Source organism: Falco peregrinus, chromosome 12, assembly GCF_023634155.1.
Source record: "Falco peregrinus isolate bFalPer1 chromosome 12, bFalPer1.pri, whole genome shotgun sequence".
NCBI lineage: Eukaryota > Metazoa > Chordata > Aves > Falconiformes > Falconidae > Falco > Falco peregrinus.
In genome coordinates, this window is record NC_073732.1 from 12,808,423 (window position 1) to 13,096,780 (window position 288,358).

At 38.4% G+C, this 288,358-nt stretch overlaps 2 protein-coding genes across 6 annotated transcripts in view; one reads left to right on the forward strand and one right to left on the reverse strand.

Moving 5' to 3' along the window:
- Positions 1-25,382: 25,382 nt before the first annotated feature.
- On the reverse strand, positions 25,383-239,586 carry SLC9A9 (solute carrier family 9 member A9). Of its 5 annotated transcripts, XM_055817589.1 has the most exons (17): positions 239,209-239,311; positions 231,898-232,016; positions 230,759-230,961; positions 226,706-226,783; positions 226,016-226,092; positions 192,120-192,235; positions 183,819-183,924; positions 156,950-157,088; positions 156,030-156,135; positions 145,727-145,815; positions 125,635-125,748; positions 123,727-123,838; positions 117,850-118,003; positions 88,896-88,944; positions 83,373-83,452; positions 31,451-31,556; positions 25,383-30,939 (listed from the first exon to the last, which is right to left on the reverse strand). In XM_055817589.1, exons 3-17 carry the CDS (start codon positions 230,951-230,953, stop codon positions 30,736-30,738), a joined length of 1,725 nt encoding a protein of 574 aa, XP_055673564.1. In that variant the 5' UTR covers positions 230,954-230,961; positions 231,898-232,016; positions 239,209-239,311; the 3' UTR covers positions 25,383-30,735. The 5 variants fall into 5 exon arrangements, with proteins under 5 accessions (XP_055673564.1, XP_027643016.1, XP_005237778.2 ...); XM_027787215.2 differs by lacking the exons at positions 231,898-232,016; positions 239,209-239,311 and adding an exon at positions 239,462-239,586; XM_005237721.4 differs by lacking the exon at positions 231,898-232,016 and having other exon boundaries at positions 239,209-239,563.
- Positions 239,587-270,984: 31,398 nt separating this feature from the next.
- The window catches only part of DIPK2A (divergent protein kinase domain 2A), a 23,330-nt gene continuing 5,956 nt past the window's right edge, over positions 270,985-288,358 (forward strand). The window contains exons 1-2 of the mRNA XM_055817454.1: positions 270,985-271,943; positions 287,147-287,450. Of these exons, the coding sequence (XP_055673429.1) occupies positions 271,290-271,943; positions 287,147-287,450 (958 nt within the window). The 5' untranslated portion in view covers positions 270,985-271,289. The remainder of the gene's footprint in view (positions 271,944-287,146; positions 287,451-288,358) is intronic.

Below are 288,358 nucleotides of genomic sequence, written 5' to 3' on the forward strand. Positions count from 1 at the left end.
GCTTTTCATTAGTTTACTCTCCCTCTCTCATTTCACTCTCACCCCAAAAGTCAGAAAGTGCTTTTCAGAAACTATTATTAAATATATTATAAACTTTCCTATGTTGCCAGCTTGCTGCATCAGTATTAGCTCGTTTGACAGAACCTTCTTACCTTTGTACCAGGAGACCTCTTGGCAATGAAGTAGTTCAAAGATGATGGGCTTGTTAGTATGGTGTAGAGCGTAATTACATCATGTCAGATGCATGTTGCCTACATGAGATGTGTTTTAAAGTAAGTGTAATCTCAAGTGAAAGTTTAGTCCTCTTCAATCATGTAGAGGACAGGCTGCAGTACAGAAAGCTGGAGGAGTAACTTCAGGACACTGGTAACCTGTATGTAAAACTGTTGCCTTTGCCTTGAGGCTGGTTTAGTTCACCTGGGAACTGTATAACCAACTTGTATTGCGACATTGTAGACACCACAAAATAAGCAGTCTAGTATTGCTTAATGGTGAATTTTTATGTTGAAGGTACCTGTACTGGTGAATTACTGATAAAGGTAATAGCAGTTATGCTGACAAGTGGATCCCAAGGATTGGGTTTTCCTGTACTGTAGGTTATTTGGATCTATTTTGAGTTTTTCAGCTATTAGTTTTTCCTTGTCTTTAACACCTGTTACCAGACAATGTCATAACCCAGGTGCCCTCAAGATTATTCACACTAAAGCTTTCTTCTGACGTTCTTGGAACAGTGTGCCTGTTACATCTCGCATCCATTAGAGTTTCTGTTGTCAGAGATTTTGGGAGCAGCAAGAGAGGAGACTGGGTACGTGTGTGCATTAAGTAACTGAGATATGAGCATGCTTCTGAGTTCTTATTGTTTTGAAAGAATTATTTAACATGGTGAAAATGTTTCTGTTGATATTCCTTTAAGTGGGAGCATAGGTTTTAAACAAAGTGTACCTCAAAATTTGTTAAGGACAAATACTTTGAAGATGCTTTGATAGGTGTGTCACAAGAAGGATGATAATACAATCTTAGAAATTTTCTTGGTTACCGTTAAAACCCATTATCCTTCTGACTTGAAGACCTGGCATCCTGTAGTCATTGATTTTCATATTTAAAGTATAGAATGGGTAATATTTACACAGCAGTACTGGTAGATCTTGCATCCTGCAGTTATTTGGATCTAAGATACACAATTTATAGGTTGAAATGATGTATTTTGTTGGAATGGCTGATGCAGTTGGAGAAAGTGAGAAAGATTTTGGGTACAAGGTCCCCACGCTAGGCTCGACAAAACTAGTGCAGACTTCAGGTTAAGGACATTAGGTGAAGAGCTTTTGCACTTGGCCTAACCTCCCTGTATTAATCGGCTGAATAATTTTAGAGAAATGTACAGGCAATTGTAGGTGTGTAAAAGTTTGGGATTTTTTTCTGTAAAACTACTCACGTGACTGTTTGAAGAGCTGCAAATGTATTTTGAAGGCAGGCGTAATTGCTGGAAAAAACCTTCAGGTGAATGGATTTTCAGCTTGCTTTTTTTTAGGACCATAGGCTGCTTTGAGGATAAGACTGCTTCAGGATAGTTCAATAAAAAGAATTTGTTTGCCAAAACTGGGATTCACTGTGAAATAGTCCATGTTTAATTTGCCATAGCTCAGAGGGCTCTTGAAGAGACCTTTATGTTTTATACCTTCTGGGAAAATTCCTTTGCAGCCAAATCTAAGCCTGTGAATAACAGCAGGATAAGCACTGCAAGTCATAATCCCACATTAAATTGTCAGTCATAGTCATTTTTTTGGGGTTTTTTTTTTGTTTTTTTTTGTACAATGAATTAAGCTGTGGAGCTGTTGGAACATGGGGCTGATTCTAAAGCGGGGAGCATTTAGTTGTAAAATAGTATGTATGGTGGGTGTAAGTCTTGGTCTGATCTGTTAATCCTACTCACAAGAAGAGAATTTGGAGACAGAAATCACTTGTTTCAGCATGTGCTTGGAGGGCCTGCTCATTATCAGGGGCTTCTGCCTTTGTAGTTATTTCCTTGCCGCTCAAGTGAAAACTTTTCTTTTAAGTAAATGCAGTCTAACATGAAGGCTGATAACACCAGAGCTAGAAGTTTAAAAAAAATAAAAATCACCATGTTATGTTGATTTAAGCTAGTTGAATATTGACATCAGAACCATATCTGGTTTGGTGTCCTGTGTGAGCCCATTTAAAAGCATGAGATGAGATATGCTCAAGTGTTTTAGACCAATGCAATCTAAAAATAAATGGCAAACTCTATTATTTTAATCTGGAAACAGTATTTTAAAAAAAACTCAACAAAACACAGTAGCCTGATACCAATGTTACAGTGATAATTAATGCAAACAATCAATTGGTGCTAGATGAAATAGACATGACTGGAGAATGGAATATTCTCCAGTCTAAACCTAGCCTTATGGATATTTCAGCGCATATGTGATGAGGAGGCTGATGCAGCCTCTGCAGCAGCTGTATGAGAGTTCCCTTTGGGGAATTCCTTTTGAGCTGGATCAGACCCTTTGCAAATCTTCCTGTGCAGGACTGCCTGTTCCAGCAGCCCTGTTTCTGGAGGCTCCTGGGAACACAAACCTGACATCCAATATATCTGAACTCTGGAATCCAGACCCAGTCACTCAAAACCATAAAATTGTTAGCAATAAGTTATGAACCCAGTGTGGAGTGTCACAGGGGAATCTCTGTATTTGAATTTCTGCTTTGCATCTGTGCAAATATGTAAGCCAAGAGGAAGGCAGCCTAGAAGGATAAGTGGAGAGAAGATGGGTAAGGGGAAGGAAAGTGTGGAAGCAACATCAACAAAGGGAAGAGGCTGGGGACTGCAGTATTAATAGAAAGGGAGCTACTGACTCACCATGAAGTCTTGTGAACAACAGACCTTTACTGCATGTACGCTGTTGTAGTTTACAGTTCACTGATACTCTCTCTTCCTTCTCTTTTCCTCCTTTCTCTCGATGAAGACTGCTCATGACTGGCTAAGGTTTAATTCTTCACTTTGTGGCTCATCCTGGATCATTTTAAGGTCCTGCATGAAAGCAGATATTGTGCTGCTGGGTTGAATGAACTTGCATTATTCTGGATGAATTTTTAAATCCAATTTATTATTTTTGAGATCATAAGTCTGTCTTCCCTTTTGGTAGAATAAAGATGTTTGGATAAGGATAGTGTGATTTATTATGCCAATAAATTATTGATGGCAGGTAACTAAAGAAATAGTGTGGGTTTTTTCTGCCATTTGGGGTTTAAAACACAAGAGTTGTAAATACGGTCTCTTTATGATACAAAAAGGCACTTTTCCCAGGTTTGTTACAACAAAGAATATAGATGTAAAATATTCCCCAGATTATTAAGTCTTGGATGTGTTTCTTTGCAGACTACGTGGGCACCATTAGTACCATTTTGTCATTTACATTAGTCAACCACGGGAAGGAGAATGCAACGCAGGAAGAAAACTGACAATCCTGTCCTTTGATGTTGTTAAGAGACTATTGGTGTTGTGCTTCAGTATAGTATCTATCAGTCCTACCTCCTGCAACCCTACAGTCTTCTCTGCCTCAGAGAAGACCTGGCTTCATGGCCACTGTTAAAAGCACTGGGATTAACGGTGTGGGAGCAAGGGGAAAGAGGTTTCTGCAAGACATGTCGAAGTACTTAATACCACAACCCAGTATCACATGTTCCTTTCTCACTTTCATTGTTCATTCAAGCTTTTAAATGTGATGAAGGGCATGTCTCTTTGCTTTATGTAATTGAATTAGGTGGTGACATTAAAACTGCCATACAGCAAAGCTGGCAAAAGTTATTGCTTACAATAACAGAGCCTGGGCACTGTGCACAGCTCAACATCCTTTCCTGAAAAGAAAACCCACTCTTGAACCAGAGAAAGTGAGCTGAATTAAAAAAAAAATGTTACCTTTTATTCCTTGCTGGACCCTCTGAGATGGCTCCCAATCCAATTCACTCTGCAGAACAATGGAGCCATTGTCTCCAGGCTGGCAGCAGTCATTTGCACAGCTTGCCTCAATGAATATTTTGTCAGAACGTTTTCTGCTTTGCCAATCTATGCTACCCCTGCCCCCTAACTTGGAGCTAATTAGTAATGCATAACCAGGGGAAGTGTTGCTTTTCTTTTCCTCTCCTTGAAAGAACAATTTGACCTGCTAGCAGATAACTTTTGGCACTATGAGAAGAACAGGCCGCAAAAATGTTTTTCTTATGGTAAAGATGCAGCAGGAAGAACAGTGTATTCTGGAGATTCTCTTGGGATTAGTTATATGTTGAACATGAAATATACAAAGGAAAATAGTTACTTAACTTACTACTTATATTTCTCAGAACTTGCTTTCCCCCCCTCTCCTTACTGTGTTATGTTAAAATTTGATATAATTATTATAGCTCTACCATAAAACCAATGGTTCACAAGGCCGTGCTTTGTCGCACCCACCATGTGTTTAGTTTATTATCTAAAGTTTCTCCTCTCTGCTTTCCTTTCTCTGCCACCCACACCCCGACACCCCTGCTAATTCTTTTGTGGAGGCTGCGGCTGTCTGAGCCCTTTTAGATGAGCTCTGAGAAAAGCGTTGTGAGCAATGCGGTGGCCTCCTTTGGGCTGTGTCTCTTCTGGAGATGGTAAAACGTAAATTAGCTCTGTTTGTACAACCCGAGATTCATTCCTGTTTTATAGCTAAGAATGGCTCAACTAAAAATCTAATTTACAACATAGTCTGGGGGAAACACTTAATTATACACCAGGGAGGAGACAGTGGTGAAGGGGGGAACAGCAACAAGCCCAAACAACATAAAAACAAATGTATGCTGTGAAAAGCCGCAGGAACTGAAGCAAGCAATATAATAATTTATTAAAAACTGTGCAACTGTATAGGCTTTTCCTTTCCTTGAAGGAAGAGAATCACTGTACATTAATGCTGCCCTGAACAAAGCCTTTTAATCTTCTGGGGATGATTTTGTATTCAGTGGTATTAAAATAATTCTAATTCATATTAAAATGAAGGCTCTCCTGAAATCACCTACAGATACTGTTGTCCCTAATTTCTGATAACTTATTCTTCACATACTGCTTTTCATCACTGGGCATTGTGTTCTGTTGTCAACCGTATCCTTTTATTCAGGGGAAGTCTGGCTGCTGTCTCATGCCAGCATAATTCAGTAAGGTTACTCTTGAGTTTTGTCAGCATAAGTGACAGAAGTCATGTTTGTTTCCTTTCTTAAAAACTATAGTTTTTGGTGTTAACTACTGCTGATAATACAATGGATAGAGAAGACACTCCTGTACACTTGATGTAGAACCTCTCATAATTGTTCCTTGGCTATTGGAGTTCTTGGTTCTTTGGAATCTGATTATTTGTGAAATATGGCACTTAAATAGAAGAATGAATTCTGTAACCTGTAGAAGACCTCATCAAATTAGGTGGAACTGAACATGTACGAGTTGGAGGGTTTTGTTGCTGGCTGTGAACTCTAGAGCAAGTTGATGGAAAAGACCTGTGTTACCGTCTAGTTCTTAGCATAATTAAGTTTCACATACATGATCCTAATCTCTCTCCATGAATGCAGAAATTCTATTAACTTCACTATTTCAATTTAGCATGATTTCTTGAGTAAAGGTTTATAAGACTTACGAAAAGTTCTACTGAAATAGCTGTTTGTTTGAACACAACAAAACATGATGATACACCTACTGTAGAAAATATTTCCCTGAAAGTGGTTCTGAGTTTGTTTTTGCAAATAAATCTTTCTTCAACTCACCTGAAAGGCAGTGTCAAAATGTGCTTGACTGTTTCAAGTTTGATCTTGATAGGATCAAACTTTGGCTGTATATGATTGTGAATAATCAGAAAAAATTAGGAGGCTGAAAAATCATGGAATTAAGAGGAAGGGATGAGCACAGAGTGACTGAGAATGGGACGCTTGTATTACTGACAGAAATAATATTGACACAAGGGATTTCTTTTAAAGAACTACATAGGGTGTACATTGCTTTGATGGCTTTCTTTAAAATTATAACTTTCTGTGTAAAGCTTGCTGTGTGGCATCTGAGAAGGTTGAACATAAGTCAGTGCATGCTCTGAAGGGCTGGAACTCTTTACGGATCATGTTTTGGGCAGAAACCATGTTTGGCTTCTGCCCAGGCTCTGCCAGTAAGGGAACGTGTAGGGAGGATCTTGTAATTATGATCTGATGAATAGACTGACCGTTCACCCAAAATCTTTTTCAAGTGGCAGACATTCTCCCTCCTGTAAAATGTATCAAATAATTTCTTTTGCACCTATTACATCTTATTCAAGAGAATCAATGTGTGTTAAGTAGTTCTGTATATGAATTCTTCCGTCTGCTAGTACATTTTTTTCGTGGTAGAATACGTGGAGACAGAAATTGTTTAAGGTCACATAAGACACAGCAGTCAACTCTGATTTACCTGTGTCTTTTAATTTCTAAGTATGACTTTAAATTATGCATAACATTAAAGAATTTCTGCCCAGCGAATACCCACTTGTGTGAGGCACTGTACTTTCAGGTGAGGTTCTTCAGTACCTTTATCGTTAATATCAGCATTTGTGGGAGGCTTTTGAGCAGTTTCATGGGAATGTATATAGTCTTGCAAGACTGCATGTTTATAAGGAAGAATGCAAAAGTCTTCCAGTAGTTTTCAGGCTCAGTTATTCAATTATCTCCTGTTCTTCCAGTCCAAGTGATCAACTGTGACATTAGCATCATGAAGTTGTGGCAATGTGTCCAGTGTCAGCAGTTCCACTTCTCTGAGGAAAAGCCAGATGTAGACTAAGGGACTAGTAGGAGTATGCCTTCACTGCAATCCAAGGCAGAACTGATCCGTGTGAAGCCTCAAGGGTGACAGCTGTGGTAAAGCTCCCCTTTGAAATCAGCTGCTCTTTGGGGGCATGATCTGAGCTACTGAGTGCACACTTGGAATCCTGAATAGGCTTCTGCAGGCCTTGATGAATACCGGGAATCTGCAGTCTCAGTCCTATGGATAACAGAGCTGTCTAGCTCAAAGCTAGTTTGTTTTCTTATGTACTGCAGATACACTTCTTGACTGCATTGCAGATAAACTGTGTATATAAACTTGATTTATGTAGGTACATGTTTACTCACCCTGAAACAGACAAACACAAAGACAGTATATACAGCATTATCCTTACTGTACAAAATCTTCTAATGGCAATAAGCTGATTTCCAGGGAAGAGCTGTGCCTTATTTGCCTCAAGCTAATAACACTTTCCAACTGTTAGTAGGATATCTCTGAGTTTTGACACCAACTTGCATCATCTTGAAGATGAGTACATGCTTATGCACTGCAAAAAATCATTAAGGAAGCTGTCTGTGACTTGCCCTTCTTTGTGTTGTATGATATCAATGTAGTGTCTGTGTTTCTCACGCTGGTTAGTGTTGGGTGAGCTAGACTTAACTCAGGTAATAAGTAAAAATTGGAGAGCATGGTGTATGCCCAAGTTGTCAGTGACCTTAGATTTTTAAAAAGGCTTCCTTTGCTATGGCTGCCTTTAGTTCTTTGAGGGTGTAACTGCAATATCTATTTATTTTCAATGAAGTGTTCAAGTATGTGAAGCTAGTAATATGCAGAGTGCCATAAACAATCTGTAACAAAAAGAACTGCTATGTGCACTCCCGGCAACCATGGGGGAAAAAAATAGCAATTTAGCTGAACGTTCAGAGCAAATAATCTTGGGCCTTTTCCTGTCTCTTTGAAGTTTCTGTGAGCATGCTGCAGAGCCAGACTTTAGGTTCAACATTGCTCTAATTAGTGACTGAGAAAAGAAGGTGTGTTTGTGTGTCAGCTGGAAAAACGTGCCTTCAAGGACTCAGCTCTGTTGATCTTGGATCTGATTTCAAATTGGCTGACTTGCAAAACAGCCCTTTAAACATAGAAACTGCTTCAGAATGACTGCTGTCAAAACAGTAGAACAAATAAACAAAGTAATATATATCTAACCTTATAGTGTATGCAAAAAGCAACTCTAGGAGCAGCACGGTTGACTTATAAATGATGTGCCATAGGCATCCAACTGTGTAGATGTGAGGCTTCTTCCACTAGAAGTGCATGGGCATCCCTTTGTTTGCTGAGGCATTGTCTAAACTCAAACATACAGTATTTTCTTGGGAATGGAACTGCATTTTACATGCTCTAGTTCTAGGCTTCAGCAAACATTCTGGAAGAAATGCAGTTGGCTGCTATATATGTAGGAACAATCTCACTTTTTTCAAACAGGGTCATGTGGCATAGAGATGGGAGAGGTAATGCTTGTCCCCAGGAAATGGTGAGACTTCTGTAGGGTGGCCTCCTAAGCTGCCCTATGCAATTTCATCTGCTGTTCCAGCAATACATCCAATTTGTTCAAATGCATCTATACGATTATGAGATGATTCAGACTTGAAGACTCTTTTAATCTACTACTGTTTTAGGCCTAGCTTTTGCAAAAAAGTAGTTTTACAGTTACAAAGAGTCTGTAGGTTCAGAGAGAGCAGAGGAGTGGTTTATAGACTGATGCTAGCAAGAGCTGCTTAAAAACTGGAACTTTGGTATAAAAAAAAAGAAAAATTGAGAGGCAAAGCCACCACTGTTTAGTGGTGTCTGCGCATGTATACTTCAACAAAATGGGAAATAAGGCAATGCTTGCTTTAGTGGCAACTGATGCTTTTTTTCTCCTTTGGCATGAAGCAAAATATTTTTTTTTATTATTATTTCACACACACACAGACACTACCACCACCACCCCCCCCCAACAGATTCTTAGAAATTATTTCAGACAAGTTGAAGGCTCATTTTGAAAATGTAAAACCAAAAAATCTTGGTATTTCCCAGGAGAATAACTTAATCTGACAATGTCAAAATTAAGTATTTAAACCTCTTTGAGAATCCCCATCTGCACTTCTGTTTAAAACCTGTTTGCTGAATTTGACGTGGATTTGTGAACATTTTTGTTCCCTCAGAACTCTATTTTTCCAAGTTCAATGGATGGAGAGCAAATCCTGTATTACGTCTTGTTATTTGACTGTAGGCAAATCATACTCTCAATGTCTCCAGTGTTCATGAGGGGACACTGTGCAGACTTGAGTATTTAGTTATTCTTTTGTGTAACAAAGCAAGCTCAGGCCTTGGACAAAAGCAGACCCTGTGGATTAGGTCTGCAGGGTTTCATGAAGCTGCACGTAGTCTTTGGAAGCAACAAAGCTGGAGCAGCAGTCTGGCTGATGCTGCAAAACAGAGCTGTTATTGAGAGCAGTTCTGCATCTGTGAGTTATATGCTGCAAATTGCTATTGCCAAGCCTGATCTTCTCAGAGTATATGCATACATGTCAACAAATTAGAGCAGGAGTACAAGTAGCCTGGCACTCTTGGCTTGCTTTACTCCCAAAGAAATGACCCACCCTCACAGTCTAAATTTCTCTTGGCTGCAGAGAAGCAGGACATGAGTTTAATATTCTGGATAATAAACAGAATACTGAATTAAAATTGGGATGATGAACCAGACAGGGAATCATTTGTGCTGCTCTGCTTGTCTCTTTTTGGGCTTTTTGCCTAGCTGGCCAGCACCCAGGGAGCGCCAGGAGACCAGCGACTGAGGGAAACTGGTTGGGAATTAAGTCCTGCTTCCCATTCCTGATGATGAGAGGCACTTGCTGAGTGCAGCAGGGGAGTTGATGGTCTGTCTAAGGAAAGCAGCTTGCCAGGGCTCCAGAGGGAATGGCAGCTGCTCAGGGAGGAGGAGCAAAGCATTGGGACGCAGTGGCACATAAGGCCAAGCCTGCAGCTGTAACAGAAAATGTTATTTTAGAAATACCGAGCTGATTCAAATAACAGCCTGGCTGAAAAACGTCAGTGTGTAACACCGCAATGATGAAGGCACTAAGAGACACCTGCTTGAAGCACCGGGGTGGTTGGAGGTCAGCAACTAAGGAAGCAAAATGGAGCAGCCCGAAGAGAAGTTCTCAGGCTTGATCAGAGACCCTGTGGGAAGGGCAGGACTAGGGCAGCATTGGGTGCTTACACGAGAGAAGACGGGTGGGCATCAGGCAGAGGAGATTGCTCTGTGGGAATGTGGGAACACTGCAGCAGTGTAGTGCTGCGTGTGAGGTTGTCACAGGGCATTCTAGATGTGTGTCATGGTAGATAAGTCCACAAGGAAAAGACTGGGCAAATGAAAAGGGGTGGAAAAAGTCATGAAGGCTGCTCATGTCTAATATGAAATACTCTACAGTGAAAAGGGAGGAATGGAGCATGGAGGGGAAAATTGGAATATTCCAGCTTAATAGGCAAAAGGTATTTGGAGCCTGAAAGTCTTGCGATCAAAAAGTAAGCTTGTGGGAGCTGCTTCTACTACAAATGACCCTGACAACCACTAAAGGTATAACTGCATTCCTCTGCGCCTTACGTTTCTTCTATTTTTAGGATGGGGACACTAACAATCTTCAATCTAATGTTGTGTGTGTACCTGTTATTTGTGTGTGGGAAGGCCCAGAGACCCCAGTCAGGATCTGAGTCTTGTTACACCGAGTGCTGTAAACTGCAGAAGAGCCCAGACAGCTTTAAAATAATTAATCTGCGATTTAAGTGTATTTATGTATCACTGTAGGGAAGCTGTTTGAGTTCTAGCAATATGTTATAGCTTAAAAAGGAGGACATAGGTGGGAAGTGAAGAATAACTGTGAAATGGCAAGAATCAAATAAATTAAGCTCACAGAATAGTAATTCTTAGTCATAGACAGAAAATAGTGGGAACAGATTTCCCAATATCTGACAGAACTGAGAATAGAGTATTTCTTCTTTCCTGACCTTTCACTGCAGATAAAGATTAAAAATAAATAGGACTTGGGATACTTAGGAGAAAGGGCCAGAGAATTAAAATGGATTATGCTGCTCTTGCTGCGAGAATAAAGGTGATCATAACTTCTTAGTCTGTGACTTCTGTTGCTAGATAAGGTGTGTACTGTTAATTTTGTGATTTGGAATCAAAGTATTAAAAGGATTATTCAGTATTCTGCATGCATTCAGCTGGCCCGAATGTGGTGTGTGTTGGGTGTTTTGTGTGGTTTTTTTTGTTTTTAATAAATGAACAGTGTAGGCAGAGTGCATTCAATCCCAATCTGGTTAGAAGGAGGGTTGTTAAATGGGAAGTGGCTTATTGATCACTGTTTTCGCAAGCTGTGATAGCTTACCTTTATCATTTTAAGAGATTCTTGTTTTGCCCTTTCACTTAGTGCAAGGTCGTGGAAGAATTGATTCAGCATTTGGTAGAATTTGCAGTTAAAGGGATGGAAAACATGTGTGAGGAAGTAAAATGGTTGGGGTGTTTGTTTTTACTTCTTCCCCCTGCTCTCCACCCCCACCCCCCCAAATGATTAGTTGCTGTATTTGCAAGGAAAATTAATAACCAGATTGTCAATCTAAGAATTTCTGCTTGATCAGAGGCTCAGCTGGATCCAGCAGTTCTTCCTCTAGCAGATGCCAAAGACAGAATGGAGTTCTGCTTTTACCTACACTCTCCCTTCCCCCCTTCACTAAGACAGCAGCAAATCCACGTTGCATGCTTTTGTCAAAAATGTAATACAGCATTTAGGGTGCAGTGCATGGTTATTCTTTATTCTTAGTTATTTTTAATCCTTTTTAAGACTCTTGTCCAACATGTGACATGGTTTTAAAGTTATAAACCGATGCGACTTGGCTGTCTGAAAACATAACTTTACATATTTGATTTTTCTTTTAAAAACACACCACACCACAAACCAACACCCAAAAAACAATGCAGTGCTCTTGTATGCAAAGATGCTGTGTTGGGATGGTGGATGCTAATTTGCAGTCGACATCACCTGCTTCATAATACAGTGGCTCTTTCTCTATGGGGAGCAGAGAGGTGCTGATGCAATTTGAGGGATGTCAAAGCTAGTGGGTATTTTCGCGCAGTACGGGCAGTGGTTTGGCTTTTGGGTTGGGAGTGTGGTAGCGGCAGCCCTGTGACAACAGCTCTGTTTGACACTTCTGCCATGACAAAGTTCCCTAGCAACTGCAGCTGGCAAGCGGGGTGTGCTTGCAGGGATGCTGTTGTCCTGCCTCAAAATGCTGCCCTTTGCACACTGCAGAGGGCTGGGGGAGGAAAGTGGCCTGACTCCAACCCGGACTGTGTGCCCGAACAACAGGATAGCAGCTGCCATGCAGATGGCAGGCACACTGAAAAACTGCTTCTGTGTGCCTGGGTTTTCAGAGCTACAGTGCTCTCTAGGATAAAATTGTGACAGGTATTAGCCAGTGTTTATGATGGGTATTGTCCAGAATATATCATACTGCTCAAAGATTTCTATCAGACACACTATTCTTAGTACTGGGGACAGGAATAAAAGATGAACTGTGTAGATTTCTTTCCTATTTCTTTATGAAGAGGAGTTTGTGACTTATTCTAATCTGTCATACAGCAGCTGTAAAAAGACAACCAGTCCCCTGCAGTCCTAGCATCTAAGATCCTTTTACTTTAAGGAAACACTGTAAAGAACAAGCCATCCTTAACCTTATTTCCATAATGAAAATAGAGAGAAATCTAATGAAATCTTTTGTGATTAGCAATGTTCAGGCACTGAAGGTTCTCTGCAAATAGTAGCGCAAACAGTTTGGTGCAACCTCATCAGATAAGAGATTGTTCCTTGCTCTTTCTTAGGGAATGTTTTTTGTTAACAAGCCCTATTTGCAGTGTGCAAAGAGTTAATTATATCTTGTGTTTAATGAGTTCTTAGTTTGTGAGAATTCCTCTGGCTGTTGATGTATTTCATAGGCAAACCCTTTGCTGTTATCCCTGGCTTGCTGAAAGACTGCAATTGCTTTATCTTTGTGGGTGCTGGTAGTGAAACTGAGGGGTGGATGATAAGAATGGAAATTTCCTGAGAAAATTGTGTTATAGAACACATGCTGTGCAACTTCCATGTGAAGGTTCTTAATTTTTGTAACCCTGCTCTTTACAGCAGTCCAGTTCAGAAAAAATAATTGTGTATAATGAGGGCTACCTTTGCCACGGAGCCATATTCAGAGGAAAAGTAGGAAAAGGAGGAGGTGGCAATTCCCCTACAGCTAGTAAAAAATGAAGACACATGATTATTTCTTCAGTATGTGCGGGAACTGGCCATCATATTTATGAGAAAAGACAAGCTTATTAGTATTGCAGTAACCTATGGTCCATGCAAGTATTACTTCATCTTGCTAACTATGCTTTGAGGTGTGGAGAAGGCTTAATATGTTTCTTGTCATGCCTACCTAATTGTACCACTAATAAGAATTGGTGTTTGAGAACTACTGGCTTTCATACCTCGGTGAGAGCTGGGGGTGGCCAGCAGTGGACAGGATGGAACCTTTTGTCTCTTGCTGATGCAAATTTGGAGTAAAAATCCACACATATGCTGGCATGGTTATGGTGAAAGAGAGGAGTCTGTACCCCTATGTTTATTTTTTAAAAAAAACAGAGATACTGGCTATTGCAGTGGAAGTCTGCATGTGTAAATGATAATGAATCAGGAAGTGAACGGAGAAGAATGTGTCAGGGAAGCAGTCAGGAAATGGCAGTTAATACCAGCTGAAAAGAAAATGGTTTGTGTACAGCACTTGGAGCAAGGGATGAAAAGGAGAGGAGCAACATGGTTAATAGGGCTTCTCTCATCATATTTAATTTTTTGATGGGGATGAAAGCCTGAAAATAAGTGGGAGGCAGCAGACTTTCTTGTCTAATCCCCAAGCACTTTCCCCTTTTCCAGTGTAACTAGGGGAACCTGGCATTAGTCATTACTACAGGTGATTGGGGAGCAGGAGGGATATATGCCTGAGAAGTGAAGGGTTTAGAAATCAGTCACAATTTATCTAATCACAGCCACCGAACTGACTTTAATTTGAGAGCATTTGGTGTGTTGTTGGCAAGCTTTCAATCTACTGTAAACAGAGGCACCAAACTAATGAAAATACTTGCCAAACCCCTTACCTCCTACACGAAAACATTAAAAAGATAAGTGGTAAAGATGTGTCTGATGCTGAATGACTACTGGCAGGGGCAGGAGAGCATCTATTGATCTGCTTCACATAGGCATGTCTATAACTCGGATGACTGTGTTAAGGTGAAATAGCAGGTACAGAGAAGTGGTTTGATATTGGGAGAGAAGGAATCTGCTTCTAATAACTATACACATGGGCAAAGCAGCTTTTAAAGCAAATCAAAGTGAAGAGTTTGGTCCAAATTCAACTCTGCTACAACTCCACCGAGGGCAGTAGAGTTACACCAAGGATGGATTTGTCTTTCAGACCTTCACAAAGGGGATGTTATTGAGGCTGGTGAAATGAATTGACAATATAGTGGGTCTCAGGAGGGGATATTCAGAGCAGTAAAAGCCCTGGCCTTTTTTGCCAGGCAGGTACTGCAGATGGAGCAAAGGGCTCCGTGTTCCCCACAGTGCCACAGGGAGGTATCTTTCTTTTTTGTGAAATGGAAAGGCAGTGATGAGAGAGATAGATGGCAGCCTACCTGCCTATAGGAGTAGTCATTAAAATGAGGAGAAATAATCAGCCCTTTGTCTGGAGGTGTGGAAACAGCCAGCAGCCTTGCTGAACAAATGAAAATGTTCAGTCAGGTTATGTGCATCTCTTCACTGGGGCAGGGAAGGGAAGCAGTTGGAAAGACTGTGCAAAGCTCATATGGTAGTGCTGTTCTATTTACAGTTCATAACGCTTTCAATTCTTAGTTCTTTGGCAACAGCTAAAGCTAAGCAGTACTCGGCTTCTCCTGACTTGATCCTGTAGTACTATGAGGTCAGGGGACACTATGCTGTCTATCATTTAGATCACCAGGAATCATGATTTCCTGGTTAGTTGTGACAGAAAAGGTGCCTGTCCCTCTTTCTGAAAAAATGTCAGAAGTATATTCATGCAGAGGGTCAGCTTCAGCAACAAAAATGTAGGTCGTTCTGAATGAGATTTATGTCCATTGCTTTATCCAAGCCTGTGAACATGTAATGGCTGAAAGTACCACTTCCCTACTTAAAATTTCACTTTTAAAGTGGAAGTAAAGAGAGAGGCATTCTTTGGTTTATGCTCCAGTCTGTTTCCTAGCTTAGGTGAACTTGGCTAAGTCCATTTCAAAAAGCAGGAAAAGTAAACTCATTTTCTGTGAGAACATTGAAGTCTTCAGGGTTTTGAAGGCTATAAATGCCAAGAAGAAAGAAGCTTCATTTTCATGACAATGAACAATACGCTGGGAACAACAGACTGAAAATAAGGGAATAAAGATTTAGGCTTTTATGTCATGAAGCTGTTTTTAAGTGGAGCCTATGTGCCATTGGCACATTTTGAGGAAGAGGCAGAGCAAGCCAGCAACTGGCTCTTTTAAAAGCGGGAAAGCTGAAATGCTGAGCTGTGTAGCCACTGGTCTTGGCAGTAGCTGGGGGATAGCATGAAGGTCCGAGATCTGCACTTTCAGTGATACTGAAGATGTTTTCTTTATGTGCTTTGTGCTCAGTGCTGGTATGCATGGCAGAGACTTGAGTCATTACTGTGCTTCCCAGCATGAGCAATGTAGTGCTTTCCAAGCTATGGATATATGTAGGCATCTGTGGCTTCAGGTTTAAGAAACAGCCTGAAAAGCTACTGACTAGCTGTGAAATAATTAATTTTGATTTTTAATGTTAGTATATTCCCCTCTGACACTGGAAAGCTGAAGTAGCTAGAGGATATCTGGAGTCTTAGACTAGTGATGAGGTACCTTGCCTTGTGGTAGAAACAAGGCTACAGAGATAAGGGAAGTAGTCAAAACCACAGTTGCAATAGGAGACCCAAACTGTGATTCCCAACACATTCAAATTGGGGTAGAGACTATTTAGGGCTTGATTCCTGGGGTAGGGACTTGCTCCTCCCAGGACTGGTAGCACAGGGCCTGTTCCGCTCAAAGCGTGACTGTCATCTTGTGCACAGAATTTTTGCAAGGGGAATAACAAGCAGCCCCTGATGCAGTCTGCTCCTCACAGATGGGTCAGCTTTTATTTGCAATGTTCAGTCTCAGCTCGCTGCTAGTCCTAATGTAAACCCACCATAATGCCTATCTGTCTGAAGACAGACTCCACACCCTGTCTGCAGCTTGTCACACAACAGGGGCAAACCAACACAGTTTTGCTGGAGTAAATGGGGCCCCTCAGTTTCCTAATGGTTGCTGATTTGCACATTACTGCTTCTGGCAAACACAATTTGATGCTTCGTTGAAGTAAGACTAGATTAATTCAAGTTGTGCACTTTCATTAATTTTTTTGAGTGCAGTGAGAGGATAGAAGGGGATTAAAAAAACCCACACAAAACCAAAAAGCAAACCAAACCCCCAGCAGTGGATAGTATCCCATTCAAGAGGCCATTCAAGACGATTAGTGACCTGCTCCTCATCACCCCCCACCCCGTCCCCCACCTTGCTGAAGGCCAGGAAACAGAGCAGGAATGCACTAAACTGCATGTTCTCAGTAATAACAGTTCAGTGGGCAAGAAAATATCAGTGAATAAACCCTACCTCGGAAATGTTCTCCTTTTAACTGCTCTTACTAAATTCTCAGCTGTGTAACAACAGTGCCTTGAAGTCCCTTGTCCTCCTACTCCTTGGGGTACTGACTTTGGGTTCATCTTCTGGTTCAGCAAAAAAAGTGACTCCAAAGGCTCCCTTCCAGCTTTGATTCCCTGTACTGCAGCATGATTGGGTTCAGCTAAGGGTAGGCACAGCCTTCCCCGTGGCTGCGTTGCTTGGCAGCACTGGCAAGACTAGATGAATGCACATTGGCATGTGGCTGGGATGTCTGTCGTGGTAAACTTCCTATTTCCAAAATAAGGGGAAGAGGAGACTCCGTTTATTCACCTGCCCACCAGATGCAAGGGGAGGTGGTGCTTTAAGGCGAAAGGCAGACAGGCTATTTTTGAGGGTATCCCCTTTAAGTTCAAAGATCAATGGAATTATTTGATACTTGCCTTCTGAGTTTTGAAATTCCTGAAGTCCAAGTGGTCCCCATCCTTCAAAATAAAAAAGTGTGTTTTGTTTCTTTTTTTTTTTTTTTTAAAAAAAGCAAACCAACTTCCTAGTCAGAAGGATATATTCTCTCAGATAAGCCAATAGTCCTGGCAGTGTGTTAGAGAAATTGGCTGCACTGTCTCTCTGTTCAGTTCCTTGGGTTGCTGTAAAACCTACTTGAATTCAAGCCACTGATGCAAGACGGGGAAAAACACCACCACAAAAAGGGAAGCATTTACAAGGCAATTGCCACTGCATGTGGCAAGTCCCTTTCTTAGCACAAGAACAGTCTGCTGCGACTATCTTCTCAGTTAGGATAAAGCTTTTTTTGCACATATTGATAAATCTGCAGCTGGACTTGTGCACAGATCAAGATTTCAGCAGGTAGATCTGAAATTAAGATTGCACTGGGTCCCTATAACCTTCCCCTTTCCGAAGGTGAAGCATACCCACTTTGCCTGCATCTGAGAAACGGGCTTATTAAAACAGATGTGTCACAGGCCTGTTGTGAACATTGCCAGCAACATCTGTCTCGTCAACACTGGAAATAAAGGTGGGAGAAGGCTGCCTAGGTCCTGGGTGGCCCAGCTCTGGTGGCAGATGGGTGAACTTCCCACTGCTGGCATGCTGGGCAGGCAGAGCTGCAGTCTGCAAGTGCTACAGCTCTTTCTCCTTCTCTGGTACTCAGGACCCAGTGCTGGTGGGAACCTCCTCTCGAAGTGTTAGAAATGCCTGTGTTAGTTCCTTTTGCCTCCCTGAAACTCAATGCCATTTCAAGCTTTAAAATTTCTTCATTGCTGTACTACATCTAAAATGGAAAAAAAATGCATAAAAGTGGGAAATTGATGTTTCTCAGTTATTTTACCCTCTTAGCTTTCTCTTGAGTAATAACAGATCTAGATTTTCAAACCACTGTTTGGTTTGAAACTAAACTTTTAGTTTGGAAATATTATCAAATTGAAGACCAAGGAAAAAAATCTTGGAAGGAAATTAAAGTGTTTTCTTCTAAAAGTAGAAGTCCGGATTTTATACCAGCAGCAGTGATTTTACTTGGGACAGGATTCATATACTTTGTCTCTTCAAAAAAGGTTTTTTTCCTTTCTGTAAGAATTTCCTTATTATATGCATTCCCTTTCCCTGGGACTTTTCTTAAACAAAGCACCAAACCAAAAAAAAAACCAACCAACCCCAAAACCCAGCTTTGCAAACCCAGGGAAACTGCAGAGTTCTCCCAAATGTATGATTCCTATTGCACAGGTTTCATTTTGACATAGAGATGTGATGCTTGAAAACGTCTCCATTTTCTCTGTAAAGGGATAAAATCAATGTGTTTCCAAATAGACAGCTTATATGAATGACTATTTTATTTTTAACAGAAGTCTGCCAGCTATGTGCAGCTGGGTGTTTAATTCATACTGAAAATTTATGCAAGAAATTTCTCTTATTGTATTCACAATTTTTTTTTTTAACATAATCTTAATTTCAGGCTTAACTCCACTTTAACAGATGCTTTTGCCCATGAATATTATTAATAGACAGTTGTCCTTCCTTTAACTAGTGTGAGTTTCCTGGCTTTGTCGTCATGTTCCCATTTAAACCTCTGGGGGTTTTGGGGCCTTGTCATGGAAAAAGATTATTGTTGTGGGATGGAGTTTATTTGGGTGAAGCCGACAGGGAGCCAGAAAAGAGAGGAAGTGAGCTGGTTTGAGAGCGCTGGAGTTCATGTGATAAATGACATTCTTTACTACCCTGTCACTGCTGGAGCAGAGAGATACTTCTCCTTTCTTATCTGGGAAGCCCTGTGCATGTCCTATGTCCCCGGCGGGGCTGTTGGCTGTAGCAGTTGGGCTCTGGGACTGGAAGGAGCCTAGAAAGACTCTTAAGCAGGTTCTATAATGCTAACCCTGGGGGTTGGGGAAGAAAATCCTTGTATATGAAATCTTTTCCCTCTTCTGAACTCAAATGAAAATGTGAAACTTCTTAGGAGGACCTGAACCACTATTGTTTCATAATTTTAATCTAAAATTTAGTTTTGAATTTGGGTATAGTTTACAATGTCAAATAATATTCCTCTATGTTAATATTTAATCCGGCAAGGATATAAATGTGCAAAACTTTAACCAAAACAGAGCAGCAATCAAAATGATTAATGTTGGCTTGTGTTCCGTGGAGCTTTTAGTGAAATCAGTGCAGTATTGTGCAGTGGTTTTTTTTTTTTTTTTTTTTTTTAAATGTAAAGGTGCTTTTTCTAAGGCAAAACAACTGAGCAGTGGTTTTGATCAGTTCTATAGCAAGTGCCCTGCAACAATGAGAGCTAATTTAACTACGCTTGAGTTGCGATGAATTCTGTAGTTTATGGAACAGTAAAGGTTAAGACTGTCCAAGGGGAAATGAAGTAACAAGGTGCAGAAAATGGACCATCAATGCATGTCAGACCAGAAGACTGACTTGTTCCTGTAAACTCTTGCACTGGCTTTACCAGTTGTCTGCATTTTTGAGACAAGGAAGAATGTTTTGTATTTAGAGGAGAACAAAAGGACATGACTGATTTTGAGGGCACGAGGGTTTATGGATACCTTCAAAGGGGTGATGCTTGCTGACCTTCACCTTCTTGCATGTATAGCGTTTTTCAAAGATTTTGAGGCATATCTGCCCCTTCTGAAGGGGGCAAGAGGGAGAGTGGGCCAGTGCAGGAGGACAGTTTGCCATCTGCAGGGAAGCATCAGCATAACACTGTGACAGGCGCTGGGGATAAGTGCTGGGAATAGTCAAATTGTTTCTCCAGTCCTCGGTGGTGGTGGCTTCTTGTCAAACCAGTTTACCTTGGAGGAAACTATGGAAATAGAAGCCTCTGCGGGAGGAGAGTGGGAAGGATGTGTTTCTTGTCTGCCTGGGATGGCTGTTGTCCGTGCAGGTGTGGGCAGGGTCTGATCAGGCTCCTGCACCCTTGGGAGCTGGTGTGGACTAGGTCATCCTTTGGAGAGGCCTTCACAGAAGCCTGCTCTAGGGAAGCTCCAATGCTTTATCCCCCCAGCACAGTTACAGGCAACTGGTGCCTATAATGTCTGGGAAACTAGGGTAGAGTTTGCGGTATGATTTGTCAGGTAGGTGGAAATAGGCCAAAAAATCAGGAGCTGTACTTTCAGAGAGGTAGTTATTCATGTGTTTTCTTCATGCAGCTATGGCTTGAAACAGTTTAAATTATATCATAGCTGTAGTTTAACTTGCCAGTTATTTGGTGATATTAATTTCTAGATAATACAAAACCTTGTTGTAAGGGCTGTGAAAAGGTAGGTGATGTGTTAGTGAAGTTGGCCAGTTAATCTTTCATTAGAAAATCTTATAAGCCTTCTTAGTTTCAGAAGGTTTGGGCCTCCATTTAATACTGCAGAGCTGCATGATGGCAAATTCACGTAAACCAGAGAATTATTTCACTATGGTGCAAAATTAAAGCATTAGAGCTTCAATCCTCAATTTATGCCTGAAGGAGAGAAACCTCATAGATCTTATGAACAGTTTTCCCTGTATGTAGTATATCCCAATATAAATTGCAGAGCTCATCTGTGTTTGTAGATGCTTGTGGAGAATATTCTGTTCATGCTTTCAGAATTTGGAGGAACAGATGGTGAAAGCTTTGTCTAAAAAAGCTGTGTCCCAACTAGGGCTTTCAACATGAGTAAATCCTGGATATTAAAACCATAAAGAATCCAAGAGCTTCAGGCATTGCTTAACTCTAACAACCACATCTCTAGCCTTGCACTACCACGTCCTGAAGCGGCATTTTTCTGTACAGGAAATTTCTGAGAATCTCCATCAGCTAAGGCTGTTATGTGCACGAGACCAAATAGCACAGAAGGCATATGCTGGAGCAGCCATGGAAAAATAAGCTGCAACACATGCTGGGCTTTCACGCAAATCCTGGCTTTCCTTAGAAGTCATGCAGACTGCTCCACATGGCCTTGGCTGAGAGGCTGAACAAAAGATGAGGTCAGCACTCCTCAGGCTTGCCCAGGTCTTAGCCTGGTTCTTAAGCCTTAACTTAAAACAAACAAAAAAAGGGGGGTGGGGGGAAGGAAAAAGAGGGAGACACTCCCACTAAATCCAACAACTGTGGCCTGAAGGGGGTCACTTCTGTTTAACTCTCTGAATTATTCCTTATGCAGTAACAGTCACACTGCAATGGAATAGTTTTGTTCTTGGAGCAGGGAGCTTATTGTGCTGGTCAGAGTAAGGTGCATTTCATGCTGCACTTCTGTCTTGCAAGCCCCACTGGGAACAGTGGGTGTTTTGACACTTCCTATGGGCTAATTTCAGCACGACTTTAAGGCTGCAATAGGTTTCAGTGTGAGTTGCTGGGTATTCATCACTTCTAAAAACTGGATTATTTAATGATGAGCCTGTGAATTTTAGGAGCTGAAATTTAGGCTCTCTCTCAAAAATCATATTAGGGTTTAACATGAAGCAAACCTTTGGACAACGTTGGACTTCTAAAAAAAAAAAACAAAACAAACGAATGACATTAGCGAAGATAAACTGGGAGCTGTTATAAGCTGCTCCAACCTATCCTCGATCAGTTTCCTGTAGGAAATGAAGGGGAAAGTGGTGAAGGGGAGGCTGTGTGCTGCTGACAGCATCTGGATCATTCCTGCCCCAATCATCAAGGCTGCAGCAGCATGATTGCAGACTGTTTGCTGGCTCAGGTCACCCACTTAGTATGGTGGTTAGTGCAGCAGATTGAGGGATACCAAAATAACCTTCTAAGGAACGAGACTTCATTGATAAATCTAGAAATCATCTGGAAAGCCTTAAGGACAGAACTGATTATTGTAGTGGTCTTCCTTACTCTCATTGCACACTGTTGAAAATTCTTTTAAGAAAAGCACCTAATAAAAGTCTTTGAGGTCATTCAGATAATACTCATGATATGTTAATTTCTACATCTTTCAAAGAGACACATTAAATTGGTGAGTAGTGGCTATTTCTAAGAGCACCAGTGGATCTGTGTCTGTTTTTCTTTAATAAACCTTGTTAACCAGGGTTTAAGTGGTTTCAGAAAATGGTGCCAAGTGTCTGTGGAATAAACCAAGTTCTTCTCAGACTTTTGATTAAGGTGGGACACAAAACCAACTTAAAGTATATTATTATTGCTTTGTTCATGCAGATACATTTGGATTGTATATTAATGGAATGGACTATGTCACCGTTTGTTCACTGTGGATCTTGCATGAGCATAAAGAAATATTCCAAATGACTTTATAGTTGTATGTACAGAAGGCAAAAACTTCTGTAAAATGGCTATAAGTTTTATTCCTTGGGAAGTTTAGCTGCAAACAATGCTCCTTAAGTGGTGTGCGGGGTTTTTTTTATTTTATTTAAGTGAAAGTTAATTGTTGGCAAAGGTGGCTTACAGTTATCCTCCAAGGGCATCTGAAAGTACAGTAACTAAGCATCAGGGAATCTGCATCTGTGTTCCTGCTTGTATACTGAAGTCTTCTTCCAGTGCTTTAGAACTTCAGTTTAGGAATAGACCATTGCATTCTCCAATGAGCCAGGTCAGTGCGAAGCCCTGCCTCATGCTGGCATATGGGGGAAGGTGGGGGGTGGGGATGCTCGCGCAGAGCGGGGAGGATGTTTGTTCTGAGCCAGATTTAGGAAGTCTGAGCATCCATGGCATATTCTCCATTACTGGTGTCTAGGCCTGTAAATATCAGGCTCTCAGTGTTTGCAGACAGATCTTTGTATTAAACAAAAAGGTTAAACAGGAGTGTGTGTGTAGCTTTTTTTATTTTTTTTTTTGCATAGGCCTTGATGGTTCATTCAGCAGAAACTAGAGTACTTGTCTCAAGTGCCCACTTCACATTAGCTTCTATCAGAAAATGTGCTTCAGTCATTTCTCAAATCAACACCAGCAGCAGGGCTCTCTGAGTACCAGGAGGCAAACGTGCCCAGACCATGAAACAGTAAGAGCACAACACCACTCTCCCTACTCTGCCAGCCAGCCGGAAACCTCTGCTTGGTTTGTTGCAGATAGATGTGAGCTCCCCTATGGTGAGAGAGCCTTCCCTCCAGGAGCTGCCCCAGGCTGTGGGAGTATGCACAACGGGGAGAAGGCAGCAGTTTGGATTTAGGGTGTGTATATCGGTGCTACTCAGTTATTTTCTGTGTGCTGGCACCCCCCAGCAGTGCATGTAAGTTAGTGTGCCCTAGCTTTTGGAGACTAAACTGCATCATCCTTACTACAGAGAATGTGCAGACAGATTACTCATATGACATTGCTGACTGGTTCCGAAACTGTGTTCGTGTCTCCCTCCCTGAGAATGGTTTCTGTAGCCTTGCTTAAGGGTTTTTGCTCTTGTTGGTTCCTGTAGTAAAAATATGAGTGCTTGCTCTTAACTTCACTAGCCATACTGAAGTGCCTAAAGGATATTGCCATGTGTTTGACCCACCTGTCTTCGGGTGTGAGCTCTACTTTGGGTGCAAGTTATATAGTTCATGCACTCTTGCATCATATTGGCTTCTTTTTTGAAGAACTATTAAAGTTGTTGGCTGTGGATGTTGTGTGGAGGAGGATAAGGACTTCATCAAATTTTGCTAGGCCAAGGGGTGGGGGAAGTAAAGTTCCATCTTAAAGGTCAACCAGGGAAGGTGAAAGAAAACTTGGTGAAAGAAATGAATAGCTGGTGAAGGAGGTAGAGATGAAATTAAGAAGGCTGAAGAACTTATATCTTCAGTTGTTTTTCCACACTTCTGCAAATATCAGGCTTGTGTTGCTTTTATTGCTTTGCTAACAGTGCTGTTGAAGGATTAGCCTTTCACCTGGGGTCCTTTTTCTTCATTTTCTTTAAATTTGGTCAACCTTCAGCTAGCAGTGGTGGTTCCCTTTAGGTCTGTGGAAAGTCCAAGTTTTTACATTTTACAGTGCGGTAGTAGTGTCAGGGATACAGCTCTAGCAAAGTTTTTAGAAGTGTGCTTCAAGCTAATTCTGTTTCTCACTACTGGCAAATACTTAATTTGGGTTTTAGTCTGCAGTTGCTATGAATATCTTTCTAATCTTTTTCAATTTGAATATCTTTGGCACTGATTCTCCCCCCCCCCGTTCCCCCTTTCCTCCTTTGATCATTCATGTATTCATTTCCTTTTCTCTCTTCTATATTTTCATTTCCAGTCAGGCATGTATTCTAAAGTACTGGGTTATATTTAGAAGGTACTGTACCTCTGGAATAAGAGATCTCACTATGCTTATGGGATATTATCCTATTTCGACTTGCTTATGTATACCTTGTCCTAGGACTGCATAATGTCTAATATCATGGCATAAGGTTATTACTTTCAGTGTTTAGGACTCTCTAGTTTCAAATCCTTATTGAATAAAGTACCAGTATTTTCTTTATGTCCATCTGCCTTTGCTGTAGCACACCAGAAGCAGCCAGCTATGTGGTAAAGAATGATGTAGAACTGTAGCTGGAAAACACTCCTGGGTGTTCCCTACTGTTGCTGGCACTAGAATTTCCAGCCCTGCCTCAGAAGGATGATGTTAATTTTGACTTGCTTGGATTTGGGATACTCTGAGGCCTGAAACAATACTTGTTCTTCCATACCTCGGATTTGATTTTTGTAGGGGAATGATGTTGACCAGTGACTGAATTAATTAGGTGGGGAAAATGTTGCCTCTGCTCTGACACTAGCGATAAAAGATTTATTTGAGCCGAATCATTCCTGTAACACATCATGCAGCAGATCTTGTGCAGCACTCACTGTCTCCTCTGGTGTGCAAGAGGGAAGACTGTCCAGAGCCGGGGTGGGCTGGTGTGGGAGGAAGTCAGTGTGGTGGTTAACAGTGGGATAGCTGGCAGGGTGTAATTAGAAACATGAGTACTGTGGTTTTTTTCTGTGGGCTTCCATGGAAGTATGAGACTATCTTGGCTGGTGGCTTTTTTAGCAGTGTAGCTGCAGTGTGCCCGTGCTGATGGTGCCAAGGGGCTGTTGGGAACAGAGCCAAAGTCGGAGGTGGGAGACTTGACACACCTTAAGTTAACTGTAGGAAAGTCCTTGTGCTTTTCATATGGGAAAGACAAGTATGAGCCATTGATTTGCAGCATGGAGGTGACAGATACTTTCTTCTGCTTTTTGAAGACTTTGTTTGTGCTTCTTAACACATGCCAGAGTGTCCAGTAGATTGTTTTAGATCTGGAAATGTGATTTGCACGCTAGGCTGTTGGTGGGGGTATTCACTTGTCTGTTGTCTGTTGTTGCACTAGGCACATTCCTTCAATCATTTGAAAGAGACAAATAAAGACAAGTACTACATTGGCTGACAAAGCTTTCTTTCCTACTGCTCAGAAACTTGCACACCAGTATGTGATCATGATGTAAAAAAAAAAAAAGCCCACAAAACCCAAACAAGCCAGTATTCAAGGAAAAACATGTTCAAATGTTTAACTCTCCTGAACAGTAATATCTACCATGAAAACTAATAATTGAGCTAAAGGAAGCAGGGGGATTTCGTGATCTGAAAACTGACTGGTATTGGGACTAAGGCTGTGGAAATCTGGATCAGCTGGAGAATTTTCAAGTTCTGAAAGACTGTTTATAAAATAAAAATGTTGTCAAGTCTTTTACAGTTCACTGAACAGAACTCATGTCTGTTGGGATTATATTGCCAGAGATGAGCTTGCTTGTGTTACTTAAAATGCTCAGAACTGGTTTGCTTTAAGATGTTGAAAAGGGCTATTTTCTATTTTGCTGGAAGGAATAGGGGAAAAAGAACTTTGTTTTTAGAAAGAGTAGTTTCCAATCTCTGAATCGAGTATTTAAGATACGTTGTTCTCTGAAGTCCATAATTAATATTTGTATCCCAAGAATTCTCAGTTCTTGTGGAAAAAAGAATTCTGAAAGCACACGTGCAATGCTCACGTGCATCTAAGATACTAAAGTATATCACTGTGTTCATGTTGTACCCAAACGTACACAGCAAACAGGATGTTACAGGCTCAGTATTACTTGATGGCTGATAGCAAAATACAGAACAGCTTTCAAAAGGAAGGAAAGACCTATTGTGCATACTATCCTCAGCTCAGCAAGGCATGTAAGTTGCTAGGTGGAAAGGGTATGAACTGCTCTCACGGCTTCAATGCAATTAGTTTAACAGCTTAAGTAATGCACGGGGTTAATCAGTTCACCGATGATAGCATTGATGTGGTTACTATGGAAAAGTTTGAGCTTTTAGTGCAGCAATATAAATGTCTGCTTCCAATGGGCCCTGCTTTCAGTGGGGTTACTAAATGCTGCACTTCTCTGTCAAAGTTAACAAAAGACATGATATTTCTAGAACCATAGAGTCATTTAGGTTGGTAAAGATCTTTAAGATCATCAGGTCCAACCGTTAACCCAGGACTGCCATGTCCATCACCAACCCATGTCCCTATGAACCACATCTACATGTCTTTTGAACATCTCCAAGGATGGTGACTCCGCCACTTCCCTGGGCAGCCTGTTCCAATGCTTGAACACCCTTTCAGTGAAGACATTTTTCTTAATATCCAATGTAAACTTCCCTTGGTGTAACTTGAGGCCACTTCCTCTTGTCCTGTTGGTTCTTATCTGGGAGAAGAGACCTACAACCTCCTTTAAGGTAGCTGTAGAGCACAGTAATGTCCCCCCAAGCCTCCTCTTCCCCAGGCTAAGTAACCCCAGTTCCCTCAGCGGCTCCTAATAAGACTTGTGCTCTGGACCCTTCATCAGCTTTGCCCTTCTTTGGACACGTATTAGAAAAAAGAACTCCAGGGATCAATCCCCACTGTTTGCAGCTGTAATAGATCTTGGGTGGCATCTGGTGGCAGATGGGGCCAGCTGCCATCTCTGTCCCACTGCCTGGACAGACTCTAGGTGTGCTGGCAGGGTCTGGGGGTGTGTCTGCGCTCCCCATGCTCAGCAGAGTCTCCAGTGCTGGGAACCTCTAGGGCTCTGCAGCTGCTGCTGCTCCTACTGTTGCTGTGGCCCTGCATGAGCATGGAAGCGGTCATGATTATGATGGGCCACTCTGTCATGGTCATCCTCTACCTGCAGGTGACAGATGGCCATGATAGGCCCCTGGCAGAGTGGGCGGGTGACAGTGACTTTAGTGCAGCCCAGAGCTGGATGCAAGCATGGCAGAATGCATGCCATCACAGATCCAGTGGGGCCTTTGAGGGCACCCAAGCAGATGGGGCAGGTGTCTCCCCACGAGGAGATCCTGGCAGCTCCCAGCACTGCTGGCTCATGCCTGGAGGCCTCCGTAGCTGCTGCTGGAACTTGTTGTCCTGTCAGCCCCTGGTGGCACTTGATGTCTGGTCTGCTGCTGGTAGAGGTTGATGGCTGCCACTGGTGGGACTCTGTGGGTCCTTGGCTGCTGGCAGGTCACAACATCTGGTATGTTGTGGCAGGACTGGATGGCTCAGGTGCTGCCCATGGGACTTGATATCTCATGTGCTACTGGAAGTATGTGATGCTGGCATGTGTTGTTGCCCACTGCAAGAGACGTCATGGTGATATCATGGGGCTCTTTAATGTTGCTACAGTGTCTTTTTGGACTGGCTCTGCTGTGTAGCCAGGATTCATTTTGCTGCTTCCAACCTTTAGGTAAATATTCTCTGCAGTTCAGTATGAAATTTCAGTTATTACTGTGATATTGCAGGTTTCCATCTTTCCTAACACTTTGGCCTTCATCCTGAGTTTGCAGTAACTACGTTTTGACAATATATTTTACATTTCATTTTCCAAGCGGTGTTTTATTAGATTAACTCAGATAGGAAGGATAGCTTCACATTTATCACAAGTGACGTGTATGTTCAGTCAAACATTGTGTGATATTGAGTAGCTCAAATCTCCAGCGTATGAACTGTAAATTAACATTAAAGGCCTCTCTTAACATCCATTACCCTGTTTAAACAGTCATGCAGAATTACTAGTTGATGGTAATTTCTCCTCGAATACAAATATATCATCTATTCTAATATTGTTTTAACTCTTTTGATCTGCTTGTCATGAAAAGAACATCTTCAAATTAAGAAATGGCAAGGCAGAATAGTGTAACATAATTGAGAATTTTATTGCCAAGTAGAAATTTCAGGTTTGCTTGCAGCTGGGTTTACTGATTTTCCTAAAAGCAAGTGACACTTTGGTTGCCAAGCGTGGTCTTGGAGGATAAGTACTCATCCTGTGAGGACTGCTGCTTAGCATAAAAAAATCTGACCTGTGAAGTATGCACGCTTCTGCTGCAAGGGATGACTTTCTTTACTAAGTAAAGTAGTCCTTTAAGGCATCCAGGTAGAACAGTGTGAGGAGTATTCACTACAGACTTTTTTTTTTTTTTTTTTGATAAACAGAGAATTTCAGAGCCCAGAGCTCTCAATTTATCATGCTGCACAACTTTGAGAAATTTGGACAGGCATAATAAATAAATTGGTAAAACCCCTGTAGAGTATGCTGCAGGATGCATTTGAGTAGAATCTAAGCAGAATCATTGGTGAAGAGCCTGTCATTTCCAGTTCATGTAGCAGTTGTGGAAAAACAGCTTTGCATCTTCATAATACCGCAGCAGTTTATTGATTTGCGCTATAATCTAAGGACTGGGATATGTGCTTCCCAAGGAGCTTAAGAAGCCGGGTGACATGCACTCAATACTTCTGAAGATTGAAATCAGAAACTCTGTGTACTGAAAGCAGGACTGTGTTAGCACCCATCTACGATAATATCTTCCCACTGTGGTGCCACACATTCACCTTACTGCAGTGTGTCTCTCTGTACCTGCTTATCCTGCCTCCTGTTATCCGTGCTGTCTCCCACCGTATGCTGTGGGGTGCACAGGACTAGGCCATGAAACTTGACCTCCCTATTCATTCTCCATCCTCTCTTGCAACCTGCTGCACATCTTTTTCCCACCTCATGCAGCTAAACAAGGCAAAGCAGGGAGCTGGGAATTCATTAGTTCTCCTCGGAACTTGTTATCGTGCCTGAATATTACTTGTTTTAAACCACATGGGGATTAAGATCCTTTGAAGTTCCTTGATTAGTGTTTAGGGGAAAATAAAATGCCCGTTTAAGCTTCTGATCTTTCATAAAAGCATATAGAATGCCAGTGTTCAAATTTGTTTAAAACAGCTGTTCTAGAATCACATTTAACCAGAAATTAATTAGCCTGGAAGAGAATGACTAAAACTTGATTATATTAAGTTTCTATTTCAGTTTCCATCTGTGGTGAAATCAAGACCTATTCAGCTTTATGATCATTCATGGAGATAGCGTGATTTTTTTTATTCTTTAGAGATCAAAAAATTCTTGTTTGCTTATTGTCTTTGTGTATTAAGAATCACCTGATTTAAAAATGCCTCATGGTTTTAACTTTCTTAGTAGGAACACTGTCATGCACAGTTAGTTGAAACTTCTGCAGTAAGAAAAGGCACGTGCTCTAACAACAGAAGCCTGGCTCTATCCCTGTATTCGCCCTACTTAGCTGATATGCGCAAAAGCTGATATGCTTGATAATATGAAATGCTTGATAATAGTATATGGCAGCTAGATGTATGTATGGTTGATCAGTTGTTTATCCAGTTACTGTGTTTATGCAGGCAAAATTAACATTTCATACCTAAGCTCTCCTCTTGTTTTTTATATCTAATCACCACTGTCCTCATCACTAGTATGATACTGAGTGCCCAGTATAATTAGATGGACAAATTTATCCTTGGAGCAGCCAGTCTTAAGATATAGCAACTTTGCAGAAGTATTTGATTAGAAATTACTCACTTTCCTTGAACAACAAAAAAAAAAGAAACAGTAGACTTCTTAAAGCATACATCCAGAAGAATCTTGCAAAACAACAAAACTTTTCCTAGCATGTAAGCTTTGTGTGCTGCAAAGCTGTAACAAAACCTTGTGGAGTAATTGTTATTTAAATAGTGGTTGTGCCTATTCAGTGCAGCCATAAAAGCAGGTCTGTTGCTGGTTTCATAGACTTCAGTGTCTCCTATCAACATTCAGTTTGGGGCAGCCTGGGGCAACCCTGTATGGACTAAGCTATAAGGTGCATGTAGAAAGCAAGCGTTAAGCTGGTTGTCGGGAAAAGTCTATACTGTGAGCACAAAGGAGCTTGATCTATCAAGACTGAGGTGCTGCACTGCATGTTTTAAGTATTTTTAGATCATGCCCAGAAAAAATCTTTTGCTTATTCCTTAGTTGTAATAGCTACTGGAGCAGTAGTGATCCGTTCAGGACCAGCTGCGTAAGAAGTGATGTCATCATGTGAGCATGAATGTATTAGCAAACTATTTCTCTCCATTCTAGCTGACTAAAGACTATAAGCAACATTCAAAGGCCTGCAGACATGTGAGGAGTGTGGTACAGTCAAGTACCATTGAGACAACATGTGATTGTAATGGCTTTACAGTGGGCTGACAGTGCCACATCTTTTTATTAAAAACTGCTGCAGTCAGAAAACCTGCATATTGTTGGTGAGCTCTTTCCTGGGGGGAGAAGGCATTTAGTTGGTAAAATCTAAGTTTTCTTTGATTTTTGTGCTTAGTAGGTATTTTAGAGTCATGCTCACGTAAGAGTATCTTTTGTTTCTTTGTCTTAGTCTTATTTCTTGTGATTAACTTTAAGCTGTTCATGCCAATGAATTAATCTAGGGTTGACCTGCGATGTGTTTAAACTGGAGTTTGTACCCTCCTAATCCTAGGTCTCCTTCATTAATATCTTCCTTGCCTGTAGCCTGGGTGGAGCCTGTTCTGTCCTGTGCTGGCACTGGTATGTGAGCAGATGTTTCATAGTTTTCAGTCAATTCATCGTTATTTATGATATAATCTGTGTCGTCATCCTTCAGTTGATCCTGTATTCAAACAAAGAAAAAAATCAGAGGAAGGGAAGGGGGGACTGGTGAGGAGGATTTTTGTTAAAGCTTAAACTATGAACAAGTCTGACACAATTCCACTTTCATTTTATTTCCTTATTTGCTTATTTTTTTCAGGTTTTAATTTAACATGTTGATTAAAGCAAATAGCTGCTTACCATGTTCTGCTCTCAAGCAGAGTTGAGAAACATAACCTACCCTTCAGATCTTTATGTAACTTCACTGCTTAAATATCACTGATGGGTAGCCAGTACTTTCAGCATCTGGCTGAATTATTTAGAAAATGTCATTCATATTTGAAGCTCACAGTATTAGTAGCCATTCTTGGAAAGGTACTGCTGCACCTTCTGGGACATTTTCTCCACAACCCTGAAGAAACTGTGTAGTCCTTAGCCTTAGCTTCTGAAAAGGGACTTTACCTAAGTGTTTCATTGAGTATGGCAGGTTTTGGGTTAAAACTTAAATACAATTAACCAAGTGAGGTACTTACGCCATATGCACTGGGGCTGGTCAGAATCCTGGCAACAGGATGACACCATTCAGGTAATGTTGTTGTGAGAGGTGGACCAGTGTGGGTTAAGATAGGTTTCAGGTATCTGTGAATTTTGTTAAAGAATATTGCTCATGCAGACATTGACACTAAAATGCTTCTATTAAATGAAGAAATTCCATTTTAAAGCATAAGGGAATCATCTAGGTGGAAACATAAAAAAAATCCCATCTCTTTACCCACGTGTTACTGTATACATTCACCTGTCTTCAGCCTTGTCTAGCATTTTTCGGGAATAACAAAAACCCAAACTCCCACCCCAAACAAAACCCCAAACACTTAATGCTCAAAGTCTGTCTTGAAGAGTACCAGAATGGCTGAAGGGGATGTGTCCTGGGATGCCTCAATACAGTAGGAGCTGGAAGAGAGGAAATGTCTACTAGGTTATCCTGTTTACTATTCTTGTCGACTGTTTGCTGTAAGTGTGATCTCTTATGCAATTTTAACAGGAAACAATTTAAGATGCAATTACATCAGCTACATAACTTACTGTTATGTAAGAACAGTAGTGAATGTTTTCTTAAACATGTATATTCAGCCTTTTGTAAAATCAGTGCATTTCTTCAATAGACAAAGTACATTTAATCAAATTTCATCAAGCATTAAGTTTCTTCATCACTGGGAGCGTATGTAAGTTTTTTCCCTGTAATACTTTATTTTCAGCATTCAAGGTATTTGTTTTGCACTTCATACATAATTTTGTATAAAGGAGCATTGATGTAAGTAAGTTAGGAACAGGCTTTATGCTATTGTCTTGCACCTGTCTTTCCAATCTTTTCATGCAGAAGTGCTCTATTGAGAAAAAAGAAAAACCTGCTCATCTTGAGCAATTATATCCTCCTTGTATCTGTCAATAACTGCTCTCCCATGAGTGCCTCAAGTTGGCTTATCTTCTTTGCTACTTTTACTCGCAAAGTAATTTTCAGTGCTCTCTGGGAAGCAGGTCTGTCAGCTATTTTTGCTGCCAGGGAAAATTTGCTTTATTGATTGGCGTCCCACTTTCTCTCCCCTGCTCCTGTCTTTTGCTTTGCTTGCGCTCTCTCCCTCGCTCTTTGCCTTCTTACAGAAGAAAGGAACAAGTATAAAACAGAGTAGTGATTTGAGCTCTGCAGCAATATTGTAGAAATACTGAGTGAGTAACAGTGGGTCTTAAACCTAACTATTCCGGTGTCTCCTTTCCTTTCTTTATTGGTTGTTTATGGTATCACTGCTTTAAACACAAAGTTCAAATTCAGTATTCTGAAGAAACTTACGTAAAACATCCTAACCTTGGTTACAGATTGAAAGGCTAAATAACTTTACAGTCTCATATACTACAGCCATGAAGTTGTTCTATAGTGTTTGGATGTCTGAGATCAAATTGTGTAGAGAAACTTTACCTCCTCTTGCTTTTTTAAGAGTAAAGTGAAACGAAACAATGCTTTTCTGATGTGCTCCTGACCTTATTTGGAAACTCCAAAGTGCCAAGCAGTTAAGAACTACTATTAAAAACCAACGTTTGAAAGCTGTCAATTAGAGTTGTTTTCAGCACTTCAGAAACACCTAATTAAAAGGTCAAAAATGGAAGTAGGAGCCTAATTCTAGTGTTTTAATCTTTGAAAATATTGGCTTTGACAAATGACTTGAATTTTTTTGAACTAAATTGTCAGACCTAGCATGAAAAATACAGGCTTGTAATGGAAGTTGCATTTGATTATGCTGAGTTCTGTCTGCTCTGTTGTTTTGTTTTCTTTCAGTATAAGAAACTGAAGATTAATATTATTCTAAATTTCCTCCTTAATCTGATGATCTCTGAGCTAGGCCTTACTTCTAAGCAGCCTTATAACTTTATAATGAGCTTTTATATCTCTGAGTAAAATTTGAGTTCAGTTTTCCTCCCATGTTTGCAGCAAGGCCAGCATCGCATCTGATAACAATAAGCGGTACATGCTGAAATGGGCAATCTACTCTGCTGCTACAGTAGTCTTTAGTCTTTTGAGTCACTACCACTTTTAGCATCGAGTCTTGTCTGGTGCATTTAACTGGTTGCTCTGTGTGTACACTGATGTTCTTAAGTAGAGTGGTTGCTTCATTTTGGGATGCAACAGATCCTCTAATTCCTCTCCCTTTTGCATTTGCTCTAATATGTTCATTGTGTATCACCCATGCTTCTGTTTTGAAGCCTTTTGAGATGCAGTTTAAAGTGAAGACTATTTTCTGGTGCTTGTCATGAGGCTTCTGATACTGTAATAAATTATCTCTTTGTTCTTTATTTAACTATTATTATTTGACCCACTAAAGGAACTTAAATTGCACTGGCCTATTTTTTCTTGTTTTAATAACCTATGCCATAAATGTTTCCTCTTTATTGTTGACACAGTTGCTTTATAGTATTACAGACATAATCACATTGTTCAGTGTAGCATGAAAGAGGAATTCTAATCCATGTGCAGTGCTGGCATTTCAAAAGTATATCACACAGGGGTCCATAGCACTTTAGGCCTGGCAAGAAGTCTTATGCTTTAGCTGTTCTGGTTGCATCTCCATGGAGAAATCACTAGGGCTGCTTTAAAAATCAGAAGAAACTAAGTGTAAAGCTCTTAGCACAACTCTGAAATTACTGTTGAACCAAACTCCTGCCTGCCTAATTCAGGGATAGGGAAAAGCTAGCAGGAAAACTTTGTATTGATCAACCCACTTCTAGATTTGCACTTCAGCCCTCCGTGGGGAGAACAGTTCACCTGCATGCCTCAGATTCTACACGATACAACATACTCTGTTAAAGAACATTATTGATATTGTGAAGGTGGTAATTTCTAAATTGGCAAACTGAATTCAGGATGCCTGTGTATGCATATGCATAGAATTTTAATTCGTACACAGTGCTGGCACATGAACGTGCCTTAATCATAATCAAATACCAGTTTTTCCATTGATTCATACATCTCCAGGCTTCCACTGTCAGTTCACGTGCCCAGAAATGTTTACCCTGGTTCCCTTTGTTGCTATTTGAACATCCCCTTGCCCAGGCAGTTCCAGTCTTCCCTCGCCACTAGCCAGGCACTATTCCCTCCCTCCCTGTCTCGGTGACAGCAGACTTGACATATAAATCTGTTTACTCCTTCCTGGTTCAGCCTCTGTCTCTTCTGAGTTTGACTGGTATGATGTCCTCTTCGGTGCTGCGCAGCAATCAGCACAGAAGGCAGATGCCACTGCAGACAAGCCAGTGGGCAAGTGTCTGAGCAGTGTAGCCTAAAGCTGAACCACAGGCAGGTGGTTTGCTGAGGCTGATGAGGCTGAGCAATTCAAATAGGGTTTTCACAGTGTGATCTAGTTTAGGCTGGCGTTTCAAATAAATGGCAAAAAGCATTTCCAGGGTGGAATATGAGGCCTTTGCTGTAAGTACACTGCACTTAAAAACTATCACACGATGATTTAGCAGGAAAAGAACCATGAATTTGTGTGTATTTTATTTTTCCCCCAAAACATTATGCCTGAAACATCTATTATGGAAATTTTCCTCCTACAATATAGCTACTGTTTCACAAAAATACAGGTAACCTGAACCAGACTTCTTAAGTGAGAAGTCTCCAGTAATCTTGATGAGAAACAGTACTGCCAGTAGCCATATTGCAGAATAATTAAGATTTCCATTATGCAGAAAAATCTGTGATTTCAGAATAATTTTTGCATGGTATCAGGATGAAAAATCAGAATCTTAAAATTTCTGTTCTTTCAGCCAGTAAGTGTCAAATGACCATATTTTGGACAGAATGTATCAATTTAACAAATTTTGAGAATGTTGGTAGAATGTACCTATATCTTTTTGTCAATATAGTGTTATTGTGTTCAAATAGGGGAAAATAATTATGTGGTTGCTTTCACTCAGACTTAAAGGAGGTTTACTTTTTTCTTTAGTTTGAGTCCTAGTCCAACTATGGCTTTGCTGAAAGGCATAATAGTGAGAGAAGAATAACTTGCAGGTTGGGGGTGTGGGTTGTGGAACCAACCACACAACAACAAACCCCAAAATAAACAGCCAACCCTCCCCCACCCTCTCTCCAGCAGAAGTTGTGGCCCCAGTTTAGAAATATGTATTGCACCTCTGCTTCAGCTCTGTGAAGCCCTGCGTTTGGCCCAGAAGGTGGTTTGCCTTCTGCCTCATTGCAGAATGGGGGCTCTGTAATTCAAGTTAATCCCATCCTCCCGAAAGGCAAATATGCTCGCACTATAATATTTCCTATTATAAAGCTCCTTTGTACAGGAATTCTCAAGATAGTAGTCAAAATTACGTATAGTGATTTGTTCGGAGACCATTTTTCTGTCTCAAACTGTGCTATAAATACACATTTGTTAAAAGTATGTTGTTTAATATTCTATTGCTAGGTGCTATACTTCTGCTGTAGGCATAAGTCCCTAGAGGTAAATGTCACCACCCCCAGAATCCATCCTTTGCACAATGTTAGTAAGATTTCTTGAGGTTTGCAGTCTTTTATTTTAAAGCGTCCCTTTCATGAATATTTTTATTGAAGTCTGAGTTTGTGAATTACTTATGTCAGGAGTTGCATACCACTTTTGTACTTATGAAGAAACATACGTAAGAAAGGTATCAAAAAGAAAAGTTGTCACTGTTCAATCTATTTTCTGTAGTAAGGACAAAAGATGTTTTGTTCCTTGGTAAGGTGTTTTGCGCGTGTGTGTGTTGGTGTTTTTTTTTTTTTTTTTGGAGAACACGATTTTGCTATTAGCTATGTGATAACCTAAAGAGCAAATATTTCCATCTTGGTAGTGTTTGAGTGGGAGCGGTCAAACCATGAAACATGAATCTGGCTAAATTCTGCACGTGGCTGACTACTGCTAACAGCTGAGCTGAGATTATTTGGCTACTTTATCGTACAGCCTGTGCGCATGACTGGGCTGGTGAGGCACAGAGACATCTCCAGGTCTTTAGTGCATGCACAGCAGATTAAAATGACCCAAAGGAGAGGATTTTATAGAGGGCTGTCTCCTCCTGCAAAAAAGGATGATGTTTTCTCATGTACTGTGGAATTTTCTTCAGAGGATAAGGAGTTATCAGTGTAGGCTGGTTGAGAAGTGCAGGGTATGGTTATATTAGATTTAATTGTTAGAATAACAGATATGTTTTTGAAAAGCCCATGAGATCTACAGTGACTTGACATGTAAAGATAGCTTTCTTCAGAGTGCAGATTAGGTTGAGAAGGAGTTACTAAATCTGATATAAATGATATTTCAACGTATAGCTGTTACTAATAAAGTCTGCTCTAGTTCTTTGTGACTTTTTCTTCTCTTTTTATGGAGTAGTTTAAAAAAACAGATCCCACTACTGTTGTAACTTAAAATACTAAATAACTGAGTATAAACGGAATCATACTGTAGTCCTGTAAAGTCAAATGATCAAGTCTCTATTTATTTTAAAGATTCATTCTGTCTTACTCATGTCTGAGAGCAGGGGGGGTGGATGAAAATCAGTGGGAACAAAAACTAGTTCAATGCATCCTTAAGGAAAGTCTGACTCTCAAATTCTAGAACCAGACGTAGTGTCAGACCCAAAGAATTAACTTTAGTTTTTATGCAGAACATGGCTAAAAATTTACTGCTTTCAATTTTGAAACTGGAAGCATTGCAGAGATGAGGGCAAAATGGAGGGAATTAATAGAATTGTTCTTAGTCAGGTGTTTTTATGTGTAAGTAGCTGCAGACTGAGAAGTGGCTGTTCTCTAGTATGCACTGAGTAAAATGTCTGGGATATTTGTAGATCACGGGCTTATAGTCATGAGCTTGCTGGAGTGCAGAGGAAAACTGAAACATCTTACTCAAGTTATTTGAAGCCTGTTATATCCTAAACATAACATCTCTGTGCAAAGAAAAAATCTGAGACATAAATGGAAACCTGCTTATATAATTGAGTGGGTAATGTAGCTCCTTTGGAAAATAGAAGGGGTAGGGCACACAAAAAGTTAGAAGAATACTCAAGTAAGGTTTGAAACAAATATATGAACAGGCGCTAATGTTAGACAAATTAACATTAGAAAGATCTTTGGAAGATGAAGACTGTGAGGCAGCTAAAGAGAAGACCAAAAAAACCTCCCTGACATCAGTTGTATAAGAACATGGAAATGACCCTCCACCTAACAAACCCTGCTCCTCCCCAAACAACAATTAAAAAAACAAGAGAGATGCCTAAGTCAACTACACACACAACGAAGATATAAGACTGTGTTGTGTTAGTGACATCAGCATTGATGACATGCATTGACTTTTCTCAAAAATGTCTGATGCAAAGTTGATATCATTGATAGGATTCATTTCCCCTATGTTCACCTATCTTCAGACACCTTATAGTAGGGTATCTGAATGAAATCTAATCTACCAGTCTTCCTTTTTCATCAGTAAAGAGAAATAGCCAAATCCCAGGGCAGTTAGTCTCATCCTACAATGCTGGAGTTAATTGGGATGAATTGAAACTAGGATGAGTTTATTTCCCTTTATTGACTATAAGAGTCTGAACAACAAGATTAAACTTAGTTAGCTAATAATCAAGTATTTAAAGTTTGGTGAAATTAATCTCACTTCAGGATGTAAGGGAATGGAAGCCCTGAGGCAAAATACAAGAAAGCAAACGTGACATCCTCCATACCAAGGAAATGATGAGTGTATGAAAGGCATCCTATTTCATAAATAGGAAATACTATATTAAATGCATCTAGAAGAAAAGAAGATAAAAATAATATAAACTTCTGTGTACTGAGTGTGGCATCAAAGCCAGCAGCAGATTCAAAAACTTTAAAATCATTAAGCTTGTGAAAACCTGAATGACTATGGAATAAAAATAAATAAATAAATAAAATCACCCCTGAGAAAACTTAAGAGATTTCCTGGTGCATTTGAAGGAATAGAAAATCTTTCAAGATACTGCAAAACTGGTCTACCTGTGGATTTGCAATAGGGTTTCTTTTCCTGTAGAAAAGGAACTTCTGCATACGGGCTATCTTTAGCATGATTACAAAACTGGAGACACCGTTGGCATGAGTAAGCTAAATAATTGCATTGGAAAGGATGAACAGTAGTGTGACCTGGTTGCGCATAGACCCTTAAGGCCTTAAGACTCTGATGCCAGCTGCCTCAGATGACATCACTTTCAAGCTCTTCACATGAAGTGCATTCATTGTATAAAATGCTTCAGCCTTGGTACTGGCAGAGAGAACAAATATAGAAAAGCAAGCAAGTTAGCTGGGATTTCTGCACTGCATAGAAGATTATTTCATGAGGATGTCCTTGGCATCACCATATGCCTGAGAAGTACTCCAGAGAATAGATGTGTAAAGAATGAGGACTGGCAGCGGTTACATGCTTTGCTAATGACAGTCTAACACCAGTGGCACCGCAAATCTAATCATTTGCAAGATACAGGGAAAGTAAACCTTGAAGATTAAACACGGTGAAGTACAAGTACAAATTGGTTTTGATCAACTGAATTACTTCAATCAAATCCTAGAGGAAGAAAGAAAAAGTATGACTGAAATAAAGTGAAAGCTATAAAGCTTTTAAAAACCTCTCATCAATAGATTCTATCAGGTACAACGGACTCACACCTACTAAGACAGGTACTGAGGACAGCAATGGTTGTAGTGTCTTTGTCCTGGGAGAGGAGAACTTGGGGACCAGGAGGGTGGTGGAAGGTGTGGGTAGCAAAAGACTAATGTGAACAAGACTTTCCAGACAAGATGGGTATCATTCTGTTCAAACTAAAATACTACAGTGAAAGCAAGGCAATAAAATGGCTCCTAGAACCTTGTAAGCAGCAGCTGGAGTAATATTCTTGCTATGGTCCTCTGGTGACATGGATTGAGGGCTAAAGCCAGTGTGCCAAAATTATACTCAAACAGGAAAAAAATGATTTGGCATTTTTTCAGGAAGCTGGATTGGATATTTTATCATTACGTAGATATAGCTGCACAATAACAGTTAAAGTAGTTCACAGATCTGTGGAGAGTTTTTTTGGCAAATCTCCAGCTCCTGAATTGCCAAGATTCAGAGGATGGTCTAGCAGTTATAAAGGTATGACTTGAAAGGGAAATATGATCCCCTATGAAAAAAATCCTGTAACGACCTTTTCTTGCACAATTCTGTTGAAGGATGAGCTATGAATGGGAAAAATGTGTCTTATATTCTGATGCTTGCTTGAGTTCAGAAAGATGCGAACAAAACCAGAGAAACAAAAGTGATAATTCACTGTATCTTTTAGAGGAAAAAAATGGTCAGTATAATAATAATAACAGAATCTTTTCTTCTCTATTAGAACACTGGAATAAGTAAATAAGGAGATGGGTGTCATGCCAGAAGGGAAAAGAACAGTAGCTCCAAAGAATGAATATTCTGAATGTTTTTTGAGGACTGGTTGGTACTGTAGCGAAGATATACCAGAGAGCTATTCTCTTGGCCCAGTATGAGTGTAAAAACAGAACTATGATCAGGGATGTGTGTATCCCTATAGAACACAAAAGCAAGGTACCAAGGTTACTCGTGCTGGGTCAAGCCCACAACAAAGCTGACAGCAACAGGATAACCTGAAATGTATTAATGAAAACGTTACTGGTTTCTCACGACTGTACAAATAAACATACTTGTTCCAGAAATGGAAGTAGACTCAAAACCTGTGTGACAAGATCAGGATGTGGTTTAGCACTTTCGTGGATGAGTATTTTACTGGCCAGTTAGGTAATGAGTAAGAGGTGCTGGGAGTGACTTAGAAAAAGCAGTCTTTTAATCTCCCTATGCTGAGCTGCTGAGGGCAGGATAGCCTTTGCAAAGCTTTGTTAATAGAAAGCTTGTTTAGTTTAATATATCCTCTGAGAATCTCTGCTCCTGTGAGCAGATTGGTCCAAAGATTGTCTTCAGATTCTCTAGCAGCTTTTTACAATATGTAACCCATGTTATATGCACGGTTAGCTAGCTGGATGAAGTTGGAAGTCTCTAACAGGTTTGTGAAAAAAGCCCATTGAGAAGTAGTGGGCTCAGTGCTGAGGAAGGAAAGACATTCTTATTGCGCAGGAATAGGGGCCACTGTATCCAAAGTAAGTAGCCTTCTGGCAAGCCAGACTTTTGCTTTTGTGAAGATATTTTAAAACTGAGAAAGACTGACTAGAAAACCCTTATGATATAACGTTCCCTAAGAGGTATGCAAATTTCAGTGCAAAGAACAATTAAGGGTAATGAATTATGGCAGATATCCCAGCAAAAAAAAACCCAAAACAACCCCCAAAAATTTACTGAATAAGAATAATAGAGGCTTTTATACTGCTAGGAGTGAAAGAAATGTGAGGCACTTATCTTAATATTACAGTTTAAAATTCTAGATAGGTAAACCAGGATATTTTTTTTAGTAACAGCGGCAGATTAAAATCGCAGTACAGAAGATACATATTAAGAGATCATCAAACGCCCTTTGGTCAGCAGAGAAGCTTATCAAATATAAAACAGAAATATGAGGAAGTAGCACTAGGTTTCCAACTGGCATAGTTAATCTCGCTGTTCCTATCACCATACTGTCTGGAGCAGGGTAACCAAACTTCATATCTGTCTTTGCACGAAAGGCTTTCCTGCAAGCCTATGAATGTTAGAGAAAAATATGTTGAGTAAGGAAAGTGTGCTGTGATGGAGGAAACGTGAGACACATGGGTCAGGGGGTGTGTGGGGTAGGAACAAGATTTTTTGCAAATGTGGCAAGTGACTTGTAATTGTTTGGTCAGAGATATAGTTGGGCAAAGGTGAAAAAATAAGATTGCTTTGCCAGAGTGAAGATTTGAAGGGGATATGATTTTGCAAAGCTATGGTATTCCAGATGAGAAGCTGCAATGAGAATTTTTAAGCTTTTCTTCTGCTTTGCTACATATTTAAAGGAACATGGGAACTTAATGAAATTAAAGGGCACTCACTTTCAGGCAAACAGGAAGATGTATGATTTACAGCACATATTCAAGGTGTAGCAATCACTGCCTGAAGAAATCACGGAGCATGTGACAAAGGGAAGAGTGATCTGATAGCCTAACACAATTACAGCTGTGCAAGCCAAGGCAACATGGGTGCCAGACCTTATGCCTCTGGGATGGGTGAGGGAATTTCCCCACTTCTTTGTGTACAACCCACAAGATACAATTAGAGGGTTTTATTTCTTCTGTCTACTGCTGGAACATCAACATGATGGTAAATAATGGATCTGCCACAGTACAGGGAAATCTGTGCCCTTGTAGTGTCATTGCTGTGTTTGGCCGAAGTATAAAATGCTTTTGTAACTCCTTAATGGATTGTTTTGAGATGTTATTAGGGATGTTGCATATCCTAGTCAGGCACCAGTTTCAGAGAGGTTAAGCCAGTCTCTTAAAGCTTGCCTACCTCATGTCTGACACTTCATTATGTTTCCAGTGAAAGATTCTGGAAATGGATTATGAAAGATATTTTTGTTTTAATTTGGCACCATTCCCTTCTATTTATTGGTGCAATACACAGCACACATGTATCAATGCTGGCACTGACCCAATACAGACAATAACAGAGGTGGGGAAAAGTACAGTGCAGCATGAATGAACATGAGGTTTTCTCATTCTCAGTGTTCCATCAGAGACAGAGAGGTCGGCTGTTGGGGTTTCGGTCACGAGTTGCTCATAATATAAAAGCTGGCTATACTGTGAGTGAGCAAGTGTAGCTGTTCTGTGGATGTGATTTGGTTAAGAAACACATTCTTTGAGATCACTGCTTTCCTTTTCCTTTCCCATCTCTGACAACTCCTGCATTTAACTCCTAATCCAGATCTGATTTCAGAGCTCTTTGCCCCTCAGATTTCACTCTAATGGCTTGTTTCCTCCAAATACCTGCGTGTTTTAATTGATTTAGCACTGGATTTGTATTCAAAAGCCTACCTCTGTGTGAACTTATGTTCAGTTTATTTCCTTTTTACCCAGCTATATTTCCCCACATAAAACTGATGTAGTCACTTGCTTATCCCCCCGCCCCCTCCTTTTTCCTTTTTTTTTTTTTTTTTTTTTTTGATGTATGGCCCATCTGATTCAATGACCTTTTAAATTACTGCTTGGCTGTTGATGACAGCTTGGTTTGACAGCATTTGTATAGCTAAGCCCATTGATCTGTTTTACCCCTGTGAGAGAGCATAAGAAGGAATTTGGTCACTTGGCTCTCTCAAGTTTTTCCAAAGTACTGTTGCATGCAGAAGGGACCTGTTTCCAGCAGCGCAGTTAACTCCCTCCAGCATGTTTACATAGCTCTGCAATCTGCTGTGGAAGGGAGGCAAAGCATGGTGCTTTCCTTTCTGGGGCTTCAGCTTTCAGGATTTATGTTAGTGGCCTTGTTTGCTTTGGTTTCCAGGAATGCTTATGTCTAAGACCTGGTAGATATCAAAATGACTTCTAAACATGTGAGAGGAGCATGGATAGCCTGGCCCTATAAATAGCTGATCTCCTGCAATGGTATGGTTAAAGCTAATTTGGTAACAACCAGAGCACTCTAGTGTAGAGGACAGAAGATCAAGCAAAGAACTAGAATCTTGTCTGAACCTGTGTTTTTCAAAGTGTGAAAGGGCTTTGAGCAGCAGCAGGTATGACATGTCTCCTGCTTTCTGTGTGAGCTAAGGCAATGGATCAGACTCAGTGTGCAAACTGCAAGAGCTCTGCAATACATTTGGAAGTGAAAATTGGAATACAATTATAGGCTAGTTTGATTTGCCCTTTCAGCTGGGGTGGTGTCAGTTATGTGGTCTAAGGACTGAATTGTTCATGATAAACTATAATAAACTCTTGTCTAGAGTTTCACCATTAAGACTCCCAAGGCAAGGCGTTCCCTGGCATGTCAACCAGTGAGTGCGGTAGCACAGTCCTCCAAGCTCCCGTGAGGAGGTACGGACTGCTGCCACAGGCACCTCAATTAGCAAGACATGCCAGTACTGTAGTATGGACTACTACACCTAGATTTCTGTCTTGTTAATTAATAACCCCAATTGAAGGCTACCTATTATTTATTAGGAGGGCAATAACCTGTAATATTTTTTTTTTTAAGTCAAAATCCATGATGGTACCTTAAAAACCAAAACAAACCTAAAACAAACACTGCCACCCCCCCCACCAGTCTCCCCCCAAAAACTTTAGAAAGTATGGAAACTTAAAACATAGTGCTAAGCTCACTGGGTATCTTTGCAGCGGTAGTCATATTTTTGAGTACTTAATGAATTTTATGTAATGCTGCAGTATAGAAATGGCTGGCACCAAGATACTCTCTTAAAAAATACCGAGCTTGCACTGCTGTGCCAGGAAATGAGCTGCCTGAAAGATTAAAGTCAAATTCTTCTAGGAAAAAAAAAAAGAAATAGGGAAGAGGGTAAAATAAATGTTTTGTTTCTGTCTAAATTAGAAATTGTTACTATTTTACAGTAGATGTTTAAAATAATTTCTTGAACATTTAAATAACTAGACATCTTCAGTGTTTATCGTGGAATTGGGGGACTAAGTATTAAATTGGCTTAATATTGCAAACTGTCAAAAACTATTAAGAAAAAAAAAGCTCAGCATTAGTGAATCATGTCATTTAAAACCATATAATGTAATTTATAAGAGTAAGCTCTTGTTTTCTGATGTTTGATACTAAAAACCTTCTCCAACCTCTAATATAGTCCTTGGAGATAGACTATTTTAGGCTGTATTTGGACCTTTTTTCCTTTGGCTTTCCAGGAAGAAAACTGTAACACAGTGACAATAACATCTATTTAACCTACATATAAGGATGCTGAGAATGTTCTAATAGGAAATAGATCTTGTCAGACAAATCTAATTTTATCCTTGGATGAAATTACAAGTTTGAAAAAACATGCATGCATTTAATAAGTTTTGTTAAGGCATTTGGAATGGCATTATGATAAAAAAATTATCTCTCTGCAGTATCAATAAGACATGCATTAAGTTGGCTAAGAATTGGCTGGTTGATAAACCTGAAATAGTAATTGCCCATGGAGAACTGCCATGAACTGGGTGGGTGTTTCAGTGCAGGTTTTAGAAGGGTCAATAGAAAATTTGATATTCAATAATTTCACCATTATGAAGTTGCTGATGATAAAACATGTGGATGATGCAGACTGAATCTCAGTAAGGACAGAGCAGTCATGTCGACATACCTTGACTGCCTGGTAAGCTGTTCTCATTGAATTATATTGCCTCTAATTGTGTTTCTGAAAACAAATAAGCAAGGAGGTCCAAACGTCTCTGCAGTGCTTGTGGGTTGTAGTGCCCAGACTTTTCATGAGCTCTGAGGAAAACAATGGCTGCAGCCAGTGAGTGGAGAATGAAACTAGAGTGTCAATGCTTTTGAATTAGATGCTAGTGAGACTCGTACTGGAATGCCATGCCTAATGTGTTGGTTCATGTTTTAAAGTGGTTTTCACGAAGCTGGGAAGGACGTAAGAAAGAAAGAACCCCCTCATTCTCCCCCCCAAAACACTAAAAGTAAAGGAAAAGGTAAAATGGTGACTTAATGAACTCTTTAAGTACCTTTTAATGAAAAAATACAGGATACAGGATTGTATATTTTAAAAAATAAATCAATACAGGCAATAAGCTAGATCTATGCTAAAAGACACAAAACATGTAATAACAGCATCTAACCAGTGGAAGATATTCCTAAGGGTAGTAATGAACTGTCCATTGCTGATCTTTTCTGAACAGGAAGGGATATCTCACTGATACCCGGTATCCTTTAGCTCACACAAGTTTCTGAACTCAATATAGGATTAAATTTAAGTCTGATGTCCAGGAGCTCAGACTTTGGTAATGTAAAAGGCCCTGTACAGCCTAAAATTTAAGCTTTGTGAATTTAATTAGTAAGCACCTTAGAAGCCCTCTGACACTAGGCAAGTCATAGAAGTGCTCACTCAAGTCAATTCCCTCTGGAAAGATAGTTGCCTTAGTATCTGAGAAATAGTTAATCTTTAAGCATTTTTTTTTTTTTTAATTATTTTAATTTCTTATGTGCCTAGTTGTCCCAGGTTGTCTATGTGACTACACTTGCTAAACTTTATCTTTCTAGTTACTTAGCTCTGCTTCATTTAGCTGGCTAATATTCTGTGGAAGCATATAGTCTAAGCTCCTCTTAATTCTCTACCGGTGGAGTAAGTATTTAATTATCTTTGTGTGTGAACCTGTAGTTCTTCAATGAGTTTTACAATACTGTAGTGGCTTTGTACTCAATTATAATCATTAGCTTCGAGTTTGCCAACAACAGACTGCAGAGGACACGTAACTCATTGAGCAACTTGAGGAAATTGCTGTGTGCAAGGTATGTAGATTTAAAGTAATTTTTTTAAACTCCCATCTCTGACATATATGAATACAATTACTGTATTCATAATGTAAAAATACATTACAAGTAATGGACTATTCTCTCTTATTCTGGAAAAAGTACCTCCAAATCACATCTAAGATCTCATGGAACTTGACACCAGCTCAAAGATTTGTCTGTCTCTACAGAACTATAATTAGCATGCTGTGGCAAGGCATTGGTGGTGTACAGGGAAAATCCAGCCAGGACATTATTAGTGATGGACAGCTTTCCCAGGGTCATGTGTTTATTTTGCTACAGGTGTCACCCACAATAGGTGTCCCAGGCAATAGGTAACTTCAGTACTGTCACAGAAGCTGACTTAAAGCTGTGTTAACTAGACTCAATCTCCATGGACATTGTGGTGGCAAATGTCTATGACTGAACAGTAGTAAAATTACTCTTAGTTTTGTGTGTGGCCCTATATCACTCTAGACAGCCGGGACCATCCTTTCCCCATGCTCTGTTTGTCTTCACTCCCATGCTATCCAGTTCCCATCCTAGAGTTTTGTACAGCTTCTGCTCCTCCTGGAGAAGGACTGCTTTTCCCTCCTTTCCACGTGGCCAGTGAGGCTACTTCCTTTGCTTCCCAAAGAGCCAGAGCAAACTTGTGCGTGTGATTGGTTGGGGGTGTTTAGACCTAGGAAAACAGCAGGAAAGAAGGAAGCTGTGTTGGGGCAGGGTGTTCCCAGTGTCTCTGCCTGTGACAATTTCTCTCCCAGGGACAGATGCTCATCTTCTGGGGAGTTGGTGAGATACAAGAGAGATATCAGGTTTCTGGAAACCATACCTAGTTAGCTCCTTATCCAGAAGGCTTATTAGTGTGGTAGTAGCTGATAGCTAGTGTGTAATGATTTGTGGGTATCGGTATCAGTATCATGAAAGACTTAAATGAGGTTGCCTCTCCTTAGTTTCACTTCAGCAACCCAAAGGAACACGCTGAGGGGACAACTTCCTTTCATCCATTTTGGTCGTTGGTATTGCCGCGATCTAGGTGAGGGATTATGACACTTTACTAAAAAATATTGATTTTTTTTTTCCCCTCTATAGCTAATAATTTTCTTCCAGAGCACCACTGGACCAGCTCCCTTTGCTATTTCTAGCATACATGCCTCTAGACTGCAAACAAGAGCTCTGCCTGCCCCTGCCTAAATTATGTTTTTCTGTATCTGAGCGTGATGGTGGGTGTTATTCTGGATTCTGTCACAGTAGTTCTTGACTATTGCACACCCAGGAAAGCTCTTTTTGATCAGAGTAAGGGACTCAAACTAAAATTTCTGCCAGATGTTTAATTAACACTTATAATAGAAAGATTTTCATCTGAAAAATGAAAGATATTTGAGTTTAGCCACCTGACACTTCACTTAAAAGTCAGAATTTACCAAGGGCATTTTCATTCAGTTGAAAGCTGCTTTTTTTGTTGAGAAGAGTTTTTAGGGAAAATACTTGACCAGCACAGTTAAGGCCCAACTATGTATATAAATACAGCTTTGTCAGACCTAGGGTAGTAGTCAGACACAGAGGATTGGAAGTATTTTGGGTTGAGGATGGCTAGGTAAGTCTGACCTCAGTACTAAGCAAAGTCTTTGAACACCTTTTGAAGGAAAAGGGTAATCCAAGGACATGAAGTTACATGGAAAATTGGATAAAATGTAATGTGTTCCTAACAAAAGCAGATTGTGTCAGACTAGACCAGTATCTGTCTCTGATAAGATAACTGATTTGCTCAACAAGGTTGACGTAATAGAACAAATATATGTAAAACATATAAGGTATATTGTATCATGGGAAAATATTAGTCGAAAGAGACAGAAGGGAGTAGTATGCATTAAAAGATCGATAAGAAATTTATTTCCCATTTTACCAGCTTAGGTCATCTTACAAAGGGCGTTTAAGAATGGCGAGAGGCTGAATGGGTTGTACCTCAGGCCCTAGTCTTGGGAACGGTCCTGTTACACATAAGTGAGGTGGAAGCAGGAAGTAGTGTCCATAAGCAGATTTCATAAACAGGTACAAAACAAAACTAGAATAGTGTCACCAATACCGAGGGAGGGTTAGGTTATTCTAGCAAAGATATAATCTTGAGGACAGCAGTAATAGAAAGAGAAGAAATATAGCTAAGGATCTAGTGACTAGCAAAATGAGAATGCACAGCAAAGCATTATTGTTTAATAAATCTGACTCCTTAGCTGGCGAGTCCTTATTTTTGTATAACCAATAACATCACCTAATAATGCAAGGAGAGCTGCTTAGTAGTTACAGTGCAAAAGCAGCATGGCTTTGAGTGTCAGTAACAGATGCAATTTGCTCAAGAATTGCGTAGATAAATTACTTAAGCACAAGGAGACTTGTCATACCTCAAGAACAACTTTTCAGGATGTGTCTTTTAATTTATAGATTTGGTTATGCAAAGAAGTCATTTGAATAATATGGACTTCCATTTTTTTGCAACCCTGTGGATATGTGTGCAAATATATTCACAAATTCTCTTCTTTTCAGTGGGGGCTATCAAGCATTACAGCGGGGAAATGGAATTAATTTGATCCATTAGGCTTGTGACATTTATTTTTAAAAGTAAAAGCAGGTAAAAATATGTCAGTCTGAAAGCATTTGATAACGATGTTTTCCTATGTTTCAAGTTTGATTCTTGCTTAACTGTTTGGCTTTAATCTTATTTTATTTATACAGGTTTGCCAAGTGTCTAGTTAATAGCTGCTCTTTGCATACTTTACACTAGGAGCTATACTCACAAGGTGTAATCATACTTTACACTTCTGTCAGGAACTGGTTTTCACCATTTCACAAATATTACTTGAACTTTACAAAAAGTATACTGTCTTCTGAGTTCAGGAGATGAGAACCATAGTTCAATTTGCCTTGTAAATGCATTTTTCAGTTTACCATTCTGTAAAACAGGATTACTGATGTGGTATTTGACCTACTTGACAGGTATGTTGTAATCCTATTCTGTTTCTGAGAATTTATTAACGCTGCTCTCTCTGGTTCTGATTTAAAGTACCTTCAAAATATCTTTAGAAAGGGTTACTGTTTGAAAAGCAGAGGGGTTTGTGTCTGTAGCTCAAACTCTCTAGATAAGTAGACAGATTTTTAAAAGAACATGAGAGTTCAGGTGTTGTGGCCTATAATGTTAATGATTTTTAATTCACACTGATTGTCCAACAAATTGTGTGGTGTGTTTTTTTTTTTGTAAGGGGCTGTTTTAAAACCTTGGTTTTACTTATTTTTGAGACTAAAAGAGACTTGAAACTGGAAGAAATGCACATCAAAAGGAATTAAAATAGGGTGACATATAAAAATCATTGGAATGACTTAGTTCCAGTTTGAGTGCCAAGTTTTTAATATCATCAGTTATGCTGATTTCCAATGTAGACAGAAGTAAAAGAAGGCAGGTAGTGTAACATTTTGGCAGTCTTAATCTGAGACATCATTTGAAATGAAAATGTGTTTAGATGACATTCATATGTCGAGTATAATGATGTGTCTTTCTGTGGCAATGCCTTCAACCTAAATAAACGTGAAATTTACTCTTACTCATCTCACTTACCTCTTTAAATTCACTTTACTCATCTGACTTTTGCAATCATGGGTCTCAAATAACTTAATCTTAAACCAATCTATTAGGAAGATGATTAAGAAGTGCCAGTAACATTTTCAGGGATTTTAATCCAAATTACAAGTAAGTTATCTGATTAGATCCTTTTCATGAAGTGGAACTCTGACAGCAAATGAAGCTGTGTGTCATGATATGATTTTTTTTGTCATTTAAAAAAAGTCCCCCCTTTTGAACTGTGTGGCCTCGTGTATATGTTCGTGTGATTGTATAAAAGAAATGGAACAATACCAGAGGTCTGAAATTAGCAGTAGTCATAGGTACCTGATAGGAAAGAAATTGTACTGCAGTTTGAACTCCCGTTTGTCATCATTATTTACTTCAGCTTCCTTATTGTAAGGTCTTAAACCTGCTTGTTCTTAAGTGATATAAATGGTACTTGGATACCTACACTATTTTGATGTTTCATCCTGTTTTGGCAACAGGTTATGTATACAGACTGAGGAATGGTATTTGATACACAGTCTGTCTTGGAATTAGGAACGAATTAGTCTGAGCTTTTCGTAAAAGCTAGACATCTTTATTTGAATCTTTTGGTCTGTTTGCAAATGTCTGTGTTGCATTTTGTTTCCTAGTGTTTGTGTTCATGTGCTTATGCAGTGGACAAAAAGCATCTTTCATATGCCTTGTAGTATTTAAAAGTGAGAGTGGTTAGCCAGACGTTCAACATATAATACAGCATCATGCATACTCTAAAACTTATCCTTCTGAACTGTCTTGCTGTTTATGATTTTTGCTTTTTTCTGTAAGAATAGATCCACAGTATGTGGAGTTCACAGGCTTTCACATTTTTTTTAATGGATCATGGAAGTTTCATTAATTTTATTTAATGTGGGTTTATATATATATCACCTAGGTTTTATGCAGCAATTTTCTTCTAAATGTCTGAATTTTCCTGATCAGTATTCCTTGTAGGGTGGTGTATGAGATACTTTCTTGGACCTATTAGGATTCTGAGACTTCTCAACTTTTGTTAATTCATTTGTGTCCTAAGGAACAAAGTCCTGAGTTGATATAAAATACTTTATTTGATTCTTCATCCTCGTTACTTTCCCAGTCCTGAATTCATGCAAGTTTAAGTTAGTGGTATTATTGCAGATGAATAGACACAAATCAGTACACACAGCGTATGAAACCGTCATCTAAACATATTTTCTTTTCAGATTTTTGCTAGGAAGGTAATGAATATAATACTGGAATGATACTAGAAACTATGGGAATTAACTATTGTATGGAACTATTGAAGGCAGCTATTGGGCTAGTATGACCCAGTGCTAATACTATGGGATGTGATGTTATTTTGGTGTTATGTGGTAAATAGTTTGGTGAACTCGCATGATTTCCAAGGTGACAGGTCTGCAACAGTAAAAAGAAAACTCAATCTGATTTTTATATGGTTCACAAGGCAGTGAAGTGTGTTGGAAAGTGTATGCCACAAGAAGTGGTCTGCATTTTTCCTAGTTTTCTTTCTGACTTTGTGATGCTTGACATGCCACTTAACTTTACCTCTTCCCTTTTCTTGTCTCTGATATTATCGTCTCGTCAAGCACTTTGAAATCTATTGGTAAAAATGTGTCACATAATTCATGGGTATCCTTTTTGAAAGGTATTTGTGGAGGAGCTCAAGGACTGAACTGGTCAGGGGGAACTTGCAGCCAAACACTCTTGTTCGTAGTCAGAGCTGAGCATAGGAAGGTGGTGGTGTACTGTAATAATGTAGGGCTGTCTCTTGCTGTGTTTGAATATCACTATATAAATGTTATGATCTATATAATTCCTTCCTTGATTTTTTTTTTTTTAATTTTTGGTTATTTCTTACATAGTATCAGGCTGATTTGTCGCTTATAGTAAAGCATTCTGACAATGTGAGAAAGGTGCCTGAGAAGTGCACGTTTCTACTCCTGTCACTCTGGGACACTGAAGTATTCTGTGAACCTTGTCAGGTGAGCAAACTGAAAGGAGCCTGTGACACAGAAGTGGAAGGAATTTAAGACACAGAAAGGTTTAGTAGTGGAGCCCTCTTTTTGACCTCACAGTTTTGACAAAGAGACTCTTACAACATTATCTTATCTTGAGAGACAAGCAGAAAGCTTTTTTCTGAAAGAAAAGATGACAGCAGATTATCTTTTATGGCTGCAGCAACATTGTTTGAATGGGTGAATCAGGATCCTGTGTTTGTTTAAGGATGAGACAGAACTTTGAGCAGACCTAGCATCGTTTTGAGATGCTGTGTGTCAGGTAGTTTTATTTGCCTGCACCTCAGTTCCATCACTGAGAAAATAGAGACACCTCATTCAGTTGTTAGCCATACCCTGCTGAACTACCTCAAGTTCTGCTCCTAATATCAACGCACAGAAAATACTCTTCAGTTTACTGAGGGAGTTAAGGCTGGCAGGTCCCAACTCCCAGGTAGTATTTGTGCCCCTGCTGCATGAATTCATTCTGTTTTACTTTACACTGCGTGTTCTTTACCTGCAGAGTTTGACTTGCAGTTAAGTCTAGCAGAAGGTCCCTGTGTGTGTATGTGGGATAGCATTATGGCATGGCCTAACAAAGGTAGGAAAATCCAAATACATGCTACCAGTACTGATATTATTTTGATTTTCCTATTGGCAGTAGACAGGCTAGGCGTTGTGTTGTAATATAAATAGTATGTGGTATAAAACACTTCATGATCAAATGAAAGATTATTTCAAGGAAATGAAGTATCTACACAATGTTCAAAAATGACGTCTGTAGTACTCCTTACAAGTGCTAGTAACTCTTCCCGGTATTCCTGTGGTAATAGGAAAGGAGCTATATTACTTGAACTCACAAACATTTCCATTTTGCAAGTTTTTGGTGTGTTTTTGTGGTTTTTTTCACTCCAGTAACTAAGGGATGATTATTTTAGGAAAGATTTGTGATTTGCTTTCCTCTCTCCTCCAGTTCTGGACTTTCCCTAATGATCTTTGTCACTCAGATGCCGAGATAAACTGCTGTATGTGTCTTATACCATAAAAATTAATTGGGGCTTAGAGGGACTGGGAGGTCAGGTAGTAATAAGGGATGAGGAATAATGTTACTGAATTATTTTTGCATTTGGGTGTCTGTCAGACAAGCTACGTGGAGGGGTTGGGGGAGGAGGCTTGCCAACTTGGTTGTCATCTTACACTCACTCCTCATGTTTCGATGGAGAATCAGGAGGTGAGCAAAGTCCTGCAATGGGAAGGTAGACAGAAGGAGGACTAGCACGTGTGCATTGATCACTGAAACATGAACAAAAGAGGTTTGAGGAGAAAAAATGGGTTTTCTGGAAACCATTAGTTTGTATCATGGTACACACTGCATACACAAAGGGCTGAATGACAATAGTAAAGATTTTTTCTAACTTTTGAAGCTGTAAAATAAATATTGAAACATATTGAAAACTAAAGCTGCAGCTTTAAAATAAGAGCAAAGCATTTTGGTGTGCTGCTGTTACCAAGAGTGAGATCCTTCTAAGGGGTTGTGAACTTATCCACTAGATTTCAGACTTGGTGATGATTAGTCATGCTAAATCCTAGGAGTGTTCATGTACATAGTCTGTCCTCCCCCTTTTTTTTCCTGTTCCTTTTGGACTTTGCTGTTTCCCCAGATTTTCTGATTGACCTAATTTTCACAATTTGCCCCACCCCATCATTCTTCTCTCACTGAAGACTGAGTTGTTCTTCTGCTCTGTTTGTCAGCATCCTAGCTCACATATTACCTACCTCTTAAATTTTCCAGGAAATGTGTTCTTTATTTTGTGTTGCCCCTCAGACTTCAATTGAGTTTTCTTAGGAAAATACCTTGGCTGTTAAGTTTCTTAAAATATTTTCTTAAAACTGCTGCTGTTATGTCACAGACATCCATCTCCACCACACTATCTTCAAAATCAAACAAATTATACTCCTAAGTACTCCAGTAAAATGCAATCGTTGTTAATTACCAGTGTTTCAATACCCCAATCTATTCTGCTATTGTATACTGTCTGAAAATTTCATTCTATATCCTTCTCCAGCTCTATATCCATATGGTGTTATCATGCAGGTGGCTGTGCTGTAGGGTATGCGGGAGCTCTATTTGGATTCTGTGCAGTGTCAAGCACAGTGCAGCCTCCAGTTTGTTACTGAAGGTTCTGAGAACAAACAGTATAGAAATAACAAATATAAACACATGATTTTGCATTTATATTGTGCAGGAGTTTTCTGTAACAATGTTTATATGCACCCTCTCCTTCACACCTCACCTCCAAATTTTAGGTATAAAATGAGATTTAAAATTAAGCTGGTGCTTGTTCATATGATTTTACATTGTTCAGTTAAAGATCAAAATTGAAACTAGAAAAGAAATCAAACTCTAAGAAATAATAAAGAAACAATATGTTTTTATTGCTTTTCGTTTCGTTGTCTTTCACCTTGTTCTTACTCAGTGCCCTTTTACCCAATGTAGGAGTGATTTCTTCAAAATTAGTTTCCCTTTGGCTTTTGGGCTTTAACACACTGATTTTCTTCCTACTACTGAATATTATCTGATCCTGAAACAGGCTACAATAAATAATAGAATGTTCCTGTCAATCACAGCTGCTTATCTGAGTTTTATTGGGGCTGAAGCTGAAAGTCCCTTAATAGTGTGTTGTTGGAGCTTAGGTATTTCCTCACAAGGGCCGGACCAAATTGCATTCCCCTCCTCCTTTCCCCTCTACATGCATCATGTCCATGACCAGATGCAGTGGTTATAAACTCATGCAAAGCATTGAGGTGAATCTCTGTGCGCATTTCACCTTGTGAACTGAGAGGGGTGCAGTAGCAGGAAGGAGGTGTTAGCTGAGATGGGGAACTAGCCGAGTTCATCAGCTATTCTCAAGCACCGCACAATGCTTGGTGCAGCAGCTGCTGAAAGGTGAAGCTATTGCTGCCCTGTAATACGTGATAGAAGATTCTGACCCAATGTGCACAGCCTCTTCTAGGTTTGCAGGATATGGCTTGCTTCCCTTCTACCTGTCCAACTCCCAGGAGGTGTTAGAATAATGTAATGTTCAGATATCTGTCCCCAAATGATCAACTGTTGTTAATAATTCATTATTTTGATTATCAGCAAGGCTTGTGTTTACAAGGCCGCCATAAATCATGAACAACATCTAATGAAAATCATACTGGCAAAGAACAAAAGAAAGCATAAAGGTTTTATAAAGAGATGAGAAGAAATTAATTTGTAGAAAAGAAACTAAAACAAAAAAATGCAGTTGTGAAGTATTAAAGAAACTCAACACTAAACCCCACCATTTTTCTCATAATCTATATGACAGCTGAGTAAAGGCAGTATTCATTTTTTATTTAATGTGTGTTTGTGCATAGCGTAATATTAACTTTAATTTCTGTCCAACTGAAGTCTTAATTTCTGCTTCTTTAGAGAATTCATAAAACAAAGATAAAACATCTTTTTTGCAAGTTGTTTCATGTACCTTCTGTTGTATATTTGATAGAAGCAGATTGTATCATACTTTGTGGAAAAATTGGTTTAAAATGATGAAACCTAACACAAGGCAAAGCAGTCATATGACTTTTAGCACAGTGCAGTTGGTGTTTAGGAAGTCTCAGGGAGTTAGCAAAAAGGTGGGATTCAAAAAATTAATTGGGGGGAAATAGTCTGCCTCGGACAGATTTGTCAGAATCCCTTCCCTGTTTGCATTTCTGAGTAAGCAAAATATCTTGAGGGAAAAATAAGTAACCAAAGAACCTCTGTGTTAATGTGGTAACACATTGGCACAGCTGAGTGCAGTACTTTCTCATGAGAGACTTGTAGGCTGTGCTGGATGCACCTGAGAGGTGCCTAGCAAGTCGTAGCAACTGTCTGTCTTGGTCCAGAGACAGAAGATGGTTATTGATAAACACCTGTCTCACAGCCTCTGCAAAGGGAGAATACCTTGATGTTACAGGTAGAGTTCGCTCTATTCAATCATTTGGAGCACTGATATTTATGGCTTTTTAAATAATTTTAAAAAATGGAATAAAATCCTTCCTTATTTGCAGCCAATGTGACCAAATGTCACCTAGTTTCAGAAGACTTTCAAAACATTCTCAGTCTGGGTAATTAAACATCATTTATACAATTAAAGGATTAATGAAGTAGCTTTGCTTACAGACATGGAAAAATTGCAAAAATATTACTGAAAACACAAGAATTTTTGATGTGAAAGACTTAATATGATGTCATAGGAAACAGTTTGTGAAACAGGTGTAGTAAATTGTCCAGTTTGTTTCAAAAATAAACTTTTGGAGTCCTGTTCATGTTAGTTTTTGATGAAGGCATATCATGCTGATAGGTATTCGAATACACAGAATCCCTGTTAGCCTGTGTGTAAGTGTGCACAGATGAATCTATTCTCACTGGGAGCCAGTGTAAAACAGATGCTACCTTTGAAAAATTGATTTGTTAGTAAAGTTTATTTATTCTGATAGTCTTGTTAAATTTTGGCATCTTTCCAAAGTATTACTAGAATTCTCAGACTTTTTGCGGTGCCTTGCTACTTAATTTGTTAGCTTAGGACAGACACACTTATATTCAGAGCTGTACCACTGAAACTTAAATCGGGTAATTCAGTCATAAATTCGGTATGTTGACTGTCTATTATACTAAAGGTGTCCACTCAAGGTTTTGCACCACTTTGTCAGTTTTAAGATGCCACCATTGAGTCAGCGTGACTTTGAATAAAGATTGGGTGTATGTTCTCCAACCTGTTAAACTGGGTAATGCTGAGAACAGGGGAAGAGATATTTTTCCCATAAGTAACACCAGTAGACCAGCAGTCACATAAAACAAACTGCCAGCTGAAAATAGTTAACAAGGTTATGCAGCGCAGTCCTCAGCGATGGATGGCTTCCCTTTTCTTTTATCCTGTCTAGCCAGTGTGACTGGGCAGGACTTCCTGTCCTGAAACAGGAATATTCTGTGCCACTGCCTGGGCTGGAAACATTGCTTTGGAGAACAGAAAAGGAAGTAACTAATTTTTGTAATCAGCTGTAAACCAAGTGTGGTGGTATTTACGTTACTTTTTTTTTTTTAAAAAAAAAAAAGCTAATGAAGATTTACATGTAGTTATGATATAACTGTATTATAATAGGTCGAAGGATTAATTTCTATAGCCCTTGCTGTTAATCTGTCTTCTCACCAAGCCTCCTGGCACTACTCATTTGTGTATGTGTGCCATGTAGTGTGACACCTACATCTGCTGAGGTACCGTATAGTCCTCATCAAAACTGTTTCTGAAACAGGTTCTTTGGGGTACTTTGGTCTTGTAACACTCAGCACTGTGCTGTATAACTCCAGGATCCCAAAGTGCCTACTGGAATCCTGAGGCTTGGGGTCTATAATAACAAGACATAGGCATGAAGAGACTTTAGAGTCCAGGTGAGTGAGAATCCCTGAAGCTGTGGAGCAATAAGATGCCAAGGGATGGTGGGAAGCAGAAGCACCTCTCTCTGCCTAGCGCTCTGCTCTGGCAAGCGCTCCCTTCAGTGGATCTCTATCTCTTAGGATCTTAAACTAGAATCTGATGTTAGACATAATCTATGAAAATAATGCCTCTTCCCCATAGCTCCAGATACCTAATGTCCCGGGGGCTAAAGCACATCCAAAAGAGTCTGTTCAGATTTAATCTGCCCGATCCAGAGTTGCAAGCTGAACCACAGCCAGGACTATGTGGCATTCTGTGGTGGATCTCTGTCTCATCCAGTAGTATTAGTATTGGTAGTGGTAGCACTATCAGTAGTAGCAGTATTATTTCTATTAATCCATTTGGACGTGGCCTTGAGCCTCAGTTTTCCCCACATGAGGCACCAACAGGTTTTAGAGTCTGTTATTCTCTCTGCTTCATGGAGTATTTAAATACTTAGACAAGATAAAGTAGCTGTAATGGGAGAAACAGAGAGTGCCTGAATCGGTCTCCAGAATTTTTTAAAAAGTGAGGTTTCACTCTCTAACATAAACGTGGTTCTTTATACCTTATGTAGCCAGTGAGCTCTGCTGGGACAGGGAAAAGGTGTGCTCAAATGCTCTTGCCATTCTCTGAGTATGCCTAAGGAGTAGGAGCAGACTGGCAACATGGGCAGTTTTGCAAGTCATGCTCTAAGACGACAGGAACAGTTATATGTAAGCTGCATGCATCTGGGGCAGAAATTTAGCTACCACAAAATGTTGGTGCTTCTGGGGATAGTTCACAAATTGAGTATAATACCTGCCACTTAGGTTAATAAGCATCAGTATGTGTAAAAGCTTGGAAGCTTCTAAATTGTTTTGGACACATTTTTTTTGGAGTTATAGGACTCTCTGGTATGCTGCTGCTCATGCCCTTGTACCTTTAGCTGAGTATGCCAAACATCTGCCCTTGAATTAAATGGATTTGTTCCTTTTGGGTTTATCCTATAAATTATGCTGTAACTATATGAGACAGGATTAGAGCCCTAAATATATCAGGAGCATAATATGTATTTTATTTTAGCTCAGCACTGCAACCATTTGAGAAAATTATTTACATAGAAAACCACAATAATAGAAGTAACTCTTGTAAGATATCTATGCAAATCAAGACTGCATATATTAAAAAGCAACAAGTAATTGATATCCTTGTGTGACAGACCAAAGAGGAAGTGGAAAAGTGAGAAATATTGTACTAAATCTGAAAATTACTGTTAGAGTTAGGAAGTCTGTTTAGGACATCTGCCTGTGAAGTGCAAGAATGATTTATGGAATTTCATTTACACTAGTTAGCCAAGACTACTATTTACTGTGAAAAATGCCAGCTGTTCTTTAGCTTTAGGTTGGTCGTCTTTGCTGTCAAATGCAGCACAGTCCAGTGCTGAGATGGGCTGCTTTCTGCAGGCTTAGATGCTTATCCTGAAGATTATTGTCTAGTCACGCTAAGGATTTCCTGTACTGAAAAAAGCCAGGTGTGTGGGGCATGGTATTTTAAGAAAAGGTGTTTACAGCAAACACATACAGAAAAGAAACATAGTTAAATGAGCATTTTGGAGAAAAATTAGACTAACACTAGGCTTTGCCCATGTTACAAAGTTCTGCTTTATTTTTGTGTAGTCTTAATGTTACTTTAAAACACTAGGCAAAATAATTAAGCTTTACTTGGTATCTCATTAAAGAGGTGGAATAGTGCTCTGCCGGTTGATCAAAAAAAAAAAAAGTCAGATGTACCTGTCCTCCCAAAATGTTCATGCTCTATTAAGTCTTCTTGGACCATTCCTTCACCAACTAAATGTTTGCTGCCTCTGCTCGGGACTGTGCTCCCCAGTAGCCAGGGCTATGGGAAGACTATCATCTTAAGTGGAGAAAAGCTAGAAAGGAGACAGCTGGTAGCATGCAAGACTTTAAATGGGAAAGCAGAGAGAAGGGGGGCAGGGAGGACTCTGCAACTGGGTCATTTCCTTCCTTGGTTTCTCTGTTACACTTAAATTTGTCTAATATTCCTCATTTCACTGCTGAATTGCAGTAAGGCAACTTATGTGTATTGTCAGGTCACCACTTTAGTCAGTCACAGATAAAACAAACATCCTGTCATCTCAAGTGAACGTCCTCCCCACTATCTTTTGACTTCTTATAGCTTCTGTTCCAGGTATTTTTCTCTTCCCCCATGACTCACTTTTTAATATACAGGTAATAACACATCTCCCCCCCCCCCCCCCCCCCCCTTCAGAATGACATTCAAAATTTCTGCATTTAGTATACTACATTGTAACTCAGCATCAGTAACAGCTGTCTTACTGTTTTTTCACTTTTCTTTATATCTAAACCTGTAAATACTTTAAAAATAACTATTTGACCTCTGTGATTACTAAGCCTGAAAATGGATTTTGATATTTTTGCTCTATGCTCTTCTTTGTCAACTGAACATTATGATTGAATTAGATTTGTGGATTACATTGCAGATGTCTCATATAGTACTGAGTACAGGTTTTTTCTTTTGTGGATTAGTTGTAACTTACTTTAGTTTTTAAAAAAGAAATAACTGATGGCAGTGCTTGAACTCTGCCCAAAGAACAGTAGGAAACATTAAAGTTTCTACTCCTGAACCTAAACATGCTCCTTAGTTGTGACCTGAAACATGTTTACTCATCTACTGCTCAGCTGAAAGCACACTCTCCATTCAGAAAAAAATTCCTTAGTTTTGTTCAACAGCTACTACAGTATGATTAAAGCACAGAGATCTATTTTATTTTTCTTTCTAGCTTGGATATATTATCAGGCATTAGATTTAATATTAGGGACTGAATAGTCTGTGTATTAGCCAGGGTAAAAAAAAAAATTATCTAGTATTATGGATTTATTGTGTAATTTGATGGTATTTGTGACACATTCTGGCTCTCCTGCGAGGAACACTTAAATACTTCTACTTGGTAGGGAGATAAATTAGTATAGTAGTTTACCTACATCTTCATTAAAAATTGTGTTTTTAAAATGAAAATGATTGCTTGATATTTCATGTGGAATGATACTACTTATTGATCCTCTGTTCTGAAGTTAATGAGATGTGTATCTTTCACACCTATCAAAGTAACATAAGCTCATTCCTCTGTATATGGCAGATACTACTGCAGCTACAGACATGCCCATCACAGTATGGTGTAAGGACACAGTGTCCTTAAGCTTAGAAAAACAAGCTTGTCTACAGGATAGTCATATTAATCTGGTTGGTAAATGTTACTAGATCATTGTATTATTTACATAGATAATAGACGCTATTATCTCCACACAATTATGACAAATAAAAAGGCAGATGAGGAAGACTTCACCCTGAGATTCTCATTGTGATCTTTGAAATGCAGAGCCCCACAAGAAACTTCAAGATAAGAGAACTAAATTTAGTCTATGATAGAGATACCTGAAGGTCGCACATTACAGGTATATCACCCTACTGGTAAATGCAGTTTTTTGAGACAAGATTCAAAGATAGCAAAATAGAGAAAGTATCATAAAATGCAGATTAAAAGGAGCAAAACATAGGGCTGTGCCTCGCTCTTTAAATTTTTTTTCTACATCTAGGGATGCTAGTTAAGAACAGGGCTTGAATCTGTTCAGTTAAGCTTCGAAGCTTCAATATGGCAGCTTGATATGTGAGATAAAGCAGATTCTCAAAGAGCAGCATTCAGCATAAGTGTCAATCTGCTTAGAAAAATCGTCAACTAGTAAAGACAAAATACTTCATGTTTTGTATCTGAACAATGCAAGGAGATGCATTTTACTCCCGTTTTTACCACCTGTAGTACCTTAGGACTATTTTCCCCAAATTAGATTACTGCAAATGTAAATAATATCACCTGATAAGAGCTGAAGTGAAAGAAATGCATGGCACCTCTTACCTATAACCATATGTGCTCATCTGGTTTTTCCAAGAATAGTTAAGGTTGACACTCCAGCTGCAGAAACCAGTGAATCATTTCCCTCAGAAAATACATACATCAGTTTTTCTCCCTTACAGGGACTGAAGAGTGAGAAGAAAAACATCATAATAATCCATGGAAAGGAAAAAAAGTCTAATGTGAATTTTCAAACAATAAATCAGTTACATCAATTTTGGGGAATCTATAATTTTTTATTTTAAGGTGTTTCTTTGCATAATATGAAAATGTGTTTTGTATTTGTGGTGGACAAGAAGATAAGAATATATATCTTTCAAAGCTGGCAAGTATGTGCATTTTGCAAAGGACAGGTGCTATTAGATTTCTTCCCAGTAGGAAGTCCTTTAAAACAATCAGGCTTCTGCATACAAGTAGGTCAAGGAAGACTTCTTCCAAAATGTGTACTTTTTAGCTGCAAGTAGGAAACTATTCCTAATTTTCATGTCCAAAAGGCCATATTAAACCTGACCTTGAGCTTCTGTACACTTTTGCTTGACCTCTATTTAGAATCTCTTCTACTAGTAAACTGCCTCTTGTTGTCACTTAAAATATATTTCACTGTCAATATTAGTCAGTATTCAAAGCGAAAAGCTTTCAATTCAGCATGCAGAGGTACCGCAGAATCCTGACTTCACCGATGCCAGTGGAAATGTTTCCACCTGTTCTTATGGTACCAAGATTTTCTTCCACCTACTTTATTATATCAATTGCTTTCATTATTTTTTCTCTCTCTTTTTTTTGTTTTTTTTTTTCTTCTGCCTGGATTACAAAAAAAGCATTTTTTTGACAGAGCAGCGTATGTGTTTGTATATATAGAAGCATTCAGTTCTGCATTTATGCAATGACAATTACATTTGTGTAACTGGTGTTTTCATCACTCCTCTTTAAAGAAATGGTAGGGGTTTTTTCTTCAATTACATAACATCTGCATGAAAGCAGAATTCTCAGACATGCTTCTTGTTATTTCTTTTAAACATCAACCTACTTTTTTTGTAGCAAGAACTGCCTGCAGACAGCATGCTGATAGCACAAGAAATGCTCATGAACCAATTTTGTGGCTTGCTTCTCTGGTGACACCAAACCTAATGAGAGAGTTTTCATAAGAGCTGGAGTAATAGCGAAATGGGGATCTATCAAGTTAGATAGATCCTGCTTTCTTCCTTTCTGTTATTTTTAAAGGTTCTAGTTTTTCTTTCCAGTCTGTCTACCATAAAAAAAACCCCAAACATTTTTCCTGTCCCTTGGCAAGTACTGTTATACCAACAACTTGTGAAAAGAAAAAAATTTCTCAAAGTGTGAATCATCTTTGAAGTTACAGGCACAATTACTGCATCTGTAGAAATGGACATCTGGGTCAGCAATTGGTACCTTAACTACTGTGTATTGTGGTTTATTCAGCTGCAAAAAGGAAACAGTAATATTTATATCATAGACGATTTTGAAGGAATAAATTGTAAGCTTCTTTGAGACCTGTGCTGACAGGCTCAACAGATATATGCATTACCATGAAGTTTGGTTTGAAAATTGGGCTAAAAAAGTGCCCAAATCTATTGTATGTACTAAATGGATGTGTTAAAATGGATGGAAAAACTCCCCTTGACTTCAGTAGTGCTGATCATGGCCCATGCAACTTCTTTGAAGTTACACAGTGAAACTGTTGTGAACCTGGGAACAGAAGCCCAAGATCATTTAACTTGCAAACCTCTGTGCCATGCTCAAACAGGTGATAAAGTAGGGGCTTCCCATAAGATACTACTTAAACTTCAGTTTGTTTTTTTAATTCAGCAGTTCTTAAATATTTCATATATTTTCTGAAAACTGCCTCCTAAAATTAGAGCTATTTTTAAGGGGAAAAAACCCAAACAAACCACCAACACTGCCACCCAACAAAATTTGTGCAACATATTTGGTTTTTATGTCCAAGCAGTATTAATAAAATTAAGACACGTAGAAGCAGCATGAAAAAAATCTTGCACATTGTTTTGACATGTGCATCTCATGGAAGGATTGCTAATTGGTAAAAATGCCAATCATTACAGAACACGATTCGTTCTCAGGAGTGGATGATATCTACGGATGCTACATGGCATAGAATCAATAGTGTAGGAACCAGTTGTAACCAATATTTAAAGTATTTGGGAGAAATCTCAGTCTTCAAACTAGGTCTTCAACAGAAAGAATTGCAATTTTACACTATTGTAAGCACGGAAAAAGGAGAAGTTGTTTTTAGGGGAACACTGGAATAAAGAAAAATAAGAAATTGCTGAAGGTGGAAAAAATAATTGTATCTATATCTTTAATTTTGGTAAAAATTAAAAATAGTGCCTCACTTAATACTCACGGAGTGGTGCTGGAGAATGAACACTGACAGTTACCATAGGAGTGATCTGGTCTGAGCACTGTGCGTGCTCAGTTGTTTCCTTATAGCTAGGGTAGATGGGTTTTACTGAAGCCTTGCACTGGGGGGAGGGGTGGTGCTGCCTCCGGGGACACATAGCCACAGGGCATAGCTGCTGGGGTTTCTCTAGCTGCATGTGCAGTGCTGAGAGGATGGGAAAGGGAGTAGAGGAGCTGTACATCTATTCTGCCCCTTTCTTCCTAGACGCTTCCCTTAATGTTCCTCTGTGCCCTCAGCAGTGAAAGATCTTACTATGCATCTTCTAAAAATCATGTAGGCTTTTGCTCATTCTTGCCTCCCAAGACTGAAGACATCCCTTACCTCAATATCTGAAAAGCTGTCAACTCTGTGAGCCAGGCTGTTGGTTTGTTTACGAAATGCCAAAGTTCATTCTTCTGACTTGTCACTTATCCTCTAGGTTCAATGTTACACTTAGCGCTGCTGTCAGAGGCGCGACTGCATGCTCCTCCTGCTAGCCCTTACATTAGCTGGCTTGGGCTCTGGTGGCCACGCAACAGCAGGAGCAGCATGGCTTAGTGTGGGCCAATTGTTAGGGAATTCTTACTCAGGTGTGTTCCAGAACAGGTGTTGCGCTGCTAGAAGCAAACAGGCAAGAGTTGTCATAGTCATTAATCACATTCAATAAGATAAAGGACATGTGTTCATCTGTCAGGAATAAAGAGCAAGTTTCACTTACAGAACATTATCAAATGCTTATGAAAATCGGACAATAGGTTTCCATTCACAGAAGGTTATCAATTTGCCTTCTCTAGTGACAGCTGGTATTGTAGCTTACAACTTCTGAAGCAGTGGCTGTGCTTCAGAAGTGAGTATCTAAGTGAAGAATGAGAAACCTTGAGAGACTTGCACTTGAATTGTGAACAACATCTTTTAAAAGTCTCCAAACAACGTATAAGCTATTAAATGTGTTGCAGCAATGAAGTGCTGATTAGGACATGGAGGACAGCCTGGTGCTTTTGTCGGGGGGGTGGGGTGGGGTCGGGGAAGACAAAGATTTCAGCTACTTCAGAGTTTCATAGATTACCAAGAGGCAACTTTGTTAATGGAGCAGTGGGCAGCACTTCTCTTGCCGTATCAAAACAACCATTGCAAAGAAAGGTGTTTTATTGCTTGCTATGGAGACTTCTCCAGGTACTGGAGGAAATACCATGGCAGGCTTCTCTGAATCACAAGTTTGCTGGCTTGTGCTTTTCAGGCTTAAGGTGAAGAGTTACATCTAAATATGTGATGCTGTATTTCTCCCCTTATAAATCAGTTCAAAACATGCCAATTGGTTCTTGCAGGAAGATCAGGGATAAACCCAATGGTGGTAGACTGTGTAATTATGGAAATTGCCTTACCACAGTAAAGGGATGGGTTTTAAATGTCTTGGGTTAGAGTTTTGTTATATATAGCTTAACTAATATTTATGGAAAGAGTTGTACTTGGTTTTTGTGTGTATCTGATGTTATTTAACACACAATCATATACGGAGTTTAAAAATATAGATTGCATTATGTGTGTATGTATGGTAAAATCTGCATGTAGCTCTTAAAACCAGTCATGAGGCATCTCTAAAGCCTGTTGAAAACACCATGCTACTGGTTTGACTAAGAAAATAGATCATTCCAATGAAAGCAACAGATCTATGGAATTAATACCTGTGGATTCATGGAGAACTTTCACAGATTGGAGGTCATCAAAATACTATCTCTTCTATGCAGGTGGTATTATTAAATAATGATTGACATGCAATAATTTAGATAAATAAAAAAAAACCTGTAGGATGATCAAAAGAAAAGGATCTTACTTTTTAACCAATCTATTAAAGAAGCATGACGTGTTTATCAAAGTTTTAACTCTTCAGGTTTTATTAGACTCCCTTCAGATTTCTCAGAGAAAAATTACTGCCCATAGACAATAGTTGAAAAAGTCTTATGGAGGCTGAAAACATAAGACGTGGTATCAAGTAGTTGTGTTGCAACCTCGGTCTGTTTTAGCAGCAATTTATTAATTAACTGATGGTCAGATATTCCAGGCCCAAAGGATTCTGAAAAGATGATGGGTTTTACAAGTATGCCCTTGGAGGACTAGTATTTATTGGAAGCCTGCTACAACTACAGGATGTTAGACAAGTGCTTATAGATGATAGAATGGCAGCTCAAAACCATATACTTACAGCAAAGCAGCAAAGCTTTTTTTTTTTTTTTTTTTTTGTCTGCAGATATAGGGGATCTAAAAGGCCTAGAACTTTGTGCCTCTTTGACTTTTCTGACCTTTGGTGTGTGTCGTAATTTTTTTTTCTTCTTTTCTTGTCTGTTCCCAGTAAAGCCTCATTTCAATGTCCAAATTCCTTTACAGCTACTGTGATTGACCAGAGTTTCATCATGTGGTGAGCATTTAATCTCCCTTCACAGATTTACTACAGCTTTCCCTTGTTCTGCTGTGTATGCTACAAGTACATCTTACCAAATAGTGAGATATTTTCTGATTTTTCTGTTTCTATACTACTTTTTTCATGCCACCAATAAAAATGTTATCTCACAATGTCAAAGGCATTCTGTAAGATTGAGGGGTGTGCACATCCTTGCTGAAATGTCCACAAAGAAACCTAGATCTTATGAGATAGCAAAACAAATGATCAAGTTCTCATCTGATCTTTTGCTGCTTTTTTTTTTTCTGCATTCAGCTAAACAGGTCTTCTGTCCCAAATGCAACAGCATATTGAGAAGAACGTCTTAGCAGTAACCATAGTCTTTGTTTTGAAGAAAACCAAAACCTGAAACAAAGTAACCCACCCAACATCTAAACGTAGGATTTAGAGAAAAGCCCCTGTTATCAAAAAGCAATGAGGAAAATTCATATTTTTAACACGAAAACATGAGGGTCTATTGCAAATTTCAGCTTGAGCTGAGCTACAGATTTAAGGGCCTTTCAGAATCAGGTGAAGATGAAAGAGAAAAAAATAAGTAGGGCAACTACATAATCACAACTGGATACTGACATAAGTGGAGCAAGAACTGGAGAACTGAAGTGATGCAGTGCTTCAGTGAGGATGCAAGAGCTTGAAAGGAAAACCTACATACTAACTCCTTAACAGTTACTAACTCAAAACCCCTGTGCAGAGCAACACTGAAGAATTTCGATGAAACTGTAGTGCTGGTAGTAACATATGGTGATTAAAGTTGAAGATGCGTTAGATCATTAGGGAAGAAAGATACATTTTCAGCAAATGTCTTGGAAAGAATTTGGTCATCCAGTGAAAAGGCTAGTGCCTTGAAATACCACTAACCAGTCTCTTAAAACTGAAGGAAATTTTAAACACATTAAAGTGTGTGTATTTTGGCTACATACTCAGCCTCATTAGATGATTAATTTTAAATCAATCAGTGTGAGGAAATAACCATGCCAAAGAGAAATATTAAATATATTCCTTAACAGGAAAGCAAACCAGTCCCCTCAGCATCTGAGAGAACTGGAAGAGGTTAACTTAAATTCTGTAAATGCCAGGATGGGAAGGATAAAAGAAGTGAAATGATGGTTAATGATTTTTTCAAAGCTTGATCTATCATTCATGGCTTCTATGTAGATCTCCAAATCATGATCAGGTGTTTACCTCCAAATGACTAATGTCCTCTTCCTTTGGATATTGCAATAGGAAGACTGTAGAATTAAGTTACTGCTGTAAGGTGGCTGTGCTCACTTCGTGTGGTTAATATATCACCTTGTCTTTGTATTGTCGCATTGGCTGGCTTTGGCTTGTAATTTGCAGGGTTGAGTTTGAAGCTGTAACTGTCCTCAGCTTTCTAACTGCTGTAAATTAGCATGGTCTGGCATTTCAGAAAGAAAGTGTTGGGTCATATACTCTTTTTAAAATACCATCATATCTGTGAATACAGCAAATGTAATTGAACCAATACAGCTTTAAAAGTAGATTGCCTCCCCCCCCTCCATATATGTCAGTAATTTGCCTTAGATTTTTGTTTTGGTATATTATTTAATGTAGGAATCTGTAGGGAGTACTGAAGCTGAGGGAAGTTTTTACTTGTTTTCGCATGGATTATATATGTTTTACATGCACACTGATGAAATGTCTCTCTCCTTAATATATGTGTAATCCCCTTGTATTGTCTGCTCTCTATTCTGCTTGTCCCTACAATTAATAAAGAATATATGTATATTTGGTTAAATACCTAGCACATGCTGATGAGGGCATCTAACATTGTGTAGCTCTTGGGTTACAGATCTTGCAGATGGTCCTTCCACTGTATAAAGACATGTGAAGGTTGTACCCCTACTTTGCATGAGAATGTAGGGAAGGATGGTAGTGTATGCTGGGTGCCCTGATGCTTTCAGATCCCTTGTGTTTAACTGTGTTTACTCTGGCTTTCACAGCAGACAGTTGAAAAGCATCTCAGCCTTCAGTAGGAATGGGCTGCACACACCATTCTTAGTCATTTCAGTGACAAAAGAGCTTGTTTCTATGATTTCTATTGTGTCTGCGGGCAAAAGGAATTAGGAGTAGTTTTTTTCAGCACCTGCATGAGAAGGACAAGCAAGATCTTGCATACCAGACAGCTTGGGTATCTACGCTGTCACTTGTCAGTACCAGCACTGGCTACCTGTTACTTTGGCTATTGTTCCCAGTTAGTGATGGTTATTGATAAACGCCGAGGGGTATGCTGGAACAAGCACCCTTCAAGACTGGCTTTTCTTGCCTGGTACCACCATTACATCAGCCTTCACAACCCACTGAAACAACAGGAAGGAGTCACCAAGGAAATTTCTGCCTTTAGTTACAGCAGTGCTAATGCAGAATAACTGACTCCATCTGTGCTGGTTTTAGCACTTGGAGCAAGAGCCTAAGCTATGTCAGGAGTCATATCAATTCCATTCATTCTAGGGGGATTATCTTGAGTTTACTTTTTCATTGGGTTGTTGTTTTATTGACACTAATGCAAAGTGGCAGCGAATGCATGTGCTATTTTGGCATGTAATTTGTCTATATACTTTTCCTGTATGCTATTTTCACAACAGTTTGTGTATCTATAGTTTAAAAATAAAACATAAAATAAGCAGCATAAACACAGAACAAAGAAGTCACATCTATGCTCAGATAATGCAACTTTTATAAATATAACTAATGCATAGTCTAAGGAGATTAGCTGAAATTCTGTACAGAATCATCATACCCCTGACCTTGAAGCTCTCTATCATTTACTGTGAAATTTGTTGCTAGGAAATTTTCTCTCTTTTGCTTCAGTTTCCCTGAAATGTTCATTCTAGCAGCGGTCATCGAAACTGCAGGTATTAAGATGTAGGGTATGGAAATATAAGAATCTAATCTGACTGTGCGTGATAGATCATTGCTCTTTATAATTAGTTTTGAGCATTGTTTGACACATAGTTTTGCACACAGTAGCGCTAAAATGTTCATTGCTGAGGAGCTTACACCCACCTCTGTAAGCAACTAGAATCCAAACCAATGATAATAATTGTTCATACATCAGAAGGAGGAAAGAATGCAAGAAAAGTCATTTCTCTCCTGAAGCAGCCTGTCTCCTTGACTCTGTCAGGAGAAGGAACACATACCTTAGGAAATCAGTCTTCTCTTGTTAATTCCAGCTGAAATGTCTCAAAAATGTTTCTTGCAAGTGTTTTGACAGAAAGTACAGAGAAGTATAAGAGGCCTATTCCTCTGGTACTTCAGCTGGAACTAACACAGGAAGACTTTTAAAAAAGAATATAGTCAGGGGGCTCCACAGTCAAAATGGGAATTCATGCATTAATATCCAAGTTAAAGTAGAAGTTCTACATCTGAAAAACTACAACTGAAACAATAAAAAGCAGGAAAACCCTGCTGTAAAATAGAAGCTTCTTATAGATCAGAAATACTTAACAAGTGGAAATAAGGACTTAGTCATAAGGATTTAGTTCTGTTTTCCAGTGTCCAAAAGAAAAAGGGCGCTCTCAGGCTGGTGCTGACAGCATATAGGCTTTATGAGAGGAAGTCAGGAGGAGCCCCATGCACATCAAATGCAAAGCAAATAAGCATTTTAATTCAATCTGTCAAAATTAATTAGAAACAAGATTAAAACCCCCTCACAATCAGGTGAAGCATTAGCTTGTTAATGTTAATTCCTGTTCTGTTATTGTTTGTGATAAACTGAGTCATAGTTATTTGCTTTGCAGCTGATGAACTGCTCTACAGAATCTGAATTTTCTTTTTATTTACCTCTGAAAGCTTGAGCAGAAAATAACTGTCTGTAGTGAAAAGCTCATAGCCTATCTCCGTAGCTGTGGGGAGGGAGGTTTTAGGGGTAAGGTCTTGTTGAGACTTTTGCTGCAGGAACTCCCCTCCCCACTCTAGGGAACTGCACACCTTTCAGGGAAGGGCTGTAGGAGTGGGTCCCAGGTGTACCCTTTGAGGAACTCCTGAGAAAGCATTTGTGATGCATTTGCCCTGAGCTTCCAACCTGATCTGGTCCATGTCTATTTGCTACAGCTTCCTAGCTGTATTTCGTAACATACCTACTTGGTCTTTCCTGCTGTGTGCATTCCAGAGATAGTAGCTCTGGCTTGGCACTGCTCTCATGTGCAGTGTAGCTTTCACATTGCATTTACCTTTCCCATGGAGGTAAGGCAAACATATGTCTGCTTGCTAGTGAGTGCGTAGCCATTTTTGCTTATTGGCATTGACTGGATGTGCTGCTGTGCATGAAATCGCACCCCAAACTTTCTTTATGTCTTGGGTCAGGTTTCATCTGACCAGTTCGGTAGGGGTAATACTGTAAACCCCACTATGTGATGAGGGGGTGTTGTGCACCCTAACTACTATGTATCTGGTCTGAGTGCGGTGAGGTTTGGTCCCAGAGAGGTTTATTTTGATCACACATATCTAATTTTAGGAAAAAATTGTGAATCATTATTGGAATAGGTGACAAATTATTGTTCTGTGCTGTACAAAGGGTGGATACGTAGACAGAGGAAGACTGAGAAAGCAATCCAAGACATAATGCTCGTTCTGTAGTTGTACCCATAATGTAAGCACCCATGTACTTGTGCTTGAAAAATAGGATCTAGCTCTTTTATGTGCAAAAGTAAAAACGCTGCCATTAATACATGGCTGTCTTGTTGAATCTGTGGCAACAGAGCCTAAAGCAAAAACATAGAGATGTAGAGGTATTTATTACTATATAAGAAGTTGAAATAAAAATGTAATTTTCAGCTGTCCTTTATGTTCTTGGAAATGTTGGTGAAGATGCATAGTCCAATAAAATGAACAGGGTTGGCATTTTAGACTGAGAATAAACCACAAGTTACCTGCATTATTAGCCATAAATTTACCTAGGTTTCTAATTGTATCCCTGTGCATGCTAAGAAACCAACCTGGGCTGGGAAGCGAGGCATCAGAGGTAGACAACTTAGTATCGCTGTATTTTGGGAGAGGGTTGTGGAGATATTTCATTTCTGCCTTATTTCCTAGAGTGACATGATAAGTTAGGTGTCCTTGCGCCATCCTTAACTCATGGAGACAGCAGTGAACTCAACCAAAAAATCTCAGCTGCCAGGTGAGCTACTGGCCATTTTTTACATAATAGGTTAGGTGTTAAAGCACTGATCTGGGAAATGAAAGATCAGGATTTTTTGTTCCTTTTAGCCCCAAGAGGGTTTGAATCAACTGCTCCTATTTCCTAAAAGAATATCCTAGCAGGTGAGATACAGACCAGCCTGTGTTGAGGCCACGCTTTCTCTATTGAATATTGCTGCTGAGGCTGCACCGTTGGGTGACTGAGAATGGAAGTGGGGGAAATGAACGTTGAAAAAATATTGTATTCAATATAGACCACATATATATGTATACATACATATTTTTCATATTTTAAATTTCTTTATATTTTAATATTTAAGTTATTAAATGTTAAAACATTAAGGTGTGAATTGAGTATCACAGATAACTAAACTTAAAAATTGTATCTTTCTATTGCCTCTTTAAATTTGTGTAGCAACCTGTGGAACAATCAGATCCAGAGTTGCTTTATCTGAATTTTCATAGATCATTAAGAAATAGCATTTTCTGCATAGCACAAAGTGTAAGTCTCTAGTTTAGCTAGAAGGACTAAGCCCTGAAGACCAACCACATCTTATTCACTCCAGTTCCTACTGATACTGGCCATGATATGAAATATCAATAGCAGTTTAACTATGTCTTAGTGGACTGTGTATATGTATTTTCTACATCTGAGTTTTAATTAAATGTGAATGAACCTGATATGCAGTCATTTGTGCAGCAACTGTAATCATATTTTATGCATCTGAAACTTTTGGATGCCTGCAGAAAAGCACTTTATGGGCACTTGCGTTATTGCATATTTCATTATAATGTAATTCTATATTAGATATTCTATTTATGCAGAATCCAAAAATAGTTTGTGCTGTGTAGCAATGCAAATTTGAGTGAATAATCCACAAATAATTTCAAAGCCTTAACCATTTGTGACATGCACTATTCTATATCTTTAATGAGGACTCAACCGTTGAATAAATCATACTGGGCTTTTTAAGAGTAAAAACCATTTTGTGCTTACCCATTAAAGAACGGCGTATCGCTTCTTATCTTAATCACATTGAAAATATTATGGCTTATCATTGCTGTTCAAAATTCCTTAAACTGGTTTTAGATATTCTGTTGACAGTTAAAGTGTAAATCAGATCGCTGTGCTCCCCTTTCCCACCTGACAGCTGATCACTGGAGAGTAAGAAAGCATAAGCAGTTTCATGACTGAGGCTACGTAGGATAGTGCAATAACTGAGGAAAAATCCACTTCTCCATGCTTTCTTATTCCCTCCATTCTACACTGATTTTAGCTGGAGTCCTTTATTTTGTACCAGTTTGGGGAAACAGTGGACGTGAATGTAGGGATGCTTTGTTTTACCTGGTGTAACTGAGACTGTTAAGACATTGAAGCCAAAGACATGTCTAATAAAGGCCTGAAGGTTTTACGCATTAGTAGTTTCTCTTGTACTGGTATAAACTACAACGAAACAGACTACACTTCAGTTAATGTTGTTACACTGGTATAACAATTGCAGTTCAAGTAATCTCTGAGTTTCGATCACAGGTCCTTAGTGGTGTACCAAACACAAAGTGAAACAAGGAAGGAACAACTTGAACTACTTATAGACATTGCAAAGTTAGGGCTTTCTATTCTTTAAAATAGGTAGTACCAAGCAGAAGTTTGGCTCATAAGAATATAATGAAAATCTACTGTTTAAAATGTCAAGATTACGGTCAGTGTCAGTGGGATATTTTATGAAATTCTCTATTTCAAACAGTGTAGAGAAATCCTTCATTTTTCAGCTGGTTTTCCCTACTGCATCCAAAATTAAAATACTTTACGTGCCTTAATGTGGCAGAGAATCAGTTCAGAAAGTCACCAGGTTGCTTTTTAGCAGATAGAATAAAACACCCCCTATAAATTTCTAATGAACAGATAGCAAAACACCTAAAGTCCATCAGCACTGGCTAGAAACTTTATAGAATCTGAGTCAGATTTTACTTTTCATAGCACAACTGTGTTCTCAGTACATAATTGCACAGAGACAAAAAAAACCCCACCAAAACCAAAATCCTGTAAGAACTGTACGCATAAATAATATATCCTTTGCAATAATTTTTTAAAAAATATTTAACCCATTAAAACTTTTTTCATGGGGTATAATAGCACAGGTTAAAAATGATGAAAATAATCAGATCAAAAATACTCATTGCATTCCTTCATGTAATTAAGTATGCATTTCCCAGTCTTCTATGACAATACTTGCTTTTTGAAATAGCAGCTCCAGGACATTGAACCCACAAAATTTTGGTATTATTTTCATGATCTTTTAGGTAAACTATACATTTTGTCAAAGTTATTATTTTACAATATATCATTACTCCTGTTCTCTGCACAAATATATGATCAGCTGTGGCTAAGTCACAAAGAAAGCATCCCAAAATGTTCTGTGCTGCCACCCGTTCCTCTACTCTTCACTTTTAGGAATGTCTCCTTTTCCTAAAAGTAAAGGAACAAAGTTCATAAAAATAATTGTGCTGTCCCATTCTGTCACAGACCAAACCCTCTGAGTCACAACATCTTTTTGTGTCCATCTGTTGCTAAAAATAGAGAATAACAGGTTTTATGGTTGTGGTGCTGGTATCAGTGGTGGAACTGGTGCCGTGATTGGAAACTGTGGCTCATTATCTGTATGTCAAACTGGATTCTGTTCATGGCAACTAGATGCATACTGATAGTTCTAAAAATACCAAAATTTCTTCAGTTTCTAGGCCTGTAAGAGATTATATAAATCTGAATGCTGTGTTTACTATGAGTAACTAAGTATATCACACTGTGCAAAGAAGGTCAGGATGGTAAGTTCTGTCAAAGAGCCTTCACTGAGAAGCCCACAAACATGTTCAGCTAGAAGGAATGATGCTACCTTTACAGGAAAAAAACCCCAAGAAACAAATTTACCTCTGCTAGGATGACTTGAATACACAGAAATCAAGAGGTTCCTGAGTTCTAGGTCTATATTTATAAAAAATCAAAGGCCAAACCCTTGATTTTTGCAAGTGTTGTACTGCTTTTTTTTTTTTTTTTTTTTTTTTTTTTTTAGGCATCTAAACTAAGAGACTGTGTTCCGATGGCCACTGTAATCTGACTTCCCATTGTCCTTGAAGCTTTTAGTATAGTGCAAGATGAACGGCTGCCTTTGTCTCCCCTGTTAGAGGATGCAAAAGTGTCTCCCAAACAATAGTTAAAGTGAGCTCATAAGATGTGATGATCTGCTGCAATACCTCATGCAAACTTGTAGTCAGTCCTAAATCAGCATTTTCATTCTTCTGATTTATCCTCTCCACCTTCCCTTAGCATCCCCTGAGAAGTGCTGAATTAAGAACTGGTACTGATGTTGGTTGATTCATAATATATTTGAATGCATGATGATGCACGTGTTCTAGTGTATTAGGCACCTATTTCAAGATCAGAAAATAGAAAATGGCTCTTGAGTTTCTCTGCTGCCAAAAATTGAATTATTTTGAATCACTGATTGCCAGAGTTCTCTTAAAACTAGAGGCAAACAATTTTTTTTCCTTGCACGTTTGCCTCAGCCTTATTGGTGGTGCTGTGTTAGGGTGTGCTGAAGTAGTTTAGCTCAGAACTGTTACAGCCAACACAAACCAAGGATACCAACAGTGCTTTTTATGGAGCAACCACCTAGATGGAAGAATGCCAATATACAGACTAAGCTTCTAAATAAGACCTGTATTGAGGGCCTCATCCATGCCCACTGAAGGCACTGGAACATGTCAGTGACTACAAGGGTTTTGCATCCTGATGATACTAGCTTTCTGTAGAAGAGTTCAATTCAAGAATACTTTCTAATGGAAAATCAGTGTGCCCTTTGGCTTTCCTGGTAATAACCTTAATCATGCTGCATTCCTTTAGTCTCATAGCTTTTACAGGAATACCACTGTAATTTAACATTAAAAACAGACCCTTACTTAGGAAGTATTTCCAATTTCTTGCTTAGATGATGTTGTAATTAGCAATATCTTGCTGTGACAATTGCTGCTGTAAAAGTGCCATTTATAGATGGTGCTACATATGCTGCATGCAAGTCCAAGCACTCTGATACCTGCTAAGTGGCTGGAAAGGCGATGGTGAAAGAAATACATGCAGAAGAACATTTAAAAACACTTTAGGTGTAATGTAAAGTAACTTTTTGCACATACAGGGCTGTAAATGAAATAATAAGTGAATTGAAAGAAGGTTTTAAGTTATGCTTGATTAAATCTGTGTAATAAACTTCCGGTACTCTGATATCATACTTAGGTCTCCTGGGTGCTGTTAGGTATTGTCAGCCAACAAACTATAATTTCATGCTTGACTGGACTAATACAAGCCTAGGCTTCTTTGTATATTCAGACTACAATATGCTATAATAATAAAGATTGTCAAATGGAATAATAATTAATACTTATTAGTAAAATCAGACACTAAGATGACTTCATCTGTAATTTGCTGGGTTCAGTAAACTATGAATCCCCATTTACTTCACTACACTTTTTAGATCAACTCCTTCAAGCTCTGCATTTGATTTGACAAGTGCTGTAACAGACAGCTATGCAGGTAGAAGCAAGCTGCAGAACTGGAAAATGCTTTTTACACGTAGCAGTTTTTCTAGTTGTGTCTTTTGTCTGTGCTGGAGCATTTGGCTCTTGGTCAATAGCTATTAATATAGCACCTCTGTATAAAATGTACCTGTAAGAGGAATCCTCTATACTTAGCTCTGTTTCAGTAGTTTATGTGCCAAATTTCTCTTATACTGAAGTGTAAATCTTGATGCTGTTTTATTTTAACATGCTACAGCTGTATATGGCAGTGTCATACAAGTGAAAACAGTTCTGTAAGCTGGATTGCCTGCCTGAAGCCTTGGTTGGGCAGTGCTATGTGCTCTTGGTGGAACTTGTAAACTTCTACTGGTCTGCTGAATAGCTTCAGAAATGGCCCTGGGTATATTTGGGATGAATGGCTCGGATATTTCTGCTCTCGGGTGTAGTGCAATGGTTCCTCAGGTCAGAGGGACTGACCACTCATCCACAGGCAGGGATGAAGCATGTAGTGGCACTTTGCAGCTAAAGAGGCTTTAGTGGTAGCTGCTAAAATATACTGAAGAAATCAGTTATAGCTAGTCAAAGTTTTTCAGTTATCTCTGTGTCTAAAGTGTGGGTTTGCTGAAATAAAAAAAAGTCCTTTTTACTGGCATTGCAGACAGAAGCTTTACCTGTTTCCTGCTCTCTCCGTCTTTACTCCTCTGGCTTGTAAACCATGAGGAAGGCACATCGCACTAGCAGCCTCTGCTGAGAGCCCCACAAAAGCCAGATTTCTTAGGACTCCAGTTCCACTTCTCTACTTTTTTGTCGACTTTCTGACCTACTTGGTGGGCTGATAGACTCCTATGCAGATAATGAGTCTCAGAAACTTTTCAGAAATATAAAAAAATAAAAAAAATTGACTTTAAACATAAGCTTTGGAGTTGTTTTGTACTGGAAAAATTAAAATGTTATATTTATTCTATGAATAATTTTATTCTTACATTTTAGAACTGCTTGTGGGATAAGGATTGTAGTTTATAGCGATTACAGATTTTAATGCATTTTAATATATTTTTATATGAAAGTGATATAGTTGCATAAAGACCCGTGCGTTTACACTGGGGCCACTGGGGTCTGTGAAACAGTCTTTGTATCAGTGGTGGACCTTATTATCAGAAACTGAGAGAACAGCTTGAACAGCACAAACGAAAGGGATGCTATCTCAAATAAAGCTAGGATGTTAAATGGAAAATCTGTTGGTTCTACACAGAGTTATCTAGAATAAGCTGTAGGCTGGGTTTTGCCTTAGATGCCATGCAAAACTCCTAGAAAAATCAATGACCATTCAGTGCAAAGAACAAAAAATAGAACTTGGCCCAGCATGTCTCCGATGGATGACAACACAGGTTCGGTAACAGCTTACAACACTCTTTTTACTTTACTGTGAATCTCTTTTCACATTAAAGCACTTCCCCTTTTCTCAGATTGCAACAATAATGACATGCTCTCCTCCACTGGCCCCATGCCTGCACTGTTTAACCATTATTTTGAACACTGATATTTTATTTTTTCTTAAATCCCACAAAGTTTCCCCTGTATGTATTTCTTCCTTTAGAGGCAGAAGCACTGCAGACTACTATTAAGGATTTAAAGAAATCAAAAAAATTTGATATAATGGTTTTTCTACCAGCAAAGTAAAAACTTTGGCAAAAACGTCCTCTTCCAGAATGATTTAGTTTCTGTATTATTTTATATAACTTTTTAGAGATAAAATGAGGCTATGAAAAAGAATCTGATCTTTCTATTGTCTGCCCTTGTCAGTTCCTTTTCTCCATAACTTCTTTTTTTTTTTTTTTTTTTTCCCTTTTTGTTTTGTTTTAAACATGTACATAGACTTTTTTGCAGTGTAGTGAACCTTAGTGCCAGGATGAAAAAAACTAAGTAGTAAAAACTTCAAACTTTGTCTCTTTTTGGTTATATTTTGTGGAACCAAAATTCCTGCATCTCCCTTTTTCCTTCAAAACTGTGGTGGAGAAAGAGTGGGTTCAAAGATTTATTTTTTGCAATAAAAATATCAAGAAACTATTACTGATAATCTTTATGTATGTGTCTATGCAATGGAAGGGTGAAAGGGATCATGTCAAATCTTGTAATGGAACCAGAGATTTTTCATTTAAGACTGTATTTAACTTTGCTTTCATACTTGTTATTTAACTCATGTTTAGTAATTTTTTCTTGTAAAAATACATGGACATGATTGAGATTTTCAATGACTTTACGTGAGAGAAACTTTACAAATGAGAATGATTTTACTTGCATATTCAGTGTGGAATTGTTTAAGAGTTATTTATCCAGGTTTCTGTGAATGGAGGACAAACCGAGGTCACTTATTATTCTGGTTAATCATTAGCCATGTTTATTTATTAGGTTAATTTGCAGAGTTTCAACAATCTTGTGTCCTTGGAAAGGGTCAGGAAATAGCACCAAATCAGATATACTGATTATCTGTGCTGTAAAAAGAACAATGAGTTTTTTTCTAGATCATGTACTTGGAAATGTATTGTTGGAGTGAGTTTTGAACCAAGTTCAGGCAATTGTTGCTATAGATAAAATACCTTCTAGGGACTCTGTGCTACTCAAGTTTGCAGTGTTTGAGAAAGCCTTACGATAGTCTGCTGCTCTTGTGTCATGTTCATGTTATGATACCCACTTGAAAGCACAACTCTTAGTAAGTGAATTAATCTCAGCTTTTCTTATGGTCTGCTTGTGACACTGCAAAACTGATTATTGTGCTCTATTGGCATATCTATGCTATAACATCTACCTTTCGTGCTAGCCAGTTCTACATTACTGTTTGTGTGGTACCTGAATTTGCTTACATTGCATTATCTGATGCATCTTTGATTCGTAATTAGACTGTAGTCTCTCAGAGATAAGACTGTCTTTTCTCTGTCTGAAAACTGTCTAGCAAAATGAGGTTCTGGTCCAAAACTAGGACACTGTGAGCTACTTTGCTGTTGTCACTGGGGTGATAAAGAATACCAAATCAGAATATTAGCAACTAAGAAACTCAGTTATCCAGCAGGTAAAAGAAAATGGTGTGCACGTGCATGCTTACAGCCTCTTGTCTTTTCCTTCTAAAGATGTCTGTTTCTGATATGAGAGTGGCAAGTCATCCTTTAAGGAAAATTCAGCTGAAGACCATAAAACGCTGCATTTTTTCTTTGATTGTCAGTTCACCCTGAAATGCACTTTTGGGTTTAGTAGCTTTTCCATTTTTTCACAGGTATAGAATAGTACTTATCTTACTTCATAAGCAGCCATTATGTCTGTTTTATCCACATACAAAGCACCGGAGAAATAAAATGATAGGTGCCCTGATAAGTTAAGGAGGATAAACTTTTGAAGTCTACAAATAATACAGTTCCTTTTAGCTGATTGATTTCAGGTAAGTGCAAAGGACACATACAACCCCTTTTTAAACTGAAAGGAATGCATCTGAATGATGGGTAACTGCAGTTCAAGTAGAAACACTTCAGAAGTTGCTTTATGGAGAATTGGTGCTCTCTGTCCCAGACTCCTGCTTCTATTCTGTGTAACTGAATGTTAGTTTTTCAGATTGAAAAGAAATCTGTAAAGAAGGAGAGAGCTTTCCTCCTACTCTATTCATAGCAGCATGTATGTGAGCTGCTTGAAAAGCAAACCTCTGTGCAAGTGAGAGCTACGCTGCTAGTTGGTAGCTTGGAGCAGTGTCAAGGATGCAGCAGGTCTGTCATTGTGATATTTGTATTACCCATACTAGCCAGCTAACAACAATCATTGTATCTCTTTCTCCTTCTCACCCCTTGTATATGCCATCATATATACAGCATTAGTGCTCTGGTCATGTTGTTTAATCTTGGAGGACCACATCACATGCAATCTCATCCTCACCCCATTGCCAGAAAAAAACCCCATGTTAGTTTTGGCTGCAGATGGGCCCAAGGTCTGTCTTGCAATTTAATACATACCTAAATAGTCAAAGAAACTTACTGTGCATTTGAAGTCTTTGTCCCTCTTCCTTCCCTTCTTTCTTCTATGGTAATCTTGCACGCATTTTCCTGTTGCGCAGTAACTACTCTTTTTTTCTCAGTGCAAGTTTCAGTGTGTACTATTGAAGTACATATCCTGCAGTATCATGTAGGCTTCTCTTTATGAAGGTGGTGAGCATTTATGGATGGAAACATCTTAGCACTTACATTATGCTCTCTTTTTTTCATCTTCAGTTATTTTTGCACTTTTGTGTGAGTGCAGCAATCCCAAATCCCTCATTCTCCTTTCATTATAGAGCATGAGAAGCCAGGAGAACAGTGTAGTCATCTTTCTGACTAATGCTACAGAGCAGCCAGTAGGAGCAAAAATGCCCCACATGAGGAAGCAAAACTATATGAATACAGAGAAAGAAGCGTTAGTGGACAAAAAGCTCTGTGTAAGGTCATATTAAACCAGAAAAAAACTGCAGGAGTTTAGTCTAAAGTAGCTGGAAAAACTGGTGAAGATTGTTTGCAAGACACTTATTGATTTTACCTTCATTTTTAGTGGTAGATTGTAACTGGGATTACTGGCCTGTGTAGAGGAGGAATTCTAACTCTGGTCAGGCGCACAGTGTCTTGGGACTAAGCAGGCAAAAACCAGTGATATTTGCTGGAGTAAGAAAGTAAAGATATTTGGGACTGAGAAGTGTTAGAAGCAAATTGCTACTACCTGGGAGCAAAGTTACAATTTTATTGTGGGATGCTCTGGAATGGGACAACTTTGCTCACCGTTTGTTTGAGCTCTGCCTTTATATACACAGGATGAAATGTCCACGTACTTATTTGTTAGCTAAACTGGGCTATATCTGTCTTGAAAAAAGTCACGCAATATAAAGCCATGTACATAGTACTGGATTATAGATCTTGGGTTTTTTTTCCCTGATAAGTTCTTGAAATACCTTTGTTTATTCTCTTACTTTTCCACTAGCCTTAAGTAGAATATTACAGCTTCAAACGGTAATGCATTGTAAGCTGTAAAAACAAAGTAGCTGGAAAAAATTCACTGGAATTTACCCGCTGTCAGATACCAAGTATCTTATATTGCATTTTCCTTATTTAAATTATTGAGATGAAAATCCAAGAGGATACCTTTAAGTACTGAAACGATCTGTTCTTTGGTTTTTTTATTCTAAAATTAATATTTCTTAGTCTAGATTTTAGAGAATGATATGTTTTTCTTAGGTGTCAATACCTGATTCAAAGACTTTTGCTTAAAAAACCCAGCCCTTTTTGAACCTAGCTGGCTCCAGATCAGGCTGCTACTGTTTCTGTCAGAATAAAAATACAATTTGATTCCCAAACGGGATTTCAGGTTTTTTTGTATAGTTCTACCCTAGTGTGGCACATTGCCATTGCCTAAGACTACTGAACTAAGTGGATATCATTCACAGGGACAGCAAGGATCAGCACAACTTTTTGATTTCCTCATTGGTATTTCCTCCCTCTTGCTTTTCCCTTGTGACATAAATAGGCGTAAGAGATGTTGTTGCCAGAAGAGTGGGTAGGTTTGTGTTAATGCCTAAGAACAAATGTCAATCTAGAAATGTCAGTCTTGTATGCTTTCGAAGTATATAACCAGATTATTATTTTGCTCTATCTTTTCTTTGAAAACTTTATCATAATCTTCTATGCAATCTTGTATTGGGCATAAATACTGTGCTACATGACAATTTCTTGCTCCAAATTTAGCAGCACAGCTTTGTAACGTTATGCAGGAGTAAAGCAAAAGAGAGTTTGGGTGGATAATTTCTCTCTCCCTGAAAAGAATGTCTTTCAGAAATAGACATACCAAAGAAATGCTCAGAGCTGTGAGTCATAGCATTACTGGGTTGAACCATTATTCTATGCAGGTGTCTGGGCATACATTTTTAGGATTAGTAAAATGTGGAAGTATTATTTTTAATAAAAATATATTTTTAGGATAATGGCAGGGCTGTAATCTCTGAAAATCTGAATTCTAAAGAAAGATTGACTTGACTGGAAGATATGAATATGTTTGTTATTTTTAAGAATATTTTTTAGAAAACACTGAAAATATTTTCTTGAAATGCAAAAGACAGAAACCAGGCTTTCTAGGATTAAAGCATCAGACACCCATATTCAAGATCACTACTAAACAGATAACCTCCAAGAAATAGTGCTTCTGGTGCCTTCTACAGTTCTTTCTTTTGCACGTACTGTTGTCTTTTTCATATTGATTTCTCTTTCTCTTCTGTCTCTGTCCCTTGTTTTCTAGCTCTATCCTAGTTGCTGTTTTCATGTCGTCTTTTTTTTTTTAACTCATGCCTTTGTCCTGTTCTTGCCTACCAAGATTTTGTGCTTTCTTTTTTTTTTTTTTTCCCCCCCTCTTTGGAGCAATTCCCACCCCCCTACCCCTCCATTCATATTTTCTTTCCTATAAGAAGAAATTTTTAGTTTCTAAGATATAGCACAACCACCATAGGCTATTCCTTCTGAAAAGGAAGTGGGGCTGGGTGGAAGTTTAAGCCAGTTATGCTGGTACTCGGCATTAATATTTAAACATATTTTCCCCCTTTTATATAGCATTCACCTACTATTTCCAATTATTCTGGGAAAATTATCTTAGGGAAACATTTTAATGCTAAGTGCTTTTTGGCATTTAAAACTGCTCTGGTAGATTAATTTAGGGCAATACATTCATTTTTAACAAAAAAATGGTTTTTTCATCAAAAGTCTCTTTGAAGGATAACTTCACTTGAACTCCCTAAGGAAGCTGTATTCCCAAAGAGTTATATTTTATCAGGTGAAATATTTCATCCTAGCTTGCTACAGCTGGCATCAAAAAAACATACATGTAGCCTAAAATTAATCTCTGCTCAGTAGTGCAGGGTAGTGGACCAGTAGATGTGCTGTTGAATAATGGAGATGGCCAGTAGAGCTGTCCCTGTTCAGCTCCTGTGCCAGCACGCATGGAAGTCAGACAGGCTTCTCTTGTATGCATCGTGCATCTCTGGTAAAGGCTTAAGGCATGATTGTTATTGTGGGATCTCACTGATAGCTATGCAAAGGCTTTTCAAAGTCAGTCTAAAATGATAATAAATTAGGATGGTAGCTTTTACTGTCTTTGCACAGGCACTACTGACAACACATCTGTCTGTTTGCTCTGCCTTGGCTTTGGGAGGATGTTCTTTTTAAGAATATTTAAAAAAAATAACTTGAAATATTTTCGTGAAATGCAAGAGACATGGAAACCAGACTTTCTAGAATAAAGCATCAGACACCCATATTCAAGATCTCTTCCATATGTGCCTCAGTAGGAATGTGAATAGAAGCACAAAGGCTGGGGAATCTGGGGAATAGGAAGTTCGAGCTCCAGGGAAGTCCTGGGAACTATATCTCCACAGTGGGTGCATCTTTCTCTGTTTCTAAGAGGTGTGGGTAAACCAGGGTTGTCTTATCTTTACTTTTGCTTGGGTAGTTACTGCTTTCTGAATATGTGGGCAGGCAGCAGCCACTGGGCTGCCTCAGTCTCAAACCTCCTGGTTTCCCAAATGCAGAATTTACATGTTACCTGATTAATAAGTGGATAAGTTCTATTCTGGAATTTAAAAAGGTTAAAATTGAAATCTATTGTCTATATACTCTTGTAGAGCACAGCTTAGCTTGTTCTTACTCAATCAGAATGTACTACCACTGCACTGCCCAGCTTCTCTAGACATTCTGTTTCTTTGAACTTTAAATTCTAATCCTTACTCAAACATGTTTAAAATAAATTACACTTTTGTTTTGTAAAGTAAAATAATTTTTGAATTCTTAAGTATTTTCAAGGTGCCAGTTGTAATGCAACCGTTGTCTATGGCTTATAACAGAAAAGGATACTTGTGGTCAAAGCCATACCATATTCTGACCAGCCATGCACTCTCAGCTTTGGTAGTATTTTTGTCCAAGTTAGATGCACTCTGCAAAATAAATGAATGAAATGAAAAGCATTTTTATAACATAAATAAAACATGGAGTTCTGATATTAAAAATACATGTCAGAGTGAATTACAATTAACTGCACTTTTTAATTTAAAAAGCTTCTTTGGTGCACAAATGTCATCTCTGTGAATCAGTTCAGGAGTAAATTGGCTCTTATAGCACATTTCTCATTGCTCTGTACTCATTGGAAGAGTGCAGCATTGACTTTTATTAATGATTCCAATTTTATTAAGCAGCTGAGAAGCATTTTATTCTGAGATCAATAAAGCGGTATTTCGATTTAATTGCCATTGCGGGATTTCTTCAGTTTACTCCTACAAGATCAAATGCTATTTGTGTATGTCTAACAGAATGTCGCTCCCAAAGGGATTGTGATATTCTAAAATTATGACACTGCTTTTCTTTCTGTGGTTCTTTCCGAGGGGAGAGGAACACAACTTGTGTGAACAAGACTCAAAATATGCTGCTTTTCATTCTGCCAGACAGTTCTGAGGTGTGCTGCACAGGTAGATAGGTGGACTGTCCTTTTACTCAGGGTCATAATTTGGAATTGTACAGGTGACTGTTTCTAATGTATTAAGGCAGCTAGTTTGGTCATACTTTAGGCATCACATCAGTACTAGCAGAAGAATTAGTGGCAGGATGGAATTAGGGATGGGATTGCTAGTTCTCCAAGGTTACTTCATTATTGTTTGTGTTTTGTTGCAAGTTAGATTATTTTTTAATGGGAATATTTTTCTTCATGCAATTTTAAACAAATTTAATTATTACAAATGTAATCTCTTATTATATATTAACATACAAATAAATAGGCTGATGATAATAATGTCAATGGTCTGATCCTCAAAACTGTAAGGTCTAGTTCCAAGCCAACCTGTACGTGGGAACTTTTACATTGATTTCACTGAGTTTTGAATAAGGTTATATGGAGACAGAAACGATATTGTAGCTGTTACAATTTTGCTAATGTCAAAGGTGGTCACAGTGAACTTACAAATGCACCAAAGAGACCAAATATTGTTCTTGGGATCTGTTTCCCTGTAACGGAATTGAGTACTTTAGTAACTCCCTCTAGTAACTGGGGAGGCTGGAGTTGAGGAAGATGGCACTAATCTCTGAGCAGCAGAACACTCTTGTAAGCCCTGAATATCTAATAGTGCCTTTTGGCAAAATAGATACAGACTGGGAAAAGGGTTGAAACATTTAAGCAGTAAGCATGATGGCAGGTAAGGTCTGTGTTAGGTCAGCACAAAAAGAACACTGAAAAAAAGAGTGTGAAGGACTAGGGTGGACAGGGATAGAGCTGAGAAAGAGAAGGACAGGCATGGAAATTGTGGAGTGAAATGCAGCAAGCAGCCAATGAGTGCAATGCAGAGGAAGGCTAGTCAAAAGCACAGAGAGCTCTGTAAATGGCCTGTGTCTTTCATTTGACTACTGATGTTTCAACAAGTCATAGTGTTGTTAGTTAACTCCTCTTTCCAAAAGATTCCTCATATTGGAACATGAATTTTTCCTGTACAAAGTAGTGGACAAAGTCTGCATGAGAGTATAATCCTGCTGGTCCTGATCTGGACCTGCTTTTATTTCTTGCGTTAATGTTTGTTGCTGCCTTGCTCCGCACCTGCTCTGGTGGCATGTAACTTCTGGCTTGTTTGAGTTCTGCGAGTTTGACATGTTTTGCCTTCTTCCTTTTGTATATGAAATCTGTGTCTCGTTAGGTGCTTTTGCATTAATGGGAATCTGGGTAGTTATCTGTAGGGCAGCTCCTGCGTAAACAGTACAGTCAAGGGACAGCAGGAGATGCAGGTGTGAATGGTTTTGGGCTATAGCAGATCCTTGGATCCTATGATCTTAAACCCTATCTTTTTACTTTCCCTACAGTTCAGAGAGGTAGAAGTAGGGGGAGGCATTCCACTGCCTCTTCCGGACAACAATTTTCTCTCTGGGAAGTGAGAATGTCAGTGTTTCTCACGTTTGTCTTGGGAATTACCCATATGGAGATTATTCTCATTAGTACTTCCAATAAATTCACCAACCAACTGGCAGATGTAACTGATGGGGAAAGTATAAATAATTTCCTCATTATACTAATAAAGACATAGGGATGGTTAAATAAACTATGAACGTTAGTTTGACAGAGATGATATTGATAGGTGTTTTGCATGCTATTTAGTTTTCTCCTGAGATCAATACTAAATCTACAATATTTTCCCCAAATGCTTGTAGAGAATATATTCTTACAGTCTTGGTAGAGATTAACCTAGCAGAATTTCTGAGATACATAAATCATCTGAAGAAAATATGTTATTGACTTCTTTTTTTTTTTTTTAATGAGAAATTAGTTAAAAAGCCCACTGCCGTAAAAGGTTTTGCCTTTAACAGATCAACTTTGTAGCTCTGTTCTGTGGTTATTTATCCTGCATTCTGTTTATCAGAGTTAGTTTTTGATATTTATACATGAATGTATGTGATATGCAACAAACTGTTTTTGCTTGTTTTTATATATTTTCTATGAAATAATATATTAACTGTAGTATGCATTTATGCAATTAAATTTTGAAAATGGAGTTATGACAGTCCAGTAAATAAATGGATATGAATATTGGGCCATTATTTCTTCTGTTTATGTTTATATTGTGATATTGATATGATGATAAACATATTTAAGGAAAGACAAAGCAGAACTGACACAAAAACTGGGATGCTTTTGATGGATGAGGTCACAGTATAGTGAAGTCCAGATGTTAGTTATACATTAAAAGGCTCTATGTTTTTGCTAGGGAAGGAGCCCTGGATTCCAGGTCTTACAACTTCAGCTGGAATTTTCTTCTAGCTGGTTGCCAAAATTACTGGTTGAGCCAGTCCAGAATAGAGCATAATCAGAAGTCCAGAAACAACTGTGTACATGGAAGTCTTGACTAAATATAATTCCTTGAAAGAAGAGAAAATTTAATTTGTGGAAGGGAAAGGAAGGAAAGAAGGGAGATCAAGATGAAGTATGAAAGGAAAAGGGTTATGCAGACATGTAACTGCTATCCCTCTGACACAGTACTCATGAGGTAGAAGGTGTTTTAAGGCTTTTTCTGCCCCCCAAAAATCCAGGACAGGTTACAGATATGGATTGAGAGGCTCCCACAGCAAGGTACCCTACGTCCTGGTAGTTCGAGTGGTTGCAGAGGAGATTAATTCCAGCCTCTGCAGCAGACCTTGTGGCTTCCATTCTCTGGCTGAGAAGGGAGGAGTCTAGCAGTTTATTTTCTGCTAATTTTACTGTCCTTTAAACATCCTATTCCTGACAAAATATTCAGGTTTTATTTCTGGTACAGTGTCCCTGAAGGTCCAATTAACAGCACTGAGATTTGACATGTGGTTTAAAGTTCAGCTGGGAGAGAGCTTGAACTGGGAGAGGAGATGCTGGCACTTGATATGCTATTTGTTCAGGGATATATGCAAGAAAAACAACTGTTTTGGCTGTGAAGACACACTAACATAGGAATAAAATGTAAACTAAACAAACCCATCACATTTAGAAATAAAAGAAATAAAGGGAAAGAAAAGAGACAACAAAGGGAAAGAGGAGGCATTAGGCAGATGAAAGAGGAAATGAAAAGAAATAACCTGGCATAAATTGAATAACTGCCATAGGTACTAAGTTAAAACCAAGAGAGCTACAGAGAATGCGGAAAAGGTTTGAATTAGTAAAAGACTGAGTTGTCAAATACAGAAAAATTAGACAGATGAAAATACAATACCACAGCAGGGGTGGTGGTGGTGGGGTGGGGAGAAGGAGAAGAATAATCTGAGCAGCAAACCTATCTTCTAATGTAAAATTCTACTACTATAAGTAGTGCCAATTTGGGACACAATAGAGCATGGAAAGTGTTATATTTGTTTACGCCTTCTGTGTTGTATTGCTGAGTTTTGCCAAACGAGATAGGTGTTAATTCACAGGGCACAGCTGGGACACTGGATATATTATTGCTATTCATAAACATGATTATTTTTGTTTTTAATCAAAGGAGAAAATTAGATGCCTATTAACTTCTGAAGAAATTGGGTTTTCACAAAACATACATATAGTCAATTTTATACTGTATTCAGCCTTCTCTGATCTTTGATGTTTCATGAATACTGCAAAGTAAAAAATTTCTGAAATGATATATCTTTAAAATCCAATCAAGAATAGATTAAGATTAAGGTTCTGTGTCCAGGCCTTGGTCAGAGGCACTGCAGGAATTCCTACCAAGATGCTTAGGAGAGTGGTATTACTGATTAGTCCCCTCAGACTCACAATAAATCAGTATCTTGGCCTGATGCAATAGGGTGTTATGCTAGGCCTGTTAATAGTGACTGTTAATAGTGACTGAAGATATGATCAGTTATGAATAATATTTTTTCCTTTTTTCCAAATAAACATTAGGACAGTTAGACACCTGAATTCCATTCAGTTTCAGTGAAAATGGAGACCCTAAATGCCTTGATATGTCCAAATGTGTAAAAGCTAAGAATACTCAGTATGTAAGATATATTAAATTTCTGCCTAATGATATCTTTAATGTATTTTCAAGTGAATAGAGTATCTTATTCATGTCTTCCCTAAACTTATTTTTTATATTTATATTGCTGCTGGGTGATTTCAATTTCAGTTCCAGTTGTGCAGTCTGAGAGGATGCATGGGATGGTATTATTATTAAATAGGAACACACTTAGTATTAGGCACTTTTTGCTTTGGCAACTTGTCAGCTGTAGTGTTGCTTCTCCCTAGTTGTACTGCTCTTACCACACTGAAGCAGATGTTATATCTCTGTATTGACTTTCTGTAGATTTCTACTGTTGCAGGCAGTGCTGTATTTGAAACTGCCATACATGTATGACAAAAGAGGGAAGGTGGCAGATGAACAGCTGCAGCTTGTTAAATAGCCGCCTTTAAAGTTTTCAAGTTCACAATGTACTTAGGTTTTCATGTGAAAAATAACTAAAAAATATTTGCAGAAACCTGACTTACTAGAATTGAACACAACACATTCTCCTTTTGTATTCCAGGGCATTAAACATTGTTCTGAGTTGTCTCATTTCCATAAATGCAGCATTTGGAAGGTGATAAATTTTTGGATTTATGAAGGCAATACTCCTATTCATTTGTTTATTAGACTTTTCAGGATATTTTTACACTTACAATTTTCTTCAAAACTCAATAATATTTTTAGTTACAAAATTTTCATGAGTGCATACATATTGGAAACAAAAAATCTTATTTTTGTACCTTATACAATAAAGATCCTTTGCAGCACCTTCTTATTTTCAACCTGCCAGCCTGCCTGTTATAAGCATTTTCAGCTATAACACTATTTTTGATAAACATGATCTGCCAATAACTGAACGTTTTTTAATTCAGCATGTATGTCTAAAATCCTGACATACCTGGCTTGCAGCTTCTACTTTCAGATCTTCATCTGGATCTACACCAACTCTGAAAAAAAAAAAGGAAACAAAAAAGGCAAAAAGCAAAGACATATGGTAACGAACTGGTACATATTAGAGAGCTCTGAGGGTAGAAGTGTTTCCCTTGTGCCACTCTTTCCTGCTAGGTGAGAGGAAAGCAAATTTGCTGGGAAGCAAATCAGAGGGGAGAGGAGATTGCAGTAGGTGATATGCAAGATGATGCAAACCTGGGGGGTCATTTTACTAATATGGACAGGAAGAAAATAAAATTGGTTGTTAAAAGTGGTGGAAGAATTGATGTATTTTGAATATGGCTGATAGAAATGAGGAGATATGCAACTGATAAATGTTATGAGTTGAATGACTGAGGCTTGTGCTGATGTTCACACCAAGAAAGGAAGGAGAACAGTAAAGGATGATGAATAATGAGCCTTCTTATCACTGGAATCTGAAGCCCACAGCTAGGGGACCAATAGCACCTGAATGCTTCACAAGCCTCTGCTATAGCATCATGCCTACCAAGCTAATACAGAATTTAACGATGCAAAGAAAATGTACTTTTTCACTAGATATTCATTTAAGGCCACTTTACTGTTCTTCTGGCAGTCTTCCATGAGTATATTTTTGCTTTTGGTAAGAAAGCATCAAAACAGATTTCAGATTCATATTTAATATTAATAGTTACATACCTCAGCATTCTTTCCTGTAAAATATTATCCATACACTGTTATTCAGTCAGATACAGTGACAGGAACTGTATGCAGAGTGGATGTTTTTTATATGTAAATACTGAATGGAAGAGAAAATGTTTGTTTCTATCATAGCTCTTAAGCTTCAACAAATCTGAGTCCTTCAGGCATAAATATTTCTGCCTTTTTATTAAAAATAATGATCCTAGTGCTGACTCAACAAGGAGACAGAATGAATAGCTGTTTCTTTTCCTCTTTGTCCTGTTCTTAAAATTGCTAGAAAAATCTTCTGATGGTGCTAACATATTCATTAGTTTGGAGTAAAGCAAGTTAGGTATTTTCAATTTCATTAAAATGGAACCATTTACTGGGAAAAGAAAAAGAAACATTACACAGAGGTTTAACCGCGTATCTGACATTGGATTTGCTATTGACATGTATGTAATGGTGGTGTCTGGGGCCTTATCTATGCTCAGCATTGTAAAACTAAGCGGTGTGAGACAGCCCTGTAGTGCAGTGTGCAGTGTAAGTACAGTAGGATGTGAAGGCTGAAACAATGGCACAAATGTAGGTGTGATGGTCCCAAACTCATAAAATGGGACAGAATCAGAAAAAGAATCCCAGTCTCCTCAATGTAATTACATGCCCTGTTTATTAGACTATGCTTGTTAGCTAACTCTGTACACTAACACCACTACTTGGCCAATACAGAAAAATACCAGCAGTACAATAGTTAAGGGTCTGCACAGTTTTGGAAATAAAAAAAATAAATACAAATAATTTATGCATGATAGGTGCAGCTGAAAGGCAAAGATACATCACAGACTTCCCCCCCCACTCTTCTCCTTAATGAGCTTGACTTGACCTCAAAGAATTAGTCTCCTGGGACAGAAGTAATTTAGCCTTCATGTAGTTCTGAACTGGGGTTGAGAAACTGCCAGTTCTGACTGATTGTGTGTGTTGGAGTTGTGATGTGCTTATTACAGAATAAGCTAAGACAACAGAAAATGTTTCACCCGGGACTAAAAGGACTGCAATGGTACATGTGAACAAGGGTAGGCAATGGGGCCAAGAGGAACCTGAGTTTCTGCTTGTGATATTTCAGTAACAGTGATATAACTATGAACTAATCACACTGACAACAGCAATCCACCAGCATAGAAAAAAAATCTGTATTTACAGAGTTTTGCAGAATTCATGGTATGCTTAAGCTTCTCTGCATGTATAATTTCAAATCCGTATATTTAAAGATAGCTACCTGTTTTGCCTTGTTTATTCTGTACACAATAGTATATAGCATATATGAAGATACAGAAAATCTTAACAGGAGTACTATTACATTTACAGCCAGAAAAAACCAGCAGTAAATCTCTAATGAAATCACGCTTCTGTCTTAGATTTTTCATACAAGAAAAAGAAAATAAGGCTTCTATGCCACATGGATGCCACATAACTGCATCTGATGCTTTCCTTTGGTCTGGTCTCTGCTCTTGTTTAAAACACTGGGTCAGATGCCATTGCTGTTTTTCTCATGCAGTATTATTTCGCTACTACAAATTAGTGTGGATAGCACAATCTTGCCTATCGATTTAAAGTCCATTGGGAAAAATACCAGATCAATCTTTGCATTCTATGGGAAAATTTTTTTAATGCATTAAAATAGCAATACATTTTTGTAATAATTTGAACATTAGCAATTTTATTAAGTATGCATTAAGCAGACTCAGTTCAGTCAGTCCTGAAATTGAGGCTAATAATTTCATATCCAAACATAGGCTTGGGAGCCTAACATCAGGCACCTAGCATTGAAAATCAGAGTCTTCTATAATTAACTCTAATATACTTGACATGAACTAGAATGCTATTTTTAAATTGCAAATGTTGAAAAAACAAAGTATTACAAATTATATGAGGCAGTCAAGACAACTGAAATAAAGCACAGTTATGCACTTCGTTTCCCTCCTTGACTTCCTCAAATGACCTGCTAGATCTAATGCTATTGCCACTAGAATTTGCAAACTTGAAATTTGTATAAATTACTTGAAGGCTTCTAAGAAATACTCTTGTTAATATTTGTATAAACTTTTTCCCCTTCTTAACCTTCTCAGCTTTCAATTTCTGTGAGTAAATGTAATGGATGGTCAGAAAAGTATTTTCTTAGTAAGTTTTTTCTCCTTTCTTGCTGTCAACTTTTGTCTCTTTTCTTCCACTACCTTGTTTTACTTCTTGCAGTCTCCTGTCCTTCCATCCTGCTTTCCTGGTTGCTTTCCATTCCTTGTTTGTTTCTTCTTGGCTCCTCTAAATATTGTATGCTTTTATTTCTGCCTTTCTATTTGTGCATCTCTTTATTCTATACATTAAACACGTAGGATGACTTCTCTTCCATAAAAGCAAAGGCAGTGATTTTTAATCAGATCTATATTGCAGTGGAGTTTATCTACTCTATGTATTTAGATAGGTTTTAGTAACGTCTTAGATTAAAATTCCCTAGATACGAAGGAATTAAAAATCCTGAAAGCTGCTCTATGATGTTCTTTCTTTTTTTTGGATTTTTTTTTGGGGTGGTGATAGGTGATGTTTGGTTTTTTTTGGGTTTTTTTAATAATGGCTGGATCAAAACCTGGCTTCAGAGATTGTTCAAAGTTGCTGTATTCAAAATCTGGAGGTGAAGCTTGTGACTTCAGCCAGTCTCTAGCAATTAGGCCTAAGTATTGCTAGAAACTGTGCATTAGTCTGCAGAAGTACCCTTTACAGCTGACTGTATTTAAATCCCTGTGTGCTATCAAGTGCATCATTTTTTTTTTTTTTTTTAGCAACAGTCGGAATGCATTTGGTAATAAGAGGAGGAATTTGTCACTGAATACAAAGCAGTTGATAACATCTTTTCTTATGTGGTTTGAAATGAAAATGGATGGAAAGCTAAATCGCAAATTGTCAGGGGAACCGGTAGTAAGAAATACAAAACCTCTCCATAGGAATACAGAGTAGTAAATCACTATTCAGGCATTGCAAACTTTTAATTCCTTCAATTCAAATCACCACAATGAAAACACTGTTGGATAAAATCTCTGCTTTCTACAGTGAAGCTACAGAAAAATCATATAGACTCATGCCTTCATGAGGATCTAGGCATGGAGAGCAGAACTTTTGGTGTCTGTACTTACAAGTGTGATTCTCAGCCCTCCGTTGATTTAAGTGCCAAGAAATCTGTAAATAGAGACATTTCTCTGAAAACTGAATTCTAATTACTGAAATTCTGCTTCTGGGCCTGTATAGGCTTTCTGTATTTGCAGAACCGAGCCTGGCTCGTTGCTTGCAGTCCCATCTAGTCTAGTTTGCACCAATCGTGTACTCATGCTGGTTAGCTGTGCTCCAGATGAGGCAGCCAGGACTGCTTTTATATGAAAACATGTCCTAAGAGAATGTAGTTGATACCTTCCCCTTTTTATTTAATGACTGATGAATTAGAGTGTCCTGCAAAGAACTGCGAAGCCTGGTTTCATCAGTCACCTCAGACTGAGGTGACTGCACACTACCACTCGTGAATGCCATAAATACTGGCCTGAGAATGATATGGGTAGTGGCACTAACCACTGTTCTGCTGCTATTGTCCTGTTGTACCAAACATCTTTCAACTTCAAGCGCTAATGAGGCCACAAGAAACGGTTGTTCATATGTGTATTATTTAATGCAACTAATGATGTAATGAAGAATACATCAGGTTTAGAAAAATTTACAAGAGAAATGTCTTCTAATGCGAATAAGTCTTCCCTGCTCTAAGTGTATGATGGAATGTGATATTACAGAGCTGTCAGATAAGGGTCTGAATTAGCCATGCCTTTTCTGCTTCCTTCTCTGGATCAGTGGGGAAACAAAGGCAATTCAAGAGCTGAAAAGTTTGGCTGCTTTTTCTTTTTCTGGCCTCATGCTATAAAATGAGAATAATAATGCTTCCTCCATGCCATTGCTCATCTGTTTGGCGCATTTAGCTTGTAACTGCACATTCTTCATTACATTTGTATAAAATCTAGCTTAGCAGAACTATGATTTTTAGAGCCCTAGGACTGCTCCTGTAAAATAATTAGTGACAATATTAGTTTTTTTGATTGTGAAAGATTTTACTGGAAGAACTCATCTTCTCAGTGCCATTGCCTCAGCCTGCCACTGGCTGTCTCATTGTAACTAAAACAGCCTTTAAGCCTCAGCTTGTATCTCAAAAACTGCACATACCAGGAAAGGTTTTTTTGAGTAAGTGATTTATAGCCCATTTTCAAAGATGGCCATTAAACAGCATTTGCAACAGGAGTCTTGAATATTTTTGCATGAATAAATCTGAAGCTTGTAGCTATCCATCACCAGCGTATTGCATTCAGTACAGAATTATTAACGGTAAAGACTAGAAACATGAGTAAAATCCAAAAAAGTCTGTTTCTTCATCTATAATATATCTTTACAATCGAAATTAAAAAAACTTCAGGATAAATAATGATTGCTCAGGCCATTATTCTTGTCTGTGAAGCAGTAAGTGTGATGTGTATTCCTAACAAACTGACACCTAAAATCAGCCTTTGCTTCTAGATTGCTATATTGCTGCTACATATTATATTGCTGTGGACTGATGCTGTCAAAAACATCTGCTTTTGTTATAGTATGATATTTTGATTGACACAAATCTCATGGAGAATTATGGCATGAGTATAGATATTCAAAGTTCAGTTCAAGCTGATTTTGTTAATAAATGAAAACAGTTTTGTTTAAGGCAGGAATAATCACTTCTGTCTCACAGCAGAAAGAACAAATCAGTTTAATTTCATGCTGAAAAGGGCTAAAATAAATTATCAGGTAAATGATGCTTCCGAAATGGCTATGACAGCAGTTTGTCATGTGGCTAATGGTTTCTATCTTATACACATAACATACTGAAATAGGATGAAAAGTATAATTTTAAACCTGTAGAATCACGAGAATAAGAGATGTGTGCCATAGTTTGACTTTTGAACTTACAATGAACTTGATCTTTAGATACCTGGTATTGATTCTCTATTCTGTTAATCCTGTTTTATCTTGATATTGGGGTGGGGCAGGGCTAAAACAGTTTGGTCACTTTGAAGTAACAAGGTACATCTGTATGGGTGAACAGAATATCGGGCATCTTACAATCATGACAGCATGGCACTCCAGCTCAGGAGTTCTGAGCAGCAGTGATTTACATCCCTATAAAGCTTCTGGCACATGCAGTAGATTATGAATGTCATTATGCTATGTGAATATACTTGTAGTCAGGAATCAGGCCCCTTGCTTAAAAATAAGAACCAAAGTCAACTAAAAGGAGGTCATTTAACTTATGTGGAATTTTTAGAAATGATCATTTGTAGTGGTATCAGAGCATGTGAATAGAATTGGAATAAAATCAGTGTGAAGGTTGGCTGCAAGTTTTGTGTGGTAACAATGTAAGAATTGAGACTTGCTTTCAGATTTAAGGAAAGATCATTACAGCAGATTCTTAGTCTATAATAAGAGGTGTTGTACTGTTCATTGTGACGCTCAGGCTTGTTACACCGAAGATTACCAAATCTACCTGGATGTGAAATGCAAGTTGTGTTGTTTATGCCCACAGACTCAGTAGTTACATGAATTACATTCAGTTCCATGCCAAACTGAAAAAATAGCAGCTACTGCCTCTGCCAAACCTGCCCTGCACACTTACTTTGCCCTAATGGCATACTACTTATAGCTAAGCAGATCTAACTCGCAGCACATTGCTACAAGTCAGTTCAGGACTTTTTCGTATTCAGGCAGTGGGCTACGTGTGATTCCCATTTTAATGCTTGATTCTGAAAAATGTAGGGCAAGGCCATTTTACATTCATGTGTACATGTGTGCAATCTTTAGGGATCCAAACTCACAGTTGCTTCTTGCATCTGATACTAAATGAGTGCATGAGAAATTTGATTTCTCTCCTTTCTCTAGACCTGTTTTCTTGGACTTCACAGGAATTGCCAAATTAAATATCTTCAATGTGTGGCTAATAGACAAACTAGTGAAATCCACAGACCCTTGGCAGCAATGTTAAACATCCACTCAGGACTCAGCTGATCAGCACTAGCTTGCTTCTTTTCGGTACTGATGTTTCTTCTGTGAAACACTCCCTCTTCCCCCTTCATTTTTTGTTTTCCCTTTATTTTAGGTTTTCTTACATATGTTTATAGTCATACGTTGTTCCTGTATCTTTCATTGCACCATGGTATGTAATTCAGCTATCACCTTCTACCTCGCAGTTTATTGCTCTGCTTTGCCAAGTAACGATTCACTTGCAAGTTTTATTTTTCTACTCCTGCCTTAGGGAGAAGAAAAGTCTTTCATAAAATGGTATTTTTAGTGGTCCAAACTTAAATTAATAAACCTTTTGTTCTAATGTATATGGAAAACTCCACTACTCTTTCCCCTTTTTTATATTCTTATCTGAAAAACAAGTATCTTGTACGCAACTCTTTTTTTCTAGGAATCTGGCAATGTTCAGATCCTTCCAGCAGTTTGGCAAAGCTTTGTTCTATTCTCTGTTCCTTAGTAAGGACTGGATTGTGTGTTGTGCTTGTGTGTCAGCTGTTCCCCTCCCCTGCCCTAAAAGAGCAGGTTTTTTTCATCCTTCCTTTTTCTAAAATGCTCCCTATGGTTTTTGTGCAGACTCTGAATTGCGGTGCGAGGGGCGGTTTCCGCAAGGTGCTCTGCACGAGCCCAACCACTCCCATTCCAGCCAAAGGCACTGGTGTCACTGACTTTAAAAGGAGCACAGTTAAACCAGCTGTGCGTGTTTCCAAAGAGCCTTTCCTTAATACTTTTGCCATCTCTCAGCATTCCTGAGCTATACGGGGATGTGATGGTCATCTTAATTTTCCACTTATCATTGTACTGCATGACTCATCCAATGTATATTTCACTAACAGATCGACTGGTGAATGGCGCTTCCTGGTACTGCTGTCATTTGCTGTTTTCTTAGTGAAAGAAATAGCTAGCTTCATGGAGCTCTTTTACATAAAACCTGAGATCTATAGAGTAAGGTAAGCGCTTTACTGCCTGCTTTTCAAGCATTTAAATTCTGTCTCTAAATTCCCTCTTACTTTGCAAAGCAAGAAGAGCAGAAAGTCCAGAACAGTGTGATAAGATTACATGGCGGTAGTTAGTTAATATTCACGGCCCTTCTCAGTTACTCTCTTTACTTATTGAACAAGTATGTGATTACTTGTAGGCAATCAGACATAGATTTACGGGCAAAGCGTGGGAAAGCTTGAAAGGACTGTAATCCTCCTAAATTTTCATTTTCCATCTCAGCTACAGAAAAAAACACGAACCCTCAGCAAATCTGAAATGTGGGATAACTCTATTGCTACCAGAAGCCTCCTAAAATGAAACTCTTACACTATAGTAGAATCTTTAATACTAAAATATTACAAAATTATAAAAAATTTGGTTTGTTCTACATTGAAAAAAATCTGTTCGGATTCAGTTCAATCCAGGCATCTTTGGAGAAATGTGGCTCCAAGGTCACATCACTCAAAAATACGACATTGTGATTAGAGAAACTGAAAAATAATAAAACATGAAAAATAATGTAATTTGAATAACTAAAACTGCAAGAGAAGCTTAGACATAAGGAATGTGCATGATAGTAGCTGGGATATACAGTGCAGTTACCACTTTCTCAGTATGGCTGCATTTTTCTATTTAGTTCTCACCTGAGTTTTATGTCTCTGATGAGAGGTGGGACTTGTAGAATAACAGGATTCCTTGATATCACATTATAGCTTTGGTGCAGCATTGACTTAGAAGAAAGGATGGGATTTAGTACCTCTTTTGGTAATAATAAGGTTATTTCTTTTGAGTGCCAACCCAGTAAATCCCAACTAAGTTGAGCTTTTGAAATATTACTGGATCACAGCATGGACTGGAAAGGTTGTCATGAGATGACTGTGATACCTTCCATCCAAACTCTTTACACTGTAACTGTTTTGGAAAGGAAAAAAAAAAAAAGCATATAGAGGGAAGGAGCTAATGGTGATGGCAGGTGCTTTTTGTTTGCTTTAACTGAAGACACTGCAAAATGGAGAGGTACAGATACATAAATGCATCTCTGTATCATCCTTTCAGTAAGAGGCAGTACACCAAACACAATATTGATCAGTCTCCACATGCTTTAAAAAATTCAGTATTATTACCATACCCCTCTCTATACTATGACAAAGTCTGTAGATCAAATGCTCAGTACGTAATTCTGAAACTGTATTAATAAACACCACCCTCTGCCCCCCCCCCCCCCTCCCCCGGAAAATTATTAAAAATACATTTTCAGTTAATGCAGAAAGACAGAAATGGCACTGCGTTACAAGAAGTATAATTTTTTGCACATAGCCAATGTCCTAATTGCTACTTTCATGAACTCTATGGAGATTAATACAGCTTTCAGGAAAAAAAAATATAATCAGGAATTAGGCTATTTTGCTGGCATCTTTCTTAGACTACTAATGAGCTTTGCCAGCCAGGAAAAATGAGAACTGATTTTACAAAAGATCTGCATGAGGAAAAGAAACTGCGCTCAGATGTATTTTGACAATTTCCTACAGATGAGGCTAGTTAATTCCTGGCTCAGAAATAACAGTTCCCTCCAGTGAATTATGTCAATGATTTTTAGAGCAGTAAAGTGTTTGTCCTCTGAATCACTTTAGGTGCCTGTTCCTTTATTTTCCTTGAACATACACAGCACAGCTTTGGAAAGAAGCCCAGGCCATTGTAGATGGCTTGCATTATTGCTAATGTGATTAATCCAAAGTAAAACATTAAATGCTCCTGAGGCATCAGTCTAAATAATGAGATGACCAACTCTGAGTTCCCTGGGCTCGCAACATGGAGAAAAACATATCTTTATCTTTCTCATCAACATTTGAAACGTATCATATAAAGCTGGTACTGGGAGCAATTCTGTGCACAGCCGTTGGAAGAGAAGAGTAATGCTGGTCAAGCTAAATGTACGCTGTGACCAAAACACACTGAGTAAATGCTACCAGCTTTGCTGCTGGGAACTGGTGACAAGGTAGCTTGCATGCAAGCTGTCACTGATCTTTCCATTTAGGCTGCGCTTTTCACAAGCAGTTTGTAAATCAGCTGCATTGCTTAAAGTCATATTTAATTCCCCGTTTGAAATATGTTCACATAAGTTCTGTCTGAAATACTCAGAACACCAGGAAATGATAGTAAGGACTTCTATGGATTGATTGACCCAAGGCTGTATAAAACATGTATATGGTATATTGGAAAATATACCTTCAAAGATCTGCTGTACAATTGTTTTATCAAAGGGTAAATCAAAAAGATGTTTCTGAATTCTTGAAATGGTTTTAACCATTGAACACAATGGCCTTTAGAGTTGAGTCACTACATTCGTAAGCAGATACATTGCAATTAGTAATCTGAATAAGCATTGGAAAGATTTTTTCATGTTTCCTCATCTAGAAATAAATATTGTAGGACAGCGAGTGCCCGGTCCACTGTAACTTAGTCATATAAATATAGAAAAAAAATCTGCTATGAAACTTAATATTGCTTTTATTTTAGTTATCTATTTTCAGATCAGATGCATATTCACTATATTTTGCCAGCTCTGGGCATTCACCTTCTTTTTACATCTGAAATTACAAATCAAGCTTTGTAAAGGGAGAATCCAGGGAGAAGTCCCAGTCTGGAGTGAAATGTTTGGTACTAAAATGGAAGAGTTTTGCCTAAGTTTTCATTATCTGATGTGTGCAGAACACTTTTTTGTTTTAATATTTCAGCTTTCAGTTTTAATGGCAGCGAAACACCTCTGCACATTCATGTCAAAACACTCTAAAACCACTTTAAATACAGCAGGATAAACAGTAGTGCCATTTCTGAAGACTGTTCTAAAACACTGCTTAATGGAAAATTTAACTTTTCATTTCTTTTACAACAGTTTGCTTCTCAACATCAAAGAATTAAAAAATGACTCAAAAAGACACCAACTTTATTAGTTTTGTTACTCTACCAAAAAACCCCACCCTACATGGATTATATGCTCCTGATACAGTAAATATCAAAGCGTAATGGTCTTTTTGACAGAGAATGGTTATATGGAAATGCTGGAAAAGTATGCTCCCCTTCATCATCTAATGCTCATCTCATTCCATGTTGTTTTTAATTCATGAATATTTTTATTCCACTATAATCTTGGTCTGATAATTGTACTGTTTAGTTTAGACAGTATAGATCTCAGTTCATTTAAAATTTGCTTTTGCAATATAACCCTTCCTTCAGACACATAGCTATCGTTACCAGTTTTAGGCAATATATTTAGATCTCATGTGGCTGTTTCAAATAATATTTAGGCTGTTCATGTAAAAACGTCACATCTCAAAAACAGATACTGATCTGTAGTTGCACTGTTTACAATGCTAGACGATGCAAAAACTATTAATTATATAAATGTGCGTGTGTGCATGCTCACAGACACCCTCTAACTCGTCGTACTACAGAAGTTCCAGAGGGAAAATTTATTTTCTAGTGTAGTTGGCAAACTTGGACCAGATGCCATCACAATAGTGTAAGTTCTGCTATTCACGCAGTGATCATGGAGCAGTATATAGCTTTGACAGAATGTTACAGTTGGTTTTTTTTTCTTTTCAGTTTGCAGGAGAGTTTTACCTGCACAACAACAGCAACAAAGATAGATACTTCTACCTTAGTTGCTGCATTTGTCCAGAACTATAGGAACTGTTCTTATTTCACAGTATGTAAAGTCCCTTTCCAGAGTTCAGAAAATACACTAAATACAAATGTTATGCTTGGTTTTTTTACTCTCGAATTTAGTAGTCGCGCATTTTTAAATATGCATGATGTGGTAATAGATTTACTCATTTGAAGAGAATAAGAGCTCAAGTGGAATGTAAATGATCCAGAAACCCAGGTCTAGCACTTTAACATTGGTGAAATTCAACTTATATACATACATTTGCATTATGTTACATATTCAGAAGAATTTAGGAAATATTAGGCACTTATTTTGCATTTGTGATTATTCTGGGAAGGCAAAGGTTTCAAATATCAGTGCTAGCTTGCCCCTTTTGTGTCAGGAACTCAACCGTGGCTATAAACCTCTTGGTTCTGCTAATTCAATCCACCTCAAGTAAAAAATTTTCTAATCTTTTTTTTTTGGCAATGAACCAAATTGGGAATCTTTTCTGGTTTGCTGAGGGCTCTCTCCTAGACATGTCCCGTTTTGAGATTTTTATGCTGCCTGCACCAGTCTTCGCAAGCCTTTTATGAGCACCTAGGAAGAGCGTTAATTACCCCCTTGTTGAATAGTGTGTATTAACTGTGACACTGTAGTTAAGGCTGATAAAACAGTTTCTTTTTAATTAATGTAATTAATTAAAGCTTTTATCTTTTGTAAGAGTATTTGGAGATCATCAAAGCTTCTTTGGGGGGGGGTAATAGTAATTTTTTTCTTCTTCTCCTTATAATCATATACAGCTTGAACATAAAGAGGATGAGATAGGGACTGTACTATAAAGATCCATAGTTTTATTTATGCTTCTTGTGTTGTTTTACAGTGTGTTGGAAGGTCTTTACTGCATCATGGTAAGAAACAGACTCCATTCCCAGTGTGTTTTTTGCTTTCATGTAAAAATAAACTACTGTACGTAGCAGCTATGAGCCAATACCTGAATTCAAGCAGTGATGACAACGAAAGCAATAGCTTGCACAAGATAATGCAGAGGCAAAGTGAGAAAGCAGAGTGAGAAATTGCCTCAATCAGGGATCCCCAAAGCATATTATACTTCTGCCTACAGGCCAAGAAAATAAATGAATGTTATTATGACAGCTTGCACCAGCTGAGGATCTGTCCCCATTTATTCATTGCCACTCAGCTTCCCTGGGACTCTAAGTAATTCTCTGTGGCTAGTGGCTTCAGGCATATGTGAAAGTTCTGTCAGTGTATTTGTAAATATGCGATGCTTTGACACTGGCTTCAGGTTCCTACCTTACTGAATGGAGCAAGAAAACCTTATAGCTGGAAGGCGAGCCTAATGCTTAAAATTCTACATAGAATCATGGACTTGTTTAGGTTGGAAAGACATTTGAGGACACTGAGTCCAACTGTTAACCAACCACTGCCAAGATCACCGCTAAACCATGTCCCTAACTGCCACGTCTACATGCCTTTTTAAATACCCGCTGTAACGATGACTCCATGACCTCCCTGGACAGCCTGTTCCAGCACTTGATAACCCTTCCAGTGAAGAAATTTTTTCCTAATATCCAGTTTAAACCTCCCCTGTCACAACCCGAGGCCATTTTCTCTTGTTCTATTGCTTGTTTATTTGGGATGAGAGACCGACCCCCACCTGCCTACAGCACCTGTCAGGTAGGTGTAGAGAGCAACAAGGTCCCCCCTGAGCCCCCTCCTCTCCAGACAACCCCCCCCCCCCCAGTTCCCTCAGCCGCTCCCCATCAGACTTGTGCTCCAGCCCCTTCCCCATCCCCGCTGCCCGTCTCTGGACACGCTCCAGCCCCTCTACGTCCCTCCTGCAGCGAGGGGCCCAGAACTGAACCCAGGATTCGAGGTGCGGCCTCACCAGTGCCCAGTGCAGGGGGACAGTCACTGCCCTGGTCCCGCTGGCCACACTGTTTCGGATACAAGCCAGGATGCTGTTGGCCTCCTTGGCCACCTGGGCACACTGCTGGCTCCTGCCCAGCCAGCTGTCACCCAGCACCCCGGGCCCTTTCCCACCAGGCACTTCCCAGCCGCTCTGCCCCAGCCTGTAGCGCTGTGTGGGGCTGGTGTGACCCCAGCGCAGGACCCGGCACTGAGCCTTGTTGGACCTCATACAGTTGGCCTCAGCCCATGGATCCAGCCTGCCCAGATCCCTCTGCAGAGCCTGCCTGCCCTCCAGCAGATCAATATGCTTGACCGACTTGGTGTTGCCTGCAAACCTACTGGGGGTGCACTTGATCCTCTTTTCCAAATCATTGACAAAGATACTAAACAGAACTGGCCCCAGTACTGAGCCCTGGGGACACCACTTGTGACCAGCCACCAGCTGGATGTGACTCCATTCACCACCACTCTTTGGCCTCAGCCACCCAGCCAGATTTTTACCCAGCAAAGGGTACACCCATCCAAGCCATGAGCAGCCAGTTTCTCCAGTAGAATGCTGTGGGAGATGGCATCAGAAGCTTTACTAAGGTCCAGGTAGACAACATCCACAGCCTTTCCCTCACCCACTAGGTGATGGGTTTGTCAAGCAGGACTTGCCTTTCATAAATCACTGCTGGCTAGGCCTGATCCCCTGGTTGTCCTGCAGGTCCCATCTGATGGTACTCAGGGTGATCTGCCCCATAACCTTCACCAGCACTGAGGTCAGGCTGGCAGGGCTGTAGTTCCCCAGATCCTCCTTCCTGCCCTTCTTGTAGATGCCCTGCACCCTAATGAATTGGTAAATACTGTGAGACAGTACATCTTGAAGCTAAAGGAGTTGTCTTGTTTGAGGTATAACATTGGGATCCAGAGAGTATGTATGCAAGAGCTGAGCTGTAAACCATTAAAGCTGTTCGTTTTTTTTAAAAAAACCTATGTAATGTAACTTTTCCTGTTGTTGAGAGAGAACACTTATTGACAAAATCATCAATGAATTAAGCTTTTTAAAAAGGATTTTGTGCAGTTTTTTGTTAGGATGATTGCTGACATTCTGTTTAGCTTAGTACAGCTCAGTGTGTGGTAGAGAATACCCCAGGGAGCTTGCTATCTGAAAGACAAAACTGGGAAGGCAAGAGACACTGTGAAACTCAGAAAAGATTGATTTTACATTTTAAATGTATCACCGCTCCTTTCCAGAACATGCATGTTCTTTCTCTTATGTAACACACATTGAAGTATATGCAATAACCTGGACTGAAAGCTGTGACATTTGCTTAATCTAAATTGGAGAATTTATCACTTGTTTATAATTCAGATTTCCATGTGGTAGTAAAATGGCAGACAGCCGTTATGACTTAGATTTCAAAGGGATAGGGTAATACAAAGAAATGCTCTGATAGAGAGTTCAATAATTCAATACAATGTTTCTTTTTCTAGTATTGTGCTGAGCATAAATAAGAAAGGATGGAGGCTGCAGACTGCCTTTTGGGATTAAGTTGGGTGAATGGATGATTTTATTACTTATCAATGTAAAAGCATTAAAACGGTATTTCTGAAGATGTGAAAGAAGGAAATAAAGCCACTCTTGGTCAGTAAACAAAGAGATGGCAATTGAATTGGAATTGGCAACTCATTTTACAGGCTGAGTTTTCTTAATACTTACAGAATTGGTGAAACATAAAGCCATGCCCAAGCATTAGTTTCAAAAGGAACATAAGCACTAAGGAGCTCAGATGATGCCCATTTAAAATGGGAGCTAGTCACACAAAGCCTGAGATCTTCAGATCAATAAAGGACAGTCAGGTTGATGGATAATCATGTAGTCCTACTGATTTCAGGAGGGACAAATAATGATTTTTGGTCTTTTTTTAAAAGCTTGATCTGGAGTAAATTCAAATATATGTATATGTAAGGGCCACTAGGTCAGAAAGCATGTGAACAATCATTCTTCTGTAGACTACCGAGTAGGGTACTGGAAGACCTGGATTCTGATCTTATGCTTTTATTCTTATGCATTCTTATGCAAATCTTATGCAGATTACTGTATTGTAGTTGATGACTCATTTTACATGAAACAGAAACACTTTATTTGGACAGGACCTAAAACCTGTTTAGCGAACACATTAACTACTAGTCTACAGAATAATTTTGTCTTGTTTTCTGGTTCAGTTAAGTAAAATTATTTTCTGACTTCTCTGCTTTCCTCATCTCATGGATACATATGCATACGTGTGCAGAACTGGTGAAGTTTGGCCTGGAGTTTCTCTGGAAAGGTGGAAGAAATATTTATGAATTGAATGAAGCAGAGGAAGCAAACCATCTAGTCCATGCCACTAGTTGGTGCAGCAAGCAGGACGGACAACAGGGTCTCTTTTGCTGTGTCTAAAATGAAAATAGAGGCTGTGACAGCATTCGTAGGATTTCCTTTGGCTGGAGATTAGAAAAGCTCAGGGGCTGGTCAAGACTCAAGAGTTTCAGGCAGACTACCCGAACCTATATTGTGATTTCTGACCAGGCTTAATGCCTGCAGATAAGGGAATAGCAAAGGCAACTGGGACGTTTCAAGGTCAGAGCATACAAGACCTTGTCTGCTTGTAAGATTAGATCAGGGGTTTTAGGATTAGCATGGATTTTTAGGATTCCTGTTTGGGGTATTTTAAATAAATAGCACTTTTATGTATAAACTTTTATACAAACAGTTGTCCTGTATATCTGTTTACATAGAACATATCTTGCATTTATAAACCTAGAATTTTATGTACAGTTTCAAGATTCCTTTATATGGTTTTTTATCATTATGTAACAAAATGCTGTCTCTTTGAAGTAAAAAATGCAGAAACTGATGTATTTTTAAGTGCTTTGAAATCCAAGTACTTCTTGCTGAGATAAGAGGTAATTTTCTCATTTAAATCTCATAGATGTACTGACGAGCAAATCACTGTTGGGCTGTTTCTGCACTGATAATTCTCTACAAAAAGCCTGTATTATAGTGTAATTAGCTGTTTACTAAATGCTAAATGCCCATACTGCTCTACAGAGCCTAGGTTATTTAATATCTGCCTTAATTAACCTTTCACATTCAACTAATTCTGGAACAATTTGATAGGTTTGTTATCAAGGGTGCCAGAGTTTTCCTTCCACTCTACATTTTAAAAAAGAACAGAAAGTTCAGAATTTCAGGGGCAGTTTCAGGAAAGTTGAAAGTTTCATGAAAATTGAAGTCACACAGTTCTCTTCTGTCATTAAGTTCCTCTGCAAGCCCAGATATACCCAGTTATACCAACACATGCTTTTATTAATTTCAATTTACAAGAATATTTGCATCACAGTCCATATACTGTACAAGACCATTAAGGCCTAATTCACTTCCCAGTTAGCACCTTTTTTCTTTCTGGAAGACAAAAGATACGTTTTACTCCCCCCGCACTTCATGTATAGTTAAAAAATGGAATTAAATGTTCTTGCACTATGTGAAATATTTGATAGCAGAAAGGAAAACCACAGGAAAGTTTTAAAAAAACAGAAAGGCTGAGAAATTTTGTTTTTTGCAGACTGAAATGATATTTTCAGTCATGATGAAAACTTTCATCCCTTCAAAATGAAACATTAATTTCATATTTTCTTGCTGAAGAGATTCCAATATTCTTTGTCAAGCAACTGTGAGAAGAATGAACATACAGGCTTTGGAAATTAAATAAACTAACAAATGTGAAGAACATATTAATTTCATACTCTTCTATTTTTTGGGCCAACTGACAGTATTACACAGTTCTCAAAGCAGGAAAGTTAAGTGAGTTTCCAGAGCAATTATTTTGCAAAAAGCAACAGTATCTGATCAATAACACAGAGAGTTAAGAGTTATCTTGATCAATACCTACAAAGTAGGGGTAGAAGGTTCATCTCAGCAAATGTGATCATTATTTTTTCTAGAGCCAGGATTTCATATGACATTTATCTCAAACTTTTAAAGGCTCAGATTGTTTTTCTCTACTTTCTACTTGCCCTCAAAGACCACAGTTTTGGCATATGCTTGAAGTCAACTGGTTTTATGCTGGCACAAATTTAATTTTGGAGGCCTAGTTAGAGATAGATGTCCAAATTAATTTGGCATGTTTTGGTAGAAAGAAATAAAGCACTAGTTTTGTTCTAAAATCCCAGGTAATCAAGATGTTCCCTAGCAGTATTTCCAGATGGGTTGGTTTGATTCCTTATTTGTAGTCTGAACAACTACATCATGTTGGCTGCTGCATAGCAGCTACCCTTTGCATGATACAGAGGCACGTTTTAATGGAAGAAAAAAGTGATTGCGTGAAATGGAAGGAAATGAACAGTATTTTAAAAGATAAGAAAACAAATATTTTAATTGACAGAAATCTGGCTGCATGGATTCTATTTCTTGCTATAGGTTTATTTATAATTTTCTGGAAATATGTATTAGTTATTCTGGGGGTTTGGCATGTTTAAAAATTATCCTGTCGTTTATTCCTAGTAAACTGAAAGGCATGAATCTTTCTTATTGCTGTGTAATTTTCCCTCTCTCCTGTACCAAGTATTCTAGCAATAAAAGTGTATCTTTCATGTCTTCCTTCCTTTTCTCTTTTCAATAGCCATGCGGAGCTAGAAATACAAGGTATGTGAGGTGGGATTTAGCTGTCTGCTGTTAGGAGACTGTGCCCAAAATTAGACCCCTTTGGCCGATAAAGACCAATAGAGGTCACAGCAAGAGTCAGGTACATGTCATGCACAAGTCACAGTTGCAATCCAAAATCTTCCATTCAACAGCTCTCCAGCACTGCCTTTCACAGTCAGAAAGCCCAAGTCCTCTGTATTTTGGTCTTTTATTTTGTTATCAAGCATGAATATTTATAAACCTTGTTTAGTATCATTCAGGCAAAATGCTACGTTGAATAACTCTGAAAGATCAAATGCACACCTTATCTTAGCAGAAAAGTACCTTGCAAATAAATGACAGGCATTTCAGGAGATCACTGAGATTCATTACCTGGATGATTTCTCATTTTGAGATAGAAATGAAAGGAAATTATCCAATTTCTCTTTTTATAATAACAGCCAATACATTTAATGTCCAGTTTCATACTGCTGCTTGATTTATAGCATTTACCAGGCTAATCATGCTCTAGCTACTATAATAAAAGCAGCTATTATATTAACCCTTTCAGTGTGGGTGTGCCCCAAGAAGTGTTTTCTTTGCTCACAGGTAGTTTCATGTGTGATGCTGAACATCTCAGGGTTTGAAACAGAATGCATTTCCCTAGTATGTCTTTTGTGAGGAGCACCAGACCATTTCTTACTTCTTGTAGATACTACATATGCAGTATAGGTATACACACCCACAAATCCAGAACTGGTGGCCAATACCACCGGGCAAAGGGCAAGTACCACATCTAGCAATATTTCTGTATAAAAAAGATCTTTAACAAGGATCTAAACCAATATTTTAGTCTGTGCTACTATGGGAGATCAAAGGGAATGAAGTGATAAACCAGAATCTGATCTTATTGCTTTCTGTGACCTATGTCACAAGTAATCAATAGATTACTGTGCAAATTACTCAAATACTTAATCACAATGATCTCTAATGTGCTTGACCAAATTTGAAAATGCTGATAGTTATTTATAGTGGTTAAATGTCTTATAGCTGAAGCTAAAACTCTGCCTCGTCCTCTGCCTTTCTGGATCACTTGTTACCTGTCTACTAGTGGACCGAGTGACTGACAGCCATGCAGTTCCCTAAGTCAACCCTAACGTACTATTTTTCTGTTGTACCTGGAGTACTGTGGGAGCAAGGATGGAGTTTATCAGCAGAACTGTGTGTCTTGAAGATAACGCTCCTCTGATAATGATGGGACAGTGTTTTCTTTGAGCTGTTGTTTCAGACTGTCCATGAGCTCACACAAAAGCTTCCCTGTTAGTTTAGTTTCTTTTGAATAATTTTCAAGGTGTTCTTTGCAACTGCGAGACTTACCTTTTAAACAGCAATGTAGATTTTGTGACTTAAGAGTCTGCGCATAAATCAGTAATATCCTAATGCTGGGGGGAGCCTGGGGAGTCAGCAATGTCTCATGTATATGCAATTAGTGTTTGTTAGTGCAGGAACATTCAAACTATCGTTGGTATAAAAGATGCTAGGCAAAATGCTGTCCTTTAGATGTTCACAGGTGCTGATAGCTGGCCAACTAAGGACAGTAGTAATTTAAAGATAACTGCGGTGTTAGTTGTTAGACTTGTTACATGAAATTACAGGTGTTTCTGCATTTCAGAGGGTTTTGTTAAAATTTAAAAGATTTTACAGGCAAAGACAGCGTGATCTCTGTTGAATATGTGTCTGGGTTAAAAGGAACTTAGTGACCTGAAGAGGTCTAGCTGAAATTGGCTCCCAACAGGAGTGTTTATTGCAGAATGATTTAAAATACTTACTGTACTATGGCTAAAGAGGAATATGACCCTGGAAACAGAGCAGCTTTGTTTATTGGAGCTATTTCTGTTACTGAGAGGGAATACCAGTTAGACTGATTATGAGTATTCTAAAAACAAAATAATAAACAGGACAGAGTGCACAGTAATATAACAGTGCTTAAAAATATACTGCCTTTAATTGAACTGTTTGTCTTTATGTTGTGGTCACTTGCAAATTACACTTGATGATACTTAGGCTGATGTTTCATTTTCAATAGTAAATCAACAGATCCTTCACTTTCACTAAACTGTTTTCCAGGACTCTAGAGGAAATATGACCCAAAGGAACACAGTTGTAGAAGAGAGATTGCGCCAAGGCCAAAACAAAACGTTTAATTAAATCTCCTTTTCTAAACTGACTCTCTTTCCTCTTGACAAATGGTGAAAGGAAAAGGTGTTCAAAGGAACACAACTGAAACAAGAAGGTTCATAATAATTTATAAGTACTGAATTATGGATCATCTGAAGATATGAACACATGCTTTTAGCTGTTACATTCTGAGCTGCTCAAGGACTAGCTATGTTTCAGGAGGGATAATCCTTGTGCGCCGATGTGAGGGTGAAAAAAGAGAACTAAGATGCCTTTACTCCTTACTCTGTAAGGAGATGTAATATCTCATGCTCTTCTCTATGTACAGAACAGAATGTAGCAATGGAGTACAGTATTCTGATGAGGCTTTTCTATACCAGTGAAGAGGATCGCTCTTCCTCACCTCAGCTGACTGCAGCCTCTTTGCCTAGATCAGCTGTCAGGACACCATTCTTTCCAGTGCCAGTCACATCTCACCCCAGTAAGATTAGGGAAGGCATTGCTCCACTTAGCATTACGTGAAACTGTCTAAATTAAACTTTTCTAAGTGACTTAGGAGCTTCACCTCTGTTAAATTTCAGTGTGCTTGAAGTTTCTAAGCTGTTCCTGACTATAGGACTTTGCAATACAGTGTAGAACATATGTTTAAGACTTACTATTATTTGTTTTACAGTTTGGGAATTTATAGGAAATAGTTATTTTATCACTCTGAAGGTTTTAATACAGTTAGAAGAGTCTTAAGATTCTCACTACTTGTATTTACAGTAACAGTGTCTCAGGAGCTGAGGGGGCTCAGTCGCCTGCTGGGAAGGAATAAAAGTACAGTTTGCTCATAAAGCTCTGGGGCAGGAGGTTGTCAAGCATCTGCAAATGCTTTCAAGTCAGTTGAAGGCCAAGACCTATGTGACCTCTGCCTCAGTTTGCTGTGTTTGACCATCTTAAAGCTCCAAAGACAGGTGCTGCCTGTCCTTTGCCCATGCAGCACACTATTGCAGGTTGTGCCCCTCCTCAGTATGTGAAAGGCTTCTTCCTCTTTATTGGGTAAAGGTGCAGAACCCCAATCTGGATAGTGATGGAAGAAGCCTTATATGAAAGGAATCTCCTGTCAAGTTAAAGGGGAGCAGTTTCTGGTAATGGCTTGATCACTGAGTACAGGGTTGAGTAATACAGAATTCCAGCCTTGTGTATACTGCACAGCAGATGCTGCAAATCGAGGCTGATATGAAAATCATGAGTTTTAACATTGCTGATGTCTTTTCTAGGTCGCTTTTAAGCCAGTTTGCTATTGGCCAAAGACTTCTGTTTAGCAAACACTGGCATCAAGCATGGTAACAACATGAGTCCAGTTATATCACCACCTCTCCCATCAATCCCACTCATACTGATTTCTACAAATCTAGTCTTGAAGAAGATAATTTTCTTTTATAACTGATTTGATAAAGGAGAGTTAATAAAGATATCCAGATGCTACAACCATATAACGGCAAATCAGAATGTAACTGTGGCAGAACTCAGAAACAGGTACATTTTTAGTAAGAAAGACTTGTGTGTCATTATAAAAAAAGGAAGAAAATATCAATCTTTATAACTGGAAAAAATACAGTAATGTAGGCAACACTATCCACCTTGTCTAAACCAATCTGTTACTCCTTTGATTTAAAATGCATTCTTCTTTGCTCTTATGCTGTAGATAAGGAAGGTTCCTACTCAGCACCTCCTGTTCCGGAGCCCTGAGGCTCAGTCGTATTTTTACCACCATTTCAGCCTTTGAGATTTCTTACCACAACAGCTTTCTAAATGAGGCAGAACTCTTTCCAAAGCCCACAATATTATTGTGGCTTTTTTTTTTTTATTTTTAATTTGAAAGACCTCTTCTGGGAAGCAGAAAGAACAACTTTGGAAGCTTAAAGTACAGACCAGATCTGATCAAAGCTTCTTACTTGGCAGTTGGTGGGAGCTGCCACTGTGGCATTGCAAACTGTCCTTGTGCAGCATCTCCTTGAACACAGCTGAGCACAGGGAATACTACTATAGCATTTGGGAATAAAGAAAAGAATGTTTTTGTTACTGGAACTGCAGCAATATGATACTGGCTAAGGTCATGTTGTTAAGTTGCTCTAATCATAAAGTTTTGTCTTTCAGCAGTCTATAACCAGTTGATAAAGGGCTGGTATAAACACAGATTAACTCTACCAACCAATTCTCTTTTTTATAGACAGTCATGGTCACAGCATTTAGCCCCACTGCCCACCGACATCCCTGATGTGATATTCTGGTAAACATTCGCACCACCTTTGTCTTTAATATTGCAGTAATGGATTAAAGTGTTGGGTACTGAATGAACCAAAATCTTGATTTCTTGAAAGAACAGCTTGTCCATGAAACATCTTTATTGTAAAGGGATATACTAGCATACTCAATGACGTCGAACTCTGCTGGCTTATGACTTTTGGGTGCTGATGTCTGCTGAATGATCATTTCCTATTGTGTTCAGTGAATTTGCAATAGGTGAGAATTTAGGAGTTAGGAGTGTTTTGACCTTCCAAATTTACACTGTAATGCTGAATAATGTTATAATTTCATGTTTCAGATGTGATATATTCAAATGTTTTGGATACAGTCCTATGATGTTTCTTCCTTTTTCATTTAGAAAACAATGCTGTAGCCATACCACAAGGAAACTCCCACAAAAGAATCCAGTCTGTTTATGTTTTATGGTGGAACTTACAAAAGTGGAGCAACAAAAATCAGAATAAAACTGTGTAAAAAGTTTTTTAAAAAATTTACTTTGCCAAAATAGCAATGTAACATATTGCATAACAGTTGGTAATAAGTCCTCCAGTAGGTGTTTCTGTAACTTTCAGCCTGAGTTTTTACATTCTGTCAGTGTTATTCAATGCAGATTTATTGTCAAAATAGATACAGGTAGACCCCTATAGGGAGTATATATTTGAGTTGGTTGAATGATTCAGTCTATGAAGAATAAATAGAAGGACCCTTGAGACAACTCTTTTTACTTTAGCGGCTTCATATCAATGATACAGTTATGTCTATATGTAATCTGGAAATGATTTTTCCTTTCAGTCATTACTGTAGATCTGGACTGGGCTGGGGGGTTACTGCATGCTTGACTCTTGCAAATGGCAGATTTTGGTTTTGTTTGTGCTGATAACAATATTGCTCCCAGTTTACCTGCACTCTACTCCTAGCCAGCCAGCACCATTTCCCATACACAACAGAAAAGAGTCTCCAGAGCAATGATATCCTATTTGCTTATGTACTTGTTTCAAAGAGATCTAAGGACTCTTAATTTGTAGGACATAAATCCTCTTCTCTTCCTGTTTCACACATTAGATTGGTTTTCCAGTTATGTTTTTTTACACTTGACTCATTTCTATGTGTTGTGTTCTCAGAGATTACTGACTTTGTTAAGTTCGGCTGTTTTTACGCTAGTGTAGTGTGAGTGAATGACCAGCTGCTGTTCACCATCAGAGACCTGGCTCCAGCAATGCAAAGAAAGTTTTGGAACTGTATAACCTTGACATTTTTAGGTTTAGTTTTGCCTGGATGGGCAAAGAGAAATATCTGTCTGTAGTTATAAAGATGGAATCTGAACAGTGAAAAAAATAAGCAAAGCTCTGGGAAATCTCCGGAGGTGAATCTGAAGGTTTGGGTCAATTAGAAATTAGGGAAAGCAATAGCTGAATTTTAGAAGAATAATTTGTTTTGATTATTTTAATTTCCTAGGTTGGTGTTTTCTCATAGAAAAGTGCAATGAAGAAATGTTCTTGCTGAGAATCTAAGTTTGGACAGCCTTGGTCATCCCCAGAAAAAGTGGTACACCAGGCATCTGGCATTAGTATTTAGAGAAAGTTAGAGGTCTGGAAGTGAAGTTTTATGTGAACTAGAGCTGGCATCTTTTTAAGGGCAGCCAGGCACATAGATATAGCCAGTTTCTAAAGTACATATCAAAGGCAATGGTCAGATAGGCACAGTATTCAAAGTTACTATTCGATGCTGCTTAGTGTTTATTTAGGATATGGAATAAAAATCTCATTATTCACTGAAGAACTGTTGCAAAGAGATGTACAAAGAGTCTGGAAATCCCCTGACAAACATTTATAAAGGAGGTGATGATAAACACGCAGGACCTAATACCTAGCATAGGACATGTTTTATTAATAGCTTTGTATTTTTGCTCTGCCTGTCAGGAGAATCCTTTATCCCCAAACTTCTCATTGCAGTTTTACTGTAATATGTAGCTCTCTATTTTTAATCAGAGTTTGGGGAATGAAGGGTGATATATATCCAAAAGTATTAGCAGGTAATACTCAACATCTCTGAAGGCACATTTGTTGCATACTTCAGTTTGACTGTGAACTGATGCTTAAATGGCTATCTTTGTTTAACTGTTGATGTATCGTGATATTATTCTCATACGTGGATGCAGACTTACTAATTGTCTGCCAAGAGCAGTATATTGTAGTCCTTTCTCATGGGGAGTAAAGGCAATTTTTTCTAGTTATAGGTCTCAGATAAGCCAAAAGACAACGTATTATTTAGGAACATGGTACAACAAATTCTGCTCTCAGAATGCCAGCTGATAACACTGTTATGGACTGTGCATATGACACTTTGCTCAGAAATATGTTACTGTGCCAAAGAACTGGGAGCATCTAAATAGGACCTGATTTTCCAAAAGGGAACACTCAATACTTCCCGAAATGCAGAGCTTCAGGTATCTAAAACAGGAGACGGTTAAAATAAGACATTTCTGAAAATGTATGTCTCATTCTTTTAAAACAAAGTTTAAAATATTCAGACTTTTTCAAGAATTTTAAGACTCATTTTGAAGGTTACTCTGTATAGGTAAATATACTAGTAAAATAATGAGAATAATTGACATGGATTTCTTTTAAAATTGTATTTTGATGTATAGACACATGCAGACATAAATTCTTCCATTAGAAAGTCACATTTACGAGGCTTTAAGAGCCTTTCTTGGATTCAAGCTATAGTTTAAGTAGGAGCATATGTTTTGATGTAATTTGTTTGTTAAATGAAGGGACCTAGAACTGTGAACATTAATAAACATTAATAAACTTGGGTGAACTCCTGGGATCTATTTAAGCTTCCTTTTATAAGCTGGCCTCTGCAACCTTGTGAGAGAGTTGAGTGATATTGCTGCATTGAATGGGAGATGGAAATGGGGCCTTTTTCAATAGCACATGGTTAGTTTTGATAATACATCTTATTGTTTGTTTTGGCAACAGTTTGCAAGGGTTGTATAAGCCATACATATTACTGAAATAAATCAGTTGGTAGTTATCTATGAGGACACATCTTCATCTTTTCTCTAAAAATAGTGACATATTATATTTACATTAAATTGAATTTTAAATGACAAAAAAGAAGATCTGATGCTGTTGCTGTGAGGAAAGATGGAAGATCATGAAAATTCCAGTTATGGGAAAAAAGATTGACTTTTCAGAAAACTATTACTGTTATTATTTTTAAATTGTCATTGTTCTACCCTCATACTCTGTTGATATATGAGGCAGTGTAAATTATGGAGAGTGCAATAAATCATTGAAACATAGTATAATATGTAGACGGCAATATACAACAAGGTGGCTGTACAGATCTTGAACGCTGTCTTTTACCTTAACTAACACTGTAATGCATTATGGTAAATGGTAAATATATTAGTGTTAGTTATTGGTGATTTATGTTATTTTTACATATCTTCAACTTAATGGATGGTAGATGTATTTACGTTTTAAAACCAAAATGTGAATAAGTTGGTTTGTAACATACACAAGTACTTATCTCTAGGATAAGGCTGACTTGATCAACCCTGAGAAGCTGATTGTTGCATATCCTGAACTACTGATAGGAACTGTGGCGTATTCCATGTTAGCTAGAATGGGCACAAATTAAAAAACATGTGAATAAGATTCAATTAATCCAAGTAGTATCAGAAATAACATGTTCCGCTCTGTCATCCTTTTTAATGCCTCCTCTTCAATTAAATAATTACCTGCTAGATACTCATATTATGATGAAATAGTAAATTGGCAAAAAAGCACGCTCAGCTTTAGACTGTTATTTGCTTGAACCACTGTATTTTTGACCATTCCTGTCTCCTGAGAAGGTTTACCTATACAGCAACTTGTAGCATATGTAGGGAAACGCAGTGTGGTCACTGTGACCTTAACACAGCCGTTCATATATTTTCCATTTCCTGTAAGTACTTAATTTTTATAAGGTGAATAACTTTATTTCTACTTGTTTAGATTAACTGATCTAGCACTGTGCTTTGGAGTGAACAGCAGTGGTAAATCTGGCTCCTTAAATCACTGGGAATCACACAGAAGTGATTTCAAACTGCCCTGGGATGGTGCCTGATGTAAGTTCACACCAACTGAACACTTCGGGGGTAGTCTGAGACTAGTCTCCTCTGCTGTACTTACAGACATAGTTGCAGCATTTCACTGGCTTCATCCCTTTGTTCTGTAATGGGTGACATCCTAACCCATTCCAATGAATCTCTTTGCAGACAACCATACAAACTCATAGAACACTTTCTCTTGGCTTTGTGAGGAGAACCCTCCAAACTAGCATGAAAAATGCAATCTCTTCCTTCTAGTTTTATATATAAAAATAGTGGGGATAGATGCATCTCAAAATTGCCATTGGCACAGGTGCAGGCATACTGGGGCTAGTACACCAAGCAAGGTGGTGTTGGAGCAGCCCCATAACTCCCGCAGCAAACCCAGGTTTGCTAGAATCCATACAAGTATCAACTGGCATGAACTACCACCACCTTTAAATACAAATACGTAGCAAGTGTACTTAAGACTAAGATGACAAATGCTGGTAGCTAAGGACCAAATTCCATGTTGAGGTGTAATAAATTATGAAGACAATTAAATATTTTCAGTAGAAACAGAAATCAGAGTCTCAAGATAGACCTGTTTAATTACAAATGTATTTAAAGTATTATCTTAGTTTGACCACACACTCATTATTTATGAAGCTGTATGTTCTGATGTCAAGAAATTAAGTGGGAATTGCGAACCCAATAGCTTTATAGTAAGAAAATCTATATCCCAGTTACAAAATGAAATTATTTGATTGGTAAATCTGCCTGGCAGACCTGCTGGGATTCAGAGGAGATACTCAAAGTGATGAGCATTTCAGACCAATAATGACTGTCTACTTTCAGCATCTTTGGCAAAATCTATTGTACAGGTGGGTAAAGAAAGAAGCACCTGCTTGCATTAAAAGGTATAAATATGAGTCAGCCCCTCACCTGTGCTCTTGTGGGTCTTCCTACCTCTGGGTAGTACTAAGTAGCAGAAGAAATACCATTGCATCCAATTAAATTGCTTGTGTTGCTGAAAGCACTTGACAATGTTCCTTTAAAAATTACCTAGACCAGGCCAGGTATCTAGTGACCTAAGTCCTTAGGCTAGACACGTGACTGCTGCCCAGCCCCTTTTTCCCTTACTATATACTTAAAATTATTCCTTAATCTCCTATTATAGTAATACAAATGGATTTGGTACACAAGATGTAATAATAACCCTTCTCACCTGCATTTCTGTTGCTGTATAGAGCATCTCTATTGCTGACTGACAGTGAAAAAGTGGCAAATCTCAGAAAGATGGCTGATAGCGGCAGAGTATATCCAAACTGTAATGAACTTGACTGACATTATGGAATGTAAGAGAGATGTCATGAAAAAGAATCAAACTGTCATAAAAATAGAATCCCTCCACATTGCATATGGATTTCCTGCATTTTATGTTTATACAGTACACTTGTATGCTAGTCCTTATTTTGCCTGCAAGCTTTTATCTGTGCTCTTTGTTGAAGATTCAATTTAGTTATCTTCAGCAGTTATTTTATAGCAACTGTCTGACATGAAGGCTTGTTAATCAGATATAATTTTGTAAACAAGGAAAGTATATGCTGTATATAGAATAAATGATTAGGAATTGTGAATTGCAAGCCTATCTTGATACTCAGGTTTTCTTTGGAGACCTTATGAACCGTGGCAGTGAGATCTAAATGGATTATGAGGTAGCCAGAACTCAGTAATGGCATTACACTCTTATTGCTAAAAGCAAGGTTTCAAAAAAGCACTCTTGGCAGGACACTACATTTAAATTAGATGCTCTTTATTTCAGCTTTCTATTTCCCTCTCTTTTCTCATTTAACCTCCCTTGTCATTCATTGCTTTTTGTGAATACAAGTGACTACAAAGTAATTTAAAAAATAATATAGTGAAGAGGCTTATATAAAATGATGCATAATAAATTAATGGCTGAATGATACACCAGTGCAGGTAGGTTTTTCTAGTATATTCACATTATAATCAGAAATACATTATTTATGACATGTTTGTGTAATAAATACACATTTTTAGATGAGGGCAAAATCTGCTTTTACAGCTCTTTCTTCAACAGCGAGAAGGACACTAACTTTTATTCATAGTGTTTAAAAGGAACAGTAGTGAAACAAACTCTTAGGAAATAAGGATGGGTCTGACCTAGGTCCAGACTTGGGAAGAACCTGTTCCTTGTGGTCTGGAGCCTCTACCAGGTAGCCAAATACTTCCTTTGTGCTTGTGAAATTCCATTAAAAAGCATATAAATAAGCCTTAGAAAGCTGCAGGAATTTAGTGATTGATCTGTAGTGATTGCATTCTATTTTGTTAGTTATTATTTTAAAGAGAATACTAACCTGATTTGAAGCCATGTAAGCATTGGTGTTGTGCCCCCACCAAATACCCAGACTGTGAAAAATACGATCAGCAGTGCTGTTGTAAACATCATTTGTTTGGGCTGGGACTTTGTGTCTCGAATAGCCAATGCGAATGCTATTGCACCACGTAAACCTGGAAAAAAAAGGACAATGATGAACTTAATGTGATGGAGAAACAGAATTTTAGTCTTTTCCACCCGGACCCAATTCCAAGGGCAGAGGAAGTTTTCAGACCATGACCATACTTATAAAATGCTGAATTGTGCTAATTGAAAGGATGGTGTTTAATGCATTGTGAGCAACTTTGCAGCAGTGGACAACGAAACTACTCTCATATTCACATAATATTTACACGTTTGTTTTACATCCACTGTATTCTCTGTCTTGAATAATTGCAAATTAAATAGTAATCTGGACTTTATGATTCTCAAAACAAAAATTTATTCCTTGTGTTGTTTTACTGACTTCAGTAGGACTACTCATGAAATTAGGTGCAAGTGAGAACAAGGGTTGGTATTAAAACCTGTACCCATATAGGCTACCTATTTCTTGCTTGAAAAAATAGAAAAATTCTTTCAAATGCCTTTAAAATCTTTCAATGTGATAAGACCAGTCAAAAATAACCATGACTTAAAACCAATGGATAGTTTTTAAAAGATGAGTTTAAGTATCTGAAAAGGGGGATGTAAAATAATGTAAATTTAGACACTGGCACAGGTTGCTCAGAGCAGCTGTGGGTGGATTCCCCAGCCCTGGCAGTGCTCCAGGCCAGGCTGGACGGGGCTTTGAGCAACCTGGTCTAGTGGAAGATGTCCCTGCCCATGGCAGGGCGTTGGAACTAAATGATCTTTAAGGTTCCTTGCAACCCAAACCATTCTATAATTCTATGATTTTCAGCTCTTGGTGTGCTTGAAAAATTATAATAGTTGTAAAATTATACACCTACAGAGACTGAATAAACAAAAACTTACAAATATGGAGAAAACAGCTAACTGTGAGTTTAAAAAAGCCCCACAGGTAGTAATAAGCTAACTAAATAGGTCTTCATAGAGTGACACTTTTAAAAAAAGAGGGGAGAAATAGCCTGCTAGTGTCTCCAGCCCTCTGAATGCATAGTACAAATAATATTCTGTATTTTCCAATGCTTTTTATTTATAAATTTAAATTTAATTCATTGTTTTCTTAAAAAAAAATTCCACAAAATAAGTGTAGAGAGCAAAGCCATTACATGTATGCAATACACGCTGAATCCAAAAAGTACTTTGCAAGTACAGAGATGCTAAATATAATAATTAAACCTCTTGTAAGGCACTGATGGTCTATACAGAATCATTTAATCAACTGCTAAATGCAGCTATTTTTGGAGTAGAACTTCAAACTTCTTTAAGATTATATAGCTAGAATATGAATTTTTTGGTATAGAAAATGGACAGTTTATCTAGAGAACAACACAAAGCCATTTCTGCAAGGAAGTACCGGACTGTAGTTACACTAGCTGAAAATGGTCAGTGGCAGCAGGTTTAAAATCCTGTTTTTATGAAAATAATACCGCAGTCAACAAGTGGGCTTGTCCTTGACTTTGCTTTTATGTAAGAGACATCTCTAAGGATGTACATGCTTTACTGCTTTCTTATGGAAAAAAACTATCAGCTCATTTTAAACAGGTATCTGAGGAGTGAATGAATCACTATTGAAATGGTCTTTTTCCAGTGGTTATAGTGGTAATGCTAGATGACTAGCCCAGATTAAATGCTTAAATTACTGGTGGCTGCATTCTTGTGGAAAACAATGCTGCTTTCCACAACCAAATCATAATGGTACATGCAATATTAAATCTAGAACATCTCTTTTGGTAAGACAGAATATAAAAAAAAAAGTTAATTAATATGTCATTAAGACTCTACTTCTTGAGTGGTGGACTGGGTATTTCTTCAGCTTAGAGAAATAGCGAGTGTCTTCATTGCATTTTTCATTTATAAAAGGCTCAACGTGGTCTGTAAGAGCTAATTCAGTTTCAACTAAACCCATGTCTAAAGTAAAATAAATATTCAAGCAAAATATTTGCTTCCGACTAAAGCAGTGGGAAGCAGATGAATATAACCTGAAATGTACACTCAATAAGAAGCAAGGAACACTATTGCATATATCAAAATACATTCCAGGCAACAACAAAACAAAGGAAATTTTAAGAGCTTCAGAAAATGGTAAGATGCTGAAACAAACTGAAGATAAGGCAGGTTAGGTTTTCTGTGATACCTCAGGGAAAAATACTAACAAAACACAATGGAATTATTGGCTCCAATGGACATTGATACTTCAGCGACACCTGGGTGAGAGTGGCGTGGTGGAAGGAAAATGGTCTGATGCACTGCTAGCAGAGATCCTCTCCCCTCATCTTTCAGAGATGCCACACTGACAGCAGCTCCAGATCTGTGCTGTGATCTATTGATCCTTTGGGCTCTATCACAGATTTTCTGCCAGATTTTTCTGCTAGCTGTGCCAGCCATTAGGGACTCATCTTTAAGAGATATTCTTTAATGTGTCAAGGCCTCCAAAGAAAAGCACTTCCAGGGTTAAACTTCCGAGACCCACAGAACAGAACAGGTGTGTCCTATTGGGCTGTTCTCCATCCTTTGCTCATACTCCACAAACACAGATCTCTGAACCCATCCCTCTGAAGAGCCTTTGAGGGCAGTAGTGTTTGTGGATAGCATGGAGAGAATCAGCCAGGAAAGGAGACATTCTGTATGTAGATCTGGTGTTTTGGTTTCAACTGTAGTTCTCTGCTCTTTTCTTCCTTGCTTTCTTCTCTCTTTAGCAGATTTGGTTTTGTATCTGTTTCCTTGGAAAAGTTCACTTTGACACTTCCCACCACCATGTATGTACGAGTGTGCAGATGTAAATGCCTGCACAACAGCTGCCTGTACACAGGCATTCTTTCTCATTTTTCTTCTGCATTTATGTTCCACCCTTTCAGACTCTACTGCTACTGTAATGCCTAATATTAAGAGCAACCACCCCTGTAGCCCTTTGTCCCACAAGCCTCTCGCTGATTTACATGGTGTAGAGAAGAAGCACAGTAAAATGTAAATAAAGATATTGTAAGAAGAGTGGAAGATGCAGTACTGTATCTGTTAAATAGTCCCCTCCTGGTCATGTGGCAGTGATGCCCAAATATCAGATTTGTTATTGCCGTTAATAAGTCTATCTGGATCCATTTAGTTTCCTTCCCTTTTAAGTTTACTGCCATTTAAAGGCATTATAACAGGGTCTGAACTGAAAGGAGGCATTTTGCATTTAGCGTAGACCACTAGTGTACAGTGATAGCTCCCTTACAATTTAAGTCCTTGAAATACTTGTTTTTCACATGAGCAGAGGCTGCTGGCCTGCTCCGTTTTAGCTGATTTGAGAAGCTCAGGCTTATTTATACGAAGAGTAATTTAGTTTTGATTTACAATAGAATATTATCAGCAATCATGATTAAACGTAGTTGTAAAAGTGAATTTATCCTCTGTAATGTGTTGTTAGCGTGGCAGAAGCAGATGAAGAATGTAATAAATCAATATGCTACATAATCCACTTCCAAGTCTAACTCTTTTACCTTTACTAAAGTATATTAATACTCCTCAGAAAGTATAATTTAATGACTTCAGTAGATTTCTTTGCAGAGAAAGGTATACTCAAATTCTAATTTACAATGTACTTGCCTGACCTTAATTGCTTTTTTCAGACTTTGAAATTCATGGTGATTATGGCAGTAAAACTCAGTAAAGCAAGCAGTAAATGTTTGGTACATCTGGTAATGATATGATGGAAAACAAAACTAACTCAAAATTAATTGTTCATTGTGTTCACACATCATGAGTGTGTGATGCTGCGGTGAATGAAGCCCAGTTTAACCTCTGTGATTGACTAGAACCTGATGCTATATCAGAATATTGCTGCTGATCTCGTGTAGGCAAAAAGCACCTTCCTCCAAATGCAAATTCAATGCCTTGTTTCCTCATATCAGAAATATGTTTCTCTTGTGGCAGTTATTGCCTTTGTTTATCACTATATACAGTATGATCAGTTTATAGTAAGTAAGAATGCTACTAGTAAATAAGCACAAATCTTAGTGCATGTTAATAAGTACAATTACACAGAAAATCCATGTATCTGAAGTGTTCTGTGAAGTGTGAAGATGCTGGCATTGTAAGAGGCAGTCAGTCTTTATTGCTCTACTTGCAGATGATGCCATTTACTTTTTTTAAGGTTGTAAAGACATTTTTCTCCACAAAATACAGTGTTTCTTCGAATACAGTTAAATTACTTTTCTGAGCATTTTAACATTTACATTTTACAAGTTTTCAATACTACTATTTTCAGTTCTCAGCTGCCAGATTGTACTGGAAAGCTAACGTGTGAGTGTGAGTTCTCACATTCAGTTGTTGGCTGCAGGCTACTTTCTGCTCCTAGTTCTGTGCAGAAGAAACTTGCCTGGAGAGAAAATGAGGACAGAAGTGTTGAAGGATAAGATATATTTTAGAAGATTTTTTAATTCTATACTTTATCTGATGAAATATGAAAGCAAAAATGGAACCCAAACCCCAGATAATTAGTGATATGAAGCTATTTTTCATGCCGTTGTTTAGTTGACCACCTGCTAGCTAGAGTGATCTACATATGCATCTTAACGGCTAACGATTGTAGGTGAGTAGGCGGTCTGAAAGCCGGTTCCTAATGGATATATGTCATCATCTCTCACTACAGTCTAGCTGGTATTAACTGACATTTTCAGTGGCAGCTTTTAGCAGAAGGATTGAATGGATATAGAAATGAACTGCTGTGTTGCTCTCTAGGGAGATGGAATTACACAGGCATAAATGAGGCACCCTGATGTGGAGTACTGATGAGGGAGCTTGAAGTGTGGTGCATTGTATTTTACATGTTATCTGGCTAAATAGATCAGTGTACATCAAGGCTGTCAATCAAAAACTTTTCTCCATAAAAATTTGCAATAGGTTTCTGTAGAAAAAGTAGGAAAATTAAGAAAAAAAAAAAAGTGTTGACTTTCTAATTATAGAAAATTATTTCATAAAAGGCATTGGGGGATCTGTGTTTCTGTCTCTTACTGAAAAAGTGTTCTTAGTTTATAAGTGAGTTTTTCCTAACTAGCACCAGAAAGACAAGTAGAAGTATTTCTAGCTTGTGCAAGTCCAAAAATACAGAACCCAGCTGAGATCTTAACAGTTCAGGGGATGATGTACAAATCGGAGTAGAACAGGGCTCCCTCTTCTGGATTTTTTTTTTCTTTTAACATTTTAAAATTAACCAGAGTTAAAACTAATAAAATCTGAATTTGGAAAATGAAGTAGTCAAAAATCAGGCTGGAATATATATAAAAATGTCTGTGGTATGGAGGTCTCCTATTTTCACGTTTCAAACTAAAACTGATCCTGAAGTAAAGCAACGGCCAAAGATAGTGTCTGATTTGAGTATCGGTACTAACACCTTCAAAGTTGGGTATCTATTTGCTGGTATGTAAACATGCTGTCAGGTATACTACAGGCACCTCTAAACCAACACAACATATGAACATGATATTCCCAAACTATGGAAGTGTAGACAGATGTGGGACAATGGGTTGAAAGACTGGCTTCCTGGGTGGTAGGTTTCCAGAACGTTAATTAAAATAGGCCCAGAGCACAGTGAAGTTGATGATAATACATTAATTTGCTTCAGTAGCTTTGAAGAGACTACCTTGAGTTTGAAGGTAATGACTTCTTTGTGATAGATGTGGCTTTTTCTCGTGATAGATGAATATCTTTGTCAATTGTTAAATATGGACAGAAAAAATATCAAAATAGCACTTACCTGAAAACATCATCATGTGCTGAAAGTTCCTGGGAATCTTTTGTTTTCGACCCAAATTCAAAAGGAATGAAAGTGGGTATATGTTGCAAGCTCTTGCTACAAAAACTGCCACCTAGAAGGTTAGATGCTAAGGAAAATGGTGGAGGAACTACTGACATAACCGGTTATCTTAAAGCCAATATTTCTCCAAAGTTATTTTAAAAGAGTAATTAAAATGAATATGAGATTACTTCATATTTTACATGTCAGATCCTTCTGGTTCCAATTTCATTATAAAACTGTGCAGTGACAGAGATTGTCTTCCCCAGACCTCCTGGTTTTATGTTCATCGTTACACATCCCACTTTAATCACTCTGCTTTTACTCATCATATTTGTATCACACGTGGCTTCATCTTCAGCCCTTCAGTAAAATGCCCACCATCAATTGCAGAGATGGCATTATCTCCTTGAGCAGCAATTTGCAAAGAATAAATGCACTTTTGGACATGATTATTACTTTCCTATTTCCTGACAATTCATATTGTCTATATCCAGCACACTTTGCTTTTTTTTTTTTTTTTTTTTTTTCTTCTTTCCCTTTTTCTATGGAGATTTTTTGAAAGGAGTTCTTTATTACTTCTCTGTGGAACGATCACAAAAGTTGCCTTAATTAGAAACATGAGGCTATTTCAGATTAAAAAAAAAAAAAAAAAGAGCTCCTTATACATGCTTTTAGCAGGTTCCACCCTCCCCTTGTCTTGTGACTCTTAGGACTCAATTACAGCACTCTTAGTCTGACACATGCTGTGGACTGTAGAACAGATGAAGTACTCGAGTGGCAACATCTGTATGCATCATATCTGCTGGGCCAAGAGCTGCTTAAAGCTCCTATGGACATAGGACAAGATGCATTAGCAGTGGTTACTTCTCATGCTCTGTGCTCAGCTGTCCAGTGCAACCCTGTTCAAGTCTGTTGGCTCTTAGTGAGAAGAAACAATAAAGCCAGGTCCCTGCAGTGCTCTACAGCACCGTCCCCATCTGGGGTGCTGAGCGCTGCTCCCATGTTCAACTGCCTTCCCACGTGAGGAGTGCAGGACACAGGATTGTACTTGCCTCGTGGTGGTGGTGTGCAACCCAACCTGCAGCCAAGGGAGCTGCGGTGAAGTTGTTATTATTCGTTTGGAAATTACATGAAAAAATTACTGCCAGTAAACAGTAGGATCCCAACTTTCAAAGCTGTTAGATTTCATCAGGAGGCGATAAGCAAAGGGCTGCTGCTCTGAGCCAAAAAACCCATTGTGGAAATTATCAGCGTGAAAAGAATCTATGCCACTGTACAAGAAAGTAACAGATTTTTTGAGAAACCATGGCAGAATTAAAGACACAGACTCTTTTTCTTACCAGTCTCTTAGGCCCATGATGTTGTAAATAAATTCACATACACTAGAGATATCAAATACAAAGAATGAAAAAATTCAGCAAGGCAGAACTGTTTGTGTTTTAAGGACTTAATCATTTAAGTAGCTTTGGGGAAATTCTGCTTATGGCACACATCTGCCTGGAAGCGGCTTTGTGGATCTGCACTGGCTCTGGACAGGCAAAAAGATTTTGTGTGCCTGTACCTGTCCCCACAGATGTGTCCCACTACACATCCCAATTTCCCACCCTACTTGTAAACCAGTGGTAAAAGTTACCCAGCTGGTTTAAAGCTGTTTGCCTTGTAGCAGATCTTTTAAACAGCAGCTATCAAAAGCCCATGTACTTACATGCATTGAGCTAGTTATTGAGATATATGTAATAAAGACGATTGCCTCTGGACTTGACAAAGAATTGATTTAGGATTTAAGGAACCGAGTGTTTTTCTTGTTATTTTTTCCCACATTGAGCACGCATGTACATAGACATAGTTCTTTAAAGCAAAGGATACAAATGCACCAAATATGAAGAGAGGACTGAAGATATGATTTTGAAATGTGAATAGTGCGAGTCCCATGTAACAGAAGATGACATTCTCAGCCAAAAAATTCATGAACTCGAACAACTTAAACAAGAGAGAAAGAACATAATTATGACTCATGTCTGTAACTAACTATTGTTTATCACCAGGTTCTCTTGGAATACAGAACTGTTCACATGAAAGGAACACAAATCACACCTTTCGTAAGGGTGGATTTTAAAACCATCTAATTTTCTATACATTATATGCGGTGTCTTTCAGCTTTAAAATTCATAGTTGCTTGCATATTTTTCTCTGATTTGTGTATGAAAACTTGATATGGACAACTGAATAAAATACATAAACAGCAAGTAAGTTATACAAGCTCCAGTGCAAACTGAAGGGAAGCTGAGGGAATTTAACTTCATGTTTACACAGGTGAGCCTGGGAAACTCACCTCCTGGGAAAATCTGTGCTCCAGATTACACAGGTGATTATGCGTAATACTGGATGGGGTACGGGTGCACCAATGCCAAGAGAGAAAAAAAAATAATTTCCTAAATGGACTTTTAAGAACCTGTGCCTTTAAAATATAACATGATCTTTTTTATTACCACAAATATTATCCTGCAGATGAAGACTTTTATTACACTGTATGGACATCAATATCAATTACTCATTTCAAACCAAACTATTTAAAATATCATTTAAACGTATTATAAAATGAGCTTAAAATACATGATTACGGTAGGATTTCTTCTGTGAAAAAACAAGCAAAGCCAAAATATCCGTCTGCCTTGAGGGGATGTTCTTGATTGCATTTTCAGCTGATTATATAAAAACTAATAAAAGAAATTTTCATATCCACATCTGGAAAAAATAAATCATTGCTGCCAAATAACTAGAGAGGAGAGAAAAAGAGGTCTTTTCACTTCTGAAAGTAACTTTTGGGCTCCAGAGGCTACACTAACAAATCCTGATGCAGAACTGGGGCCGAAGTTTGTCAATCTGTCTACAGCCAGTCATACATCATTATCCTGAATGTTACTGTGGAGATACTTTATTCATCCTCAATGGGCTTATGTATTTTTTGTAACATGTTTGTGTTTCTAAAAATAAATATCCAATAACAGTCACTAAGATCTAACAAAGGAAAAATGAGAGTTGTCAGAATCATTATTTAAAAGAAATTTCAGAGGCAAAATGGTATAAAACCCAGTAGTATACGGGAAGATATTTCGGACCCATGGCAGCACCATCAGTTATCCCGAGCGCACGTCCCATAGCCCCCGTTTTGTGCTGCAATGCTGAACAACATGAAAACAAACACAAGAAATATTTGCAAGTTAGTAGACTTAAACTATTTAACTTAAATTTAAATGAGAGAAACCAATTGTCAGAAAACCTCTAAGTATGGAATCTTGCGACCCACAGAAATTATTATGGTAAATCTTTCAATTTTGGGAGCAAACATTATCCCACTTCTTCATGGGAATATCTGATGCATTTTTCTAATTCTTTAAACAATGTATCAGGAGCGTTGTGACAGGACCTACATATATATGTATATAGAGATATATATATGTGTATACGTAAAAAATCTTTTGATGGAAGGGTACTGCTATGAGGAGCCACAACTCCAGACTTTAGTTGTTGGGGTAAGATAAAGGTGCTCCAGAGGTTTTAAGGCTGGATGATACTTCACTCTTCATTTAAGGAATCTCATTCAAGACTTAGAGAAATGTAAAGTAGATCTACTATTACTGCATTTTAGAAACACAGTTTCTGAAACTGATTTTCCAAACTTATTGTTGACATACTTTTTTTTTGAAGGAAAACAGATTTTGCTATTTCATTGCTTTTGCTGTGTATTCCTTCTCAATAATCTTCAGCAGTAAATTAAGGATTTTACTCTTGCCTGAAGTGCTTTCATGACATTACTGCTTTTAAACTTCTCACCCCTTGTCTCCAGCAACCTGGTTGAGATGCAAATGTACTACTTATTTCTTGTAAATTCAGTTTAGTGCATATTTTACATTTCCCTGTAACTTTACCTCTTTTTCTGGCTATGTGCATCCTGTTTTCTTCCTACTTCAATGCAGCTTCAAACCTCCAGAATAATTTCACTAAGTGATTCTTAAAGAGAAAATCCCTAATTCTTGACTGTGGTTCCAATCGACGTGAACAATATATACTTACTTCACTCACTGTGCCAATGTTTTCTGTGCAACCAGCATAAGCCTATTAGTTTTTTTAGCCTATAGTTACAGTGTATGTAGCAGTTAGCCATGTCATCTAAGTCAGGTACGTGCAACACTGATGACATGGCTATCTGTTGCAGTACTTGAATCATATTGCTGGATGTTAACTTTTTGTTTGCAAGAGCAAATACAATTCAAATAGTATTTTTTTCCCTCTGTGAATTTTGGCGCTGAACTATGCTGCTTCCCCCCTCTGCCCCTTATCTCTACTTTTTTTGTATTTTGATCTTCCACCACCAGAGCACTGCCTACCTGCTAGAAGATTAAATCCAGATTAGTTTCCTTCCTTTGCATACCAAAAATCCAGGTGCTATTTCAATAGCTAATTTAGAGTAAGCTTCTTCCTATTCCAGACACAGCCACAATATGGTCTCTTATGAAAGATTCAGCTTCTTAGAATGGTAGAACTAGCTCATTAGCCTCATTCGATCTTCTGTATTCACCATATAGTTTGCTCTCTCTTTTAAAAAGTATATAACTCACACAACACATTTATTCATGGAGTGCGACCTATTCTAAATTCTCACCCTGAGCTGACAACAAAATATTAAAAAATGTCAACTGCTTCAGAACTAGCTATTGTCATAAAAGAAGTGATATCTGAATGCTTTTGCCGGGAACATGATGCTTGTAGATATAACACAAAATTTATCCACTGTCCTCTAGACTTCACTTTTATTCCTGTATTCAGCATAGTATTATTTTCAGTTTGGTTTTTTTTTAACTTCTGTGTTTTGTTCAACAGTAATACAGAGCCCTTGGAGATACATTAAGCACTCAACTGTCAGCGTTGTGCAATAGAAATCCGATCAGAACAAAACAAGTTATTCTATAAAGAGATTTTCTGAAAACCATGTTAAGAAACAGCTTCCATAGAAGCATTTCCCCAAATTGTCATGCCTTTCACACAAACATTTCTGTCATTATTTTAAAGATAGGATGTCGAGACCTTTTGATGAGAAGCAGAGGAATAGGAGGAATAAGTTTTTATCCAGAATGTATAATTTCCTGGGACACCGAAGAAGTTCCAAGAAGAGCTGCATCACCACACAGGTTAGCCTCTGAAAAACATCCTTTTTTTGTCTCAGTGGCCATAAGCCAGGTCTATGCTATGCTATGGTCCATGGTCTGCTTAAATGCTACTCAAAAATTTTCCTTGTTTTGAAGGTACTTGCAGGTGGGATTACTTGCATTAAAAAAAAAAAGGAAAACAGGATTAGAATACTAGATATTGAGTCATTGAAAGTATTTTGTCTATAACTATAAATTCTCTTCCCTTGCCTCCTGCACAGATGACTAACTGCTTTCCATTCTAAATGAAATTGGCATTAAAATGCTCACATGCTGCATTTAGTTTCCCTAAGGGTACCAGCGAGTTATGCTAGCAACCATGTAAATACACATATAGTAATAATACATGTTTTCTGTGTAAAATGAAAAAACCTCATTTGTAATATACCATTTTCACTTCTCCACGAAGTCTATAAGCCTGCTTATAGCTTTAAAGTAAGAGTTACAACAAATCACCAGTGTCAACACATTACAGAGCAGAGTATTAATTCCAAAAACACTGGTTCAGAACCAATTCAGGCACTTGGTTTAGGTGTTTAGCTCAGTGAGTCACTGAAACTGGGTGTATTTGCCTTGCTTTGGTTACTTTCTCTGTAAAAAGTGGATATTGCAAAAGATTTATATTAAAAATGTCTATTAAAATGGACATAACATTTATATTTTTAAAAATACATCATTCACCAAATACGCTTAGTTTTTGTATTATCGTCAGCCACTGTACGTATTAAGAGGGACTGCAAAAAATCAGTTTTCTGTTGGAACACCCTTCCAGGAAGAACTGCTTGCAGTTCAGTTCTCACTGGCAGAGGAAGGATTCAGTCCAGGTTAGCTACACCTTAAGACTTGCTGTAATCACTAAGTTTGTCTTATACTGATGTTTTATTTTAACTTAAGTGAAAATTTTTATGTGATATGAAAACTGTATTAGTTTTATCTTTTGAGTGAGATAAGAAAGCACCTTCTTTCTTCTCTTCCTTCCTTCCCTCCACCCCCACAGTTAAATTCAAGCCAATTAGACAAGCTATGCTACAATGGGTTTTGCAACTTGATCCATTTTATAGAACTATTTAAATTTTCACTGAGTGTTAGAGAGATTATCTAGGTAATTAATTAGTGCACCTGGAAGATGGGACGTGCTGAATTCCAATCTCAGGTGCAATAAAAATAGAATTCTTTAAAGGAGAGCATTAAAAGCACAAAATGAACATATTCTGTGCCACACTCCCCTTGTGATTGGGGAGATGGAAAGTGCAAGATTTCTCAAATCCTAATACTTTAAACAGTATATTTCATCTCAAGGGAATAAAGTTAGTATGAGAGTACTGAGTAAGAGCAGAATTACAAACATAATTCTTTCATCTCAAGGGAATAATGTTAGTATGAGGGTATTAGGTAAAAGCCAAATTACATCCACAACTTATTTCCAGCAAAATTCAGTGGATTTTATTCACTGATAGCAACATTATATTTTTTCACTCGATTTAATACCTGCGGAAGGAATGTCATCCACCTCTTGCAGGAACCTGCAAGCCTTCTCTAGTTGCATTGATTTTGCTAGCAACATGGAGGAATGTCACCTGTCTAGGGGTTACACCTCACAGGGATATATTCTTGCATGACATCGAAACAGAGAGAGTTTCTTGACAGTCCAACAGCAGCTAGCAAGCTAGCATGTAAAATTGATTATACTTTTTAAGAGAGATTTGAAGGTGACGGAGAGCTATTAAAATCCCAAGCAGTCAATGCTAACTCATGGTTATAAAATGTATTATATTTGAATAATGCTATTTAATTAGAACACAGCTATCAAAAATGTTCCATGAAGTCAAGGATATTGATAAATCAATAGCTGATGAAAATTGCTTTTTCCTAACTATTTTGAATTAAAATGCTGTGAGAATTCAGACTACCATAATCTTTCTGAGATTGTAGAAGCCTTTATTGTAGCCTAATTGCTTTATGTAATCTTTCTCTTTTGATTAGAGGTTTCAAAATCAGAAAAAGAAGGCTTGAATTTGAACCTCTTGCCTAAAATCCTTCATACAGCTATAATGAATCTTCACAGCATAGTGATATAATGCTCATTTCTAGAATAACATGCTTAGATGAAAGAAACATCAAAAGCAACTCAAATTCATGATAGAATATAAACTTGTTTATGGTACTAATTTCGATATCCAAGCATATTTGACTGTAAACTTACAAACACACCAGCAGAGAGAGATTCTTACAAGATCTTTTATGTCCTGGGGCAAAATTCTGGCCTTTTTTATCAGTAGGCTTTGCTGCTGAATTAAATCAATTTTACCCCAACAGATTTATGGAAGGCACACAATAGCTTTCTATTTCCCTATAGAGCTAGGAGGTTTAAAAGATTCATAAGGCCTGAGGAAGAACAGAAATAAAGAAAATAGCAGCACCAAGGGAGAGGAAAGGCCAGCACTGTTTTGCATTTACACAGTATAGATTATTCTTCCCGGCATAATCTACACACCACCACTAAAGTTCAGTTTGGGACAAGCTGGATAAACTACTGGCACAGGACAGACTTCTGACTAGCAACAGTAAAGAAAAAAATGTTGATCCCAGACATCAAGGCAAATCCTTTCTGTTATTAAAAATGCCATAGGTCTTGAATGGCTTTGCTGGACAAAAGAAGCTTAAACTAATTTTTTTAAAAATTAGGCAGCTAAATTAGAATCTTTTCCTTGTTCTAAACTACTTGCAACAATGAAAATCAGAAAATGAATTAAAAGGTAAACTGCTCAGAACTTCTAAAAAGGTTTGACCTCGGGTTGAATGGAAGCTTAGTTTGGTGTCTATTTACAGTGAATCTGTCAACATCATTAATTACAGGATTCACATTAACCCTCAGAAAGAACTTTGTTATTTAATTTTATCAATTAATTGACAATTAAGTGACTGTCAAAATCTGTCTCAATATACTCATATGTGTAAGGTATGGAGAGCAGCAGAAACTTTGATGTGCACTTGTGGTAGTATAGCCAGATTCAGAGCCTCAGGAGAATTTATATGCTGCCTTCAATAGACTTTGCATCTAACTGTAGACAAATTAATTATTCTATCATTAGTCTTGCTAAGTTGCCTCAGAAAGGGGATTTCTGGAAATTTTGGTGGCTTTTTTTTCTTTTTTCAAACATGGTTTGTAAGAGGGGGAACCTAGTTAGATTACTATCTTCCCTTCCTGCAGCAGCCAGCTTTTACTATTATACATCAAGCATTAATTTGCACCAAAAAATAACTCAAGAATGACACCTTAACAGAAGGTATTGCCAAAACAGGCAGGATGATGCTGTTGCTCCTACAGCTTGTCATCTAAGTTATTTTTTGGTTCACAAACTAGAAACAACCATTTTTAAAGTGCTTAATTTATCTTCATTCCTGCACTGAAATGTTACAGGCATAAAGGATGGAGGAATCAGCAGTGCTCTGTTGTATCAAGATAACGTGCTCAGGGATTACTGCAGATAAAGCTCTCTACGTTTACTTTAGCTGTACTGTATCATTCCATAAGTATTATTTAATAACTATTTTGTAAGTATTATGACCCATTCTGAACAACTTGAAAGATACCTTCTCGGAAGGCATCTCTGGGGCAGTAAAACACCAGTCAGGTGGAAGCAAGGACATTATGCGCTGACGGTTAAGAGTATATGGAACAATGGTTAAAAAAATAAGTAAAAGAGAGAAACAATTTGTGGCTTTGCCAAAGCCCATTTCAGCTGACAAAGGAGACTAAATGCTTTAAAACATGACTGTTCTCCTTCTGGTCAAAGAAAAATAGTAATATCATCAATGTAATCTAGTTGTCTTTAAAACTGCAATGGACTAATAATCTTTTGTGTTTCTTCGTTTATGTTAAAATTAGAGGAACTGCTGATGATTTTTCAAAAGTAACCCACAAAATCAATATCATCTTCCTCTTTTCACTCCCCTTCAAGTGTTTTTTTTTTTTTTTTCTTTTCTGTGACTTGCTATCACAGTCCTAACCTCAAGGGATCAATTTAATTTCTAAGGAGGACAAATGCAATTTATTTGGTTTCAATTTGCTGAGAGGAAATATTCTGTAATGTTAATTCTTCAAGTGAATTCATAGAAACAGTTTCCTTCCTTGCCAAGTTTTGCATATTGGAAAGAAATTCAGTTACTCTTTGACATATTAGGAACTAGTAACCACTATGAAGGCCTTTAACCTAGCAGGAAGGACAAAGAAAGGAGTCTCATGAAGTCTGTGGTGTCTTTTCTTCATGCTTTCCATCAAGAATCAAGACTGCAAAAAATTATCTCATGCTATAAAATTTCCATTTCACTGCAAATCCAACATACTACAGGACAAATACTTGCTCTCTGTGCACCTGTTCTATAGCACCTTCTCTCTACCCATATTGATGCTTCCATATGGTCCAAAAATGGTAGCCTTGGCAGTCCTGTGTTAACAGTTGGACTTGTTGATCTTTAAAGTCTTTTCCAACCTAAATGATTCTATAATTCCATGAAACCCTTTACAGTCTGGGAATCTACTTCTGTGGAAAAATGCTGTAGAACCGTAAATCAGGAAAGACCCCATTTTACCTTAATTCAGAAAACAGTAGCTGTACTTGCATGCGTCTTTCTGATGACTTGCCATTTTGTTTTATTCAGTGTCTAACGTAAGATAAAAGACTGTTTGCTAAATAACTTTACTTTCTGTGCCACAGTTATTTGTTCAGGGGGTTCCACATATATACTGTTTTAAGTGTTTATAGAGGCTGGAGGGGAAGGGACACAAGACCTTACCTCTTTCTAACCTAAGTAGAGCATTCTTCCCTTCTGAGAACTGTTCTTGCTCTAACTGGTGTTGAATAGCATGAGATCCTCATGATACTAAGCTCCATTTATTATTCTTCAAGACCTATTATGGATGACCCAGCTTTCAACTACATTACCTTGGCAGAACGCTACCCTACAGTTATATTTGGTAGTGGTATTTGCAGTTTCTGAAGCAGGATATTGGATTAGTAGGTCCACTGATCTGCTTTTATATGTTTAGGGTGTGAATTTGAGGAATTCTTTTGTTTCATTTCTAAGATAATCTTTAAACAGCTTCCCTGCCTCTTGATGCAGGCTACTATTCAAGAACTGATGATGCATTTGAACAAAAAGACCGAGAAATGTGAATATATGCTTTTGTCTGTCACGTTTTTTTATTCAGTATTAGAGTACATGACTCTTCTCATCTAACTGTCTTCTACACTTAAAGATGTAATCTAAAGTGCAGACTGTATGGAGATGAGATGAGACAGAATGTGAGGGGGATTTGCTTGAACATTAAGTGTGAAGGGTCCCGTTTCTTAAATACAGAAAATGTCAGAGACTTGCTGGTGGGGTAGTTTTTGAAAATAATACAAAGAACCATATTGTGGATAAAGCACAAAAAAGCTGTCATCAAATACAAGTTACCTTCCAAGTGGCTGCAACCTTGGTACTTCCACTGTGAGTAAATAATTGCCTGTGGTAAAGGGCTGTATAACACCCTGCACTTGTAGCTGTGAAATACATCCCAAAATTGCAGATGAAGGATAATTGGAGAGAATGAACTCAGAGGAAATGATCAGTGCTGTTTATATGTGCTTTTAACATAGCACAGAACATATGTATTTGACTGCGTACACTAATAGTATGTGTAAAGGCAAATGAAGAGGAATACGTAGTATTAAGCACAAACAGGACAAAGAATAATATCAAAACTGCAAAATCTACAGCAGTTGGATGTTGTTAGGGTGCAAAGACTGAAAAGTGGAATCTTTCCCTCAAAGTAAGTATATATATATCCGGTCAGCCTATGGCTGTTTGAATTTAAATGATAGTTTCGTAATAATTTTAATGGGGTAGATTTACATCTGGCTATAATGTGACTTTGGCTGAAACCAACAGAATAGAAGCTGTTGGAGAAAGTATTGTAAAGATTTCCAGTGTTTTCAGGTCCACTAAATTACTAGTGGTCTCCTTGGTGATATTTTACTAACCCCACAAAAATCCTAAACTAAGATACACCTTCAATTGTGCTTAAATCTGAGAGCTCAGGCCACATTCTTATGTAAAATTAAGTATCTGTGGTGAAAAGATAAACTAGTCCTTCTTTCTTGACCTTAAAACTAATTCCTGATAAGAACCTGTAGGAAAGCAGAAGGTGAGTGGACTAGGGAAGTATTTGGCACCTCATATACAGCTTAATGTTTTTTCAAGAAAAGTATTAGTCACTACATCAATGTGTGCTTCTGAGGGTGCTGAATGTCTAGAATTCTCAAATACTCAGAACTCCTCAAATTCACTGGAGACAAATGGTGGTCAAAACCCCCCTAAACTGGTGTGACTGAAGCAGAATTAGAAGTCAAAAGCTTAAAATAGATGCCTAAACTTGCATGTTTTTGTCATTATTTTAGGTGAATTAAAGTAGATGGGTACCAAAACATGTGGAAAGACAGGGCACTGTTTCAAATCCTAGTCATGATTTAGACATTTAATCTGAAAGATTTTGACAAAGGGCTTTTTAGCCCTTAATTATTTCCACAGACGGCACCATGAGAAAGAGATGAGCTATATTCAGCTGTTTAGTATTTCTTGCACTGTGCTACCACTTTGTACAAATGTTTCTTTTGAAGGTAGCAAATCCATTAATCGTGTAATGGAAACACAGCTGTGCAGTCACTAAAAAGATGGGGTGCTGACAAGTGCTTTAGACTATTTAGTGCCTTATTTACAAGTATTTTTTTTTCTTGCAGCTTATTGTGTGAGAATTTTAGTGTTAGCTACATAGTCCTAACAAGTTTTGACCAAGGCTTTTGTGCAGTTTTTTAGCTGATATGACATTTTGCAAATGACATAGAGAATTGTGAGGGATCAGCAGTCATGCAAGAATCATATAAGTTAAAAAGGAGAGATATATAAGACATATTTCAGATTGCAAGAATGATTCTTTGTCAATAGCAATTTGGTAATGTCAGAAATCATGCAATGGCTCAGATTCCTTAAGGTGTCCCATTGCCCCAAGATTCTTTGGGCAGGACAAAAACGTTACTGTTTGGAGGGGAAGCAGAGGCCTCCAAACATCAGTACAGCTGCTAGCTCCCAAACCACACAGACCTTTTTCAGTGAGGTCAATGCACATCTGTGACAAAACACGAGATGCTCTATAAAGATTTTAATGTAATCTATCTAGCCATACAAGAAAAACTACCTTGATTTTTTTTACCAAACACAATGTCCCCACAGTAAGAGCAATTATGAACATACTGACATATACTCATACAAGTGTAAGGCAACACAAGGTTATAGCAAAGGAATGTATTAATAATACTCTCAGCATTAAAAGCTGGGTAAACCTATGTGCTTAATAATTTTACTGCATTCCAATTTAGCAGTATAATTTACTATGTTTAGAAATACAAAGCAGATGATGATTTCTAGAGGTTCATTCCATAATTGGAGGATTTATTGATAAATCCTGTACTAAAATAACCTAACATAATGTGAAGTGTTAGTGTTTCAAACAAAGTTAGAGAAAACTGTTACCATTAGGATATAACTATATTTTAAGAAAGAATCTGAATGTTGTTACTTATATTATTATTACATATGATATGAGCCATTTATATATGAAACGAGCCTCTTCATTTATAGCATAGGCCAGATCTCATTAAAGTCAAAAGGCTTTCACTTATCGCATAAAACTCTATTAAATTAGTTTACCTGTATGAAAAATGAAGGAAGGCTTAAATGAAGAATCCTACCTTTTTTTTTTTTCTTTTTTTTTTATGTCACAAATTCTCAGATGAGAGTTGTGTCTGAGTATGTTTAAGGGAATATTGTAACTGTCAGCTTTCACAAAATGCAAAACTGAGTAAGATATAATTTAAACTAAAGGTAACCATATATACTTTGTGATGTTAAGCTGCACTCTGCTCTGTTCAGCACTACAAATTGATGATGCAAGAATATGTTCCAGCCCAGGATTAGATTGATTTTGGTTTGCTTTTTCTCCCTTTGCATTCCACAGTTGCAGTGATGAGGAGGGTGACAATATTTAGGAAGGGACTTGATTTGACAGCCTACATACTTAGAGGAGATTCTCTTTGCAAAACTAGATGTGTTTTACAGAGGTGGAGTGCAAGGTTGGATATTGGCATGGATGCAGATTTAAAAACTAGGTATAAGTGCTAAATCCCCACAGTAAGGAGAAACGTTTCAGAGGTTGCTCCTCAAACCTCTTGTGAGGAGATCAAGAGAGACACCATAACATGACCTGCATAGCTATATAAACCAGCTTTTTGATTCTGCAGTAGCTCATATAGTCCCATGCAGTCTGGTTCCACTGCACAGATGAAGACATATGAGAGTCTTATTTGTGATTCAGGGCACCTTTCGAAGAAGTTACAGCATGTGTCTCAGTTTGGAATTTCATTACATATTTCTCCATATGCCAATGAGATTTTGGCCTATAGGTTTTAATTCCAATTGGTATATGTTAGCTAACTGCAGGCATCTGCTACTGTGCTGTAAAGAGTAAACTATAACCTTAACAATCACAGAACTTTATTAATATTTAAAGAAAATGTTTAATGTTTAAACAGATTGTAAAAACTTTAATGAAGCCATTTGCAAACTAGTTTGCATATGGCATTATGCTCCTTAGCCTACCAGCATAAAAAATTACATCATTTTTCAACAAGACGAGCTTCTCTGTAGAAATACTGCTTTCACTACAGTTCTGGGTTTCTTCAGGGTATGAATTACATTTAAGCATGTATATGTTCCAGTTCTTATGCTTAAGCAAAATGAAAGAAGGTTGTTTTCCTTTGGTTTTCAACATAAGTTTTCTTTCTCATAGGTCAAAAATTGTATTTTTATTCACGGTGTGTGTGTGTGTGCATGTGTAAGGTACTCGAATGTGGTACTCCTTACAAAATGCTGATGACAAAGGGAAATATGTGATGGGAACTAATGAGGCCAGAGTAAATCTGCACATTCTCAGTTAAGGAATCACTAAAGCAAATATGCAAAAACAGAAGAAAAAAGGAAACTAAAGAACGAACCATAGAACTGACTATTCTAATGTGATTTCTGTATATGGACACCCAGTATTTTCAATATTATGGACAAGATAGCAGCTAGTTTATGATATGTATCATAAATTATGCAGCTAATTACTGATATACCATAGTTATAAAGTCTACTGTTGTCAGTTTACTTGTAGCAATGTTTCCTAGCTGTTTATCATCCATCACGTAGCTCACAGCTAAAAGAGAGGAAACAATTACAGCATTTCCACATAAATTTAAGGGGAGCTGCACGTAAAGAGACTGCAGATTGACATTCTTTTAGCATGGTTCGGTAATCAGGAACATCAGTCTGATAATGAGGGATTTTGTTAAGAAATTTAGATTGGAAGACATGGTAGTATAATTCCTTTTGCAGAAATCAAGATTTTCTTGTGTTGTTATGATTCTTCTTGTTAAACCCATACAGTAAGCAGCTTTAGCTTTCTTTATAGCATTATACTGTTCTACAGGGTTCCATAAGATCTTACGGTACATCTGGTCAAACAATACATCTGGCATGTTTCCAATCTTTGGCTTTTTCTGCTAAACACAGAAAATAGCTGTGTAGAGAACTGGAATTCATTGTATGCTTCCTGTCAATTACAATCCATTTTAAAGGTAATAATTATTACAAGCACTACGCATGTGGTGCATATTCAATTAGAGATAAGAAGGCAATTTATAAATGAGGGCAGCCTGTTTGTAACAGACCCAGTGGCTCTGTAGAGATGTATTGAGTTAGCAAGCTCCGATGGTCCAGCTCAGGAATACATGGCTTAGCCGCAATGCCTGTGACACAGCTGGAGCTCATTAGTGCCTCAGGAGGGAAAACTGGAAGTTATGAGGGAAAGCACAGGACAAGAATGAGCGGTTGCTTCTCTTCAGGGTACTTGAGCTAGAGCTATAATGATAGCTCACATATAGAGATGTGAGCTTTTGGACTTTTAGAAGGGCCTAAGACTATGACTTCTGTTGTTTTCCACATAAGTTAGGTGTCTTAAAGTTAACAGGAATTTCAACCTACAATTTTGGGTATCTACTCCTAACAGCTATATAGTAATGCAACATAAACCATTCTTTTTTTTTAAACTCTGTGCACACAACCTTTTTAGGTCTGTATCGTTTTCGTGTCAGAAAGAAAAGGAACAGGGACATCTCTGAGGCCTCCCCAATCATTTTGAATAGCTGCAAAATGAAGGTTTTGCTATAGGCCTTGTCTAAAAAAAGAAATAATTAAAAATATCTGGGTGAAATAGAGGAAAATAAAGGCAAAATTTTTCCCTAATGTAACTCATTTCCTAAGTATTCAGTTTAAGCAAAACTGACTAAAACAAGGGCAAAACTATACTAACAGTAGTTTGATACAAATACATCTTCCCAAGTGCTATTTTATTTTCTTATTCTTGTTAGTAGAAGTAGCTGCTGCTTCAGACCTCTCTATTGACTGTGGCAAGTTGGTCACCTGGACTCTTCTCAGCAGCACTGCCTGGACTCCAGTCTTTATCGCTTTTGAGTCTAAACTTGCAGGGGTTCAAGGAGGCTGGAAATTAGGCTTTTATTGCTCAGTTGCAGAAAAGGAGCCATGAGACAGAAAGAGACAGTGCCTGTCACAGCTAACTTTTATGCTTCCACTTAAATGGAAGAAAGTACTTCATGCATGCAACCTGTTTATTGCCAGTTAGGAATTTGGACTTTATTGGATCCTTTAGATAAGAACCTCCTGTATACTGAAGAGTGCCAGACCTGAGTGCCATGCATTAGTTAAAAAGAATTTCCAGTTCACCCTCAGACAGAGTATTAGCCAACAAATATGTTATATCAGACAGCCGATGGTGCTGTATAGCTCAGAAGATAACGAAAAAACATTATAGTATGAAATTTTCCTGCAGGCACTGAGATTGTGGTGTGCTGGGAAAACAGATTCCTTCTGCACAGCACATATGTAAAGACTGATTAGGATCCGGTACTGATGGTAATCTTGTTTGAAAGATAACTTTCTTTTCTCTCAGTCTTTCTCTCTGCCAATCATTTATGTGGAAACACCTGACCTCTTGCAGTGCCTCATTTTTCCTAAGTAGAGTTCCTGAACAAATCACAACCGCATCTGCCAATTAGGCTGCTCATTTCAAAAGGATGAGAATTATGTTTTGTGGTGGTTGCTGCCTTGCTAATTACCAAGGACATTTTCCCATAAGTAGGGTTTTCCTCAGGCTAGAAATACTCTCATAATTTTTAAAAGTCAAGAGACTGAATTGTAAGAGACATTATATCCTGACATTTGGGTGGCCTTTTCTTCCTAGAAGTGTAAACTAATTATCTATAAATGATCTAATGTCTGATAACAGCAAATAGTAGGCGTTAGCCAGAGATAAATTAATATAGGCTGTGTGCTTCAGAAGTAAGCACAGCTCTAATTATTTGGTCTCTCAAACACTCATACAGATAGCAGGACCAAAGCCACGGGGCACACACAAGTCCTGTGTGACTGTGGGGGATTTAAGATAAGGTTACTACACCCATTTCATTCTGTGCTGTTGCTTCCTATGATTTTAGAGGGCCGCTTCTCCCAAATATAATATGGGTGCTAGGTATCTGGGGTGGGACCCCTTGTAAACAGATTGACATGGTTTTGGCAGTAGTAGTACATAGCCATCTCTACTCAGCCACTCCCCTTCTCGTACAGAAAGATACAAACAGTAGCTGCAGTTCCTGGTGTGTGCTTTATCAACAAATTTAGGAGAAATCATTCTACTACTGGAGCAGAATTTGCCCTGCATTATGTCTTTTCTTATGAGAAGATAGCTGATGGAAGAATCCTGTAAGATAGTCATATCATCTAGAGAAAGGGGATTTGTTGTTTCATTTCTGAGTGTAGGTCTGCTTGTAACTTGTTTGCAAGATATTTAGGCCAGCAGAAAAGCACCAGAATGACTAGATCACAGTGATGGTGCTTCATTTGGATTGAGTGAGCCACAAACTGACTTCAGCTGCCTCTTTTAGTCCTACAATGGTCTTTTTACTAAACATTCTCCGATGCTGTTCAGGAACCACTCCTTTGATTCATTGATTCTTTCCCCCCCCATCCACCCCCCCCCCTTCAGTAGATTTCGACATCTCCATTGCCATACTTTGTAAGTTACAGTCTCCTGTTCTGATTTGCTTCAGAAGCGAGTCTAAAATTTATGATGGAACAGCATCAAGTCTAAAGTACATAGCGAGGCTATTCATTATTGAATACCTTCATCATTGAATATTCATCATTGACATACCAATGTCAAGAAACTATAATGATTTGATTTACGGTTTTTAAGGATTTAAAAAATATATTGAATAACTATTTTGTCAGCCTGTTTCAAATAATATGATTAATTAGCATTAAATTAATATGCTTATAAACACAACTGTTTTATACCAAACAGTCTTTGTAATACAGCTCAATTTATGTTCCAGCAATCAGATGATTGATCCCTAGCGTGTTTCCTTGTTGGAAAATATATAGCCATATTACAAATGAGTTACGCAAGTTTTGAAATCTTGATGTATTTTCAAAGGATTTCCAGGAGATATTAGCTGCTCTTCTGCAAAGTTACAACCTTTAATAAGCAAAGGTAATCATGTCTGCTTTATAGCATGGAGATTAAAATTTGAAACAATCATTACTATGTCCACCAGTAAGCAAAGACCAGACTGAACTTTCAGGCCTTCAGTGTAAGTTCATTTGCTCAAGCATTCCCAGGAAGACTTCATGCTTTGGTAAAGTTACCCAGAAATTGTACAGCACTGAGTTGTCTTGTTTTACTTTTACCCCATTCTCAAGCTTGTGTAAAACCTTGGAGGTGAAGGGCCACTGAAATCTTAATGTGGCATCTTGTGTGTACTGCATGCCCAATGCACCTGAACAATCAGGCCAGAGACTTTTGTCTATAAGGCAGGTGTTCCCTAATGGGTTTGCTATCGGATCAGCAAAAAATTGTGAGTAACTGTTTAACTTGTAATGTGGTTAGAAAGGCTATTACACCTAATTTGAGAAAGCAACCTTCACAAGCTTGTTAGACACAATGATTTCAGAGGTGACTGTGTAGACAAGGTTAGACTGGTGGAATGAATGGAGACAGGTGGGACAATATGAGACATACCCCCTTGCTGGCTGGACATGCTTTCTTGTGCCTTCTAGTAATTCCCTGGCTCTACTTCCGTAGGAGATGTGTTTTAGAATTCTGTTTGTGGAATTTGTAACCTGTGGGCACTGTATTTTGTTTGAAAGAAGAACTTTCCATACCCTTGCACACTTAACCAAAGAGTGGTATTGCAGTGTTCCCTGGTCTCTTCATTGTGGCTGTTCCCTGGAGTTAAAGGAACATAACCAGAAAATTATATAACTCATAAGTATGCTGGATAACATTTATAGCTGTTAGAGAAAGTGAGAAGCCTCTCTTAATACTCCACCGCTAGGAAACTGTGCTGGTCTTAGCTTGGCATTTGAGTGAAACTGATAGAGGGAAGAGAGAAAAAAATAGTGAGGAATGCCTTCTTTTCCTGCAGAACACCCAGTACTGTCTGTACATCCCTCTCTGGAGCTGACCTGTAGAGATTTACAGCCTGCCTGCTTTCAACAAACCAGTAATCTGTTTATCTAGCAGCACCCTGCGCAGCCACTGACTGGTAGCTGAGCAAATCACCCCAACCCAACTGTACATCTGAAGAAGCTAATGTAAAATCTGAACTACAGCGTCCCAAGGTTTAGAAGTAACTTGTTTGCCTGCAGCATAACGTGAGGTTATACTAGCAGCTGTAAATAATTCTAGAGAAAGCTGCGCAGAATCAAATAGCCTTCGATCAGGTCCTAGCAGTTTCATCTTCTCCTTCACTGAAGATATATTGGGTAAATTAAACTTGAAATATATGAAAGTCAGGGGCACTCTGTTTGACCTAACCTTATTGCTACGAATGGCAGTGTCAATTTTAATGTTAAAATCACTATGACCATAGTTAGGTCAATGATGATGGCTTAAAAATATTGCCATAAAACATCATTCATGTTAAAAACAAACAATAAAAAACTCAGAGAATGTTTAAAAATACCTAGTGAGAACTGGGATAAATGGATTGAATGAAATCTCTCGAAAGCCTGCCTTTTCACTAAATCTTTGTTTTCTTACTTTTCTTATGACAGTGTTAAAATAATCCATTGTTTTTGACAAGATTTGTGTTACATTATAGTTTCAGATTCTGTAAGTTTCGGATGCTTAAAGTCTAATATTACTCTTTCATGGAATGTTAAACAGTGATTGACTGGGTAATAAAGGATACAGGCAGACTGATATCATGGCATCTTTTACCAGGCATTCTTAACAGAGGTTCTTAAATTCTCATTTAAGAGCTGTAGATAAGTTTTCATGTTATATCACTATCTGAAGAAAATAATACTGGGGTTTTTTTCCTTATCTATTTTTTTTTTTAGAGCAAATGATGAGTTATTATGAGAAATGCAGAACTTGGCATCATGGCTAGAAATACCGCCTCTATCACTGTATACTGAATTTTACCATCAAGCTATGAAATTTTAACAGCCAGTAAAAAATATAAAGAAAATTATGCAAAGCAGTAGAGAAAAAGCATTTGTTTAAAACCAGCTAACACAATTTCACAATCTGACTTACAGTTTTGAATCTAATTTCCATGGGGTTTTTTAGCTTTAGCTTCAGCCTTAACTCACTGTTTTGTCAGTGTGCATTACAGTTCACCAGTCCTTATTGAAAGATCTGTCATATTGTAACAAAAGAGAGAGACTGCTTTGGAATAATTCTATAAATGAACTGAAAAGCCCTTGACTTGGCCAGTAATGAGTAATAAAAATGACTTAGATTGGGAGGGAAGCCATCTGTCTGAGTAGCAACATTCATTTAAAATGCACTGAAGTCATAGATATTAGGAGAATGCCGAGTGTGTGGCTTAGTAAATTTGCTTGAAGAGAGTTCTTGGAGGGAGAGAAAGAAAGAGGCAGTGCAGATTTCACTAAAAAACCTGCATATGAAAGGGTAATATTTGGATTAGAAAATAAATTAGAAGAATTCAAAGGAATTTAACAGCAATTTTTGAACCTTCTTGTAAGGGAGGCTGAGGATTAAGAGCCTATGGGGGAAGAGAAAAACAGAATAGAAGGGGTGCGTAAATGCTCACAGCTCCATATAGAAACACGTAATCCCTTTTCTGTGTGTTCAAGGGTAGATTCAGTTTATTTTCATTATTTTGTTTTGCACTGTTGAATGAGAGGGAATAAAAGAGTAAACATGAACAAAACTAGTATGCATTTAAACTATATGTTAATTAATTCTCTAGCCTAAAAGGTTAATAATTAAAAATACCGTGACCTGCCTTTTTCTCTTTGTCTCTCTGAGGCTATGCATCACTTGCATATCATGCAGACCCTTGAAAAAGCCTTGTCTTCAAACTTTAACAGTTATATGCAATGGTAGTAATGGCATATGCGATTCAGTATTTCTGCAAAGTAGAAGCAATTCTATAGTAGATATAAATGTTATTCCCTTATGATACAGTTATCAGAAAGGTTTTCTTCTCGGCTGGAATACTTTTTGAAAGCATCAGCCTCTGCTGGTAGGAAGAAATGTAGTTGAGAAGACTTAACCTGTTCAGTAGCTAACACTTTATTCTGGAAGGACTGACCAGAAACTTTTTTGTAATTTAAAATCTGCGAGAGTCTGACAGTTGAACTGAAACTGGCCAGCATCTTTTCTATCAAACTGTTTTTGATAGAAAATTGGATTTTTTTGATTAAATTGAGATGTGCAATAGCTATGAAATTTTCTACATAAAATTTCCAATCCTTAAAATAGAGGAATTGCTGAAAAAGGTACCAGATTGCATCATGAAAATTATAGCCTCTGACCATATGTTTCCATTTTATTCTAGGAGACAGATTTTCTATGACTTGGGGTTCTTGGGACATAAGAGTCAACATGAAAAGGGAAGAAAACTATTTAAATGACTTCTCACAGGATCTAGGTAGTGGCTAGGTCGTTTAAAATTACTTCTTGTGCTGAAAAGTATTTTGAACATTGCAATGCCATGTATCTAGTACTGAGAACATCCCCAAGTTTTAAAAAATGGTTACAATTGCACAATTCACCTGTTCAAACAAAAAACAGATGACCAATTTTCTTTTGTCTCTAAATAACACAATGGAAAAAAAAATCACTACCTTTCTAATTATGTCAGATTTTAAACAAGCCAGAAATTAAACAATGTTATTGCTCAAGTCTGTGGGCCAGACTGCAGTTTATACAGCCCCTTTGCAAAAGTCCACATGGATCCAATCTCTCAGACCACTTCTCTGTTTGCCAGAGCTCTTTGATTTCCTTAACTTTGTAGCATTTTTGTATGGATGCTAACATAGACTATTGTTTCCTTGCCTTTCATCTCCTTGACTGACATGTCAGGGACCTTGGGAAGAACAGATTCCTGTATTTTTTGCTTATCCAGAGAACTTACTGTTTTCCTGACAAAATCTCTAGTCTTTCCCCTAATGAAGACACAAGCCTCTTTTGCATTAATGAAATCACATCGAGCTATATTCCACTACCTCTATTCCTTACACCAGCTGAAGACACAAAGTCAGTTATTTTCATGTCCTACCTGTTTAGTTCTCATTTTGGACTCTGGTGACAGATTGTTGTAGGTATAATGGGCTTGCGTGACTCCACAGAAAAGGACTGCAACAATACCTGAAATTCAAAGAAAAACCAGAGTTAGCTGTTTCTATTTTCTTACTTAGGTTTTTCAAGGGGCTGCATAAAAAAGCTAGTTAGAGGGAGAACATCATTTTATAAGAAAAGAACTTTAAGATACGTTTCATATACTTTTATTTCAAACAAACTAGAATTTTTTTCTTTGCTAAAAATCATGTAGGTCTTGAATCTTCTACCTGGTTCATCATGCATTCATAGCTTTTCCACTGTTGTTTATTTGGCCCAAAACCCACAGAAAATTTGTTTGAGTTAATACATGGTAGCATCTGACCATAAATCTGACTGTCAATCAGGCAAGGCTAACGTAATTGCAATATGAAGGACTTCAGACTTTGAAAATTTTGGCAGAGACTGAATAGGAAAGGTAAAAATAATTTTATTACATTTAAATAGTTTGAGAGCACTTAGTACTGAATGACAGCAACAGGGGAAAGTCATATCAGCCTGTGCCTGATTATTAGCCTTATCGTAAGCTGTGTGTAACAATGTGCAAGCTGGACACCACCACATTGCTTAAAGGTGATGCTCTGGCAGGTGCAAGCTGCGTTGCCCAGAATGACTGGGTCAGTGACTGTAGCCATGTGGCAGTAATTATACTTCCCAGCTTGTGGAAGGTCTTGAGAAGCAGAGCAGCAGGCTTGTCAGGAATAATAAATTTTGTGTTATAGTGATATTTCTTATTTTTGAATACTTCCTCCCTGGCTCTGGTCCTAACTCACCAGAATCATTGAATAACGACACTGTAATGTAGTATTAAACTTAAAGTAGCTGATAAGATTATAACTGCAATCTCCTGTCAGCTCTGGACACAGATAAAGCAGAAGGAACACACACAGGGAGAAAATGGGCAACCAAAAATAAGTGTCTACCAGCAACCAAATGTAAATGCCCATGGAGGAAGAAAGCTCTGTGCTTTTCTTAAACTTGGGGCATGTCTACATAGATAATTATTAACGCAACAGCTCAGGGCTTGTTCGTGTCCATTCCGATCACAGTTTTCCTGGAAACCTCCACACGCATTTTCTGAAGCATGTGAGGCATGCAAGTTCTTCTTGGTTTCTAGATCCAGAGCACATGAACAACTGGTTTTGCCCACAGCCAGCCTGCAGCGTGATCCCTGCATGCCTGTGATCTCTGGGGTCACATACAGGCAGTTTTCCACCATTCTCCCCACAGTGCTTTAGCTCTTGTGCCTTTCAGCCCTTCTACTCACTGTCTTCCTGTCTAAGAGCTACAACATGCCATAATTAGCATTTTAGTTTCTCATGGGCTACTCTGCAAATTGTTAGGTAATTTTTAGCTTGTAGGCTGCTCACGTGTACTGAAATAACACCATGATGTATCCAAGGAAATACACTGAGGCCACAAAGCAAGCAAAAAGATACCTGTCTAGGTTTAGGCAATATCTATCCTTGCAATGTGGCTGTGCAGCAGCTTTCTAGGCATTTATTGGGTTAAACTAGCATGAACTGAAACATATAAACCAATTCTACTGGAAGCAAAGAGCACAAAGTAGAATTGTGAAAATAATCTCAGCCTGTGCCTTCAGTCCTGGACTAGAAACTGGACAAGGCTTCCTCCGTCTTCTCCAGGATGGTGGTGACCCTCCGGAATTTTACAAAGGCCAGCAAGAAGAGGCTCGGCAAGGGGGCAGAATCTACAGTGCTGCAGGCTTTAGCACAGCAAACCCAATATAAAACAGTCTGCTAGTTCAAAAGGATTAATAGAAGGCGGCCAGACTTCAGTCACAGGAAAAATTGGTTGATAATGCACTGAACAACTGTCAGGTGCAAGCTCTGGTGCCTTGATGGGTTCTTTAACAGGCCTATCCAGACCTCTAAATGCTTGAATTTTAGCTGCAAGAGGGCCCTGGAGGCAGGTGAATTATCCTCCTCCCCTAAAGCATGGGATAGAAAAGGAAACAAGGTGAAGTAAAAATTTAGACAATGCTGAAACTTTCATTTGAGGGAGCGTGTGTGTGGGAGCAGCACATTGCTACATACCAGTTAGTGCAATTATTACCTTACCATGTCTGTCTCAAGTTTCTGACTCTCCTTGGACTGCTAACTGAAAATACTGCCCAACAAAATCCAACTTTCTTTACTTGCGAGACCCTCTTGTTTCTGGGAAGAACTGAGGCCTGGCATTAATATGCCTTTGATGGAAGAAAAAAGTATGGAGTAAAACATTCTGAGAAGAATTCAGCACAAGGGATAACTGCCATCAGAAAGAAAATGTGAAAGCAAATCTTTTTTCCTTTCAAACCACTGTGGACATTTTCTTTGCTTCTGGGTTCTCTTTATGTTGTAAATTTACCTATACTACTTCTACAGAGCATGGTCTCTGTAGCCAAGAGAAATTCCACTGAGCTTTTACTGCCATGTCTGTTTTTTTAATATTTATTTTCTTATGTCTGTTTTGATATTTATTTCTTTCTAACTACAGTAAGACTTTATTCACAGTAAATAATGTGGGGAGTAGTGAGACTGTCACTGCCTAAATACATTGCAGGAAGTAACTGATCTCTTAAATGCATCTAAGTCTTTTTTTCTCAGTAACTATTTGTGCAGAACTGATCTGGGGCCTTTAAAAATTCTCAGAGCATTTGCAATGGGATGTTCAAACAACGAAATTTCAGTTAAAAAAATGTAGTAAATCAGTAACGTTGCTAAATATCACTAGCTCCAGGGTCAGGAACAGATATGGAGATAAGAGTTTCTGATTCACTTTCTTCTACATGAATCATCATCATGCCAAGTCTTACATTTGTAAAATTGACTATTAAATTCAACTATAATTATAAAATGGTTTTTGACTGCTAAGAAACTGTTAATTATGGGTAGTGAGAGAACTGAGAGTGACATGAGGAATAAAATGGCCTAAATCTGATTTTACAATAGGAATAAATGATCTGAACCATGCAATTACGCGAGCGGAGAAGCCAGATACCCTGTTTCCAGGGAAGACTGGGGGAATGCAGTAGAATATTTCAATTGCTACTACTGGAGTTTTAATATGTACCAGCCATTCCTCTCACAATGAATGGTTCATTAAAAGGCTTGGAGAAAATTGTTTGTAATACATTTCCATAAAAATGGTTCCTTAAGAGTAATGACCAATTACATGTTAATCCAACTACAAAGGAAAGAAAGGTACCTAAAGAGGCAAACAGAATTTTTTAGTTAGAAGGAAAAAGAAATCTGGATTTCTTTGTAAGACTATTAAAGCTGGATTTTGAAGTTAGCAGAGTAGCAAATACTGTATGAACTGTGTACGGTACATGAATTAGGTTGTTAAAGTTTTGCAGGCTCTCTTTCACAGAGAAGCAGGTAAGACCAAATGTGATAATACTGGAATTGTAAACAGAAAGTATTTATTAGGTACAGGGCAGGCAGATAAAGTCAGATGGACATTTTACCCATCCTTAGCGCTCAGAGCTTGAATTTCCAGATGTTGGAGACATCAGCTCACTTGTTTTGTGCCATTACATTGTTTCATTTGTAAGTGGAAAATTTAACAATTGCAAGATACTTAGTACTGCAGTTGCTGAAAAAAATGCTAACCTGAAGTAAACAGTTAAAGTTTTGAGTTGAAATGTGTGATTGGTTTTTAAGTGCAATACAGCTGCTTGTGTTTCTTAACAAAGTTACTGAGGTTTTACACATAATATAAAAATGAGAAACCTAAGTAAAATATTTATAGTTACTAGTAAACTTTGAGCTGCAGCTCAACCTCTTTGAAGAGGTTTTATTAGATTTTTTTTCTTCTTATATAACAGAGAAACAGTAATAACTTATTAGCTGTTAATAAAATTAGATAACTTATTCTTACATTAGTTTTGCTGAACGCTTGTAGTTGAAATTTTTGTTAGGACAAAAGCTAGTAATATCAAAAAATAATATAGGATAAAGGAGTAACATGACTTTAAAGTATTTGGCTGATGGTGTGAACATTAACGTGATAGTGTGAGCATTAATTTATAAGTGTTAATCTAAGAATGATTCCTATATTGTCACTGAAAGACAAAAATCCTTTGTTACATAATTTCACAAATAGGCAAAATTGTACCCTTGCTTTTAAATATCTGGTGCTAAAAGAAAAACTTGAAAAAATTCTGTGTTTTGTCAGAGAAGGGCAGCATGCACAGTGTGCTCTTAATGCAAACCTGGAAGTGACTGGCCCCAATTTAAACTTCAGAATTTGCAAATCTGAGAGAATGAAACTGACATTATATCTCTAGCTGTCAGGTCTTTTACTGATAAAAAACCCCAAACCTCTACTTCCTGGGGAAACAAAGAAGTAGATAAAACGTATAGCTTCATTTGAAAAGATCTGTAAGTAAACTGACTAGGTTTCATCCCAACTTTGAGCATTCCAGAGCTTCAGGGATGCCTCTCTAAACGTGCACTACATACTGCAAATCCCACAGGAAAACAAGCAATGGGGACTGGTCTTTCATCAAAGGCAGGGAAATGTATAGAAAAGAGAACAATGAGGACTGGGTAATAGAGAAATTATTTAACTAAGATAATGTTTACTTTGGAGCCCTGTTTATGTCAGAATATCTCCACAGCACCTACTAGGCACATCCCAGTGTGGACTGAATATGTGAGTGGGGGGAAATGAGGCACTGTCTTCTGCATTGGATTGTTGCAGTAATAAGGCTATAAAACCAGAAACAACAAATTCCCTACTCAGTCTGCTTTCACTGAGGGGATGAAGTGTGACTAACCATTTTCTTGATACTAAAGCAAAGATTTAAGGCTTTTTTCACTAGACCTATACCAATGCAGAACCAAAGCTGGTGCTTTGTTCATGGAGCTTTCATCTCTGGGGTTGTCTGAGGTTGATTTTATGTTGAAGTGACAGAAAACAACAAAAGGCAGAGCTGAGGGCATATTTTAGGTCCTTGTTTGAGGACTGATCATTGATATTGCACCTGGCTACTTCAAGTGAGACCTGAGCTTCAGTGTTGTACTTTTGTAACCCAAATGAATTGCTGAATCTAATTTAGATTTGAACTCTATGGTGACACATAACAGGTTTTATTCTAGGCATGCTAAAGAGTGCTTAAGCTGTTTACCTTGAATCTGTTCACTAGCAATAAGACTCTACTATCCTAATTTTATGCAACCGATTGTTGGTCTCAGCCTGATGCCATGCTAGAATATCTACTTTTCTCTAAAAAACAGTCACCTTTGTCTTTTTCCCTTACTGTCTTAAAAGGTTGTACCTACAACAGGACCTAAACTAGCCAGCCCAAGCACTGACTCAAGTGTGTGCTTGGTCTGGTCATGCGATGTTGATGAAAGGGTGAATGGGATAACTGAAACTGCATGGAGTATTGGATCTAGCTTATATGTCACCAAAGTATGTCTAGAGCTTCCTCTTAAAGTACAGAACCCACCTGACATTCCTCATCTTAGAATACCACTTAGATCATCCAGAGCCATCTCTAAATCCTACAGACAAGTAATGGATTAGTAATTTGTAGCAAACTAGCCCAATTGTCATCTGTCTCTGCACAGCAGTGCAAATGCCGCTTTATCCATGAAGAGCCTGCTTCCCTAAGTAGACCCAAATTGCATCCTTTCCTCCCAGGAGTGGCAGAACTAGAGCTTAAGGGAGTTGAGGTCTCTCTCCTTTTGACCTAGAAGCCAAAGTATCCCTTCTCCCTCATTACTGGGAGGAGTCTGCCTACTTCTCTGTATGGCACAGCATGGTACATTACTTATGAAAAAGGAAAGAAACCCACAAAGTTTAGTATTTAAAGCCCAGAATAACTTCATTTTATAGAATAGCGTCAGCTCAGTGAACTAAAGCCAATCAGGTACCGACCTACATTGTGTTCACAGTGCTCAGAACTACAGGCAGAAATGTTTTGGTAGATTCCTTCTGAGAGTGATACCAGAAGAACTGGTCACAACATTTTTAAAAAGCAATGAGGTAGATGATGGATCCAAGACTGATTACAGCAAACAGATAGGAACAGTGAACAGCCATGAGATTAAATGCACGCTGTCAGCAGCACTAAAGGAAAAGGAAGTCGGTGTCATTTGTTCTTGCTATGTCCTAAATAATATGCTACCTAAATAAAGGTATCACAAAACTACTCCAGTGAGAGACTGGGTCTTTGGACTTGTCCTGGGTACATCAGTCATAATAAGTTACTTATTTTTGGAGGAAAAGCTTTCTCACTAGGTAGACTGTGCTGTCCTGTCGGTCATCCTGTGAGCCCATGAATAAACAGGCAGGTGTCAGACATATCACAAAATGTTCAGACAAGAATTGCTGAAGGTAAGGAAGCAGCAGTAATTTGTTATTACAAGCTTTTTCCTTTATAATGATCAGAAAACAGTAATTTTGGGCTGGGGTCTGAAAAAACAGTAAAGGGACAAAGATGGTCTCCAACATTTTTTCCTTCAGGATCTATTGTCTTTCTTAGCTTCATAGCACAGGTCTTTGGCATGTAAAAAACAGAGGTGGTTTGCCATAATTTTGATGCTTTTACACTGGTAAATTCCATATGAAGTCTGCATTAGTTGAATACATACATGCAAATAAATTCACATACATATATTTAAGTGCATTTTTGCAGGTGTATTTATCTCTTTTTATTTGAGTATCTGCTTCGTTTGAACAGCTGTAGATAGAGAAGGTCTAACAGAGGTGAACATTAAATGCCCATGTACATAATGGAATCTCACAGGCTAATGACTAAGTGATCATTTAAAAATTAGTAGATTTCATTAACTATAAAGCAAGAGAACAAGCAATTAATAAATGCAAGATGTATTTTCCTCATTTATTTTGATGACTGTTTAAATTATTTACATTTTTTTTTCATAGCCTACCAGTAAATACTCTGTAATGAAGTTTGCAAATGAAAGCAACTATATCAACACTGACCTTTTAGTACTCTGTTATTACAGCTTTGCTCAGCGGTCAGGAATGATATACTTTAAGGCAAATCAAAAAGTGCACAAATTAGATTCTATGTATAAGAATCAATTTATCATGCATATGTCACAGCTTGATGATATAGCTATAAGATTAATAACTATAACATTAATTTATGATTTACAGTTATCAGTATAACAATAATTCTGTAGTCATCCCAGATTTTTATTTTGATTACATCCATATTTCAACCAGGGTCAGGCCCATATATTATGTTATGTATCATGGGATATCTTGAGGTAGAGGAATAAAATGTTGTCCTGTACTGGTCTTCATTTACATTTTATTTTAAAAATCTGCAGGCTAAACAAGTGAGCTCTACCACCTACTATACCTACACAAAAACAGTATAGCCCATTATTTGTAAATTATGATATACTTCAATATTAGACTTCAAAAGGCTCATAGTGATTGAAGAACTAATGTGGAAAGCATTATAAAAATAAAATTATTTTGCAATTACGTTACTTAATAGCTACAGGGACATATTGATGTCTAGTGTTAATCCTTTCAGGTTCATTTAGAAGGAATGAACATAGGAAACACAATATCCAAGGAAAATAAAAGTGAACATAGGCATAAATGTACAATGAATCAAATTAATTTTTGAAGCAAGTGTACTGAAGTCAAAGACTTTAAACTAGGAATTTAGTTCACTGAATGGAGTGGTCCAGCAGTGCCACTGCATGGTTATGATGCTCTCTTAATTTTAATGATTACTTTGGAGGGTAGAAACACTTGAGTGTAAAACGAGATGATGTATTCATTAAGACAGAAAAATGGTGAATCAAGTAAACTGGAAAAGACTGGAAATGATAGAGTATGGATTAAGATCTGAGTGTGTTCTGAAGGATGACTGGATTTTCCCTGGGCTCCTCGTGCCTTCTGCAACAGGTGCTTTATACGTAACATACCTCTGTGGGAGACTGCACAGAATAACTGCATTTTACATAGATTTCCTTAGCACAGGTATGAGAAATCAGAGCCACCTCTGAAATCTACACCTCAAAAGAATCTAAGTCAGTTGAAAATCTCTTAACCAATACAGTAATTCTGCTGAACTGAAAGTGCAAATTAATATTTTGAAAGGAGGGGACTTAGAGCTATTTCAGAGCCTGAGGGAAGATGAAAGCAACATCAAAACTGGTTAAACCAGACAACAAAAATATCCACTCTGAAGTGTAATGTTAGCACAGTACTCTAATAAAGTCAATGCATTTACAAAATCCAGCTTCGAATTTCTGAAGGTACAAGGAAGGCTCCATGAATTTTTTCCACTCTAACAGCTTCTGAAAAAAGCCTTTTACAGAAACTAAATGACAAAGAATCAACTGATAAAACTTCCAAGATTAAACTTTTCCTCCTCACAACAGTGTGATTAAACAATTTCCACCTAAAACTCAGAACGCACTCAAGAAAAAAATGCTAGTGATGGACCTAAAAGGGCTTGATATGTTTTCCTTGGAATTTGTGTGTTGGCAGAGCAATTGTCTTTTATTTGACTATATCCGTTCATTTATTATAGGAAATAGCTAAATTTCCCAACAATTTTCTATTTTTCTCCTTTAAATTGGAAGTTTATTTTGGTTCCATTATCTTTGTCTGGCTCTCCCTCTGTCTATTTAAAATTCTTTATCAAGACTACTGTAAAAGCCATCTGTGGTGTTCAATATTTGAGTCTTTTATTCTGATATTTTATATATTGCAAAAAAAAAGAGAAATGAAACACTCTTCAGAGTGACTACCAGGAGTGACTATGCTGTCTCTCATCACATTTTGAGTATGCAAAAAAAGACATATGCCAATTATATTTTGTCTGGACATATACGGTCTGTTTCTATGCCAAAGAAATGGAAATTACCTTTGGTGCAGCACCTGAGGCTCTGAAAGGTATTAATGTTTCCCTTGCGAATCATCTCTTTGAGTATAATGTGTAAGTTATCAATTGTGCATCTGTTGAAACAGCATCCTTGTTCTCAGCAAGGAAACAGTCTTGCCTTGGAAGTCACTGGATTAGGAAACCAGCATCTCCAGTAGGAGGCAAGTGATTAACAGTCATCCTTCTTTTCTTCCATTTTTATGTAGTAATCATGACACATTTTCAAGAACTTGTTGTGGCTTAACCCCAGCTGGCAATTAAGCCCCACACAGCTGTTTGCTCGCTCCCGTCGCAGTGTGATGGGGAAGAGAATTGGGAGAGTAAGAGTGAGAAAACTTGTGGGCTGAGATAAAAGTTCAATAGCTAAAGGAAAAGCCTCACACCCAAGCAAAGCAAACCAAGAAATTCACTCACCACTTCCCATGGGCAGGCAGGTGTTCAGCCATCGCCAGGGAAGCAGGGCTCCATCACACATAACGGTTACTTGGGAAGACAAATGCTTCACTCTGAAATTCCCTCCCGTTTCCATCATCTTTCCTCAGTTCATATGCTACGCATGACGCTGTGTGGTCTGGAATATCCCTGTGGTCAGCTGTCCCAGCTGTGTCCCCTCCCAAGTCCTTGGGCACCCCCATCCTGCTTGCTCATGGGGTGGGTGGGGTGCGGAGCAGAAAAGCCCTTGGCTCTGTGTGACCACTGCTCGGCAGTAGCTAAAACATCTTCATCAACCCTGTTTTCAGCATGGATCCAAAACATAGCCCCATACTAGCTACTGTGAAGAAAATTAACTCTATCCCAGCCAGAACCAGCACAAGGCTGTTAAGACACAAACCAAACTTCTATTCCAGCTGGTATCTGGTTGCCAAAGGTGTTTATATAGGTGCACTGAACAATTTTGTTTAAAAATCCAGAGGTGGCTGCAACCCACTAGCAACATTGATGATGACCCTGTCCTCTGTTTAGTCATTGATAGCTGGGAAAAAGGAGGAGGGCCCAGGACATGCAGGGCACGCAGTCTCTTGACAGTCACATGGCAACGTATGCTTGCTTCCTTATACTTACCGTCATCTTTGGTCCTATAGCTGGGCAGAAAATAGTGGGACTTATCGGGATGGGTCAATGTAGGGAAGGTAAGGAAAAAAGACTGAGGACTTTAGCCTGATCTAGTAAGTCTTTCAAAGAACTATTCAATGTCTTTACAGATTTGCTCCTAAAGAGGAAACCATCTTCAATATAGGCACCTGCTTTTAGAACCTTTATATATGATGTCATGCCCAAAACAAACATGCCATTTTCCTATACTAGAGACACATGATAAAACTGCTTTTATTCAATAAAATGGAACACTTACCTGTAAGACCAGCAGCTTCTGCTGATAAGAAGGCACTCCAGGACAGTAGGAAAAACAGACCTGTCTCCAACATAGGAAACTCGCAGATCTTTGTAAATTTTGTCAAGTGCTACAAGATTACTAAGGAAAAATAAAGCCCCAACTGTTTTTTAAGCTAAAACTGCTTCCAACCTGATAAAGGATGAAAGAAAACTCTCTCATCATCCGCATCTATACAACCTGAATTCAGGAAAAAATGCACAGCCTTTAACAATATCAAACAAAGAGAAAAAAACAGCATAGGGTTTAAATGAGTAAATTCTACAAGTCTGCTATTTCAAGAACTCTTCTGGTTTTGAACTAATGCCTAATTGGTTGTGTTTGGTATTCTTCTCCCAGAAAAAAGGGAAAAGTTATTTTGTCCAGTTTTGTAAAAAAAATGGCATTTGTTTACATATGCATCAGTGCCAGAAAGATGAAAACTGCTGCTCTTTCTAGTATTTTCCATGAAGAACTGTAAAACACAAGAAAAATGCAGAGCAACAGATACACCTTTTATTTCTAGTTTAGGCAAACTGACTTGATTTATAGTCTAGTGTTTGCCTTGTACTTTTGTATAATTGCTGCTAGTCTGTAGTTCATAAATAAGTTGTAGTTCATAATTTCATGTTTTAACTCAATACTTCATAATGCTTTTCTAAAAATATAATTATTTAAAAATAGTAAAATAAAACCCACAGTCTTGCCTAGTGTTAAAAAGAAATTTGTTTATTAAGTTCTTTGTGGATTCTGATAAGTGAAATTTCCTGTCAGTTTAGGATTTGATTCTGCAAAATTTTGAATTAACAGTGAAAAGGTTCAGGCACAAACTAAAAATGGTCAGTCTCAGATATCACTAATATATATAGATTTTCTCTCTGAAAACAAACCATAAAGGATATTAAAGCTGTCACAACAGCATAAGAGGATCCCATGGCAAATGATCCAGCAAAGATCCCCAGGAAATTTCCCACTGACTGGAAGAAAGCAGCAGTGTCAAATGCATTAGGATTCTCCTTAGGACTGTAAATGGATATAGAGCTGAAAAGAAAACAAAGGGTTGGGGGAGTAGAAAAGAGAAAGGAATAATGAATTCAATTACATTGTTACAATTTTGAAATCAATAATTGAAAACGGACATTTATAGGGACTCAAAATGCAAAACAAGCCTTATCAGGGCTGACAGTAGATGGGAGAGCAAAGCAGATGGAGACTGGAGTGGAATGATTTATTTTCAAGGTATCACACTGGAAATCAATAGTCTGCTGCCAGTCAGTAAACATTTTTATACTAGAAGTGCCATAAAGAATATTGTTTCCAGGCCAACTAAACATTAAAAGGTGGTAGGTGTATAAGAAAACTGCAGGGAAGATAGATAACTTTGAATTATTTATTGGCCGTATGTCTTCAGAGCAGTTATAAATTCACAAATATTCTTGATAAAAAGTGCAGTTTTATGGCTGAGGCTCAAATGGGTGACACAAATCACAGCAGCTACCAAATCTGCAGCAGCAATCTTGTCATAAACCACCTAGTAGTTCCCTTCTTGGTGTAACTCTTCATAATAGAGCTGAAACCGTATCAAGAGCTCAACAAATAGGAAATCTTGTGGACAGAACAAATGTTGTTCCACAGAAAGAAACTGCTGCAGTTGTCAAAGGTCATCTGTATCTAAACCCTGAGTACAGCCATCAAGAGTACGTTTGGGTGGGAAATGATGCTGCCAAAGGGAAGGCTGTGCACTAGAGCACTATTGAGAGTTTCAGGGTTGTTATTTGCCACTAATCAGTTATTGCTCAGAATGCTACTGACACCAAGCATACATGCCTTTTTTCTTGTTGAAACATAAAATTTAATAGGTACAAAATAGCTCAAAGCATCCCAAAGGAATTCAGTAACATCTTAGATCTTTGTGGTTCTGTTGCTTTCAGTACTGTAGGTCAGTTATGTTCATTGTTAAGAAAATGTACTGAGCTTGGCATTGGGTCCCAGAAAACAGCTTTGATTGCTGGAAAATGATTGGTATTTTAAGTATTAAAAATTTAGAATGTGTGAAGTGTTTTGAATATTTTAAGTTCTTGTAGATTAAGAATGTGATCCCTGCAGTCTGATGTCTTCCATCTGGAGATGAGGCTTAGAGATGAAGCTCTGTATGGAGGGTTTTCTAAACAGTTGCATTCATTTAGGAGTCTCCAAATAAAATGAAGTCACGTAAAAGAGATCTCATGCTGTAAAAAAGGTACAAGGACTCTAAAGGCATATGGTGGAGCACCAGTAAATGTGAGTGGTGACTACTTATCCACTGCAACAGAAATCACTAAACAGCAAAGTCTGATATCCCCAGTTATGCTGATTAGCGCCACTACAAAACCAGTGAGATGATTTGTAGTGGAAAATGCTATTAATATAAGCAAGTACACTTTTTTTTTTTCTTGAGGAAATGCTAATCAAGAACATGTTGCTATCTAACTTTTCAGTCCTCTTTCAACTGTGACCCTCTTAGGTCCGGGGTTCAGTTATAATTCTTTGCTTCTCTTGCCTTCAGATGATTCTTGAAATGTTTTTCATTTCTGGTCTACTCAAAATGTATTGTTTTAGACCACATATGAAATAAAGAACTATATTAAGCCATAGATACATTATCTAAACTGATGGAGTAGTTCTACCAAAGGAAATCCTATCAGCTGTGATACTGTATGTTTATAGTCTAATTTACTAAGTGTATTTTGCATACTTAGGGAGGGCTTCAGTTCGGTTAGGTATTTAAAGCTGAAACTATTTAGTAGTATAACTGGAACTGTTAGATCTAAAACTTTTAAGTGTGTCTTGACAGCAAAGCAGCCACTTGGTTCTCTGATAATTTGTCCCAAATAAGTATAGAGAGGCTGCAGCTGTTGTTCTGTATTGCTCAGTGAGCTATAAATCAGGAAATGATCTTTTGTGCCACTGGTGCTGCTGTTGCAGGCATTGAGTGGTGAATTCAGAGAGGTCAGCCTGACTACATTCTAAAACCAAGGAAAAATTTTCTATTGTATTGGTGGGCTCTGCCCACAGAAGGGATGCTTAGTAATAAAAAGTAAACAAAAAAAATCTTGACATGGAGTAAAAGTTTAGTAGTCAAATGTAAGATATAGCCTTTAACTGACTTTTTATTAAATATGTTAACCTTAAGGTAAGAAAAGTTGACTTTGTTAAGACCAGTTAGGGTTCCAATTTATCCTTCAATTTATCAACAGCTTTCAGGTGTGAGGGAAACTAGAAGAAAGCATCCTGTTCTTAATGTGGTTATTTGAGGAACAAATATGGAGTGACTCATTCTCACTGGGAAATCTTTCTACTCAGTATGCCCCCCAAACCCCATGATTTTTTAAAAGCACCAACATATGCTCATTATACTAACTGTGGTTTCTGGTCTAAATCTTTCCAGAACTCAGGTTTCCCTGCAGCTCAAAGTGTATTAAGTTCTATTTTTAATTTTGCATTATTCTGTACTAGAGCTATTATTTCTTTTCTTTGAATATGTTTCTTCTTTAACACTTTCACCTCTTTCAAGCATTTAAAATACATACTAATTTACCCGATGATTTTTCTATATAAGCTGTATTTCAGCAGAACAGAATTTCTTCTTGTTTATTCCAGTACTTCCTGCCAAGCTAATTATTTGACCTAAAAACAAATTGCAAACTTTAACACTGGAGACAACCATAGTTAAATGTACAGTGTCTCTACTCTTCCTTTTCCTCAGAGAGTAATTCAGGAAACATGCTGGTATAACTTGCCGTTTCTGCTATTTGCTTCCTGTGCCTGATACAAAAGGGGTCGATAGCAGTTCATTATCAAGCAGTGTGTGAGAGTTTGGTAGTAAATCTGAATCTGTATTTAGTTTTCAAATATTAGAGGCTTTGTAATTATTGAAGCAGTATAAGAAAAAGATGGGTTTGTTTCCATAAATTTGTATCAGAGGTGGATTACGCAAATCCTGATAATAAATGCAGTAGAAAACTGTTTTCAGAGATTGATAAATGAACAGAACTAAGGCAAAGATATGCTTTATCTGCCACCCATAATAAGATAGAGTGGAAGGACAGGCATAAAAGATTTTTGTTGGGTCCTTGCTGGATGCTTGATAGACATACCTTGCAAACACCTGCCCCAGTCCCTACTATCCATCTGTATCCAAGTTTGGTAACCTCTGCCTCTCCTGCAGGTTCGAGTTAAGAATAATACTCAGCTTCCTTGGTGGTTCTTATAAGGATTAGCCAGTGGTTTCTATATTAGAAAATTATTTAACAGATCCCTTTTTCTTTCCAGTCCTTCTGTGCCTCCTTGACCAACTAAAAAACAACAGGGTCAAGTGCTTTTACAGCTTTCAGAATGGAAATATAGGCAATATTTATTTATACAATAAATTGCAAGTTAGGATTGTAACTTTTGCTTGAAACAGAAAGGAGGATTTACAGTTTGTTGCAGTTTTACCACACTCATCATTCCGCTTCTTCCCTCCCCTCATCTGTTAAGATTATTTTGGGATGAAAGCTCAGCATGTTGAAGAATGTTTCTTTCTATGGGCTTATATAGGGATATAATACTAAAGGTTTCCATGACAAGCAGAACTCCTATTGCAATGGAAAGCATAAAGTCACATTTCCAGTTCCGTCTTGAGTGATTACTTTTTACATCTTCAGTTATTCTCAAGGAAAATCTCATTGATTCCTAAGATCTTTTTCTTCCTGTAAATTTTCCCAGCCTGTGAATATAGCACAATGTATTTTCCATTTAATAAAAAAAATTGAAAGCATTTAGGATTAGAGCAAAGATTTTTCAGTAAGTAATGGAAGTGTTTTCAGGAAAACCTGTAGGTGAGGTTAAATCTTGTATCCCTCCTTTCATTCCTGTCAAGGCCTAAAGTGCCTAGGGCTAGTGTGGCAGCATCAAATAAAGAGATGTTAATCAGCTGTAACTAGCAGAACAGCACAAAGATTCTTGGTTTTGGTACAAGCCAAAGTGATGCAACACATGTAATGGAAGAATTTTAGAAAAAGGCAATATGCAGAAGGAAAATGTGTGCAAACAGCAGAAAATTTCTAATAGAACAATGTGGAATCAATTATTAGAAAGAATCAGGAAACAAACTGTTTAATTCCTTTCTTCCTCCTTCTATTTGACCGCACGGAAACAAACACTTTATTATGTTTGGAGAGGAAGATTTATTTCCACTTGATAAGTCAAAGGGCTTCCTTTTGCCCAGTGGCAGCCTCCCTATTTGCTGTACTACCACGCGCCACAATAGTACTACACAGAAGAGCATCAGGAACAATCTAAAGAAAAAAAAACAACCAACCCTGAAAATACTGGAAGGTCAGATATTCCTTAAAATACCTTCATTGAATGAAGTGGGATCTCCCTCAGGTGATAAATAATTATAGAACTACATGGTGATGGCATCAGCTGCTAATTAAGAAAAGTAAAACAGGCCACAGAAAAAAATATATATTCTAGAGTTCAATGTTTAAAAGGAAAAGAAGGTTATTTTTTCCTGACGTTATATAGGAAAAGGTAGGTCAGTCTACTGTGTTAGAAAACTTGGAGCTTTCAGAGAATTGAACTGAACAATTTCACAACTTTTTAACTATATAGTTTTCCTAAAAGTGTTGGAAGAACGCTGAAAAGCCAGGACACTAATTTTCCCCCACTGTAAGCGTTTGAACTAGAAGCTAGACATGAAAGCGCGTGCATAGCACCACCTACACCTTCTCTTGGCAAGTTTTAGGTTGGTAAAGCCTTCCAAGCTTCCTCATAAAATAGCTCCTCACACAGTAGGAGTAAGTAGATGAACTATAAAAATGAAAACAAATGAGATAAGATTGGGATGTGAGCATGCTAAGCCAAGAAAAGCACATACGAGGTAGAGAAGTTTTGCAGTCAGTTAAGGGAGAGCAAAGGAAGGACGCACTGCTGCAGGAAAGCTTTAGGGCTAGTAAAAGCAGCCAACTGTAACAACAGTTTAAGGCAAATATATAGAGGTCCTCTAGATGAACATTTCCCACAACAAAGAAACTTACTGTATTTTTTCAGGTGTGTTTGCAACAGGGATCAGTAAGTAACACAACTGCACAGAAGGTGCATTAAAAGAACATAGACAAGTCTTCTGTACATCCTTCTGTATAAAGAAATCTGTCTCCCTGGAATTTGTTCCTGACAACATTTACAAATGTTTAGAGAATTAAGGCTCCAGAAACATGGATTTCACAGAAATATGCATACTAAGCTTTCCATTTATATGTGTATAAGAACTGCAGAAATAAAAAAAGTTATTGGTGGCTGACTGACTCTTCAAGTGGCTAGCATCTGAACCCTTGTTTTTCTGGGTGTCCAAAACCTTATTCTCTTTGGCAATACATTACATCATGGTTTTTATTCCACTCACAAACCAGTTTCAGCACACTGCTAGTAGTGCTATTGGTTTTAATTCTAGATAAAAGGTCTAGCAGTTATTTTAGAAACTATCTTCTAGCGGGGATTACGCTCTGTTCCTTTTTCTGTGTGTCAGAGAATGTTTACTTCTCTCCTTTCTGTCTTTATTTTGTTTCTTTCTAGGCATTCCCAGACTTTATAAACTATTGTAGGACATTTTATTTTGATTACTTTAAACCAAACTAACACTTACTGTTGTCGTAAATAAGGTTTTTACTGTTTATGGAAACCTTTCTCAAACCGGATTTGTTACCAGTTCCAAAGTAGCTAGCTGATGGCAGATGTCAAAGCACCAGCCATGCTGAAAAGGTGAAAGTGTTGCAGACTTTATGGAAAATGTAAGTTTTCCCATTTATGAGGAAAAGCAGTATTTGCATGAAAATAAAAATGAGGCTCTCTGCTAGATTTTCCAATTAACATAAAGTATCATAGGCTATTTCTACTGATAGACTCAGGCTCCTTTTCAGGTGACACAAAGCATTCGCAGACGTGACATAACTCAATCGCTTGCTACGTTTGTCAGCGGTGTTACAAAGCAGCTGCAGAGTTTGAGTGGCTGTGCCCCTTAACTTGGGCACTCAGAAATCAGTTTAGCTTCTCAGGAGTAATTTTTGGCAGCTAATGATAAATATTTTCTACAATGGTGACATTTTCAGTTTTCTTCTGTGTTCAGGCCTGAGCTGACAGACAGCAGCCGCCTGCAGTACAGTCAGAGAAAATCATGAGTACTTTGTGTTGTTCCAGGTAGACTTTCCCTAATGCAGATTTTAGTTCTCATCTACCCTCAAGCATCAGGGACTGCAAAAAATCTGTCATTTTCCCTCCTTCTCTGCCTCCCTAGCCATTACCCTTAGGATGCCTGCTCTACCTCCTTAGGGAGCCTTGGAAATCATCTCTTTGTCATGGTGATCCCATTCTTGCCCTGAAAATTGCACCACTTTCACCTTTAAAGGGCCTGGTAGCTCACCCATCTCGACGGGGTTGAACCCAATATGCTCATGCCCAGAAAGAAGCCTCTGCAAGCCCCTCCTGACAGGAGGTGCTGGGAACACCCTCTCCCTCTGATCCCCGTCAGAACTCCATCACTATGGGCCTGTAGTCACTACAGACACATAGAAAGGAGATGTGAGATGATAGTTTTGACAGTGAGTAATGACCTAACAGGCCTGCAGGCTGAACAATTCAGACTCTGAAGTCATATCTGATCTGGTGTGGAGCTTCTCTGCCCCTGTGCATCTGAGAAATGGTATGTGCTGTCCTTATGTATCTGTGCAAGTATCTTAACTTTTCATTACCTCATTCTAGGCAAATACTACCCTATTTTTATCTTTGACAGAAAGAAATTCTGATGAACAGCAACCCAGACTTTAAAATTCTTTGTAAAAGAAAACTAAGGCTTTAATAGTAAAATATGCTCACATTTATCTGAGGCTTGGTACAGGAATGTTTCGTTCTTAAATGACTGCTATTGCTTTTAGATGTCTAATTTCCATAAATCTATTTGAAAATATCACAGTCATTTTCCAGTGACAGCTCTTTTTCCAAAAAACCTGTCCTATATCTTTGAGAGGAATGAAGCACATCAGCAGAAAACAGATGGCTGATAGTGGGTCTGTGACAGCACGTGCTGCATTCTGCATTATGCTATTACCAGTGTCTGACTGTCCTTATGAGCTGATCATATCAAAAGGCGCATAATTTACAGATTTCTGTGCTTGCAACTATGATACTTTCTCATTCGGATATCAGAACTGTAATCCAACTCAGCTTTTAATTTCCATTCACTTCAAATGTTGCATAAAGAGAAATGGCATGTGTATATAGAACAGCTTGAAGTCTGTCCTCCCAGTTAGGGACCATTAAGTGGCTTCATCAGCTGTGAGGAGGTACATAGTTGCAAAGAATGTAGAAATAAAGAATCAACCAGCAAGGAACATATTTGTCTGTCTGTCTGTTTATCTATCTAAATATATATAAGTAAACTATTATTGTATTAATGCAAAGAGCTTGATTTCTCCTCTGCCTTGCAGTCTCTAGAATCACTTATGCCTATGCAAAATAGAACAGTACTGTAAAAAATACGCAGTTTCTCTGCCTAGAAAACTTGACTGTAAAAGTTACAAACCAGTGATATATCAATCCTCTTGAGTTAGCAAGAAACAATGAACTAGGAAAAAATTCTCCAATCTGTATGTTGAGGAAAAAATAAATAAATTTATATATGTTATTTGAACCAATCTGCTGCATCATGCTAATTATATAACTCAGGCAGAGCATATCTTGTGAATAATAGTACCCCATTACTTTGTGAAGGCATCTTTCAGGTACCCAAGAAATGCAATAATCCCCAAGATAAGTCTCAGCTAGAACTGTTTCCTGAACAAAAAGCAAATGGTAAAAACCAAAAAGAGAACCTAAAATTTAAATGTACATATATTATGCCATTAAGGGAATTAGATGTGCTGTATGTGTGAGCCTGGACTATCTTTTTGTGTCCCTACTTGTGATACATGAGTTGAGAGCTATCATTCATTCCCAGCTCTCACACTTCTAGACCTAATAATTTGAACTTATACAATGATCTAATGATTTCTATTTCTGTAATAATACAACAGTTTGCAGCCCTTATTTGTTTTGTGTATGGATAGATCTTTATCTCCTGTCATCTTTACATTCTTCTTCTTCATTATAGCATTCTTCATCTTTGTATTATCCTTCAATATTTTTTTTCTGTGAGCCATTAGCCTCCAAAGTAACTCAGAGTAGAGTAATATTTATCAGAAACATTTACACAACGTTCCATTTATGTGACAGGTCTTACCATTAGTCCAGGGTGATGAGACCTTGGAATAAGGATTTTCAATGAAAATGAAATATTTCTTTTGAAAGACAAAAATGGAATTAATGTGTAATTGCAAGTGTTCTATGAGCATAGGGAAAATAGTTTATTGTGCTCTTGGAGGTCTAATTCCATCCACAGCTCAGGTTTATTTGTACAAGACTGGCAAAATGTGATACTATGGGACTTAATTTACTCTACACACACAGAGTGCAAAGAGTAAAACATCAAAGCACGCTAACAAGATGCTGACTGATGTGTTCATAAGAAGTAGGGAAGGTGATTACTGGAAGGATGGGTAATCTTAATTAAGCCCCACTTTCATACTAAAATTATTGGTATAACTCCAGGATGAGATAATGAAGCCTTTCAACTACCATGCCTTTTACAGTGACTGCACTCTTGCAAATAAATGTGACGTTTATCTATGTCAGTTGAATTCTACCTCCCTGTTGATAAAATGGTGTAGCCTGATGGTTGCCTGCATTGAGTGATACACGTTAGAACGCTGCAGCAGATCACTGCTAAATGACTATGATTTACTGTCATTCAGCTTGAGCATTCTAGATGAGAAACTGCCTCAAACTATCATTAGGATGATGAGTATCTGAAGTAACTCTACTGATTCAATGTGGTTGTTCCAGATTTACACTGGTGTTACATAAAAAGTAGGATACGACCTGAACACTTTGAGGAAAATTTCAAGGAGCTTGGTTAGTCATGAAAAAGCCTTTACCCTTATGGCCAACTAGTAAAGATTAAGCAGAAACGGTTTGCATGTAACATTTATTGAATCATAATTTTCTCAGAATCACACAGCCCGTGATTTTGCTCAGGAGAAGCTTAAGGCTGAAAGAACAGAAAATAACGTATCTGTTATGCCAGGCAGTACTGCCCTCACACAGGGTTTGATTTATCCTCATAATGCTGTAGCAGAACTCTCTACACCTGTCTGCAGTGTGAAACACTGAGGAATGAACAGCAGCCTTTCCTTTGTAGTAATAGCTAGTCCTCATCCTTCATAAATGCGTAGTCCTACTTACGTCACCCTCCTCTGGGGTTTACATCACCTTCTCCTGGAGAGTCAGATGGTTAAACAGTATGACAGTATGCTATAATCTTCTCTGAAATCCCCTTGAATGAATCTGAATGAAGTGGTGAAGGGGCGATATCAGGTTGTTTAGCTGATTGATGAAAGAGCATATACAGCAGGTTCTTATTTAATATGCAAAGAGCTTTTTTCTTCTGTGGCCTCTGCTTATGAAGATCCTGAGACGGATGTGTTCAAAGGTGGTGCGTCCGGTTTCTGTTTACAGACAGCATCCCAAATTCACAGGAGGCCTTTCTGTAGACAGCTCGATAATCCCAGTGACAGCGTGAGGAAGCTCTAAGTGCCTGGTCCTCCTCACCCTGAAGAAAATGAATAGCCTGCTCTTCCACAGCTTCTCTCCTTTTTGTCAGGAAAACGGGAAAGAACCACATTCGTACTCCCGGTCTGCCAAGCCTCAAGTGTTCCATGTAACTGCCTTGCCTTAAGCGTAGCAGAGGCTGCACAGCTTACCTGTGAGTGTCGGAGAGGCAGGGCAGAACGGGGAGCAGGCTGCTGGTCATAGGCTACAAAGAATTCAAAGCCACTAAGTGAAGGAGCAGGAGCAACTGAAAAGAAACTATATCTTTGTGATTTCTACCAGATCTCAATCTCTTAAAAATATAATGCATGAACCACATGCTTTCTTAAATTTTTCTCAGGCACAACAGAAGTAGTTTAGGTTTTTTCTTCTGTTTTTCCCTTATGTTAGCTCCCTGAAATAATCTGTCCATGACACAAAAGTTAATGAAGCTTGACTGAATGATAATCTTTGTTCAGAACAAACCTAGAGTTTAGTAAGTAGTCAATGAAGTATGGGTACTCTTTGTCTGTTAGATCGGTAAGCTACTGTTTGTGCTTAAAATACTATATCGTAGGCAGAGCTAGGTCACTGCTAGACAATGCAGGTAGTCGCTGGAGTAGATGGATAGTCTGTTGCCAATACTAAAGTGCTGTGCCAAATTTCTGGCCTGTCGACAGCCTAGGGCTTTTTCACTTCCAGAATGTTTCCTGTAAGAGATTACAAAAGGAGCCTCCAGTCTCTCTTTACACAACATCAACACCTTTAGAAACTTGTGAACAGAGCAGTGCACTGAGGGGCTTGATGCTGAATGCAGCTGATGAAGAAAAACTACGTTAAATCCCATAAAAATTAGAGCGAAAGAAGTCTGCAAGTCTATATAAAGTTTTTTTTTTTCTGTTTAAGTGCTCTCCCTCACTCCTGCCTAAGAGTCTTTAATGTGCAATAAATAGGAAGAAATGTGATCCTTGGTATGTGTCCACAACATGGTATGTGGTCCCTGTACAGTCTGTACTTGCAAAACATATTTTATCATAGTCAGAAAGGCTTTAAATGAGAAAATGCTTTTAAATTTTATGTACATTTTCAACATCTGGAGTACAGTTTGTTCGTTTTCTACCCAGATTCTTGTGGAGATTTAAAAAACAAATGCTCTGAGATATATTGGACACATGCAAGCAAAATGGGCCATATGATTTCTAACATACCTGGCCCATACACTGGATGACACTACCTGAATCCTGACTTGGATCAACATGACCCTGAGGTCAATGAAAAACTTCCCTCTTTATCCACATTTTATTAAGGAAAATAATATGCTATTATCTCAGGTAACAGTACATTGCAAGTGATATGAAGCAAAATCTTAAAGGAAGGATGGTTCATTTTAGACTATTTTGTGTTAGCATTGCAAACTGCCTATGATTTTTTCCTTTGTATTAGATATTAGCACTTTTCAAGGATGGGTCACATACTTCCTCCCCCCCCCAGTGAAGGTGCACCCAGTGTACTCAGTTTGCTGTCTGTGCTTCACTTGAGAACATAGGTAGTATGGGAATGAGATTTTCAGATCTTGGTACCCCTATAATTTTTTTCATGTGCCCACCAAACATGATAATTTTTGCCTCTTGTTAATCTGGATTTGAGATGAACCAGTAATCTAAAGAAGAAAATCTTTTTAATCTCTTGAGCTATCCAATCCCACCTACATTTCATTATTGAAAATATTTTCTATGTTTTCCTTTTAAAAACCAGAAAGGCTAGGGAAAAATGAGTCTGGCATTGTCTGAATGAAATACTATCCTGAAAACAGAGCTTCTCTCACAAATATTAGTTCCACTTCTATTGCTTTATAATAAATGGTTGCAGCTGTTGCCATGGCAATTTTCATTTTTAAAAATGTATCCAAGTGAAGACAAGAAATGCAGCTGTTATCATGAGAAAGTCTAAAATAAATCCAGATGTAAATTTTATGCTCTAGTGTTGGCAGTAATAACGTCAGAAACAAAACATATTACATGTTTTATCTTCTTGATATACTGGAGCTGAGGATGGGGATTTAGGGATATTCTGAATTGTAGGTCTCTGTTCCTGATCCAAATATAGCAAATGAACAGAACAAAATTTCACCTTAGGGAAAGGCACTTCACTTGCTGGAAAAGCTGGTCAGCCTTGCATAGAGAATGGCAGTAATATTCCTGTAGGAACAAGGTAGGTCTGAAGCTCTCCTCCTTTACCTTTCTGGTAATACACTAATTTATTATTATTTTTTTTTTTTTACAGTTTAGAAAAATCTAAGCCATGATACAAATTTTAAAATTGCAATCTTTTTTTGTTGCTTGTTGCCTTATCACTCTGTAGCCTGAAGTTCTTTAAAATCACTGCTGTACTTTTAACATTAGACACAGAACATTAAAACAAAATTACTGGGCAGTGCTCTACAAAGGTGTAATTCAACAAGTAACGACACATGTACTAATAGTCATCTGCTGGAAAAATGCATGGTGTTGGAAGGTATAGTCCATTTAAACCACTTTATATAAAAAAAATATTTAAAGAGACAATTTCTGATAAGGTGATAGAGGAATAACTCTGAACTTTTAAAAGTAAAAAAAAAAAAAAAGCTTGGAGTTGTATCTCTAGTAAATGCTGGGTGAAAAGCAATTGCCCAAAGCATGAACAAGAGAGGTCTTTAGGACAGACTGTGTAGCCTGACAGAGTGTGGGGGCTTGGTCAGGGTGGCAGATGGGTTGAAAGGTGGCTTTGCATCCATCTTGTACCTTTTCTCCTTGCCTAGGAACTGCAAAAGACTACTTTGGCTGAAGTCATTCCAAACTGTAGCTGGCTATCCACAGCCTCAATGGTTCATTTCAGCAGCTTGCGGCTGCTGAGAACAACAGAGATGTAGCTGCTGAACCTTATGGAAATTGTTTTGCTCAAGCATTAAGTAAGGGGTGATTGTGACACCTGCAAATACCCTTTACTCTGGAGGATTACTCAAGTTCACCCATGATAAAACCAAACAAAGAGGAGGAATCATCAGTTAGGCAGTGAAGTTTATGTAGACAGAATTTCAGTCCCAAACTCTAAGGCAATCACAATGGTAAAAGTTCTTCTTATCCTTCAAGATTATAGCAAGAAAAGAAATACTAGAACACACATATTCCTTATTTTTCTGACTTCTATCTTCAGGGAAATTTTTCTCAAAACTCTTGGTACAGTCTTTGTTTCCCTATCCCTGGTATAGGAGTTTCAAATGATAAGCCAGCTGTAAGCAGTGATACATAAACACATACCAGTCTTGAAGAATGATCTAAAAGCTAACTAGACTATCAAAGATAATCAGGTTAATAAAATCCTACCATCACCCACTACCCCAGTTTCCTAAATACACTGCAAATCACTTAATCAAAGAGTCCTTATACCAAATATGTTGGATGGGAGTGTTTGCTTTGATAAGAATGAATTATTCATAAGTACATATGCTAAGGGTTTTGGACCTATAACTGGCAGCTGCTTGTGAAGTATTCCTCAACGGTAAGATTAAAAGAACGAAGTAAGATCTCTTTTTGTTTAAAATTAAGGCATCTGCTATTACCTGTGGCCTAGATCCAATGCACTGGGGAAAATCTCACAGAAATGACAGGCAGCCAAACAAACAATTTTTCCTTCTGGATTTGTGAAGACTCCACTGATTTATGGATAATCATTTAGTATAACACACTAATTTCCACCGTTTAGCTTGAAAATAGATACTTTCCCTAGACAGGCAGTTCCATGAGGCTTAAACACAGCTACTAATAAAATGAAAATAATTCTGACCAGCTTCATTACCCTCATAATTACTGAACTGAAGGAGCCTTGCCTCACAAACTTTTGCATTCTTCTCCCTCTAACAATGTGCGATGAAGACACTCTCCTAGCTATGAGCCAAGTCCTGCTAAGTGTAGAAATAGAAGGAAAGCCGTGAGCATCCTAAAATGATAGTTTAGAAATACCTTTAACATTACTCTGTAGGAATAAAAATACTGTAATAAAGATGTATGCGGTTAAATGGTCCAGGAGGCTGAAATATTTTCTTCAGGAATATTTTCATCTGGCTATAACCCTTCCCCAGTATGTCTGAGGCAGAGAACAGCAGCCTGTTAGGCGCTCTATTATTCTCATCTCTCTTACTATAGTTTCTGGCTGTGCTTGCTATAGATCAGTAGAACAATGTAGAAAGGAAGAACCCTTTCATTTCTTTTAAGTGAGTATAAATATGCAATGAATGGTGATAGGAAATGAAAATGCTGGATGTTTACAAATTATTTTACTATGTGAGATTTTGTAGTGGAGAAACTACTAAGGGAAAATTGCACATATCAGTTTATTCAATGTATTGTTTGGATGCTATTTGGTTGAAAGTTTTAATTGTATTTAAATCTTCTTTTCCAAAATCCAAATTGTAATGTCATTAGGTCTCCCCAGAAATGTACTGAAATTTCATTATGAATCCACATAACTTACACATACGCATATTACATTCAGAATATGTAGATTATTATAATTAGCAATTATTTAGGGAACATCAAAGTACCAAACATATTAAGAGAAAACTGATAACAAGACTGGCTTTTTTTCTTTGGTACAATGGTCTTTACAGGAAATACTCATAAATCCCATTTCCCTAAACACAGCAGAAATGAACAGGCTTTGCCGCGCTGCCCTCTCTCAGGGCCATTTGCACAACTGCTGCCTGAGTCTCTCCCGTCTTTCAGTCTAGCTCACACCTGCAGCATGCCAGGCAAAGCTCTCGTTTTATTTGGCTGTTGTTTTTTCATGGTTCATGAACCTGCCACAATGACACCATTTAGATTACATTCCCATGTTGCATTTGCACTTTTCATGAAGACTTTTTCTTTGTTTTAAAATCTAGCCATTTTGCAGAACAATATAGAGAGAATACATTTGTGCTTATCTTGGACAGAAACCTTACAACCACATAATTACAAAGCTTTCTCACTGTACCGCTTTGAAATTCAGACAAGTCACTTCTAAGGGGAGGAAAGAGGAAATTACCCATCTGTTACTCATGCTTCTTTCACCCTTGTGAAAATGTGCCAAAATGGAGCAATGTTTTAAGGTTTCTGAGATGTTTAGTTGGCAAATCTCAGCTGAGATCTGATAAAATTCATTACCTAAAAATTTTCTAAGATTTCATTTGTATTAAGCGTGTGCCATCTAAACTTCAATATACTATTTTTCTGTAATTGCTGCTCCTCAAACTCTACCATCTACTGTTTCACCAGCCTTAAGAACTGACCAGCAGCATCTCTCTCTCTTGTCCTCATCATCTCCTTTGCTTGTCACAATGTAAGAAGTAGGATAACAAAGAGGTGTGTGTATCAGAAATAAATACAGGGTATCTCTTGGCTTTAGGGAATGGAGGAGATTGGGTTAAGAGTTTAGTCCTAGCTTATCTTTAGAAAGAATTTCTTTCCATCTCAGATAGGAGAGCAAAGGACTGATGACTGCAGCAGAAGTGGCGGAGTAGGTCATGCAGTTCAGGGGAATGGGCAGAGCGAGATAGAGATGGTGAGCCTTGTCTATTGAAAAGGTAAAGGAGAGAGAAGGAATAGGATTGACACCAAAACAAAAGCAGGTGGAAACAATGAGAGAGCAGACCTCTATAATCATTGGAATTTATTCTAAGAATAGAAAATTGCTGAGTCTCACCATTTAAGTAGCTCTCAAATGCAGTCTCTCCTCCTGCTGTGCCCAGCACTCAAGGAAAGCAGCTGCATGCTACTGTTATCAATTATTCTCTTTGCTCAAGTGACCAAAGTACATTCTGAAAATTAAAGTTCCTAATCCAAAAGGTGAAACATGCATACTGAACTAAGGTCTTGGCTATGGAGAGAGGGAGATTTCTGGGTATGAAAAAATAAAACTAAAAATTATGTTTGATTAAAATGTTTACAGAAGGTGCCTCTCAGCTCCTCTTCCATAAGGCATGAAAATCTTGGGGCATTATGTAACTTTTGAGTATTTATAACCTTTGCATTATTTTGATGTGCTCTATAGATGATTCCCCATCCACACAGAAGTATGTATGTACACATGTGTACATGCAAAAGAATTTCATGTAGAGTTATGTCAGTTCACTCTAACAGACTCAGTAGATTAAGGATTTGAGTCTTAAAAGATCAAGGCTTGCAGTGGGAACCAGTTTACCTGACATTGCTGTCAAAGAAAAAAACCCACAACCAAACACAAAAAAATCCAGGACTTAGAGCAGGTCAGAACAATGAAATTAGAATTAAACTATATAAATAGCCCATAGCTTCTGGAGGATTCACAGAGGGATCACTAGAGATTTTTTTCTTTTCTAGTGCTCCTGGGTAGCCACGGGAAATACACAGTCCATGCTCCCACAGTGTGAACAGGTTCTTCTTTCTTGTAATCACAACCTGATCTCCAAAGAATAAGATAATTTTGATGGGAGTTTATCCTATTGTAACAAAACCTCTGTCTCTTTGAGATAGCTGCACTCTTCAATACTGCATTTCTGGGAAGGATTTGAATGGTGGATAGGTAGGTATTGGTGAAATGAAATAGCAAGCTCTCCCTCACCTTTCTGATGCGTACTCCTGTCTTCCCTGCCAAGAAGACTTGAAAAATATGTTGATCTACTGCAAGTATCAGACCGGCTCTTACGTACGGTATCTCATCCAGAGAGGATGAAATGAGTTTTCTTTTGGAACACTCCAAGGGAACTAGCATCAATACATTCATTTTAAACTAAAAGGGAGTTGTCTCTGTAAGTAGAATTAGATTCTGTATGTAATTATCTTGCTTTCAGAAAATCTGTCTTATTCACTAGAGGAAGGTTATTTGGATAAGAAAAAACATCTGGAAGAGCTCAAAACCCAAGCTGATGCGTACCAGGGTGTACTTCAGTTCTGAAGAGTTTCCAATAAAGATCTTTGAAATGAGGAAGCTTTGATGCCAATTTGGTCATTTGTATGGAAAATGTAGCTAAATAATTGCCTCTTAGATGTGATTTGCAAGCACTGCAAGCAGCATTCTTAATTCTGAGCTTGCATTTCGAATTTTTAAATGTTATGAGTTTGTTTGTGTATAAGTGGACAGAAATACCTGCAGCTAGTCTGATTTGATTGGGTATGACAAGTACAGACATTCCCAGATGATTTGAGCTAAGCTACATTTTCATACATCCCTGAGGGCAATCTCCATAACAGTACTCACTGAAATTTATTCTAGCTTAGCAGACTGTAACTGAGGGCTGCCCATGCAAATAAATTGCATAAACAAAACAGAGCCAATTAGATAACTGTGGTGGGCTGACCATGGCTGGACACCAGGTGCCCACCAAACTGCTCTATCACTCCCCTCCTTGGCAGGACCAGTGCAGGGTAGAGAAAATAAGATGGGAAAAAAACTTGTGGGTTAAGATAAAGGCAGTTTAATAAAGCAAAAGCTGGGCGTGAAAGCTAAGAAAAACAAAAGATGTTATTCTCTACTTCCCATCAGTAGGTGATGTCCAGCTACTTCCTGGGAAGTGGGGCTTCAGCACGTGTAGCGGTTGCTCTGGAAGACAAATGTCATAATAACAAATGCCCTCACTCCTGCTTTCTCTTGGCTTTTGTTACTGAGCAGATGTCATCTGGTATGGAATATCCCCTTGGTCAAGACCCAATACAGTAACATATCTAGAAAGACCTTTAGCATGTATTAACTAGAAGCCAAATAGAATTTTAATGTGGAGCTGATATTGGAAAAAGGGATATGAAATATTAAAAAGTGAAAAAAAACCCTTATTGATGAGAATTACCTTCTGAAAACATTCTGTTCCAAGTCTCCATTTCCATACTGAAATTCCAGCTATAACAAGCGTTACAGAAATTCCATAGCATTTTCCCCCTTGATTTAAATGCAACACTGGTCTGTTACAGTAAGGTTCATGGAGGAAAAAGAAAGAAAGCTTTATTAAGCAAGAATACCATCATTTTATGTGGGATTTTCTCTGTTTTGGGAAAGAAGCTCTTCTAAAGTTCCTGCTAATAGCAAGTTTGGTTAGTTTCCCAGTGCTCACATCTCCTGTTCCAGATGGTCAGTGATGTGAAACTTTAATTATCATCAAGAAAATAAGCTGGGACTAAACCCTTCCTCAAAGGTAAAAAGAGCAGATGGACAACCATAATTTCATTATTATAGAAATAATACATGAAAAGGATTCCTCATCCACCTTTAAAATCAGTCACTCACTTGTTGCACAATTAACTCCTTGCTCTATAAATTTGCAGGTTACTCTGACTGGTTAAATGGCTGCTTGGTACATAATCCTTGCTAACAATATTTGGAATAGTAGCCAAATTCATCTTGGCTAAGGGGAACCAGTAAGTTAACTGTTTGGGCTGAGCTTCCATCCAGCATTTTGCTTTCCTTCAGGTTTTCAAGTAATTCTATTTTATTTCCCTCCATGGTGTTACAGTCATCCCTCCTCATGATTCTTTGTGAGAATAAAATCACAGATAGTATTTATCTGGAATAAGGCAATGGCTGACTCCGGAGATTCAGTTAGTCGTTTGTCCAGATCTGTAGCTCACAGACACTGAATTCCCTAATTTTTTGTCAAGGATTCAAAGTCTTGCGAGTCAGTACCATGGAGAAACTCTTCCTATGCCTGTTTTAGGTCTTTGATTTGCATGTTCTAGGTTAGGCTTTGCAAAGGCAATCACCCATCTAAGCCTGCCACTGCTCAAACTGAGCTCACAGAAGCCTCAGTTCCTCCAGTTCTGCCAAATTAATTTACGTAACGGCAGCTACGAAGAAAGGGTCTGGGGGCAACCCCGTGTTTCTGGCAGAATCTCATTCCTTTTCTGAGCTCAGATTCATTACCTGATCGCAGTGCGTCACTCTTTAGAACTGGCTGTCCTAATTCCTATACTTTTCACAGTTTCATTACAGTTCAGGAGCACATTTTGATGTGCTACTCTAAGGATTTCAAACATAGATATTCCTAACAAAGCAACATAAAACTGCAAAATTGCACCAGAGAAAAATAATCAGGTTTTCCTCTGTATCCCTATGATTAAAAAAGCTTTTTTCCCCTCTAAAGAGTCCTAGGTAGCTACAGGTTTATGTATCACTGTCATGATCTGTATTTAGACAGTATGCCTTTTATTTGTTTCTCAACATCTTGTCTTTTCTCACCCTTTCTTCTTTTTTCTAGCCATACCTTCACAATCTCTATTTGTTGCTTTCACCAGTTCAATTTCCTACTTTCTGTTTCATCTCCTTTCACCATTTCTTCCCACTCTTAGAAATCTATATGCCACCTATTTTCTTTAAGCAGGAAAATGTTGTATGTGTTAATCCTTTTTACCTTTTTGTCATGTCTGATGTCACAGGTGCTTCTGTTTCCCTCTTTTCTTTCTTCCTTGGTTAGAAACGTGTCCCTGTGCACACTTTGTACAGTAATTGGCAAGGAATGAGGCTTATACACTTCTGAAAATAAAGTACCTAGGCTGAAGAGTTTTATGTGTAGGTATACTAAAGCTATTAACTGCGTGTGCATAAGGGCCCACTTATGAATACAAGTGGTTTTTTACACTATTACTTATGCACTAATATGCCTAGAACGTGTGAATAACATCTTGTCTGCACTCAGATACATGATAGAAATGGAACTTAAATGAGTTTCTCTTTCACTCCAGTGGCAGAAATAGTATGGTAAAAGACACAAGGAATTGCATCAATACATGGTTTAAAAAATGGTTAAAAATACAAGGTAGATAGAGAAATAAACATTCTTTTTTAATATGTGGTGACACAATACTGAAGCAATCATATTTTTTGCTATTTGCTAACAGTGCCTAACAGATCTCAGCAGGAGGTGTGGGATACAGGCTGGCAGACTTCGTGATGTTCTTAGACTGAATGAACTCCCAGTTACCTACAGATGAGGAGAAAACTGAAACAAAGCATTGGCTGATAGAGAAATCTTTGTTTCCTAATTGATTACACGATACAAAAGGTTTTGAGATAGTACATATGGAAGTTCATGATGTCACTTTTAAGGCCACTTTCTGACTGTAGCTGCGGTTTAAGGGAAAAACATGATGTGAGAGCATTCGGCTGTCTTTCCTCTGCAACATTTGTTATTCAATGGGCTTAGGGATCAAAGTGTGATAAAACCTGTACAGAATAATGCTCCAAAAACGGAAGGGCAAAGGATCCAAATTAGAGACAGTCCATGACAAAAGAAGAAAGCTTAAAATAATCATAAAGTGAGCCTCACATCCACTGAGATATGCATTAAGGAGACACCCATCATAGCTTTCAAAGCCAGTATTATTTCCTGCACATCCTAGCTCCCAGCTTCATTATTCAGCAATATAGTTATAGTATCTTTTCATGTCCTTTATAGAACTGCTGTTTTTAATATGAAATACACTAGGAATCTGAATTAGAAATTGGGAAAAGTAGGAAAGCAACATTTGCAGGATAAGGGATAGTTACTTCACCAGGCCAAAGACCGAGTGAAACAGACTGAATATTTGTACCTATATTTGGTGTTTGTCAAACATCTGTTTCTTCAGTCTCTGATTACATTTTCCTCCTGAGTAAACTACCTTCAAGTTCAATGACATAATAACAGAATTAAAACGACAGAAGTAATAAAAATACAGGTGAACAAATAATCTAAACCAGAAGGATTTAAAGGTTCTTATTAATTTTCTCTTTGAGGTCCATTTGACCAAAAGAGCTTCTTATATTTTGAAGAGATCTAAACAGAACTAAAATTAGTAATATCATGACTGGACCTATCAGTAAGAATCACCAGTGTGACAGAAGGAATTCTCTTGACTTCCTAGGACAGTTATAGAGATCACTGCCTGAGAAATGTCAACCTTAGAGCCTGTTCAGCACAAACTGAGCTGAAATCTGGCTTCTGAGTTATTTCCCCTGGAAATGGATATTGTTTTTCAATAAATTTGTCTCAGTTCCCTTTGCTGTGTTATTTTAGAAAGCCCCATATAAGCCTCCAGGAGAATTGCTACCAAGTAAGAATGGTTGGAGCATGATATTAACTTGTGTAAGGTACTACTAGACTAGAATGAAAGTCTTTTTTGAGCAGTGAAGAGTTATGGTATGACATGTGTTGGTACATGTCCATCCTGGAAATATTTAAAAGGAGCCGTGAAGCTACTTTTACAAGAGATTTCTTCACTGGGTATAGCAAAGCTGACCATCACCTTTATCAACTTGCCCTGCCCATTTTCCCCTCAAAACTATGCCCTGGTATCACAAACACATTGAATAATTAGAGTTCCTCCTTTATACTTTATCCTACTGTAGCAGATAAGCTGTTTATGCTGAACAGGGAAAGACAAAAACAAGATGAAATGGGCAATATCCAAACTATTTATCATACATTTCAAGCCTTTTAAACTATTAAAAAGGTGTCTGGATTTTATGGACAGTTAATTTATCAAACACAGATATGGTGTCTTGAAATATATGTATTATTAGAGAAAATATTCTCCAGGAACTTTGGAAAATTGAATTTCTTTATCAGGGTAAACTGCTTGGTAAATCTTTGAACCAATCATAGAAGCTTATTATGTAGAAGGGGGTTGCAGTACCCTTCTACCAGCACAGATTTTTTTTTGGAAAAAAAAGGAATGTTACCTATTTATTCCAGAACATCTTATCTGGCCAACATAGGATCACTGAATTCCTGACACATTATTGCATCTGTGAGCATCAGCAGAAACACGCACCTCACCAACAAATACTGTTCTTATCAGCAAGGGGTCATACAACAACAGGATCTGTTACCTCCAGTTCTTATCTAGCTCTATGAATTTAGGCTTTCAGGGCTGGTCCTAGAATTTTGCAAAGGGAGCTTTACAGCCTGACTAATTTTTACTAATAGGCATGAATGAACTTTGTGGAATGTATACAACCAATAGATACTTTACAAAAGAGGCAGGGTATCCATTTCAAAACAGTCCAGGTTGGTTTTTTTTTTTACTTTCCTTTTCTCCTTTTTCTGAATCTCAAAGGTTATCATCTCTTCCTTTACATACCATTTAAGGTACTTTATAATGGCAAGCCAAACTTCACAAGAGAACTATGCTTGCAGTATTACTTTCCTCTCTGTCCAGAAATATCTACACTTCTAAGCCTTCCAGGGCAGTCAGCATTTTGACATGGGAGGTCTTAATTTCATACGTCAGCTAGTTTCTGTGTTCTCTGCCTTCACTGCTGTGTGATCCTCAACCACAATTTTTATCTCCAGTATTTTCACTTCATTCATGTATCAAACAGTTCTTGATTGCATATAACAGAGCTAGTAAATCCATTCCTTGCCACATGTCACAGCGTCACACATCCTGTGTCCCCTGGCTGCCGCTCACTTTTTTTGACTGCTGGTGAAAGACAGTGCCATATGGTGATGTTCCTGATGCCCATGTGTCTTCCACGCTCTCGCTTCTTCGAGGAAGGGGATGAAACTCATCAGGCCCACTGAGCAATGGTACAGAGCCAGCAGAGAAATAGTCATGTTTTTCACATAATGATGATACAAACATTTCTGATATTTGCTACAATGGAAACCTTTCTTGTGTAATGTTCTCTTAGGTAATTTGTTAGCAGGGAACACGTATTCATTACTGCTTTCTACATCCTGCACTCAGCATGAGAAAGATTAAATAGCTCTGCTAAATATACTCTCTCAATGCTAATGACCTGTTCAGCTACTTTTCAGTCACATCTCAAGCTATTCAATTTTTTTTCTACAACTTCTTCCAGGCTTTCTTCATTAAATTTCTCTGCAAATGTGCAAAACCTCTTGGCAGACCAAGTCCAAACCTATAGTGTGTGCATTCAAAATATATGTGGATGTTTTCTTCAACAAGTAATATATTGTATGAAGACAGAACAATGAAAAAGGAATGAAAGTGAAATAAGAGGTTAAACATCTTTGCTCAGGACTATCCATAAGTTATTAATTTTCAGCCAGATTCTACAGTCTTCTTAACGCATAACTCCAACTGAAGTTACTGAGATGTTTCTCAGTTTTGATCTTTAGAATGTGGTCCGCATCTGGTAAGTGCTTAAGTACACAGACAGGTCATTGTATTGTCTTGTCTGTAAAGTACTACTTATAAACCTAAGCAACGATAAACATTCCTGGGTCCAAAATCTGTGAATGAAAATATATCACCTTCAATGCTGCATCCTATAGCATGAATGCCTGTGCATATCTGAAGCTGAACAAACTGCTGCTTTATGATGTTCAGAGAACTGGCTGGCAGAAGGTTAAATTTATAGCTACAAGAACAGCTTTATGTGTGCTGGAACATTTGTAAGCTAGATTTTCTTGTTAATACCTTTGCAAAAACGCTGAAGTTGAAAACCCAGAAGTTAGAGGATACAAACAGGGAGTAAAAAAAGCTACCATCTGGAATCTTTTATGGAAACATTCACTACATCATAGACCAACCCCCAAGAAAGCAAAAGAAATAATTTTATGCAGTATATATTATGATACAGCTATTCAAGAAACATCATCTTAAATTATATTCTTTCATTCTGAAAGCCACAGAATACACTCAGGTAAACTCCTTGGTGATGAAGTACAATGTATCTGAAGAACTGAGAATAATTTTTTTTCTTAAAAATTGTAATAAAAATTTGATTGAGAAGATCTTTTCATAAGAGTTTGCCATAACTTGGTGTCTAAATTTAAATTCTAAATAATGAAACAATCTCTAATCGTGAAGAATATAAGGATATTTAAACACACTCAGAAGATCAAATATCTTACTTTTCCTACCTATGTTTTGTTTTAATTTAGCATATATAAAATAGTCCTACAGATAACAGTTAAGCTGTAAAAAGACACTGAAAGCGTGCCGAGTAAGTGCCAAAAAAGACACAGGTGCCAAGTCAATTTCCTGGAAAACAAAGCATATAGGAAATATTTGTGGCACAATTAGTCATATAGGTTTTTCTGGATAAAAGCAGATGTGATGTGTGTAGTCATGTAATATGTATTGTCTTGTAGGGGTCTGTTGTTTTTTTTTTTTAAATATTTTGATACCTTGATATAAAACAGGATCAAAAATTACTCATTTTGAATATTTAAATCCTCATTTTCTTCCAAAATGTTTCTTTTCTATGAGAATTCTCATAGACTTTTTATTAAAAGGAGGCTTTTGAGCTAAAAATGAGAAGCCGTAAGCAACTCTGCAAGTTACTTATATAGGAGAAACCCCTTGTTACACCCCCAATACCCTTGCTTATAGTGGCCCCTGTATAGATGAGCTCTCCCAGGTGCACAGCAGCTTGTCAGCCTTTCTGCAGCCACTGCTGTCAATGTGATTCACAGTGATCCCTTCTGCCAGGATTATCTTAAAATAGCACAGTATAAATGAAATCTTGCAATTACCACAAACACCCAGGTGTTTGGTATGGCAAGATGGCCTATAGGAGAGTTGCTAATTTGGCCTGGAGAACTTGTGTGCTTGACCAGTATTTTCTGAGGGCAGCTGGCCACAGCATCTGTAACACACACAGCTCGTGTGACTTACTAAATCCATATGAAAAATGTAGGGGTAGCCGGTCCTGCTGCTGTCCTTAAACTAAACACCAGCACAGGAAAAACGGAGGTTGGAGGGAGAAGCTGAAGGAAAAGAGAGCTATCAATATAAAGCCTTGCTGGCAGCCAGCCATGCTACCTTCACCTTGCCAAATGGCCACAGCCAGCCGTAAGAGCCTTCCCTCTTTCATCTTCCTCTCTTTCCCCCAGCGAGTCACTCCTGCAGATGTTAACTTGGTTATGCTGTTACACTGTGTATTCCCTTACTCTGTTTTCTGTTTACTATTACGTAGCGTACAAAATGACTTATTAATGCTTTTCCAGATTGGTAAACATTATTCTCACACCTTTTAAAATAGTCCTCTATTACTGTAATTACGAACATGCTGTGTTTGCACCATCCTGAAAAGTGGTATGTGTTACAGAGCAAAAAACTAGCCGTTCTTTTGCAGTGACAGAAAAATAATATTCTTCATTTAAACTCAGGCTGTTTTAGTGGGGTGTTAATGCACTGAAGCTGACATTATTAACAGGTATATCTTTACTTAAAAGGCTACAGGAAGGAAGGTCATGTTAGGTTGCAGAAATGTATTTGTGAAGAAGCTGATTATTTAAGCCAGAAATGAATGAAATGTAGAACTGATTATGCCACCTATTCCCTTCAGTCTCTACATATGACTAAATATATTAGAAAAAACAAAGTGTCAGTCACACTGCAAATACAGAAAAATACTACCAGTTTTCCAGTGACAAGAGATTCTATAACAAAGAAGAGCTGCAATGTCCCATGTCTAGTGAAGAGAACACGTGAAGGAGATAGCCAACATTTGCATCAGGCACCTTTTCTGTAGATTTCTGTATCTGTATGCAGGCTGAGGGTCATAACCTTGAATACTAGGAAGAGTAGAAGTTAGGCACTTGTGAGTCACGTACTATCCGATAGCATTTTTCTTTCTAGATTTGCTTTGCAGTTGAGTTGTACCTTTGGAGAGATCCACATGCTTTGACATTACAGTGATTGAAAACTAGAGACACTTGAAATATTCTGAGTTTCCTTGAGCTGCTTGTAGCCTAACTGTTCCACAGTCTACAGGAACCTTGCACTAACAGCTGAAGAGAGTCTTAATGAGCTATAAATGTCTAGGCCTTTATTAAACAAAGACAAGTGAGAGAGAAAAAAATCTCAGACTTTTTGTCACCTACATGCTTCTTTCCAATTCTAACAGCTGCTTTAATGCTTTCCTATCTGTTCTCTCTACTGAGGCTTCTATTCTTTCCTTAGTTTTCCTTTTGCACATTTTATTATCTGATGTACTAAATGCTCTCCTAAGTGACACATTCCAACCACAGTCACTGAATGTGACAGCTGTGCTGTATCTATTCATTAAATGCTGTGCTCAGACACTTGACAGCGTTTGAAAATACTACTCTTGCTCTAAGAACAATGTAAGGAGTTTAGTGTAGGTGAATGTAACTACACTTGATAATTGGAAAATGTCAAATTAAATAGGAATACTATTTTTTTTGTATCGTGAAACAATTTTTTTTGTTGTTGTTGTTTCCCCCCCTCCCCCCAGTTTAGTTATTATAAGTTTCTCCATGGACTTTCAGACAAAATATAAAGCTTATTTTTCAATGATGTAAACTCTGTAACAGTCTGTTTTTCTGAAGGGTAGGATAAAACCTAGTTTGAGTAACTGTATTTTAAGGAGAAAAAGTGGCACTGAATTGAGGCTTATTGTGAAGCATCTTCAAGCATCCAGGAAAAATGAATTTCATTTTGCAGAGTACTTTTAAGATTATCTGAAAGGATTATTTGTATTTCTAGAAAAGCTCCTGGAAGCCTGTAATACATGCAGAGTGGAGTTAACTTGATATCCTGTTAATCATGTACTTAGCATCTGTGTTTTTAGGACAGAACATACTTGTGTGATTTTGGCCCATCATTTGTGATCTGTTTGAGGATTCCTGAGAATAAAAAAGCTATATATAAATTTAAGATAATATTATCAGCTGAAGTTCTGTCAGATTCAATAGGCAGAAGTAGATAAACTGAACTACTGTGTACCACTTTGTGGTTTTAATCTTGGAAAATAATAGAACACAAAACATTAAAAGGAACCTATCTGCAATTTTATAGTTGCCCTATGTTCTAGGTGCTCATTCAGCATTATTTCTTCAAGATATCTTTAGATAGGAGAATAAATCCTATTAAATTAAATTTACATATTTTACTGTACTGCTTTCTAGGTTGAAGAAAATGAACTAAAATTGCATTCTGGATACATGGTTACCATTAACAATATTGGAATTCTGGTGTTTAACAAGCCAAAACCAACTCCTGAATTGCATCTCTGCAATGAAATCTTCAAAACTGTATCAGTGAGAATTATACCAGGAATTAAATCTTGTAATTATCTCACCAAGTAACAAACGGAGGTGGGCGTACTTACCATGTCAGCACGATAGCCACAGCATCGTTTAGGACACTCTCTCCAAACAGGAGTGTGTACAAATCTGTATCCACATGCAGTTCATGGAAAATAGCAAGGACTGTCACTGTATGGAGGCAAAGCAAAGTAAGGCTGTTACTTTCATATTCCTCTGGTGGTTCAAGATATAAAGCAGCATTAGAATATGGGTTTGAGAAGTACAGTCCTGTTTATTGCCTGAGTGGATAACAGTAAGTTAAAAGGGATCAGCTGAAGTATAGAAGATCCTTAAATCCAGCAAGTCTTTGAGTTTTGGTGCTTCAGCTGAATTAGGAAGAAACTTTCCCTCTCACACAGAGAATCATGCATAAATGAAAATCTCACAGCATACTTTACTGTGCATAAAGGACTGTGGTCTTGTGACCAAGAAGAAATAAGGGTGCTGAAAAGACTTGGGTTTTGCCATATGCTTTGTGTGCGATGAGAGTACCGGTTTACCTGTTTTCAGAAGGATATAATGATGTAATGCTTACCCATTACATATGCTCACTGAGGAACATGCATAGTAACCCTATACCCTGTCCCACCAGCAGCACAGCCTCTCTCACCTCAAGTGTAGCATATCTGTAGTCATGAAATGCTCTCATCCAGATCCGGATATCTGATACTTTTGATCCATTTTAAGGTTCCTTCAGCATATCATTAAGTCCCTTCCTTCTCCCTGAGTTATATGCTATGCTTGATTTTTAGCTTACCAGTGCAATAGGAAAAAAATAGTGTGTGTTGAATTTAAATTGAACTTAGGCAAATCATTTAGACACACACGCTCGAGGGCATTTAGACACTTGGCTCGTATTCAGGTAATTAAGTCCTGTAGATATTAAAGGATGCTGTAGTTGTTTCATGCCTCAGTTTCCTTACCTGTAAGCAGGGGATTACAGTCCTTCCCAAGATATACCTAGCACTTCATAATCTCCAAGCACAGAAGGCTTCCTCTGTTCTATGTTGATATTATTATTCTCTCTCTGCATGGACAGAACAGAGCTTTCTCTTTTCAAACAAAACTTAATGTAAAGGACCCAATTATTTGTATGGTTAAAAATCACATGGTAACTTACTGCTTCACTGGTGCTCATTCTAGTACATAATTGTGCAATTGACTCAATCCTCATAGCCCAGGAATCCCAAAGATTAGGAGTGCCTCTGGGATGCCATGTTAACACCTGACATTTCAGAAATTAAAATTATATTGTTTTACATTGAGATGGCTGTTGATAATTCATATAAAAACATGCACGGACAGATGATTATGCTTTGTCTTAATAAAATTTCTTGGAACTTTGAAATCATTACTGGTAAGATTTTCTAAATGGCACTTAAATATCTGTGTAATCTAAAAATCAGTTTAAAACCCAGAATAGATTATCAGTTCTCCTGTGAGATTTTATGTCAGAATGATCTCTGTGGATGTTCTATCTTTGAAGAATTTTGGAAGTGTTATTTCATATAAGACATTTTAGGAGATGTGTGTAGCTGAACATTTGCTGATATCGCTATATTTAAATTAGCTAGTTATATTTAACTATGCTGGTAACCTCGCCCACCTACTCCCAGTGCAGTTATATTTTAATCTAGGAAAAGAGTTCTTTCCCCAGAACAGCTCAAAGATGTAGGAAGAAATTTTATTGGCAAAAGATATTTTCTTGGTTCACCAATACCTATATTCAGGTTTTTGCTTGATTAGCAGTGCTGCCTTAATGTGCTAAATGAAGACCCAATTTAGTCTCGCATTCTTTGATGTCACTGGTGTAACAACAGCCTTGTTTTCTAAAACTATTTGCCATTTCCAGCTTTTGCTTATTAGTTAATTAGTCTGGGCTCACATTAACAGTCCCTGTGATAATGAAAGAAGGAAAAGAAAATAGTAATCAGTCCAACATACTGTGGGTATGTATGTGTAGCAGGCCAAGCCAATTAGACAGATGCCTACACATTCTTCTCCTTCCTCTTGCCTCCTAAGAAAACAGCTTTCTTTTCTTGCTTCCTCTCCCAGCTCTACCCCAAAAATCTGACTTAAAAGACTTCAAATGAAAGCAAAATAACAAAGCAAGCAACACAGGAATGCATCAATTGCCTCTTTGGGAGAAACTCCCCAGTTCACCCAGTTCTCAGAAAGTACCTTCCATTTCAAATGTTTCTCCCATTCCCACTGGGGGTTATTGGATCTTCCTTACAGCATTGCCTGTCCCTGAACAAAGAATTCTGGTCTCTGCTCTGTCCTTATGTTTGTCTGGCCCCAACAGCCTCCAGCCGTACCACTGCTGACAGATACTTATCTGATGTGTTTTTAAAGAACTGAAGTGATGTTGGTTCCACAAATCCCAAGGGAGACTAATTTGCTCTTCAGTATTCAAATAATTTATAAATGCAGTTATTCCTGAATGTCTAAACTTGATCTCCCCTCCTGTTCTTCAAGTCTGTAGTTTCCATTCCTAGCCTAACGAGGCACACATAATTTGTCATGTTTATTCCTTTTCTTTCCAGCAACATTTTGCCTATTCAAAGACTCATTTCAGACACCTCCTCCCTAAAGTGACTCACTTCTTTCAGTCTCCTCCTTTCAGTAATGTTTTCTAGCCCTCTAATCACTTCTAATCAGCCCATATCTTTCCTGAAATACAGTGCCCAAAATGAGATCCAAGTACTGTAGTTGACAGGTGCTGTCAAGAAATAGCGCAAAAAGTTGCTGTAGAACATGTTAATAAATCCTGTTTTCCTTTTTTCTTTTTTTTGCTATGTATTGGTACCGATGACATTTTCAGGTTGTAAATGTGAAAAACTTCTCAGCAGTAAATGATCATTTCTTACTCTCTATCTATGAAGTTGATTATTTCTAAGTGTAGCATTTATCCTTGTTGATTTTAGGTCACTGCAAGAATCATATTGAGTTCTAATTGTGTCCTTCAGAGTGTTTGCTATCTCCTCTGAGGATAGTATTATACATTAAAGATGCATTCTCTATTGCATTAGCCAATTCATTAATGAAAATGTTAAATAGTATCTGCCTAAGAACAGACAAGTAATCTTTAGCACAAGCACTCCATCTGAGTTCAGTAAAATATTTTCACCTTGTTTTGCCTACCACCGTCTAGTCATTTCCTCAAGATCACATTTGCCTTTGTTAATTATGAGAATCTATGGATATAGTTCATTCAGAATAGGCATAATAAAAGGGATGTGATACTCTACTATGGAAGAAAGTTCATTTTAACTGCTCTCTGGATAGAATAATACTCTATAAATAGTTATCATTGTCCAAAGTAGTCACATCATGTTTTGTCTGATGGGTGACTTTAAAACTCAAGGGAATTATTTTAAAAATTCGATATTTGCTATCATATACCACAGTAACACATCTAATCTGTGAAAACTTTCATATCTAAGTAAAGATCATAGATACTGCATTGCAATAAGTACGGCCTTTCTGGCTTTCAGAAGGCAATTTTGAGGAACATTGTGATAACTACTCAGAGACTTGTATAATTCATTATATACAATATGTATTATAAAAATACAAAACTACTTTTCAATTGAGAGCATCTCTTCACCTCTTACTTCAACCTAAGCATATGTGGACAGAGGTAGAGATAGGTAAAGAACTAGGTGACTGTAAGGACAGGTAGTTGGGGGACAGCAAACAAACGTCTTTTGTGGCAGTAGAAAACTGACAGAAATAGAAATAACATGTATCAGAGTTCCTGATTTAGAAAAAGTTGTCAACTTCATTAAAAATGTCAGTGATGGAAAGCATGAAATAGTGAAATATCTAAGAATTTCACAGTACTTGTGCCAACAGAAGTCTGATTCACTTCTTCCTTGACTTCATGGCCTGAGGTAACATCTGTTAGATGCTGAATCTAGCATTATTTCAGTTGTACCCAAGTCAGAACAAGTGTCTGTGGAGCTGGTTTTTCAAAAATATCTGCTGACATATGTAGAAACAAATTGACTTGTTATTAATTCCTGTAAAAAGTATGTATAACTAAAATATCAGCAAACTACAACAGTCTCTAAGTTAACTGTATTCAATACTTCTTTGCTGTTATGTTTGAAAACAGTAACAAAGATCAGAAAATAAATGAGGCCATTATATAAGGTACTGGTACTATTGTCCCTCAGTCTTCTGACTAGAACTATTAATGTCTTTCATAGCTTACAGGCCTAAATTCTTTTAGGAGGGCAGTATCAAATGGGAAGAAAGTAAGATGAGAGAAATCTTGCTTATATTTTCTATTCGTCTTTCTCTAAAAGTAACAATTCAAATTTTAATTATAGTCTCCTTTCCCTACTAATCAGTCACACCACTCACAGATTAGTTCAGTGGTAAGAAGAAAGCATAAGAACATTTCAACTAAACCCACATTTATAAACAGTCTTCTATAGTCTGTGTATAAAAAGTATTACCTTGCTGCATTTATAAATTATGCTTCTTAATGCAAAGTCCTTTGATTTTATTAGAAACAGAAACTGCTCTTTCTGATAAACATCCAATTTCATCAATAACAGCAGCAGTGCAACTCACAGGCCCGGCTCAGGTTTAACCATAGTAACTTCAAATAGAGAAAAGGCTTGTGAGTATCAGGCTGACCAAAGGCAAGGGAGTTCACATAGCTCAGGAACAGCTGTGCTTCAGCAAACCTTGTGAAGGTGAATCTGTTTTCTATGCTTGAAATGTCAAAAGGTAAAAAAAAAAAAGTGCTAAAGATACATGAGATGGCTTTGGATTAGAAGGTCATCCCACAGAACGTGTTAATAACAGCTAAGCCAAACTGCCAAAGCTGTATTTTTCAGTTATTTTTTGGTGGCTAAGGCAGAGGTCGAATCTTTTATTTCATGTGCTGGTTTTGTTCTGTCATTCACCTGATTCCATTACAACCACTGGTACCCTGAAGCTGCCTATTGCTGGGGCTTATTGCTGTGTCTACCTTTAGACCACAGAGGACAGTTGGTGTCAGAAGATCCTTATCCGTGCTCACATGTGGGGCAGTTCCATTTTGCAGCTCTCTTGTGCTCAGGGACTGAGAGCCTGGGGCTCCACTCACCTCACCAGCACCTTTTCCACAGCCTCTTTGCTGCCCTTGATGAATGACACATACCAGAACACAGGGAGGAACTGCCTGATCCCCTTTGATGAGGTCACACCAAAAAACCTCCCATCAGGTTATATCAGAAATCACAATACTGGCACAAGGGAACTTTTTCAGCAGCGAAAAGTGAAATCTGTGTTGGTTTACACAGATGAAATAACAAGAAGAGATGATTTCTCCAACTACATGATAAATGATACCTATTGATCAGAGTAAAGAAGAATATAAATACTGGTCTGATGCTAGAATAATAGACAAATACTGGTCTGACTCTTTAAGTCAAAGACTAATGAAGGGAGAATTTGGGAATTTTAGCATTCTGTTTCTTAGAAATTAGATGTCTCACCTGGAGTCTTGAAATAAGAAACTTTTTCTGCTGAAAATGAGAAATTATTGGAAGGAGATATTTTCTGTAAAATGAATTATTCACTTGAAAGTAACCTTGTTATGTCCCTGAAGTTTCTACATTTTCTTTCTAGAGATATAAGAGATTTTTGAGGCATCTCTAAGTATCACAGATGTTTAGGGAACACAGTCTATAATGCAAAACACACTCCCAAGTATATCCAGTCATAAATTAATTTCTGAATCTTAGTTCAAGTGCTAGTTTTCTGTATAAGGGAACCCACAGCATATAAGAGCAATTCTTCTAAACTAATGTTATGGGAAAATTTCTATATTAAAGATCTTCAAATACCCTTCAAAACAAAAACCTACAGAGTGCTATGACATTATTTCCTCCTTCCTAACAATATTAGTAACTTTTAGCTGGCGTACATTTGTTTACTGCCCTGGTAGTAAAATTCTTCATTTAACATGTAAACATCTACCAGTCATCTTTACTATTACAAATAAGGAAATCAATCAAAACTGCTTCCGTCAAGTCAACAGATCAGTTTTCAACATCTTTTGAGACTTAATTGCTTTCCACAGCCAAGGGAAATTAAATATTTTTTTAAATGAGTTTATAATCGTACACAGTGAAGAATTAAATGAAAAATCAGGTAGTGAATCTGACAGGAGTTTATTATATCATCTTAGGACAGTAATGTATTATTTTATTCTACTGCTATAACACTAACAACATTTTATCAGAGATTTCTTTTTATAAAAAAAGCTAGATATCACTTATAAATCATTAGACTGATTATTTTATGCCCTAGTTTGTATCAGCCCTCTGGGGCACAATATTTTAACTGATTTTGGAATTCCAATGAACTCTTTACATGGCTTGAGGTTATAATTCACTTCCAATCCTACAACACAATGAAATATTTTCAGCAATGTCTACCATTTAATTAAGCAAAGATTTAATTCAAAATTCTCTAAGTTATTGAGGGACTGATATTTACAGATATCATTAGTAAAAACATGAAATAGCTTGGAATATTGTGAATAGATAACAGAGGGAGCAAGACTAAACATTAAAATACTCTTGGATATGCACAGACACTCTGAGCAGAAGAATAATTTAAACCAGTACTAACCAATGATAGTTTGTCACACTAAATGTAGTTTTCTCAACTGTAGTGTTAGCTTTTTAAGCCTATTTAAAAATCTGGGAAAAATAATCCTTGTCATTTATTCCTTCCATTGTAAGAGGAGCTTCATGGTTTTTTTCCCCCTCATGATCGTTCCAGATTAATCAGTGGTGATTTAATAATACTATAATCAAAATCAGTGCCTTCGTCTTACAAATGTCTTCTCGTAAGTCAACATGTTCATTTGTAAAACTAAATAGTATTGTACTGGAAAGTGGGAAAATAAACTTAGCCAACTGCAAAACTCTATTCATAGCAGAATCAAGAAATATACTTGGAAGCTGTAAGCAACCTTTTATTCCATAAGCAATTTATTTTCCTGGGTTTTCTTTGTGCTTCTAATTTCTATGTTTTTCACTTGCTCTGAAGACAGGCTCCAATCGTGCTGAATCTTATTAAAGTAGTTGGATGATTTTATAAGTGGCAGCATATTGGATGCTTGGATTAATTTGAGAATAACAATTTGATGCAGCTTTTACAGCAATCTTGCAACAGCTGGCTTTGTGTAAATAAATATTTTAAAGCCATCAGAATGATAAATCACAAGCTCAGTCTTTTGTTAAACATTGAAGGTTTATTTAAAGAATAGAAGAAATTTGTAGAACAGTGTTGCTTTTTGTCATTTCTTTTAATAGCCATGAATTTGAAAGATTTATTCATAAGTTTCTCAGAGAAGCTTCTCAAGGGTAGTTAACACTAATGCAGCATGTCATGTGCATCACAAAATGCTTTCTGTTCCACCTCCTGGAACAGCTCAACTGAAAATTTTGCAAAAACCTGATGTACCCTTGCAGACTTTGTACTTTGTCTCTCTGTAGGTAAAATATAAAACAACCCCCTTTTTTCACCTCCTCCTTCACTATTGTCCCACAGATGCAAAAAGCAATACTTCCCTTTTAATACCAGAGTACTCTTAATTATCCTTTTCAATGTAACAAAGCCTGGACATATCTATGAAACCTAGGCTGACTTTGAGGTTAGACCTGTTTGATTTAAGAGGCTGGACTAGAGGACCTCCCGAAGTCCCTTTAAATCTAAATGATTCTGTGATTCCAAAATTCACTGAGTCTGTTTCCCAGACTTGGCTAATTACTGTAACTTTAGGCTTTAAATCTTACATCTGCAAACTCAAGTTAACCTGTTGGTATGTATGTATGTATCTTTTTAGAATTATATCATCATGAAATGCTGCATTCCAATTGTAAACTGATGCTTTATAAACAGTATTTATAGGGCCAAATATGAAAGCTACATTCTCCGTATCTTTCATTGGGTTAGATCACACGTGAATGCGATATCTAAATGATTAACCATAAGGCTGCAGTGTTACCGCAGTTCTCGTATCTGCCATGAACATGTGGGGGCCCTGAAGACTGGAAAACGTTTTTCCAGTCTCCCCAGCAACTTTATTTATAAAGTTTGTGAGCAAAGCATAGATAAACCAGTTACTCAAACACAAGGGATGTCTGCTGGAGCCAATCTGATGGGTGACTATCAGAATATCAGACATGTAACAGCTATGAGAATAAAAAAGTCAAGAACAGAGACTTTGAACATTTCTGTGGCACAAGTAGTTGTTATATTCTTGTTTACTCTTCTGACTTTTGGAAAAGCAATTTATTTTAAAGGGTTACCTGGATCTGTGGCAGACATCAGCGATCCAAAAAATAAACAGTCAGTGAAGTGGAATTCCCATCCTTTTAACTGGCCAATGCGTACCATGGCCTTCACAAACCCATACATTATCAACCTGTCAGAGGAAAGATAAGACAGGCATTCAGGCAGAGTATATAACACTTATGCTTAATTTACAGTATTAAGAAGGTTCTTATTCTCTTCAGCTTCTTTTAAATAAATGTATCATGTGAATACTGAACATAACCTGCTATGACATAAAAATTCTATTTCCTATTCAAACTGTTCAAGTATTGTGTTAAAGCATCCTACACAATTCCAAAGCAAAGACTTTTCTGAATAATTGTCATCTGCTGGTAGCAGAGGACAATGCTTTTAGCTGTTTATTTTTCAAAAAGAAAGATCATGTAAGCTTATGAAGACATTATTAAGACCAATTTGTCTAACGTAGAACACTTACACAAAGGCATTTCTACTATCAGCTCTGTGGCTTTCTCTAATAATTCTAAATGAATGTTTTATTCTATCATCTTTTAAATGTTAGCTGTATTCAAAGTTCCAGATAAAGTCTCCAAACAAGACAGATATTTTAACAACTCGCAATGGCAGTGAGGCAACAGTGTCACACTTCAAAATTCACTAGCTCTCTGGTTTCACAGGGAAGGTTAACATTGGTTTATATAACTAGGTAATGCTATCTGAGATTTAACTAGGTAATGCTATATGAGATGTGTAATCTAAAAAGAATCTTGAAATATCTTGAAAAAAGGAATTCACTTGTTGTCAGAATCTGTAGTTTATTTTTTTAATTTTTTGAACATTTTCAATCTGGTTGATAAAAAACCCAATTGCATTCAATACATTTTTCATAAACACAAATTAAGAACTGTGCTCTTCTAACTACAGAATTAAGAAAAATCATTTAAACAGAGCTACATCCATTCACATACTTCACTACATTTTGCCCTCAGCTATACTCTGAAGATGTTTCTGAAGTCACATAAGTACAGAAGATCTGAGTGACAGATAAAATGCTACTAAACAAACAGCCTGAGAGTTAATTACAAATTGTTTTCACATATTTTACCAAGCTGTAGATTTTCTGAAGTATAGTAACCTTATTACATTAAGAGGGAAGCAGATAGGTCACCACAGAATTTCCCAATGATCCTAAATATTTGTGTATGTATTTACATAAGCTGCCTAGCAAACAGTCACCAATTGTTCTAAAATAATTCATCCAGCTGTGGGTCTCCTTGATTGCTGAGCTCACTTTCTCTCCATTCCCAAAGAATAATGATTCAAGACCCTGCAGTTAAGTTAGTCTTTTTATCCCCAGCACACACACACCTGCTTTAAGGAGTGAGTCCTTCAAAAACTGCTGCTGTGCTGCTGCTATCCTGATTCGCAATCATCTCCAAAGTTGAGTGTAATGGAAGTGAATATATGCATGCCTTTTAGAAATCAGTGCCCAAACCCGCTTACGGTTTTGACCAGAGATACTCTTCTGACTCAGTTAAAAATATTTAAAAATATTATGTAAAATCAAGTTTTGACTACCTGGCAAATTTAGTCATGTTAATTCTTTAAATAACCGGCATAGACATCATCCTGGTCTTTAGCACTGTTTCTTATACATTACTAAATATATTCAGTATATTTCAGTATGTATGTACAAAGTTGCAGATGAACTAGACAGAATTGGATTCAGGTCTTTCACTGACATAGGTGGTCTACGTTTGCCATAAAGTTTAGTAGTACAGTAGAAGACTTACAGAACCTGGTCTTAGTTCACATACCATCCAATTCTTGGCTGCACTGAAAAGGGAAATAAAACTGAAGATTGGACTAAACAATAGTGCTGATTTAATCACTGAGATTAAGATCCAGCAGAGAAAAGAGAACAGCAAACTCAGAATATTATGTTGTGGGTTTTTTTAAATTCATGCACTACTTAATACTTTTTGGTAATGCTAAAAGGGCAAAGGTCCAATTTTTCAAACATAAACCCAACTAAGTGCAAACGTAGATTTGGATTATGTGAGAAACTGCAAGCTTAAATAAACTATGAGGATCTGTACTTGTACCTCCTCCATCTAATACATACAAAAACATGTACAGAAATAATTTCCTATTGTAAATTAATATTTTAAACACACTGATTTATCTTTTCTTTAAAAGCTGTGTATTTTAAAGGAAGTTAATAGATTAAAGTGATCATTAATCACCATTTATCAATGATTTCTTACTAGACACAGCCATACAAAATGCAAACCCTCCTTCACTTTAAATAACTTTACAATAACTTGAAAACAGAAGTAATCTCAAAATTTGGTTTCTTATCATCTTCCCCAAACTACACAAAAAGTTAATCTAGAGGCTGTTTTGAAAACTGGAAACCAAAGGGCAGTTCTGAACTGGAGTAAGTTCTCTGATGTTTGTAAAATTAACAGAACCATGGCAGTTTATACCAGCTGAGAGTTTTCTCTCAGGAAAAAAAAAAAATTAAATTCATTGTAATACAGGATATACTCACAATCCACTAAAAAAATGGGAATTTAACTTATTGAATTTCTCTAGATATACACAAGCTCTGTCATGTGTTTAGTATTTTTTAAATTTACCTTTTAAATGAAGTTGCTTTTGTTATCCCATACATATCAGATAATGTTCTCAGTTTCACACAATAGTGTGAATAGATTCTCTAAGAGAGATCCCAATTCCAAATCACAGGAGCTACTCTGCATTTTAAAATGCAGACTGGTGAACTTGAGATAGACTCTAGTATTCCAGCCTGTAATTTTTTATCCTTCAAAAATGTCACTCTGGCTTTATCATTTTCTTCAGTGACAGAGATTATTTAGGTGACACAGTCTAATATCTAGTCAAATTTAGACAATAAAGCAATATATCTATAAGAAATTTTAATAAAAACTTTTTTAGAGTACTAATTGATGATGTAGTGCAACTTTTCTACTACATATTGAAAAGTTGGATTGCAGCAGGATACCCGAGCTCCTGACAATAGCGTTATTAAACATCATCCAGTACTGCTCAACACAAGTGCTCTTAATGGGAATCTAGTGGGGAAAGCATACCTCAGTGACAGCAGAACATTAATCTCAAGGAAACACCCTGCACTGATACCCCTATTACTATTATAAACTAGATTTGGAAAAAAATAGTCTTACTGATTTTTAGAGCTGCTGTCATTTCATTTGATATATCTAGGTTATTTTTAGCAAGTTTATACCCAGCAAGTTTCAGCAAATCTGATTGCTGTATTCATCTTTGACAATCCATTTAATATATATGTTAAAAAAATATTAAAATATCTGTTAAAAAGCTGTAAATAAGTCAGTGTCAGTGACTCTGATTTTCCTCCAGAATGTTCCTGTCCCACTGGAATGCACTCCCAAGCCAGCGCTCCCTGTTGACACAGAGTAGGCTATTGACACAAATCAAATTAACATTAGGAGCTCTGAATCTGTTTATAGGATGGTACTTCTATCTTTCTGATCGTGAAACGATTTTTTTTTACTTTTTAATTTTTTACTAATCTAGAATGCTAAAGTTTATTTTTTATTCTTCTAGAATATCAGAACTGAGATCTTCAAGGCTGCATAAAGGAAATAGAAGCTGAGTTACAAATCAGTGTAACCCTAATTTCCAATGTGGCTTTGAAAATCTTAACTTTAAAACACCATAAATTAATTTTATTTCATATACTTTTTTAAATCTTCCTTTTAATCTACATTGTAAGTTCTTTGGGAAAGTGGTTGCCCCTTAAACTTTATCTCTGTGTGCTATGTGATACTTCTCTGATAATAAACTTCATAAAATAATTGCTACTTTCTATATATATATATGGATTTTGTGTTTATACTGCAAAGTGCATCATTGAGAATACTGTATTAGCCACTTGAGATAGAGTTCTTCTGTTTACCCAAAATGAAGTAGCAAGTAGTATTTTGTGGAACAAAAAGAATAAGGCACAGATCTATGAAAGGACTTAGATAGGAGACTTCTACTTATGTTGAAAATCTGAATCCTTAGAGCTGGTTCTTTAGAAGCCTTACCACGCTTAATTTTCATCCATAAAGCCTCTTACATCCTAACAGGTCTTTCTGGGGGGGCTTGTCCAGCACTATGTAATGCATGTACTGATTGTTTAAAGATCCTTCGGGATTCACAAACTAGGGAATGACCTCTCTGGCCAGTGAGGTCGATTAGAGAGATGCTGAGACCTGGCCCTCACAAAACCCCAAGCTGAATGAAAAAGAGGTGGTTCCAGTTTGCAGTCCGCTTTCACTCAACTCTATTAGAGCAAGACAGGTGAGCCTCAGATTCAAAACCTGCTTCACCTCGTTCCCCTTCATCCTTCCTAGATAAGAGACATCTAGGTTCCCAATGCCTAGGAGCTGCTCCACCTTGCTCATCATTAGCCATTATTCATTAAACTAAACTGTTGGGACGTTCATGAATCTGAAAGTGTGATGAGGTATCCACCTCATCCTGGGTGATGGGAATCTGAGCTAGAGCCTACACTTTGAAGTCTAATTCTTTTCCCCTGTGTTCCTCGAGCTTTGCATAGGTAACTTGAAGCTGTGTGTTGTGCTAGGTGGCAGTGTCCCAAACCATGTCTTTTTTTTGCATCTAGGAACATACGACTGTTCAAGGAGCTACATACAATCAGTCCAGAGCAAAGAGCTGACTTGGGTTTGTCCCGTCTCCTTATCAGCTTCTTACTGTTATGAATAAATATGCAAATCCAGCAATTTATTTCTGTGATCAGAAACATTATTTAGAAAGAGGTGGCAAGTAAATTGATCAGTAAAAAACAGTCACGGAAGACTTCTCAGTTGGACTTGGTGGTGGTTCAGTGCTGCAAATAATATTTGTAAATAACTGATATGGTCATGGATTTGGAACATAAATGAAGTAATACAACAGAAGAATAAAATTCAGATTAGCTTTGCTGCAGAAGAGCTGACATTTTCTACACCCAAATTTATTATTTTTGAAAATGTGGGGAGGAGCTCATGAAGCTAGAGCGAGTGTTTTGCCACTTCAACAGGAAAAGAAAAAAACAGTAATGTAATGAAACACAGGGGAATTAAGAATTCTCCAGATTATGCAAGTCTGGCACTTCAGAAGTGCCTCATCTCTAAAAAATGTTACATACAATGTCATTACACAGCAGAAGAGACACTATATAAATATTTGATTTGCCGAAGTAAGATTAATCTTCTGGGAAACAGCCTTAACTACCATAATTTCCAATTAGACACATAAAATCTCAGTACAACGATGCAAAATAAACTTCAGACTGACAAAAAATCAAAATAAATAATACACTGAGCAACCAGAACAAAAACTCTGCAAGGCTTTAATGATTCTCAGCAGTGGGTTGTCCTCACAATTTTGAAGCTGGACTGAATTAAAGCTTGCCTGTGTGAAAAAAAGGAAGATTCTCCATATGTAAATTGTCCAGGTTTTTTACTACCATAGTTCTGCTGCTACTAACCTTTTATTGCCATGCATTGAGAAAAGGAGTTTGGAAAGCACGTTGTCTGGCTGGGTAATGCTGCAAGTTTCTAGTGAATTTATTTATAAAGCTCCTCTCTAGGAAAGCTACTCTGGGATTGGGACATTCTTGAGCTACCTGCTGTTCAAATGTAGAGGGAAAAAATGAGCCCTCTCCTAAGGACTTTAATAAGTAATTACTACACAAGAAACTATATAAAAGCTTGGGGAAAAGCTTTAGATGCAGCTCAACCAAAGCTTATTTTTTTGCAAGAGTTTCCTTTATCAACAGCTGGTTTTAAGAAGGAATCAAAAAAGAGATAGTGAAATTGCTTTGGGGTTTTTGGGGAATCTCTTGTCAGAAAGTTCTAAATAATAAAGCTTCCAACCAGTATACTGCTAGCAGGAGAGAGATAATTTGTAGTTTTGAAACAAGCAGGCTATGTCTGATGCAGAATAGAATGGGGAGGCTGGAGGAAAGATGCAAAGAAAGAAGATGTTGAGGGAGAGGGACTGGGAGAATGATGTTAACAGAAGCATTATGAATAGCTGTAAATGGAATCAGACCACATCTGTGTAGGAGAAAGATACTGGAGTCACCAGGACAGGAAAGGTGAAAGCCTGGCAAGGGTTTTAGCCATATAGGTGGATGAGAAAGGCCATATAAGAAACGTGTCAGTAAGCAGCATACCTGACATCTAAACACATAACAAAGGGCCTGTACTGTACCTAAATACAGCTGGTAAAAAACTAATCCAAGGTACCAGCATTTCTGAGAATGTAAGACAACATGGTGTCCAAGGGAACTGTTGAGAGGGGCTGTATACACGTGAACAGTGAACAAAGGAGGGGCATGATGACAATGACAAGCAGGCTACCTTTGCATAAAGTAGCTTAGGTACATGTGAGATGAGACAAATACAACTCGAAATAAATCCTACAAATCTCTCATGGTAAAAAATATGCCCGAATGGGGGGTTTGGTGGGAAAAATACTGCTGAGCTTTGCTTCCTCAAAAATCCTAGCCAAATCTTTGGCTTGCAGAAACTGTCATCACAGCACCTATCCCTCTGCATCAGAGCAAACAGAAAAAATTATGGCAATAAATACATATTGGCAGGTTGGTTTATAAGATGCTGCTTCTTTGATAAGTAACTGCATCCTCACATGCAAGCTATTGGGAAAACCTATCAGTTCTAAAAGAATTGACTCAATTTAAAGCTGTAGGGGACATAATTAGAATGCAACAGAAACTGCTAAATGCTGTGCACAATACACATACTATATCTTCAATACAGACAGCCCCATCTGCCTGATGATTTTATCAGCAGTCGTATTTTCTTCAGCTTTGCTATTCATTGCATAACCACTGCTGAATCACACTGCTAAGGGTCTTTATTGTGTTAAAGGTTTAAAAAGCATGATTCCAGATTTAAAGTGTTTGTGCAGTTACGCTATGTAGCATGAACAAGACTTGTAATTTAAATCTTTCTTGCCAAATATGTTTTCTAATCTGCAGAGAATTTTCCATCTCATATTCTAACTCCCTGAAGAATCTTACTCTATCTAGACATGATTATCTTGTAGCCTGGAGCCAGTTGAACATAGCTACAGATCGTAATCGCGCAAGCAAAAGATGAAAAAAAACTGAGTAGCTTTTCTTTCTTTTCACAAGGAATAGCAATATTAATAGTCCAACAATAGGAAAAGTAGATAATTTTATTCTTGCATGTGTATGAAGTAACACAGTGATTGAGTGATCAGTATCACGACAGTAAAAGTCACTAGAATTTAAAATGTGTGCTGTAAAACATAAATAGTACAGCTGAAAATGAAATACTCATTCCTTTATTCTGATCTTTGTATTTCTACCATGCCAATATATTCCTGTAACTTTTTGTATACAGTGGAATGCTGTACATCAAAAGTTTTGGCTACAGTAATTCATTATTTCAAAGTGCTCTATGTAATGTTATAGTCTTCTTTTTGTCATCTTTTAAATCACTAGAAAGGGGATTATTATGGGTTTTTCTTTAATAAATCATTTGCTAACTAATCAAAGCAAAAGGAAAACCTCAGTGAAGTGTCTCAGGTAACAATAAACCAATAATAAATTTACCTTAAGTTATTCTGTATAAATCGCAAAAGAAGAAAACCCCTTTGGCTATAGAAATAACTGGAAGAACAGAAAAGAAACTGACTTTACAAATCTGCTGCATACCCTAGTTACCTGAGGCACAGCGACTATTCAACAGCTGAGTATAAGAACTATACACTTAGCTTTAGCACCTATAGATCTGACAACAGTTCCAAGTAAGCACAGCTGTGCTCCTGGCAGGACATTAGGTGATGAAAGAAGTGCTTTTTCTTAGCATTTCCCAATGACCAATGGAAGAGATCTACCACCAAGATTTTTTAGTAGCCACAGATTATTTTCTGTTTGCTTCTTAAATCAGAAGTTTTGATGGGAGGCCTAACAGGGAGGAACACACCTTGAACCTCAGAGATAAGATACATGTGGGTATGAGTAAAAGAGGCTGCATTTCAGTAACCACGGTACTGCAAGTAGCTTAGGTCTTTAGGTATTCCTGTGGTATTGAACTTTTGGGAAAGTAATGGTGGTTCAAAGTTATTTAAACAATCAAGCAAACATACTGAATGTGGATGAAAAAAAAAAAAAATTATCCAGCCCAGGTTTCTATATCAGTCAATTTGTGGGTCACTGGTAACAGAAAAAGAGAGCTGACACAGGCTTCAAAATATTTATCTTTGGTTCTACAACCCATCTTTCTCGGCACAGGACCTAAGCAAGAGACTGTCCTTACGCTGAAACTGGGGAAGATCAATGGAAACACATACAAACATACCCAGTCATGGGTGTCAGCAGCGTGCCTGTATGCAAGGCAGTAGCAGGGGCCTGTGCTCACCTGCCAACTCTGCATCACTGAAAGCAAGCTCAGAGGTTGCTGTGTTTGCTATCTCTGCGCCCTTTGCTGTATCTCTACCCACCTGCAAGGCTGACATGCCCCAGGAAGCCAAGTCCTTCGGCTTTAGGAAAGACCAGCCACATTTGTGTTTGATTTCTTTAGGACTGGTTTGAAGGAGACTATGCAGAATGCCTGAGTGGTTGGAAAGCCTGAACGTCTCAGCCTTTGCTTACTTAAAAACAACCTCCTATGGAGTTGTGCTCAAGAAAGTAAAGAATTGCTACCTGTCAGCATGAATTATAGTTTGGTTAGTCTTCTGTAGTACATTTGACCATAGAAAATATCTATTGAGATATAAAGATGCTTTTCTTTAAAATTGAAAAAAAACATTTTGCCCAGGTTCAAAATGTCAAGGTGCAATTGTAGATTTTGCTAAGTAATGCTAACAATGTAGCAAAAGAAAGTGAGTGGAAAAAAAGGGAGTAAGATGTAGACCTATGTGAGCTGAATATTTAGTTAAGGTCACCAAATGTAGCTGGAAACTGTCAATAAATGGCATTTCATGTTTGTTTTTTTTTAAAGCAAACATCTTTTTTCAGACTGACTTTTAAATAGCCCTTACTGTACCACAGTTTTACATTTTGCACCAAAGGCATACAAACCAATTCACAACCACACAATATCATTTAATGCATGTTTAATATTCCTCTAATGAGTATAACACAGCTTCAGGATCCCTGCATTCCCAAGCTCTGCTTAAATCAGGGCCATTATGCAGTATATATATAAAACCTTGAACCTTTTTTGCAAAGAAAAAGCTACACTTGATCTTTGAGTGATGACTAAAATCTCATAATTACTTGGGCAAATGAGCCATGAAACACAGTCAGCTCTACTGTGCCCAAATCTTAGTTCCCCTGAATATTTTATTGTACCACAAAGATTTAAACATTGCATCAAGACTTACTTTACTCAGTATTCTTAATTGGGAGAACTTCCAATAGATAATGAATAATTGACAATCTTACACACATATTTTGAGACAGATATCCTTATGGCAGTAAAAATAAAATCTAAAAAAATCAGGCAGAGATACAAGATTTTCCAGATAAAATAATGGTAAATTATTTTAGAAATGCCTAAATCACCATTGTACAGAAGGTGGTGGAATTCTAAGTAAAATATTAGCACCACTAAGAGACTTCCATATGAAAAGAGAAGGACTGAAAATACCTAGTTTACAGAGGGAAAATAAGACTGACAGTATTACCTATAGGAATTAAAAACATTGGAACTAAATGCCAACAATCCTGAGTTCCTGGATTACACAACTGTTGTCACATACTGAACTAAAACATGAAGTCAGTCAGGGTGTCAGTTAAATCAGATTCAATAATTGATTGACTAATTGATTCAGTCAGCAATGAATTCAGTTCACCAATGAGTTATTTCAATCATTATAATTATTGTAGCAATCATAACTTGCAAGGTTCCTTCTTTACCTATAAGATGTCAATATGCTGAAAAATTTAGTCTGGTGAAAACATTCAAGAGTTTTGTAAGTTCAAACCAACCTGTTACAGCCAATTATTAAATTGTCTTCTACAAAAGAAGCTCCTTTCTAGCTCTCAGCTAAGTGGGTGCTTTGTATTCTGAAATACGAAAACCCCTAATCCCATCTCATTATCAATATAAATGTCTGACTTTGTTAGAGACTCTGCTAAATCCATGGCTTTAACAACATCTGATAGCATTAAGTATCGCAGATTAGCTACAGACCAAGAACAAAAGTTTGTATCTGTTTTTTTCACCTTTGAATCTTCAAAAGTGCTGACCTTTAATATCATTGAGCATCACCTCATTATTATATTGACAGAGGGATAACCGAGGATCATTTTGTCTTTTCAACCTCAAGAACATTCCCTGTGTCAAAAAAACTTTTATATGAGTTTTCTTCAGAACTCCATGTAACAGCAAAATTCTACTTTCAGAAATAGGTTTCAGGACAGTTGAGAATGTTAGTATCAAAGACCTGTCTAGGTAAAGTTGTCCAGCCTCATGGACCTGTATCCTGGTTTGGTGGGACAGAGTTAATTTTCTTCTTACTAGCTGGGACGATGCTGTGTGTTTTGGATGTATTATGAGAATAATGTTGATAACACACTTATGTTTTTAATTGTTGCTAAATAGTGTTTACATTAAGTCAAGGACTTCTTAGCTTCTCAGGTCCTGCCAGCAAGAAGGCTGGAGGGGCATAGGAAATTGGGAGGGGACACAGCTGGGACAGCTGACCCCAGCTGACCGCAGGGATATTCCAGACCATAGGATGTCATGCTTAGCGTATGAAATGGGGGAAGAAGAAGGAAAGGGAAGAATGTTTGGAGTTATGGCATTTGTCGTCCCAAGTCAGTTATACATGATGGAGCCCTGCTTCCCTGGCAATGGCTGAGCACCTGCCTGCCAATGGGAAGTGGTGAGTGAATTCTTTGGTTTGCTTTGCTTGGGTGTGAGGCTTTTGCTTTAGCTATTGGACTGTCTTTGTCTCAGCCCACAAGTTTTACTCTTCTGATTCTCTTCCCCATCACACCGCGAGAGGAGTGAGCGAGCAGCTGTGTGGGGCTTAGCTGCCGGCTGGCGTTAAACCATGGCAACCTGAATGGTTAAAATGAAAAAAAAAAAAAAAAGTTTGATTCAGCAGAAATTCAGAAGAAAAGTATTTTGTGTGAAGAAAGTGAGAACCAATAACATTTTGAACTTCTTCTCCAAGTACAAAACCATAGCTAGGTACTAGCCTGCTGTCAGTCTATGTGGAAAACAGACTCATGCTTCTGGTTAGTATTCATGCTGAACTAATTCATGAATAATTCAGATATTCTCTGAATTTCAGAATGAACCCCCTTCCCCAAGCTTCTGAAACAGTAATATTTTTAAATATTAATTTAAATTACATTTAAATACAGTGTAAATACTATATTTTAGAGATAAAAAATGAAAATATTTTCATGTAATATTTCCCATCAAAATACATAAACCCCATGATCTTATTTGCAAGGACCCGTTATAGTAAGTTTTTACTGGAGCACCTTATGTTCCCTTTAAATGAGCTTGTATTACCATTAAAAGATAATTACGTTCAGTTTGTGATTTCAGAATAATGTAAATTAGATTAGAGAATAACCTGCTGTAAAATGGGGCATGAAATGAACTACAGAGAAACATGTTTGAAACCATTTTAGCATTTTTATTGTATTAGCTCAATCTAATAGTGATACAAGTGCTCAAGAACAATGAAAACAGAAATTTATACCCATACCATAAGTGGAGATTATCAAGCTGGACATTTAATTTATAGTGCAGTTTAGAAATGCAAGATATATTGTTTGATGAAGCAGTTGAAAGGGTTTAGGACAGATAAGGACTTTGCTAAGGCTTTAAGTGTTTTCCGGTATCTACTCAGGCTTGGTTCAACCTCCCATAGAAATAACGGACCTTGAAGAATATCAGCCCCGAGTTTCATGTTTCTTAGTTATGATTATCTCTTGGGATGTGATTCATTCTTGTACCAGATTTTCTTCCTTAGTAATTTAAATCCAAAAATTACACCTCTGAAAGTCTGAGAATCTCTTTAAGTGTGTAGACAGGAAAAGAAAGCCACCCAACTTTTAACATTGTTTGGCATTTTTTTTTAAGCAGTATCCTTGCTATAGGAAACAAGAATAGAGGAAATTACAAGATTTTTTTTGTCCAGGCTAGCTCCTGTTTCCAGGGGTATAAGAGTATTAATGCATAATGATGTTCATTGGTCAAGTGAAAACTGTGAGTTTTTTTTTCTTGGAAAAAAAATTAAAAAATTAACTGAATGACAGGCATACAGATAGATCTAATGTGACACGAAACTAGTGTGATAAACTTTCAGTAAGAGGAACCTTCTAGGTCAGTAAATAATTTCTCAGGGTGAAAGTATCCATCCTGATATGATTCAGAGTGAGTCAGCAGGACATGAGCTAAAAATTCTGATTTAACTTGTGGCAAACATGTTATCTTCTGCTTATACTGCTATACTTAATTGGTGTGCTGGATAGAAATGTTCTTTTAATACAGTAAATATAGCAGCAGAGTCCCAAAGAAGCCCACTATTTTGCTACTGTACTTCTACTTTAAAACACTCTTATTTAACAGGTTTGTGGCTTCTGAAGTTGTAATAATAAAAAAATTGATAAGCTTCGGTGTCTTATAAAGAAGCTGACTCTGCAGTTATGAGTCTTAGCGTTATGAGAGTTCTATCATCCCCAACCTCATTATGTTACTGTATCATACAGTTTACATTGTTCAGTAGGTACACAAATATTTTAATCAGATCCTTCAAACAGTAATGTTGGTTCTGCTTCATAGAACACAGCTGTTTCTTCATTGTAGTTTTGTTATTTTTTATATCAAAATGTATCGAATATGCATCTGTTAAGACAGTTCTTTAATTATGGCTAAATATGATAATGACAATATTGTGCTGAAGATTTGGCCTTTTTCTCTCTGATGCCATAAAATGCCTAAAGAGAGCTTAGTTAGCTACCATACTGGAAGAGCACTGGGAATGGGAGAAGAGTGAATACTGGGCAACTAGATGGAAATAAGACGACTTGTGTTTCTGCATTCACTGTCCATTCCAGTCCCTGCTCCTCAGGGAGTGGTTTATGCCAGTGACTGGCCTGAAGGAAGGTCCCAAAAACTTCTGCCAGATTGGTTGCCAAAAATGTCTACCTTCAGCCTCAAGAGGACTTCAAATTAATTTGCTCCAGCCTTTTCCCAGACAATCCCTTGGGGCAAAGACTAACAATAACCAAAAGCATTAGGCACCTTAGGCAACTGCTCTTTGTGGAGAGTGTGAAGGATGGGATTAGAGAAGTCACTCCCTAATCCTCTACTGCAATTGACAAGTTCAGGGTAATGAATGACAATGCAAATGCAAACCTCCCGTCCACGCTACCAAGGATATACTAGCTATTCAGAGGGCATGCTGCTTTTTGTCAGATATGGACCGTGCCAGAGTGATCTGTAGACTTCTGCCTTATCCCTTTCCAGGAATATGAGAATATTAATTCACAACGATGTTCATTGGTCAAGTGAAATGTGGAGTAACTGCATGAGTAACTGGATTTACGTTGTTACTGAGCATGACTGTCGGTCCCTGACACCACCCTGAACATGTTTTGTATATTTTATTGATCTTTGAGTATTTAAAGAGCTTGGAGAAGAGTCCCCTTTTCTTTGCTAGGCATGAACAATTCTGCCAGATGAATCGTATAAACATTTGACTATCAGTAAACCAAATCCATGTGATACAATGCTTTAGAAGCTACAGAGTTTGCTAACATAAATTAACTGATAGTAAAAAGGAGGAAAGTAAACTCAACTTCCCCTGTAAGAACAAACTGATTATTTTATTGCAAGTTACACTTTTTGGTTTTGTAGTTTTTCACCAAGTCTATGACAACTGGTTGAATGACTTCTTCCCTTTACATGGTATATTAGAGCTCCTTCAGTTGAACCAAGGGCTGTCAAGGAGCAAGCAGAGCTGAGACTTAGAAATAATGAATGATCTGTCCTCACTTCTAGTATGTCCATGGCTCACACAAGCAGTCTGCCAGTCTGCCAGTTCTGTGCTGTTCCAGCCACCTCCTTTTCCTATAGGGATCTTTAACCTGGCCAGGTTACAACACTTTTGTGCTGGGTGATGGAAACAAAGAGGCTGTGTCAAACCCAAAACTGCATTCTAAGCTTAAACTGACCTTAAATGTCCAGGTTTGTGAAGGCAGAATGACATAGCGTTTGGTAGAAAAGCAGGTGCAACTTACTCAGATTCAGGATGAATTTTTAAATATGTGTCAGTTATGTTTGCATCATAATGTAGCAGTCTTATAACAGCGTTTATTACTCCAATAGAGCATATAGAACAGAGAATGAGAAATAAAGCCTACAATCAAAACTGTAGGGAAAGTCTGGGTGGAAAGTATGCAATGTAATTATTATGGCTAAAGCTAGTAAGGACATTGGGGCAAATTCCTGCAAAAATGTGCAATGGGGTCTTTATACATGCATTGTTCCAAGTTCTACAGTTCTTATAGAAGCACAGTTACCCTTGCACGTTATGCTGGGCAGTATTCTATTAGAGGTGAAAGAATACTTACTGAACCACTGACACTGCTATATTACATTTCATACACACCAGCATTGTCTTCAAAAATTCTCACCACAGCCCACTACTGATGTGGGCCAGGACATAGATGGAGTTAAGTGGCTATGTAGTAATGCACTGCAATCAGACACAGATTTGACAAGAGGCTGGAAAATATTTTTCCAGCAATAGAACTGATTAGACATTCACAGCTAGAGCTGAAGCACTGTAGAAATGCAAATAGATTTGTTCTCTATAATGGCAGCAATTACTGCTTTGCTTCATCCTATAGATGGATCAAAGCAGACAGAAAAGGACTGACATTTCTGCACACTAGAATTGCTCCTTCATTATTTCCATGCTCCCAGGTTTTTATTGGACAAAGTACCCAAGAATGCACTACAGAGTAGCCTTTTAGGGATGGAATAATGAGCTGTATGGTCTAATAGCTCTTTTCTTGCTCTAATTTCTGTGCCTCTATGATCTACTCCTTCATTTCATCACTTCAAAGATCAGAGAAAGATTATATTCCTAAATGAGCAGGACGGGAGAACATTCTCTTCTTAGCAGGACACTGATATAAATTAATTGATATTATATCACTGAGAATTGCCTACTATGAACTATGGTAAATTTTGGGTTTGATATTATATAGCAGCTCTAGCCAAATTTTTATAACTTCCCCTGTGTTTGATGGTGCCAATGCCAGCTGGCTCCAAGACCGACCCGCTGCTGGCCAAGCCCAAGCCCAAGCCCAAGCCCATCAGTGATGGTGGGTGGTGTCCCTGGGACAATGTATTTAAGAAAGGGGAAAAAAGCCTGCACAACTGCAGCCAGAGAGAGGAGTGAGAATACGAGGGAGAAACAGCTCTGCAGACCCCGAGGTCAGGGCAGAAGGAGGCAGGAGGGGCTCCAGGCACCAGAGCAGAGATTCCCCTGCAGCCCATGGTGAAAACCATGGTGAGGCAGGCTGTGCCCTCAGCCCGTGGGGGTTAACCGTGGAGCAACATCCACCTGCAGGCCACAGAGGACCCCATGCTGGAGCAGGGGGATGCCCAAAGGAAGCTGTGACTCCATGGGCAGCCCATACTGGAGCAGGGTCCTGGCAGGACCTGTGGCCCCACGGAGAGAGAAGCCCAGGCAGGAGCAGGTTTTCTGGCGTGACTTGTGGCCCCACAGGGGACCCAGGCTGGAGCAGTCTGTTCCTGAAGGACGGCATCCCATGGCAGGGACCATGCTGGGGCACTTTGTGAGGAACTGCAGCCCATGGGAAGGACTCATGTTGGAGAAGTTAATGGAGGACTGTCTCCTGTGGGAGGGACCCACGCTGGAGCAGGGGAAGAGTGTGAGGAGCCTCCCCCTGAGGGGGAAGGGGCAGCAGAAACAACGTGTGATGGACTGACAGCAACCCCCATTCCTCATCTCCCTGCACCACTGCAGGGGAGGGGGGAGAGAAATTGGGAGTAAAGTTAAGCCTGATAAGAAGGGAGGGGTGGGGGGAAGCTGTTTTTAAGATTTGAGTTTGTGTTTCTCATTATCCTACTCTGATTTGGTTGGTAATAAATTAAACTAACTTCCCCAAGCTGAGCCTGTTTTGCCCATGAGGGTGATGGGTGGGTGATCGCTCCCTGTCCTGATCTCGACCCACCAGCCCATCATGGAATTTTCTCTCCCCTGTCCAGCTGTGGAGGGCAGTGACAGAGTGGCTTTGGTGGCACCTGGCATCCTGCCCACCACAGACACAGTTTTACAGAGTATCTATTTAGAATTCACTGTAAGTGGTAAATTACAGAAATCTATTTTATTTTATTTTTCATCTCTTATGGACAGTTGATTACTCAAAATGCTTGCCAGTAGCGGTTTGTACCATAGGTTGACCACAGTTTGTGAGATACTGTTCATATCTCATCAGAGAAGTCTTTCTTGAATCAGGTCAGGCCTCTACACATGGGGAAATTTTTTGATACTACTCACAAAAGTAAAATGTGCGTCAGAAATAAGTGAACATTAATTGCTTTAGGCTGCCTGTTGGTATCGCTCCAAGCAATGAAGTTAGTAAGTATTTCTGGAATTTCTTGACAAAACTTTAAAAATTGGCCTTAGGACCTCTTCTTCCTTCAGTTTGGAGTTCATGTTATGTTAACTACATATTATACTTTTTGTCTTACATTTCAGTTTTTCATACACATGCACGCAGCCTTCTTTTTTTCATAGCGATTTCTCCTGTAAAATAATTCCTGGCCTATGTTTTGGAGCATTGAAAGGGTTAGAGACATTACAGAATTACTCACACTCACCAAACACCTACTGAAGCCACCAGATGTTTGGGCTGTATAAGGAAATAATGATGACAATGTTTTTTCTAGTAACTGAACATACAGTAAAAACCAAACAGAACATTAGAGACAGACAGAAGAGTGCAGCAGAGCTGTCTGCAGTTAAGCAATAGCACTAGCAACAAGAGATCAGGGAATAAATCTTGATCCCACATGATAGAGGAGGAAGCCTCAAGATAGGAAAGGGATGCCAGATGCCAGCTGAGGCACAGGGTGCCGGGGAGCTGCGGAGCCACCTGTGAGCTGGGCTGTGCCACCCTCTGCTGCCCACTGCCCGCCCCGGCAGCACTCAGTCATTTACCGAGTTCAAGTCTTATTTGAAGCAAATTGTGTTTTCTGGGGCACCTAACTACAAAAGCGGGTATCACTCTCTTCCAGCGGCCTTTTACTTTGCAAAGCGTTGCCTGAGCGTCATTCTGGGTACAAACCCAGAAAGGCAGCTGCACTAAGTATAAATTTGGTACATTTTGTTTGCCACGTCTTTTTCAAATACTTCAGCTGACTGCAGTCGGGATGAGACACAGCATCAAAAGGACAGGCAGGATTCTGCACCAAAGTTTCTGGCCCAGAAGCCAATCTATCGCTACCATGCAGCACATGACTTTGACCTGGCCTAAGGAGTCCCCTAGGTTGGATTGTTCCCAGTTTTCCTGCTCTTCCCCAGCCTGTTGCAGCTTGAGCCTGAAGAATACCTGAGCCTAGTTTGTCCTAGAAAGACTGTTTGTACCTGCTTTTGATGATTGAAAATATTTTCAATCTCAAATTAATTTTAGTGAGCGTTAGAACTTCTAAAGGATAAAACACAGATCTAGGAGCTCCATTTACATTCACTGACGCTTGAATATGTTCAGTGGCATAGAAAGCAGAACTGCCTGCAACACCTTGCCAGGAGAAAAAGCACAGATGAAAGGAGGAATCAGGGCACTAAGGATTTTACATTTCCATTGCACTTTGATGTTCAGTTCTCACTCCCCTCCCTACCCGAAGCAAGCTAACACCACCCTGTGTGACTACATGCTTCTAAATGGTGGATTCTGCCTTCAGGCACTCTCCTCCTAGTCTTCCTTGCTACATTTGAAAGATCATCTGCCTCCCCAGCATCTGTTCATGAGTGATGACGATCAATGCTAAAGGAAGAGAAAGGGCATCCCAATGGCAATTTTATCAACTGGAATTCATGCACGAGGCTTTCAAAACGGCCTAGCAAACGGAAATTAAGAATCGGTTAGACTATAATGGTCAACTAGATCAAAGAAGTGAGAGAAAGAGAGGAAAGTAACTCAGACAACTTTTTAGAGGCAGAAAGCCCTGCAGAAAAGGAAGTATGAAGGCACAAGTATCTCAGCACAGCATCTTGGCACTGCACTGTTCCACATTCCCTTGAGACCAGGGCTTATATGGTATCACTATGGAAAGAAGAGAGCATTCAAGCAGGGATATTGGCTGAATAACACAGCAGTGCTTCCATCCCCAACATGTTACAAAAACACCAAAAGATAAATAATAAGTCCTCAGACAAGATTTTTGTGGAATGATATAGTTTGTATTCTTTGGATTGTTGAGCTTTGAGTTTGCAGTTGGATCATGTTTTCCAGTTTTTCTTCATAATGAGGCATTAAAAATAATTCAGGGTGAGGTTTTTGAACAACAAGAACATCCCCAAGTGTGGCATTTTAATTAAAGTATCAAAGATAATAAGGTTTGCCAATAAAACCAGATTTGATAACACAGAGGTGTGGCACACCTCTGAAATGTGTTGCCTGGCTTCAGCCATCTGTCCTGGCTGTTACCAAAGGTTTTTGTCCTTGTGACACAATGGGCTTAGTTGTTGTTGAAAAGAGATACATAGGCAGAGTTTGAATAATTAATTCTTTCAAAGCAGAAGCCACCCAGAGGCCAGTACCTAATGAACAGATGAAGAACATAGAGGAGAAATAGTTCCGAACAGTGCAGCTATAGACGCCTCGTTTATAGCCCGTGACAAGCTAACCTCATGGTTGTTAAAGGGATTATAGAGGACTGTATGAAAACTTTATTTGTAAAATGTTTGTGGTGATTGGTAAAAACATGAGGTATGAAATGTTACAAAGAAAAAAAAAAGGGGGAATTGTAGAGGAATGAAGCTGTGTTGATTATCATTGATAATATACAGCTGTGGGCTGTCTTCAGGGGCGGTGGGTTGGCTGATGTAGACAGGGTGCAGCTGTGGCTGGTTCTGTGAAGGGGTTGGGCAGCCGAGGAAGAAGGAGAGAGATGAAGAAGCAAGAGAAGAGAGAGCAGGTCCTGGATGAGGTGGGATGAGGAGAAGGCAGCAGAGGGACAGGTATGAAGAGTGTGTTGGTATGAGATGGTAAAAGACCTTGTTGCAGCTTGATAGTTTGGAGGCTGCTGTGACACATGGTGTGGCATTTTTTTTCTCCTCAGGGAGAAGCCCTTTCTGAGGCTCTTTAATCAGGGGTAATATTATCCAAGAAGCTTTGTGGAATTGTTTGTCCTTCATAAAGCTTTATTGGGCAGTTACTGGGAAATGTGTTAAAACTGCTTCCAATGTGCTCTACTGATGTGGAAGCAGCCTGGCTGGATTCTCCACAGCTTTCCCAGGTCAACCGAAGGAAAGAACAGCCTGGTTTAAATAATCTGTGAGAAAAAATGGAATTTTACGTTATATTGAACGTTTTTACCTTTACAACCTAATGGTTGTTTGTCTCTCCCGTGCACTGAAAGCCTATGAACTGACAATTCACCCAGAGAATGAGGGTGAATACTCTGAAGGAATGAAGTCTGAATAGCTTATGAACCTTAGGTGACTATTGCCTGGTGTTCTGTTAGGCTGTGTTTTCTCCTGGCCAGACCCTAACAGGCATAGACATGTATTTAAGCACTAAAGATTTTACTAACAGGCACCTGTTCTCAGAGTAAACACTGAAACCAAAGGTACCCTTCCTTCACCACAAGCTTTGATCACCAGTTGATGACACCCTCCTTACCGCTCTAATAGCACAAATAACAGGTTTGTTATCCTGGCTATGTTATTCATTTTTTTTTTTTTTTTTTTTTTTTTTAATCCTTGCTCAATCACTCCACCAGCAGGGGAAAAGTCTTGCTGCCAGCTTAGCTCCTAGACACAGTTAAGAGGTAATAATACTTCTTCAGCACATGCACCACATATACTTCCATCCAGGCTGGGGTGTGAAGGACACATGAAAGAGCACTTGTGGACACTTATGGCAGACAATTCCTAATTATATAAAATTCTTTTATTAGTGGAGTACATGAACAGGACCACCTACTACCTGTCTGATAATAACTGGTATTGCCCTGTAATGTTAATGCATTGCAGCTCAGTATGTCATTGATAGGTTAATCTATTCTTTCATTTAAAAAAATATAAAAGTAATTCTTGTTGTATATAAGATGCATATAGAACATCCACACCACCAAAGAGACAGTTTTGCAGGAAGAGGAAGTTACTTTATGTGTCTCGGCCCACTGGGAAAATATGACAAGATTTATGTGCTTACAATTATCATTACCTCTTAATTTTTGGCAGATTTAAGTACTACCTTCTCTTCCACTTTATTTTTAAGTGAGTTGTGTGTTCGTGAATGTGCCGGTTTGATAGCCCCAAAGACACAGAGCATCTGTTTGCCTATAAAGGAAATATATTTACAACATTCACTTCCCCAAACTGCTCCCGAAAGAGCGCTTCAGTCACACACTTGAGGGGCTAACAAGAGGATCAGTAATGTAAAACCCCCGTCATCTCGCCAAGATTACTAATGAGGCTGCAATTTGCCAGCAAGAGGTTGCAACTGTAATGGGTTTTGCAGCCTATTCCCTTTACTAGAAGGGCACTGTAGCAACTAGTTCAGGCTTCTGACTTGCTTCCAGTGCTGCAAGTGTTCCCGTAACTAATGGAATTTTGTTAGCATGTCCTTAAAATCATTGTGTCCTGATTCCCGTAACTAAGTCCATGCTTAAAAAGAAGTGAAAAAAACTAAGTGAAAACATTTTAAAATCGGGGGTGATTATTAACGACCTGACATTTAGGCATCATGGACAGCAGTTTTAGCTAGATGAGCCCCTCCTATCCATGACATCTCTAGTTTTCTAATAGCAGTTCCTCGCTATTGTTTCATGGCTGTGTTATTCAGAACCCTCGGGTAGGTCAGCGTTGGAAGAGTGACGTGTCAAGGGCGATGCTTGTTTGGTAGCTTGTAGTACAGCCTTACAACCCATGCTCAAACTTGGAGAAAAGAGAAGCGAGCGTCCTGGCTCCCGCAGGCTTTGGGAGCTGTTCCCGTCAGGCAGTGAGCGGGAAAGCTGGCACGGGCGCTTCTCCTCTGGAACGGGCACGCTGCCCCAGACAGGCCCACCATGTGCATAGGTGCCACCAGCCTGGAGAAGAGCTCTCAACAGAAACCAGGCACTTGAAAAAAAGTTTTGTTTGAGATAAAATGAGATTTTCTTTCCCTCCTTAACATTTTCCTTCGATCATCTAAAAACTAACACAGAATCTGCCTTTAGACCAGCTTGGCATTTCTCCGACCCGCTTTCCCCGCTCAGCCGTGTACAGGAGCTCACGGGGAGCGCCGGGGAAAGCCGGGCTGGGAGGCCTGCCCGGGCCTCTCCCGCATCCTGCTGCCTGCGCCCCGGGACGCGGGGGCGTCCAGGCGGCGCTGCGAGGCGCCTCCCGGGGCTCCTCCCGGCCCTGGGAACCGGCCCCCCGCCACAGGGGCGCGGCGACCCGCGACGGGCCCGGCGGGAGCAGGGGGCGGCCGGCCCCGCGTTCCCTGCGGGCCGCCCCCAGCAGAACGGCGCGTCCGGCAGCCGCTCTCCGCCCTCGCACCCTCCCGGCGGGGCGCGGAGCGGGGCCTGGCCGGCACTGGCGGAGCGCGGCCGCCACCTGCTGGCCGCTGCCGAGCCCTGCCGCCCCGCGGGCCCGGTGTGCCGCTGTGAGACTTGTGAGCAAACACTCCCCGGGCGGCCCGGCCCTGCCCTGCACGAAGTGTGCGTTATTTTCTTGTTTTCTCACTGCAGCACTGGATGCTATCGTTAAATACTTCTGTTTGCTGTTTCTGTCATTGTCTATTTGTATTTTAAGTAGTTAAGGCGTGTTTTTCCTCCTCCTCTCTGATGCATATGGAAAGAAACGCCCATGACCTGATCGTTAACAGAGAAAAGAGCTCACACACAGCCCCGCAAACACCCCGCAAAGTTGAGCAGCGACATGGCACCGTTCAGCCTGAACAGGACCATGGGTGAGGTCCTGGCGCTGAAGGCCTGACTCTGGCTCAGACACACACGTTCCCTCTGGCTGCAGCAGAGGGAAGATGCCAAAATGGGATCGTGCTTTGGCCAGGGAACCAGATCCTGAATCACCCAGCCACCTCTGTACGGCACCCGGCCCTGGCAGGGCGCTCTGATGCTGGCCTCACCGAGGCTGTTCTCTCTTCCATGGTACATGAATTTTTCAGCCACCTGAATGGTGATGGCAAAACACTGCTGTTGAGATGCTCCCAGTCACACAGCAAGTGGCGTGCCACAGCCTGGCGACGGGCAGGGCATGGGGCTGCGGAGCTGTCTCCCAACAGTCACATCCCTTAACTTATCAGCAAGTGCATTTTTCCAAACCTAAAGTGAGAGCCATATTCTGCTTCCTAGAAATCAAGCCAAAATTACAAGGTATTTGAATACTAGATGAGGACGTCTATGTAGTAGACAGGTTAGACAGGTAATGATGTCATGCTGTAGCATAAATTGTGGATTTCTGGGTGGGCCAGATAAGATAGCACTGATAGGATGATTACTGAAAGCTTAAATCTTAAAACTTAAAAGATAAATTAAGTTGCTCACCAAGGAAGAACTTGTGTGTAGAAAACCCACCCACCCTCCTGCTGGGTTCAAAAAGTAATGAACACTGGTTTGAAATCTCACTGGCACTTGGTTACTAATGCTATTCCTCAGACACGGATACCAAGGTGCATTCAAAACTTGACCAGACAAAGCTCAGAGTAACCTGCTCAAACTTTTGAAGTTAGCCTTGTTTTTCATCAGGGGATTGCACCCGAGGTCAGCTCCACCCTCAATTATTCGTTGACTGTGACAGAAGAGGGCTGAAGAGCAATCTCACTCAGAACATTGTTTGAAGGGAGAGAAACTGGAATCAGTTGTATTCAAATCCCGATGAACAATGGAGGGCAACTGCATAAACTAGATGATGTGATTTGCAAGAGGACTGAACAACATCAGATAGCTTCTGCCGCTTTCCTAATTTCGTTTTATGATACTTACGTTCCATGGAGATTGCATAAACACACACTCCTCCCCTCCCCAAATCAAAGAAATGAAGATCATTCTCAGGGAACACACCTAATGTTTTCATGTGTGGTCTCACTTGGATTGAATCAGATAGGCAAACAGAACTCTGAAAATAATCCCTGTTCCTCAGCAAAATTAGTCTTTCCTTATTTTCACGGCTGAGTGGGTTGTAAGTATGGGTGAAAGGAAGGTGAACAATTCAAAAAAGTATTTTGTTTTTCATTTTCAGTCAGAGTAATAGCAATCCTCTCATGCAACGTAAGCGGGCTACAAAAAGGCATTGGTGGTGCAGTATCTAGGCCAATCGGTGTGCCTATATATGACCTTACATTCTTGTTGCAGTTTCACTATTAGTCATTGTCTTTTTACAGATCAAGTTGGTTTTGTTTTTTTTACCAGTGACATCATCGTGCTCAAAATTTTCTACGTGCACATCAATATCACATAACAGATAAAAGCACCCATGCTCCCAATAAAGGAGAGGTCAAAAAGGAGTGGAGGTTGTGGTCTTTTAACATTTTAATTTTAGTTGCTGCTGAGCTTCAGAGAGGGTGATTAGCTGGGGAGAGGTGATGGTGCAAAGAGCAAGCAAATGCCCACTGAGTGTATTACAGAAATGAAAGTGTTTTTTCCTTTTTAAGGTATGGAGCTGGCTGGGAACAGAGGGTACTTAGCATTTTAAGAGCCATCTTCATGCATAAAGTCCTTGCTGCAGCAGGAAGTGAAACGATCCTAGTAATTTTTCTTCAGTAAGACTTCTTAATTGCAGACTCCATATTTAAAAAAAAAGGAGGAAGAAAAAAATCCTTCGAAGCTAAATGTTGGGTATGGAATGATGGGGACCAAGATATCAAAAGAATCAAAAGAAAAAGTAGTAGAAAAGTTGAAAGTACAAAATGGTTGAATGGAATGGACTAGGTGCAGAATATGTTCTGCTGTAATGTATGTTATTTATAGCATCACAGAACTGTAGACTAACTTAGATTGGAAGGGAACACAGGACATGTCTAGTTCAAATTCCTACTCAAAGCAGGGTCAGCTATGAGATCAGACCAAAGTGCTCAGGGCTTTAGCCACTTATGTCTTGAAAACCTCCAAGTTTGGAGGTTGCCTAGTATCTTCTGGACAACCTGTTCCAATGCTTGAGTGTCCTCATGGTGAGAAAGTTTTTGCTTTTATCAAGTCAGACCTTTCTTAAATTATGATTTACATCTGTCAATTTTTCCTCCCACCGTGCTCTGCTGTGAAGAGCCTGGCTTTGTCTTCCTAATAACCTCCGCTCAAAGCCTCTCTTCTCTGGGCTAAACAAGCTCAGTTTCTCCAGTTTCTTACATAGTAAATGTCCCAGCTCCTGTCCATCTTGGCCACCCGCTGAACTTGCTGCCGTTTATCAATGTAGTTAAATGTATGGAGTACAGAGTCAAACGTAATGGAGTTCTTCTCAGACAGAAAGTATTCAGAGGAGAACCAAGACAAGAGAAACACCTTAGATGGTTCATGGTCATCTTAATACTCGGAAACAACCAGGAGCTGAAGAAAATATTTAAATATCTACCTATCACTGTGCAGAACCTGACTATCTGATCAGACCAGCTTTTGTAGATTCTGTCTCCACTGAGCGTAGCATATATCCTAGAGCCACCATGAAAGCTGGTGTGTTTACGAAACATTTCAGCCTAATAGCAGTTGTGCTCCATAAAAGTTTTATCAGGTGCAAGCGTCCTATTTGATCAACTAGCTCAGAAGAGGGTTATGTACGATGGTGGTGAGTGAGTGAACAAAGCATCCTCTCAGTTGGTGTATTATGAAATTTTCAAGGTAACAGGTAGGAGGTCTGCGTCACACTCTCCCTTTCTGCCCTACGTCAAGCACACCAATGAACTACTGCCTGTACACTTCCAAAGGCTGATCAGCATTTTACCTGTCTAACAGTAAATTGGTCAGTTTGGGGAGACTGAAGATTGCAGGCAGCTCAATGCTACTGAAGTAGAATAGGATTTTCCTTCTCTCTTTCAAATTTCTGTTACACCTTTCACCCTGAAGCAGCTCAACGCACACTGCAACCAATTCACAAATTCCTGTGTACATGACAGAGCTCATGTCATTGCCCAGCTTGATTCAGAAGGAAGTGTGGCATGGCTCATTACCTAGCAAAGCCATACAGTTATGTATGGCCTGAAGCAACGCATAGCATCGGCTGAAGTAGAGATATCTTCCTCAGTCATATGCTTTGTATGAAGCTTTCTCATGCAGTGTGCAAGAGTATCCATTGTACGGAAAAAGAACAACTACAGCAGAGTCAGTATACCTCCTTCTTCTGCTTTCAACTCCTCTGTAGTCTTTAATTGTTCTGGGAACTACGTACTCCTAAGAATGGCAGTGGTCTGTCAGGATACAGGGCCAGAAGGGATGCATGTTTTCCATTTCACCAGCTCTGTAAAGACATTTTCCCTGGAAGTTAACATAGACTGTGCGAGTAGTCTTGCAAACTTGAGACTTCCAAATGATGCTGCAGCCAAGGAAGCTGGGTTGCACAGGTGCGTGGGTGGTTTGTAGCCAGAGAAATAGGGGATGGCAGTCTTTGGAGACCACATTGGGTGTCAATTCTTAAAGGATCCGTGAAGATTGGGAAGGAAGACATTAACAGATCTATCCAAAAGTGTTCCTTCCTGAAGTAAAAACTTCAACTTCTAAGGCAACTGGAAAGAAACTTTGTAAAAAAAAACCCAAAACAAACAAAAAAACCCAAACAAACTCTTCCTTCCAGTGTAGGGTTTCTTCCTGGAAAATATCTGAACTTGAGTGGTTTGCCTATTTTGCAACAAATGTCATTTGTGTGTTTTTAAGAAGAGCGTGTGGATTAACATTTTTTGCTGGATTCCTGGAGAACCTACTGGATATCAAATACCAAATTAAACATCCTTTTGATTTTACATGAGTTTCCTGGTATTCCAGGTTCTTTGCTTCTGCATTCCCACACCTTTGGTGTTTCCTATAATACAATTCTTTCAATATCCTTAGTATGCTGAGGGGTTCTTCTGGAAGAGACAAATAATTACACCCTGCTGTTCACCACATCTGTTTATGAGAAGAAAAACTGTGTTTTCTGCATGATCAATTCTGCTGCAGTAAACAATGTCAGATGTTTATTGTGAAATAGCTACAAACTCTGACTTAACTTGCAGCAAGACGTACTTGAATGCATCAAAGTACTCTTGGAAGAGCTTTCAGCTCTGTGTGGGTGTTAGTGGTCTGGGAAACACTATTTTATATCAGTGTCTTGATTTAACTCAGCTTGTTATCCATAGGTTGACAAGTCATGCAAATTACAGGCTTTTTTTACTACTTTATAACTTTTAGGACTCGCTGGGAGTTATAGCTGTGAGAAATCTTCTTCCCTTTTTTACTCTCTTTGCAAAATTCCTATACCCAGATACCATAGCGGATGTGTATTTTCAAGCTTCTCTAAACTCATACTATACTAACCCATTTTGGATTCACCAAATATCTTTAAACAAAAGTGATGAGCAGGAACTTCCTCTTGCAACTGTAGCTGTGAGTTGCAGTTTGCAAATTCACGGACTGCAACAGAATTATTTTAGATTTGGACTGACCAAAGAATTAAAGCTACTGCACTGGGCCACTGAGCAGCGCATTAACAACTAAACACACCAATTCTTTTCCTTCTGGGGCTCAGTGTTAGGTTGCCGCCTTTGGAGATCTCTGGAAAGACTTAACTTGATTTTTCAGCTAAATCCTGCCTGTTTCTTGACTTTCCTCAAGTCAATGCAAAAATGGTGCAATACTGCCTCATGACTGAAAGAAAATGCCTGCATTCACTCCAAGATGGGACATGAAAGCAGCCAAAAAACCAAAACAGGATACCAATACAGGAACTATACTCTGACAAAACCTAAACTACATTCAAATGAATGTCTGCTTACTAGTTTTGTCTTTATTTCCAGTCATAGGCTGAATATCTGGCTTCAAAACATTAATAGAAATTATTAAAGCAAGACAGGTGATGTTTGGGGTTTTTATCACTGAGGAGGGTAAATGGTCTATGTATAATTCTTCCCTTTTTCTTCCTCAGTTAATCTTTAAAGCACCAGCCCCCTCTCACCAGTTTCTGTTTGTCCCAAAACCAAAGCTTTTATTCTTGCCTTCGCGGAGGTTAGATATTTGCCATTTACAGGCGGTGCGTGGAGGAAAGGTGGACCTGGAGGGGTTTTTTGCATCTTTTGGTGGGAACATGCAGTTTAGAAAACAATATTTTAGTTAGAAAAAAAAAAAAATTGCTACTTTCCTTGTACATGAATTAATTTTGAATTGATACAAAAATGTTTATCTGGGAAAGCAAGAGCTTAGTTGGTGTAGCAACAGATAATCCTTGTAAAGGTATTTGCTTAGTTTATGGAGAGCTCTGTAACAGAGAGAAGACTTTTTTTCTGTTACCCTTAACCTGGCCCCATTTTTCCTTGCAGAAACTGTTTCCCAAACCCAGCAGAATCCCACAGCACTGTACAGCAGATTCAAGCCAATTAACATTTGGTTTTGCTCTGCTGAAGCACACAGCTACAAGTTTCCAAGTTGTTAAATCTGTCCATAGGCCTCAGATGAGAAAGAATAGTCAGATTATAAACTCGATACTGTTTCGTATCAGCAGACCCCATTTGTGTATTGTATTCAGCTTCAATCAGAAGGTAATATAGAACACACCTATACCCTAACTACACATCCACCCAGCATTTGCCAAACTTCTGAAATATTTGGGGTGTGTGTGTGATGTGTGTGATGATAAAAACCCCGCACCCCAGAGCCATGCAGTGCTCAGTAAACGGAACTATTGCCTGCTGAACCTCTCAGGCATGCACTGCTGCGTGCTTAATGAGAGACGGAACCTGTAACCTGTGTTTACTGAGAATATGTCAGTGTATCAGTATATCAATAGTCCTGTCTCATGTTCCCATAAGAGCACAGCAAGCCACTTCTTGTTGAGGAGGCAGCTGTAAAATAAGCTAACTTCTCAGGAGGAAATGAATATACCACACACGCAAAAAAAGGTCACACTTTTGTTTTGAAAGACTGTTTTCTACTAAAGATGATTAATCATAAATAGTCTGTTTAAATGGTATGCTAGTGGGAGGGATTTGTCTCCTAACCTTCAGAAGTACATTTGGATGGATATACTGATGAGACAACTAAATCTTTGACTGTATAGTTATGTCAGGGTGCAACATACCCAGTTAAACTGTGTAAAGGCAAGTGGAACATTTCTTTCTACTGCTGCTTTTTAGCAACACTTATTTCAGCCCATCCCTTCCTCCTTTAGGAGGCACAAAGAGGGGCTGTTACAAGTGTGCAGTTAAGGGTGAAGAAAAAAACATTTTCACATGATGATAGAATCTCGATACCACAGACATTTGAATGGATAAGGTCTACTTTCATAGCAAGGTTGTGATGGAAAGCCCAACCTCACGCCTTTTGTTTTCTCAAAAATATCTGAAGTGGTATTTGCTATTTCTTGATATTTCTTTCCTTCTCTCTTACAAATTTATATTTATTTATGTGTATGGCTGTGTATAGAAACAAAAAAATAATTCTGGTTTTCAAACAAAACCATTTAAGATCTAGTTTTTGAAAGAAAGAATTTAGAAAATATTATATCATAATCTCAGGTTTTAGTGAGCATATGCAATAAGCATTTGAATATTCATTTGTAGAATGGTGAGGAATGGCAAGGGAAAGCATTCTTGACTGCCTGTGAGAATCAAGTATGACGAATTATTCCTCACACTTTAATTTAAATGTCAGAAGAGACTTCTTTGTCCAAACTTAGTCACTGCAGTTATACAAAGACGCACAAAAGAAATATTTTGACTCTGTGTGGTTTCTTTTAACTAGAAGTTCACTTTTAAGCATGATTACCATGAAACAGTCTCATATGCTTATTCTAAAGCAAGCATCCATGCTCTCACAGGCTTGTATGGGAATTAATCAGGCCAAACTAACCAACTTTGGCTCTAGTTGGAATATGGAGACATCCTATTTCTCCAGCCAGAGAAGGCTATGCAAACTGAGTAGCTAGTATAAACACCTACATCTTTCCCCTTAAAACAGTGATGATCTTGGAATGACTCTTCCTAACACCAGCATTATCAGCTGTTTGTATTTCGTAACTTCACTGTCTTGAAACTACAATTTGTCTATTTTTTCTGACCCAGATGCTTTTTTTTGTTTTAGCTTTATTCAAGCAAAATTCTCACTGCAGCCACAAAGACAGATCAAACTTGGCCTGAGTTGTGTGCAAATACGTTTGCTATTTGAGCTGCACACTCAGAGTGCTTTGAATTCCAGAAAAATCAGGTCTTGCCAAATGTACCAGGCAGGCTGGAAAAATATGAGTAAGTGAGTACAAACATGCTGCGTTCTGAATATCTAAAATGTGGTTTTGGCATTGCAATTTGCAAGAACCCAAGTGAAACCAAATAAAAAATCACAGATAAGGCCAACTTTATGATGTCAGTGCTCCTATGCATAGGCATCTTGGTGCTGGCTGGCACTGAGAATGCTGATCTATGAAGTCAAGATGTTTCAAGGGGGAGTGTGTGTTTGTGTGTGTGTCAATGCAAATCTTTCTACCCCCTCTGCCATTCAGTACTTCACATGTTGCTCTGATAGGCTGTTACCATAGTGTCGAGTTTTTTCCAAATACTTGAGCACTCTTCCATTATCAAAATTGACAATATCTATCATAGGCATCAATTCTGGAAGATGCATCCCATCAGATAGCATATAATCTTCCAGATAGCAAAATAAAATCTGAGGGAAGAGAACACTATTCCTTGCAGAAGCTGAAGTTTGGCCCTTCTCCCTGCTTCTTCTAAAAGATAAAAAAAGAAAAAACAAAACAGGGTGGATGTTCATTTAATTTTTCAGCAGCCCAGTTTTCATGGGCTCACCAAGTAGCATCAGCTCAGTACTGCTTCAGCTTACAGTCAGTCATCAGCACATAGCTAATATCCAGATACATATTGCAAAGATGGAATTACCCTGTGCAAAGGTCATGCAGGAGCATGGCTGGCTACATAGCTGTGTGCAGAAACCCCCTGGAGTCCTGGAGGATAGCAAGTTGAGCATGAGTCAGAAGTGGACTTCATAACTGCACCTATGAAGGCTAACTGCAAACCACATCACATTCGTAGAAGTGCAGTGAGCAAGCAGTTAGTTTCTTCTTGGCACTTGTGAGGTGGCACCTAGAATAATGTGTTCAGTTTTGGACCCCCAGTATGAGAAAGACTGATAGGAGACAGTCCAGGAGAGAGCCACCAAGATAATTAGGGAGCTGATAGGCATGATGTATGAGAAGAGACAAAGAGCTGAGCTTGGAGAAAAGCAGCTTAGCTTAGCTCCTGTAACTAGGAGGGGAGGTAACTGCCATCTTCAGCTAATTGGTGGCTATTAGAGATGAGGCCACCTTCAGAGGGGTGCACAGTGAAAGGATGGGAGGCAAAGGTTACAAGGTAAAAGCAAGGAAAATTTCAGTTGGATATACAGAAAAAGAATCTTTGTAGTGAGGGTGGTTAAGACTAGAACAGGCTTCCCAGTGAGAATTTTCATTCTTGGAGATATTCAAAACTCATCTGGATGGGGCCCCAAGCAACCGGATTTAAATTTGAAGCCATTCACATATTTATTAGGAAGTTGGACTGCAGATGTCCAGTCAACGTTTCCAACCTAGATTATTCTCTAAGTCTGTGAAACTCAAGTAGTCTGCTACAGCAAGAGGCTGCCCACCTGTATCAGGGAAGGCTGCTGAAAGATCTCTATGATTTTCCCTAGGAGTAAAGAGCTGTCCCACTGATCATCCACACTGTTCTTCAGGGGACAGGAAGCTGGAACCACGGGCAGAGAAAAGACCGGCTGAGAGTCCGGATCTTACGTGATCTTACATCATGCAGACCCAGTCAGCAGGCTGTTGTTCACCATGAAGGGACAACTTCAGGAATTTTTCAAAGTGAATATGGCTTGGAGTGGGGGATGTTCTCCTTTCCCTCATGGGACCTCTCTGCATGGATCATGGATCCTTGCTGGTCAGACTTGGTGCGAAGGGCATCATTTGGCCTAGCTGGGAGAGCTTGGGAACTGCTATAACTTGCTGGAGTGGCTGAGGACAGGATTACAGCTAGCATGGGCAGGCGTTTCTTACAGCGACATTCAGCTGAAAGCGATTACATTTCAGCACTGCCTTAACTAAGAAAAAACAATCCCTCTTACCCCTCCTTCCCCTGCCCTCAGTGGGAATATCTGATTATCGCCTTTTCACTCAAATTCCACACAGTTCCTCTTTCCTGATGCCAGAAGACAGCCTTTCACACAAAAGCAAAGATTTACAAAGAGGAGACAGGCACCATTATATCAGTTTGTTCCATGGCAACTTCGCGCTCTTAAGAGCTTGCAACAATACAAATGATGTTCCTGTTCTTTATTGACAATGTTTCCCAGCTGTTTCTGGTTTACAAAGAGAAGCCTCGTCCTTCTTCGTTATAGGCTGTACCCTGTCCCTACAGCAAACCCCACAGGAGGAGTTCACGATGGGGCGCTTCGTAATTCACTCAGGCAGAAAGAGCACAGCCCCAGATGAGAGGCTGCAGATACAGCCTATGCCTGTCTATGTTGATGCACATGTATATGTGTTGTGCATATATAATAAAAAGTAAGCACAATGCTTAATCCTACCTATGCACAAAATAGCTGTCTACAGCAACGCAGTCCAGAAGTAACTCAGGGTTCTGTCCTTTCTTTTGTAACAACAACTATAGCTCTTCATCCCTCCTCTCTTAGGACAAGTTTTCCTTTTAGGACTTAATTTCAATTTTCTTAGTAAAGTTTTTGTATCATCTTTCTTCTTCATGCATTCATTATCTCAATCTTATCCTGACATATACATTATGCAAACACGCTCCACGTTCGTGGAAGCCCTATTCTGAATATATTACTGCCTTCTCTGCAGTGATTTCAGTGGGGGTTGTGGGTTTCTATGGAAAACAGCACAAGTCCCCGTGCTGCTCAGTGTTTACTCCTCTTCCTTAGGGTTTCCTTTGGATCCTTATCCCTGACTACGGGCTTGAACTCTGAACTGCTAGTAGGCTTTGTTCCTAGTAGGAACTTTCTGTAGTAGATTCTATCTGCACTTATTCTGTTTTAGATAAAATAACATGAATATAAGAATGAAAGTATTTGGAATTTAGGCTAAACTCAGTGTGTTTCTTCTAACAAGCTTATCAAAGCTGCTCTGATGTTTTCCATTTACAAAGGCAATGACACATGTTGGAGCTCATAAACCAAATGCATGTGTAAGAGCATCACTGGGCTGGAAAGCCCTACTGCTTTTCTGCAGTCTCACAGAGCTATGAGCAATTGGTTTACAGGAGAGAAATGTCTAAATGTGTTGTGGTTTAACCTCAGCCTGTAATTAAGTACCACGCAGCTGCTTCCTCACTTCCCCCTCACCCACAGGGGTGGGGAGAAGCATTGGAAAGGAATGTAAAACTTGACGGTTGAGATAAGAACAATTTAATAATTGAAATAATAATAAAAAAGAACAATAATAATAATAAGTTATAATGAAAAGGAGGGAGAAGGGGACAGGAATGAAATCTGAAGGCAAGGGAGAAAAGAAAACTAGTGATGCATGATGCAGCTGCTCACTGCCCACTGACCGATGCCCAGCCGGTCCCCCAGAAATGACTGGCAGCCCCAGCTAACACCGCCCCAGTTCATAGACCGAGCATGATGTCCCATGGTATGAACACCTCTTTGGCCAGTTCATGTCAGCTTTCCTGGTTGTGTCCCCTCCCAATTTCCCGTGCCCCTCCAGCCCTCCCGCTGGCAAGGCCTGAGAAACCAGAAAGTCCCCAACCATGCTGTTCCCACACCAATTCCAAAACACAGCACTGCACTAGCCACCAAGGAGAAAATTTATCCCAGCTGAAGCCAGGACTCTACGACAAGTGAAAGGACGCACAAGAAGAGTTCTGCTTTTTTCCCTTCCTGTTTTTCTGCAGAAGCCATTGAGTCATTCCCAGGCTAAATTCACACATCGTTCCAGATTGAGGCTTTTTATGTAACCTTCAAATAAAAGTTTCACTTAGCCTTTGAAATTACTCCAGTTATTTTACATATATGCTACTAGGTATCTGTTCTTCCCCCTTTTGAGATTTGAAGGCCTTCCTTTTCTATTATACATCTGCTCTCCTGTTGAAGGAATTCTAGTTAGAAGCATGGAATTTCATTCAAGAGAATGGTTCTGTGTCTCAGGACAGGTGGTTAAAGCTACAGGGTTGTAGAAAACAGTTCATGCTTACATCAGTCACAGACCAGAAATCAAGGACACAATTTCCTGTATGCCCTGGACAGTTCTCACTACCCAATAATTTTGCCTTTTCCACCTCAGCATTCTCCGATAAGGAATTACTTTATCTGTTACACAAGTTGTGAAGTGTATTGACCATGCAGGATCTACAATTCTTTTTAAAGTTTAGTTTTTAGCTGAAAAAAATACCAAGCACTAATAATGACTTGAGCAATAATAGCAGAAGGCATTAACTTACCCTATGACAATGCAGGAGATGGCAGTTCCCAAAAAGGCGTAGGTTAAAATTGATCCTAAGTTACGAAAAAAATGTCTCTGGGGAGGCAAGTTTGAAAAGAAGTGCTTTGTGATATAGTCAATGAAAGAACATTCAGACCAAGTTGAAACACTGTACCTAGAAGTGCCATTTTTGTTACAACCTGTACCTCAAATATAAGATGAAACAACATAGTCTACTTCAGTTATTTTGGAAAATACAATTTCAGATGATTAATTTTTGGCCTGCTGGAATGCCATCAAAATTCTCCCTTTTATGTATGTGGCCAAATGGTTCAGGATCATAACAGAAGTTCACATTGAAAGTATCTGATGCAAAGACTGTTGTAATCCCATCCCTTGAATAACGTCCTGATTGTGCACTATACAAACCACAGGTAGGCTGCTGCCTACGTGCAGTGTCACCAGATTTGAAGTGGTCTCTTCTAAAAACAGGAATGCCCAAGTGTTATTAACTGCGCGATCAAATCTTTGCACAGATGCAGAAAGGGAGCAGAATGAGGTCCATGCATCTTTCATTTTCTTCCATTCCTGTCAAGTTCTTCCCACGCAATATAATTGTTAACCAGCTCTGCTCTGTCACTGGCCTGTTGGATCTACAAAGTAGCAATCACATTCAGCCACTTTTGTAATACAAGAAAGAGACTCGTACCTTTTTTAAACTATATCCAGCATGAAATATAATGGGTGGCAACAAAATATTGAAGAAGATGGAAGGATCAAATGTCATCTGCCGGAAAGGAAAAAAGAGAGAGTAAGGACAAATAATCATTTAATTGGATAGAATAGACTTTGATTGTAACTTCTTATCAGGATTAATCTCTGGATCAGCTTCAATGTCTGCAGGCCAGAATGTTACTCAGCTGTTTTCTTACAAGTATCAGTGTGTAGCTCCTTACTGCTTATATATATCTAGAATAGTACTTGAAAAACATTCCTTACAGAAGGAAATCAGCTATGCACTGCTTTACGGGGAACACATACAAGCAGTATTCCCTGTGATAGCATCTGCACTACCAGACATCCAACTTGACAGTCCCATGGATTAATTCCTGGATCAGTCATGGACTTCTTGTTCAGTTTCAGGGAAGACACATCATCAGTGCTGAGCTTCAGTTCCCCACATACAGAATGGTGATAAAAGAAAAGGCCTGCACTACCAAAACCAGCGTAATGTTTCCTTTGAAGTATATCTATTTAGGCACAGTCAGAGCTTGCTAATCTTGCTTACTTCCCCTGAGTTAACCCCAAAGTGATCAAAAATATATTTTATATCACATTTTCAGCAGGCAAGGAACATTGCATATGGCTAGGTAATGTAGCTCAGATGCGACATAACTCATTAAACTACAATTGTACTATCAGCTCTGCTAACCTGCCAGCATAGCTTTTTACTGTCTTAAAGTTTCTCAGTAAATCTGCTGACTGCTTCACTAGCTTCATTTCTGTTGTAACACATCTTGTAAAGTATAATTGGTCCAGTCCAGGCAATCCATTTTGGCCTGACTGCAACAAAACAAGCTCTAGATTCTCCACAATAACTAGCTTTTTCTGCATCCTATGAAAATGTAAGTTTTGCAAAGCACAAGTTGTCCTTTTTGGCAGAAGGACTGCCTACACAGACATAACATTCACAAATGGCATAAGCCTTTTCTTCCAGATTTCAATCTGAGGGTTTTGTGATGGCCTTAATTATTAGCAGCTTGACTAATTTACCAGTAACATCCTCAGTTCCTTGCTTTTTTTTCTATTTCTATATGTGCTGACACCATAAGCCATATTGGCATGGCAACGAAGCTGTAATTTTCTTCTGGTGATGTCTGTCTCTGTGTTACTGAAGATGCAACGTACCCCTTGTGTCACAAAATCTGAGAGGCACCGACGCTGTCCTGTTGCCTACTTGTCTTGTATCTGTTTTATTGGCAAAGGGGTTTCCTTGTATCCTCAGTAAACTAAGAAGTAGATTCAGCAATTCTCTGAAGATTAACTGGATTTTCTGCAAAGACATCGCTGAAGTGCTCTTTGCTTTCAGAACTGATGGTATGCTACTGGGTTAGTCCCCCTGTGGTTCCTGTTCCAAGCCACCGGCTGGCACAGCAGCAGACACCACTTCATCCTCTGTCAGGCAGTTTGTTACACTCAAATGCCTGTGCAATGTCAGCCCTGTTTATGCAAAACACACATTTTTATTTCTACAACAGCCAGAAACAGTTTATAAAGTACCCATTATTTTTTTTAAAGTAATGCTAGAATGAGGATGATGTTAGACAAGGGATAAAGTTCTTATTCCAGCTGTTGTCGGTACACTGTTCATATTTGCTTTCAAATTCAGGCACGGAGAGAGACCAAGGACAATGTTCAGTCACTGCAATTCATTACAAACCTCCAGTAAAATAGAATCCTGTTTAAAACCACAGCATTGCTGGAGAAAAATAAAATTAATAAGCCTGTGTACTGTTTACTGCTCTGTCAGCAGCCTATATTATACCAATCCTTTTAAAAGAGACAGGGTGTAATTAATGCAAAAGCTTGCAGCTCTTTTGTTGAGATAAAGTGATATTTTAAGGCTACAGTGTTCTAGATTAATTATTTAGCTTCAGAAGAGTAAGACCGACCTACAAAATTACTTCTGTCTTCTTACTAACACATAGCTTGATTTGATAAACAGGAAGCGAGAGCTCAGCCTTTTTTTCCATTCTGCTTACTTTGAATTATAAAGTTGAAAAAAACTAGTTGGCAAATAATATGCCAGCAAATTCAGTTGTGTTGGTAACTTCATTGAAAACATGGTAGAATAAGGATTTTCTTCACTTATGAACTAACAGCCTCAAATGTTAATTTTGGAATTAATTCAACAAATACATTAAAACATTTTTTCCATAGACATTAAAAATCCTGACTGCATGTTTTATTTTTTAAAACCGTGTTCTAAAGTATACACATTTGTAAGTCATGGCACAGCCTATTCTTTTTGATAAATGCACTTAGTAAACTCTTATACTGAGGTCAAGTGAATTATAGTTGCACAAAAACCAGAGCATGGTCTGATACTGTTTTCTGGTTTTTATGTTAGTCCTTTTGCCAGTCAGGAAGACTGCCAGGCATTGTTATTGTCTCCTAAATACTGTTGAATTCCTCCCTCTTTCCTCTTTTAAAAAAAAATAAATTCTTTTTAAGAGGATATTTGCCAAATAATTTTAAAGGAAAAAGGAGTGAAAATCCCAGACAGACTGAGGCCTCTCCAGCAATATTGAGAAATGCACAATTCACAGTCGAGACTCTTATGAATCTTCCAGCAAAGTGAGACTATAGAAGAAAGATTGGGCAATCCCTGTAAGGGCAACAGAATCTTCTGTGGGAGTTAGTGCTCCTTTCTCATACACAAGTCAGCTTTAGAGTACCAAGTTTGATGAAGATGTTCAAATGTAATGGATTAGTACATATGTCTTGGAAACTCAACACACACTTTGACTAAGACGAACCTCTTGCAGCCAACTAGCAGGAAAAAGGATGAAGATTCAGCAAAATCGGACTGGTCTGACTGCCACAGTATTTTCCTGTCTCCACCCACCACAGCTCTAACAGTCCTTGACAGCCCAGTTCTTTCTGAGAACAGCAAGGATCTGGCAGTAATAATAGGCACACAGTGGTGTGTCAGCAAGGAATTTGAGCAGATGGTTAAATCCTAGTTCTGCTGAGTTCCCCAGTGTACATTCTAACATAACTTAAAAGGTTTTATAATGATAACCACTATAATACACAGGAACATGTATTACTGTGCTAGATACGCAAAAATACTTGAGAAAAAGCAAAATACTATATTGCGATACTGTCAAAAAGGACTGGCAAAGGCTTAGAAGCTTCATGTGTATATGTGATGTCTGAGCATAAAATCCAGGTTTCAGAAAGTCCCTCTGCATTCATGAGTTCTTTAAATTGCTGCTCTTTTTTAAGTAAGTGAATGTTACAGAAGTAAATATTGCAAGAGTGGGGAAAGACTATACTAATGTAAAATATTTTAATTGTTATACACTGGAAAACAGAAAAGGCCATGACATTGTATAAGACTGAACTTCCCCCTACACTTCCCTTTTTGCATCCAGCCTGAATTGCCGCAATGCTGTCTGCCAAGCTTGGGATCAGCCAGTGAAAGCCCTGCGGTAGTGAGTGAATGTATGAGAACATTGTAACACAAAATTTTAAGTGTTATAAACCGCCCCCCCCCCCCCCCCCCCCCCCCCCCCCCCGCACACACACACACATCTGTGGAAGATTACATATATACAAGTTTATATTTTGTAACATGTCGTTACCTCTGCTGCACACAAGAGGTAAACCTCCCTTGCATTATGCTGCCAGAGCAAGTCACTTTTAAAACAGAGAACAAGTAAAGTTATCAGTGCGGCTTCTAAGGTTTTGGTGGTGATGAGTCCGAGGTAACAGCTGAATCAGCAAGTGAACTCAGTGTCTGCAGGATGTGGGATTGTCATCTAAAAGAGTTCAGGCAGCTATAGCCAGACGTATGCTATGTGATGGTCAGGCTTCTACCACACCTTGCTTCCTTTCCTGTTCTCTTCTCACCCTAAATTCAGAATAGCCTCTCTCTCTCTCTGTCACATTTTAGCTTGAAATGTTTTCCACTCTCAAGGGTGTAAATAAAAGAAATATCTTACACAGTTCAGAGCAAAAACAACATAGGTTTTACCTTTTGAAGCATTGCATTGCCCTGGTGGCCATTGACATTGTGGTGGCTGATCTCTCCTTTGTATTGATATTCATAGACCTGATTAGTTATATTAATAAGTAAAGTGGATGGCCCAGATTTCAGCTTTTCACATTCATAAACAGTTCCGCTTTCAACATCTGATGCTTTTGTCGTGTATCGTATAATTAATCCCATTACAAGGCCTGGAGAACAAAAGAACAAAAACAAACAACAAAACTAAGGAGATTCAGGTACTTTTTAGTATCTGATGCTACACAATTACAGTTTTGAACAAAAATGAACTCTATTAAAGCTAGGACGCCATGTTCTCAGTATTTCCACCTTCACAGAGGTACACCTACCTCACTCAACACTTCACGGATGACCATAAAGTATGGTCATCATAATTTCATTGGAATACAGATGTTGGTTTGACATATGCTCAGTTGTACTCCTATTTTTGTGATCTGGTTGCTGGAATCATTCTAGTTTAGTTATTAACTGAGTTGCTCACTCACTGCATTTTCAACAGAGGTTTGGAGAAGGGGGCTGCCTGCATAATTAATGTGTTGTACTGAGCATATGAAAATCAGCTGTGCTTTTGGAGATTTTACACCATTCATAGGGGAAAAACTCTGACACTATCCTCAGGCACATTTTGCTTTCTGTAGAACACTATTTTTGAGACTGTATAAACATGGGAAAATAAAAGCAGGAAGAAGGAAAGGAAGATTAAGAATGGGACTAATTGATTTGATTATCTATAATTTAGGACTTTTATCTAAGACAGACATTTTGTCTTCCTTTACAGTCAACACAGAGGAAAAGGTACTTCTGCAATTGTCCTCTGGAGGATCTGTGTCTTTCTGTTGGCTCTAGTGGGAGCTTGCAAGAATACTTCAGGGGGGGTGACCAGTATTTAGCCAGGTAACATTACTGAGATTATTTTCACCCTCAGAAACTTGGATTTGGTTTCAAATTTAATTTCCATGCTTCTTTTATGTCCTATGTGCTTTAAGTCCCATCTATATGATGCACAGCTTTACAGTTACTAATTATGAACACATTCATAAAATGCTAAGACTACTCAGATTAAATATTGATGGAAGACATCTACATATCTAGACAGATATACTTACGGATGAAAGATAAGAAAGAAATTAAATTGCAGGAAATAGCTGATAAGGATCTGAAAAATATGAAGTTTAAGTTTTATCCAATAATCAGATGCCATGGTGATAAAAGTGATCATAAATACCTAGGGAGATAAATAGGATGTCTTTATTATTGCTGCATTTTTCTGTAACTGAGACTCTCTGAACAGCAGATTTCTAGTTCATGTAAGGCAAGTTTGTTGCTTCCTGGACTGATGCTACAACAGAGTAACAGCTCTATTGCTTGTTTAGTATGCATATGCATTTATGCTTGTTTTTTATATATTGTTTAATATGGTTGTTTTCTTTAAATGGTAGAGGATTTTGATAAGCACTAGAGAATCCCAAGGCCACTTTCTTAAGTTATACAGCATTTGTGCGACAAATCAGATAATAAACCTAGCTGTAGTAAAAGACAGAATTCCTCAAAATTTTAGGAGAAAGCGTGTATGGGAAAGGGGAAGCAAGCAATGAATGTGCTACTGTGAAATATGACTTCTACAGTGGTCAGCCCCAGATGTCTGAAATGATGTCTCAGAACCCAGGAAAACATTCACTAGTTAAAACTATCAGGGTTTTCATCTTATTTTTATTCAATTTCCTCTAGAAGAACGACATATTTCATTTTCAAATTAAATTTAAAATACATTAAAAATTCAACTTCATTTGATGCCTGGGCAAGACCTGATGTTTTCTTCTCATTCTCTGGAATAAAAAACTTTCAGTTTTTCTGTTAACGTATTTGTTCCTATCACTCAGTGTTTTAAAATATAGCCTCTCTTGCACTTCTGTTACCAGACTTTATCAGCTCAGGTAACAGAAATATTTTGCAGATGTCCAGCAATGCCTGTGCAAGGACACTGGTAGAAAAAGACTCTTCAAAAACAGGAATATTTGGCAACACAGTTCACTAGAGTCAGTATCAGATCACAAGATGGGAATAGGTTTTGTGTAGTCAAGAGAAAGAAGTGTTTGGTTAGACGAATGTGCTGTTACAACCTGTTCACCTATCCCATCATCTCCTCTTTCACTTCCTATTTCTTTCCTTCTGAATTCTCTCTGCCTGCTGACCGAATTTCCCTGTATGTCCCTCATTATCTTTCCCAGACATGATTCTTCTGTGCTTGCCCAACTTCTTGTCTTGCTCTGTTTCCTGGTCTCTAATATTTACCTGCTTGTTTATAGCATCTGTCATATTAACCTGCCTTTTTCTGAATAGTTGTACTTAGGTCTTCACATTATGTCTTCCAGAATTATGTAGGACAGTAATCTTGTTTTCTAATAGCCTCGTTTCTGTTATACTGGCAACACTGAGCATCATGCTCATTTGTACAAGTAACAGTCTTGCTGCATACAGAAGACAAGACTTTAAGGAAACAGCACTATTTTTAACTGAGAGCTCAAAAATCATGAATAAAGAGCGAAAACCATATAGTTTAAATCTGACTATTCAGAGTTCTTCTTCCGATTTATTTTTTAGCTTTTGAAGTTTGACTGTTTACATGGCTTGTGCACTTAATAACTTTCAGAATGGCAACATGGAACTGCTCAAGGGAGACCAGTGGAAAGCAGTTGACATTGCCTTTACCGTCTCTGTTGTACAGCCAGGTGGATACTGTGTCCTACAATACCGAGATTCCTAGTATGTGTGTTATATTGGCTAATTTAGCATATACTTTGAACTAAACTCTGTTTGATTGTTTTACAAATCAAAATGAATGTTCTCAATTACAGTAATGCAATTGCACCGAACGATTCAAAAGAAAATTATTTCAACCTGTAGTGTCAAATTTAGACTAGAAGTAGAGGACTGTTCTTATTCTGTATTCTGAGAAGATACGTTATCCTCAGCTGTAGTCTCAAACTGCCTCTGTAGGAATTTTCTGGAGTAGAAACAAATGCAAATATTGTAGATCCTGGTCCTGCAAGACAGCCTTTGAGTATAAATTAATCCATTTGCAGAAAAGGAATATTTAAAAAATGTGATCACAGTAGCTGTAGAGAAATAAAGATCAATGGTGACTGAGATTTATGACTGGAATTCAAGTTTGCCTTTTGAGTTTTCTTCTACTAGCTTTAGATCTTATCCTCTGATGGAGTTCCAATCTGAGTAATGTACAGAGCCACACAAATAATGAAATTATATTAAAAGAACAAGGAAATTGTGAGGGTATCCAACAGCATACATATATTGGAGAAATTCCATTATATTCCAATATAAAAATATAACATAACGTTAATTACATATATTGTATAATATTATATATATATATATATATATAATATATATATTCCAATACAGTTCTAATTGGGTATCAATGGGGCTTGGAGGTCCTTGTAGCTCTTAAGGAAATTCTGTATTGTGTTAAATTTTAACAAAATGTGGACTGGATACATAATGATGGGTTGATTCATAATATTCTCAAATCTCTATGGAAGGTTCAAAGACAATTGCTACTGCTGCACTGTATTGCAAGAGTCAATATAGGTGATGGGATCTTACCCTTCCTTCAGTAATAATAAATGTGCCAAAGACCCTATATAAACCCCCCAGTGAATTAAAAATCTGGGAAGAGTGTATTTAATATTTTAGTAGGTGTATCATTTATGGAACGTGCTTTCTGCTTTAAATCATTATATAACATTTCTTTCATGACAGAATTTGGGAATGTAGATCATATTCTAATGGAAATAATTAATTTTTAAATAGGTGCATAATGTACTCTCCTTTCTACTATTTTCCCTTCCAAACTGAAATCGTGCTTTTGTAATGTATCTTCTGAAACATTCTTCATAGTTCATTTAAATATTCTTTATCAGCCTACTATAAAATGTCAGCTTCTGCCCTGATCATGGTTTTCCTACTTTTTCCCCTGAATCCTGACAATCTTTCATCACTGCGGATGTTGTAGTCAGGAGGCCAATGAAGTGCTCTGTTTCACTGAGGGCTAGAGACGCCGGTTTCTGGGACTTGCTACATCCATTGCTGCCTTTGAGAATTAGGGATAGCCAGAACACACAATCAGAAGGGAACTACAGTTGTTTCACGCAAGAGACATAATGGATTTAGGAGGTGTAAAAATCATATTGCCTAATCATTAGACACCTCCACCAAAGCTGAACTGAGAACTCTGACGGTGCCTCACTTCCAAACAGCGCTGCATGGGATGCTCAGAGAAGGCTGTGGGAGGGCTCCTGTGAGCCGGCTTTCCCACTGCTGAGGGGAGCTGAACCACTGGAAGGAAGGAGAGCAAAAAGGACTGGTGGACCTTCCAGTTCCCTCAAATTTTCAGTAAGCTTCTCCAACCACTACAACACAGAGCCATTTCTTGTGGGTGCTACAGTGATCGTGTTCTGTCTTTCATTCCTTTTGCATTTTCCCTCCAGTGTGACCATCCAACCCCACAGAGCACCACTCTGAAGGCAGGCACATCTTCAAGCAGCCTTACCTCTGCCCCAATGGGTACCACACATTCCCTAGGGGTAATAACTATTCAAGCTGAGATCAATTTCAACTGAAGTTACTAATTAACCCAGCAGATAAAAGGCACAGATTACCCTGGTGAGTTGTTGCTGGGAGGTTTTTTTGTTTAGGTTTTTTTTTTCCTAAAGTTTAATTCTGGCTGCCTACCTGCAGGAGTGCTTTAGCCTGTTAATCAGAGGTAACCGGTAGCATCTCTGTGTAGCCCTGATACCTAAATTCTGAGGAGGGTGAGAAATTTGGGTACTTACACTCAGTTTTTCATTGTGCTAGCTCTTGGCTATTCCCCCCCAGCTTATGTATTATGTGGGGAATTTGCCATCTAAGGTTTTATGACCGAGGTATTTAAAGATACTAGGCCCTGTAGGAGCTGGCTAATAGGCACTTAAGTCTTTTATTGTCTAGTTGTCCATTGCTGAGTACTAAGAGGCCAGCTTCTGGGGTCTGGTGCTAAAAGAGAGGCCACCTACTCCTATCTGAGAAAAGTGCTGTTCAGTTTTCATCACTGCTTGTGTAAATAATCTACCACACTGATTTTGACTATGCTGTTGTATAGAAAACTGTGCTGATAATGCATATAAAAATGCTCTTCCATTTCTGGGTGGCACGAAGTTACTTTTTCATATCCACCTGCCCCCCTGATATACAGAGATCAGGAATTAAGTTGAGTTTACTATTTGGGGTCTGTTTGTCAAACCAAGCTACAGTGTGTAGAGAAACTTTTCCTCTGAGATACTGGAAAGCAAAGGAAGTAATGAATAAACAGGTAAGTCTGTATTCTTCATTGTTTGTGAGTGATTTTTTCAGTTTGGTGTCAAAACAAAACATTTGGAGTGCTTAAATAATTTCAAGCTAAGTACCTTTAAATGTGTGTATATACGTACACATAATTATTTTTTTTGTGTGTGTGAAATAATGTTGAATTCCTGTTATGCTAAATGCCTTGGGTTTTATCTTTGCAACTGCAGAAAATTTTTTAATTTAACTATAGGTATATTTGGTGTTGAACCATTGCTTTAATTTAAAAAAAAATACATCTCAGTTTTTGAAGTTTCTAAATGGATGGTTTTCCAGCATGGGCTTTATTTGGCTGGAACTGTTCAGCCTAAAAGTGCATTTTCTTGCAAAGCTTAGGCAAAAAAACCCAAACCAAACCCACAACCCCAAAAAACAAAAAACAAAACCAACCCAAAACAAATGACCAAAAAACCCCACCAAAATATCCCTTTCATTTGTTCTATACTTTAAATAGAACTTTGTATCAGGTTGTTCCTAGTGCTTAGTTTGTGGCTGATCAGCACTTTGCAGTAACTGCAAAACTTCTTCCTGTTTTTGTATTTCTGTGTTGTGGTTTTTTTCCCTGGTCTTCCTCTTATTTCACTTTATCCTTTCCAGCACTATACCCCTAATGGCATGCTGTCTTTGATAAGGAATACAGACCCATCTATCATACCATGGCTGCAGTCTGCAAATAAGTGGCCTTGTTCTTCTATCACTCTAACAAATAGCTTGATGAGCTGGAGTAAAGCAAACTATAGGGCAGAGACATCTGGTTTGTACAAAATGGGTACAAACCAGAATTGTTCTGATAATGAAGGCAAAAAATAAGAGGGCAGGATTTAGCTCACAGTCAGTGCCATGAAGATTTTCTCCTGAAGTTGCTGCGTGTTGATCTGACACTTCTATCGTGACCTCTGAAATTCCACTTTCTTTTCATTATTGCTATTCCACAATGCTAAAGATACCTAAACCCATATCCAAAATTTCTAAGGATTGAAAGGGCATAATCAGCTTCTTAGGTCCTATGAATAAACTTTTTTTCTGTGTTTGAAGGTTGCCATAAATAATGCAAGACTAAATAGACAGTTTGTTTCCAATCATGAGGAATGTTTCCTTTGTTCATGAACATTTTTAATAATTCAAAATCTCTGTCCTGCTGGAGCACTCGTCTCTTAACTGATCAAAATAATATCATGACCTGCTTACCCCTATGATGTGCAGATAATGTTGTAGGCTGGCAGCAAAACAGAACCAAAAAACAGATAAAACTAATTAAATACTGGTTTGTTTGTGCAATGTTGTATTTCCCCAGATTTAATTTCTATTTTGATAGGCTTTTGTCTAAATCTTCAGCAAATGTTTTCAGTTGCCCATGGGAAATGGCACAATTGCATAAAGAAAGCTACTATAGAAGAGTCACCCATGTAATCCATGTAATTAGAAAAACATTGCCATAATTTAAAAGTTGATCATAATTAATATATTGCCGTTTCATTGCTAATAGAAATGCAATAAGCAAACGTATTCTCCATGATGCTGTGTAGCTTGTACCCTGTAAAACAAACAAAAATCAGTGAAAGCCATTGCATTTAACTAAGTATCGTGTGATGTGTATTTCAGTCTCAACTGACTCAGTTGAAGTGTGTTTTCTATGTGGAACAGATTTCAGGATTGGAAAAAGGGCATGTTACCAAATAAATACTATTTCACAACTTTAAAATACATGCGAGGCTGGTGAGAATTAAGAGATCCCACAGACCCAGGTGTTAAGGGTTCAGTGACTGGCTTAATACAAGTGTTTCTTGTTTACCTGCTTTCCTTCTAAGTATCAAGTCACTTGTGAAGATAGTAAGCGAGCCAAGATGATGAAATAGCCTGTGTTCTTGAAATTTCATACAGTTACTTTAATAAAATAGTCTGAAAGGGACACAAGGAACACTGTGATCTTCAGCTGCAGTCCTGTGAAACTGAGATAATTTTAAAATAGTTGATATGGAAAGAGCAAATGAAGACTTTTATCTCAAAATGTAGGAGTCGGTTGCCTTTTCTGTTGCAGACTTGCAGCTGAACCTCCATAGAGATTTTTGCATGCAGGGTGCCATGATAAACAAATATTCTTCAGAATATGCAATCTTAACATAACCGGTTTGGGGTATTACACTGCTAGGACATGCGATGTGCACAGAATGAATATGAATCAAAACAGGCTGGCCTTTAGCTGGCTGCTGACAGCTGTTTATTTGTATCTTCCATTTTGATAGCGTTACCCTCCTATGTGTGTTTTATGGTAACAAAGTGGCAGTTGCATACTTCTCTCAAAGTGAAACAACAGTAAGAGAGAATGACCAGAGAAATCATTGTATGTGTAAGTGTATACCACTACACCACATACACATACAGTGTATGTACCACTACACTAGTGAGCACTTCTTATAGCGGACAATGCAGAAAGTTGTACATGAAAGTGATACACAATATTGCAAAACTTCATAAAAGAAGATTAGAGCTACACAGGCAAACTGAAATTACAGTATGATGACAGCATTCAGGGAAGACTTGAGAAGCATTCTTCAAAGTGTGTTCCTCAAGGGCACAAAAGAAAAATCTCAAGATCTTTTAAACTAGACAACATGGCTGTATCCACAAGGTTCCTTAGTCTAACACCTTTGAATTTTAAACAAAACAACATGGGGAAAAAAGCAAATGAAATAGTCTCTTTCACTGAGGACACGTCATTCTTTTGAAAACGGTAAATTTCTTAACTCCTAACATCTCATACAGTGGCTGTCTGCCCACAGAGGAGCATAACATGCACATCGTGAGGATAACCAGCCCAAGACAGTTGCTCCTTTAACCAGTCAGCCTCTAGCTACTTCACGAGAGATACTGTTAATGTTATTTTACCTGCACAGTTATGGAGCTGATGACGTTTTGTTCAGCACATTTTCTGAGCTTTGTCAGCACTTGATCGCAAGTGCCTGATCATAAATATGTGACTAGTCCCATGTTAAGATGGCACTGGAATTTATACTCACCATAAAGCATAGCTCCTCCAGTTTCATGCAGAAAGCGGAATCGATGGTTTTTGAACAACCAAATAGTTAATATTGTAAGGATGAGAAGAAAGTTAAAGACTAGCAGCTCCACAGCTCCCTGATGATAAAACTGATCTTCATCTTTCACTGATATATATTTCATCAACTTCTCCATTTCATTCCCTTTATGGAAAATGTGTGCAAAATAAAAGAAGGAAAAAAAAAATAATCACAGGAAGGAAAGTATTATCACCTTTGGTACAAAGAGCCCAGATACTACAGAAATTCACAGCAAGCACATCTGTTTCGTTTGCAGGCTCCTAGCGAAGTGCTCCAGCTCAGCTGGGTTCCCGTTACAGCTTCCTGCTTCCCTCTTAAAGCTGCCCCGTCGCATTTCTAACGTGGCGGTTGCCTTGCTGGACCAGGCTCGCTCCAGCTGCAGATGCACAGATCACGTCCAAGGCTCAGGCTCTGCTGACCTCCAAAATTCTGTTGTAAATGGGTCTGTGTTCGTAACGTTTGTTCCTGTAGTTTACAGCATAAGCTAAATCCTAAAAAAATTATTTTTCGTCTTGATAGTTTAGATGGAAAAAAAATACATGAAAAGAATGGCATGTCAATCTTTGTGACATTTGGGGAGTTTAGAAACCTTTTCCTCTTTCTCATTTTTAAATGTAAGCAACACAGAATAAAGGTGGCACTTTGGTGCAAAGATGGAAGAATAAAACAAAGCAATTAATAAGGACTTCAAGATTCAGGCCTTGAACTTGTATTGATTCTGCAGGAAGACTGAGAGATGTCTGTAAAAGCAAAGGTCCAGTTACCTAGAATTAAAAGCACTTAAAAATTCCTATCAGAGTAAAATGCAGTGGAATTTAATTTCCATAATTTCTGCTGTTTTTCTGTTTTCTTTTCCATTACTCATTTAAGCCAGGAAAAAGGTAGAAATTGTCTTACTATTTAAAGGTAATACTCATGGAGACTTTTCTGTCTGAGCTCAAGACTACAATACGTGTTTTGTACTAGAGAATTACAAATAAACTCTCATCTTCATCAGGAAAAAAAAGCTTCTCACTAAAACCCAACAATCTTTTCATTATTTTTGGTCAAAATATCATACATTTTATTTTATTTTGGGCCAGACTAATTTGTACAGAATCCATTCCAAATCGAGTATTTGTCAAAGGTGAATAACCTAGAAACACCTAGATAACCACTCAGTAATTTCAGGGCTGTAGCTCAGGAGTGTTCCTGAGGAGGCACTGCTGCTTCCATCTAGTGTTTAAAAATAATTTTTGCTTGGTAAACAATCAATTCTTTCCTCTTTGTAAACTAATTTAATTACATTTTACAGGGGTTTATTTTTTTATTTCACTTTGTATAAAAACCAATTTCCTTCTAGTTCTTTTTAGTCAATACTTTTTCTTTGCTTACCCGATTTTTTTTTTTTTTCATTCTCTATCACTGGCTATACTGTCTCACTACCTTCTCTCCTTTGTGTTTCCATGATTTTCTCTTTCTTTTTGTAATTTTACCTGATAGTTTGCGAACGTAGTCAGGATTATTTAAGTCAAAACTGTATTTCTGAACTGATTATCAGTGGAGTCTCTATGAGATGAAAAGTTGGCAAAAACCAGCTGACACTTCCAAAATTAACAAACCATGCAACTCAATTTCAAGTAAGGATAAAACTTTGAAGATAACCTGTATTTTATTTGAGAATTATTCACTATGTTTTGAATGACAAAATAATGTATAAGGGAATTAGGTGTAGTAATTTCGTTATACAGCTGACACAACTCTTTAAAATGTTAGTCATATAGCCAAGGCTTATAACCTTTATAAAGGATATAAAATAAAAATGAAGACTTGATTTGGATATCATAGTCACAGTTTAGAAATGACAGTGACCTTAACATTGTGAGACTGATCATCCATCTCCAGTGTGGAAGTATCAAAAGCAAACCAAAAATAATTTGAAAATAACCACATTTAGTAACTATCACAATGAAAACCAAATACTTATTTATTATGAAAGCCAGAGCTTTTTGCTACTCTTATAAATTAGGTAATTTGCAGGCACTTATAATAAAACCAATGGAAAAAAAGCACAAAACAGTGAAAGGAGGTCATATGATACTGAGAATCTTGGTGATTAGACTATTCACCTCAGATTTGGGAGACCAGGTTCAATTCCCTTTTCTGTCTGAATTTATGTGAACCCATATTTCTCACCAGACAATAAGGAGTTCCTCAGCCTTACTGCTAAAGCAGCTGCTACATGAAATATTTGAGTGTTAATTCCCCAAAGCTGTATTTCCCTTTTTTGCAAAATAGGGTTATAATTCTGCCCTATCTCACAAGATAATCTGATGCACATTTATGAAACAATCACATGCTATTGCAATTTGCACCATGCCAGAGTTTAAATGGAAACAAATTCTTTTAGATTTTGCATCAGATTTGGATAATAAATAATATTTTAATGTATTAACCCATAACAGGAGGTGGAAATGATGGAAAATTCTGAGTTTTGTTCTCTGTATCCAATCATTTTCATATTGGTTCTATCAGTTATGTTAAGAAAACACCAGTATGTGATAATAGGATCATAGGAATAAAAGGTATTTTGCTTAGGAGCAAAGGGGAAAGAATTTAGATTGCATAAACAATTTGAGTTCTTTATTTCCCAGTCTTTTGCACTCTTTCTTTTAATATGAACTATTATAGTGTATTGAGTATCCTGAGAAAAATATTAAGAAGAATATACTAACTATCACATACAGTACAAATTTCCGGAAAGGTAATATATTAGTGGGCAAAGAGTAGTACAGTTTCCCTGGCCTTGATTCCCCAGTAAAGAATTTGACATAGATCTTTTAAGTGTGGAGTTCTTTTCATGTTTTTTTTTGTTTGTTTGTTATTTTTTAAAAAAAGTATTATTATTATTATTGTTGTTTGCTTGTTTACATGGAAAAGTATAATTCATGGGGAAAATACCAAACCCCTAACTTATGTGGTCATTTGATAACCAAAGACTGGACTATTTTCTGGCGGAGTTTTCTGAGAAATGGTCACACTGTGAAAATACATAAATTGTGTAGTGGTTGCGTCATGCTTTTGTGTGTGAAACTGTTCTAGAAAGAACTAGGTCGTCGTCAGAGAGAATGGTATGTTTTGCATTTGGTTGTGGTTTTTTAGTTAGTTGAGTTTTGGGTTTTTGTGTTTTTTGGTTTGGTTTTTGTTTTTTTTTTTTTAAGAAGTGCTGAAGGCATTTTCAGACTTCTTTTACGTAAGAACTGTGTCAGTCAAAAAACATCATTGTCCTCAGGAATGAGAATTTGGACATTAGTAATCCTTCAGGCATCACAAAACCTTGCCCTTGTTGGGAAAATGCTGCGGGGTTAATGTTTCTTTGACTGGTTGTATTTGTTCTTTTTGAACTAAAAATCATGTTTGTCCCAAGATTTACTTTTTTGGTAGGCTATAAGTTTCACAACTTAAGGGCTTCAAAAAAGACTACCTGAAAAGTAAGACCAAGTGTCCCAGCACTACAAACTTTCCAGTACGCGCTTAACTTAAGTCAGTTAAGTCACTGATTTGGTCATCACTTGCTGAATAGGCTTTGGACTTAATACATTAATCTAGACTCGTACCAAACTTGTGCTACTGATAGTTAAAAGGGTGTGTTTCATTAATGTTCGCATAATAAAAAGATGCTTATACTGCAAGAGATTCTTGCTGTAACGGATGACGGATAAATTATACATTTCCTCACTTTAACTACTTCCATGTTCTGGGTTTCATAAAACTTAATTATTTTAGTAGAAAAAACCCACACCTGTACAGAAAATCAGTAAATATTTCAATGCAGCCTTTGAGGATATATAACTATAGTTTTGGACCCTGGGACCAAACCTCTATTTTCTTTAAACTATTAGAATACCTGTGACAGCCACAAAAAGGTTGGGAGCAATGATGTGAATCAGATTTTTACTTCTTGCAGGTAATGTCTTTAAACATTACGCTAAACGGTTCTGTTCCTACATACACTCTGGAGTTTGCCAACTGATTATTTTATTTTTTTAAATGCTTTCTTTCATGCACAGAAGCACAGTACTAGACACTGGGAAAATGGTTTAAACAGTTTTCTGTGAGCTCAATTAAAGTTTTAGGCTTGCAGGTGTTGGGTTTGGGACTTAATTTCTGCCAAAGACTCAGCACAGCTCCTTTTATCATTTTGGGAGATATGGTTCTAAATAGCATTCATCATGTTACAGAATTGGGCTTTTAGGTATTTCTTTCCTCTCAGAGATGCAAGAGAATTTAAAATCAGCTTTCCAGACACAGCAACCCATCATAGTTACTGCTTATGAGAAATCCAGAAATTACATCCAAAACTGTTGGTTTTCTTTGTATTCTCAAACACTGTATGAATTCTTTACAGAGCCGCGTATACTTGTCTAATCTTATAATTGTATCCTTGTCTGCCACTGGCACAAATAGAATTTTTAATTTGCACGTCCGTTATGCCAAAGAATTGCTTTCTTTTTGTTTAAAGATAAATCATGATTATTTGAAAGTAATCTTCCAAAAAAAAAAAGATACAATCGACTTTAACTCCATGGGGTTTTTTTTTGTTGTTGTTTTTTTTCCCCTTTTAACAGTCTATTTTTCCAAATAGCTTTTTTTTTGTCAATGTTTTTCATCTTCCATTCCATCTGGTGCATAGAGCATTCTCTGTGAATTTCAACCAACATGTAAGTTTCCTGATTCCTGGGCAAAGGTATTTCTCCAAATTAGGAGGGTGGTGAGGCACTGGCACAGGTAGCCCAGAGCAGCTGTGGGTGCCCCATCCCTGGCAGTGCCCAAGGCCAGGCTGGATGGGGCTGGGAGCAACCTGGTCCAGTGGAAGGTGTCCCTGCCCATGGCAGGGGGTTGGAGCTAGGTGATACTTCAGGTTCCTTCCAATCCAAACCATTCTATGATTAAGGTGTTTTTTTCTTTCTAAATTAAATTCAGAAATGTGGATTCATTTGATCTTGATGAAAGATTTATCATAGATATTTATTTTCCAGGCACTGTGTCTTAATGATTTTAACCAAATTCTGTTCCCCTCCAACCAAAACAGTTCAGAATTCTTGGTGTATATTTGCACTGTGCTGTTCTAAAGAAATTAGTGCAAATTTGCATCAGTGGACCTCTTTTCCACATGCTGTTAGTCTTATATTTTTGGGAAAGAAGATAAAATATGCTCATGAGTGAACTATTGCCACTACTAATGTTTGTGAAGCTTCTAAAGAATTGGTTATTTAAAATGGCCATGCCGAAGTAGTGTAAACTTACTCGTAGGCAGATCGTGGAAGAAATTGTTGTGCAGTGTTAGCAAGTAGAAAGCTGATGTCGTAGGCTTTTTCTAGGGACTAATATAGACTGAAACATGCAAATACTTTTCATCAGGTGATTTGTGCTAATCATCTGGGCTTGAAGAGAATAATATTTTTTTTTAAAATACAGATAAAACTCTGTGTATATAACTGAAAAACGTCATGTCTCACCACATAGTTCTTTCCTATTTGAAAATATGTTTGACAAGTGACCATTTCTCTTTCAAATCTTTCTAATTTAATGTCGTCATTCATTCACTGTGAAGAAGTGCTACAAAACAAGAGGTAGCGTGTTTTTTGCATGCTTTTTTTCTTTCTACAAAACACAGGATACTTGTTTTTAGCTATCTGCCGCAATTTATCTGCATCTTTAAAATACCATTGACTTATCTTGGTTCCTTACAGATAGTACAATGCTTTCTCATTTTAGGATTACAAATAGCAATGTTTACATAATTTACAAGGCTTGTAAGGAATTCATTAATATTTGTAAGTGGTCTGAGGTCATTGAGTGAAAATTGCTATCTGAGAAAAAGGTAATCTTAGTATCAGCTTTTGGAATACACTTAGTTATTCAAGTGTCCTTTACAAAGAGCAACTGGTGCTTATTTCTTATTCCTCTGTATCAGATAAGGCATTTGAAAAATATCGTAATCACTGAGAACATAGAGAAGTAAAATTTTCATATCTGAGTTTTAAGTTACTAATATTTTCTAAGTGGGCCAGATGTTCAGCTGCAGCAATCCATGTGAGAGTTCACACCGATTATTGTGATTTATATGTGATAATAATATTCACATATTATTGGTATACACTATCTGAAATATGTAAAAAAAATATGAAGATATGATGATTAAGGCAAGCTAACTATCTGATGCAATGTGCTTGCAAGTTGGTATTTTATGCATATGTTACTGGGGGAAACATATTGGAACTAACTGGTACAGGATCTTAAGAACACTTTTTGCTTTTAATAATCTGCTGACATTTTGGCATCTATAGGCTACTCAGAAGGATGCCCCAAATGCTCAAGGTCATATATGAAGAATAACTAATGTGAAACCTGTATATAATAAAAAGCCTCTATTAAAGGTTTCAATCCAGTTAGTATTGTTCTCTTTATGCCATAATTTTTTTTAGAAATATAGGTACCCAGAACAAGATACCTCTTGTGCTAAGGTAAACAAAAATGCCTCTCCGGTGTTTCTTGAGGAATGTTTTGCTAATTACAGTTCTGGAAAAAAAGATGAGTCTGTATAGATGAAAAGCAACTCCACCAAAAAAGTAGAGCTATCTATGAAAAATACAGAGAAACACAGTATGGCCTCAGAAAACTTTATCAGTGTTTGAAGTAAGACTCACTTGAAAAATTGTTGGTAATGTAACCAGATAATCTGTGTGATTCTTTCTGTGCTCAGGTCTTTCCACATTCTTATACGTAACCTCATTTTCAGTGGTATTCAGGCTCTTCATCGGTTTCCCACCCTAACTGAAATAACTTCTCTCCAAGTTTCAGTTTGCAGGTCAGATAGAACAGCAATGTTTTGCGGCAGCTGCGTTGTATTTGCAATATTGATAACAGATGATAAATTAAGAGGGAAGGGATCTGGATAAAATAAAAAGTTACATTTTGGCTTTCAGAACAGGCCGCCAGGTGAATGAATAAAGTTTTCACAGAGAAGATATTTTGACCATTATTTAACAGGCCAAAGACAGAGCCAAAAAAAAGTTAAGTTTCTGTTGGAAGGTAGTATGTCAAGTAATTCTCATAATACTGTGCTCTTACTACAAATATTTGCTTCATCTCCCTTGGCATGCCATTTTTATGAAAAAGAGGTAGTAGTCTTGCTTATTTTCTATGTTCACTTTATTAACCGTACTTCATGAATCGCACAGAACAATAATCCCTTCCTCCCTTAGCTTGGCAGATGTAGAAGTCTGCTCTTACAGAAACTATCAAGATTGAACAGAAAGGAGTCTTGTAAATCAGTAGAGAGATTCTCATCTTGGAAAATACAAAGTCAGAAAAGGAGCACCATGTAAAAATTGTAATTAATTCTAGTAATTATAGTTAGTCGGAATTCCAAGCAAAGAGACAATGCTTCAGCAATACTGGCAATTATGCAAGCATAGGAAAAATACAGCCAAAACTAAAAACAAACATGGAAAACAAGTGCATCTGTATATGTAAATAAAAAACCAACTCTGAAACCGGGAAATCAAATGTGTTGCCAATGCACAGACAACAAATATTCTGTCACAGCTTGCTTGCCTAAAATCCCCAGACAGACTGGAACAGGATTAGTGGGATCACAACTGGTTATCCTTCTCTAATCCATTCCAGCCAAGAAGATCTGCCTTGCTAGCTCCTGTTCTGATACACAGCTGCCTATGAAACACTGTGCTCTAAGGCCACTTAAGGCCACTAAGCCCACGCTGGTGGGCCAAGTGTCAGTTTATAACTGCCAGGCCTCAACGTATTTGAAATCTGTTCTTCTGCTTAGAAGAGCCTTCCTATTAAATAAGTTTATTTTCTGGTTGCTGTTGATTTGTCTTCTCTTTTTTTTCCTTTTTTTTTTTTTTTTTCCTGAGGTCAGACTATGCTTTTACTATTGCTTATTTGGTATTGCTGGTGTTCTGACAGAGCCTCTAGTGACAGAAATAAGTCTACATAATCTATACATTGAATATGTTACAGCTATTGCTCTTGCTGAGAAATAGTTTTAAAAAGCAAAGACTTCCCCCCACCCCCCCCCCCCTTAGTTCAGACCCTGTTTTACTGTCTAATCAAAATACAATACTAATTATAAGTATACATTGAGTTGAGTGGAATTAGACTTTTAATCTCTCAAGAGAGTTGTGATATTTCTGCTCACGTGCCGCTGTCTCCAGGTGTTGGATCAACACAGCAAAGCCTTTTCTCCCTTTTGGGCACCAGTGAACTCAATGCACCTTGCAATGTAATGACCAGCTCAACACTGCAATCATCGTGCTGGAACCAGCCTTTACAGAACAACTTCAGTTAAGAGCACTGAAATGCCCATGTGCATTTTTCTCTCTGAGAAGAGAGAAATGCCAACACTTCTGGAGAAATTAAAGCTCTGAAAGAGTGAGCAGTTTGCTCCTATGAGTTATCAAAGTACGGTTGACCTGCTCTGTTTTAGACAGTTTTAGCTGATGGGTTCAGAACAAAGATGAATTCTTATGAAATTATGAGAAACTGATACTACCTATTTATCTAGTTTAAATTAATCCACGTTGTTAAATGTCAGGGTCACGAAGGCGAGATTTCTAGGTTTACTTCTGTGGGTTTAATGTTCAGTTTCAGCTTGAATTGCTGCCCTCCAGTATTTTTTTTTTTAACTTCAAAGATGCCAATTGTAAAGGTAAGTTTTAAATTATAGTTTCCTGGTGGGAGACTACTATGGGGAGCTAAAAAAGGGAAAGGGGTTCACTATGAGCTGTAGTGTTCATCCACTGAAATCTCAGCACACATAAAGGTTGATTTGCTGCTTATCTCCGGCAGCCCAGTTTTGGAAGGACTGTAGCACACTGGCTCATGTTCACCTTGTGGAACCATGGACTTGCGCATATCCACTGGTTTAAGGTCAGTTGCCTATGAAGCAGGTAATGCAGCAGTCCCACAGGCTCTGCTGCAGGCTGGGAGGTGTGAAGGCAAATCTTACCAGTAAAAAATGAGGCAAAAACGTCTTTGAATACCTTTATCTTTGCTTTGTCCTTTGTCACTAGTTTCTCTGCCCCACTGAGCCATGGGTCTACATTTTCAGTAGCTACTTTTGCTGTCAGTATACTCACAGAAGCGCTTTTTTTCTTATGTCCCTAGCAAGTTTCAACTCCGACTGTTTTAAAAATTTCTCTGTGTGCTCAGGCAATGTCTCTGTATTCCTCCTGGGCTGCCTGTTCCTGCTTCCACCTTCTTTGTGCATCTTTTTCCCATTTCAGCTCAGCCGGATATTATTTCATTATCCACACTGGCCTTCTGCCATGCTTGCTTGACTTTCTGCATGTTGGGAGGCTCTTATGCTTTGAGGATGCTATCTTTGAAGATCAGTCAGCTTTCCTGGGCTGTTGACAGTAATAATGCCTCACCCTTCCATATGAACAGTGATCTCACACCACTGATTCAAGTGTCTTGGGTATACAGAAATACAGAAATACAGCTGAATTCATGATTGCCATACCATAGCAGCAAACACAAAACCCCTAAAAGCTGCCTGACAAAGTCTATTGCTACAGTGCTTCTTGGTATTCTCAGGTACGTTGTTCAACAGTATGTCATTTGGTGACTTCTGTTTCAGATAAAAATTATATTACATTGTACTGTGTTGTAACAAAATGCTGCTAAGGGAAAAATTTCAACTGACTTGATGTGGACTATTCTTTTTGATGCATCAAATCTGAAAGTACATTCCACTAGAGGGAGGTCTTTACACATGAAATGAAAATCTGACTTTTGCCAGCACTGGATCTTGTATCAATTCTTCAAGTTAGACAAGAGTTTACGTAAGAAACCTATTGTAATGCATCGGTATTCTGCACAGAACCCCGTTTGGAATATATAATTAGTTTTGTGACTTCGTTTTCAGAGGAAGCATGCTGGGTCAACCGAATTATTTTTAGCCTGTGAACATGAATATTTTGGCTAACTCCTCATTAAATTAAACATCTCACCCAAATTTGTATCTCCCTGAGGTCAGTAGGAATCTGAATAGGCCAAAATTATTATTCATGGGTTCTGCCAATATCACTAAACTACTTTTTGATGAGGGCTTATGTTTATATATGCTGGCCTTACTTATGTGACAATAAACCTGCTATCTTCATACCTGTGAGCCTAAAGCCATATTTTACTGAAATGGCCTATAATGAGCGATACTGTTTTCATCTCCATCAGTACCCAAAGTGCAGCTGTTCCATATTTCATTTGAACACTGTTTAAAAACTTGTCAATAAGAAACATCAGGAACAGTTAACCATCATTTCTACATAATTGCACTGTGGTATCAGCAGCAGCATCAAGAACACAGGTTGTGTCCTTCCTCTGTACTGAAGAGAAATAGGGTGGTGTTTGTAAAGAAATGTGTAGGCACAAGAAGTGCAGGTAGGTGCTTTTGAAAATGCTGGTGGACTTAAACTCCTATTGCAGACAAGGTTTAGCCCTGCTTCTCTCATGTAGTAACTAATCTTTAGAAGAATTAAGTCCAAAACATAACTAATTTAGACCTGGGAATGTCTGCCTGGAGTGCCGTATTGCTTCCCCTGCCGAAGGGAAAGCCTGAACAGCTCCCTCTCTCCAGCCTGGCCCTTGGCCTCTGCTCTTTCTTCCTTTGCCATTGTCAGCGTAGGTTCGGGACAATTCTCCCTCTTCACTATAAGCCATGTTTACCCTTATGTTGCTTTTTGTTCCAACCTTCTTGTTCACAGACCTCTCTTCTTCCAGCTGACAGTTTTCAAACATTTTTCTCTTGTTCTCTGGAAACTCTAGTTGCTATAGAGACACCTGATGATTACAGAGATAGTGACTACCTTTGTTAGAACCTCGGTTGCTATAGCAATGACTGTTGGCTATGGGTTCAATGAAATCTGCTATGTGGTTCGTGCCCTTTTACACAGCAATATAGCTTGTAAAAGCTTCTTTTAATTGTTATACTCAGTAATGAGACTGTGAGCCAAAATCTGTTCTAATTGAAGTCAGTGGGAGTTTTGGCATTAACTTCAGTGAGACCACAGCTTGGTCCTAAACTCCCATGTGCATAAATAACGAAAGGAATCTACTTCCAGTGCAGCAGCAAACAGATTATGGTTTCATTCAGTTAGTAACATCTGAACCCAGTAACAAAACTTGGGTGTCTGTGATGGTATTTTAATAAAGACTGACTTAAATCATAATATTTTTTTGATATTATAGAAACAGTTAATTATCAGATGAGAAATATAATGTTCCTTGTGGGATATGTGTGTGTGTGTATTCTTTTAAAGAGAGGAATTGCAAAACAAAAATGTAATCTTTAAAATTCTTAGATCATTTGTTTTTCTTCAAGGAGGAATGTTTCCCTATTGTTGCTTTGTGGAAATAGTGACAAGAGAGCAAACATTTTCAAGGAAATATCTTCGCATTACAGAAGGGGTATCCCTACTGAAAAGACAGATATAATGCTGTTCTTCCAAAGGCCATTATTTCTTGGCAGTCTCCCTGAATTATTTTTTGACACCATGGGAATGACCTCTGAAGAATGTCTTAAAGGCGACTTTGCCTTTGAGCTATTTCTGTTCTATTTAAGGTAACCTGGAGATAGCTTTAAAGCTGTGGGAATCCAACTGAAGTATGAGTTGAGATTGGAAAGCGCTGTATTTGATGTGTGCTTCTACTTACGTTTGTTTTGTTAGGTTATACCCAAATTATCATATATTGTAACTGTTGTAGTCACTAGTTCCTTCATCTGGTGGCCTTCTCAGGAACTCATCACTGTTCTGTTTATCCACTGTTTTTTTGTGAAGCTATATGGAAATCTGCTATGAGTTTTTGTCATAGAAATTCTTCCCCTTGCTCCCCTCAATAAGGTCTAAGTTACAGGTAAGATTATCAAATGCCTAATTTTTAGCATGCTTAGAATAAAAACTGACATGCCCACTTCAACAGCTGCTGCAAAATTAAAAAGCTCAGAAATCCTCTTACAGACTTCTACCATGCATATTTTGTATGAAAATCTGCTCATTTTAAGCAGTCAAGAACAGATGAAAGAAAATAACAAAAGTATCTGAAGTAACTGCCATAGGTCTCTTACTAAATTCTAGGCCAAACTGATCACAGTGTTTTCATTTGCTAAGGGAAAAATATGGAATGGAGAAACATTGCCACTATGACAGAGACTGAAGTCTTTAGTAAATCACACCTTGTATCAGCACACACTTTGTATAGATTTCTACTATAGCCACTCCCCACGTACTGTCGGATACAAGCAGAACACTGGGACTGCCTGTGTACTCCCATGCTTTCCATCTGCTTACTGCACTGTAGCATTTGTTTGGACCCAGGCCAAGACTGAGGGAATTCAGGGTCACTTATCTTTCCTTTCCCTTCACATAATTTCCTCAAAATCTGGCATTTCTTGCTGCAGCAGTCATTCCTGTTTTTCTTTCTTCTGCTCTCCAAAGATGAGCTATGGAAGACTCCTAAAATAAATAATGAAAAAAATCCTCAGTTACAAACTATGCTCTCATCTGGTGATCAAAGTCCATATTAAGCATTTCTCTCTCTTTTCTTTTTTTTTTTTAATACCAGTGTGTTGGGCAAACTGGCTTTTCTTGCTATTTATGTGTGCTAGGCTTTCTGTGAATAGAGGCTCATGAATTGTTAACAACAGCCTATTATGAATTCTGTGCAATTATCTTTTGGAATTTCTGATTGATTTAGAGTCATAAAATCAAGAATGAAAGAAAAATTGAGGTTTGAAGGGGCTTCCAGTGGTCATCTTGTCCAAAGTGTAAACCAGCCTAGATTAGGCTCCATATTGCTCAATGCCTTGCTGTCCTTTGGGTTGTTTTTTTTTCTGGGTCTTTAACTTGCAGGTAGAGAGGAGAGGAAGCAAACAAGTACTGCATTCAAATTAAGTTAACAGTTTGAAGAAGTTATATACACAAAACCCATTTACAATGCAGAGCTGAAATTCAAAAGTTATACACAAATTCCATTGTACTCAAAGCACCATATGAGGATTCCTACATTTTCATTCCTCTGTCAGTCTGGTCATGAAATAACATTAGAACTCTTGGTTTTGTTGCTGAAATTACGCTTTTGTAGTAATTACATGAAAATTTCCCACCAATCTGTTATGGGAGACACAGGAGACTGAAATACTGAAAATTTCAAGGACCACTAATTTTGGTGAGGTTTTCTGCTTTGCAGGAAAAAGCTTTATGAATTGTGTATTGACTATCTGCTCTACTTCTGAGGCATGTGAGGAATTTTGTCCTGTCTTCTAACATGCATACACAATGTATTTTGGATTATTCACATATTCTTCTTGGATGCCTAGTGCATTCCTGTATGATTTATGGAAAAGCTATATTATGATATTTGAAAGAGATATATTATTTTCCATATTCTTCTAGTAAGGATACACTACCTGAAATGAGCAAACAAATTAAAATAATTAAAGCTATGTCTGTTGATATCTGAGGGAGAACAGATACTAATTCTCTGCTTGAAGATGTCCTTTCCATCCATTTCCCATGTTAAAAGTTACAATAGTTCTCTGGCACTGGTAGGGTGAGAAGCTATAGGAGATCACCATCCAGTTTACTACAGGCTTGGAACAAAGCTAGATTTGTGTGTCTTCAAATCACACATGTTGTTCTGCTAAGTGCTCCTTAAATGCTTAACTGATTAACAAGTTCACTTCCAGGACACTGAGACTTCTGTGGACGTTTATGTCTCTCACAGCTTAGGTGCTTCTTTGGAAAAACAATGTTAACTTCTCCACATCCTTAAAAGTAAACCAAAGTGATTTTAGGATAAATTTGCTAAGTATTCCAGATAGAAAGTGGTATGAAGTTACTCAAGCCAAGCCAGCACTTGTGGTATTGCTGCTTTGTTCTCAGACTTGCTGTTAAGTGTTCTTTATCTTCCTTGTCTTGCCCCCTCTTGCCCGTCTTCTTCTGTCTCCATTGGGTGTAGATCTGGAGAAACAGTTGTTCTTTATAGCAAAAAGAAGGAAAGAGGGTGTTGAACTTAGATTTATGTATTGCTGCTTGGCTTGTCTCCTCTCTCTGGAGCACAGCTGGAATTCTTCCATCAAACTTGTTCTCTCCACCATGTCTGACAGTCCAAACCTCGCAACACTCTACCTGGTGAGTACAGCCCTCCAGGTGTACAGAAGATAGCAGGGTAGGTCCTCACCTACAGAATCAAGATACTCTAAAATGAGAAGAGCAATAAATAAGGTATTATTACATTAATGTCTCACAGCCGTCCTTTGCTTGTTTTTAGTAGCAGCAAACCCCAGAATTTTTGTGCTTCCTCATATTCTGTAACTCCAAAGTGGAGTGAATTGAACTGGTCTTGGATAAAAGAAAAAGTTGCAGCTTCCTGACTAGCTGGATTTTACTGGATTTAGGGACACGACAGTCAAAGATTCAGCACTTCTCTTGTTGTTGCTTCCATCTTTTTCCTACCTTCTAAATGTATACAGAAATAGCCTTTGAATGCAGCTCGCCATACGTTCCACACAAAAAAAAAAACAAACAGGGTCTTTTGGGGCTGTTATAATGGGAACATCAAATGTTAACTCTACCTGGCAAACATTTTTCATGATGTAACGTGCAGGCTCGAAGGTTCTCTTTGTGACTCTGGACAACTCTGCCAGCCAAGCACAGGCTATTTATTTAGAGTATTTGTTACCTCTGGTTTTCAATATTGTTGGTGAGCAAAAGGTCAGTTATTAGCTCTGAAAATCATTTCTTGGGTTACATTTAATTGCAAATTAAAATTATTATTTTAATTAATAAAATAATTAAATACTAATTATTTTTTAGGGGTTTTAAAAGAAGTAAACCTGAAAATACTATTATCTGGCTTTGTAAGTTGTTCTGTTATCTAGGAATTCTGCATGTCAGACATAACATTGAATACTTGGAATGTGGATATTGTAATGTTTTATAATGACAGGTATTTGTCTTGTCTTAAGATGGCAGAGGAGAAGTGAGAGTGTATGTTAGTATTCTGATAATACAATGGGTTGCATTTTCCTAAGGAAAATTCAGATTTCAGTCTCCTCTCAACCCCCCCCATAGAAATCAGTTCCATGGAATTTAATAATTTACATCTCACATGAGAGCTAGATGTTTTAGAAAAAAAGGCAGAAAAAAAAATGTAATACATTTTTTAAAGTTACTAATATATGTCATTCCGCATATCCCCAAAATTGAGTGTTTTACACTGAGAAATACCTTTTACTGCAGTACTTTTTTTTTTTTTTTTTAAAAGTGGGTCATATAACTTTTCATGTGATATTTCCAGAGATATATGCATTTTAAAAGATATAAAAGCACATCTTAAAATGAATTGCAGTTGTACTAGGCAAATAGAAGAATATTTGCATATCAAATGGGAATTGGCAAATTTGTATGTCCTTTCTTAGTATTTTTAGAATGTCTATTAAAATGATAATTTTGTAAAGGAAAATAGTACACTTTTTGATATTGAAAGAACCCTATTGAGATAATCCTCAAATGCTCATTTGAAATGGATGGGAGGCACCACAAGAATAACTAGCCAGATATACAATGTGTTTTAAATAGAACTTTTGCTCTGGATTCAAATCTAGAGTTAGCCTGATTAGTCATCTGCTCAGCCATAAATTATTGTAATTCTGCTTTGGCTTGGCTTTTTCCTTCTGTGCAGTCTAAACATAATACAGACACATTTGTTTTGCAGTTCATAAAGGTAATAGTGCCATAAACCCAAGCAATTTGCTACTTATTATTTATGTTCTGCCACTCTGCCTGGATTCATTATGAAAATAAATTCAATTTCACATTTTTACATATGAATTTAGACACTGCAAGCCTCCACTTCTGAAAATAGTAGCTAAAATTCTTAAAAAGAGTATATGCTTTGTCCTAAGGAAGCATAGAAACTACTTTAAATTGTCCAAACATCTTCATGTAAGCAGAGATAACATTTTCAAAAGTACTGTAAATAATGGATTTTGTTTCCAGAATTTGTGACAGTAAGAAGTTCCTAGCAATGCCATTCTTTGAGCTTCTGTTGCAAAGGAAATGGAAGTACATACAGTGTTACTTAATGGGGGAAAAAAAGATTTCTTAAATAATACTAAAAATTATTGGGTTTTGTAAATAGGAATTTTTTCCCCCTTCCACTCCTTTTCACATGATCTGCTCAGCACAAGCAAATAAAGGCTCCTTTTCTTAAACTGAAACCAACCAACCAAAACCCAACAAAAACCAGTCAGTGATTAAGAAATCTTGAATGCAAGTGTTAAAGGGTTTCTGAAATTAAACTATTTTTGAACAAGTCACCATGTATTTTTCCATCTTGCTGCTCTTGGGACACTGAACAACTGTTACAGCCCATGGTAGTACATCTACAAAGAAATGAGGAACTGACCCCATCCCTCTTTCATGAAGAGGTAGAAACCATTTCATACAAGGCATCATTTGTCTTATAAGAAAACTCACGTAGGAACAACAGGCAAACTCATCTAACATGTAGAATCAAAGAAAAACTCTGAGCCCTCAATACAGAGGCTAGTGTTGAGAGGGAAATGCAGAAGTCAGCGTCATTAAATGAAGGAATCCTGTAAACTGAGGAAAAACACTGTCCCAAAGCACGAAGGTGTTGGGATGCCCCTTCTCAAAACCTCTTGGTTTTGTTTTTTTTGTTTTGTTTCCTCTTTAAACCTAGCATGACTGTCTTAGAGGCTATGAAGCTTTCCTTTTCAGAAATAAGTCTGTTTGGCATGACAGAGTGAAAATTGATAAGAAAAAATGTAGAATTGATGAAGTTACTTTTTCTAAAGCCCAGATCTGAGATGGAATATCTGAATTCCTTGCCTTACTTTGCCATGCACGTCTTGTAGGGAATTTATCTCATTATGGGATTTAATTTACTCATGTTTCTGAATAATTCTGGGATCCCTAAGTAGTTACTCTACAAGTGTTCAGTAGCGTTACTATGAATTGTCAAGTAATTCAGGAATTTTCCTAAAGGAACACATCCAGCTATATAGGGGCTTAATACTTTGATGCCACCACACACAATCCTTTATTTGGATATGTTATTGAAAAAAAGCTGCCAACAGCTATACAGAAGATACATCTTTTCTTTCAACTCTGCCCTCCATTTCAGTCCCTTTTATAGAAAACTGATGTCTCTTTGTTCCCTGTGCACTAAACTATGGAGTGGCACTCATGGGCCTCCATTATGAAGTTACTTCCACAGCGCGCAGGTTTCCATGGGAGAATGGCATTTCTAAAACTGCAGAATCACAGAAAGCTGGAATCTTGCCAGTCATGCAGCCTAAACAGTAAAAGATTACAGTGGCATACCGAAAAATATCTGTTCAGATATGGTACTTGTCACTGAGCAAAATGATGACATACGTTTGGAATCTTCTGGGAAATTAGAAAATCCTGTGCTATAATCAAGGCTTTGGGTGATGTTTTTATTTGTACTGTAAATCTGCAGTAACAATTGCCTTTGCTTCAGTTTAAGACAGAGTAGGTAATAGCTTTCTTTAATTTTTCAGAAGTGTTTTGTACTCCTACAGTTGAACCGTAGGAGTACAAAATTATGGTTGTTAAATGCAACTGTACAGAATTGTTTTATGTACCTCTACAGCGTGAAATGTATATTGACTCCACTGAACAACACCATATCATAAATAGGTTGAAGGAGAGCCTTCTGTTAACTTGAACACTGAATAGTATACTGAGGCGGATGAAATCAATATTGTGAAGTGCCATATGTAAATGAGTGTGGGAAAAAATGTGATGGAATCTTTGTGTTAAAAATGTGATTTTCAAAACTGCAGACCTGGCTATTCAACTTATCTGAACACATGGTGCTCCTACTATAAACTCTGCAGTCTTTTTTCCCTTATAGCACTAATGTCTAGGAAACAAGATTTCCATCAGTAACGGCAGCATTTAGCCAGACCTTTAAAAATTTCATTGAAAGAGAAAAACTGTCACAGTGAGTTGGTTTACTGTCCTGTCCCTGCTGGAGTCCGAAGGTTGATTTCTGAGTTGGGTCACAAATGAAAGAGTAATTTTATACCAGTCACCATCTGTGCAGCATCACAACATTACCACACATTCTAGCATCATTCAGAATGCTATGAAATCAAAGTTACAAAGGCACGCATCCTTGCCTCAGTAGTGAGATGTACTGATAGTGCTGCTTGGGAACACTTAAGTAGCACTACTGCATGATGTTTCATTCTGTTACTGCTTCACTTATTAAAAGCAGGTTCTCATCTCTCTTGCATCCAAGGAAATAAGATCACAATTTGGCCCTGTAACAGTGAAATAACTCATTTGCTACCTAATGTGTTATTCCTTTAAGAACCAATATACCAACCAGTCACAGATACAATTCCCTGCTTCTTGTTTTAATCCTGCTACACTTTCAAATGTACTTCTAATCTTGGAGAATTTTTCTGCATGGAAATATAATTACATCTTGAAGTTGGGACCATGAAACGTTTGCATCTGGCAACAGTGATTTTGATACCTACAGATAGATTGCATTAAGCTAACTTTGCTACTGAAAACTGACAGGGCTTACAATTATGCCATCACTAGATCTGCAAAAGCCGAGCAGGGAAGCAGCATTTGTAAGACTGCTTTGTGCCAGATGGCACACCATGTCAGAAAAATCTATTTGAGCCCTTGTGTTCTTGCATTATAACCAGCAGATTGTCAGCTGGAGTAAAGTACCAAAAGCATGTAATTTAACTGACCTTGTCTCTATAGGAATTGATTCAGAATTGGAGGATGAAACTATTGATGTTTTGACTTGGTGAGGCCATTTTCTTTTTTCTTCTCTCTCTCACACAAGATGTATCAGTGATTGATGATGACTGCTGCAAAACTTGCTCTGAAATGTGAATGATTTGTAAACTTGAAAGACATGCCATTTTAATGAAATAACACTATAATACTGCTTCTCAGTCCTATGGCCTCAGATACCTGGAAGTATGTTCTCTGGATTGCAAATTACAAAATACAGCTTTCTTCATTTTCATGGTTACATGATAGAAATAACATCTTTTCAGATTGTGATCTTGAAGTCAGACTTGAGACATAATATCAAGCTGCTCTGTAATTGATCTGCAAACTTCCCTGGATAAACCAGTCTGAAGACCCGAAGCACGTTGTCTTCTAACAAAGCGTGGCCACTAAGCACCAGCCTTTCAGTTGCCTTCAGGTTCTGTCATTAACTGTCAGTCAATTACAAAACATCTGGTAGTGCACTCATGGAGGAACTGTTTGAAAACCCTCATGACTGGGTAGGTAGGAAGGAAAAAAAGCAGCTTGCTCGCTCTCCACCAGCACATCTTCCTTGGGTCCATGCTCTTTGTCACTTTATCTCGTAACAGGGAAAGATGCTCAGACCGTCCATTACTGTCATGGCTGCACCCTGGTTCTGAGTTCTGACAGCCCTACCTTGGGTTCAGCAAAAGTTTACTGAACCCAAGATATTTAAAATTAAATAATTCAGAATTGATGAACTAATGTTTTCTATGTAACCAGTGACATATTACAGTCTTTTATGGAACCCAGTTAAAAAACCATAGGGTCATCAGTCAAACCAGTCACTAATCTTTGTTCCTGTGAACTACTACTTTTCAACCAAAACCAGTGAAAATAAATAAAAAGTGCTACTTTAGTTGTATCCCTTTGTTTCTTCCAGTACTTTAATTTTAAAAAAAAAACACAACAAACAGCCAGACTGTTGCTTTCCAGGAAATATGGGGCACCTTTTTATTTTTTTTTAACTCGCTATTCATGACTAGAATAACACTGCAAACATTTTTAAACTGCCTTTGAGCCTGGCAAATGTTCAAGGCTAATGCAACTCATAAAATCAAACTGGAGGTATAGCCATGTCCTCAACAGGAGGCAGGTAAACAGAAAAAATCCAACCTTAAACTGGTATTTTTCTGAGTGCTTTATGGTACAAACAAGTAGTATTTATTAGGATAGAAACTTCAAAATGTATATTACTGGCAGTGCTGTCTTCATCATTGTCCAAATGTTTCACCTCATCAAGACATTTTACTTTCATTTTTATTTTAGTAAGCAGTTAGACAATAAGTGAATAGCGGCTTGTTAAAATACATTTGTTTGTTTCAGGTCTCTAGACATTTTCCAGTTAATAAAAGTCTAGATCATGCAGTGAATTAACGAGTGGGAAAAAAGAAACCCACCTCCACCTCTGCACGTTGTTATCCTGCAGGCAAAGCCAGGCTGAAGGATATTAATGTCAACTAGCTTTGGGTTAAGATTATACTTTCTAGTTGTAATATTAAAACTGTAGTAAGTAAAATGATTTTAACTGGAGTTTTGATCATGGTGCGCTTGCATGCCAGACCTGTATTTGAACACAGGTGATTACATTTTGCTCACTGTCATAGTACTAAGGCGATTAATAGATATAATGCCAAGATTCCGTGTACATTTTACTTTGCCTTTTTTTACTACTGTCTAATTTATGTTCCCAAACTCATATTTTAAGTCATTAATTTTTCTGTCTGTTGTATTCCTAATCCTTTAGTTCCCATTTACTATAAGTGAATTAAAATGAAATCAGTTTTTTCTTTTTCATTCTGTCTGTGGCTATTTTTTTATTTAGATCTGTGTTGTGATTAGTGAATCTAAGCTTACTCATTTCTCTTGTTCTTCCCACTATGACAAGTCTACAATTTGATCCATATGCCAGATTTTCCAGTTTTAGACTACTGTTTGTTTCTATAAAAGTACATCTTAACACTTGCTTATTTTGAATATGCTACTGTATCTATTCTATCCAAGAATAAACTATGCCCATGTAGCACTTTTGGCATCCATTTAAAAAATATTTCTAGCTACACAAACCAAAACTGAGTGTTGCTTCTGTAGACAAATGCATGTTGAAAGGCATAAATGTACTGTGGGCCACCATAACAACACTTACCAAAGGAAAAGGTCATTTCTAGTATCACTGAATTTCAAACCTGGCTGAAATCTTGTGTTGGGATTCTACACACACTTTAAAGATGTTAATCTCTCCAGCTTTTCTTGATCGTTGCAGCTGTAACACTGGTTGTATATTTTTGCTCCCTACTTTTTAAAGATACAGATTCAACACTTTCCTTCTTTTCGACAGTTTTGCCTGTTAACTTTCTGAGACAAGAGAATTTTAATTAGTTGTTAACAGATGAATCAGTGGACTTTAATTACCAAGTGGTTAAACCCATTTCTCTCTTAATGATTTTTCTGATTATTTTTTATGATATTTTACTCATTATTTTTTTTTTACTAGTGGGTGTTTTGGTTGTCTTTTTAATTCTCTGCTCCCTATTAATTTTTATCTTACTTGGGTCTGTAGCCCCCTTACTAAGCACGGAGGCAATACTTTTTTCACTTAGTTGTGCTTCTTATAATAAAATCCCCCATGCTTCTAGGGCAAACCCAATTTGCTGTGGCTGTGATCTACATAAACAACAGTGGACATAACTAACTTTGCTGAAAGTCTAGGGCATGGATTAACTACGATACCTCTTATTCTAGTAATCGTTGCTATGAGCTCTGCAAGCTTGTAGGCCTTGTTATAGTGCTCATCTGCAAAGCAGGGTAAGCACTGCATGCTTTTCCATATGCAAAACTGTTGGCTGAAGCAAAAACTAGCTAGAACTGGCTTTTGGGTTATGCCAACTAGACAGTAATTTGTTCTTTATTTCTCAACAAAGCTTCAGTAGTACTAAGCAGGTGACTATATATCAAATCAGTTTTTCTACTAGTAGTATATCTAATAATGTAACATTAGAAAATGAATTGCATTTCCATGAGCTTCATAGTTTCCTAGACCAGAAAGGATTACTAAATCAACCAGTCTGGTGTCTTACATATTGAATTTCAGCCAGTTACCCCTTTATTAAGCTAAATCCATTGCTCAGTCAACCAACAGTTTATTCTGTAACTCTGAACGGGAAAAATCACAGCATCACTGAATAATTTAGGTTGCAAGGGATGTCCAAAGATCATCTGGTTCATTTCCCTGAGGAAATTATGTCCAGCTTGGGCTGCCTTCAGCTGATTTCACAAGGCCCCAGCCCTGCCCTTCTAGGCTTGTTGTCAACTTTTTAGAAGACCTTGGGACAGCAGTGGTGTGGCTCTGTGGCACTTCACAGGTGCGTGGGAACCAACTATGCGTCCATGCCCAGAGCTGATGCCCCCTCTGAACCAACAGTCATGGGTTACAGTTGGTAGGTGCTGATTGTGACACTGCATTCCGCCTCTCAGCAAGGCTTTTTCCAGGCTTCTAGAACAGCCTGCAACAGCGAAAGACAATTCTGCTTTGAAGACATTTTCATTGGTTTATTGAATTTTTAAGAATCCTCAGTGATTACTTGACTAAGGAGAAAGAAAATAAAAAAAACCTGCCTGCATAAGCAAAAGTCAAATTGTTCTAGAAAATTATTTCCTTGCTGGAGATAAGTTTCTCCTTTGTTAGACAAATTAGGGAGATTTGTTCCTAAACTAAACCAACCCCTTTCACTGGACAACCTGGAACTTTGAAATGACAATTTTTCAAAATTCCGTATCTTCTGGTGTTGTTCATCACTCTCCAGGTTGTCTCTCTATGTGTTCTCTTTCATATAGGAATAATGAAACTAGTTTGGTTTTATCCGCTATTGTAAGATGCATAAGCCTCATTTCACCCTCTTGGGCTTTTCTCCATTCTGTAAAAATCAAAGCTTTATATAACACTTAGCATTACAGCAGAAGAAAATCTCTCAACAGTCCTTAGTAGTCCTGTTCTCACTGAGTCAGCGAGCCTTCCACACCCCTCAAAAACCTCTCTACTGTTTTTTGCTTTAACATATACTTTCTTGATGCTCTCATTTGTCAGACACAATTGTGTCGAAAATGAGTGGTTCTTTTATCATTCACACTTGGACCCGTAAGGAATTCATACTGGTGCACCTGGAATACTGCAGTAGTTCTGACAGCAAGTGAGATGTGTGACTTCTGACCTAAGCAGGAGAAAAGAAGGTGGGAAGAGTCCCTTCAGGACAAAAAGCATCCTTAGTTACACAGGGGCAAGTAGTCACTAGTGGATCGTGGTAACCACTTTCAATGTTTAATCCTTTTTTAGAAAACCTAATTTTGACTGCAACATTTTTCTAATTTAAAAGCCAATTTCAGATCTTCACTTCCTTAGCAAAAATTCGTAAAATAGTGCAGTCCCTTGATTATAGTTATTTACAATAGAGTTTGTGGTGTATTACAGAAGCCCTAGTTAAAGACACAGTTATATTGGTAGCCCTGTTAAAACCATTTGAAGACAAAAAGATAAGTGGTAACTTTTTTCACCTTGAAGACTTGGGGGTTTTATTATTTTCATAAACATCTTGAGATTTAAGAGATTCCTTTAGTTAAATCTTCATTATAGAAAATTAATTAAAAAAAAACCAAACAAACAAACCCTTGCTGGGCCAAGCTCTCAGACTTTTTAATTCAGCAGACTTCGAAGGAAGAAGGTCTTTGTGTTGTTGTGGCTGTATTTACTAAGGGCACCAGTACAGGGAATGCTTCATACTGCTTTTTAGCTCTTGACTCTCAAAGTGGAATCTAAAATCCTTTGTTAGGGCCTATACAATGCACACAGGGTGACAGAGAAGTAGCTTTGACTGATAGATGCAATACATCTGGTAGATGTGTCCCTCATCCCATTGAATTAATCTATTTACGTGACATTGGCAAAGGATTGTTTACTGTTGTTTTTAATTCTGAAGGGACTAAAGTTTGTAAGAGGTGCTCACTCCTGAACACAGCAGAACTTTAAGCACATAGGTATTTTTCCTAGCAAAATGTATTTCCACGGTTAGATGGCACTGGAATATTTTAATATTTTGAGACATTACGGCTTGAATTTACCTACCAATTCCTACCTGTGATCTAACCTTAATTTTTAAATGTATTAATTGCAACACAGTATGTTCTGTCTTTATTCTTTGTATTTTACTCTCCTTACTAGAACTTAATTCCCATTATCATAGTTTAATTTAGTTTTATATCTCTCATTACTAGCATTCTTATTAGCCGTCATAATCAGTTCTAGCACATACTTTGTATGGCAATAAAATTTATTTAATTTCTCTTTTCCTTTTGGATAGTTATTAATCTGTCAGGTGGAGCTTTAAGATTGTTTGGCAAATATAGCATATTCAAAATATTTAGTTTCCTCAAAAATTTCTGTATTGGGTTTATGTGGCACGGTTTTGGTAGTGGGGGTGGAGGGGGGTGGCGTGGGTGCAGGAGTGATATGAACACAACTTAAGCTATATTCATAACGGAATAGAAAAAACTCAACTGTCTATTTAAAAAGTAGCGTCCTTTGTGGCAGCAATTTCTAAAACAAGTTCTATGTTTCATTACTGTGATACTTTCAGAGTCAACAGCTTTTCTTTGTTTCTTCCAGTATGACTTACTTTTAATGAGCTCAGTGATTTCATATTATGTTCCCTACTCTTGAAAGTTAGCAAAATGCAGTTAAGAGAACTTCCACAACCTTTAGAAAATTCATCCCAGTGGCAGGAAACTTTCAATTAGGTTTAAAAAACATGTCTATAAATGGACATGAAAGCAAGTGTTTAAGTCCTTCAGCTTATGCTGAAGATCAAGCATTTAAAACCACAGTGGTTTATAAACAGAATAATAATGGGCCTACTGTCAAACAGTTGGTCTGCCAACAACTTTCAAATATTTGCATTTGTTTCATGTCTGAAAATCAAAGATAGTAAGACTAAATACCTTATTATTGTTTTATATGTTGAAAAATAACGCTGTTTAAAGGGTATGGACATTTAAGGACAAGCCTGCTGGGCCAAAACAAATATCTGTGCAGGCCAATATCCTGTCATTAACTGCATCCATGAAGTGGATGCCTAGGAAGCACTAGGAGTAGACTGGACATACACTTTTGTGTAATACTTTTGCAGACTTTTTTGCACCCGAGCAATCCTTTTTGGCTCAGGGACTTCCAAAGTCAAATATAGTTTCTGTGTACTCACTTAGCCTCAATACACTTCTCTTCTGTGAACCTGCCCACTCTTCCTTAGGACCAATATAAACTCCAAGTGCCTGCAGTGCCCTTTGGCAAGGAGCTCCACACCACTATTACCCATTGCAGTACTTGTTTTATTGCTGTGAAACAGGATCCCACTAGCTTAATTTGTGCGGGTTTTAATTGGTTCTTTTAGTTATTGCAGTAAAAAGGATGACAAATATCTGAGATGTATCCAGCCTTTCCATTACACTCACCATCTTGTACTTTTATCACATCCCTCCATGATATCTTTTTCTCAGACTGAACAGTCCTAGTGTACTTAATTGTTCCTAGTAATGAAGTTATAATTTTTATCATCCCTCAGCCATTCCCTGAATCTTTTCCAGTCCTAGTTTACATTTTTTGATATGGCAGATAACAGGACCAACATGGTGAACCCTAACACAAGATTTTAACTCTTTTGAACCTTTTCTCTGCCGAGTAATACTCCTGTAAGTAACACTAGATATTTCAATCTGATTACAAATTCTTATAATCTTTCTGTGTTATATTTCCCTCATATTTAAAGCAGGGATAACATAAAATACTCCTCCCGCAAGACTGTTAAGAAGATTAATAGGATTATTTTACTCTTACTGACATAAGGAACCCATACTTCCTCTGCCTGCTGGACCAAGAGACACACTGTTCAGTGAGTCTAAATGGCATAGCAGAATGGCATAGCTTAGATCTAAAGACATCTCTGAAAATGTAGAATAGAGTACAGTGTAGAACTGGAGGACAACTGACTGGATTTTAGTTCTTAGAGCATGGGACATGAACAAAAAATAAAAGGGGGGGATTTGGGGAATGGGCGGGGAAGGCCTACTGGAACAGAAGCCCCAATTATATTTTCCTCCTGGAAAGACTGGCAAGGGAGGAAAACTTCTTTGTAACTATTGATTATAACTACTGTAAAAATTGGTAAGTATTGATAATAAAGACATTTTCTGAAACTGAATTACTGGAAAATCTTCTCATCTTTTGACTTTGACAAAACAGTATGGAAGGGACTTCATTGTGTTACCCTTTGGGCAGTAATTTCTCATGGCACAAAAATCACATTAAAGGTAAGGTTTCAGCCAATCTTCAAGAACTCTAACACTGAAACTGAAAGACTAAACGAATCTTAACTCAGAGATTGGCTTCATTTGACATTAGATGTGTAGGTTTTGAAACGCTGATGCCTCTTTCCGGGTTGAACACATTAAAATTGAATGAAGAGACATTGTCCTCTAACATATTTGTGCAATTGTAATGAAAAGCAAGCAGCTGCTGTTGTGGATCACAGTTACCATAGCAATGCATTCCCATAGTCACTTATTCATTTATCATAATAGTGGCTTTCGTAAAGAAGAATGCAAAAGTTGCCAATCGAGTTCATGTGTTTTCCTGTATTACAGATTTTCAATGCTTACAATAATATAACTTTATTCACAGATGGACAGTCACCACTGAAGGAACATGATGAAGTAAATTTAGAGAATTGGCTTTTAGTCCCTTTCTTCCAGTATGAATTATTACTTGTAAAGAATCCTTTGAAATCAGTAACATCAGACTCAGGACAACTCAAGTCCAAGCCAATGCCCAATGAATGATCTCCTGTTAAATTTGGTGCAGTCTTATCAGGTTCATGCTTATATAAAATAATACAAGAAAAAGAATGACTTTCAAGGGCTCGCAATCTCCATGCCGTGAAAATTCTAATTACTACAAAATAAAACTTGCAGAGTGATCATTTAGCAGCATATAGGAAAAAAACCTCTCCCCGCAGACAAACCTGAAAATCCACATTAAGCAGTGATACATGTAAATAAACAGTTGTATCAAATACTATATGTAAGTGCTACTTACATATAGAACTGGTTAAACAAAATCAAGCTACGCATAAAGGTAGCAAAAGTCTGCACTGAAAGCAAAGATCTTATGTAATTATGACAAAAAAATTATTGTGTAATGTTTGAAGATGAAATCACTGTTTTGAGAGATTTCAAAATTTCCATGAGAATGAAATTAAATAGCCTTCACACAATAACATAAGCACTGTCTGTCACCTTATTTTTACATCAATATAAACAACATACTGCACGAGATCAGAATAAAAATAGATGTTGACCTTAAAGGACAAAAATATTGACCATTCTTAATCTATACTTGAAGATGCAAGGAAAAAGAAAGAATTTAAAAATACTTTTGCAGCTTTTGAAGTTCAAGTTCAGTGCTATTACCAGCAAATGTGCATATCATGATGATAAAGCACATTTGCTAGGATGTTGATTCAGCAAAATAACTTGCAACATTGTTCAGCTGTTCAAAGCATGTAATACTTGGATAGCAATTAAAAGCAAGGAGACATTGTGGAAAAACGCCAAATTACTCAAGGCAAAAATTCTACAGAGCTAGTACTTCTGTGTTGTGCTGCAGCATGTACATGTCATGTGCATGAAATTAAATTTAATTAAAAATCTGATCATTATTTAACCTTCTTGCTTTTTTTTTTTTTTTCATTTTTACTTGCGCTCTAAGCAGGAATTAGTATGGTATATAGACATTCAAACCACCAATTGACTGCAAATGTTTATTGGTTAAAGAAGGACACCGCCTCCCACTTTTCATATGACAGATTAACCAAAACCACCTTTTAGGTGTTATTTGTCCAGAACCACAATACTGATTTCATTTTGCCATACAGTAAGTGGTACAACATAGTAAAATAGATTTTGAATCTGCAGAAAGTAGAACACAGAACAGAGGTTATGCGACCTGTCCTCAGACAACTGCAGACAGTGTCCCTCCCTCTTGGTCTTTCAGACCGCTGGAATAGATAGTTGGCTGGATACATAATTTACAAAGCCCAGTCATATATTCACATTCAGATATGTTCTTTTCTGCCAAAAGACCCAATCTGAAAGATGTCTAAGGATACTGAATGTTTGTCCCATTCTGCGGATATACCCCAACATAAAAAGGCAAAATACTGAGAGATCTCCAGCATGCCCACTGCAGCCATTGCTGCGGCACAGGCTTCTCAGCTATGTGTATGCAGTCAGTGTGATGCATGTGAACAGAAGTATGTAAACTCTTGATTATAAAGGTGCAGAACTTGCAACAACTCTTCCTTGCACATCGTTCAGACTTGCCTGGTTAAAGTGACACTGTTCCCTATTTTGAAAGTGGCAAGGTGATTCTTGACTGAATGTGGGAATGAGTCTCTAGACTACTGAAAACAAAAACCCAAACCAAACTAAAAAGGATACTCCAGACTATTTTGCAGTGTCTGCAAGGCTTTTGAGATAGTTGTCATTTTGGACAGCTGCTCATTCTGTAGTTTGAAATAAAAGAGCTCAGAGTGAAGTGCCTTAGTAAGCCAGGGTCTGCTATCAGACTTCTACACAGAGATGCTGGATTCTCTTTTCATTCTAAACTGTTTAAATTCTAGGTGGCTGTTTGCTTTCTCATTACGGAGAGAAAAGGCCTGGATCTATTCAAGTTTTCTTTCAAATCAATATACTACATAATTTAATGTTGTGTAAGATGTCTCTGTAGCCACAGTCTGTGATTTTCATGAAGCCTCTTGATGTCTCTGAAAACAGTGGGAATATACTATGTTCATTTCTATTAAAGGTCTATGCATAACTCCAGCACAACATTGTTATGTGAGATGTAAAAAATCCATATATGGAGGCAGCAATAATAGGTAGCTGCTAGAATGACACTTCATAACATACAGCAAACTGAGACGCTGTTGTTGAGCTACTGCACAGAAGCCTTTTGTAGCTAAACTAACCTGCTATACATCAGAGAACTTCATGCACTCCACTGATGGTCTGTATTCTCACTCCAGTCACTGGAATCTTTGATGAATTACATTGTCATATATAATAGAGTCTTCACAGGAAAACTACTGTAGTTTATTTTGAAGCTTACTCAGAAGGTAGCTACTCTAGAAAACCAGGAATTGCATGTGCTATATATAGTGCATTATCTCGTTTATTTTGCATTCCCCTGTACCTTGAAATACATTTCCCTTTTCCCTTGAAATGGATCATTCTCAAATCATGCTTTTTAAGAGTTAGAACATATATCTGCTATTCTCACAGAATTAACCATTTTTTACTCAATTCCACTCCCTCCTTTGCTTTTACCTACCAATCGGCCTCAACTTTTTTTTTTTCACTTTACAGTCTTCCAGATGGAATCAGCTGCATCTTCCTTTCAGTCTCTTTTGTTCCTTTAAGCAAAATTTGCAAATCTGTGAAACCAAATTACAGCCACGTTGTATACAAAGGCAGCCTCAACCTTCCTTTATCGCTCAGAAACCCCCAGTGTCTCCAATGAATACCAATGAAACCAGAAATAGCAACTTTTGTGTAACTCAGAACAAGTTTTCTGCTCCGTTTAGAAACAGCAGATTTATTTGTTTATGGATTTGGAACATTGAATGCTTTAAGAATGCTACATTCTTGTTGGACAAGCCTATTAGTTAAACTATTTAAAATAGTCCTTGTACTTTAAAATGATGTTTTCATCTAGTAAAGATTAAAATATTTTGTTCATGTTCAGAAGGATCGGGCTGTTTCCCTATAAATGAACAAGCCAGAAAGCTTGAGAAAAAAACAATGCAGAAAATAAATGTTAATTCAATATATTTGTTTATATTTGGATTTGTTAGTGACTTAATAAGTTACAGACTAAGTAGATGAAAAAACACTACCAGCATGTAAAGAAGACCAAACATGTTTGGCTAGTGAGTTTGGAGTTTACATCCAGCAAAAAAAATCACCTGATCTTTCAGGATCTGTTGTTATTATTTGACATGTGTCATTAAGTAGTGAAGACCTAAGGAAGACGATTTCTTTTTTATGTGTATATATATTTATTTTCTAACAGATCCAGTGGTTTGTTGACTAGAACTTGCTGATTGGATGATTGACCCTACAAACAGCATTTAACAAGGCATGTGAAAGGGAGTATGGTTCATACTCAATATACACCAAGTGGTGCAAGTTCACTGTACACATTCAACAGTGACAAAATCTCAGTATGATGGATTCGTTAAAACGTTTTTTATACATATGTCAAAACATAGTACATTGGGAGATAAGTACATGCTAATGTAAAAAGACAAATATATTTCCAATGTTCTAGATACTAAGCACTTAAATTTATGTATCATGTGAATGAAATAACTGGAAATTATCTGGTCTGCTGTGCTTCTTCCCCCAACGACCATATATCCGTCCTGCACTTTTGAGACGAAAGAGGCAAGGTGAACGTTGTCTTTTAACTTGAGAAAGCACAGGCTCACTTGAAGAAAAGCAATATTGGAAGAGATTAATATTTTTATTTCTTCTTCTTAATCTCTTTTACCCTGTTCTGTGTTGAAATAATAGTTCTTAACCTGTGGCCAGTAACACTGACACCTGAGGGAAGATGCGAAGGCTGCCTGCACAGCACCCTACACGCCTCGTTCCGCTGACAGATGGCAACACCGTGTAGGTTCTTCCCTGCGCCTTGGGCACGGGCTGGACGCATTTCAAGGGCTCAGGTGTGCTGGCCCCTTGGTGGCAACACCAAGACACTATAAACACAGGAACAGCCTCTCGCCAGCGCTGGGATTTGACAGAAGCCCCGTCCCGCGGCGCCGCTGGTGCAGCTGGGTTTACTGTCCCAGCTCTGCGAACTACATAGTTGTGTGAGGTGCTTTGCACGAACGTCACTTCGGCGCGCCCTTCCCGATGGAAGGCACCGGGCAGCGGGCACGAAAGACGGAGCCCCAGCACCCGCCCCCGCCCGCCAGCCAGGCGGGCCGGCCCCGCACGGGCCGTGCCTGCCCCGAGGGGGAGAGGCCGGGTCCCGCCGCGACCGGGCGCCCGCCGGCTGCGCCGGAGCCGCGGTGCCGCCGCGATGCGTGTCGGCGAGCGGCCGCTTAGTGGCGGGGCTGAGCCGCGCTGGAGCCGGTACCGCCGTGCCAGACGACAACGGCGGGACCGCGGCGGCCACCCTTCAGGGCGGGCGGGGGGACGGCGCGTCCCCGCCGTCGTGTGAGGCGCGGGCAGCGAGGGGCCGTGGAAACGGCGGGGGCAGCGACAAGGCCCGATCCCGCCGGCCGCGTTACCACCGCTGGCCCGGGCCGGCCTTCGGCGGGCCGCTCCCCGCCGGCAGCTACCGAGCGCTCCCGGCCTCGGAGCACACAACATGGCGGCGGCGCCCGCCGACCCCGCCGACCCCTTCCCGGGCAGCGCAAAAGGGCGACGAGGGCCGGGGGTGGGAATGCCGCGCGCCCCCGCCGGCGCCCCGCCTCCTGCCCCGCCCCTCCTGCAGCGCGCGCGCACGGCCCGCCCCCGGCCCCGCCCTCCCCGCTTCCACCCCGCGCGCGTGGCAGGCCCGCCCTCCGGCTCCGAGGGGGGCGGGCCGCACGCGGACCGCGCCGCGTCACGTGCAGCCAACCGCCGCGGCCGGCGCCGCTCGCGCGAGGCCCCTCCCCGGGTGGGCGGGGGCAGCGGCGGGGGGAGGAGGCCGCCCCGGCGTGGGGGCGGGCGGCTCGCGCCCACCTCCGCGGCGGCGGGAGCGGCGGCGGGAGCGGCAGCGACGGCGGCGGCGGCGGCGCCCCTCCCCCGGGGGCGGGGCCGCCCGGGCCGGCGGGCTGCTGGCGCCTCCCCCCGTCCCCTCCCCTCCCCCTCCCCGCCGTCCCCTCAGTAACTTGGCCGCCTTTTATCGGGCGAGCGGCGAGGCGGAGAGTTTATTGGTGCCGGAGCTGCGGCGCGGCCGGGGCGGGGAGCGAGCGCGGCGGAGGGCGGGGGGGGCCCGGCCGGGCCCCGGTCCGGTGCGGGACGATGCTGCGGCTGGTGTCGCTGAAGTTGGGGCGGCTGTACCGCTACGTGAAGCTGGCGGTGCTGGGCAGCCTGGCGGCGGCGCTGGTGCTGAACACGCACTCGCTGCTGGCCTCGCTGCAGCGCAACGAGCTGTCGGAGCGGCGCTTCCTGCAGCTCAATAAGTGCCCGGCCTGCTGGGGCACCAGCTGGTGCCGCAAGTTCCTCAACGGGCAGCTGCGGCTGGAGAGCTGGGGCCGCCTGCGCCTCTTCGACTTCTTCAACGTCAAGAACGTCTACTTCGCGCGCTACGGGGAGCCCCGCGAGGGCAGCCGCCGCGTCGTCCTCAAGCGGCTGGGCTCCGCGCAGGAGCTGGCCGACATCGACACCAAGATCTGCCGCCGCGCCACCGGCAGGGGCCGCTGCGACCTCCTGCAGGCCCTGCACGCCACCGAGTTCGCCAGCCTCAACGGCGACGTGCGGCTCCTCACCCCCGACGCCGTGGAGGGCTGGTCGGACCTGGTGCACTGCCCCTCGCAGCGCCTGCTCGACCGCCTGGTCCGCCGATACGCCGAGACCAAGGACTCGGGCAGCTTCCTGCTGCGCAACCTGAAGGACTCGGAGCGCATGCAGCTGCTCATCACCCTCGCCTTCAACCCCGAGCCGCTGGTGCTGCAGGTAAGCGCGCCCGACGGCCCGGCCCCGCCTGCTCTCCTTGGTGCTGCACTGCCCCCGCCGCTCGGCTGGCCCCGGCCCCGGCTGCCGGCCCCGTCCCGCCCGAGCCCCGCCGCCCCCCGCCCCGCCGGGGCCGGGGTCCCCTTGGCCGCCGTGCCGGGCGCGGGGGAGAGCGGCGCGGGGGGGTCGGACGGCGGCGAAACGCCGGGGGCCGCCCCTCGCTCTTTGCCCTGACAGACCCTGCGTGCCGCGGGGCCGGCAGCCGAGCGGTTCGCCCGTTCCCGCGCTGGGCGGGGGCGTTTCTGTGTCTCGCTCACTCTCGGTCTTTCGTTCTTCCTCGACGACTTTGTGTGTTTCCCTGCTTTGCATCCTCCCCGGTGCTGCCGTGCCCCAAGGCTTTTCACTCGCTCTCCATCCTTCCTGCCTTTCCCATCTAGGCGGGGACCTTGCTTGTCTGTTCGGCGGCGAGTTCTGGAAGCACGGTGGGGTGGCACGCTGTTAGGCAGATGCTTTCTGGTGCATTTATGCCTTTTTTACAGTTAAGTGTCAGGCTTTAATCCTATGGCGTCTCCAACAGTACATATATTCCTAGGTAGCAGTGGGAGTCGGTGATTAGTTTCTTAGGTTCTCATTTAACAAGCAGGGGGTAAGAGACTTTACCATAACGCTGTTGTGCTTTCCTTGTCAAAATCTGACTCGTGTGCTGTCATGTTCTCCTGTGCAGTAAAGACAATTTTTGGCTTCCTGTTGATAAAAATTAGAAACGGGCATTTCATGGCCTGAAAAGAAAGCGACAAATGAATGGTATTCACTTTTCAGCGGTTACGTGTTTTATATCCTTTAGCAAGGGGGACTGGTTGTGTGCGCAGACCAGAAATTTGTGCTTTAAGATGTTATGTAAGTTTTAAAGTGGAAAAATTTGTAGGAAACTCTTTCATTCCGTGGCACCGCTCGGTTGCTTCTATTGCATATCTACTTATATGTGGAGCTTTGCATTTCAGCTCCTACCCCTATATGCTTGGAGGGCACTCCAAGTATGTCTTTAGTGTCCAAGTTTGGACTCAGAATTGTTTCATCTAACTACTGAACTGTCCTTGCCTTTATCCAGTGTATGACAAAAAGAATATTTGCAAATATGTTTCAAAGCATCGCTGTTATTACTGTTATAAACGTCTGCTGTTTCTGTAGTGAGAGGTCAAGAAATACCTAATGCTCAAAAAGCAGTGCTGCAGGCTTTACCCTGCAGCAAATTCACCTACTGATTAATTTCTAGAAAATGCCTTTATGAACTCTACTTAATTAAAAATATCTTTTTGGGTAGTATACCTTCTGCCCTTCAGTCTCTCCATGTACAGCTCTTGGGTTTTGTTTTCAAAGTAAGTTTCCCCTTTGCTTCTCAGCAGACCCAGGGTGCTGTATGTGTCTCTCATTTTGCCATAAAGTTGCTCTTGAGCACAGTGAAAAAGGAAACTCCACTTAAGTAAGAAAATCAAATCTGCTTTGCTTTCCTAAGTATATTTGGAAATTCTTTTGAGAATCAATTTGTTTTGGCTGCATTTCATGCCACTCAACAGTTTTGGTTTTGAACGCTGGTTCCAACATACTAAGCATAGACCTACATGGCCAGAAAACAGCTCTGTATGTTTCTTCATAATTTGCAGGGTGAATTTATTGTGTTACAGACAAAGGGTACGGCACAGCTGCACCATTTACTGTTGCGGGGTGGATCAAAGGCAGCGGGCAGCGCTGATTTAAGAGCCTTGATTTCTGTCAGCTTCTTGATAAGCTGTGGATGAGCCCTGAGGCTGTCAAGCAAATCTGTTGAAGAGATGAAAATCTTTGGATGTGAACTTAACAAAGGACTTTGCTCACCATTTATCCTAGCGAAGGTGCAGCTGAGAGCAGAGCAGGTCAAACTGGAGGGAAGTGAGGCAGCCTTTACCAGTCCAGAGTGTGGCAAGGTTGTCTGTCACCTCTTAACAGATGAAAAGTGTTTTGCAGAGTCTTGTAAATTTTGATGAATAGACATATGCTGGAAAATATTTCTGGGGAACTTCAAGCCAGCTTTGTGTGCTGAAACACTCTTAATGTATTCTCCAGAAGAGTATTCATCAACTTTGGTAATGGGTACTGGAGGTTTGAATACCTTCCTTTAGTTGGGAATGAAATACCTTAAATATATGAATCTGAACAAACACTTCTCGTTTGCATAACGTCATGTACCACTCCATTCTCAGCCTCTACCCAAGAAACACATAAGGAACGGATAAATTCTGTGTTATGCAGCTATTGCAACAGCAAGATGCACGGCACACTTTATGAGGGTTAAAGTTACTTTACAGAAGTGAAAACTGACTGCTGAGAAGTTTGCTTGTATTTGTAAATAAGAAACATTAAACATCTTATGGTATAGTTTCTGTGGTGTTGGTGAGAGCAAATATTGGCATAGGAATGAGACTTGTAGGCTGATTTCTAAAAATCAACTGCTTCCAACAAAGGAAACATGCATGACATCATGAAGGATCAGATTTTGATTTTAAATAAATAATCGGTGCATTTAACTGGTGCTATTTGTCACCAGAAGGCACAAGGAAAAGTATTGCCAGTTTTTGTCTTGAGCTTTTCATGAAACGCTATTGTGACTGTTTAAAACACTGTCACAAATACAGTTTTGGTTCAGAAGTGGACATGACTTCTAAACTCTTGGTGTCCATTGCATTAAAGTTTTGTTTAATTAAGTTACAGGAGCAGCCACGTGTAAATAGGCACTGAATTTTAAGCCCGATTTTTAATTTATAATAGAAAAATTGTGAGTCATCTACTAGAGCTAGTTACCTGTGGATTATAAAATGTTTTATCAGAGATTGGGATTAGCTTGAAGCCGATTTGGAGTATGGATTATTCCTGAAGTGGTGTTGCTTACCAAATGCGTATTGTCACAACTGACTTAGAGCTTTGGCTCTAGGAAGTTTTCAGGTGGGGCTTTGACGCATAGCATGATGTACTTCAGTTACAAGTCTCTGAACAGTAGTAAACCAGTACAGTTTTGTATAGATTGCTTACTGTAATCCTAGCTCAATATTTATATTTTTTATAGCTTTCTTGTTATTATTCTTTATCCACATTTGTTAAACAGTTGCATAGGTGTACTCAGTGAAGAATTCAGCCGCTTTTGCCATTTTACCTCATGAAGCAAATGGAAGGACAGCTACATTATTATTTGGTACAGTTTACATCTTTTCTGGGTACTAAAATATTAAGAAAGAATTATTTCACCTGAAGTGTAAATGTTTAAGATTTAACTTCTCATAGGTTTGGGGTTTTTCCTTCCTTTTTCTAATAGTCCTTTTCTAAAAAGTATTTGCCTTTATTGCAGAAAAGTAAGTTGTGATCTGTAACCAAAATTTGCTACATCTAAACCAATATTTTTATATAAACATGAACAGCTTATTCGGACAAAAGCAACAACAAAACTTGCTGATGTTCCCTTCAACTCTCTTAATGGAAAACAGAGTATTTTAAATGGGAATCACCTGGAGGATAGGATCTGTGCATGGCATCTAATTCGTATTTGAATATGATGACTTTGTATGTCAAATACTTGCAAAGATAGGTTGGCAAAAGTGGCCTTTTGAAGAAATAGCAATACTTTAACAATAAATGGGATTACAGACTGAGTGCAGTGTGAATATTTACTTCTTCCAGACCTCTTAGAACCAGCATGGATGTAAGTAAATTTATCCTCACCCTATGACTTTTAATAAATTGCTCACCTTCTAGTTTGTCTTTTAAAAAATACTGTAGTGGAGAAGCTTTCTCCATTTTGTTTAACCATGATGTGCACTCAAATAAGGATGTTACTCAACTTGATGAAGTAATGTGATTAATTTTTATCTTCACTGGCAAGTAGAAACATAAACTTACTGTTACAGAACCAAAAATGTTTTCTGCTTATCGTTCATTTCCATAAAGGATGAGATTGTTCAATCTTTGGCTCTTACACAGATTCTTCTTCTCCCCCCCCCCCGGCCCCCCAATTCCTAACAAGATTTTTTTTCTGAAACCAAGGCAATTAAACAGAAGGATTTGGGGAAGCAGTTAAGCTTTCTCTAGACTTACCTGTTATTTTCCATAGAGCTCCTGCACTGATCTCTGTCAGCCTTCAGATTTCCTGTTTTGAGCCACTGTGGCTATCTCTTAACAGTTTTTGAGCTGCTGTCCTTGTGCCACCGTAGCTGCCATGCCATGAGCCATGGTATGCAACCACGCATTGTCCAACACATGAAGACCTGTGGCAAAGTTTGAAGTTCTATACTTAAACACCTCGCCCCCACCCCAAAAACAAGAACACAAGAACACCCCAAAACCAGGGCAAAGTGGAGAATTCCTTGTTATGAGAGTTGGGGAAACTACAGTATAACTCACTAGTGCTGAAATAAGAAATTGTTTCTAGGTTAAAAAAATGTGTTTTTCAGTAAAGGAGTTGTATTTCTCCTAATATCTTATGGTTAACTGAAAAGACAGTTTACTCTGTCTTGATGAAACTGAAACGCAGGTTCTATAAATGGTTGTGGCAAAAGTGCATCTAGAGCTGGTCTTGCAGTACTCAGTCTTGCCTTTGTGCTGGCTGTGGTATTGCTGTACAGTACTGCCAGATGCACTATTAAAATGACAATGCATTTGCTTTGTTTTCAAAGTGCCGTGCTTTAACCCCAGCTGGCAGCTGAGCCCTGCACAGCTGCTTGCTCTCTCCCCTCACAGTGGGATGGGGGAGAGAATCAGAAGAGTAAATGCGAGAAAACTCGTGGGTTGAGATAAAAACAGTTCAATAAAATAAAAGTAAATGGTAAAGCAAAATCTGCGTGCACAAGCAAAACAAAACAAGGAATTCATTCACCACTTCCAGGTTCCAGGCAGGCAGGTGTTGCCAGGAAAGCAGGGCTCCACCACGTCTAACAGCTACCTGGGGAGACAAACGCCATCACTCTGAACGTCCCCCCACTTCCTTCTCCTTCCCCCAGCTTTATATGCTGAGCATGACATCGTATGGTATGGAATATCCCTGTGGTCAGGTGGTGTCAGCCTTCCCAGCTCTGTCCCGTCCCAGACTCCTTGGGCACCCCCAGCATGAGGGCTGGCTGGGCAGTATGAAAGGCAGAAAAGGCCTTGACTCTGTTTAAGCACTACTCAGCAATAACAAAAACATCCCTGTGTAATCAACACTGTTTTCAGCACAAATCCAAAACATAGATCCATACTAGCTACTATGGAAAAAAATTAATTCAGTCTCTGTCAAAACTAGCACACAAAGTAAACCTGAAGTTTCCAGACAAACTTTGCTATTAAAATAAAAGTAAATAAAATGCTTGCAAGTAATGTGTTGGGTTTTTCTTAAACTATAGAAGGTGTCTGTGAATTACATCTAGACTGCATTAATGCCACTTTGTCTTGAGCCATAGCTTTTAACAACCTATTTAAAATAGAGAGTCTTCAAAGAATGATGTTGAGCGTTTGTATCTTGTATGTAAATTACAAGTCTCAAAGGCTTCTGTTTCTAACTCTAAGAAAAATTCCAATACCTATGTGGAAAACAGCAGTATTTCTGCATTTTTTAATAGAATGTGTAAATCATTGCCCATCCCTCAGATATGTATTTAGCTTTCAAAATACTTAAGATTAATGGCTTCTTCTCACAATTTCTGATCATTGCTATACCTTCTAGGGGAAAAAAAGCCTCAAACCAACAGCTGCATCTCTATTCCTAGTCTAATTACTCTGCGTGAACAGTCTGCTGCCACATAACCTAAAATTCTGGTTTCTCTTCATGTTACCATTACATTTTCTGTTTTGGTTTTGTTATGCGAAGAACAATCATTGACATCTGGTAAACGTATATTAAACATTAACTGTGATGTGTGTGAAACAATTCCTTGTGCTGAATTCACTCAAAGTAGCAATTTAGCCACATGTTTTACAGAATTATTTTGCTGATCCATATATAACTCAGTAAGAAGTAAATGGGCAAATTTTCTTGCCTGGGATTTCTCTTTTCTTTTTTTTTATCATACAGACTGTTCTAGTCATAGGTTATTTTCTGTAGTTCTATTCTAAATACACTAGTAGAATACCATCTAGATTTAATACTTTGTGCCTTTTAAACTTTCCTCATTACTCAGTTTGGTGTTCCTGATACATAAATTCCTATGCTAAATACCAAGCAGTAGATTTAAGGCAGTTATTTGCACTGCCTGGTATGTCCTCTAGTGGACTTCTATTATTGAAGTCCTGGCTTATACAGATACTGGCATTTTGACATATTGAGTAGTATTTAGTGGGTAGTATTTTAAAATGTTGAATATTTTCCTCTGATCTTTAGGAAAAAGTTAAAACTTAGGTTGAGATCAATTGTTACTAGTCGTTATCTGCAGTTGCTTTGAAGCTTTTTGGTTTTCTGCAATTTCATATATTAATTAATTTTAAAGATGCACTGTAGTCTGCTGCAGACAATTATAGAACATGACTACCTGACAGTCCGTGTCGTCCCCCCCCTTTACTCCCTTGCAGTTGGATTATTTTTCTGTTTGAAAGCTATTTTTTCTTTCTGCAGTAAACATAGACTAGGCATAACAAATGTTTCAACAAGTGCTACTCTATGAATACATTGATTTTGATTTTTATTTTCAGGTCTTTTCTTATAATTCTTTCTTGCAGAAATCAGTTCTCTGACGCCTGTAGAAAAGATAATTCAGAAAGCAAAGGATTTAAATTTTAGGTTTTAAAAGTGAGGCTTTAGTCTTTCTTGATTCCTGTTTTGCATACTTCTAAGTATTGTGGAGAAAGATTAATTTGCTGTCTGCCCCTGAATTTCCATTGTGCACATTTTTAAAAAGAAATGAACAATTTTTGTTTTTTTTAATTAGAATTGAGTGGCCTCGTGTTACAAGAATATTCCACTAACTTAATTGTATTGAAAACTGAAGAACTACTCTTTGCAGTAGCATATGAGTATACGTATTAGGCCAGAACTGGCTTGTACTTGTCATGTTACCGTATTTAATTATGTTCCTTTAAATGATCAAAACTATTTTCATCATTCCTTCTGGTGAAACTTTCCTAAAGTGAAGACGTAAAAGTAAAGTATAAAGAAAGTTTTGGAATACTTTAGAAATGCTTGAAGAAGTTATTGTGGGGTATGTGTTATGATGAATGACTATATTAATGTAGAGGCTCCTGAGAAATCACTAAACAGACTTAAACAGAAATCCTCCTGATAAATTGTAACTCCTAGCAGTTTTCAGTAATGCAAAAAAGGTGCGTTACCCCACTTTCCAAGCCTTGAAATACCAATGTTGTCCATTTGCTTCTGGTATGTCTGATGTAGAGGGAGATCTATGTTTTACTTCCCTGAATTAAGTAATTGAGGCTTTGTTTTAGTCTTTTCAAGTTTGCAAGTGAACTTTCAGAAATAAGACTAGGCCATCTCTGCTAGAACTTCTTCATAGTGGTATATTCTAGACTCATAACTGATGGGAAGTACATAGTCATCATTTTCATCTGTTGCAAATTTAACCTGAACAAACTTCTATGACATACAAGCTAATTTGAACAGGTACCAACCAATGTCGCATTAAATTTTCTGTACTATGGTTATTGCATTTAGTCATTATTCATTAATTTGTTTGGAGAAATGACATACCTCTGCTAACATTGTGAAATACAAGTTTTACAGTTCAACTTAATCATTGAGCAACGTGTAATTCTAAGTATTTAGAGTTGTCTGCCTATTTTTGTTCTATAATGTGTCAAGTGAACCTGCTACCTCTTGTTGGTGTTAATTTTATGTGGTGACTGATAGAAATGTAATAAAACTGAACAAAAGTCAACTAAATGAAAGAATCATAGTTTCAATGGGGATACTAATATTTGGAATGAAATCCAGTCTTCCCTGTGTGTGTAGGCTATATATATATATGTATATGCCTAACTTCTGTGGGAGTTTCAGTTGAATGTCAAATGATTTGGCATATAGTTAAGAATGAAATTGTTTTCATTATAGTCACTAGCATTCACAAATACATTTGAATACGTATCTTCTAGAACGCAGGTCCATTCCTGACAAAAGAAGGCATCTGCGTTCAGGCTGTGCTTTTTAACCTTCTTTGATCTGAAAAGTTTCATAGTAAAATGTGACCTCTAGCTCTTTGTGGTTTTAGAGCTTTACTTATTTGCCTTGGTGACTAACACAAGTGCTACTTCTGTTTACACTGCAGAATCAACAGTACTCTGTGAAAGAGAACTAGGTTTTTTCCTTTTGAGGAAGAGCATATTATAAATGATACTTCCCGTGCCAGTTTGTGCCGGGGCAAACACAGTTCAGTAGGATGGTTTTAGTGAAGGCATCACAAAGAATGTAATTTTGCCATGAAGGTCCTCAGGGTCATAAGTAGTAGGAAGATAGGTCCTCACTCTGTTTTGCATTTTTTAATTATTATTATTTTTTCATCATATTTAAGGTGTAGCTCTTTGTTTGGGTTTCTCTGGTTTTTGGTGGTTGTTTTTAGTTTTTTTTTTTTTTAGATGGAGCTCACTTCATACAAAAATTGGTAGTGACATGTAGCATCTTGTAGAGTAGGTGTGAAAATGAGAAGTATTTTTAATGGTATAGGAAACAGTAGCTCAAATATGTCAGCTGTTTCTTAAACTTCTGGCTTTTTTATTTTACTTGATTATTAGGATGAATTATATGCTTGATTATGATAAACTAATATTCTTTTAAGTGTTTAATTAAAAGGGGATTTGTGTTATTGCAGACTACAATAGGCTTTATCAGCTTCAAGCTGGTGAGTCTTCACTGCGTGGTCTAATTCAGAGCTCTGAACATTCAAAACCAGTGGCAGACTTGTATATCCATCCTCTCGTGTTTAGACAGATGGAAGTGAGGAAGACAAATGCACTGATAGGGTGTTTTATGCTTCAAGGAAATGATAAATTCACCCTATTAATTCTCAATATTCTGAAATTATAGTGTATTTTTTTTTAAAGACATAAATGAAAGTATTATTCTTTCAGGAACAAAATGTCCTTTGTCCCTTTGATGGTGTTTGTTCAGGTTTTTAAGCCTTGCTTAGAGAGGTATTCTGTAGCTACACTGATTAGGGCAACTAAAATTTTTTTTTGATGTATGTGTCTCTGGGAATGGAGGTAGCAGAATTTTTTGTCATATTTACTGGTTTCCATCCTTCCGTTAGAAGATTATACATATTTCTCTGTGAATAGAGAAAGGTAACGACTTTAATGAGGGAAAACTTACTAAGCTACCTCTTTGTAGTTTGTCATATGCACTACTATATTTTAAAACAGTTTTAAAAGCTTAATTGTCTGTGGTTTCCATGGATTTGCGTGTATATTCGCAGACAAAATGTGAGTGGGTGCATCAGAATTGCAGATTCTTTTGTCAGATAGCTGATTCTGGTTTTGAGCAAGGGCTTGGTTTTTATCAAAGTTGTCTAATACACATTTTTAAGTCTCCAAATAGCGTATTCATGTACAAAATTATCTTATGAAATATTTATGCTACAAATAATTTGATAATTAAAAACTAAAATAATATAAAGCCTTTCTCCACAGAAATCTGAAATTTTTGGCAGCTACCCACTAAGATTTTTGTTTCTAAATGCACCTTGTTCATGGAAGACATGTTTAATGACTGTACAAATTTGTTTTCATGTCTTACTGGCTTTCAAAATTTGAATACATGGAGAAAAAAAATCTTCAAGTTAGCTGCAGTTTCATCTAGAAAGATGCTTTCAGAATAGAATAGTGCAAAAAGTTACAAATCTCTGCTTGCAAAGACAACAGATCTGCACTTTAATTAATATTAGTCAAATTCACTGAGTGAATATAAAACTCCTGAATGAGGCACTTGTACATATTTTTACCCCCTTCTTCAGCTACTGACTTGGGTAACGAAGTGTAGATGTGGCTGTTACATGCCAGTTGGAAGGGAGCCAAAACAGAGATGTTGTTTGTACATGTGCAGATGTTGGCAGGATTCCCTGCACTCCTGTTGTCAAAGGATCTTTTTATTTCCACAGAGTTCTAAATATATCTGTGTTACAGTATGGCATGCAGATATTTTACTAGTAATGTCTGGGATGTTCACTTCTTAATAAACCAAACTGCCCCTAGAATTTCTTGTGTGAAATGAAATTCAGTGTACGTGGCGCAGGAAGCGTGATGGATATGTTTTGAAGATCAGTGTACCATTGTGACTAACGCTGTACTTTCAAAATCAGTATAATCCCATTACATAAACCCCTGCTGCTGCTGGAAAGGAAGGGTCCTCTTAGCTTCTCTCCTGTCTTATGCACGTGGCTGTTCAGGCCTTCTCCCTTCCTTTTGTCAGTACTAGCATGATGTGGTGATGTGATGAGCTGGATCAGGCCACTGATGCAGCTGCACACCAGCCCAGCAAGTCCCAGGTGCATTGCCTTCCTAATGACATGAAAGAGGGAATTGAAATGAGTGTGCTTGATGGCTTGGGAGGGATGGACACCTTCGCTTCCAATGGTAGCATGGCTTTTGCCAGGTTCAGCTGTTTTGGTTGAATTTGTACTTGGAAAGGGAGGCAAGACATAAACAGAGCAGGACTGGAATATTGGGAAGGAGAGGGGTGGAAAAGGAAGGAGTGGGGTGGTCCAAAGTCATAATTACCTAAATATTTCACCATCATTGCTGTAGCAATTGAATATGTTGCAGTGAGTGCTGACAAAATGCAGCATTATGAAAATGTTGCACAGTTAGTCAAATCAGTTAAACTTGTGTTTAGCAGAAAATTTTCTCCAATTTAAGATACAAATTTGACTTTATGAGATATGGATAAGGTAGTCTTGAATAATGGGTACTGGACTGATAGGTACACACATTCTGACTTCCCCAGTACTAAGCTGTATGGATTTTTCCCGATGGATACCAGTAGGCGGTATTTTGAATTTTCCTGTATGCCCACTGGTACCACTCACTGGAATGAAAAATTTCTGCTTGCCCAGAGTTCTCTGGAGGTTATGCCTTAGCACCAACTCCTGCTTGCTTCTTCTGAGTGAAGTTGCATGTTCCTTTGTAAATAAGTCATTTAATTGGATGGACAACAGCCACTTGCTTATTGGTTTGTTCCAATACTGATCCAGAATGGAATACAGGAAAGATAACTGTGCAGGAAATCTCATTTAGTGGCCTTTATTGATGCCACAGGCATGAATTTTCATTATATTTGTCTGTTTGTAAAATAAGTAAGGAACACTGAATTAGCACACACTTCATTTGTTGGAAGATTATTTTGCTTGCAAAATAAGCAAAAAAAACCCAGAAAAAAAAAAGCGCCAGCTTCTTAACTGTGGAATGTATCTTGCCCTGAACTAGTGGATATTTGCCTGTACTTACCACCTTCATAAACTGCCCTGAAGCCTACAGATTAAAAAAACCTGAAGACTGCTTAAAGTCATCCTTATTGCATAATAGATTCAGTTAGAGAGAGAGATTTAGTTCTGCTCAGTTATATAGTTTCACAGCTTGAAAATGTCATACTGGTCTCAAAACCATCCTATTAGTTCTGTATCATCCTCTGGATTTTTCACGACCAGATTTGCCTATGTGAGTAGATGGATAATCAAAATAGAGTAAAAGTCCAGACACTTAGGCACCCCAAAAAACTTTGAGCCTATTTTGTTATTAATATGGGTCTGATGTCCTTTTGACCAACCAAGAAAGGTTCCTTGCAGTGGTAAACATAGTTATGTCCTTTAAAATTGTCTTCTATGCTTGCTATGTTAGAAGTTAGCTTAATGGCTTTTGCTGTTAAATGGCAAACTATGTCAACAATATATATATTTTAATTTCTTCACATGTGCTATATAGGCAAGATTTGCTGTGTAGAAACTTTGAAGAGTCCTTGAAAATTCCAGAGGACATCTTGATCCAGAGTAGTCTGGGATGGATGCTCAGCTTGCAGGAGGATCCTATTATCGAGCAGTGTTAACACATAAATGAATGGATATTTTTACTGTCTCCAAATTACATTTAAAATATGAAATAGTTTTAAAACTATAGATGAACAAATTGAAGTGTTTTTAAGCATTCCAAGCAAGGGCTGCTGGAAGCTAGGTACAAGTTAACCTGGTACTTGGCCTTCATTTTACATATTGGCTCAATTAGGGCCTCCATAACATTTATTAAATGTGTTAATCATATGAAACAAAAAGTGTTTTAATGACCATTAAGCCATGCCCTTTCAACAAAAGCCACTTAAATGTGAAAGTGGGCATTTTTCAATTGTGCAAACTAGAAAGCTCATCTTCTTGATGAGAGTAGCTAGATAAGTTTAAACAGTGTGTCATAACATCATAAGGCTTGTATTCAGAATGGGAATCTTAAAATGGTAACCTTGCATGCTCTGATGCTACCTTCTGTTAAGTATTTTATGGTTTTGGTAATAATACTTGCCTTAAGCTTTTCTGTTCTTACATTTATAAAAATAAAAATTCAGTAAAGGCTGCTCTTGCGCTGGAGAACTTCAGGTTCTCCCCTGCCATGTGATCAGAAGTACTCTGATGCCTTCTATTTGACGGGTATATATATTTGGAATAAGACATATAAACAGTCCTTACTTGACATGAAAACAGGGAAGGGCTCTGAGTAACTTTGCATAGAAGTTGGCAAGGTCTGTGCTTCCAGAGCAGAAACTTCGATCCCAAATCTTCTCTCTCTGAAAGGCCTTTAGAAGAAGGATGGCAATGAGCATGCTGTAGGAAGGTGAACTGGTTTGCTGGGCTGGAAACTCTCCAAAGTGAGAGCCACGTGGAGTGTTAGAGTGACCTTCTCCAACATCAGGGGCATAGAAATAAAAACAAATGCCCAAATCTTTTCTTCACCTTCTTTTCTGGGGAGTGGAGGGAGCACTGTGTGGACCCAATCATAACTGTTCCTTTTCCCCAGTCACCTCTGTATAGTTTTGCTCTTCTTCAGACAATGATTCAGAATGGGTGAGAAAGGAATTGTAGCTGCCTATGAATTGCTGGGAGAAGTTGCACAATGGGAGTAGTTGTGTTTCCCAGAGGCTTTGATGTGCTTTAGCAAACCTTTTCATTAGTAGCATTTGTACTTAAAAGTTCTGTAGCAAAGACTCCAGTTTTGTAGTGAAATAGTAGATTGAGACAATCTCTCCACAGGATTTTGTTTCGTATCTCCTGAAACCTGCAGCTATTGTGAAATTCTAAAAATTCCATATAACCAAGAGAAACTATTGTTGCACTGCCAAGCAAGTGTTCCTGTTTAGCTTTTACTTCCTTTGTGTTTACCAGCAGCATCTTTTAAAAGACAGAGAAGACAACTATAAGAATTTTCCTCTTGTATATTGCTAGAGCTTTCATTGATCCAATGACCTTTTGGTTCAGAGGCCAGTTACTAGTCTTTTTAATGAAACTTGGTTCCTGACATGGCAGCATGCTTATGCAGAAAACAACTAGTGAAATATGCAAGCCAGTTCTGTGAGTAAAGATTGGAGTGCATGTGGGTGATTTATATTATTTTATTGGCTATTGTGATCTTAGCAATTCTATTTTTGTTTTGGTTTTTTTTCCCCACAACTTTTTTAATTCTGAATTTGAATTATGAATTGAATATAGTTGTAACTTTGCTGTTTGCATTTCAAGAATAAGTATTAATTCTTTGGGGTAGATGTGGCTTGCAATTCCCCGTGTATACAGGGCTTCTAGGGTTTCTGGCCAACATCGGTATTCTAACTTTGCCTTAGCATCACCTGATGCCTAGTGTTTAAAATGATCAAAACTTCATCATCAAAGGAAGCACAGATGTGGGTGAAATCAAGGATTGTTGTAGGGGAGGTGTGGGTTCTAAGGCTATGGTGATTGGGTGTGTAAGCACTGTAGCTTTTCTAATTTTTTTAAAGTGGGATACATACACAGATGGGTGAGTGCTGGGCATCTCTTTCCTAACTGGTCTTTTAGTTCAGATCTGTCCTATACAATGTGTTTCCTTCCAGTGTCTCTTTTCTCAATTTACCATAAATGTTTTCTGCTGCCACGGATTCCAGGAGGTATAAAACTTCCATTCAGACTGAAACCCACCATGCTGTTCAGCCCAAGGGTGGTAAAACCTTTGCAACACAGCAAGGTAGTGCACAAGGAAGGAGCATGTGCACACAGTGTTATCTCCTAATTGTCAAAACTAGTGTACATCTTATTCTGAAAGAGTGCTAACTTGTATGCATTTGGGGCTTCTTCATTTAATATTTTAATGCTTTCTTCCTGATGCATAGTATGGAGGATAACTTTTAAATACTTGTCTGTTTATATTGAAGTTTTAGGGCACATTCAGCACACCTGAAGTAGGAAAAATATGCTGGTGAGCTGTTTTTTTTGTTGGTTTTGGGTTTTCTTTTTAATTGGTTGTAGTATGTTATTACTATCAAGTCTTTTATGTTAACTTCCAAGAAAACTAGTACTGGAGACAGATTTTACTTTTGATAAAAATGTTACGTGGCTGTGTGTAATAACACACAGGGTATGTATGTAGCAATTAATCAAGGGGTATATTGCTAAGGAGTATTATAGCATAAGAAACCCTAAACTTTCTTTTATACCCTAATCTGTTTTGTAGTTCTTTCTGTGAGAGATCTTCAAGTGAGAAGATACTCAAAGGTATACAGCCAACTGGGAAGAATGAGAAGGGGGTTATTGGAGAGAAGGAGGTGTCACCTTTTAAAGCTTTTTCCTTCGGGTTATTAAAAGAATTGGTTTTAATTGATATCAGATGCAAAATTATCTTGATGGGAAATATACTTGCGTTAGTGCAATAGATGTGTATAAAACTCCAACAGAAAAAACATAGCTTGTAGAATTGTGCCTGCGTATGTGAATATGTGTGTATATATAGTATATGGAAAGCTAGATATGGGTTGTATGTATTTCAGGTCCTCCAACTCCTTACCCTTTAGTACTCCAGCAGGGCCTCTTGCTCACGTAAATATATTTTGTGGGGTTTTTTTTCTTTCCCTTCAAAACCTAGAAGGATCTGGAAATGTAGTGTTGATGGGTATTTACAGACGCCTCTTCTAAATCTTATTGAACAGCCTTTTGAAATCAAAGCTGTTTTGTATTGATGAAAATTTTTTAAAATCTTTTCATATACAGAGTTTTCCATCTGATGAGGGTTGGCCATTCGCAAAGTACTTAGGAGCATGCGGAAGAATGGTGGCCGTCAATTATGTTGGAGAAGAGCTGTGGAGTTACTTCAATGCACCGTGGGAGAAACGAGTGGATCTGGCCTGGCAATTAATGGAAATAGCTGAGCAGCTGACAAATAATGACTTTGAATTTGCACTCTACCTCCTTGATGTCAGCTTTGACAACTTTGCAGTTGGACCGAGAGATGGGAAAGTTATCATTGTAGATGCAGAAAACGTTCTGGTTGCAGACAAAAGGTTAATCAGACAGAGTAAGTGTCGTCTTTTTCTCCCCTCATCCCACATCTCTTGCTTCTTTCTCTGCAAGCACAATATTTGAAGTATTTATACTTGGTAAATACCCATTTTGTTGGCTTTACAACTAGACTACTAATTACCAAACTAATTAGCTTTCTTCTGCAATTAGACTACTAATTAACTTGACCGATTTGTCAATTTTATAGAGGGTTGAGGTTGCCTGAACTTGATTTACATGCACTTTTAATCTTTGTAGTCCTGCTTAAATGGAGAGGTGAGGGCAGGAGGAGACTGTTGGGACATGGGATGCATTTGTGTGGATGGATGGACAGATAGATGGTCTGGCTGACTGTCTTCTGTACCTTAACTAAAAAAGGGAGGTTCCTTTCGTCTTTTCCAGATATCTGTAAGGATGGAAGTCTTGACTTTCTATTTTCTGTGAATGACAAGACAGTCTTACTGCCCTCTTTGCCTTATTTACATATCCTGCCTCTGGTTTGCTTGTTCAGGTTGGTGCTCTGTAATAATGGAACTGAAAGAATGGGTAATTTTAGTGCTGTTTCCAAATGGATATAGTGACAATTTGTTCATCTTCCTGTCAACTGTAAAAGCTCAAAGCAGTGCCAGCAGGAAAGATGTTCGTCAAAGTTGCATGCCGTGGGTTTATATTCCATTTGAGCTTACAAGGAAAACTTTACAGACCTAAGGGCTAGAAACATTGAAGACAAAACCCTAGATTCTGCAGAAGCCTATGGCAATAGGCCAAGTGATTCCAGTTTGCTTTGGGTGAATCTTTTTTTTTTTTAAGATCTGCAAATAGACTTCATATGTTGTTCTGCCAAATTAACTTTAAGACTATATTTTCTATCCACACACTTTTCTACAAGGAAATATGTTTTATGGGTTTTTTATTGGTGGTGTG

Coding starts and splice junctions, on each gene's coding strand:
- SLC9A9 (XM_005237721.4), bottom strand. CDS start 239,383: ATGGAGAAGTTGATGAAATATATATCAGTGAAAGATGAAGATCAGTTT. Junction 125,749..145,726: donor CCAAAATGAGAACTAAACAG/GTAGGACATGAA, acceptor CTCTTGTTTAAG/TTGTTCGAGTTCATGAATTT. Junction 31,557..83,372: donor TGGTATGGCTTTGACCACAA/GTATCCTTTTCT, acceptor CAAAATTCACAG/ATACCTGAAACCTATCTTAA.